A 225,387-nucleotide genomic window follows, 5' to 3' on the forward strand; every position below is an offset into this window, starting at 1 on the left:
AAGTGACTTGCCCAAGATCACACAGCTAAGAAATACCATAGGCAGGTTTCAAACTGAGACTCCTTGGGTCCAGAGTCTGTGTCGCACTGAAGTGAACAGCCAAGAAATGGATATTCTGTGGGCCTGTCCTGGCTAGTCACTGTGGGCTGCAGGGGTGTCTTAGACCACTGACTCTAGGCTGGGCTGTGTGGGGCAAAGTAGGTTCGCCTCACCTCACGTGCCCTAGAGGACAGAAGCTCCCTGGATTCCAGCCACTGCACGAGTCACTCTTCCCCTTCCAGCTTGGTTTTCCTCTTTGCTAAAGGCGGCCTCCGGCCCTGCCCAGCCTCCCAGGGTAGCGGTGAGGATAGAGTCGTCAAAGCTGCCATTGTCAAATGGATTTTTCCAGTAGAATCTCATTTTCAACCACAATCTTACCCAGAAGGCCGACATGTGGAACTGGTAAAAAGGATGTTTCATCCGCATAAATTTCTAAGCTCAGGGCCCTGACAGGTCCTTAGTCTAAAGTCACTCGAGGGGTGCCTTGGTGGCTCAGTCAGTTAAGTGTCCGACTTCAGCTTAGGTCATGATCTCGCCATTTGTGAGTTTGAGCCCCGCATAAGACTCTGTGCTGACCACTCGGAGCCCGGAGCCTGCTTTGGATTTTGTGTCTCCCTCTCTCTCTCTGCCCCTCCCCCACTTGTGCTCTGTCTCTCTCTCTCAAATAAATAAACATAAAAAAACACATTAAAGTCACTTGAGAGGGTAAATGTGTGACGGACACACATCCTGCTTGGGGTGTTGGTGAGTGCCATGGTGCCAGGAGCTACCCCAGCACTCAGTCTATTCCTGCAGCTTGTCTGAGCTACATGGCATCGTTTTTAAAAAACGATAGTTCCGAGCCACCAGCACAGAACCGGACGCGGAGCTCGAACCCGTGAACCGTGAGATCATGACCTGAGCCAAAGTCGGCCACTCAACTGACTGAGCCACCCGGGCACCCCTAAACAATGAATTTAAATCAAGCTCTGGTGGCAGCTGTATGATCCAGCCAGGGGTTCCAGGTGTCTACGGAGCCCATCTGATGACTCCCAGCTCCAGCCGTGGCACCCCGGGCAAGTCCCTTGCCCCCTTTGGGCTTCAGGAGGTGAAGGAGGCTGGGATCCACCTTCAGTGGCCCATCTGTTTACCTCAGCAGGTCTGAATTTGGCGATCAGAGACACTTGGCCGATGACCTGGCTCCCCACAGCCCCTCAGAAGCCCAGTGGGTGCAGAAACAGAGTGTGTGGAGAAACCCTTCAAGGAGTGGCCTGGGGGCTCAGCTGGGATATGGGAGACAGCTAGGTGGGGTGAGGCGGGGTGGGATGGGGAGGGGACAGGGAGCTGACCTTGCTGAGAGTTTAAAAATAAATCCTGAGTGCTGTTAGCTCCAGCCAGCCCAGGCTCCCAGGGCCTGGTGACATCACCAGGGCACAGGATGTCCTTGGCAGGGCCTGGGGTGGCAGAGAGGAGGGCAGAGGGGGTCCCAAATTGCCCTTCCTGCTCTTTGTGTTTGGGGAGAGCCAGCCTGGGTTGTCCCGGGCAAGAGGGGCTGCCAGGGGTCCCTCCTCGCCCAACATTTGGGAGCATTTCATTTTGCACCTAAGAAAACTGAGGCTCCAACTTTAAGAGATTTGGCAGCTCCAGAACTTGAGGCCAGCAGTGCTAGCTCTCAGGTAGTGGTTCTTGAAGTCTGGTGGGCAAGGGATGAGGGAGCATTCGGGGAGAAGTCTCACCTGGATGGAGGGCAGGCGGAGGCACCAAACGAGCAAATGCCTAGCATTGTGCTTGACACTGCTCAAAATAAACACCCTCTTCCTGACCATCCTTTGCCTCTGCATCTCACTCTGACCCTGAGGAGAGACTGGCAGGGATTCATGCTGGCCCCATTTTATAGATGAGGAAACTGAGATCCAGGGAGACAGAATCACCTCCTCTAGTCCTCGCAGCCAGCGTTATCATGCCCAGGTAGGATAGGGTCCAGTATCCCCTGGCAGTCCCCAGCTTGAGCTGCTGACAGAGAGCTAAGGTGAAGCCAGAGTGTGAGGGCTGGGGGACAGAAGGGCTGCCGCGAGGATACAGGGAGGGTCTGGAAAGGAGACCTCGCCACCTCTGTTCCCACCATTCGGTGGGCCTCCCTCCCATCCCTCCTCTATGGACTTCCTGGCCCCCTGCACTCAGGACAGTCAGGCCTCCTTGCCTGGTCAAGGCTTTTCCCGCACATCCAGCCTCATCAGCCTCGTACCTGATGTGCTCTAAGCCTCAGCCTCAAACCGCTCATAGATTCCTACAGCGATTGCTATTTCGGGCCTCTAGCCGTTGAACAAGCTGTTCTTGCTGCCTGGAATGCCCCCTCGTGTATCTTCCTGGGAAACTCCTATTCATCCTTCACAGTTCAGCTCTGAGCTGTCAGTGCTCATCAGACCACGACTGATCTTGATTGATTGCTGTGGTTGCTGCCCACCTCTCTTCTGGAGGGACAGCTCTTATAGGGCAGGGGCTGTATCGTATTCCCCTTTCTGTGCCAGTGCCTAGCTAGTGCTTGGATGAAGGAATTCAACTGGTCCTGACCCTGCTCATTTCTCGCCATGGACCTTGCCCAAGTCACATCCCCTCTCTGAGCCTTGTCAAGTGGGGACGAGGCCCACTTTGCAAGGTTGCTGGAGAATGGTGGAAACTACTGTACCCCTTAGTAGGCATTAAAGGGCTTTACCGGTGTGTGGGGGCCACAATTCAGACAGTATCTGGCCACAGACCCTAGTCTAACCTCCCCCCAGAGTAGGCTCCTCACTTGCTCTGCCCTATCTTTGCATCCTGCTCATCAAATCAAAGCAGGGCAGTCCCAACTTGCCACCCTCCTGCTGTTTGCTCGCTCCCTCCCCGAAAAGCAAGCCTTAAGAAGCCCAAGATTCTCCTAGCGAGCCCGTTTCAAATGCTGATTCCCAGGCCTGGTCACCAGAAGGCCCACTCAGAGGGGACTGGTGTGGAATCCCAGAAGCAGCATTGTTAAGCAGCCGCCCAGTGACCACGATCCTGTTTTAGGAGCCTCCTGGACGCAGCATGGAAGTCCGAGATGACGCCCTGACCTGGGGCAGGGAGGGACAGCCAGTGCCATCCTGGAGGGGCCGTAGCTGCCCACAGCCGCCCGCAGCCTTTCCTCCTTTTCCCAGGCGGAGGCGAGCAGGCTAGGCTAGGGGCTTTGGCAAGGGGCTCCCTCCGTCTGCTGGCCAAAGGCGGACCCCCGGCCCGCCGGCATTTGCTGCACACGGCAGGCGTGCGGGCCCCCAGGCCGGCCCCGCTGTCGCCTCCCGTCACAGCCGTCTGCTGGGGAGCCAGACGCGGATATAAATAACAGCGAGGCCAGGCCGGATGAAGTAAGTGCGAGCGGAGGGAGGCGGGAACCGCCGCCGGGGAGCGGGGGAGGCAGACGCGCTCGGCGGGGAAGGGGCGGCGCGGGCCCGGAGCTCCCGTGGGTCCCGGGTGACCTTGGAGGAGGAGGGCGGGGGCTCCGGGCCGCGAGGTGTGACGTCACCTGACCGGCGGGAGCGCAGAGGGGCTGCGGGAGCCGGGACCTGGGAAGGAGGCTCGGGGCGCCGAACGCCGGTCCCGGGGAGCCAGCGGGGGCCTCTGGGCTGGGAGGCTCGCCCGCCGGGGAGCAGCCTCGGCCCCTGCGCACGCGCCGCCGGCTCCCAGCCACGCTCTCCCCAGGTGTCCGCTCGTCCCCCGCCCCCACGCGCAGCACGCGCGGGCTGGACGGGCGCGGAGGGGGCTGTTCTGGTGACTGAGGACGGAACAGCCAGGCTATTCCTAGGAGGGGCCGCCCCCATTGGCTGCCCTTCCCCGCCCCGCCCCCCGCGCCGCCCGTTACGTAACCCTCTCCCCTCCCCCTCCCTCCTCCGCTGGGGTTGGGGGCCAAGAAACCAGAGGCCCCGGTCCCTCCCTGGGTGCGGTCCTGCGTGGCCCCGCAACCTTCCCTTCTGCTCAAGGTCCAAGGGTAAACTGAGGCCGCTGTCTGGCGGGGCCCAGCGGAGTGGGTGCCTGCGGGGATGGGGGTGACCGAGCTGGCTAGGATCCTTGGGCTTACGGGGGAGTCCAGACTGTGTGGGAGGCGGTGACCTCCTCCTCTGTAAGGTTCTCTCCCTGGCCAGGACTTCAGGGGCCCTGGAGGTGCCCTGCCCTTGGAGTCTTCCACAGCTGCTCCCCCCAACTCCACTGTGCCTGGGCCACAACGTATCTTGAATTCTAAAGTCAGGCAGTGGTACCTAATGGTGACTGGTTCCTCCCCCTACCCTCTGGGTGACCTTGGGTAGACTTCACATCTTAGAGCCTCAGTAATCCCACCTGTAAACTGGGGCTGCTCGTGGGCCCTCCTTCTAGTGTTGTAGGGGAGGATGGAGGCATGTCAGCACCTGCTGAGTACTTAGCAAGGTAACTGTAAACTGGCCCAGTCCTCCCCTAGTCCCCAAGACCTGGTTCAGTGCAGGACCTGAACCTAGCCTTGGGCTTCTAGGCAGTGCCCCACTGGGCCAGTCAGCTCCCTGTGGACCTTGGCATTTGTCCGGGGAACACATGGTCCGTGCCTGCCCTCTGGCCTGGCCCACAGCTGCAGGCAGGACTGGTCCTGGAGGGCGGTGCAGCTCGGGGGGCCTTTTCTGGTACCTTCTAAGGTCAGACTTTGGGACAAGAGAAGTATCTGCCCAGGCCTCCTGTGTGCTGCTCAGATTCAGTGGGAGCCTCAGTCCCTTCATCTGCAAAACGGAGATGATCACACTTCCCTCCTTCGCCTCCCGCCTGGACTGTGGGTCCACGTCATTATGCTCATTGTACCTTCCAGCAGGTGAGAATTGGTGTCCTTTTACAGTTGAGGAAACCAGGAGGTGGAGTAAACTCTTCCAGGTAGGGTGAGCCAACTGTCCTGGTTTGCCCTGAACGGAGGGGTTTCCTGGGACACAGCACTTTCACTGGGAAAACTGGGAGTCACCATACCTCTAGGACACGCACCTCACAGGTTCTGTTATCTGAGTCCAAAGTCTGGCAGTCGGTCCAGACTGTATTTCCCTCTATCAATATTTGCTAAATGAATGAATACATCCCTCCCCACAACTGTCCTTTGCTGGCCACCTTGGCTCATATATCTGGATGTAGTTTGGACTCTGCCAAAGTGAGCATGGTCTCTGGGTTCAGCTGCTGAGTTCCTAGGACCCCCTCAGGCCCTCCCTGCTTCAGCTTGGCCTGAGGGATTTCCCATGGGTTTACTCATTGGACTCTTACCCTTTTTCCCACAGGGGTGAGGAGCTACTTGCTCCTAATATCAGCTTGTGTTCCTTTGCTTCTTAAAGCTCAGTTTTCTCACATATAAAATGAGGGTGATAGGGCCGCCTGGGTGGCTCAGTCAGTTAAGCTCCCAACTTCAGCTTAGGTCATGATCTAGAAGTTCGTGAGTTCGAGCCCCGCGTTGGGCTCTGCGTTGACAGCTCAGAGCCTGGAGCCTGCTTCGGATTCTGTGTGTGTGTGTCTCTCTCTCTCCTCCTCCCGGGCTCGCGCTCTTTCTCTCTCAAAAATAGATAAGCATTAAAAAATAAAAAAATAAAATGAGGGTGATAAAACCTGCCTTCAGGGTTGCTGCAGGGTTCGGGGGAAATGTAGGTAAAGTTCCTGGCACACAGGAAGCCCTCAATACATAAAGGTTGTTATTGTAGCTTATTAATGTAATTATAGCCAACTATTCCATCAAGCGCTTCTCCGTGAGGCATGAGGGTCACCATCCTAAATGCTTTCCCTGCGTTCCAGCCCAAAGAAGTAAGTGCCATTTTTTCAGGTGAAAATCTGAGTCTCAGAGAGGTGGTAACTGCCTGAGGTCACGGCAGGAAGGGGCAGGGCCAGCATTCCGCAGGGTTCTGTACTTAGGTAGGACTTAGCTCAAGTGATGGCAGCTGGGAATGGTGTGGGGAAACTAAGGCACGCGGTGGGGAAGGATGGCTGAGGTCCTCAACAGGGCACTGGGCCCCCGTGTCTGTCTCACAGACAAGCTGGTCCTCTCCTTGCCCAAGGTGGCAGGTCAGGTTGTATGAAGAAGCCCTTTGCTCAGGCCAGGCTGTTCCCCACCCCCAGTCGGCCGGCTGCCCGTACCCTCTGCCAGCTACTGTTCCCTGTCGGCCAGCCAAGTTGTGGAGCAGTCCAGGACATTGTGTCCAGAGAGAGGGCCAAGCAGGCCCCCCTACCGGTGGCTGATGACCTCCCGCCCTGCCCCTCTGGGCCTCAGGCCAACCTGGCCTGTCCTCCGCCCTGGCAGAAGCAAGAGGCCAGAGCTGTCCTCCCAAAGGCCAGGACAGTACCTCACCTCCTCCCGCCACCCCGCGAGCCCTGCTTGAGAGGGGTGCCCCCTGTTGCGACCCACGCCCTCTCTCCAAAAAGCAACCCTAAATCCAGAGGGGTGGGCCCTCCAGGGTGTCTATCAGGAGAAGCCAGCTGGGCTCCTGAGAAACCTGTTTTCCTACCGTTGGCATTTCTGCTCTGCCTGTCTCCAAATCCGGCTGAGCCAACGCGAGAGGCCCCCTTGGGCAGGGCACTGACTGTGGGGGGGCTCAACCCTGTTTCCACACTTTATGGCTAAGAGAGCTGAGCTGCAGAGAGAGGCCTGGATTCTGGCAAAGCCGCACAACCCAGCTGAGGCTGCGCCATGCGGAGCAGGAAGGGGCTGGAGGGCAGCGACTGGGAGGGGCAGTCTCCGAGGGGCGGGGGCGCACAAGAGACAAGAGGGACCCCTCCAGTCTTAGTTTAACTGCCGTCTGCTCTCTTCTCTCACTTCCCCCCACCTAGTGTTCCTGCCTTGTCGCCCGTTCTGTTTCCCTGAGGATATTTCTCCACATGGCTTCTGTTTGTTTATCAGGTTTATTGTCGGTCTTGCCCACCAGAACGTGAGCCTTGGTGAGGGCAGGGACTGTGTTGTCCCTGCTGCATCTCCAGTGCCAAGAACACAGGGTTTTGCACACAGTAGGTCAATATATGTTTGTGGAACAAGCAATTGAATGTTGGCTGTGCCTTTTAGTCACCAGAAGCAAGATAATGAACATATCCATCACCCCCAAGAGTTTTCTTGTTGCCGTTTTTAATCCCTTTCTCCTGTCTCTTTCCCTCTTCCTCTCCTGTCTCAGGCAACCACTAATCTGCTTTCTGTCACTACATGATTAGGTTTGCATTTTGGAGAATTTTCTACAAATGGATTCAAACAATATGTGGGTTTCTTTTTTTGGATCTTTCACCCATTTTAATAGTTTGGGGTTCATTCATGTTGTTGCATGTGTCAGAAGTTCATTTCTTGGGGCGCCTGGACGGCTCAGTCGGTTGAGCGTCCGGCCCTTGGTTTTGGCTCAGGTCATGATCTCGTGGTTTTGTGAGTTCGAACCCCGCATTTGTCTCCGCTGGCGTGCAGAGGCTGCTTGGGATTCTCTCTACCTCTCTGCCTGCCCCTTCCCCACTCGTGCTATCTCTGTCTCTCTCAAAAATAACTGAAAACTTCACACCCAAAAAAGTTCGTTTCTTTTTATTGTTGTGGAGTATTACGTAGTGTGACGTACTGAAGTTTGTTCAACGTTTACCCCTTGAAGGACATCTGGGTCCTTCATTGACATTGACATTGACATCTTTTTGTCCAATCTGGGGCTAACACATCAAGCGGCTGTGAACATTTGTGTACAAGTCTTTGTCCTGACATTCATCCCCTTTTCTTATGGGTAAATACTTAGGAACGGGATGGCTGGATCCCATTGTAGGAGTGTGTTTAACTTCTAAAGAAGCTTCCAAATTATTCTTCAAAGGGGTTGTACCATTTGACATGCCCACCAGCAGTGTATGAAAGTTACTGATTCCTCCACATCTTCACTAACACTTGCTATCGTCTTTTAAGTGTTAGCCTCTTTAGCAGGTGTGTTTATTATGGCTGTAGTTTGCATTTTTGTAATGACCAATGATGCTGAACAGCTTTTCATGTGTTTATTCACCATTCGTGTATCTTCTTTGTAAAGTGCCTATTCAGATCTTTTGCCCAATTTTTACTAGGTTGTTTTTTTTTTAATTTTTAAATTAAAAAATTTTAATTTAATATAATTTTTTAAAAAGTAATCTCTACACTTGGGGTCCCTGGGTGGCTCAGTCTGTTAAGTGTCAGACTTTGGCTTAGGTCATGATCTCATGTTTTGTGGGTTCAAGCCCCACGTTGAGCTCTCTGCTGTCAGTAAGGAGCCTGCTTTGAAACTTTGGTCTCCCTTGCTCTCTGCCCCTCCCCAACTCTCTTTCTCTCTTAAAAATAAACATTTGAAAAAAAATAATAAAGTGATCTCTACACCGAACGTGGTCTCAAACTCATGACCCTGAGATCAAGAGTCACATGCTCTTCTGACTGAGCCAGCCAGGAACCCCTTGTTTGTTTTCTTATAATGGAGGGTTTTTTTTTTTCTTTTTTTTTGAGATATAATTGACTTATAACATTATATTAGTTTCAGGTGTATGACATTAGATATTGGTATATATTGCAAAATGATATAATTGAGTTTTGAAAGTTTTTTATGGATTCTGTATAAAACATTTTTGGCATATACATATAATTTGCAAATATTTTCTCCCAGTCTGAGGCTTGTCTTTTTATTCTCTTACTAGTGTCTATGGAAAGTGTTTTTTTGTTGTTTTTTTTTTAAATAAAGTCAATTTATCAGTTTTTTCTTTTATGGATCATTTTTTTTTGGAGTCCTATCTAAGAACTTTTGTCTAACTCGAGATCATGAAAATTTTCTGTTTTCTTTTAGAGGTCTTTAGTTTTAGTTTTATATTTCTGCCTTTGGGATATCTCTGTGGCCTTCTTTTTTGAGAGAGAGAGAGTGCGAGCAGGGGAGGGGCAGAGAGAGGGAAACACAGAATCCGAAGCAGGCTCCAGGCTCCGAGCTGTCAGCACAGAGCCCGACGCGGGACTTGAACCATCAAACCGAGAGATCGCGACCTGAGCTGAAGTCGGACGCTTAACCGATTGGGCCACCCAGGCACCCCTCTCTGTGGCTTCTTGAATGGGCCATCTTCATTTGCTGTGCCCGTGACTTCACCTATCACCCATCTACTCCTGAGACCTGTCCTCTCCTCGCCTTGCCACCGACTGCCTGGAGCCCCCCGGTACTTAGTCTGGGTGTCATCTTACCAGCCCCCGCTGGAGCACTTGGCCTGTGTTCTGTGCCCTAGCTCCTCACTCACTAGCTTCTGTCAACCCTCTGAAGAGCCTTCCTGGTCTGGGTGGTAGCCTTCTCTGGGCACTTGTGGCTCCCTGTGCTTCCTTCTGTCGTGGACCTGACCAAGGTGTTGAAGTCATAATGACCTGGGTCTGTCTTCCACCACCAGACTTATCCACACTTCCTCTAGGAGGCCCACATGCCAGGCCTTTGTGTCCAGGTCGGGGCCTGGCACAAGGGAGGGGCTGTGGGAAGGGTCATCCACTGTGTGAGAGAGCAGTGTCTTACTCTGTCTGTCGCTAGCTACAGATGGGGCAACCTGGGGGTGAGAGACTTCAATCTAACATTTAAGATAAAATCCCAATTCCTCCTCTGGGCCACAGGGCCCATGATGTGGCCCTGAGGACTTCTTTGGCCTGAGCATACCACGCTTGTTCCCACCTTGCCCTTGGAAGTGGTTGACCCCTCTGCTGCCCCCTCTGCTAATTCTCTCGTAGTTCAGATCGTAAGTTGAGAGTCCCGCTCCTTGGGAAAGCTCCTTCTTCCCCTGACCAAGCTAAAGGAGCCACTTGGTCACTAGCTACCATCACTGATTGCGATTGTCTTAACGGCTCATCCTCGATGTCTGACATTTTCTCATTTGTTTGTGGTTAATAGAACATCATCTTTATTTTTTTTTAATGTTTATTTATTTTTGAGAGAGAGAGAGAGAGACGGAACACACGTGGGGGAGGGGCAGACAGAGAGGGAGACACGGGATCCGAAACAGGGTCCGGGCTCCAAGCAGTCAGCACAGAGCCCGATGCTTCGCCCGAACTCACAGACTGCAAGATCGTGACCTGAGCCGAAGTCGGACACCTAACCAACTGAGCTACTCAGGTGCCCCTAGAACATCACCTTTGGAAGAGCAGGGATTTTTTTCTGCTGTTTGCCCTTATTTTCCTCATGCCTGGAACAGTGTCCAGGACTTACGGAGGCTCCATGGTGTACGGTGAATATTACATGTTGAGTAGAGCGAGTCAGGGTCGAGCTAGCCAGAGGACGCAGCTGTTTGGGTGCCTGGGCCAGGTCTCTGCTCCACAGCCCTTCTCTTTACTCAGCCCTGCCACCACCCAGCGGCGTTCTTATGTCCTTGTGCCTGCGAGCGGTGTGTGTCTCAGCCAGGAGCCATGCAGTCCTGCCCAGGACTCAGTCTATTCGTCTTCCCTCCCTCCCTGGGAAACGTGCTATGGCATGGGGCCCTCCCTCGAGTCTTGGGAGCCACCGAGGCAGGAAGAAGAGGTGTTGACCCAGGGACCAGCCTGAGTGGCCTAAGTGGCCAGGGGCCTCGCTTTGCTATCCTCTGTTGTTGCTGTGGTTTTAATTTTTTTTTTGCATTTATTTTTGAGAGAGAGAGAGACAGAGACAGAGCACAAGTGGGGGAGGGGCAGAGAGAGAGGGAGACACAGAATCCAAAGCAGGCTCCAGGCTCCGAGCTGTCGGCACAGAGCCCGACGCGGGGCTGGAACCCACAAACCGTGAGATCATGACCTGAGCCGAGGTCAGTTGCTTAACTGACTGAACCACCCAGGCGCCCCTTGCTATCCTTTGTGGTACAAGTGGGACAGCCATCAAGAGGGCAGAGAGGTGTTCAAGGTTAAGAGGAAAGTGAGCAGCTGTGAGGTCTGAGAGCCCACTTCTCTTGCTGGCAGTGAAATTCCCCAAATTAAAAACCAGTGGATCAGTAGGTTGCTGTTGCCCAGAGGCTTGGAGACTTCCTGGCTGGTCCCAGCCTGTCTTAGGCCCTGCCCAGGCAGGACTTGGCCAAACTGGCCAGGCCCGGGGGGGGGGGGGGGGGGGGGGGCGGAGCAGGGGGTGGAGTGTGCCCCTCTGCCCCTGACTCACTCGGGGAGGTGGCAGTCGCGAGGACCAGACAGTGGCATCCCCTTGGCCTATGGGCGGGCACTGACTCAGGCAGGCAGTGACCAACAGAGCAGAGTTCTCCTGCCGCCATGACTCACACCCACCCGCCCATCTGTTCTCCAGAGAGAAACTCCCAGGAGGTTTCGGGACGCAGGTCAAAGGCCCGTCGCAGCCCAAGGCAGAAGGCTGGGTCCCCGGAGAGGATGAGGGGCAGTCAGCATACTTTGTAGTATGGGGGAGAGGGACATCGCCAGGAGACAAGCAGCTTCCCACCTTGGCAGAGGGCAGAGCAGGGGCCGGCCTAGCCTCTGCTCCAAGGATGGAGTTTCCTTTTGTGCCCGAGCTGCCGGGTCCTGCTGCTGGCGGGGTTGGGTTTTGGCCTGTTTGCTGATGCAAGGAAGCCTCCGGGACTGGGCTGGCTGGCGGTGTTCGAGGATGGACAGTAATGGCCCCGATGGAGAAAGTGACACTTGCCATTTAGTCTGGGCCAGCCCCTGTGCTTAGCATTTTCCATTCATTATTTCATTTAATTTTCATGGTAGTACGATTATTCTCCCCATTTTAGAAGTGAGGGAACTGAGGAGCCAGAGGAGGTGAAATGGTTTGGCTGGAGGTTCACGGGCGAGCGAGCAGCGCGGGCGGGAGTAGAACTTGCGTCTTCTAAAAGGGAGTAGGGGTGACTCTGCCCAGATGGCTCCCTGGGGAGGGGCCTGGCCTTGCTTTTCTCCTTCCTGGCTAACTTGTGCTTTTTTCGCCTCCTGATCCCTCAGCTCTCACCCATCCTGGGCTCACCTGTCCTGTAACTGTCTCACCTGTGCTCCCGGGGTGGACATTGGGTGTTCACGGAAGGTTTGTCACGTGAAGAAATGTGCCTTCTTTCCGAGGAGCTGAGTGTACCAGAATGAATGCTTTTTCTTTCTCTGTGGTAGGGCAGGGACCCCAGGCAGCCCTTTCCCCCCACTCCACCCCTCAAGAGCCAGTGAGCATTTAGTGAATAAATGAAGGCATGGATGTATGAAGAAATCCTTTCTTTGCCCGTGCCGTGGAGAATTTGGGGGGCTGTATGAATCTGGAATTACCATTCTCTCGGCCGGAAGGGTGACCCGGAAGGCGGTCTCGGCACTGAGCCGGGGCTCCCTCAGGCAGGTCAGCTCTGGCACATGCGCAGGGAATGGGAATGGGGACCACGGGTACCTGCTATGGCAAGACCTGTGCTAGATGCTTTATGTCAGCATAAATAAAAATGAGTGTGCGAGGGGCCCCGGGGCCCCCAGGTAGATGGGTAGCCTGTACACGGGGTCAGAGGGAGAGGCTGGGCTCCTCCCAGCAGGAAAGTAGGACCCCTGGGAGTGGACTTCCGGCTGGCACAGGCCTGGGCATCCTGAGCAGGGGCCTCCCTCTGCCTGACAGGCTCCGTGGCAAAGTGGCCCGTGGAGGGGCCAGACAGCAAGAGCTCCTGGGACCCCGTGTAGAGATTCGGGGTCTGGCCCGAGAGCTTCTAGGCCTCGTTCACACGCTCAGGGAGGGATCAGTGCTGGCCAGTTTGGGAAGCAGGGCACCGGAGGAGACCCCCATCCCACTGATGCCCCAGAACTGCCTGCCCCCCGTCCCAGCCTTGAAGTGGCAAGGTCCGCCCTCCTGTCCCCTCTACCAGTGCTACACTTCTAGAGCAGTTCTCACGACTCTACGTGAAAATGTCACACACTATTCCAGTTTCCCATTGTACTAGTCTCGTGAATTGAGCAGGTAATCCACCTCGGAGCCCTGTTTTCAGTTGTGCTGTGGAGGTAACACCTCTATCCCCAGGTTGCTACGAGGGTCAAAGATTCATTGAATACCTGGATGCCCTCTTCCACTTGGGGGCCACGGCCAGGGAGGTACCCAAAGGAAGTGGTTTCCCCGGTGATGCGCGGCATTATACAGGCCAGCCCTACGGGAGGGAGGTGGCGGAGTTCTTCCCCAGCCCCAGGCTCTGGAACTGCCCAGCCAAGAGAAGGGCCAGAATCCAAGAACCAGGTTTTTGGACAGAACCAGACTTAGGTGGCTCTTCTCATCCTCACCCACCTCTAAGGGTCTAGCGGACTGAGGTCGGCAAATACTGGATCTAGAGCAGGCTGGAGGCCGATCCCTCCTTCGGCCTCCGAGGAATAGGCCATTCCTAAAAAAGCCACGAAGTTATCCTGTTCTCAGGGCTCTGTTGCCAGTACTGGCTCCGCGGCCTATCAGCAGAGGGAGCCTGGGCAGTTCCCAACCTCGGGGAGCCTACTTCCAGTGGAAAAGAACCCTTGGAAGCGGGGACTCCACATCCTGGGTTGATGGGACAGGTGGTCAAAAGGGGCGTGTGGCACGTGGGCCCTCCTAAGGGGTCAGGTCAGGAGGACCAACGGTCTCTTGAAGCCAACAGGGGCTGGGTTGCTCCCACGTTCTCCATCCTAAGAGGGGCCCCCAAATAAAACAAGCCAGGAGGAAGCAGAAGGCTATTATATATCATGCTTTTAATACAAACTTAAAAAAATCTGGAACAATATAAACTGTACAGATTTGATCAATCTTTTTGTTTTGTTTTTAAACTAAATCTCTAAACACACCAATGTCCCATTCCAAAATATTGCACAACATTCTGAATACAAAACGCTTGATTGTATTCCTCCTTCACTAAAGAAAACAAGTTCATTACCCTGCTCCCCCAAGCTCCTCTCCACGTTGCCTCAATGCCCTCCTTCCCATCCCTAGGGGTCAAACTAGAGAATCTATAGCTCACTGCATCGAGAAAAATACATCATTCTGGACTAAGAGTTTACATTCTTTACAAGACGATCCACCTTTTGATTTATTCCTGGGAAAGAGGGACAGAGAGAGGATGGGGAAAGGGGAGAAATAGGTTTAATTCTCCTCTTTTTTTATTTTAAAGTTTGTTTTTCCTGAAAAAATATCGTTTCTCTCCTCTTAAGAAAAAATCTTGAAAAGAAAAAAATTACGTTTTTTACGTTAGAAATATACATATATTATATATACCTCTTACATTTTACAAATGTAGCAAATTATTCAATACAAACGGACACCAAAAATGTAAAAAATAAAAAAAAAAGTTTTCCTACGAAACCAGGTAAATTAGTGCAGAGTTTTGTTTTTGTTTCCTTAAAAAAAATAAAATTGAAGCAAAAATGCCTAGATCTGAGACGAGACAGACTGAACCGGGCCCAAGAGTCCAGCACTGGAGCCATGCTCCTGAACAAACATTTTTCTTCGTATTTCAAAAGACACTAAGGGGTCGGTCTCCCCCTCTCCCTAGATGTGGTGAGAAACAAGCTGACTGGGGGGTGGTAGGTACCTGTGCACGTGAGTGAGGGAAAGGGGGGCTGGAAGAGGGCATAAATAAGGCAGCATCCAACCTTTCCCAGAGAGCAGCGATCTGCCTGGGCCTGTCACTTGCGCGGGAGCTGAGGGCTAGGGAGAGGGTGGCCCGGAGGGGGCTGGCCCCTGAGAAGCATAGGGGACAGAGGATACCGGGCCGAGGAGCCAGGGCATTGCCCCGCTGGGGGAGGTAGAGCTGGTGCCCACTGCAGGGAGGGGAGGCTGGCAGTGTCTGTCTGGGCCGGACCCACTGCCACGGCGGTTGCCCACTTGGGGGGGGGGGTCACTGAGGAGGTGGGGGTGGGGTGGGGTGCCAAGGGCTTTGGTACTTTTTGGTGACGGGGGCCCTGCCGCCACGTGGCCCACCAGCCAAAGCATCACCTCGTGAAAGCTGGTTCACTAGGGTGGGGTGGGAGAAACATCTCCTCTTCTGGCGGAGGCAGGAGCTGGCGCTCTCTTATAATCCACACACACCGCCTGCCGTACTCAAATGCCTGTCCACCCTGGCCTGCCCGGGAAACCACTCCTCACGGCATCAAGGCCAAGCGGGACCGGGTCAGCCAGCAAGAGGGGATGCCAAGAGGTACCAAGAAGTTCTCATGCAGGCAGGGGCAGAAACGTACTAAAATAACATCTACAACCAAAAGACGAATTAGTCTCAATTGAAGGCTCAGGACTGCCCACCGTAGGCACTGACCCAAACTCCCACCCCCCTCCCGGGGGCTCAGGTGAGCGGCTCCCACCCTGGGTGAAGGTCACCAAATAGGAGGATCTGAGTCCAGGGACTTCTCTTAGGCATCAGGGGCTGGTATTCCCTCAGCCCCTCACAGCTAACCCTTTTTTTTCCTCTCTCTTTTTTTTTTTTTTTTTTGGTCAAAAACAAAAGTGCAGATCCCTCCGCAGTCTGGAAACCAGTTCCTTCTGCAGTATTTTCCCCTGGGAGTGTCTTAGGCTCAGCCGCAGTCTCACCCCACCACATGACCCACCCTACAAAAGAACTGACCACCCGCCCGGCCCATTCCCCAACCTCCTACATAAATAAGCACTTGCTGCAACCTGGAATCACGTCGGGGGGATTCACATGGCTTGGAATCCTTTAAAACAGGACAGCAAACCACGCACACGCACGCGTGCGCACACACACCCGCCCCCGCCCCCCCTCGTTACCCACAACCTCAGGCCCCGGGAACAAGGGGCTGCATGAAGAGCCACGTGTGTCAACGGATGGGTCTCCAGGGCCACGATGATAGTCCAAGCCAGGTGGGGATGGCGGCGTGGGAACACAGGACAGAGATGAAAGCAGTTCCACCAGACAGAGTGCTACCTGGAGTCACAGACATCAGCTCTAGTGGGAGGGTGTCAAGTCGCCAGTCAGCAGCTCCCCGTGTCTCAGGCCTGAGAGGCGGGGGGGGGGGGGGGGGGGGGGGTGCCGGGGTCAGACCTATTTGGGTGGCAGGGCCCAAGAAGGCCCTCTGAGGTTGGATGGCTTTGAGTAAAAGGATAGCTGGCTGATAGAGGCAGTGACACAAGGCAGCCTCTCCCTGCTCTGGGCAGGGTCAGGCCCCAGCTGCGCCTCTTCCGGCTCTTCCTTCCCTGTGAGAGAGGACCCGAGATCCTCAACAGTGTGAGGGAGGGAGGGAGGGAGGGAGGGAGCAGGGAGCAGCAATTCACATCTGGACCATTCTTAGCACAGGAAGCCACTAATTGAAGATGTTATATAGAAAACTACATGTAAAAAAAAAAAAAAAAAAAAAAGAAAGAAAAAAGAAAAAAAAAGAAAAAATATAAAACCCAAACCAATCAAATAAATCAGAGGCAGGCAGGAAAGCAGCAGGGGGTTGAGTTAAACAGATTCGGTGCTTCAGGAGCCCCCTCCCACTCCGTGCCTGGACCGGATCTTTTTTCTAGAAGCCAGAGTGCGAAGACTGGAAATCTTTTTGTGTATTTTTCTTTTCCTCTTTTTTTGGCCTTTCTTTTCCTTTCTGTTTTCTGTGGTCTTGGGCGCTCCTGGCCCCGTGGCGGGTGGGCGGTCAGTTGGCCAGCACGACCGGCTGGAAGGGCTGGCTGGGGTACTGCATGGTGCTCAGGTTGTAGCTGAGGCCTTCCACGAAGGGGGTCTTCTCCAGGAAGAGGCTGTTGGCGCCGCCTCCGAATACCTGGGCCACGTCGAAGCCGCTGCTGTTGCACGTGCCGGCCCCACTGCCCCCGCCATCGGCCCCGTCAAAGAAGAGGCTGGGAGAGCCCCCGTTGTACACGAACTCCTTGGCATTGGGGGAGAGCTGGGACTGAGGGGCCGGGTTGGCCGCAATGAAGTTCAGCGAGTGCAGAGACAGAGAGAGGCTCTTGTGCTTCAGCAGGTTGTTGGTGGGAGAGCGGGCCATGCGGGGCTGCTGCTGGGGAGGCTGCTGGCCACTTGCCCCGCCGCCAGCCATGCCCCCGCCATTTGCCGCCGCACCCCCCTTCTTCATCTTGGTGGAGCCAAACTTGGTGGCGGCGAAGGAGGCAGTGGTGAAGGTGATGGGCTGGGCGGAGCGGGGGATGAAAGTGGGGCTGGGTGACTGGCCGAAGGATGGCGATGGGGAGTTGGAAAGGGAGCTGTCCTGGCTGCCGATGGGCACGAAGACCTGGGCATCGGGGTTGAAACTGCTCTTGAACTCCTTGTCCAGCTCTGGTGCGACACAGCCCTCGCTGTCATCCAGGTACAGCACTTTCACTGCCCCCTTCTCCCCGATCTGGTAGGACACCTCAAAAGGGTCGATCCAGACGCTCAGCTCTTCAGGCACATTGGCCCGCACATCCTCCACTGCCAGGCCGCTCCGCTTGGCGGCCAGCTCCACCACAGGGTCCACGATCTCCCCGATGTGAACACAGCGGAAGCCCGAGCCCTTCAGTGGCTTGTCAGGGTACCAGTGGCCTTCATATTTCTTTTTCAAGAGCCGCTCAAGCTCCTCCCCAAACAGGTCTGCTCGGCGCCGGGGCAGCTTATTATACAAGTAGGAGATGATAAAGTTCAGGGCCACTTTGATCTCCAGCTGCATGGTCCTTGCTTTCCTAGGTGGCGAGTCAGCTCACGGCAAGAGTGCAAACCAAGGGCAGTGGCAGGTGACGTAAGATAGGCAGCCTTGGGCTCCAGAGAGCTCTGAGAAATGAGAACAAAGGGCATCATGAGTAGATTATGCAGAAAGCCCAGAGGGTAGGGGGTTCAATGGCAAAAGGCATAAAAGCACCAGCTTCGGGCCACATATACTCGGGGTCCCATTTTCTGCTCCACCAGTGACCAGCTTAATTGTGTGACTGAGAGCGAGCCACTTTTTTTCTCAGCCTTAGTTTCATCAGTAACATAAGGTCATCGTGGAGGTGAAGTTAGCTCAAAGATGTCAACTGTCTTATGCCGAACCTGATAACTAGTAAAGACTTGATAAAACGAGCTACTGTTTTGCAAGTAATTCTAAAGAAATTCTAAAGGAATTCAAGTAATTTTAAAGGAGGGCTGTGGCTTCCACTATTTTGAGAAGCCAGGTACACTATACAACTGCTATTAAAAAAAAAAAAAGGAGCCCCTAATTCAGCTGGAGAAGAGAAGGCTCTTGCTAATGTATCTCTGTAACATCTTGGTGAAGTCGTGCTCCCAAACTGTCACAGGCCAAGATATAAGTGTAAAATCCTTAGTTTTTCTCCTTAAATGGAAAGGGATACAGATCACTGAACAGGAAGCAGCACTGCCAACTTTTCAGTGGGGGCTTGGACTCCAGTCACATCCAATTTGTCATCCTGGGCTCCCTGAGTATGTATGCTCTCTGGCTCACTCTGGGTTTGCAGAACTGATGTAAGAACGCCACAGCGTAACCAAAGGGTGCATTTCCGTGTAGGCCGTCTCCAAGAATGGAGACGAGAACATGATCCCTAGGAAGAAGTCAAGACCTGCATTAACCGGAGGTGTGGACCAACAAGGGAACGCTGACCAGGGGGCTGTCCCAGGGAAGCTGAGGAAATGAGAGGGAAGCAAAGCCCTGCGGACCAAAAAATCCTTAAGAACAGCACTGGTGTGGCCTGAGGGAATCTCTACACTTCTGGCTGGAGTGCAGGTGATGAGGGCAGCAAAGAGAAGAAATTTTCCATCACCCTGCAGTCTCCAGCTGGGGACCCATCATCACTCAGTCTCCTGAGGACTGTCTGACCACCTGTCCTTGGCATCGGATTGGATTTATCAAGTGTTTGGAGATCCCCGGAGAGGAGACAGCCCAAGATAAACACTCAGATTGTTATTTTGGGATTCTCTCACAGCCAGCTCCCACAGAGGTCAAAAAGGTTTATTTCTGAGGTCTGGGCCAGCCTCGTGTCTCAGGAAGATGATCTGTAAAGTCCCGAGAGCCAGTGATCCCAGTCCCACTTTCTCCACAAGGGCAGCTCCAGGGTCATGCCATGAGAAAACTGAAAAGGACCACCTTCGAGGTTCAGCAGGGCCAGAACATGTTTCTAGCCAAGCCTCTGGGTGAGAATGTGCTGCTGAGCTCAGCACAGAGACAAGACTAATCCATGATCCATCAAGGGCATCTCTGCCCTGTGATAGATGTGGGGCTAGATTTTGATTAAAATCCCTTCTGGTGGTGACTGGTGGCTCAGCTGATTAAGTGTCTCACTCTTGATCTCAGCTCAGGTCTTGATATCAGGGTCATGAGTTTGAGCCCCACTTCGGGCTCCATGTGCAGCTTGGAGCCTACTTAAAATAGTAAGTAAATAGGGGCGCCTGCATGGCTCAGTAGAGTGTCCAACTTCGGCTCAGTTCATGATCTCACGGTTCGTGAGTTTGACCCCCGCGTCAGGCTCACTGCTGTCAGTGCGAGCCTGCTTCGGATCCTCTGTCCCCTTCTCTCTCTGGCCCTCCCCCACTCATGCTCTCTCTCAATAATAAACATTTAAAAAAATTAAGAAAGTCTCTCTTAAAAATTTTTTTTAAGTAAATAAATAAATATAAATCCCTTCTGGGTCCAGCATAGAATAATCAGTTGCTAATTCTTCATTTGAGGATCTTAAGTTTTCCGAACACCTGCCCCGACTTACTTCCTTGTAATTCTCAGGACTGGGGCCATGGCTCCTAGGGGTATTGTTAGGACTGGATCCTCAGGCAAAAGCTCTCTGGGGTGAGTATCAGAGAAGCAGCACTGGATCAATCTGGAGCATCACAGAACACTGGCTACGAGTCTATCCCACCCTCATTTCATGTCTGAGCAGAGGGTCACATGCCAAGTCAACAGAGTCCTTCTAGGTTAAAAGAGGAAAAAAAAATGGTAACGGTAGAGGGTTTTCTGTTGATAAGGATTGGGTTCATCACCAGATGCAAGGCTAGCCTCCAGGAATGGAAGTCTATAAGGGCCATAGCAGCCACCAGGGGTGTCCTGCATGGAGGAGATTACAAAGGTGTGAAGAAAGTTGGCACTGGTTCCCAAGAATAGGCCTGGAGTTAAAGACAATGTTTTCAAAGTGTTTTTAAAAGTAAAACAGACTTCAATATGACGTGACTCTTCTCCCAAAGCACCACATGGCCTCTTGGTATACCAGACCAAGGGGCCTCCTACACCTCTCTAGGCCTCCTCAAACTTTACTGCACATGTAACTTCCAAGTTAACTTCCTCTTAAAAGCTCATCTTCACAATGAGACCATTTTGTTTTACTTTTAAAAATATTTTTATTTATGTATTAAGTTTATTTATTTATTTATTTTGAGAGAGAAAGAGAGAGAGAGAGAGAGAGAGAGAGAGCACGAGCAGGGGAGGGGCAGAAAGAGGGGACAGAGAGAGAATCCCTTTGCTGATAGTGCAGAGCCTGACGTGGGGCTTCAACTCATGAACCATGAGATCATGACCTAAGCCAAAATCAAGAGTCGACACAACTGACTGAGCCACCCAGGCGCCCCAAATGGGAGCATGAAAAAAAATTTTTGGGGGGTGCTTGGGTGGCTCAGTCAGTTAACTGTCCAACTTCGGCTCAGGTCATGATCTCACCACTTGTGGGTTCAAGCCCCATGTCGGACTCTGTGCTGACAGCTCGGAGCCTGGAGCCTGCTTCAGATTGTGTGTCTCTCTCTCCTTCTTTCTCTCTGCCCCTCCCCTCCTAGTGGTCTCTCTCTCTCTCTCTCTCTCTCTCAAAAATAAACTAAAAAAAAAAAAAAAAGTGGGGGGGGTGCCTGGGTGGCTCAGTCAGTTAAGCATCCAACTTTAGCTCAGGTCATGATCTCACAGCCTGTGAGTTCGAGCCCCGCGTTGGGCTCTGTGCTGACAGCTCAGAGCCTGGAGCCTGTTTTGGATTCTGTGACTCCTTCTAGCTCTGCCCCTCCGCCTCTCACGCTCTGTCTCTCTCTCAAAAATAAGTAAACATTAAGAAAACCAATTTTATTGTTTATTTATCTTGGGGGGAGAGAGAGACAGCATGAGCATGTGCTGACAGCTCCTGACGTGGGGCTCAAACTCAGGAACCGTGAAATCATGACCTGAGCCGAAGTCAGACGCTTAACCAACTGAGCCACCCAGGTGCCCCAAAATGGGAGCATTTTAAATGCAGGCCAAAGTCATTGGGAAATAAGCCTCCCACCCCAAAATACAATAGAACCACTGTCATCAGCCCTGCCTAGCTAACCATTTTCTGCAGCATAAGCAACTAAAGCTGCACACCAATTTATACCTCCGTGATGCTGCTACACAAATAAGGAAGTACATAATGCCGTCTTTGCCTCTTTAATTGGAGAACAGGCCAGGCCAGATGGCTGTGGGGTGGAACCTTTCAAAAATGCTGGACAACCAGAATGAGATTTTCTGCTCTATCAGCTCAGGCTCTAATTTTGACTTCAAGAAGCTTATGGAACAGAGGATTAAAGCACTGATGCTGTCTTGTCTTTAACTAAAGATAAGAATGACCAATCAGATGAGTTTGTTCATTTTTTTTTTTAAGGCTGTGGGCAAATTCTAGAGCTTATATATAAAATATTCATAAAAATGTGGTAAGATTAGAAAGCTTGGCAATAACTACTCTTCGACACAAGGAACAAGTAGATTTACGAGGCAAGGTAGGACTCGAAGATCTCCTCCAACCCTCACTCATGTGCAAAAGGCCAGAAAGGTGGCAAAAAGTAAAAGTAAAAACAAACCCAAGCAAACACCCCCCCCAATCCAATGCTAAGTATTTAACAATAGCAAAATCTATCTTTTGTTAATATATTAGAAAGTTGAAAACGTGAGAGTAAATTCTGTCCAAATTCAGTTAGAATCTTATTCTCCTTCACTTTTTATTTCCAACAGCAAAATTAATCTCTGGTTCAGATCCCTTGTGCTGACTTGTGTCTTAAAGAGTGCTTAAGGACAAAAATGAGGTAAGAAAGGCGGCTGCTGCAGTCAGTGATGTGGTAATGGTGATTCCAGAAAGAACTTACGACAAATATGCTATGGAGGATTTTTATGAATGAAAGCAGCTACGTTTTAAAGAGGAAAAGGAGGGATAATGGTGACGGAAATCCTCAGGTCCCTAAACCACGAGAACCTATAAAAATATCCAGGCACCTTGGGCACCTGGGTGGCTCAGTCTGTTAAGTGTCCAACTTGGGCTTAGGTCATGATCTCAGGGTTCTTGGGTTAGAGTCTCGAGTTGGGCTCTGCTCTGACAGCTCAGAGCCCGGAGCCTGCTTCAGATTCTGTGTCTCCCTCTCTCTCTCTCTCTCTCTCTCTGCCCCTCCCCGGCTTGCACTCTGTCTCTCAAAAATCAATAAACATTAAAAAAAAAAAAAAAAAAAAAAAAAATCCAGGCACCTCAAGCCCTAACATTGGAATAGTCCTACAACTGAAGCGCTATCAGATTCAAAAGAGTCTGAAAAGAGTCTGGAGAGAGAAGTCAGGGAGGAGGGGCCCTCAGTTTTGACAAGGCCAGCAGGTGCCACAAACCGGATGCCCAGGAGAGCCGGCTCAGTGGGACCGCCCGGCCCCACCCCGCAATGACAGGACCGGCGGGTATGGTTGAAGGGCTTCCAGGACTTGGGCTGACTGACCGCAACACCCCAGCCAGCCCCTCAAACATGGACTGTGCAAGCCCAACTCTTCAGACTAAGAAGGCCCTTTCTGGGGCACTCCATTACTCCGAAGCCAGGAAGATTTCACTGTAACTCCAACGTAGGCCGGCAGAGAAGGCGCGCTCTGTACTCTGGGAATTGTAGTCCTCAGAAACCTCATACTCACGTTGGAGCAAGTGACCTACTTTCTGTGTACACTACACTTCCCTGCGTGCTTTGCGAAGGTTCGGCCAGCTAATCACGCATGCCCGGTAAGGGGAGCTGGCCGAGGTCCCGAGAACCGAGGAAAAGTTTCCGATGCACATGCGCGCTGTGGCGGACGCCCCCCCCCACCCCGCCCACCGCCTAATACATTTTATATAAATTCTACCCATAAGGCCTACTCCTCGTATTGTACCACCCCACTGTATTCGCGTCTTGGCCTCAAGGCTGAATTCTCCCCACCCCTTCCTCTTTTTCTTCACTGCCTCTCATGACTGTTGAATTAAAGATATCCTAGTGAGTTTTTTTCTGGGTGAAGGCGGTGGGTGGGACAGATAAAGGTCACCCCTCCCATCCCCCCTCCCCCCGCCCCCCTCCCCCGCCCCCCGGCGCCTCACCCAACACTGCCACTTAATCTGTATTCCTTGGGCTGGGTGGTCTCCTTCTGGAGTTGCTGTAGGGACAGTGAATTCAAAAAGAAAAAAGAAAAAAAAAGCCTTTTCACTTAATGCCCAGCGGGCTCAGCTCCAGGACCCCCAGAGCCAGGGGAGGCAGGAACTAAACCCAGTTCTCCCGTCCTCTCAGCCAAAGAAATTCCCAGTTAAGCTGCGGGGAGGAGCCGGGCCGACAATCAAAAGGCCCCAAGCCAGCAGGGCCCAAGCCTCACCCCTCTTTTAATCCAACTCAGAGTAACTAGACCCAGCTAGGGAAATGGGAAAAGGTTCCTGGGCAGGAAAGGAAAAACCGTACATCTGACACTTGAACAACATATTCTAATACTTGAAATTGTTTGTGAGTCCCCTCCCATTGCAAGGCCTGCTCTATGACCAGACTTACCAGATCCTCGGCAAAGCTCCCCAACAGTGTTAAACCTCCCTAATCCTCCCTCCCACACAAGCTTCTTTCTCCCACTGCTTAAGAGGGGGATGGGGCAGGCGCCCAAGAAAGCAATAGGAGTGCTTTTCTGCTGGAAAATCAAAGATGAGGGACTCACTCCCAGGGTCGGGTGGACAGGAAGGAGAAAAAGAAAGGTTAAGATACTGAGCAGGCACCCAAGAACCCCTTCGCTGGTCCAACCTGAAGCCTACTTTGTAGGGTTCTAGTTCTTCTGCGGGGTGGGAAAAGCCCTGCCAGCTGCCCCTCCTCCCCCCCCCACCTCTCTGTTCAAGGGCACAGTCCAGCCTCTGGACACGAGGGGAAGGAGCTTAAAAGTAGGGCTCTTCCTCCCAGGTACCTCACCAGGATCAATCAGAATCCACTCACTTGGTATTGCTGTAAAGGTACTTACCCCCTCCCTGCACAGTTTTCCCTTAAAACACTAAAGAGGATAAAGAGCTCAGGCCAAAATGGTGAATTCTGGTTCAGCGGCCAGGAGACAGTCACCGCTGACCGGTCCAAAAGGGGATGTCCACCTTCCACCTCTCGGCTCCACAGGCCCAGAAATAAACCCTATTAATTATGACCACCCCCTTCCCCACACACGGGACAAGAAGCAGAAAAACAAGGCCTGGGTCCCCTTCTTTCCTGATTCATTTAATGGTGGCGGAAGTTATGTTTGGGGGGGGGGAGATCAAGGAAAAATCTACCGCGTCTCTACGATATGAAGAACTGAGGGAGGCGGAGAGGGGAGGAAATGCACCCCACCCAGGAGGGGGCCACACTCCGAACCTAGAGAAGAGAGGAGCACCGGGCGAAACGGGGGAGGGGAGGGTTATATAGGGGAGGTGGAAGGAGAAAGGAAAATGTTGGCCAGTCGTCAGGGTGGGGGCGCGACAGCAACGTGCAGCGTCCAGCAAAGCGAAGAGCGGAGTGGGACCGAGGTGAAGGAAGGCGTCTCGAGGTTCCCCCGCCCGCACGCCCCCCACGCACTCACTCGGGTCTCCGCGGCGGCGGGGCGGTTCAGGGTGGCTTCTCCCTTCCAGGGCAGTCCGGGGCGCGGTACGGTGGTCGTTCTTTCTTCCTTCCCGGGCACCGCCGGGCCGGAGGCTGATGGGTCTTTTTCTTCGTTGAAGGTTGGGAGCAAGTAAGGGAGTTTGGGGCTATGATTCTCAATAATAATTCTTTCAGCTTTTTGGAGGTCAGGCTCGGCCAAGGGGGGACGGAAGGCGGGCGGGCCGGCCGGCGGCGACGGCGCGGGGATGTCGGACCGAAGGGCGGCTCGTGTCGCAGGGCGGAGGACGGTCCGGGCTCTGGCCAGCGGGCGGTCCTGCCCTTCTGGCCCCGCGTCGCCCGAGCCACTCGCTTCTCTCCGGCAACGACCCGCACCTTCCCGCGCCCCGGCCCGAAGTGAGCAAAGTCAATGAAAAGTTTCACCCTTAGCAACCCTGCGCATGGATCCGGCTTCCCCACCCCTGCGTGATGCGTCCCTCCGCCCTGCAGGGGCGGGGCCGGGCGCCGAGCCGGGACTACTTCTCAGCACGCCGGGAGGCCTAACCCCTCACGCAGCGCGGCCCGAAGCCCCGTGTGCCACCCGGGGGTGCTCCGCGACCCCCTTTCGCTCGCCGTCCCGTGGCTGGCCTCTTCTCACTCAGATCCCAGCCCAGACGCCAGCAAAGCTGCCTTTGGCAGGCCTGTAACGCTTCCGCTTCCCCTCCCCATCACAGCGCCGTGCCACAGTTATTTTCTTCATGCCCCAGATCACTTTGAAAGTGTGCTTATTGGGTACAGTGTTTCTCCCCAGGTAGACAGCGAGCTCCGGGAGGGCAGGGGCCTGAACTGGAACCAAGTTGTTCACTTCAGACGTGTTGGATGAATGGATGTCGCGGGGAGGGGTAACTCTCTCCCCCCAACTTCCGTGGCTTGGGCCCTACACCTGCCCAGGCGCTGACGGTCGCCCGACCCGTTACTCCAGGGCACCTTGGCTTGTCCCTCCGGGTCTGGGCGTCTAACCGTCCGACCACCCCCCACGGCTCTCGCACCGTCCCAGTTACTGTCCTTTGACCGGACGGCGCGAGCTTTGGAAACGTTTCGCTCCTACATTCGGGCTGGCTCGAGTCTTCCCAGCGCCTCGGGCCTCGTCGGGGGATGCTAATGTCGAAGGGAGGGCGAAGGGGAAACCGGGGCCAAGGCACACTGAGCAGGAGGCAGGGGAGGCGAGGGAGCCTAGCGCCACGTTAACCTTCCACTTGCCGCCTCTGGCCCCCAATTACCTCGCGACCGGAGAAGGCCAACACCGGCCCCGCGCAGGCGCGCGAGCACGTCCCCGGCCCGCCCCGGGCGGGGCTCGGCCCTTGTGGGTATCCTCCCGTTTGCTTTCTCCCGGCCGGTGACCCTTGTACGGCGCACTAGAGAGCCACATTTCTTCTATTAAGAGCTCCCGCCGGCAGGGCTTGGAGCCTGCCCATGTTAGGGGCGCCGGGGTCCCCAACTCGACGGTCCCTTAGGCTGCAAGACCTAGCTGGGCTTCCTGGCCCTGGATGGGGTGCGCCAGGCCCGCGCGCTCGGGCCCCCGCACTCGGCTACTTTGTGACTGCGGGGCGTGGAGTTGGGGGTAGGGAGGCTGTGCCCAGGTGAGGTCACAGGCGGGCTGGACTGCCAGGTGGCGAGATCCGGGGCCTCTGGAAGCTTGCGCGTTGTCGTCTCCCCAATCGCCCATTCCCCAATTTTCTCCCCTCCCCCCAACCTTTATTCTCATTCGAGACGGTTCCAGCCCAACGGCAGTCACCGAACCCACGTGGGGTGGCGGAATCCAAGTTTCCAGCTACGAACAGTTTGCATTTGTTTGTTCCTTGATCACTTTTTTTTGGCAAGGGCAGAGACCAAGGCGGCGTGGGGGGTTAAAATCGCTTTCCTTGACTGCAGCAGGAAAACGCCGGACTGGAGGGCAAACTCCAAGGGGACAGGGAGGCGGGAGGGAGCCTGAGCCCCAAATCGCCCCTCCCCCCCGTCCCCCCCCCCCCCCCAGCGCTTCAGCCCCTGGGGCACCTCCAGGGACTACTTGCCTCGTGCGTCAGCGAGTGGCAGAGCGTCACATATACGGCCCCCCTCCGTTTTGCCCTACTCCACTCCTCCCCTTTTTCCTCCCTCTCCACCTCCCTCCCTCCCCATCTCTTCCCACTCCTCCCTCGCTCTCCCCTAGCGTGTTCCACGCGAGCAGAGAGACCCGCCGGACCCACAGGGTTCCAGAGCATTGAAGAGCTAAAAATATAACGGGTGTGTTAGCAACAGCCTTCCGATTGGTCGGGGAGCAGGGAGAGGCGGTATCTGATTGGGTTTCCTTTCCAACAGCTAGGATTAAGAATGCGGGCCAAGAACCGAGGCGCTCGACCCAAGGGGACAGTGTGCGTTTGCGCGGTGAGGCATTGCAAAGGATGCTGGTATTTGAAGTTATTCATTAGAGGCAACCTTGGAAATAGGTGGGTTTGAATCCCAGTTCTGTCTGTCCAGCAACCATGTTAAACTTGATTTAATGGCAGCAAGTCTCTTTACATCATCAAACCTGCTTGTTCTTAAAATGGGGATCGTGTGGAGATTAAATATGATACAGTGTATAAAGCTTGGCTCAAATAGTTGGTATACTTAATTTAGAGGTAACTGTTCAGGGGGGACCTAGGTGGCTCAGTGAGTTAAGCCTCTGACTTTGGCTCAGGTCATGATCTCACATTTGTGAGTTGGAGCCCTGCGTTGGTCTCTGTGCTGACAGTTCAGAGCCTGCAGCCTGCTTCGGATTCTGTGTCTCCTTCTCTTTCTGTCCCTCTCCTGCTCACGCTCTGTGTGTGTGTGTCTCTCTCTCTCAAAAATAAATAAACATTAAAGGTAACTGTTCAGGCCAAATTGCATCCTACATATCCTGTTCACAGTTAGATGTGCATTCCCCAACAAGAAACCCTACTATACAGAATGAAGAGAAAAAAAGGTTAGGGTGAGCTGAAATGAACTGTCCTAGGGAATCTCAGAAAGGAGAGATAGAGTCCATATTAGCAGATTAAAGGTAGACGTCTCCTAACATTTAAGTGCAGGCTGAGGAAGGGCACAGTGAATCCCTGGACAGAAGGCGTTACGTTTCTGCGTGTTCCAGCTTTTATTCTAATCTCCCCTGCAGTGCTGGAAACACACCAGGCCTGAGCAATTTAACTGAACAAAACTGAGAAATCCAGCCTCCTTGGCAATTGAGAGCCCTGGGTAAAAAGGGTTGGCATATAAATAGGAAGAAATAAAATAGAGGAGCAAAAGGTAATCACCATTCTTTACTGCTGATGGCTCCATTTGTCGTGTGAGTTGGAGGAGAGAAGGACTTTTTTCTCTCCTCAACGTGTGATTTCATCTTGCCAGGGCTTAATTGTGAGCTTAATTCCTACTCAAGCATTCCACAGTCCCCTCCCATTTTGAATAATCATACGTTGCAAGGTACACACCATGGTTTCAAAATGGTGAGCTTCAGAAGCAACCCCCCTGTCTGAGAGTAAGCAAGTTATACCAGATGTTTTGTTGCCTTGGCAAGTCAGGCTGGTTAATAATTAACCCCAATTAACTCTCAGGGGTGAGTCACTCTCTCGTACACACATGCTAGGGTGAGAAATTTTGTAGTTACTTTTATGTTACCTAAGAAAATATTTCCTCAATTTGATTTTTCAGATCCACTGCTCCAGCTGGGCAGGAACAAAGACAACCACAACAAAACTGACTTTGGAGAAGTGATTGGATGCAGGACAAAATGATTTGCTATTTATTCACCACCAATACGTGAGTGAACAAACCCGGCCTTTGCTAAGACACTAAAAATTCAGAGTTCAAAGAAAGTAACATTTTAGTCTTGGTGGTAACAGGCCACTCCGGATGGAGTTGATGAGCAACCAAATAGCTGGGAAAAGATGGGAATTGGAATCCTTTTCTTAAGGCAAGAAAATTTCTATCAAGGCAAATAATCTTTCACCTTTATACCTAGCTTCAAACTACAACTAAAAACCTGCAGGTCAGAATAGAGTGACACAGTTTTTCTGAAATGTAGACAGTTCAGTTTGATTCCCTGGAAACTTTTTCTTTTTTATTTCCAGTATAGTTAACATACTGAAGTTAATCTTCTTAATTTAGAAGCTGCTAATTGGCAGGCCAAGGTCCACATCTGGTGGATATATTGTCTTGGTGTATACTGACACATTAAAATTTTTAAAATGAGTTGACATTTAACGGGCGCCTGGGTGGCTCAGTCAGTTAAGGGTCTAACTTCAGCTCAGGTCATGATCTCCAGGTTCGTAGGTACACAGCCTGGATCCTGTTTCAGATTCTGTGTCTCCCTCCCTCTCTGCCCCTCCCCCGTTTGCTCTGTCTTTCCCTCTTTCTCTCTCTCAAAAATAAACATTAAAAAAATTATAAAATGAGTTGACATTTAAAAATTGGGAGATGGCACAAAGATTTTTTAATTTGCCATTTGTCCTAAATTCAAAGGATCTGGGCATTCCAGGTGGAAATTGTCCAGAGTTGAATAGCAGCTATCTCCTTTAGACGCGTCCTGTGTTCTCTGGTCTCCCCCCAGATTCCCCACACTGAGGCCAAGGGTCATAAATCATTTATCACCCTGTTTGGGCTATTCTTCTCACACCCCTCTTTTTTCAATCAATTATATTGCTTACTCAGACTCTTGAATTTGTGACCCATTTTTCAGTTCAATGTAATAAATAATTGAGTGATTGCCCTGCAGTGGAGGGAGAGGCAAAAGGAGTTCAAGGATTTTACCTAGTTCATTGTTGTGAACTTCTGGATTGCGATTCACGATCCATTAGTACGGTCATACAATCACTTGGTTTAGTGGGTTTCAGGCAGAAGTTTTAGAATAGAATAAAATGAAAATATTGGAGCGTGTTTACACAGTAAACGCTTCATGAAACTTTTCTATGTATATAGTAGGCATGAATAGTCCAAGTGGGAGAGATTGTTGTGGGGTATGGTGTATCTAGAAGCATTCATGAGATGCCAGGAGCTTAGAAGGAAGAGGTACCCAGTTGGATGGCTAATGTGAACGTGGAAAGGTATTTTGAAGAAAGGAAATACAGAGTCAAGAAGACAGGATATGTGCAAGGAATGTTCCTTTAACTGCCTGATGAAGCGCACAGAGAGAAGCAAATAGAGGAAAATCTTGGGGGTAGGGAAGAGGGAACCATTTTGAGGCCCTTCCGTGTCAAGACTTAAATGTTTATCGGTGAAAAAGTAGGATCCCACTGTAAAAGACTTACCATTCATATAAAGACTTCCTGGGGGCGCCTGGGTGGCGCAGTCGGTTAAGCGTCCGACTTCAGCCAGGTCACGATCTCGCGGTCCGTGAGTTCGAGCCCCGCGTCAGGCTCTGGCCTGATGGCTCGGAGCCTGGAGCCTGTTTCCGATTCTGTGTCTCCCTCTCTCTCTGCCCCTCCCCTGTTCATGCTCTGTCTCTCTCTGTCCCAAAAATAAATAAAAAACGTTGAAAAAAAAAAAAAATTTAAAAAAAAAAAAAAAAAAAAAGACTTCCTGGTAAGGGTAAGGAACTTACAAGGTCAAATTTCATCCTTACAACCTGAAGAGGTAGGCATTATTGTCCTTATTTAACAGATAAGAAAAAAGAAGCAAATAGGGGCACCTGGGTGGCTCAGTCGGTTGGGCGGCCGACTTCGGCTCAGGTCATGATCTCGCTGTCCATGAGTTCGAGCCCCGCCTCGGGCTCTGTGCTGACGGTGCAGAGCCTGGAGCCTGCTTCGGATTCTGTGTCTCCCTCTCTCTCTGACCCTCCCCCGTTCATGCTCTGTCTCTCTCTGTCTCAAAAATAAATAAACGTTAAAAAAAAATTTTAAAAAGAAAAAAGAAGCAAATAGAGGTTAAATGACTCACCAGAAGTCAAGAGCAGAGCACAATTCAAATACAGGTCTAATTATAAAGCCCACCTATTTCTAATTACACTTTTTTTTTTTTTAAGTAAGAGCACATGTAATAAGTGCAATGTTTAAAGGTGATTAAATTACCATGTGTGTACAGTGTACTTGAGAAACTGGAAGACACCCATCCTTTCTAGAGCCTGGAATGAATATCAAATACTGAATAGATAATAGTAATGCTCATAAATCCAGGAAAGGGCACCACTTTCTCAGGCTGACCATGATGAGTTCTATTATTTCAACCAGAACTATGTAGGCAATGCTTATTTATTGATCTATTTTTTAGTTAGTACTTATTTAACGATGGAGAGAAACACTTAATTTTTAAGACCATTTTGATTCTTTGTGGACATACACAGTTGGCTGAGATCATTTTCTAGTTCTCGCCACAGAACTCTATGTTGTTAGAGGTTAAAATTCAGTTTGTAAGTGATGCTTTCCCAACAGAGAATTTGGTGCTAGCTATTATCCTAATTTTTAAAACTGAAAAGGATTTAGGGGCGCCTCGGTGGTTCAGTCGGTTAAGCGTCTGATAACTTGATTTCAGCTCAGGTCATGATTTTGCAGTTCATAGGATTGAGCCCTGCATGGGGCTCCATGCTGACAGCACGGAGCCTGTTTGGGATTCTCTGTCTCTGACTGTCTCTTTTGCAAAATAAATAAATAAACTAAAAACTTTTTTTAATTGAAAAGGACTTAATTAAGTCCAAAATAGACAGTAATTTAAGGATTCCAGCTCCAGGGCCATTTACTTTATCTCTGGTGTTCTTAACTCATTAATTGTATTGTTCTCTTGGCCTCTGAGAGGAAACAGACCAAGCATGGGATTATGGAACTAGGTGACAGAGGAACAGAGTTCAGCAGAATTCACTGGGCTAAGGTTGAACTTGCTCCATTCAGCAGTGGAGCATGGAGGGGGTATGCCCTTGAAATCCTTTGGGTGTTAATTGTAAACTTGCTTGCCATACCTCTCAGAGGCACACTTGCTGAGGCTGAAGGAGCACAGTTCAAGTGGTGTTTTACTCAAATTAAGTAGCTTTTGATACATTTGTAGATGCAAGATGTTACGTGGACCAGAGTGGTTAATAAGCAAGTTTAAAAGGTTGGTTTGTTTTTATCCAAAATATTTTTTTTTTAATATTTTTATTTATTTTTGAAGGAGAGAGAGACCGAGCGTGAGCAGGGGAGGAGCAGAGAGAGAGGGAGACACAGAATCTGAAGCAGGCTCCAGGCTCTGAGCCATCAGCCCAGAGCCGGACGCGGGGCTCGAACTTACGAACTGGGAGATCGTGACCTGAGCTGAAGTCGGACGCTTAGCTGACTGAGCCACCCAGGCGCCCCTATCCAAAATATTTTTAACTTCTATTACACATTAAAACTAAAGTGACTATAGAATCAATACACATTCTAATCTGAAAATGATCTAGTCTCTACAATGTTGACACACCGTAATCCCCCCCAATTATGCTTCAGAACTGCTCAGAGAGCTCCCCAAACACACTGCCCATTCAGATCGTTTCGCCAATACAGATGTACATATCCACGGACCCCACCCCCTTTGTCTGTTAAGTTCCAACATATCCTTCAAAGCCCAGTTTATCATCTGGTTTAACTTTGATTATTCATTTAATACTGAGTACCTGCTACCTGCTGAGCCAGACAGACTTGGTTACTGCCATCAGGGAACCAGCCTAAAGGAGGACTGTCAATAATTACTAGACACTGTAATCATAATGATAGGGTGCTATGTGGGCATATTAACAAGAGGAACGGATTTAGATTGGGGGTCGGGAGGCATCTTTTGAGGAAATATTATCTAAGGTCTGAAGGATGTGTAACAGCTGAGCAAAAGGGGGACTGAGCATTAGGAAGCTTAATAGGTAAAAAGCAGAGGCAGGAAGGAAACCAGCAGAGGAACTGAAAGGAGGCCCAGGGGCTGGAGTGTGAACAGAGTGGCAGGAGATGGGGAAACCCTTCAAGATTATTACCCCTGAGGTGCCCCCAACCTAGGCCAAGGACCCTTCCTTTGTGCACCCTCTCTGGGTTATTCTAAACTGTTTCTGGCAGCTTCCTTTATTAAATTCTCTGAAGGTAGAGATTATATTTTAATTCAATTTTTGACCCTTGATAGATCACAATTAATCAAGAGTTTTGTTGATCTAAATCAAAGCTCTGACAAGTAGTCAGGAGACTATCATATCTTTCCTTGTCTTTGCCACTAAATTTCAGTCTAACTTTGGGCGAAGCCCCTGCATTCCTAAGGACTCAAAACCAGTTTCAAATCCATGGTGTCAGGGGTGCCTGGGTGGCTCAGTTGGTTAAGCATCTGACTTTGGTTCAGGTCGTTACCTCATGGCTAGTGAGTTTGAGGCCCGTGTTGGGCTCTGTACTGACAGCTGAGCCTGGAGCCTGCTTCAGATTGTCTATTTCCCCTCTTTCTCCGCCCCACCCCTGCTCACGTTCTCTCTCAGAAGCGAAGAAAACATTAAAAATTCAAATCCATGGCATCAAAGACCACTTGACTGGAAGTCTCAAATTATGATTGTGCCTTCATTTTTCTTTTAAAGGTTTTGAGTGAGTGTGAGGAGAGGGGAGAGGCAGGGGCAGAGGATTGGAAGTAGGCTCTGTGCTGACAGCAGAGAGCCAGACACAGGGCTTGAACTCACAAACCATGAAATCAAGATGAGAGCTGAAGTCAAATGCTTAACTGACTGAGCCATCCAGGTGCCCCAGTGATTGCGCCTCTTTAGGATAACCTGCTGATCACCTCTAGCAGGCAGAAACACCTCTAGTCATGTTAGGGTGAAGAATGCATCTGAATTTCCCCTTATTCTGTTTATTTACTTAAAAAAAAAAAAGGAAACATATCCTTGATGTGAGTATATGTGCACTTTATGAAATAAATCAACCCTGTTCAGTTCTCTGAACTTACCAACTTGAACACATTTTGTTGGAAGCCATTTCTTCAGTTCAAGTTAAACAGGAAGAAAAATAAGTTTCTAGAAACAACTTTGATTTGCCTATAATGAAAGGAGTCAATGGTTTAGAATCCCTTCTGGTAGTAATAAGAGAACAAGGTGCTTGACGAATCCCCATGCATCTACCCTGAACTACAAATTCCTAGGTGACTAAAATAAATTCCTAGAGTCAAATTGGGACTGTGACTGAATACCAGAAAAGAAACACCTGTTTTATTAATACAACAGCAACAGAAAGGGTTTCCAAGTTCTTAGAAGAATAACATGAACAGGCACCACCTGCTAAGCGTTACAAGATTAAATGCCCACACGGATTGTGGTGAGAGCTCATCAACGGCAGCTGCCATCAGAGCTGCTGCCCAGAACAGGCTCCTCACTGCGCTAGCTTCGTGGGCAATTCCTCAAACAAAAGACTGAAATGATGCGATTCCTGTTTCAGAAGCTCTTGGTGTAGAGACAAGACATCAATTTGGAAACCAGAGGCTTGTTTCTCGAGTTCAAGAAAAATCACGGACCAATCTATCAATTTTTCTCTGCTATCGTCTGCCAGAGTGTTCTGTGAAGATTTCTTTCCCATTCCCACCACGTGTCTGGGTAAGAGGAGAGGTGCAGAGGTGCCAGTGTACTAACAGGCACTCGGGTGGTGCTCTGTGCTCCGCTCACTCTCTGCTGGTGGTAGTAGGTGTCTTTTCTGGCAGCTGCGGCAGCTTGGTGGGAGGAAAAGGCCACCCACCGATCACCTCTTCTTGAAGCCGTATTTTTTGCGTTCATAGAAGAGATCTGTCTTAGAGCTCCCCAAATTGACAATCTTTGGGCAGCCATCTCTCTGGAAAACAGAATAGAGAAGTTGTTAAAAGTCTTTGAGTCTGAACTGAACCTTTTTGATCAATAGGTTTAGCCATTTACCTTACCTGTTCAGTTATCCTATTCAATCTATCATCAAGAATTTATTAAGCATCTAGAATGTGCCCACGGCCTGTCCACTCTCTACTTAGGGTGGCCTGCACTTACAATATTGGACTCTCAGGGAGCGTGGAGCCTGCTTTGGATTCTGTATCTCCCTCTCTCAAAAATAAACATTAAAAAAAAGAATGTTGGATTCTCAGCCCACTTCTGTTGCTAATCTGATACAGCTGAGGTAGAATTTAACTCTTAAGATATCCAAAGGGTTTTCTTCAAGTGAGAAGACACAGTATTAATCATCTACAGATCGAGCTCTCTAGCTCTCCTCCCCTAGCTCAAGAAAGGGAAGAATACCACCAAGGAAAAAAAAAAACCTGAAGGCTTTAGGAAATAGTACTTTACATGTTAAATACAGTAGGAGAAAACTGGGCTTGATGTGTCCTTATGAATTCACTGAATTTGACACATGGTCTTGGGGGAAGAGTGTTCCTGTGCTAGAGATGGCTGTTGAAGGTCTATAATCTGATTTGTAATGACATGTTCCCCTGGCCATTTTGTGAGCTTGAGTGGTTTCAGTGAAGCCTCCGGGAAGCTGTGTTCTGCAGAAATGAGGACTCCATCAGTTGATCTGGGATGATGGGTAAGAAAACTGGGGGAGGCGTTATTAGAGAAAACCTTCACAGGTCTGATTTTATTAAACACCTACATTAAAGGAGGTTGCTCCCTGTGACGATGGGCTTTAGAATGAATGAATTAATCAAGCCCTTAGACATCTCATTTCTAATTTAGTTGATTTCTCTTTTGGGGGATCGATATAATATTGTACAAAAACCTCTAGGGGCGCCTGGGTAGCTCAGTTAAAGCATCTGACTCTTGATCTCAGCTCAGGTTATGATCTTGTGGTTCATGGGGCTGAGCTCTGCACTGGGTTCCATGCTGATGGCTAAGAGCCTGCTTGGGATTCTCTTTTTGCCCCTCCGTCCTCTCAAAATAAACAAACACTAAAAAAAAACAACAACAACTCTAAACATGCAAAGGCAACACTAACATCTGATTACTTTCTAAAAACCACGTAGCATATATTACCCTTAAGAACTACCATCTGGGGGTGCCTGGGTGGCTCAGTCGGTTAAGCCTCTGACTTCGGCTCAGGTCGAAGTTTCCCTCTCTCTCTGCCCCTTCCCTGCTCATGCTGTCTCTCAAAATAAACATTAAAAAAAATTAAACAAAAAAATTAAACAACAACAAAACTATCATCTGAGTAGCTTGTGTGCTGAGGGAGCCTGGGAGGGGGCTCGGCCCCACCAACAGTTCCCTAGGTGAACTCAAGCTATGTAATCCGTATTCAAAGTCCTGGTACAAATGAAGGAACAGCTGCCCCTCATGGCTGAAGGTCTGGTATTACATAGGACAGTGCTCTAAGCTATCTTTAGAGATGCTATGACGACAGCCTGGTTAGGCTTACTGTGCCTAAATGATTTGCAGGACTGTGGGCAAGTCACTTCTCTTTGGAGTTGTATTCCCCAACTGTAAAATAAGTGGGCCAGAGCAGGTCAATGTTTACAAACTACAGACAGCCCCAGAGAATCCTGAGAGGTGATCTAAGAATCCATCCTCCAAACTGGGTAGCTCCATTCTCACTCGTAGTTTAGGTCAAGATAGTAGGCTCTGGAGCCAGGCCACCTGAGTTTTGGTAAGTTACTAAGTATATAATCAGCCCTTGATAAATCCCAAGAAACTGCCAAAAACAACTATCAACAATTTCTCTATGGTTCAACCTAACACACACACACACACACTCTCTCTCTCTCTCTCTCTCTTTAGGCTTCTGTGTAGGATACTTAAAAAGATTTTTTTTTTATTTTTAAGTAATCTTTATATCCAATGTGGGGCTCAAACTTACAACCCTGCTATCAAGAGTTGTATGCTCTACCGACTGAGCCAGCTAGGCACCCCTGTGTAAAATACTTTTAGAAGATAGGACTCTATGTATTAAAAAACAGTTGGAGGGGCGCATGGGTGGCTCAGTTGGTTGAGCGTCCCACTTCAGCTCAGGTCATAATCTTAGGATATGTAGGTTCGAGCCCCGCATCGGGCTCTGTGCTGACAGTGCCGAGCCTGCTTAGGATTCTCTCTCTCTTCCTCACTCTCTGCCCCTCCCTTGCTCACGCTGTCTCTCTCTCTCTCAAAACAAAACCTTAAAAAAAAATTTAATAATAATAAAAGTTGGAAAACCAATGTACTAGATTAAGAGATCTTTGATTTTTATGGACTTCTCTTCACAGACCCACAGGTTTCCTGTTTTGATGCCTAAGCACTCCTGCCTTTTATTTTCTATACATCTCCCAAGGGTCTAAATGTTGTGCGAGATGAGGATGTGCTCTCTGTAACTGGCTGGCTTTTGCTGAGTATGCTGTGAATGAACAGCATGAAGAGGAAGATGGAAGGACTGGTAAGAAACCTTAGAGGTTGAAACAGTATTTGTTTTGTGTATGTGTGTGTGTGTGTATAAAATATTTATTTTTGGAAGAGCGCAAGCAGGGGAGGAGCAGAGAGAGGGGGACAGAGGATCTGAAGTGGGCTCTGCGCTGACAGGCTGACAGTAGCAGGCTTGATGTGGGGCTTGAACTCACGAACTGTGAGATCATGACCTGAGCCAAAGTTGGATGCTTACCTGACTGAGCCACCCAGGTGCTCCTACAAGTATTTGTGAGCTGAGCTAGAAGGTATTTTTTTTTTTTATTTTTTAATTTATTTTATTTTTTTAATTTTTTTTTTTAACGTTTATTTATTTTTGAGACAGAGAGAGACAGAGCATGAACGGGGGAGGGTCAGAGAGAGGGAGACACAGAATCTGAAACAGGCTCCAGGCTCTGAGCTGTCAGCACAGAGCCCGACGCGGGGCTGGAACTCACGGACCGCGAGATCATGACCTGAGCCGAAGTCGGCCGCTTAACCCTGAGCCACCCAGGCTCCCCACTAGAAGGTATTTTAAAAATACCTGCAAAAGTCTGCCAGTAGCTCTTTTAGCAACCGCATGTCTAAATACTAAAAATTTCATCCTTTTTCAGCCCTTCCAGAGGATTGGCAGATTTCCCCATTCCTAGCATAGGGAACTTTTAATTTTAGGCAGCTGTAGCTTGAATTGTAAATACGTCTTATGGCCATTTAATTTCTAAAATTTCATTAAAAATCTTGGGGCGCCTGGGTGGCTCAGTCGGTTGGGCGTCCGACTTCAGCTCCGGTCATAATCTCACCGTCCGTGAGTTCAGGCCCCGTGTCAGGCTCTGTGCTGACAATTTAGAGCCTGGAGCCTTCTTTAGATTCTGGGTCTCCCTCTCTCTCTCTATGCCCCTCCCCTGCTCATACTCTGTCTCAAAAATAAATTAAAAAAACAAAAACAAAAAAAACAAACATAAAAAAATAAAAACTTAATGGGGCGAGGGTCAAAGAGGGAGAGAGAGAGAATCCCAAGCAGGCTCCATGCTCAGCACAGACCCCAGGATCATGACCTGAACTGAAATCAAGAGCTGGATGCTCAACCAAGCCACCCAAGTGCCCCATTTTTAGATTTTATTTTTAAGTAATCTCTACACCCAATGTGGGGCTCATACTTACAACCCTAAGATCAAGAGTCGCATGCTCTATTGACTGAGCCAGACAGGTGCCTGTTTGTTTTTTTGTTTTTAAGTAAGCTCTACTGCCCAACGTGGAGCTCAAACTCAGGACTCCAAGATTAAAAGTCTGCATGCTTTACCAACTGAGCTGGCCAGGCACCCCAAATGCTGTTCACTCTTTTGACACCTGTTTAGTCAATACCATGTAAAAAGCAGACTGTACATTGGTTTGGGACCTTAACGACAGCGTCATGTTTTTCTTCGGAAAGACCTTCAATCTCTCAATAAATGTATCCATGAGGTAATAAGGATTATTACTTCCTTTTTGGATGATTCCACAAAGTCACCCACATTTGTAGCAAAGACTTGAATATGGGCTTTCTGTCTCTTAGTGTGGTGTTTTCACTACTAGGGTTTCCCAGAGGCAAAAAACCCAAAACTTTCCCATGTTTAAGAAGTTGTAAGGAAGTAAATTTATGAATTAACTTTGAAAAATATCAAGTATTTTTAATCAGTCTAACAGGCTCTGCTGTTCAGTAAGCGGAGCAGAGAATAGTAGAAATAGTGAGAGGGAGAGGGATCCTTAACCACACTGAGAAGAGTAATACAGTGAGGTGGTTTGAGTGAACGCTCTGAGTTTGACTATCCATTCTCAAAGGGGATGAAAGCATCTTCGATATTTACCAGAGTTTGTGATTTAAAGTTCATCCTCAGCCAACAAAATCTTACTTCTCTTCTTAGGAAAAAAATTATAATTTGAATTTTAACTTTTCTCTTTAGGGGAGCAATAGTGAAACAAAAAACATGAGAAACATGGAGTCAGATAACCTGGGTTCTAGTCCTACATCTGCCATTGATTAGCCATGTGACCTTGGGCCAAGTTGCTTAACATCTGGAAGCCTTACTTTTTCTTGTTTTTATCACGAAGAACTTTTGGAAAAGAATGTTTAGCATAGTGTGGGGCACACAGGAGGGGCTCTACAAATGTTACCAGCTATTCTTATCTTCTGGTTGGGAAAGCTGAAGAAAATGGTTAAGCAAAAGGAGCAAAGAAATCGAGGGTTAAGCAGAGATCAGATCAGCATGATGCCGTATTATAAGAAGCTACAAATTAGTCCTCTGGCAGCAGTACCCACAGATATTCTCCTTAACTCCTGCCTATTCTTGGAGCTGAAAAACTAAGTGAGAAGAACCTGTCTAGTTTACTGGTCTAATTCCCTTATAAATTATGAAAACAGCAGGAAGAGGAGTACAATAACTGGGGTTGCTTTGGTTACAGAAGGATTTCTGCATAGGAAAAAGTCTTAGGCACTTATCTACACAATGATCTGAAAGGCTGAGAGGCTGGATCATGTCACTGGACTGCTTTGTGTTCCTAGGAAACTACTGCCGAGTATATGTAAGCTAGGCGCTATCTCAAGCATCCTCAGAACATTCCTGTACAGTATGAAGTAGGCGAAGTGATGTCTACAATAATCCTCAGGAACAGAATGAAGCATGAAGATCCAAAGGTATCGATCAGTTAACATACCACATGCAGATAAGTCAGACAGTAATTAACATTTATTAAGCACTCTGGTTACAAGCTTATTTCAGACAAGAACTCTAGCTACAACAATGCAAAAGTTCAGGAAAATGTTGTCCTTAAGGACTCTGTAGCTAGTTTAAGAGCTGTTCATAGGGGCGCCTGGGTGGCTCAGTCGGTTGGGCGGCTGACTTTGGCTCAGGTTATGATCTCGTGGTCCGTGAGTTCAAGCCCCGCGTTGGGCTCTGTGCTGACAGCTCAGAGCCTGGAGCCTGTTTCGGATTCTGTGTCTCCCTCTCTCTGACCCTCCCCCGTTCATGCTCTGTCTCTCTCTGTTTCAAAAATAAATAAACGTTAAAAAAAAAAAAAAAAAAAAAAAAAAAAAAGAGTTGTTCATACTCTCTCTTCACTGCTGTTGCCTTTCCATGGTTTTACTGTTTATAAATTACAAATAATTACCAAACACCTACTATATACAGACACGGAGCACTCCTATGAATGACTTACAGGGGAAGCACCAAAAACATGGACGATGCTTATAATATATATCAAGCACTGTACCAATAACTCAGGTAAAAGACAGATAAATAGGTCCTTTCTTTAAAGCAGTGCGACTTAGCTGGTGCATCAGATCGATAAGGATATGCTTTGAGAGTCAAAGGTAAATGCAAATCAGTTTAGGACAGGACACCAACTGAAATTATATTTTTGGTATTTTATCTATGACCTTTCTCATCTCCCTAAAAAATCAGAAGACATAATGATATAAGGAACAGTCTTATCTGGCCAGGTATGTTCCACTTCCTGGGAGTAGACAGGATCCAAATATGTAGACTGCCGGGGAGGCTGGATGTTTCTACTCAAAACAGGCACATCCTACCAGAAGGACTTACAAAAGGACAACAAGGTATAATGGGGACATCACTGGGTTTAGTCAGATAGGCTGTGTTTGTCACTTATTGTCTGAGTTAGAGACTGTAAAATGGGGATAATAACAATCCCTATTTAACAAAGTTGTTGTGAAGAATAAAGAATGACAGGGGCGCTTGGGTGGCTCTATCAGTTAAGTGTTCGACTTTCGATTTCAGCTCAGGTCATGATCTCATGGTCTTGAGATGGAGCTCTGTTTGGCTCTGAGCTAGGTGTGAAGCCTGCTTAAGATTTTCTCTCCCTCCCTCTGCCCCTCCCCTGCTGTGTCTCTCTCTCAAAAAAAAAAAAAAAAATGAATGACATCTATAACTCCCTATTCTTTGCACGTGTGAACATTAAGAATCATGTTACCTTTTGCTTTACCCTAAGTTAGGTATCCAGGTACCTTCTATTAGCTTAATGGTACTATTATCACACTTTTTTACTGTGCCGTAAAAAGAAGAAAACAAGCTGATGCACAGTCCCCCAGCCCCCTAAGAAGCCTTCTGCCTCCAACCTAAACAAAAAGAGTAAAACTTGCCTTTAGTATAGATCTCCAAGCCCTCTATCCTAGCATTTGGCTAAAGAAATTGAATGTCCACTGCCACCACACAATGTCAAGGGGCAAACATGTCACAAGACTGAATGACAATTCTGTAATATCAAACCAAAGGCATTCTTTAGCCAGTTAAAGTGGAAATCAACACGAGTTGTCCCAAATTCAACTGTCACCACATCCACTCTAACAATTTTTAATGACAGTAAAGAGAATTACTGAGTATATTACACACTATGTACTGTGCCAGGACTCACAAAGCGCAGGATGTTGTTTCTGAATAAGAATAATCAGAGAGAGACATCAAAGGAATAGAGGGCTCTCCAAATTGCTGACGTTGACAAAGACTTGCTTCTTTTGCATTTTAGCCCTTGATGCAAAATAACTGCCTTTTATTGGACTACACCTAGCTCAGCTCCCAGAACTTAATGAAATTATAACCTACGTGACCAGCTCAACATAGTAATCTCAACAGACCACAGGTGTTTGCCATCGTTGTCAAAGAGTTACTGAAGAAAAGCAGCAAAGATCAGATGGAAATGTTGGTATACACTCACATCCTTCTCTTGGATGGTGCACTCCTTACAGTAATAGGCATCAGAAACTCCAGGGCCTCCACAGATCACACAGCGCCCTTGGTAAGAGCCATAATTACACTCATCACATATGCGCACCAGAGTGCAGGGACGCACGTAGGAGTCACAGATCACACACTTGCCATCACCTGTGAGAAGAGAGAATGGAATTATGCTCACTTTCAAGTACCTCCTCAGGTCTACTGCCCTCCTCCTGCTGTCGGGATATACACTAGTGTCCACCTGAGGGTGACTTTAGGACCCTCTATTTTGGCCAACTCACAACTCAGTGTCCACCTCAATCCCCTCAACACAGAAATTCACCAACCAGTATATAAGGAACTTAGAACATCACTTCGTAGACGACAAGTCTATATGACTCCTGGTAAAGAACCATGTGTGTGTGGGGACGGGGTCTGGCGATCTCCTGTGCAAAGTCAAAGATTTTTCTCAAGACCTAACCCTGTTTAAAACGCGCGAATTAGGGGCGCCTGGGTGGCTCAGTCGGTTAGGCTCCGACTTCAACTCAGGTCACGATCTCGCGGTCTGTGAGTTCGAGCCCCGCGTCGGGCTCTGGGCTGACTGCTCAGAGCCTGGAGCCTGCTTCCGATTCCGTGTCTCCCTCTCTCTCTGCCCCTCCCCCATTCATGCTCTGTCTCGCTCTGTCTCAAAAATGAATAAACGTTAAAAAAAAAAAATTAAAAAAAACCGCGCGAATTAGAGTGGTGAGGTGGAGCGGGCCTTCGGTTGCAGCCTAGCTTTCACTGTTCACATTCTTCCAGGCACATCTACTCAAAGCCCTCTTTGCGGCACTGCTGGAAATGCCCACTGGCTGGCTCTACGCAAACTGTGAGGGGGGAGGAGTGGGGTGTTCGGGAGGGCGTGTTCCACTCACATTTCTCACACAGTCTTCCGATAGCTGCAAAGGCAAAGACGGCACAATTAGAATTGGCTTGGACGAAGAGGGGAAACACATCTTCGAGCAAGGGCTGCAGTGAGTCCCGAGGGATCTTAACCATCTTACTCTCATAAGCTTCCATCCGAAGCAAACCCACACCCTCCTGAGGCCGCTCCCAGGACCTAGGCAATCTGAGTTTCTCCTGACCTCACCTCGGCCGTCCGCCTCTGGCTCCCAGCACGCGCGCGCCCGCCCTCGTTTGAAGAGGCGGCAAATCGGCGCGCTCTCACGCTACCGACCGGGAGGCGGGAAACGTGGCGCCTCCGAGGCAAAACCCTAAGGATGAGATGGGAACCTCCGACCCCCGGGCTCTTAATACTATCCCCACCCAGACACCCGGGGGCCAGAAGCCGCCTCACCAACACCAGCCTGCTTGCGGCAAAAGATCAAATCCGGATGATGCTTGGCCATAACTCCGACACCAGCCGGCCACCGGAAGTTTAAGGAACTTCCGTCCGCCCTTTAACCTCCATTTTCCAGCCTCCCGGTTGCTGTGATTGGTCCTCCAGGCTTCACCAAGTTCCGCTCGCTCTCGCGCGATCAAAACCCTTCGGTTAAACAGGAGTCTCCGTCGTAGTTGGCGAGCCAGGTCCTGGCAGGGACGTAAAAGTGTTTTGAAAAAAAAAATGCCTTTCCCAGATATGGATGGAAGAGACAAGTGAAGTTTGTCCTTCCATAATACATCTTTGTGGCCAGTATTTACCGCCGCCAGTGTTTTTCTGCAGCTGTTTTCCTTTCAGGCCTTCGTCTCTGACGGGAGCTCCGCCCACTGCGCTCCCCGGGCTCTGGCACCTCCACAGAGGCCCCACCTTCACTGTTGCGAGTTTCTCTTCAAGCCACGCCCCTTCCCGAAAGCTTTAAATACGCAGTATTGTACGCCATTTTCCTGCGACCTGATCTTTGTCAGTGCACAAAATGGCGCCTTACAGTCTACTAGTGACCCGGCTGCAGGTGAGCCAACTCAGGGACCTCTGGGTTCACGAGGGCGGGGTACCTCCTACTGTGCCTGCGGCTGTGGGCGAGGCAAGGCGAGGCGGGCCCGACCTCCCGCCGACTTTTCCTGCACCTGTCCCGGCCGCGGGCCCAGCGCCGGTGCCCGCTCCTCCCGCGCCCGAGGTCAAGGCGTCCCCGGCTCAGCTCTCCCAGCCCTGGGAAGCGCCCGGTGGGAAGCGTAGGTCGCAGAAACGGCGGCCAGGTGAAGAGTGGAGGCACCCCTTTGTGAGGACTTCACTCCCCTCTCGTAGGGTTTCTTTCCGTTCCTCAAGGTGAGGACAAGGTGACTGGGGGGCGCGGTCGTTGTTGAGTCCACTAGGCCCGGTGTCTGAAAGGCCTCACTTCTCATCTTCCGGCAGCAGAGACTTGTTACACGGCTGCATCTACGATTGTCCGGCCTGGAATCTGGAGAAGAGATTAGTATTCTGTTCGTTTTAAGAGTGTCTTGCGGAACATATAGCCGAGAAGCCGAGGGGACTTTCCGGGCCCAGACTTAGTAAATAGTAATAACAAGAGACTTTCCTCTTTGCAAGATTGCCAAGACTGTTTTCATTCCTCATATTATTTGATTCGTATAATCATCTGGTGAGATGATGCTTCTCATTCGATACGTGGCGAAACTGCTAGAAAGTAGGTGAAAGTTTCTGCTCTTTTGAGTGTCACCGAAGTGTTGTGGCCTGAGCATCTGCCCAACTTACCCTTTGGTTCTTGTTCTTGTCAGCCTGCCTTCACAGAACTTCTCTGGGCCAGAGTATGATCCTTCAGCTAATACTTGTATTTGTGAGAGTACCTGTATAGAGTATTTTGAGCTCACAGTTAGTTGCTTCTCAATTACAAGGTGGGAGGATAAAGAGACTCAACGGTTGACCTTGACTCTCCTGTTATGAACCATCTAGAAAGTTGACTGTGATGCCAGATTTTTTTTTCCCCTTGTAACTTGACAGCACCAGGAAGGAGTTATATGCAAGGTTTCAATATCAAGCATGTGTTTTGTTAATAAAAATCAAACAATAAAGTAGACATTCTCTGACAACCTTTACATTTTAACTTTGTGAATCTACTTTGAATCAAGTGGCACAACTTTGATGATAAAATTAAAGAAGTTATGTGCTGTACTCTCTCGGGAAGCGTTGTGTTATTAGGGTTGTTATTGTTTTTTTTTAAGTCACGTTGCTGAAATTTAGACCATATGGTTTAAAATGAAATCATCATTTAAATACTTCTGACCTCTCAATTCTGGGCAAGGACAAGGGGTTTGCTCTAATTGTTTTTTTTTCAGATTTTTTGATTCCCGAGGTTAACGTTATAGAAATACAGGTGGTTGTTTTTTCCTGATCCTGCTCTCATAATGTAATGATGTCAGGCAATATTATTTGATCGTTAAATCATTACGGATTTAGTGGTCTTGGAAGAGAGGATCAATATCATGGGATTTCTGAACTGAAAAAAGATCTTGGAAAGCATGAGTGTTAGGCTGGTATAGAAGGAGATCTGGGCCATAGTTCATATTCTGTCCTAACCCTGTGACCTTGAGCAAATTACTTCTGAATTCTGGTTTTCTCATCTGTCAGTTTGGGATGATCTTCATTGACAAATGTTTATTGAATACTTGGTAATAGGCTTCCATTCAGATTGTTATGAAATAAGAACATGTGATATTTTTGTTTATGATCATCATATAGTTCTACTTCCTCTTTTACAGATGGATAATCCAAGACCTTGAGAGCCTAGGTAACTTACAGTAGCAGAGTGAGGATTAAAATCCAGGTGTCCTTGTTTGTTCATTCACCTAAAATGAGTGAACGACATTATATACCGCACTGCCTCTCAATAGCCAGGCTGTCTTTTATTTATTTATTTATTTATTTATTTATTTATTTATATTTAAAAACAATTTTTTTTAACGTTTATTTTTGAGACAGAGAGAGACAGAGCATGAACGGGGGAGGGTCAGAGAGAGGGAGACACAGAATCTAAAACAGGCTCCAGGCTCTGAGCTGTCAGCACAGAGCCCGACGTGGGGCTCGAACTCATGGACCGCGAGATCATGACCTGAGCCAAAGTCAGACGCTTAACCAACTGAGCCACCCAGGCGCCCCCAGGCTGTTTTAAGTAATGGCTAGTTAACACTGTCCTCTGAGAGCCTTGTAAATTTGCCTCTTTTATGTTTAGCTACATTTGAGAGGTGATGGTACTACCTTAGTTGTTGTGTCTGCAGGACCCTGTCCATGCATTCAATTTATTCCTACCTCATTCACTGCATATTTATTGATACCTACTACTTGCTTTGGATACAATGATAGGCGAAGCAGACAGTTCCCCTTTTCATGGAACTTCTGTATTCTAATGTATTTTACTGCAGATGGCCTTGGAGGTCTTTCTCAGCCAAAATATTTTTCTTCTGTCCTTGTCTGGACCAAAGGTGAAAATAAATAATAGAATAATGGCATTTACTACCACTACTAAGAGTAGATAACGTTTACCCTACTGTGTGCCAGTAATCTCACATGATCCTGTGAGATAAGACAGACTTGTTGAAACAGGACTAGAGAAGAAACACAGTATAATGGTTAAGAACATAGTTTCTGGCCTCACACTATCTGGTCTCGAATGCTGACTCTAATGCTTTGGGCAGGTTACTTCACTTTGTGTGCGTGTTTCCTCACCTGTAAGATACGAATAATGATAGTACATCTGGCTTGTCTAGTTATCATACCATAGTTGCAAAGTATTTAGACCCTTGCCTATATCTAGTCAGTGCTGTGTAATTAATTATTAAGTAAGATGAAATAAACTTGCTTTATCACCAGTCCACAGCAGGTGTGATTTGAATTTGTACCTTTCTGATTCCCGAGCTGAAGTCATAGCACCTGCACTATACTGCTTCCCTTTGACATCAAGACTCAGCTTGTCAACCAGGGTAACGTTAATGCTTCGTAACCCGAGAACAGATCTCCTTAAGTTGAGAGTGGTCTACTATTTAACAGTGCCTGCCACCAGGTAGTAGGGTTAGAAGCAGTGAGGAAAACAGAGGTGAAGATTTTGAAAAAGCCACATTAACTCTCTGGTGTTTATTTTTTATTCTTGTGCCCATGACTATGGATGGTAAATAAAAGAGGTTGGCCACTTGCAAATACATTTTCTAGGTCTTTGGTTTTGCCTTGAGGTACTAGGGTGCTGAGTTCTCATCATGTGACCTTGAGGAAGTCCTATAACCTCTCACATGTAAATCTGAGATGACAGTTAACTATAGAAGAGTTTGCCATATTTAGCAGAAGTTAAGTTCTCGATAAAGTGCTGTGTTAAGAAAAAAAAACCTTGGGGATTATGAAACAGGTCATTCTAAGTTATATGTCACTGTAGTATCGTCTTGGGTGTCCTGTCCTGTAGTCACCTGTTGATTTGAGTTGAGTAAATGGATGAATGATTGAATGGATGAGTAAACAAATTTCCAATCTCCAGTTTGGGCAGAAGGAATAGAGCAATCATCTTGCGAACTGGGAAGGCACACTGGACTTTTGAGCCAGCTGTGTCCAAAATGTTTATTGAACGTATGCCTAGACACTGGGAGTGTAATAGTGAACAAGAAGAGTGGAGCTTATATTGTACTTTTGGGGAGACAGAAAAAAAACAAGTAGACAAATAAAAAAATGTAGCTACTAAGTGCTCCCAGGAAGGCAAGTAGGATTGTGTGGTAGAGAGGGTAGGGGTGGGGATGTGACACGGCTTTAACTGGGGTAGTTGGGGAAGGCCCTCAGAAGAGGTGATATTTGAGCCAATACTTAGATGATAAGAAGGCAGCCCTTCAGTATTTTGGGAGGAGAGATTTCAAGTCTGAGCAGCATGTGCAAAGCACCTGATGTATATATGAACTTGGTGTGTTGATAAGAAATAAGGCGAGTGTTGGGGTCCCTTGCTGGCCTGTTGGTGGAGGGTGTGACTTTTGATCTCGGGCTTGTGGGCTTGAGCCTCACGTTGGGTGTAGAGATTACTTAAAAATAAAATCTTTTTTTTTTTTTTAATGTTTGTTTACTTTTGAGAGAGAGAGAGAGAGAGAGTGAGCGAGAAAGAGAGAGAGAGTGCATGTGCGTGGGGGAGGGGTGGAGAGAGAGAGAGACACAGAATCCGAAGCAGGCTCCAGGCTCTGAGCTGTCAGCATAGAACCCGATGTGGGGCTCAAACTCGCATATGGTGAGATCATGACCTGAGCTGAAGTCGGACGTTTAACTGACTGAGCCACCCATGCACCCCTAAAAATCTTAAAGAAAAAATAAGGCCAGTGTGGCTGAGGTGTTGAGAGGAGAGGAAGGTCATGTAGGCTTTGGTTTTACTCCTAAGTGGAATGAAAATCCGCTGGAAGGTTTTGTTCCCCCACGCTCCCCACCCCACACACACAAAGGTTTGAAGCCAGGGAGCGACAGGATCTGATTTATGGTTGAAGAAAGTCATTTGGATTGTTGAATGGGTGGTGGACCACAGAGGGACAAAGAGGAGGCAGGGAGACCAGTGCAGGCTGTTGGAATCATCCAGGGAGTGGTGATGGTGTCTGGGACTAGGGTTCTGGTAGTGGAGATATTTTGGAGGCAGATGGATTGGATGTAGCATGTGAGGGATAGGAATAATTAAGGATGACTCCTAGGTTTGTGGTCTAAGCACTTGAGGGTAGTTGAATTTGTTGGTCACGTGTTTGCATAGTCCTTGTAACATGGCTAAAGCTTGTTTACAAATTTTCGACCTTCCATCAGCTCTCAACAGTACCTGAATTTCACAGGTGAGGAAGCTGGATGGGGTCAAGTGTCTTGTCCAGGGTCCCTCACTTGAGTATGAGCGTCATTTCTGAAGTGAGCCCTGTTCTATTTCTGGCCTTTTTCTGGTGCCTCGTGTCTCCCGGAGGGCTATCTGGTTCATACTTCCAAGTGAGTGTTGATGCTTGAACCGCCTCTTTGTTGGCTCTAGCTTTCTTTGACTTGTTTTTCCCTGCACCTGTTTAGAAAGGTAGTGGTAGGCTTTGGGCCTTTGCGTATGAAAGGGGAGGGACCACATGGAGGCTACTGGCACTTTTTAAAAAGCCTTGCAAGGAATATCAGGAACCTGAGAGAGACTTCCTCTGTGACAGACTTATCTATCCTTATCTATCATATCTTCAGGCAGGGTTTCAGCCCTCTGTGGCCCTCAGGTTACACATCTGCAAAATGGGGCTATTGGGACCCCTGGATGGCTGAGTTAGTTAAGCGTCCAACTTTGGCTCAAGTCGTTATCTCATGGTTCGTGAGTTCGATCCCTACATCGTGCTCAGGCTTGCTACTGTCAGCGTAGAGCCCACCGCAGATCCTCTGTCCCCCTCTCTTTCTGCCCCTCCCCTGCTCACACTCTCTCTCAAAAATAAATAAACATTAAAAAAATGGGACTCTTAATAGCTACCCTCCCATTAAGAAGGGTCCAGAAGGCCAACTCTGATACACTGTAAAAATTTGTGAATAGTTTCTGTTGTCGTGGTAGGAATAGGCCCTTAATTTTTTTTTTTTTTTTAACTTGTCTTTATTTTTTAAGGAACAGGCCCTTTCTAACATTGAGGATAGGGGCAGAATTTTTCCTCATGTTATTTCTGAATGAACCTGTAGACTCTGTTCTTTATTTTGGGGGCCCTAAAAAGCATGGATAATGGTTTTCTTGGGTTCATTCTGCAAAATTTGGGTCAAAAGAAAGGACACCAATTTTGGAGCCTGGTCTAGAATTCCACCTTTGCTGTGAGACCATGGACAAGAAAATTAACATACTAGAGCCTCAGTTTCCTCATCTGTAAAATGGGCATAGTACCTTCTGCCTCTCAGGATAATTGTGAATATTAAGTAGGACTGTGTGTATGTTTACTTATTTTTTTGAGTTTACATCCAAATTAGCTAGCATGTAGTGCAGCAATGATTTCAGGAGTAGATTCCTTAATGCCCCTTACACATTTAGTCCATCCCCCTCCCACACCCTCTGTTCTCCATATTTATGAGTCTCTTATGCTTTGTCCTCCTCCCTGTTTTTGTATTATTTTTGTTTCCCTTCCCTTATGTTCATCTGTTTCGTCTCTTAAAGTCCTCATATGAGTGAAGTCATATATTTGTCTTTCTCTCACTAATTTCACTTAGCATAATACCCTCCAGTTCCATCCATGTAGTTGCAAATGGCAAGATTTCATTCTTTTTGATTGCCGAGTGATACTCCATCGTGTGTGTGTGTGTGTGTGTGTGTGTGTACACACACACACATATATACCATATCATCTTTTTTTTTTTAAATGTTCATTTTTTTTTAATTTTTTTTAACGTTTTTTAAATTTATTTTTGAGACAGAGAGGGACAGAACATGAACGGGGGAGGGTGAGAGAGGGAGACACAGAATCTGAAACAGGCCTCAGGCTCCGAGTGGTCAGCACAGAGCCCGACGTGGGGCTCGAACTCACGGACCGCGAGATCACGACCTGAGCTGAAGTCGGATGCTTAACCGACTGAGCCACCCAGGCGCCCCTTAAATGTTTATTTTTGAGAGACAGAGAAGGAGCGGGCCAGTGTCAGAAGGAGACGCAGAATCTGAAGCAGGCTTCAGGCTCCAAGCCGTCAGGTCAGAGCCTGATGTGGGGCTCGAACTGATGAACTAAGAGATCATGACCTGAGCCAAAGTCGGGTGCTTAACCAACTGATCCACTCAGGTGCCCCAAAATTAATTAATTAATTTGTTTTTGAGAGACAGAGACAGAGCTTGAGCCAGGGAGGTGCAGAGAGAGAGGGAGACATAAAATCGGAAACAGGCTCCAGGCTGTCAGCACAGAACCCGATGCGGGGCTCAAACTCACAAACCGTGCGATCATGACCTGAGCTGCAGTCGGATGCTTAACCAACTGAGCCACCCAGGCGCCCCTTACATCTTCTTTATCCATTCATCCATTGATGGACATTTGGGCTCTTTCCATACTCTGGCTATTGTTGATAGTGCTGCTATAAACATTGGGGTGTGTGTGTCCCTTCGAAATAGCACACCCGTATCCCTTGGATAAATACCTAGTAGTGCAATTGCTGGGTCGTAGGGTAGGTCTATTTTTAGATTTTTGAGGGACCTCCATACTGTTCTCCAGAGTGGCTGCACCAGCTTGCATTCCCACAAACAGTGCAAAAGAGATCCTCTTTCTCCGCATCCTCGCCAACATCTGTTGTTGCCCGAGTTGTGAATGTTAGCCATTCTGACAGGTGTGAGGTGGTATCTCATGGTGGTTTTGATTTGTATTTCCCTGATGATGAATGATGTGGAGCATACTTCATGTGCCGACTGGCCATCTGGATGTCTTCTTTGGAGAAGTGTCTATTCATGTCTTTTGCCCATTTCTTCACTGGATTATTTGTTTTCTGGGTGTTGAATTTGATAAGTTCTTTATAGATTTTGGATACTAACCCTTTATCTGACGTGTCATTTGCAAATCTTCTCCCATTCCGTCGGTTGCCTTTTAGTTTTGATGATTGTTTCCTTCGCTGTGCAGAAGCTTTTTATTTTGATGAGGTCCCAGTAGTTCATTTTTGCTTTTGTTTCCCTTGCCTCCAGAGACACGTTGAGTAAGAAGTTGCTGCCACCAAGACCAAAGAGGTTTTTGCCTGCCTTGTCCTCGAGGATTTTGATGGCTTCCTGTCTTACATTGAGGTCTTTCATCCATTTTGAGTTTGTTTTTGTGGATGGTGTAAGAAAGTGGTCCAGGTTCATTCTTCTGCATGTCGCTGTCCAGTTTTCCCAGCACCACTTGTTGAAGAGACTGTCTTTATTCCATTGGATGTTCTTTCCTGCTTTGTCAAAGATTAGCTGGCCATACGTTTATGGGTCCATTTCTGGGTTCTCCATTCTGTTCCATTGATCTGAGTGTCTTTTTGTGCCAGTGCCATACTGTCTTGATGATTGCAGCTTTGTAGTATAGCTTGAAGTCCGGGATTGTGATGCCTCCTGCTTTGGTTTTCTTTTTCAAGATTGCTTTGGCTATTCGGGGTCTTTTCTGGTTCCATACAAACTTTAGGATTATTTGTTCTAGCTCTGTGAAGAATACTGGTGTTATTTTGTTAGGGATTGCATTGAATATGTAGATTGCTTTGGGTAATATCGACATTTTAACAATATTTGTTCCTCCTATCCAGGAGCATGGAATCTTTTTCCGTTTTTTTGTGTCTTCTTCAATTTCTCTCATAAGCTTTCTATAGTTTTCAGTGTATAGATTTTCCACCTCTTTGGTTGGGTTTATTCCTAGGTATTTTATGGTTTTTTGGTACAGCTGTAAATGGGATCAATAGTAGGACTGTGTGTATAAAGTACCTAGTGCAGGGGGCGCCTGGGTGGCTCAGGTCATGATCTCACAGTTCATGGATTTGAGCCCTACATCGGGGTCGCTGCTGTCCGCACGGAGCCCATTTCTTATCTATGTCCCCCCTCTCTCTGCCCCTCCCCTGCTGGTTTGTCGTTTCTCTCAATAAATAAGTAAACTTGAAAAAAAAAAAAAAAAAGTAAATAGGGCAAATCTGGTGCCAGGTACGGATGCTTGGTGAAAGTTGGTCTCAGTCTCCAGCTCTTGAGATGGCTTATAGCCTCCATTGCCTTGGCATTTTTCCTGAGCTCTTACGTTTAAAAAAATACTGGCTGTAAGGAAACTGCTTGTTTCTCCCCTAATCTCCATGGAGTTCGGGTATGTAGTAGTTCCGGAAAACCTTTTGGTGCTTCTGTAAGAGTTGGGAGAAGAGGGGGCACCTGGGTGGCTCCGTCCGGTAAGCGTCCAACTTCGGCTCAGGTCATGATCTCATAGTTTGTGAGTTCGAGCCCTGCGTCGGGCTCTGTGCTGACAGCCTAGAGCCTGGAGCCTACTTCAGATTCTGTGTCTCTCCCTCTCTCTACGCCTCTCCTGCTCATACTCTGTGTCACTCTGTCTCTCAATAATAAATAAACGTTAAAAAAAAAATTAAAAAAGAGTTGGGAGAAGAGGCAGAAATGAATCTGTTGGCTTCCTGATTTTGTTCTCTAAATTGAAGGGCAACATTGGGAAAATGAGCTTTAGAATTGCACTTGTTGTATTTTTATCATCGAAGTCCAGGTCCTGGGGGAAGTTTGGCCTAGTGGGGAGTATTCCTGCTTCTGCCCTGCAGGGTCTGAGACAGCTTTGGGAGCTTCAGTTCTGGGGCCAGTTGTGCAAGGAACCAAAGAGGTCTCAGGAGCCCCCTTAACCCCTACACTTCAGTGCTGTGTAGTTGGGTTCCTTCACCTTCTGGACATTGGTGGTGGTGTTCTTTAAAAAAAAATTTTTTTTTAATGTTTATTTTTGAGAGAGAGATGCACAGAGTGAGCGGGGGGCGGGGGGAGGGGGGCAGAGAGAGAGGGAGGCACAGAATCCAAAGCATGCTCCAGGCTCTGCCTGAGCTGTCAGCACGGAGCTGGATGCAGGGCTTGAACCTACGAACTGCAAGATAATGACCTGAGCCGAAGATGGACACTCAACCGACTGAGCCACCAAGGCGCCCCCATGTTCTTACTGTTCACTGAGAGAGCTATAGAGCTGGTTTAAGACAAAGGCCCTGCCTGTGGACGAGCTTATATGCTGGTGAGGAAGAAGTCACTTAGCCTCAACACGCTGAAGCAAGGAGGGAAGGGGGGGTGTGGGCCATTGTGGAACTTGGGCGTCATGGGGGCGTGTTTAGTGTGCTCCACACTATCGCCGGTGTCACAGATCCCGGTCACTGAGCTAACTCTCATTTTACAACGACTGCCTCGTTTGCCTTCACAACACCCATAAGAAGCAGGTATCGTTAGCCTGTTTTCATGATGAAACTGAGAACCACAGAGGTTCAGTAGTTTGTCTGGCACGCAGCAGAGCCAGATTCTGAATGCACATTCGTTTGATTGCAGGACCCAGGGTTTTTACCACTCGACCAAACTTTGCCCAGAGCACTTCCCGGGGATAGGGAGTAGAAAGTAGATCTCTGTGGAGTAGGCTGGATATAGGGGACACAGTTCATTTGGGTCCCGCCCTATTTGGGGGCCTTCATTGCCTCCTGCCCCAAATACCAGCCAAACTTGAGAGGGAGAGGCTAGAGGTGAGAGTCCCACAGAGGCAGCTTTATTCCTTGACTGAGCTGTGGGTCGGCCTCACAGGCTGCCTATTGAGCTTGCAGAAGATGCCCTTCCTAAGTGTGTTAGTGCAGAGCTGTTGCCCCGGGGGCCAGAGTAGGGCTCAGGATTTGTATGCAGTTCACAATGTGCCTGGAGTCCCTGCCACTGACACCAGCAGCAAAGGACAAGTAAGCAGATGAGTGCAGCTATCAATTCCTTAAAGGAAAGTGTTGGAGCCCGTTTAGAGACTGTGATTTGGAGAGTCACAGCTCCCTGCCCCCTTCCCAAGCCTCTGAACGGGACTGCATCTCCTTTTGTGCCTGCCAGTTGCATAGCAACCAAGCTAGCTGATTGCCTCCTGGCGGGAGAAAACTGTTTAGCTCTGGATTCTTGGGAGAGGTGCCAGGCATCACCTCCCAGGGGTGGGAGAAATTTGTTAGAAGCAGCAGAGGTGTGGGAAGCTGCTGCTTCTTAGGAGGGTGCTGACTGACAGGCATTCCTGTGTAGCCCACTAGACAGAGCCTGCCTGAGGCTTCCCTGCCAGGAAGAGCTGGGCAGCTACAAGCTAACAGCTATGAGCCGGAAGGCTGCTGAGGGCCATGGTCAGAGGAACCAGGGGTCTTACTCTACCGAGACCTTGAAGTCCTCCTGGTGAGATGTGCTGCCGCACAAGGTAGTGTGTTTCCCTGCTGCTGGACAGGGCTTGCATAGGTTGGATAGGTCATGTTAGACATTCAAGGGCAGCATGAGTGGATAGATGAGAGCTTTTCAATCCCATTTCAGTTCTGCTATGTGCTGCCCTTGTGCTTGGGGCCTGCTCTCGGGCTCCTGGACTTCGTTTGCGAGCTAGGGACATGGTGGAAAACGGCACCCCATGGTGCTTTTTGTAATACACAGTGTGTTAGTAGCAGCATATCCTCCAAGGAGAACTGAGTAATAGCAACTTGCCTTTATTGAATGCCTGTCAGGAACCCAGCAACTGAGCTCTGTGCTTTTCATATATTTTTTCCTCAAAGAATGCGGTGTATTCGTAACTCTCCTCCCCATTCCAGTCCCCAAGGGCAAACACTGATAGGAATTTCGCGTTTATCATTCCAGACTTTTTTCTCTGCATTTGCAAAGCGGTACATTCTCTGTAATTGTCGCAAAATCCCACTCTTTTACCCCCATTTTACAGAACAGGAAACAGGCTCAAAGAGGTGAACAATCTTGTCCGAGGTCCCATAGCCAGGGGAGCTGCGATTCTAAGCCAGATCCATCCAGTTCCAGAGTGCATGCCCTTTTCTTTTACTTGGCATGGGTTGGAGTGTTTCCACAGGGGCACTCTGCAGGTCAGAATGGGGCTGGTGACTTCTTTGTCTCTCCCTGAAGCAGCTGCCTCAAGAGACCAGGCCTCCTCCAGGAGCCCAGCCTGTTTGCACAGCTCAGCCACTTCTCCTTGGCTTGCCCCACATTCTGGGGCTCACCAACCCGTGGTTCCCTGAGACAATGCTGGCATGTGCCATGCTTCACAGGATGGACAAAAGGTCAGACTGGCCCAACCAGGCTGGCCTCCTGTCCGAGAATGTCAGTCCTTTTGGTTTGGACTGTTTTCTGAATAGAAGTGGTTTTAAGGGAAGACTTCTGTCCTTTGGGAAGAGAGAGTAGCATGTCTGGCTTTGGCCAGATGGGAAAGCGAGAGTTCTGTGTGGGTGTGCGCATGACGTGCCACAAGGTGTGTCCCTTTTCCTCTGCTTGTCTCCACGAACGGGTGCTGCTGGCTCAGCACCTCTGCTAGAGGCACTCAAAACGTGAACTTGAAAGCACGATGAAGAGGCTTGTGTTCAAATTATGGCTCTGCCTTCGTCTCTTTCATGACCAAATATTTCTTGAACTCCTGTGTGTCAGACATTGTTCTAGGCTCTGAGTATACATGGCAACCTGACTAGACAACTTTTCCGTAACTCCGTGCACTTGCCTGCCCCTCCCTCTTTCCGCCATCTTTCCGTGCCACCATAATGGTGCGCATGAATGTCCTGGCAGATGCTCTCAAGAGCATTAACAATGCTGAAAAGAGGCAAACGCCAGGTTCTTGTTAGGCTATGCTCCAAAGTCGTCGCCCGATTTCTGACTGTGATGGTGAAGCATGGTTACATTGGCGAATTTGAAATCATCGATGATCACAGAGCTGGGAAAATTGTTGTGAACCTCACAGGCAGGTCAAACAAGTGTAGAGTGATCAGCCCCAGGTTTGATGTACAACTCAAAGATCTAGAAAAATGGCAGAATAATCTGCTCCCGTCCTGCCAGTTTGGTTTCATTGTACTGACAACCTCAGCTGACATCATGGACCATGAAAGCAAGACGAAAACACACAGGAGGGAAAATCCTGGGATTCTTTTTCCAGGGGTGTAATACAGTCATACAAATAAAATGCCTCACTGACTAGACAAGTTTTCTGCCTGCAGGGAGCTTACATTTTAGTGGAGTTTCTTTTTCATTTGTCGGAGTCTCCATTTTCTCATCTGTACAAGGGACAACCTGACTTGTCACAATCCCATTTGGCACAATTGTTGGGAAGGTGACATAAGATAGCCTTTGTGACCTTGCCTGGCACAGTTTTTTTCATTTCATTTCTTGCCAGGCTCCCCAGTGGGGTCTGCTGTGGGTATGTTTCCCCTTCAGAATTTGTTCTGGGGGCGCCTGGGTGGCTCAGTCGGTTAAGCGTCCGACTTCGGCTCAGGTCATGATCTCATTGCTCGTGAGTTGAAGCCCCACATCAGGCTCTGTGTTGACAGCTCAGAACCTGGAACCTGCTTCAGATTCCAGACTTCAGATTCAGTCTCTATCTCTCTGCCCCTCCCCTGCTCGTGCGCTCGCTCTCTCTCCCTCAAATATAAAATAAAACATCCAAAAAAAAAAAAAAAGAATTCTGTGTCAGTAGAGGTAAGATCAGCAGAGGCTCCCTTACTCCCTTGGAGCCCAAGAGATTTGCATCCCATCCAGTAAGGGAGGGGGCACTGCCAAGACCCAAGGAGCCAGACTCCACCGAAGGCACTCCGTCCGGTTCAGCAGTTGGGACTAAGAGCCCCCATCGAGGGCTGAGCGCAGCGGGCTGTTGGGCCAGAACAGAGGTTGAGACACCTTCTGTAGCACAGCGAGAAGAGCATGGGCTCTGTAGCTTCCCAGCCATGTGACCTTGGGCAGGCCACTTCTGTCTCTGGGCCTCTGGGCCTTCGGGGCAGTTAGAGAGGCTGAACTTTGTACAGCAAGGTTTAGCAGAGTAGCTGGAATGGAGCAGAGTGACAGCTAACAGCTATTTAATACTCCAGAACAGTTCTGTGGGCATCTGGCTACTATGGGAGACTTCCACCCCACTGTAAAATTAGGGAGTTGTTTGACAGCAGAGGAAATGCGGTGTGGATTCCTACAGCGTTGAAGACACGACTAGGGTTTTCAAAGATTGGAAAGGCTGAGGTGTGGAAGAGTGACCAGGCTCATTTGAGCTGGTTCCAAAGGGCAGGGCTAGGAAGTGAGGCCTGCTGAGTGTCAGACACTGGACCGGGTACTTTCCCACAGGTGCTCTCCTTAATCCTCACTGCGGCCTGGGAAGGTTATCCCCACTTAGAGATGGGATGTGTAGATGCTAAATACAGCCACACGAGGTTACGTAGCTTGTTGGGGGTGGAGTCGGGATTTGAGCCCAGGTCTCCAGTGCTGGAATCTGTGTTCTGATGTGATGCAGGCATGTTTCAGGTCAGTATAAGAAGCATTTGTTGTGGGGGGCGCCTGGGTGGCTCAGACGGTTTAAGCATCCAGCTCTTGATTTCGGCTCAGGTCATGATCTCCCGGTTTCGTGGGTATGAGCCCCACGTTAGCCTCTGTGCTGACAGTGCAGAGCCTGCTTGGGATATTCTGTCTGTCTGTCTGTCTGTCTCTCTCTCCCTCCCTCCCTCCCTCCCTCCCTCCCTCCCTCCCTCCCTCCCTCCTCCTCCTCCCTCCTCCTGCCTCCCCTCCCCATGCTCTCTGTCTCTCTCAAAATAAGTAAATTTTTAAAAAAATATTTAAAAAAAAAAAAGGCGTTTGTTGTGGTTGGGAAGTATTAGAAGTATCCAGTAGTGGAATAGGCTTTCTGGAAGAAAATGAGCTGCTTGGCCCCATCCTATTGAATTAGTGGCCTGGGGAGGTTGCTGAAGAGATGTTTCTGCTCAGTCCTGCTCTAGGCTCCTTTGTTCCAGAGGAAGCAGAGGTGAGTAAGGGCTTAGTGAAAGTATCTCTTCTAGATAAGGGCTTGGTGTTTACCCATGAGAATTTCACAAGGCCTGGGACTTGGGTTCCAGGTGTGGGAAACAATTTTTCTATTTCTTGGTTGTTGTGATATTTGAGTTGGGTGGCCTTATGGGTGATCTCGGGAATGTCTGTGGGTCCTAGGGCCAGGTTGAACTGAGCATTGAGTATGTTTTACTTTTGGGCTTAGGAAATAAAAGCAAAATTCTAGTAGGTTATTATGTTTTTTTTTAATAAATTTTTTTAGTGTTTATTTTTGAGCGAGCGAGAGACAGAGTGGGAGCAGGGGAGGGACAGAGAGAGAGGGAGACACAGAATCCGAAGCCAGGCTCCAGGCTCTGAGCTGTCAGCACAGAGCCCGATGCGGGCTCGAACTCCCAAGCCATGGGATCATGACCTGAGCTGAAGTCAGATGCTTAACTGATTGAGCTGCCCAGGTGCCCCTATTATGTTTTTTTTATATGCCATAAACCATAATCGTTCTTCAAATAATACTGATCCAGACTACTTTTTCCCCAACCTCAGTAGTCAGCAAGTTGCAGTACTTGCTAATATCTGCTTTTAAGGTGAAGTTAATTTCTTAACTTTTTTTCTTGTTTATGGAGGTAATTACTCATTTTAGGAAAGTTGGAAAATACAGAGGTATGAAGAATATCAGGGGTGCCTGGGTGGCTCAGTTGGTTGAGCATACAACTTTTGATTTCGGCCTAGGTCATGATCCTGTGGGATTGAACCCTGTGGTGGGCTCTGTGCTGAGTGTGGAGCCTGCTTGTGATTGTCTCCCTCCCTCCCTCCCTCTGTCTCTGTCTCTCTCTCTCAAAATAAACATTTTTTTTTTTTTAATTTTAAAAATGGTCTTTGTATAGAAACCTCAGCCATGATACCTGTTTGGTGTGGGTATAATGGGTGCTATGGTGCCAGTGACTTGGGGGGTGGTGGTTAGATTTGGCATGGAGCAGGTGTTTGCTGCCTCTCTCAGACTCACTGAGTATTAAATACCACTGAGTACCTGGTGTCAGACCAGGGAGTCTGGTGGGAGGAGTGGTGGTAGGTATCCCTGGGTGGGCTTCAGGGAGTCTAAAATCATGTATTAGGTTTTTTCTAAATTTTCTCCATGAAGTATGTCCTGCTCTTTGAACTGGCTGGAAAAACCCTGGTAAATGCTATTTGAAAAACAAAAACCAAAAACCAAAATCTGCTTGTAGCATTTTACCTAAGAGTTGGCATTTGGGGGGAGCCCATCCATGTCCTCCCCAACCTCACATAATGCTGCACCTGTTACCCCCTTTTTCCACACAAGGAAATTGGGCTCAAAGGTGAAGCCTGTCTGAGGTCACGCAGCCAGTAAATGGTAGAGCTGGGCTTTGGAGCTAGATCTAGGTTTTCCATTGTGTGGCGTTGCCTCTTGTAAACCAAAGGTTGCGATTCAAATTTTAGCATAGGGAACCTCACCCAGCCTGACCTTCCACCATTTCCTGCTTTGTCTTTTGCATCTTACCGTTTGGAGTACTTAGTAGCTTTTACACACTTCACTTGAGATTCCATGTCTTTTCCATACTGTCTGTCCTCTGAATGCCTTGCAAAGTCTTCTTTATCCTCCTCAGCCCCACTCAGTGAAACTTTGCCTGGCATCCCAGAGTTAATTGCTCCCTCTGCAGCACTCCTGCCTCTGGTTTGTGCTTCCTTGTTAGCATAGATGACAGTTGGTTGCATTTATGTGCTGGACTTGGTCAGACTAATATATATTAGCTTAGGGACTGTCTTACTCTTCTTGGTGTCTGTGTCCTGTTGCTTGGCACAGCATAAGTGCTCAAGTGTTAAAATGCATCCAGATCTCAAAAAAAAGGAAAACAAAAAACGCATACGGACTTCTTTCCTGAATAGTCTTCACAGCAGCTCGTTTAGAGGCCTCCCATCTAGTGTTCCAGGGGGATCACAAGGTGTTGTAGCAAGACTCAGATGAGCTGTGGTTCAAGGTTGCTAGGGTGCTTTTCTCCTACCCCTACAAGTTCCCTCATGATTCCGGATTCCCTTTTACCTCTTCCCCTTATTTTATGCCATTTCCGCTGCACTTTGCTCCGGCCAAGCTGTCTTTCTCTGTCTTTCAGTTACAGGTGTTTTCCCGCCGTGGGGCCTTTGCACATGCTGTTCTGGGCCTGCGAGTTTGCTAGGACTCCCTCTCCTAAACCCCATTTGATTTGCCTGGCGAACTCCTGTAATGTTTCATTTCTCAGATTAAAATATCACTTTCTTGGGAGAAGCCATTCTCTCAGTCTAGCTTAGGTTCTCCACCTTTCTACTGTTTCAGCTGATTAATTTCATAGCACCTCTCTGACATAGCTGCTTATATTGTCCCTTGAGTGATTACTTGGTATCTGTCTTCTCCACCAAACTGTAAACTCAACATGGGCAGGGACTATGCCAATCATTAATTCAGACAGCACTGCACAAGTTCTGGGGCTTGATAAATATTTGTTTCATGAAGCAGTAACACCTTCGTTTAAATTAGGGAAGTAGTATGGTGGAAAAAGCTTGACTTGAGGCTTAAGTGGCTTGAGTTCTCCTAACTGCTGTTGACTAGGCATGTGTGACCTTGGGCTTTCATTTCTTCATCTGCCAAATGAAGAAAAAATACTTGGTGATCTGGGCTCACCTGGGGTTCATCTGATAATCTGTGATTCTAGATGAACTGTTTAATTAGCCGAGTTCGGGAGGGGGGGAGGGGGGCTTGGATAAGAATCCAGCTGCCTACTTGACATCTCCACCCAAGTGTCCTCACCCTCAAGCCTGCTCTCCCTGTCGCCTTCCCTGTTCAGTGCACAGCAGTGCCATTCTTTAAGTGGCTCGGGCCCAGAACCTCAGTGATATTCTTGACTCTTCTCTCACACTCCTTGGCCGGTTTGTCGGCATATCTTATTGTTACTACCTACAGAATATATCCAGACTCCAACCCCTTCTCACTGCCTCTGCCACTCTTACTCTGGTCCAAATCACCATCATCTTTTTTTTTTCATTATTTTTTTTTAGTGTTTATTTTGAGAGAGAGCGAGACGGAGTGCGCGCATGCTTAACGTGGGGCTCAAACTCCCAACCCTGAGATCAAGAGTCACATGCTCTACCAACTGAGCCAGCCAGGCGCCCCAGAGTTCTTTTCAAGGGATATTCCATTGTATGTGTGCATCACAGTTTCTTTATCTGTTCATCCATTGGTGGACACTTGGGTTCCTTCTGTATTTTGGCTGTTGTGAACAATGCTGTTCTCAGTATAGGTGTACAAATACCTCTCCTTGCTGTTCTTTGAACACAACAGTTGCCACCTCACTTTAGAGGATCCTTAGATTTTCTGTCTGGAATGCTCTTTCAGTCTGTAGGTTGGCTTGTACCTTTTGTCAGGTCATTGTTCACTGTCATTTTCTCAATGGAAGCCTTTCTCAGCTATCCTATAAAAAATTTTTTTTTAATGTTTATTATTTTTGAGAGAGGGAGGGCTGGGTAGGGGCCGTGAGAGGGAGACAGGGGATCCAAAGCTGGCTCTGTGCTGGAAGCAGAGAGCCTGATGCAGGGCTTGAACCCACAAACCGTGAGATCATGACCTGAGCCGAAGTCCAGAGTCCGGTGCTTAACCGATTGAGTCATCCAGGCACCCACCAACTATCCTATTTTATTTATTTATTTATTAAAAAAAATTTTTTTTTAATGTTTGCTTTTGAGAGAGAGAGGAGAGGTGAGAGAGAAAGAGAGAAGGAGACAAAGAATTTGAAGCAGGCTCCAGGCTCTGAGCTGTTAACACAGAGCCCGATGTGGGGCCCAAACTCACGGACTGCGAGATCATGACCTGAGTCGAAGTTGGATGCTCAACTGACTGAGCCACCCAGGCGCCCCCCAACTATCCTATTTTAAACTGCACCTTCCCCCCGCCACCTTGGCTCTTTTCTCCTTGCTCCTGCTTCATTATCTTTCATGATACTTATCAACGTCTGATTGAGGTTTTACTTTTTTTTTTTTTTCCCTCTTTCTCTCACTCTGTCTTCCTCTAAGTCCCAAGAGGATCATTTTGTTCATTGCTGTATCCCAATGCCTAGAGTAGTGCCTGGCACCCAGAGTCATTCAGTAACTACTTGACGGATAGACAGATGCATGAATAGATGAATAAGGTTTGGTGGTAGGAGGGAGCGAGGACAGAGAGAATGGCAGTGAAGACCGATATTTTTCCCCGGTCAGCAGTGCTCATCACTTCTCAAATTTGGCTGCTACTGAGATTCTAAGGGTAAAATTAAAATCCCAGCTATTTCTTCTTTGTATCTTCTTTAGTGACTGTACCTGCCCCTCATTGACAATTGTGTTCTGGAAAAGTTGTATGCTAGCACCAGAATGTGCACACAGAATTGAGGGGATCAACATGGGGTGGCAGGTGTTGAATTTCTCCAAGTAAGGATACTGAAACAACACCTCCGTTGTTTGCATGCCACACAAATCATTGTCCCCTGTCAGCTTCCTTCCTCCTTCCTGCCTGCCTGCCTGCCTTCCTTCATCAGCGTCATTTCTTAAAAAGAAAGGGCCTTTTTAACACTAATGTTAAGTATAGGAAGGCATGGTTCAGAACAGAAGATGTGTTTTAAATTTAATAAATTTGGGGGGTGCCTGGGTGGCTCAGTCAGCTAAGTGTCTGACTTTGGCTCAGGTCATGATCTCATGGCTTGTGAGTTCGAGCCCTGCATCGGGCTCTCTGCTGTCAGTGCAGAGTCTGCTTTGGTTCCTGTCTCCCTCTCTCTGCCCCTCCCCAGCTCATGCTTTCTGTCTCAGAAATAAATAAAAACATCAAAAAAATTAGTAGATTTGACTTAAAAAAAAAACCAACTTGCTTTGTTGTCTTCATTTTTCCCATTTTCCTGGAGGATAGCTGTGTGGAGAGAGGCACCAAGTGGTCAGGCTGAGGTTTGGGTGCCTCTGGCACCTCAGACTGAATGCTGCAGAGAGCCTGATAATGCTCTGCAAAGGCCTAGGGCAATTGTGAGCAATTCCTTCCTTACGGCTGTTTGGCTCTGACATTTGTAACTCATTTTTTAAAATTGGAAGTTCTCTATGGCACAAAAACAGACACTCAGATCAGTGGAACAGAATGGAGAACCCAGAAATGGACCCACAAACATATGGCCAGCTAATCTTTGACAAAGCAGGAAAGAACATCCAATGGAATGAAGACAGTCTCTTCAGCAAGTGGTGCTGGGAAAACTGGACAGCGACATGCAGAAGAATGAACCTGGACCAGTTTCTTAACACCATACACAAAAGTAAACTCAAAATGGATGAAAGACCTCAATGTAAGACAGGAAGCCATCAAAATCCTCGAGGAAAAAGCAGGCAAAAACCTCTTTCATCTTGCCCGCAGCAACTTCTTACTCAACATGTCTCCGGAGGCAAGGGAAACAAAAGCAAAAATGAACTACTGGGACCTCATCAAAATAAAAAGCTTCTGCACAGCGAAGGAAACAATCATCAAAACTAAAAGGCAACCGACGGAATGGGAGAAGATTTGCAAATGACACGTCAGATAAAGGGTTAGTATCCAAAATCTATAAAGAACTTATCAAATTCAACACCCAGAAAACAAATAATCCAGTGAAGAAATGGGCAAAAGACATGAATAGACACTTCTCCAAAGTAGACATCCAGATGGCCAGCCGGCACATGAAAGTATGCTCCACATCACTCATCATCAGGGAAATACAAATCAAAACCACCATGAGATACCACCTCACACCTGTCAGAATGGCTAACATTCACAACTCGGACAACAACAGATGTTGGCGAGGATGCGGAGAAAGAGGATCTCTTTTGCACTGTTTGTGGGAATGCAAGCTGGTGCAGCCACTCTGGAAAACAGTATGGAGGCTCCTCAAAAATCTAAAAATAGACCTACCCTACGACCCAGCAATTGCACTACTAGGTATTTATCCAAGGGATACAGGTGTGCTGTTTTGAAGGGACACATGCACCCCAATGTTTATAGTAGCACTATCAACAATTGCCAGAGTATGGAAAGAGCCCAAATGTCCATCGATGGATGAATGGATAAAGAAGATGTGGTATGTGTATATATATATATATATATATATATATATATATATATATATATATATACACACACACAATGGAGTATTACTCAGCAATCAAAAAGAATGCAGTCTTGCCATTTGCAACTACGTGGATGGAACTAGAGCGTATTGTGCTAAGTGAAATTAGAGAAAGACAAGTATCATATGACTTCACTCATGAGGACTTCAAGACACAGAACTGATGAACAGGAGGGAAGGGTAACAAAAATAATACAAAAACAGGGAGGGGGACAAAACATAAGAGACTCTTAAATATGGAGAACAAACAGAGGGTTACTAGAGGGGTTGTGGGAGGGGGGATGGGCTAAATGGGTCAGGGGCATTAAGGAATCTACTGAAATCGTTGCACTATATGCTAACTAATTTGGATGTGAATTCAGAAAATAAAATTAAAAAAGAAATTGGAAGTTCTCTAAGGTATTGTCTAAATTGCCTATTCTGACATGTTACCCAATCATGAAATTAATGGGGTGCAACTTGCCTTAGAGAAAAGACAATCTAGGGCCATCTGGGTGGCTCAGTTGGTTAAGCGTCTGACTCTTGGTTTTGGCTCAGGTCACAATCTCATGGTTCTGTGAGTTCTGGCCCCACATTGGGCTCTTCACTAACGGTGCAGAGCCTGCTTGGGTTTCTCGCTCTCTCTCTCTCTCAAAATAAGTACATAAACTTAAGAGAAAAAAAAAAGACCATCTAGTGTGCTAAAGGAAAAAAAGCCAGATACAAAGAGTTGCCTATTGGATGATTATATGAACTATCTAGAATAGACAAATCTATAGAAATAGCATATTAGTGGTTGCCAGAGCCTGGGGCAAGACGAGTAAAGGGAATAAGGAGCAACTGCTGAGTGGGTGTGGGGTTTGCTTTGGGGTGATGAGAAAGTTTCGGACCAGAGAGTGCTGGTCCGAATTGGCTGTGCCAATTCACATGTGCTGAATTGGCCACTTTAATAGGGTGGAAAATTTTATGTGTATTTTACCACAGTATAAATAATAGTAGAATAAAAAGCATTAGGGGCACCTGGCTGAGTTAGTAGACCATGTGACTCTTGATCACAGGTCGTGAGTTTGAGCCCCACATTGGGCGTGGAGTCTACTTAAATTAAAAAAAATATACATATGCGTGTATCGCACGTGGCAAGTATTGCTTAGTGAAACTTTGTTTTAGTTACACCACCCTGGCAGTATCTGTGGGCTGGATCACAACATAAAATGTATTGTGCGGGTGTGTGTTCTCAAAATGTGAAAGGCCCCTCTCTAAGGCTCCTTTTAGCTCAGAACATCCTATGGCCAATATTTGGAAGTTGCTGAGACTGTCCTGAGAGGGCTATACAAGGATATGATGGACTTTGAATAACTTCCTCCTTCCATGGTGGCTCTCCACAAATGCCATGTGATTTTGAGTGAGCCATTCTCTCTGGCTTTTACATTTGTAGCCAGTTGTTTTGTTTTGTTTTTTGTTTAAAAATTTTTTTTTAACATTTATTTATTTTTGAGACAGAGAGAGAGCATGAACAGGGGAGGGTCAGAGAAAGAGGGAGACACAGAATCTGAAACAGGCTCCAGGCTCTGAGCTGTCAGCACAGAGCCCGACGCGGGGCTCGAACCCACGGACCACGAGATCATGACCTGAGCCAGAGTTGGACGCTTAACCGACTGAGCCACCCAGGCGCCCCTGTTTTTTGTTTTTTAACTTGAACTTAAACATGATCTTGGAGAAGGTCTTGGCCTCCTTTTCTCTTGACCATTCCTATATCCATGCTTTAGCTGCACCTTGGACCTAATGTCTACAATAGCAACTTTAGTACACTTTTTGTTTTCGTGTCTGTCTTATCCCTCCAGATTGTGATCCTGACTGTAGGGACAGCATGGTGGTGGGCTAGAGTTTAGCTAAGCTTTCATCAGGTGCGTTGTGGCAAATGGGACACAGATGTGCAGGCATCATGACCCCCCCCCCCCCTCCGTTGTTTGTTAAATGAAGTAGTCTAGACAGGGATTATTCTATTTTCTGAGTATTTTAAAATAGGAAGAGTAAGCAGTTTGGCCAGTCAGGGGGCTAATAAGAAGCAGGTAGTGTTGTGAATCTAGTGCGCCCTCTGTGGCATCACACTGGGGTGCATTTTACGTGTGCATATATGCATAGCACTGTGTCCTCGCCTGTGTGTAAACGAAGGCAAAGGCCATGGCTAATTCAGAAAAGCCTAAGCTCAGGGAGTTTTCTTCCCTGGTGCAGATAAATCTGTTCTGACATTGCTACATTTTCCTCCGGTCCTTTGGGGAATACACAAGTTTATCTGAGAGCCTGTTTGCTGGGGAGGAATATTTATAGACTCTCTGAGCTGGAAAGAACTGGAGGACATCTAGTCCAGTGGTTTCCAGACGTAGACGTATCAAGAGTGACCTGGCAGTCTTTACCGATGCTTAGGCTCCATTCCAGGTGGTTCTGGTTGAGAGGTCTGGGCGGTAGGGCCTAGAAGCTGAGTGTTTATGAAACCTCTCAGGTGGTTTTGATGCAGCTGGAATGATCCACTTCTCCCATGTCGTAGAAATGGGAAGGGGCGCCCAGAAAGGCTGGATTACTTTACTATAAGGGTACCTAGTGACTGAGCTGGGAGGCCAGATCTGTGGACTCCCATGCCCTAAATGTTCCCTCTTGTCACATGGGGGCTTTCACTGTTGAATCTGCGCATGGGGAAGTGGCCCATGGGGTACACATACCCTGGCTCTTTGGGTGTCTGAGTGTGCTGTCTTCACCAGAATGTTGGATTGCAAAATTGGCGTTCAAGGACAAAAATACAGTGACACTAGGGGACTCCAGCTCTCTCTACACCAGCTGAAAACAGCTTGCTGTCAACTCTTTTAGACCACACATCACCTTAATACAAATTAGGGGAATTATAGGAGAAAATGATTTTCCATCTTAACCCGTTTTCTTAAAGTTCATCTAATTTCTTTGAGAGAGAGTGGGCATCTGCCTGTCGTGGAGGGCCAGAGAGAGAGGAGAGAGAGGATCCTAAGCAGGCTCCGTGCTGACAGCGTGGAGCCCTACATGGGGGCTTGATCCCACGAACCTCGAGATTGTGACCTGAGCTGAACTCAAGAGTCAGATGCTTAACTGACAGAGCCACCCAGGCACCCCTTAACCCAAACATTTTCTGTGATGTTAGTGTATTTCCTTTTGGTCTGTGAACATTCGTTTTATAGCATTGTAGTCAGTGTGTATGTAACTTATAACCTGCTTTTTCACATATTATTATAGACAATTTCCTATTGTTATTTGGTGCTTAAAACCATCATTCCTACTGAGTGGAAATTATACATGTTAAGTTGCTTTCAGTTTTAGCAGCTATAAGTAGTAATGCACTGAACTATTTGATGCATATAGTATCATTTTCATATTTAGAATTCTTTCTCAAGGATAAAATTTCAGATATGGAATTGCTGGGTCAGAGGATATGGATGTTCCTGTGGGTTTCGTATTGACAAGCTGCTTTACCGAAAGATCAATTTCCTTTTACTCCACAGCAAGGAATCTGCAAGAATGTTTATCTTTGGTTTTGAGCATTTAATTTTTTTTTAACGTTTATTCTTTTTTTGAGAGACAGAGATAGAGCGCGAGTGGGGGAGGGCCAGAGAGAGAGGGAGACACAGAATCCAAAGCAGGCTCCAGGCTCTGAGATGTCAGCACAGAGCCTGATGCGGGGCTGGAACCCACCAACTACGAGGTCGTGACCTGAGCTGAAGTTGGACACTTAACTGACTGAGCCACCAGGCGCCCCCCCCGCCACCTTTTTTTTTAAGTAAGCCCTACCCCTAACCTGGGGCTCGAACTCATGACCCCATAATTAAGCATCACATGCTCCATTGACTGAGCCAGCCAGGCACTTCGACAAGAATTCTTCATAGGTGATGCTTTCCCATCAGGGGCATGAGTGCCAGGTAGTCTTGCTGTTGGTGATGCTAAGTTTGATCTGTGGCTTAAGATAATGGTGGTAACCAGGGGCGCCTGGGCGGCTCAGTTGATTAACCATCAAACCGCAGCTCAGGTCATGATCTCACGGTTTGTGAGTTCAAGCCCCGGGTTGGGCTCTGTGCTGACAGCTCAGAGCCTGGAGCCTGCTTCAGATTCTGTGTCTCCTTCTCTCTTTACCCCTCCACTGCTCACACTGTCTCTCTCACCAAAATAAATAAAAACATTAAAAAAAAAGAAAGAAAAAGATAATGGTGGTAACCAGGTCCCTCTAGTAGAAAGATGTATTTTTTTCCATTTTCCTTATTAATGATAAATTCCTGTAAATTAACTTGCTGAAAGGGAGAGTTTGCACCATTGGGGAGGAAAAACCAAACAAACCCAGAGCACTGTTGGTTGTCAAATTGCCAGTAAATGATTGTGCTCTACCACTCCACAGCCACCATGCTTTCTGCACATATCTTGTTCGTTCTTTTTTCCTGGTTACAAAAGGAACTCTTATATATCCTGTAACATTTAAAAGTTACAGAAATACTTGGCGTAGAAAGTAAACGTGTCCAAAATTCTAATCCCTAGAGATAACTGCTATGCACAGTTAATCCCTGTCATTTCATTTTTAAATATATTTATACATTTACATGTGTGAACTATTATTATATAGAAATAAGCTCATAATGCTATCTGACTACTTACTGTTTTCACTGAATGTGCCACGGAAGTTTTTCTCCTCCAGTAATGTTAGATCTACCCTCTTTTTTTTTTTTTTTAATTATGGTAAAATATATGTAACATGTTGACATTTTAACCATTTTTCAGTGTTCAATTCAGTGGCATTAATTGCATTAACAGTGTTGTGGGACCACCACCTCTTTCTAATTTTTTTTTAAGTTTTCATTTATTTAAGTAATCTCTACACCTACCATGGGGCTTGAATTCAAGCATCTGAGATCAAGAGTCAGATGTTCTTTCATCTAAGCCTGCCTTTTAAAAAATTTTTATATATTTTTTAATGTTTATTTTTGAGAGACAGAGCACAAGCATGGAAGGGGCAGAGAGAGGGAGACACAGAATCTGAAGCAGGCTCCAGGCTCTGAGCTGTCAGCACAGAGCCCAACACAGGGGCTCGAACCCACCAACCGTGAGATTATAACCTGAGCCAAAGTCAGATGCTGAACCCACTGAGCCACCCAGGCGCCCCTGAGCCAGTCTTGTTTTTTTTTTTTTTTAATGTTTATTTACTTTTTAAATGTTTATTTTAGAGACAGAGTGCAAGCGGGAAAGGGGCAGAGAGAGAAGGCAACACAGAATCCAAAGCAGACTCCAGACTCCAAGCTGTCAGCACAGAGCCCAACGCGGGGCTTGAACTCATGAACCGCGAGACCATGACCTGAGCCAAAGTCAGGTGTTCAACTAAGCCACCCAGGTGCCCCCTGAGCAGACCTTTTTAAACAGCTGTAAGATGGCATTCCTTGGTGGATGAGCCAGAATTTATTCAGTCACTGCCCTATTTTTTGGACAATAGGGTTGTTCTCTTAAAAACAGTGCTGCAGAGAACGTCCTTGCCTGTGTCAGTGCTTGTTTATGTGAACATTTTTGTGAGCCAGCTTCCTGGAAGCAGGAAAGCTGGTTAGAGTGTACAAACATTTTACATTTTAATAGGTATTGCCTAATTGTCTTTCAAAAATGTTGAACCTGTTTATACTGTAACCAAAAGCATCTGAGACTGGTAAATTATTGATTTGTTAACTGTTTGCTCTCACAAAGTTAACCCAACCTGCTCTTTATTTACCCCTCCTCAATACAGAAGGGCTAGTTGGTCAAGCAGAGGCAACATTCGTTGGTTTCATTGATAATTTATGTAGCACCTCCTATGTATCAGACCCTAGTGTTCAGGAATGGGGAATTTATTATGAATAGACACAATCCCTCCTTAGTGGAACTGCCAAACTAGTGGAGACAGATACCATTTCACAAATGAATGTCAAGAAGTAGTAAGTGGGCATAAATAATAGGCAGCTTTGGCTGGGCTGGGAGTTCAGGAAGAATTCCTTGTTTATTTGGAACTTTGAAGGATCAATGGGAGTGACCTAGACAAAGAGCAGATTGGGAATGAGGGTAGGCAGAGAACCTTCTGAGCAGAATAAACAGCATGTGCAAAGGCCCTGTGGCTGGTACGTTTAGAAGTTTTACTACCCAGCGAAGTTCAACATGTTTGGTACCTCTGAGGAAGGCAAATTTTGAATTATTGAGAGACCAAATAGATGATATCCCACTGCCAGGACCCCATAAGCAGGAAGGATTTCAGAGGGATGAAATGCTTTCCTAGATAAATTCTAACAAATTGCAAGTCCCCTGAAGGAGAGAAGGAAGAGCTGCACCTAAAGACATCAGCTTAGATTTTTAGAATAAGTTGGTCACAGTTTGAGGGCAAAAAACAAGGAGAAATTCTACCACCACTGGGATAAATCAGAAGAGGATCTGGAATGCTAAAGGCCCAGATGAGCTAAGTCTTCTGAAAAATGTTCATCAACGAAAAGAGTCTTTAAAGCTGTGTTTGTAGTAAGCAAGAGACCCGTTGCTTCTGCCAGTGTCCAAAGAAGGAACACAACGTGGCATCTAATCTCTTCTGTCTCCTCTACGAAGGAAAATAATACGTGAATCATGTATTATGTGATTACGTGCATTATGTGAACAGGCTCTGTGCCAAGAACTTGATGTAGATTATTTTATTTCATAATAACACTGTGAAGTTTTATTTTCTCTCTGGAGAAACTAAGGCTTGAGAAGGCTAAAGAACTTGTCCAGGGCCGTAGCTGCGTAGTGGTGGTGCAGGGTTGGGCAATCTGAGTACAGAACTTCAGTCCGAACAAACCATCACACCACGCCACCTTCAGTGAGAACGGGTGGGCTATGAGAGGCAAGAGAGTAGCAGAATCCAGGGGAACTGACCCCTCTCGAAAAGAGAGACCTCAAGTTGCGTCCCGGATTCGCTGCTTGCCACTTAGCAGTATGTGACTTCCCTGGTCTTTGGTTCCCACATCTGTGAGACCGGAATAACAATTACCTGGCACTGTTGTTACAGGAATTCAAAATTAGGCACAAAAAGTGCTTGGCACAGAGCAGGTGCTTAATAAGTAACAGCTGTTTTTGTTCTCATTGGAGGGGGGTGGTCACCCTTGGCCTAATCTTCATTTTACATATGAGATTTGGGGGTCTCATGAATGAGTTATACATGATGTCCTTGCCTTTGAAGTCAGCCTCTGGGATCAGCGTATTAAGGTGGCTGGGCTCTCCAGGGTTTACACGTGACATTTCATGCATGTCAGCCTCTCCCAGCCCTGCTGTGAAGCAGGGAGCAAGGCTGAGATTTCAGGTTCTATGTGAATACCTAAGGCCTGGAGGGATGAAGTGAATTGCGTAAGGTCTCACGGCGAATCGAGCATCTTTCACTTTTTGTTGGGATTAGCAGATAGATTGGTGAGAGCGAGTACTGATTTCTGCAGGGAATTCAACAGGTCAGCCAGGCTGTCTCTAACTACAGAACAAGCAAGGCCTTAGTGACAGTTCACCTACTTGGGTATTGGGGCACCTGACTGGCTCAGTTGGTGGACAGGTGACTTAATCTCCAGTCATGAGTTCAAGCCCCACATAGGGCGTGGCGTCTACTTAAAAAAACATATATATATAGTTGGGTGACTGTTGCAGTTGAGGAAGGACCTGCACCTCAGGAGTGTTGTTAAATAGACCACTGTTGGCCTGACCAAACATGTGTCCTGGGGAGCCTGGCCTGGAATGGGTCACACTGGTGTTGAGGCTTGGATGAGCAACCTAGGAATTGTGCTGTGTTTGTGGCTGACACAGTCTGGGAGGGCCAGCCTGTCAGGACACGGGGTGACTGACCAGGACTCCTGTAGACTGCAGGGGCTAGAGGCGGACAGAAACTGATGATGAAATGAAATCAGGATTGGGGTAGAGCTTTGCACAGAAAACCAAGTCTGTAGGGGCACCTGGGTGGCTCAGTTAAACATCTGATTTCGGCTGTCTGCTGTCAGCCCAGAGCCCACTTGGGATCCTCTGTCCCCTCTCTCTCTGCCCCTCCCTCACCTACACGCTCTCTCTCAAAAATAAATACACATGAAAAAGAAAAAACCAAGTCTACAAGCGCAGCTTGGCTGAAGAGCAGTCAATGAGGAAGACGGCTGTTGAGGTGTTAGGGTGTCTGGAAGCGATATGTGTGTCAGCAGTGAGGTGGGCTGTCCTGGGCTGATGACAGCCTTCAGCAAAGGAGGTGATGAGCCCTTTGCTCTCAGCACAGGATATGGTTGGGCTGTTGCAGAATTTGGAAACTTGCCATGGAAAGGATCAGTTGAAAAAAACTCTGGGCTGCCCTTGGCCAAGGTGAGATTTTAGAGAAGATGACAGGACATGGCCGACTTCAAGTAGGTGAGGGACCCCACCCCTGGAGACTGAGTCATTGATGCGGGAAGGGTTTAGGATTATGTATTTTTAACGGACTCAGGAGGTTCTGATGCATCTGAGGCCTGGGAGCTGTCCTGAGGAAGAGAGGTTGGGTCCCCAAGGGTGGACCCCAGCCGAAAAGCAGACTGTGCAGGGAGGCTGAGTGTGCAGGAGAATATTCTGAAATTATTCAGAAATGGGTTGGGTGGTTGTACAGGATGATGCACTGGTGTGGGGAGGTGTATGGGGGTGGTGCTCCGAACTTAAAAGCGTAAGAGTGCCTTTATAGAAAAAGGGTCTTGGAGCGCCTGAGTGGCTGTCGGTCGAGTGTCCGACTCTTGATTTCGGCGCAGGTCATGATCCCAGGGTCGTGGGATTGAGCCCTGCATTGGGCTGCGTGCTGAGCTTAAGATTCTCTCTCTCTTCTCCCTCTGCTTTTCTCCCCCACTTGTGCTTTCTCTCTCTCTTTCTAAAATAAAATAAATAATAAGGGGTGCCTTGGTGGCTCAGTTGGTTGAGCGTCCAACTCTTGGTTTTGGCTCTCAGGTCATGATTCAGGGTTGTGGGATCAAGCCCTGCATCAGGCTCTGTGCTGATCATGGAGCCTGCTTGAGATTCTCTCTCTCCCCCTCTGCCCCTTCCCTCCCCAATAAATTAAATTTAATTTAAAAAATAAATAATGAGAAAAGAAAAAATGGCACCTGTATGGCTCAGTCGGTTGAGCATCTGACTCTTGCTTTTGGCTCAGGTCATGATCTCACAGTTTGTGGGGTTGAGCAGCATGGAGCCAGCTTGGGATTCTGTCTCCTTCTCTCTCTGCCCCACTTTTTTCTCAAAATAATAAATAAACATTTCAAATAAATAAGTAAAAATCTTTAAAGCCGGGCAGCTTAACGAACATGTAAGTTGTTGGGGGCTTCCTAAAAATGTTTTCCCTTCTTATTAGTGTATAAACCTGAGCCATACCATGTAGCAACTTCATTTTACGTTAAAATTGAATAACATTAAAAACTCCACTCCTCACCACACTTCACGTGCTCCGCAGCCACATGGCTAGTGGCCAGCGTATTGGTCGTGTGGATCTAAAACATGTCTGTCGTGGCACGAAGTCCTGTTGGCCGGTGCTGGCTGTTGCGCACAGATGTTTGGAAAGCACAGCACTTCGTGATCAAGGATTGAGCACGCAATGATTTCATCTGTTATGAACAACAGAGTTTATCTGCATTTTGGAGGGAAGGCTTAGGGAGTTATATAACTTGCCTGGGGCCACGGCAGGTAAGTGGGTCAGTCAGACTGGATTCGAGTGCTACTTGCTATGCTGTGGCCTTGGTCGCTTCTTGCAAGCCTCAGTTTCCTCACTTGGAAAATGGACTAATCACAGGAGCCACTTCACTGGATGGCTGTGAGGCTGAAGTGATGTAACACACGCAAGGTGCCTGGCGTCACTGGGCGTCAATAAATGTTTTTCTCTTACCCATAAGTTGTATTCTGTATGAGAGCATACTATGTTGTCCTTTTTCCCCCCGGTCAGCATTTTTCTTAAACCTGTTTTTTATTTATTTTTATTTTTTAATTGTTTTATACTTTTGAGAGACTGAATGGGGGAGGGGAGAGGACAGAGGATCCAAAGTGGGCTCTGTGAGCCCAGTGTGGGGCTCGAACCCACAAACTGCGAGATGGTGACCTGAGCTGAAGTTGGATGCTCAACAGACTGAGCCATGCAGGCGCCCCAGGCGTCTTTTTCAGATATTGATGTACGTCCGTGGATTGCTTAAGTGTTCCCTTGCTATAGATTTAGGACTTTACCTTTTCTCTACACTGTGATTACAGCTAATTGTTTTGCCTACTGGGCCAGACGCTGGCTGTTGTTACATTTATTTTTTAATTTATTTTTTAAAGTTTATTTATTTTGAGAGAGAGTGTGTGCACACGCACAAGCAGGGGAGGGGCACAAAGGGAGAGATGGAATCCCAAGCAGACTATGCTGACCATGCAGAGCCTGACTTGGGGCTCAGTCGCGCAAACCGTGGGATCATGACCTGAGCCAAAATCAAGAGTTAGACTCTTAACCGACTGAGCCATGCAGGCGCCCATCTTATTACATTTGTTTTTATTTCTAGGGAAACTTAAGCTTAGGATAGTTAGTTTACAAAAAGAAAGATCTGTATACGGACATTGGAAAGACGTCTAAGGTGTATTGGTAAATAGGAAAAGCAAGTTGCAGAGCACCTTGTATGGTTTCTCTTGCGAGGGGTAATAGAAACTGTGCCAAGTACTTTATGTAACCTCTCCTAATCCCCACAATAGCTCTGTGAGGAAGCAAGTGCTTAGGGTAGATTGACCGAGGTGACTCGATAGTAAGTGGCCACCTGACTGAGGCTCTGGTTTCCCCATCCTCCCGCCTTGCACTGGGGCCCCTGCTGTCATAGCTGTGGTCAGAGCTGTGGCCGCGGTATGCCATTCATCCCAGGCCCTGGCTGTTGAAAGTCCTTTGATGTGTCATTGGTTACCGCGTGGGGCAGATAGTGAGGATCCCCTGCTGGAGGGCAAGGGTGGGCAGGTGGGTGGTGGTTGGGGTGCTGTTGGCTGTCACTAATGAGTGGCTTGAGCTGTGCCCTTGTACTGGTTCAGGTGCCGGGGTTGGTAGAGTTTGGATTTCAAGATTTTGGTGACACAAAGAAAGGGGGCCTCGGGTAGTGGCTTGAGCTTTGCCTTGGTATGATCCTCTGCTGTAGACAGGGAGCATCACCTGGAAAGGAAGCAGCCATTCCTTTCCCTGTGTCATTTTTTTGGGTTCCTTTATTCTCCTCTGATCACAGTGTACCCTGTGAAGGTTGTCACAGTTTAAAATTAACAGACCCCAGCATAACAGTCATTTATCTTGTTCCTGCAGAACAGATTGCCCCTACGCTTAAAGGCTTAGAACAACAATAAACATTCTCTCTCACAATTTCTGTGGACCAGGAATTTGGGAGTGGCTTGTCAGGGTGGTTCTAGCTTGGGGTCACTCAAGAAATTGCAATCCAGACTTTGGTCAGGGCTGCAGTTACCTGAAGGCAAGGCCTTGGGCTACAGCACTCTCGTGGGAGATGGTGTTGGTTATTGGCAAGAGGCCTCAAATCCTCTCTAAGTGGACCTCTCCCAGCACTGTTTCAGTGTCTTAACGACACGGTAACTGTCTTTTCCTAAAGCAACCAGAGAGAGGGCTAGGCAGAAGCTGTCCTTTTGTGACCGGTCTTGGAGGCCACATAGCCTCACTTATGCCCCATTCTGGCCATTAGAAGGAAGTCAGTCCTCTGCACATTCAAGGGGACCACCTTTTGAAGGGATAAGGAAACATCCGAAGCTCATGCACGGGTTTTCCTCATTTTTCCATCCATTCGATAATTACTCATTGAATCTCTCTTATGTGTCAAGTAGTCCAGACACAGAAATAAATAAGACAAATAAGGCTTGACCCCAACCCTCAAGGAACGTATTGTTCAGGTAGAGTAATAGCTATGATTTGGACAGTGCTTTACAGCCTCGTTAGGACTTTCACATACATTCATATCTAACCATCCCGGTAGTCCTGTGTGATCACCGTGGCCAGTTACAGCCCCAGTGCCCGTCTCCTCTGGGGCTCAGATGATGGGGGATTTCCTTAAGTTGATAGAACTTGACTTTGATCCCAGCAATTCTGACTGCAAATCCCTTGCACTCTCTCCTGCCACGGGCTGTGTTCCCGTGGCTGCTGTATCATCCTCTGTCTCAGAGGAGGACATGGAGGCCACAGTCACTGGTGAGCTCTTGATACTTCCTTGCTCTCTTCACCACACTGAGCTGTCCTCTGGGGCGGGCCACCCTAAATACTCCATTGACAGTTGCTCTTGTCTTTCTTCTTGCAGAAAGCCCTGGGTGTGCGGCAGTACCATGTGGCCTCAGTCTTGTGCCAACGGGCCAAGGTGGCCATGAGCCACTTTGAGCCCAATGAGTACATCCGCTATGACCTGCTAGAGAAGAACATTAACATTGTTCGCAAAAGGTAAGGCTGCGGGGGGTGGGATGGGGGAGCTGTAGAGACCGCCACAGGGCTGTTTCTGCTTCTTGCCCCTTTCAGGCAGCACAGGAGGTGCTTGGCAATGGAAGGTCGGTGATGGTGGTAGGATCAAGGCCTTTAGGGTACGAAGTTCCCTGCTGGGGAAAGGCATTGCAGATTGGTGGTGGGCCTTGGCCTTCTCTGCCAAGAAGAGATCTCTTACCAGAAGCCTGGTGATTTGGGCCACAGGGAAGGTCTCGGACACTCTGTGGTATTGTGGCCTGAACCTCCCAGCCACCTTTTCCAAGATGGACTGCTGACCCTGAGCTGGCCCTCTGGAATCCACCAGGCCCAGAGGCTGGATAAATATCTGTATTTCCTCTTCAGTGTGTAGTCCTAGAGGAGAGCTCAGGCTTGAGACCCAGAAGAAAGCTCAGGGGGGAGGGTCTTGAGCATATCTTTTTTTCTGGCCTCTCTTTCCTTGTTTGGTAAAATGGCAGCCATTTTCGCACTGCTGTCCTGTGTGCCGGGTCCTGGGCCAGATGCTGGTGCTGGAAGGATGATGCCACGAGAGGATGGGGGAGTGGGGCTGGTAGTACACAGCAACCAGCACTGCCCCTGGAGCTTGAACAACAGTAGATGGGGCTGGGTGCTCGCCCACCTGGTGACCGTGACCCTGGGAGTAAGAGAGAACAGATATGAATATACCCGTTTATAGCCGAGGAACAGGCTCAGGTGGAGAAGCAGCTTGCCCAAGGTCACACAGTGAGTCTCCCTGCCCTCAGCCCATGCTCTAACTGTACTCCCACGCTCCCTCTCTCTGCTGCCACTTTGCTTCCTCTTTACTGGTATCCTCACTTTGGTTTTAAGGGTAGGGACTGTCGTAGTCTTTATCTCCAGCAGCCTCCCGCACGGCATCACCTAATTATAGTAAGAACTGATTAATGGTCATCAAGGATGACTATAATGATAGTGGCTGCCTGAGTGTGCAGTTTGTTCTAGGCACTTCACATACGTTTCTTTTCTTCTCAACAACCCCTACAGGTTGTTATTATATCCATCTCCCCATTTTGCAGATAAGGAAATCGAGTGTCAGGGAAATACCTGGTCTGAGGTCATACATCTATTGAGTGGTTGCACCTAAACTCAAGCCAGGTCTGTGTGGCTCTGTTGCCTCCCAGTGTTTGTTCTAGCATTCTTGTGGGTTTTGTCTAGGCTGCGCATTAGAATCATCTTGGAAGCTTTTATTTATTTATTTTTTAAAGATTTTATTTTATTTTATTTTATTATTTTTTTTAATGTTTATTTATTTTTGAGACAGAGAGAGACAGAGCATGAACGGGGGAGGGGCAGAGAGAGAGGGAGACACAGAATCGGAAGCAGGCTCCAGGCTCTGAGCCATCAGCCCAGAGCCCGACGCGGGGCTCGAACTCACGGACCGCGAGATCGTGACCTGAGCTGAAGTCGGACGCTCAACCGACTGAGCCACCCAGGCGCCCCGCCAAAGATTTTATTTTTAAGTAACCTCTACACCAAACGTGGGGCTTGAGCCCACAGTCCCGAGATCAAGAGTCACGCTCCACCGACTGAGCCAGCCGGGCTCCCCGCTTCGGAAGCTTTTAAAACTACCAACACCTGGGCCCTGATTCCCGTTCCGATGGTGTGGGTCCTGTTCCTCAAAATGTGGTCTGTGAGTCAGCAGCATCAGCATCACCTGGGAGCTTATTAGAAATGAGGCTATTCAAAACAGAGATCAGTGGATGAAAATGTAAGAATGTTTTAGAAGGCCAGGGGACTTGGTGCGCCTGGGTGGCTCAGTCGGTTAAGCTTCCAACTTCAGATCAGGTCATGATCTTGGGGTTCGTGAGTTCGAGTCCCACATCAGGCTCTGTGCTGACAGCTTGGAGCCTAGAGCCCGCTTCGGATTCTGTGTCTGTCCGTCTGTCTCTGTCTCTCTCTCTCTCTCTCTCTATGTCTCAAAAATAAGTAAACATATAAAAAAAAATTTAGAAGGCCGGGGGCTTGCAGAGGAACTCTTTCTCCACCCTCCACCCTGTGTTCGTGACAGAAGGAGCTCAATTCTGTTCTCGAGAAACTAGGTCTTTGTCATCCAGTATGGCAGAGGGACAGATGGACGTAGAGGACCCACTTTGCCATCCTCAGTTAATCCTTAAGGAAATGTGGTGTGGAACATGTCCTTAGGTTTTTGTCGCTGTCAGGCTTTTTTGTACAACTTTGGGCATTTGCTGTCAAGGTCTTTGGTTTTAAAGCCCATGTGCTATTTTTCATCTCCCCTGGGGCCCAGAAAGAGGGGCTGTGCTCTGCGCAGCGAGTCACTGCCCGTACGCCAGCCTCGGAGACGCTGCCACAAAACGGGGCAGGCTGTACCTCAGGCCAGTGCTATTTTTATTCAAGGTTCTCATGACAGCAGAACCGTAGAGGTTTTCAGAATTGCCGCTTGCTCTGTCGTTGCCCGCAGAGCCAGCCCCTTAGGGAGCTCTTGCTCTTGAGGGTTAGATACGTGGGGGGCTAGAATCCAGGCCCTCGGAAGGAAGTTGCTCTGCTTTCCCAGCAGAGTCCTAGTGGCAGTAATGATAGAACTCGAACGCTTCTTGTAGGCTGGGCCCTGTTCTGAGTTTCCGGGCGTTAGTTACAGAGGGACGGTATAGGGCAATGTAAGGAGTGTGGACGCGGCGCCTGGCTGGCTCAGTCAGTGGAGCGAGTGACCCTTGAACCTGAGGTTGTGAGTTCAAGCCCCATGTTGGGTGTGAGATTAGGTTAAAAAAAAATCTATGTAAATAAAGAGCACAGACGTCAGAGCCACACGGCTTGGCTCCTCGCGGTCTGGCTCTGCCGCTCGCCAGCACGCGACCCGAGGCAGGTTGCTTCACCTCGCTGGGCTTCGGTGCCCTCGTCCGTGTTACGAGGCTGCGACGTGTTGCATCCCTTGAAGTGCTTAGAGCCGAGCTGAGGGAAGAGGAAGTCCTGTGAGAAAATGAGTCTGTGGTGACAGAAAGCAGGTCACTGGCTGCTTGGGAGACGTGTTCATTATCTTGACTGTGGTGACAGTTTCACAGGCGTGTCAAGACTTACCAAATTGTGTCCTTTAAATGTGCGCGGCTTATGACAGGCCGGTTACGCCTCAGTGAGGCTGTTTAAAAACAAGCGCCGAATGAGCGCTGTTACCTCGGTCCAGGCCGGGCCCTGGACTTCGGAGGTGGGGTGGCGAGCCCTTTGAGAAGAGCGGTGGCTTTTCTGGTTACACAGTGGGTTTAGTACCCGGGTCAGGACTAAACCCAGGGCCTCCGACTCCTTAGTCTGATACTTCTTTTCTTTCCTGGCTCGTGGCGTGTGAGTGGAACTGCACCCCTTCCCTGAAAGGGAACGCTAACCGCCTTCCCTGGAGGCCTCTGGTCTGGGAGGCAGAGTGTGAGGTCCAGCCAGGGCAGCTGTGGCGGGCAGAGGGGAGGCTGCCCTGCGGCACGGGGCAGCCAGGTTGTGTGGGTGCCGGCAGGGAGCCTCAGGGTGGGCGGTTGGGGGCTGACCTGCACCCAGCTCAGTCGGCCTGGGGGGAGGCTGGTGAGGAGGAGGCCGCCTGAGGCCTGGCAGGGGCCGCCCGGGAGCCAGGGTCGGACTGCCGCTTTGGCCCCAACGGGGAAGCGAGGGGTGGGACCTCCAGGGAGAGGGGCTCTAGGAAGGGGGTCTAGTGAGGGGCTGGGGACAGCGACTGGGTGTGCGTTGTTGAGAGCTGATAGCCGTGCTGGGTGAACGGGGTGAGAGCAGGGGGGGCTAATGGGAAGGGCTTCAGCCCAGCGGTGTAAACAGCAGGGGGTTGTGGGTTGTGTGGGATGCTGGTGGGATCCTCTGTGTCTTAGTGGGGCTGAGAGCACAGGAGAAGTGGCCGGGGACAGAGAGAATTAGAGGCTCGCAAGCAAGACCCTGACTGAGCTGGAGCGATCACCGCCACTCTGCCGAGCCTCCCTTCCCTCTTGCCCGTCTTATCAGATGACACGGATACAATGAGGAGTGAATAGTGAGACACACGTGTAATAGGGGTTCATCAGATAATAGTGATCAATATGCCGGAAGAGCAGATATCCTCTGTGAAAAAGCAACCTGCCCACCTCTCATGATGCTGTCAGTCACTTACTCAAGTAATTTTGGAGCACCCAGTGAGTGCTGCGTGTCAGAGGGACTGATTCGTGCCCACCCCTCACGGTTGCCACGGCTGTGGGCAGGCAGGGCATTGTGCAGCCGGCACCCCTCCCTCTCCCCGCAGATTGGACCGGCCTCTGACCCTCTCGGAGAAGATTGTATATGGACACCTGGATGACCCAGCCAAGCAGGAGATCGAGCGGGGCAAGACGTACCTGCGGCTGCGGCCCGACCGTGTGGCCATGCAGGACGCCACGGCCCAGATGGCCATGTTGCAGTTCATCAGCAGCGGGCTGCCCAAGGTGGCTGTGCCGTCCACCATCCACTGCGACCACCTGATTGAGGCCCAGCTCGGGGGTGAGAAAGACCTGCGTCGGGCCAAGGTGAGCTGAAGGTGGCATCGGGGGACGGTGGGTGTGACATGGGACGAGTGGCAAAGCCCTTGAGCTAAGGCATCGCTTTGCAATTCTAACAGGTTCTTTGGTTCAGTCTTTTTTAAAACATCTTTGCTCTTTACTAACTCTGAAGATACCGTTTGCTTATTGTGAAGATGTTAGAGAATGCCTAAAAACAAACAAAACCCAATCATCCTTAATCTTACCACGTTGTTCTTGTGTGGTCACTGTTCTGTCGCATCAGAAACAGCAGGTTATGACACAGATCGCCGGTCGCTCTGCAGAGGGTAGTTTGCTCCTTCCTCTCCGCCGGCGTCACACGTGCGCTCACCCAGGCGCTCGGCCGAGCCCCGAGGACCCCGCCAGGGAGGCGGGCAGGCGGTGCTGCTCGTTGTCCATCCGAGGCGGCCAGGGCCCTGTGCGGTGAGGTACCTCGGCTGCGTGGGCACGTGGTTAGGACCAGTGCCGTGTCCCGAGCGCCCTCTTACTGACTGGCCTCCTTTGGGGGCTTTCTTCTGGGAGTTTGCTTAAGGACATAGCAGGGGCCGTGTGCCACAATGAGCAGTTTTTTCCTTGAATTCCTCGCACCCTTCCTCATGAAATCCCGTTCCTGCTCCTCCCCCCAGGCTCTGCTTGTGGCCCCTCTGCGTGTGCCTCTGCCAGCTCTGGCCCTCCACCCTTTCCACACCCTCCCCCAGCCCCCCACAGTGGAAGCGGCGCCCTCCTGGGGGGCCTCTGGCAGGAGCTGAATGCTGGCAGGGCTGCCATTGAAAGTGCTCCAGCTTCAGGGTCAGCGGAGCTTCGAGCGCCTCTCAGGCCCATGGGAAGCACTCAGCTTTCCCACTGGAGCCCTTTCTTCCCACCCTGCCCTGCCAGTTTTTGTCCTGGTTGCCGGTGGTTGTTTTTCTTCTGGGCTGAAAGCCCAGCCTGCTGGCCAGAGGTTTCCATGTTAGCAGCAGTGGGGGTGGCAGCGGTACAGGGGCTCCTGCGGTGCCAGGAGCTGGGCTTGACCGGGAACCGCCCCGGGATGACTGCCCACAGCAGGGCCACCACCGCCTTCGGGGTCTGGCCCTCGCTTTGCTTTATGGATTCAGAATCTGCCTTCTGGAGATGAGATTCACAGAATCAAGGACTTCAGGGCTCACTCATTTATTTGACCAGTGTTTATTGAACACTAATCGTATGCCAGGCACTGTGCTAGATGCTGAGGTTTCTGTGTGAACAAGACAGGAGCCCTGCCTTCATGAACAAGGAGGGAGACCCACGTTAAACCATCACACAAATAGGTAATTGCCAGTTTGTATATATGTTATGAAGGGAAGACATAGGACTGTGAGAGTGTAAGAAAGCCATTCAGTTTAGACTCTGGGGGAAAGGGACAGCCTCTTGACGTGATACGTAAGCTGAAACCTGTGCAGATAAGCTGATACTGACTTGAGGAAGAACTTTGTAGACAGAACAGTGTATAAAGACCCCAAGGCAGGAAGCAACTGGATGCATTTGTGGAGTTGAAAGAGGGCCATGGGGCTGGAGCTGTGTGTGGAAGAGAGGGTGGTATGAGTGGGTGGGGGCAGGCTCAGAAAGGGCCTTGAGGGCCATGGGCACCATCCTAGGGGGTCCCTGAAGGGCTTAAGCAAGGAGGGGTGTGACCAGATTGACGTATATTTGTAAATAAAGAGTCCCTCTGGCCCGGCACCGGAGAGGCTGAGTGACCTATCCAGGGTCGCATAGCCAGAGAAGACTCTCAGCTGAGTTCAGGCTGAGACTCTGCTGCCCAGCTCTGTCCCCTGCCACCCCTGTCCTTTTACCACCACTTACACAGACACGAGGACACGTACCCGGAACACAGCCACTGCCTCCTGCCCTTGGTACCCTTGTTGTAAGTGACGGATTTGAAGGAAAAAGCTGGCATATTTGTTTCATTATTAACCAGAGAGAGACGGCTCTGGGGGCCCAAGTTTTTTGTGTGCTGTTCTTTTGCCTGGGGGTACGGAATGGGCCTCAGAAGAGTGTGTGTGGTTGGTCTGGAGTTTAGGTGAAGGAGGTTGCATGGGCTTGAGGGTGTTTTATTGAGGGTCCAGGGAGCTGACAGTGAGTCCCTCTGCCTTGGGGCATGAGTCTCCTGTGCCGAGGCCAGCAGATCTCACTGCCTCGTTCCTTCTCGCAGGGGGGAGTCTTTGCGGTCCGCCTGGTCCCATCCCATCCATCACCGAGTCTCCCCTGCCCAGGAGCGTGCCATGTCTTCCTGATAAACCCTGGCCTCACATTAGCTGTCCTGGGAAGCCTTCCATGCCCGCTGAGGAGGTCACCTTCAAATTCTAGGCAGAGTGGGCCTGGCCCAGCCTTGTTTTGTTGAAATCTGCATTTCGGAACGTGGTCCATTTGACAGTCTTCCATTTGGGGCCCATCAAACTACCAAGTATGGAACGCCTACAGCATGCCGGACGCTGGTGTTCTGAGATGCCCTCTTTGCTATAAGGGGAGGTAGCTTTATTTTATATTAGAATGTCGCTCTCAGGCTATGTGGTTGCACAGGCCTGGTTTCAAACCCTGGGATTTACTTTAGGGATCTCCAGCAAGTTATTCACCTTTGAGCCTCGGTTTTTGCACCTGTAAAATGGCCTTGGTGACAGTGCCTTCCCTGTTTCTCGGGATGGATTGTGAGGGTGTTCAGTGCAGTGGGCATTCAGTAAATGTCAGCTAGGATTCTGACGTTGCCTCAAATGAGGCCTCTGAGGTTAACAACACCTTGCCTGAGCTACATTGGAACTGGAATGTCCACTCGATGCCACTGTTTCCCTTTGACGGCTCCGTTCCCCCAACACCATATCCCAGTTAGATGGTCCTGTTGGATGTGCCCCCGACTGCTGGCCTTGACTGAAGACCTGAGTGCCAGAGGGACCCTTGGAGATGATGTAATTGAGTTCCTTCTGCAAATAAGGAAACTGAGAACAGGGTAGGGAAGGGACTTGCTCCAGAACCGCTCCCTGGCCAGGTGTCACGGAACTGAGGCTCCATCCCTGCTTCCTTGCTTTTCTCCCCAGACTGGCCAGCTGACACCCGGCCAACATCCAAGCCCTTTTGCAATTATTTGTAGAAGACCTCCAGGAGAGGGCCTGACTTCACAGTGCCAGCATTTCAGAGTCGTGGGGGGGTGGGGGGGAGGTGAACAGGAGTCGTCCCAGACACAAACCGTGTTACTCATGCTCTGGTTATTGATTTGTCTCAATAGGACATAAACCAGGAAGTGTATAATTTCCTGGCAACTGCAGGTGCCAAGTATGGCGTGGGCTTCTGGAGGCCTGGCTCTGGAATCATTCACCAGGTAAAGCAGGGCTTGGCCTGCCTTTCTGGGGGAGGGGACCTTAGGGAACCAGAGAGCATCTCCTGGCCTGCGGGACAGAAGGCCAGAGGCTCGGGAGGGCAGAGGGGTGTTGTATTATTTTTTTCTCTTGCTTTTTTCCACAAACGTTATTCCTTTTTGTGTGGATACCTAACATTTGATGGGCACAATCTGTGTGCCAGGCACTAGACTTCGCACTCGACAGATACTAACTTACTCTTTGTTCACCGCAACTCTGTGAGGTAGGTGGTTTCATGATCTACGCTGTGTAGGTGAAGTAACTGAGGCGCAGAGGAGTTAATCCACTTGCCCAGGGACAGCTGGCTGATCCAAGAGTCTGGCCCCACAGCCAGTGCTCCGCCCCGCGTGCTGCTGGTGTGCCTCCTGTCACACCAAGGCTTCTCCCCTCCTCGGCGCACATAGCGCTCCTTGGGGTCTTCTTGGCCCCTTCGTGGTATTGTGTGGGATGGAGGTACCATAGGTCACGTGGCGGTGTCAGCCAGTTCTTCTGGGGTCTCCCGAAGGATGGATTTTCTTTTGATGGGCGATTTTGTGTGCACGCGTGTTTCTGGGAGATAGGTGCTCAGCTTTCATCCAGGGTGACTGGTTTGTGGGGAGCGCTAGTTTGTACTGGCTATTTGCCATCCATCCTGTATGTGCCTCTTCGCACCTTCCCAAGGTGACCCTTCTCCCCATCTCCATCCCAGCCCTCCTTCAGGGTGAGCTGAGTCAGGCTGTAATCCGACCCTGCGTTGGGCTCCCGGCACTGCCCCACTCTGAAACCAGAACCCATGGGTCACTGCTCTGCCCTTTAAAAATATTGCCCTTGCCAAGAAGGGACTGCCTGCAAATGGCAGGTCACGTCAGTCTGCAGGGGCTAGGAAGCTTCTCCCCACAGCAGGGCTAGGGAGTCAGGTGGATCCAGCTTTGGACTTTCGTCAAGAACGGCTCCCCAGTCCCAAGTGTCTCCTTTTCCACCTGATTCCAACCCCCCGGGCGTTTTTGGTGGCTCATGGCCAAAGTTCAGGGCTATGAGTGATGGCAGCTCACACCTGCCTCTGGCCACCAGCTAAGCGTATAGCCTGGTAGATTTGTTCCTTTAAAAAGAAAATTCCCAGGAAGCATGTGATCTCTGTACAGCTTTGCTTTTCTCTCCCCCTTGATGTCAGGCCATCGGCAGCTTTAGTCTACCAAACCAAACCTAACCCCTTTCCCTCCGCCCTGAACGTCCTGTGCCCAGGCCCGGCACATCCTTCCTCCTCCACATCTCTGCCTTTTGGTCACCTCTGTGAAGCCCCCGCCCCCAGTCCTCCCTGGTGCTGGGCATTGGAGCCCCCTTGTGTGATCCTCTGTGGGACCCTTCACGTAATGACCCCAGGATGTGCCAGGTGCTTCCCCCACCGTACCACACGCCCTGGGGACAGAGACTGTGGCTTCTTTATTCCTCTCTGGCGCTGGGCCTGGGGCCAGGTAGGTGCAGAATGAGGCCTCGGTGTACATGTGTTGTGCAGATAGAGGCTGAATTTGTTTTTTTCTGTAAGATTTTATTCTTTTAAGTAGTCTCTGCACCCAACATGGGGCTCAAACTTAACAACCCTGAGATCGAGAGTCGCATGCTGTACCGACTGAGCCAGCAAGGAGCACCCTGGGGGTGGCTGAATTTCCAGATTTATGTTCTAGGTGTTAGTCCAGACTAAAGTACACTGATGCCCCACCCTCACCCCCATCCACACAGCCATATCCAGCTGACTGCGGAGGTCCCTGTACAGCCAGCTTCACTGTGACTCTTTCCTTAGTTCAGACCCAAGGTCCCTCTCCCTTTTGAACATGGGCCATATTCGTGGTCTATACTGTGTAGACCATACTGAATTCTGTGTCTGGTCTTCATGGATCAAACTTTTAGAACCTTGAAGAGCCTTAGAGATTAACTAGTTTTATTTTATTTTATTTTGTTATTTTTAAACGTTTATTTTTTTGAGAAGAGAGAGACAGAGACAGAGTGTGAGCGGGGGGGGGGGGGGGGGGCAGATAGGGAGACACAGAATCCGAAGCAGGCTGCAGGCTCTGAGCTGTTAGCACAGAGCCCCATGTGGGGCTCAAACCCACAAACCATGAGGTCATGACCTGAGCCAAAGTCGGATGCCCAACCGACTGAGACACCCAGGCGCCTCGAGATTAACTAGTTTTAAATCTTTGTGGCTGGGGCAAGGAGGCCAGAAAAATTAAACAGTTGAGCAGCGAGTGTCCGGTCCAACAGTTGTTTGTTGAGGATTTCCTCTGTGTTGGCCTTTTCTCCCAGCCAGCTGCCACCCTCCTGGGAAGAGACCAGGTCTTCTAACTGCATTCCGACAGGCAAGATCACTCACACCTTGCTGAGTGTGCTGGGAGTGTGCCCTGTCCCAGGGCAGGGGCCATGGGGTTTCCATAATAGTGCACGGAGCCTGCTCACCATTTAGTCAGGCCTGACCGTTCATGGAGCCTTTCTTGTCTCTGACCTCCTTTGCCCTTCCTAACATCCCAGTGTGTGCTACAGAATAAGTAAAAAGAAGGCCTCTCCCAGGTACTCTTATAGCTTAATATACATGTTCTCATGGCGTTATCACTGTGATTCGATGAGATGAGCAGAACTGGCTACTTTTACCCACGAGGAAACAGGCCTGGGAGGTGAAGCAACTTGCCCGACGTCCCACAACTACTTGTAGGCAGTGGGGCCGGAGCTCAGACCGGGGCCCCTTGGCCAGGGCTTTCCCGTGGGGTGCTGCAGCCTCAGGTGCCTGGATAGGGTCCGCGCTACGATAGCCATGCCTCTGCAATCAAATGTTTTGGAGAAATGCTCATGGTCGGTGCCTTCCCGGCTAGGAGTCCCTCGATGAAGGAGCCACAGTAAAACAGGAAAGGTGAGGAGGCAGGGTGCCCTCTTCACTGCAAGTCACTTCAGTTCTCTAAGCCCCTCCAGGCCTCTGGGTTGGGGAGGCATCGTCTGTACTTCCTTTCAGGTCAGCAGCAGAAGAGCTCGTGGCCTGTGCTCCTGCTGGCTTCCCAGTGCTTCCTTGCGGAGACTGGAGCCGGGTCCTGAAGGAATTGTCCACCCTATGAAGCCCAGTAGGCAGTCACACTTGTCCCAGGACACGTTCCCGTATCCCAGTTCGTCTGCTTCCCACCACGGTTCTCGGCTCAGTGTGGTGCACGTGTTCTTGTTACCGTGCCGCAAACACGGACGCTGAGGTGCAAGAAGGCACTCGCGAGCCCAAGTCAGTCCAGGACTGTCGGAGCTGTTCAGGAGACCAAGCCACCTGTCTCCCGAGCCTCTGGCAACTTCCAGCCACACCTGAGAGGCCCTCTCCTGGAGGGGTGCCTAGAAATGGCCCAGGGGGCCAGTTTTGCAGACCCCTCTTGGTCCCCACCTCCATTCTCTGATGAGGGCTGGTAAGCTGAAGATCTTGGGTTCTTTTTCAGATCATTCTGGAAAACTACGCATATCCTGGGGTTCTCCTGATTGGCACTGATTCCCACACCCCCAATGGCGGTGGCCTGGGGGGCATCTGCATCGGAGTCGGGGGTGCTGATGCAGTGGATGTCATGGCTGGGATCCCCTGGGAGCTGAAGTGCCCCAAGGTGAGGAGTGGGGAAATGCTCTTTCAGGGGTGTTTTTGTTGGGGACGAATGGGAGCCTGTGAAACCCAAAAGGGATGAGGGTATAGTTCAGACTCCAGTCTCTTTGGGGGAGAGCCAGGGGTAAATAAGCAGAAATGGGAATCCCAGCAGGCAGATGCTTTGGCTTCCTGGTTGGAGCATGGTACACGGCGCCTGTAATTGCTGTCTCGCCCCTCCTGTTCAGGTGATTGGTGTGAAGCTGACGGGCTCCCTCTCTGGCTGGACCTCCCCCAAAGACGTGATCCTAAAGGTGGCGGGTATCCTCACAGTGAAAGGTGGCACGGGCGCCATCGTGGAGTACCACGGGCCCGGCGTGGACTCCATCTCCTGCACCGGTGAGGAGGGCGGCCATGTGACGCGCCCCGCGGCCTGTGTTGGGCCTGATGGGGCCAGTAGTTGATCTGTGGAAGCAGTGAATGGCCTTCCCCTGAGTATCCATCCAGTTTGGGGACGTGACGGACACCTAGAGGTCGGGGGGGGGATTAGCCTAGGTTCCTCTAGTCTAAGAGATGGTGGCCTCTTCCGGGGGGGTGGGCGGGTACCTCCCTGTGGCCACGCAGAGTTAGGGACCAAGCCAACCCCGCCTGCCCTGGCACTGCGCTGCCTTGGGTGATCCAGAAAGGGAATCCCAGAGAGAATGGAGGTGGTGGTGGAATGGGGAGCCAGAGCCAGGGCTTCATTCACAGAGCAGCCCCGTCCCCACATCTTCCTTGGAGCCTCACTCACTTTACTTGGATTAGATTTATCACCTACGAGGCTCTAAGACCAAGTAGGAGCGGGCCCCTTCTACTCATCACTCCGGGTGACCTGGCCTCAATGCCTGGGCCCTCAGGAACGCAGGGAGACTTGGAACAAGCCTTATGGGTGGTCCAGCCCAGACTTCCCCTGGTGCCTGCCTCAGCTCCACAGCAGCCCCACGGGGCTCCTGTTCAGCTGCCCTTGCACCCCTCCAGAGACCAGGGCTCACTCTTACAGGTAGTGCTTATTACCATTGGACAGCTCAGTTCCGAAGTTGATAACAGGCCTGGTCCCATGTCCCAGCAACCCCATGAAACAGGATATCTGTAAGTCTGACCCGTTCTGCGTGAGGCTCTGTGGTCGGGACAGTGCACTTCATTCCAGTCTTATTGCTGGAAAACCTGAGACCCAGAAACACTTCCACACAGCACCGTGGTGTGACTGAAAGAGAGCAGGTCCGGGCGCTAGGCAGGTGGGCTTAGACCTGAATGCCAGCACCTGCATTTGCTTTATGGCATGACTTTGGATCTTTGAGCCAGTTCCCTCACCTGCAAGATGGGCACAGTAATGGCGAGGCAGTCTGGCCAGGATAGCCAGGCCCAGAACTAGAACTCAGCTGGCAGGGGCTGAATTTTGTGTTTTCTTTGGCCCTGGTTTTAACTGTGGGTCATGGGGAACGAGTCTGCCTGCTGCCACTAGATGGCTGCGTGAGCGAGGGAAGAAGTGACCCCAGCTCCCTGGCGTGAAGATGTGTGTGCACACCCGATAGGTGTATGGGGCCCGTGTCCAGCTGCTCGGCCAGCTTCACCAGCTCTGTTTCTCTTCAGGCATGGCGACAATCTGCAACATGGGCGCAGAGATCGGGGCCACCACGTCAGTGTTCCCTTACAACCACAGGATGAAGAAGTACCTGAGCAAGACAGGCCGGGAGGGTGAGCTGGCAGGGGCAGGGCGGTCTGCAGAGCAGTCATATTGCATGGAGACCCTTGAGCTACACCTTTCCCTTTAGGGCAGGGGTCTTTAATCTCATGTTTCTAGATTGGCTTTAGAGGCCCTGAGAAGCCCCCAGAGGGGTATGAAGTTATATGTGTTATTGTTTCTGAGTAGCGTGTCTGCAACTCCAACAGCTTGTCAAAGGGCCTGGCATCTAAGTTTGAGATCCCCCTGCCTTGAGATTGGAGTTTAGTTTCACCTGAAAGGAGGGCCAGGTCTGGGGTCTTTTGGTCTGGTCCCTGGTGCCCCCTACAGGAAGCTCCAGAAATGACAGGGATCTGTTCATGATTCCTTTCTGGGAGAAGGAAAAAAACATCTGGAACCAGAACCATTCCCAGCCTCCCCCCCCCGCCCCCCATTTGCCTGAGGTTCTAGCTTGACTTCTTTGAAGCTCAGAGGAAGAAATAGAGCCTGTGGGAGGGATTGTTGGAGCCTCTGAAGGGAGATGAGCAAGGGTGATTGGTGGAAGCAGAGGCCAGGCAGGGGTCATGGGGAGAGCTTGTCCAATTGTGTCCAAGTGCTGAGCACATGAAGTCCTACCTGGAAGTCCTGTCCCTCTCTTTCATTATCAAGTAACTTCTTCAAAACTCAACACTTCTCATCTCTAGGAAGCCTTCCTTGACTTTGAACCTTGGTTGGTGCTTCTGTGTCCCTATGTGTCTCTGTTGTATCATATCATACCAGTTCATTGATAGCTCCTTCATTAGATTGCATGCTCCTTGAGAGCAGGGACTGTGTGTCCTGTGCTGTTTTCATTGTTCCTTTGTTTGCTTAGTCCGTGTCCAGGGCCCAGTTTAACAGGTGCCAAGTAACTGGCTTGGATGGATGGATGGGTGGGTGGGTGGGTAGTCAGTCAGTTGGTCTGTCTCATGACCATTTCCTGTTCCACATGGTTTAATCTTCTTCCCTTATTGATTTCAGACATTGCCAAACTAGCTGATGAATATAAGGATCACTTGGTACCCGACCCTGGCTGCCATTATGACCAGCTAATTGAAATTAACCTCAATGAGGTGAGGAAGGGAGGGGAGACCAAGGAATTTCTGAGGCTGGGGTGTTCAAGCCTCATCTGGGACCCCTAGTGGGCCCTGTCTGCACACCCAGGAGGGTGTGGGGGCCTTTGGTTCCCCAGTGCCCCTGCACACTGCTGCCCAAATCAGGCTGTGGTTGGCAGGAGATGTGGCTGTGGCTGGTGATTCAGAAACTGGCTCAGTTTGCCTCCACCTCACCATTAGCTGAAGCCATGATTTTGCCCTGGAGTTTTGTCAGAGTGCTAGAGGTCAAGGCCCGAGATTCCCAGGCCTGTGCAGGGTTTGGCACCCTGAGACCTGCAGGCCAGAGTGAGCATCTGGAAGGCCAGGGGAAAGGCAGACTGGAGGAACGGAAGCAGCCAAGTAGAGTGGTTGAGGGTTTAGCCCTGAAGCCCGTCTCCATGAATTTAAGTCCTAATTCCTGACTCTGCCACCTAATCCTGTGACCCTGAACAAGTTACTCAACCTCTGTGGGCCCTACTTTTATCATGTGTAAAATCTCAGGTGGCCATGGAATTGAATGCGCCAATTCACATAGTCCTAATTGGGAACGTTTATTGAGAGCTGTGTGTGCCAGGCACTTTGCTAAACGTTTGCATTTTTTGGTAAGTATTATCACAAAGCACCTGGCTTGAAGTCTATTTTTGTCATAAGGTTACACAAGCATCACACTGTAGGGGATAATGGACTTACGAAGTTGACCTCCTTGATTTATTCCATGCCTTTGCCATCTCCTAGCTCTGTGACCTTGAGCAAGGCATGCCATCGCCTTCATTGGCAGAATGGAGATAATACCAGCTTCACGGGGTTGGAGGGATCCTGGAGCTGGTGCATGTATAGAGCCCGCTGCTCGGGTGTTTCCTGGGTTGAGTTTTTGAGCTGTAAGTCGGCCTTCCGGGTCCTCGCCTTGGTTGAGTGGGAGTCAGGCAGCCTCTGAAGAACAGAGGCTGCCCACACTGCAAGATTTGTTCTCTCCCCTTTCTCTGTTTCTTCAGCTGAAGCCGCATATCAATGGGCCCTTCACCCCCGACCTGGCTCACCCTGTGGCAGAGGTCGGCACTGTGGCAGAGAAGGAAGGATGGCCTCTGGACATCCGAGTGGGTGAGTCCCTTCCATCCTGTGGGTTTAACAGGCCTCTGGGCCGGTGGGTCACCATTGTGCTTATTACCACAGAGCGCTTCCTAAAGGTACCAGGCACTTTTTGAAATAGTTGGTTTCTTCTTTATGGGTTTTTAAAAAAATTACCTTTTCTTGGTATAAAAGAAACACATGCTCATTGTAGAGCATATTGACAGACAAAACGAATTTTAAAGACTCCTAGTCTTAACCCCCAACCAGAAACCAGCTCAGAAGCTCCTTGAGGTATACCGTTTCCATGTGTGTGTACATACTGACGTGTGTCTGTTTTTGCTTTGCAAACATTTCATCATCCCAACCTTGTTGCCTGATTTCACTTTACGTGCTTTACATGGAAGATACACTAGCATGTTGGGATGACGGGCACCTGCTCTTGTCACAGTACAGTGTGACCGGAGCATGGACCCCGAAGCCAGGTGGCCTTGCTTTGAATGAGCTTCCGGTGCTACATCGTTGGGTGACTCTGAGCAAGTTTCTTGACCTACCTGTGCCTTGGTCCCTTGTCTGGAAAATGAGGGTGATACCGTATTTCCCCGTTAATGTTGTTGAGAGAGGTGAGGAGTTAATGTGTGCAAAGAACTTTCTTCGGTGTCTGGCACAGAACAAGTGCCGTGTAATTTGTTCGCCCTTAGCAGATTAAGTACATTTTTTAAAACTTTGGTGATTTAATTGGAAATAAATTGCTGAACTGGTAAGAGAGATTGTTTTGATATCTGTAAACAATATGTGATGTCATCTAGTCTTTACTGACTTTTTGAATAACCATCATAGACTTTTAAAAAATAATTCTTTTTCTTCCTGATTATAAAGCATTTAAAAAACAGAGAATACTTGAAAGTAGAAGAAAATTAGCATCTCTTGTAAGCCCTCATCCAGCCGTGGTCACTGTTAATATTCTGGAGTGAGCCCTCTGACTCAGTGTTCATGTCACTTCACTGGCACCTCATCTTCCCTTGAGTGGCTGGGCCACAGCGCAGCCTGTCCTTTATATTAGACAGTTGGATTGCTTCCAGGTTGTCTCCGTTTAGGATAGCCCCAGCCCAGCACAGTTGGTGAACTCTTGACCAAGTCTGGATACTTGAGGTCAGGTGGAGACCTCTGATCTTGACCCCTGGCCTCACTATCCACAATGCACCAGGTCTGATCGGCAGCTGCACCAACTCCAGCTATGAGGACATGGGGCGCTCGGCAGCCGTGGCCAAGCAGGCACTGGCCCATGGACTTAAGTGCAAGTCCCAATTCACCATCACACCGGGCTCTGAGCAGATCCGTGCCACCATTGAGCGGGATGGCTATGTGAGTGCCCATACCCCCTGCCCCTGGGTCCCCCTCCCCACTGCTGAGCAGCGTGGCTTCGGGCAGGACAGGCCACAGCCCTGTTAGCCTGGGCGGGTACAGGTGCCCCGCAGCTGCCCCGGGGTTCGGATACAGCTCTTCAGCACTCAGGCTGCCCAGCCAGCCTTTCCCGTCAGCCGTTAGCCTGCCCCTGACAGTTCCCTGTCCTGCTCTCTCCTCTGCAGGCACAAATCCTAAGGGAAGTAGGCGGCATCGTCCTGGCCAATGCTTGTGGCCCCTGCATTGGCCAGTGGGACAGGTGAGAGGCGCACCTTTGTTAAGACAACCCCTTGTGTCCTGGGGTCCGAGTCCCAGATGCTGAAGGGAAACATTACCGGGTGGAGAAAAGAGACTCAGGCCTCTAGCTTCAGGGGCTATTGCACACTAGGAGACTTTTCTAGGCAGGACTAGAAGGCTGGTCTGGAAGCAAGAGGAAGAGCCCTGCCACGAGACTGACTGGCCACCTGGCTGAAGCCAGATGCAGCCAGGAGCCCGGATGGAAGCATTTGAAAGGCAATGGCCCCAGGTCAGGAAACTCAGGCCTTGGTCTGGGCTCTCCCTGTCTTAGGTGTGGTCTCAGGCAAACCGCCACGATCTCCCAGGTTCCCTCCTGCTCTGTATGCATGAGTCCCAGGGAGAAGGTGACTATTCCAGGGTCTTTTCATTTCCCCTCCTGTGTCATAAGGCAGGCAGACACGCTTAATCCTGTCTCTTCTGACCTGGCAGAAAGGACATCAAGAAGGGGGAGAAGAACACAATCGTCACCTCCTACAACAGGAACTTCACAGGCCGCAATGATGCAAACCCTGAGACCCATGCCTTCGTCACGTCCCCAGAGGTGAGACTGTGCAGCCCAGCCATAGCCTGGGACTGCCTCTGGGGACCTACCCCTGGCTGGTCAGTGGGGAAAATGGAGCCTGCAACAAGGCGTCTGACCCTGTGGGGCTGCTGAGGGAGGGTTGGTATCACAGAGCAAGAGGTTGTCTGGGCGCAAACCAAGAGCCACAGGCCGCAAGCATCCTGCTCCCTCAGTGCTCCCTGCCTGGCCCCCTCAGGTCTCAGAAGCCCCAAGTGCTTGCTTGGCCCAGTTATGGTCATAAGCAGGAGCCTGGAATGACTGCCCAGGACCAACGCCTGCCCTGCCTCTTCCTGGCCAAATGGGTTTGTCCGAATCACTTTCCTTCTCTGTGCCCCGGGGTCCTGTCACCATTCCATGAGCAAGTCTAGAAAGCACTTGCCCTGTCTTCAAGCTGGGAAGGTGGCCTCTTGTTATGACGAACATCAACTGAGCCGAGTGCTCCCGGCCTCAGCCATTGTCTGAGCACAGCCAGTGAGTGTTCCAGAAATACTTTTGCTTGCTAAAAATGAGTGCAAAGGTGGTGCCTTCCGTTGTTTCAGCTTCCCCCCCCCCCTTTTTTAATGTTAAATTATTTTTGAGAAAAAGAGACCGAGTGTAAGAGGGGGAAAGGCAGAGAGAGAGGGAGACACAGAATCCGAAGCAGGCTCCAGGCTCTGAGCTGTCAGCACAGAACCTGACGTGGGGCTCGAACTCACAAACCGTGAGATCATGACCGGAGCTGAAACCGGCCACTTAACTGAGCCACCCAGGTGCCCCTTCAGCTGCCCATTTAGGAACATTTTTGTCACAGCATCGTTTCTGTGCCAGGGCTCATGCCCCTGAGGGGAGAGACTATCCCTGAGGAGGGTGCTGAGGTCCAGGCCCAGTAGCCCACATTCTCAGAGATGATGTTGCAGTTTTGGCCTCTGTCGGGGGGACTTGACTGTGGAGATCTTAGATATACATGGGCTCCATTCTCAGTTTATGTCTGGGCTCCCGCTAGGGTGGGGGATGGGAGTGGTGTTTGCTACTAAGCAGCAGTGGGCCACCTCTATTACAGATTGTCACAGCCCTGGCCATTGCGGGCACCCTCAAGTTCAACCCAGAGACCGACTTCCTGACAGGCAAGGATGGCAAGAAATTCAAGCTGGAGGCCCCAGATGCAGACGAGCTTCCCCAAGCGGTGAGCAGGCACTGCCACCTGGTGCTGTTAGCCGCCGTAGGCCTGCCTCGGGCCCCTGCCGGTTGCTCTGTGGCCAAGACACTCCTTCCCAGCATGCCAGCATCCTGGGCAGGCAGGATGGCACAGTTAGCAAGAATGAGGCAGCTCTGTGCACTGGAGGGGAAGGTGTGGGGCCTACAAGAGCCTGTCTGCTTGAGGACGGAGAATTAGGCACCCAGCACGTCCCTGCCTCCTCCTGCAGGAGTTTGACCCTGGGCAGGACACCTACCAGCACCCTCCCAAGGACAGCAGCGGGCAGCGAGTGGACGTGAGCCCCACCAGCCAGCGCCTGCAGCTCCTGGAGCCTTTTGACAAGTGGGATGGCAAAGACCTGGAGGACCTGCAAATCCTCATCAAGGTCAGCGACATGGGGCAGGGATCGGGGGAGAACAGCCCCAGCCTGGCAGGGGCCCTCCCCTTGGCAGCAGGCAGGGCTGTGAAATCACGTGTTCTCCCTGGGCCCCAGGGAGGAAGGTCAGGACTAGGGTGGGGGCAGGGAGAGAGAGAGGTGTGGCTGCGGAGAGAGGAGCCGGGGCATCCACAGTTCCGTGTCTCCTTCTCCACTGCCCCGTGCCAGGCCGAGCCGGATCTGGCCAGCTGTGTCCAGGGCTCGCAGCCATCGGCTGCAGCTGGTGAGGGCCACCTCTGGCAGCCACGGGCAGTGGATGCAGCAAGAAGGGCACATGTGACCTTGCACAGCAGGTCTCCACACCTCTAGCTTGACCTGGTAGGCTCCAAAAGCCATCGACTCCTCAGTTCCCACACTTGGGCATCAGTTGGTATGGCCTGTGTTTGGGAGCTGGGCAGACACAAGGCTTCATGGTGTGGCTAGAGGCCTTAGGCCCGTGTCAGACATGAATTCGTCCTGTTTACTAAGAGTCTCCAGGCAGTGACACAGCCAGTATTAAGCCCACATGATAGATAAAACTGGTCACCAGCCAGGAGCAGGACACATCCTCGGGCTCCTGTGTGTCCAGCATGAGGTCAGTAGTTTTTTCCAGCCTGGGCATCTGAAGGGTGAGTAAGCAGACATTCCTGTCCTGCCTGTCCAGCTTCTGTCCCTGTGAGTGCCCTATCCTGGACAAGCCCCTGAGCAGCACAGGGCCTTCGAGGGGTGGGTGACAGTCTTGCCCTGAGCCCCATGGACAAAGTGTGGCAGCACCAGGGCTGCAGACCCGCTGTTCTTGTCCCCCTTCCCGGGTCCAGCCGCCGGCCTCTAGGAGGGCTTCTCCCTTCATCCACCTCTCACGCATGCACCATGCCCTGACCTTAGTCCTCTCTTGTCCCCCACCCAAGGTCAAAGGGAAGTGTACCACTGACCACATCTCCGCTGCCGGCCCCTGGCTCAAGTTCCGTGGGCACCTGGACAACATCTCCAATAATCTGCTCATTGGTGCCATCAACGTTGAAAATGGCAAGGCCAACTCCGTGCGCAATGCTGTCACCCAGGAGTTTGGCCCTGTCCCTGACACTGCCCGCTACTACAAGGTGGGTCCCAGTCCGTAGGGGCAGGGGTGGGGGTGCAGGGAAGGGGGGTGCTCTCCAGGACTCCACACCAATAGCTCTGCAGTTGAAGGACGCCCTGGTGCCATGGGGCGGTCCTGTGTCATTCTCACCATATACGCCTGCTCTGGGCTCCAATTCCATACCGTGGCCTTCCCCCAAAAGCCCGCCTCTATGCTGGGCACTGATGGGTAGGTCGCGCCACCTCCCCAGGCCCCTTGCAGATAGCCAGGGCCTGTGTCTGGTCACCTCTGTCCCCTCAGGGCCTGGTCTGGGCCTAATTCACCTCTGATTTCACCAGCCCTTCCTTGGGGAACAGGTAAGGAGGGGCCTCTCTAGCCTCTTGGCCTCTGAGCTTCAGGAAGCCCAGGGGCAGCAGCAAGGGACCACTGTCTTCCTCTCCCTCATACCCTCCTCACTGACAGAAACATGGTATCCGGTGGGTAGTGATCGGAGACGAGAACTACGGGGAGGGCTCGAGCCGAGAGCACGCAGCACTGGAGCCTCGCCACCTTGGGGGCCGGGCCATCATCACCAAGAGCTTTGCCAGGATCCATGGTAAGCTGGAGCCTGGGGTCTAGCCACGCCTGCTTCCCCTACTGGCAGCCCAAGGTCACCCAACCTGCTGGTGGCTGAGTTGGGCCTGGAGCCACATGCCAGGTTACCCAGCCGTGTCCCCGGCTCCCGTTTTCCACCATAGTCTCTCCCCCTTCTGAGTTGTGTTGAGAGTGATGCCCACAGCTTCCCGTCACGGGAAGCCCCAGTCTTGCTTCCAAACTTGCAGACCTAAGCACTTGAAATCCAGGGCACACGGTCAGAGGATTTTTCTGATTGTGAATGTCAGGAAGGCCAAGACACAAACCAGCACACCCGCAGAAGGTTCTCGAAGGACCCCAGATGGCAAGACTAGGGGCCCCTCCCAGAGCTGTCACTGGGCTTAGAAAAGGAAGCTCTCTTGGCTGGTGAGGTTCCCTGTGCAGAGGAACGGAGACTGGCTCTGCCATCTGTGGATTGAGTGTGCCCTCTGCCTTCTAGAAACCAACCTGAAGAAGCAGGGCCTGCTGCCCCTCACCTTTGCTGACCCAGCCGACTACAATAAGATTCACCCTGTGGACAAGCTGACCATCCAGGGCCTGAAAGACTTCGCTCCTGGCAAGGTCAGGGAGCCAGGGAAGGAGGGTGGGCCGGGGACAGCCACTTTGCTTTCCCTCCTTCTATGCCCACTTCTGACCCCCCTTTTTCCTCCCATGAGCCTTTGTTCCAGCTGGTAGGGCCCTTAAATTCTCCAAGCACCCCCTCCCCCCCCCCCCCCCCCCCAAAGGAAGTGCCTCCTCAGAGACGAGGGTGGAACCAGCTCAGGCCTCACTCATTAGCTCAGGCTTGGCAGTCAGAGGCCAACAGCCTGTGCTTGGCGGGGCTCGCTAGGCCCCGCGAGTTCTACCATCGGGTCTGACCACGGCCACCCCAGCTCAGACCTGGCCTAGACCTCGGTTTGCCTGCCGGTCCACTCTGGGGGCACCCTACCTTTCTGACCCTCCGGCAGAATCGAGGGTCATGTTCCTAAGAGCCACTCCCCCTCCTCTTACAGCCCCTGAAATGCATCATCAAGCATCCCAACGGGACTCAGGAGGCCATCCTCCTGAACCACACCTTCAACGAGACCCAGATCGAGTGGTTCCGCGCGGGCAGCGCCCTGAACAGGATGAAGGAGCTGCAGCAGCAGTAAGGTCCAGCCACGCCACCTGTCTGCCTCCTCTCGGACCCCGCTCCGGGGTCCCCGGTGCAGTCGGTGCGTCATCACAACTGGATCTGCCCCCAGCCGGCCTTGGCTTCCTGCTCCAAGATGGCGTGGTCAGGCCTCCCGCCGTCCCTTCCCTCAGCCGGCCGAGGGACACACGGGTGGGTGGGTGAGCGGGGGAGGGCTCTTAAAAGAACGTTCCAGCCCCCTGCCTTCCCGTTTTTAGTCTGATTCAGATCTTGAACAACTCCATGCAACTGTATTTATTTTTGAAGACAAGACTCCCATCTAAAGTTATTTCTCCCGCCTCCTCATTTCACTGGTGGCTGAAAGATTTTAAAGAAACTTTCGCTCTCGTGAGGAAAAGAATACAGACTCGGTGACTGTTCCGGTGTGAGAGTGGTGGTGTCCGGATCGTCCCCACCTCCAGGGCTCGGGCCGGGTCTTCGTGGCCAGTCGGCAGAGGCTCCCGCTAGCCACGCCATGGCACACCTGCCACTGCGGTGGAGGACACACGGGGCGGGAACTCGCGCTGCTTCTCAGCCCCGCCTCCCTGCCCTGATCCACTTCCGCCCACAGCACGGCCTCCCCCGCCTCCCCGTGTGCCAGGAGCCTCCGCTTCCCCTGGGCGTAGAGTCAGCCCTGCAGACACGCCGAGGCGGGGCACAGCCCCCCTTCTTAGAGGCCACACAGCTGGTCCACTACGTGCTCTGTCCCCTCCCTGCCCCTCAGCCCCAGGTGGCGGCGGGCACCGTTCCGCGGCTGCTGCTGTCCCCGGGGTGACGTCCACCAGCAGTACCTCCGCCTCCACGCTCGGTGCCTGTGTGAGCTGAAAGACCAGAGCAGGAGGCAGGCCCCGCGGAGGTCCCTTCCTCAGCACGAGACTTGCCCGACAGAAACACGGCACCCGCTGGGTGCCGTCAAACAAGCGTGCGGTTTGTGTACGAGGGAGTGACGGGGCAGGGGGGACCTGCCAAAGCCATTTGGCTGAGTAAATGGTATGGTGTCCGCCCTCGTCCAGGATCTGGCATCACCAGCTGACCCACAGGGTGTTCCTGGCGCGGCCAGGGTCTGGAAGTGACAGCTGTACCTCTGGTGGGAGGGACGACATGGCTGGTCGCCAGCCCTGACCTTGGGCCAGCTAAGCCCAGGCCCCCACCTTCCAAATGCTGGTGGGAAAGAAGATGGTCGTCCCTGAAAGGTCGAGACTCCGACCAACAGCTGGCAGCTGCCCCAGGCCAGCCTCTCTTGGTGACCTTAGGAGCCAAGGGGCTAGGCCGGCCCAGAGCCCATGAGGCCAATGATCTCTCACCACCACGTCCTGCCATCAGGGGGAGTTCTTCTCCAGCAGCCATCCGGGGAGAGGAAGGACATGCTGTCCCAGCTGTGGCAACGCGGTGACCTTAGATCACGGAGACAAGGGCGGCTCCTCCCTGACTGATGCTGCCCTTATTTATTAAATGTCTTTGCTGTCACCAAGAGGCAGAAGTCCACAGGAACAGTGACTTCAGGGTAGCTCCAGGAACAGGGCCAGGATGGCGAGGGAGGGGACAGTCCGGTGGGGCACACACTCTGCTCCTCGGCACCTGCAGAAGCTGCTGTTTCCATGGCCAGTGGCACCTCCTTCTCCGGACTGCGGGGTGGGGGTGGGGGTCTGTCGTCCAGCCCCAGGGCTAGCTGCTGGTCCACCAGGAGAGGAGGCCCAGGCCTGGCTCGCTAATGGATCCCTGCCAGGGGTAGACAGAGAACAGGCACATGTCCACCTCAAGGGCTTGAACCAACACGGGAGGCAAAGGGGCCCTTCCTTCCGGGCGCCTGGCACCGGCAGAGGGAACGGTGGTGACACAGGCGCACACTGGCCGGGGGATGGGGAAACCCAGGAGCCACACCAGCGCCCCCAGCTGCCGTACAGGAACACAGCCCATGTGCGCCCTTCCTGCCCCAGGGCCTCGGCTCAGTCAGGTACCCTTCCTTGCGCCAGGCCTGCCCAAACACGGGCACCGGCAGGCCAGTCCCGGACACGCGCTGAGTCCTGCCAGAAGGTCCCAGCCTCCAAATACACGCAGAGGGGATGGCCTTGACAGAGAACGGCTACCCCCGAGCGAACAACCTGCAGCATACGTTGGACCAGAAAAGCCCCCTAGCAGGCCCCCGAAACGTGTCCCGCTTTGTCCTGCATCACAGTCTCACCCCATGAGGGAAGACGACAACCCAAATCAGATCTGGCTGGTCGCAGCTCCCCTGCCACCTCACGTCCGTACAGGGTCTGGTACAGGCACAGCCCTGACTGAGGGTCACCCGTCCCTGACGCCCCACCTTTGGTTCGCTCCCAAACCCCTTCCCTGGTGTCTCTTTCCCTTGGCCTCGTCTTGCTGGGCAGCCTTGTCACCCAACTTGGGCCCTGTCCCTCCTGCGGTCAGGAGCCTGACCCCCTCCCCGACAGCCGCGGCGGCTTCGCCACCTCATGAGTGTTCTGCCCTGGCCTGTGACCTGCGAAACAGGCTCCCCGGGGAGAAGCGACCGCCTAAGAACCAAACAGGGACCCGCACCCTGATCTGCGGGGAGAGGGGTTCGAGGCGGTGAACCCGGGGCGAACGCCCTCAGAAGCGGCTCCCCCGCCACCCCACCGCCTGGGTTGTCCCCACACCATCCCCGCCGTTCTGGCAGCGGCGTCAGGACAGCTCACCACAAGCGTGTACGGAGCCTCCTTCTTTGGCGGCTCCTCACTGGAAGAGGTGGCCTCTGCCGAGCCGGGCCCCGTGGGGGACGTGTCCACAAAGCTCTCGTCCACCACCCGGAAGCGGATCTCCTCGCCGGTGTCCATGTACAAGTCGTGCGCTCCTTCCTCCGTCTCGTACTCCCACACCCACACCTGCTCTGCCTCGTCGCTGGGCGGGGTGCAGGGTCAAGGCAACAACCAGGCATGGGGGAGCCTGAGGGTGGGGGTGGGGGTTCCTCCCACAATACCCGCCCCCAGGAAGATCCAATCCCAGAAGGAGATCACCGTGGCTGGGAAGTCCAGGAAAAGCAAGCCCACACCACGTGCAGAAGGCAAGGTTGGGCCCGCCCCGGGCCCCACAGTGAGGAGCAGGCACGCTGGGGTACCAGGGCCCTGGCTGGGAACATACATCCTCAGGGCAGGAAGGAGGCTCAAGGGCAGAGCGGGTCCCCCGTCTCTTGAGGCAGGAAGGACGAGGGCCTCTCGCTGCCTGGGGTCCTCTCCCTGCCTGGGTGTCCTCTCGGTCCAACTGCCAAGTTCAGACCTCGGCTCCGCCAGCTGTGACCGGGGCCAGGCCCAAGCTCTGTGCCTCAGGTCCCCATCTGTAAAACAGGAATTGAGCAAGGCCTGCCCTCACAGGGCTGTGGTGGAGGTAATAAAGTGCTTTCCCCAGGACCTGCACACTTGGTCCTGGAGTGCTGGCTGGAGCTGTCCTATGCCCTCTGCGCAGTGCGACTCCACACCCCTTCCCAACCATGCCCCGCGACCATGACCAACACACAGCACAAGGACTTTCCCGGTTTTCGGGAGGACAGACGTGGCAGATGGAAGGTCGCGTGCCTGAGGGCCCGTGGCCGGCAAGGGGCCCAGCCGGGCAGGGCCAGGTTTTCCGACAAGCTCTGGAGTCACACACGGACCTTGCCCCTGGCCCGCAGAGGCCCAGGCAGAGCGGATCTGATGAACCATCCGGTGAGGGCAGCACCCCCGAACTCCCTACAAAGCCCAACCCCTCCCTCAGTGCACACCGAGGGGCCACAGCGCCCTCTAGTGGCGATGCTGCAAAGGGTCCTGCCTTAACCCCTCTGTGTCAGGTCCCCCCGCTAGGCACTGTGGACAGAGTCCCGACAAGACGGGGTCCCTTCCGGTGAGCAGTCTCGACGAGGACCCGCAGAAACACCACCTCAGCGCAGCAGGGGAAGGGCTGGGGCAGGGCACTGGGGGAACCCAGCAGAGGCAAACAACCCGTCGCAGGCCCAGGCAGCCGAGCCCTCAAATGTCAGCCAGTGGTATTGTCTGCATACCAGGGGAGGTGAGCCAAGCAGGGCAGACCTTTCCAGGGAGGGAAGCTTTGACATGATCCCGGAGACGACACCCGAAGCAAAGTGAACCGGAAGTGAATAGCATGCCACCTACAGAGCACAACCTACCCAACCAGGCCCAACGGCCCAGACGGAAGCACAGGCGTGTGGACACCATGACCACGGGAAGCACAGGCAGGCCAGCGCTTCCAGAGCACATGTGCAGGCTGGGGGGGGGGGGGGGGGCAGGGAGGTCAGCAGTATCAGATCACAGGAGCCAGGGCCACCCCAAGGAGCGGGACTGTCCTCTGGAAACACCTGAGCCCCCTGTGACCCGCTTTAACCTTGGGAGGATACAACTTGGCTGGCTGCTGCAGCGACTCTGGGGGGATGAGAATGTCATCGAAGAACCCTAGAGAGACTGGAAGAAACGAAGAAAGTGACAGCATGGGACAGAGGCAGTTGTTGGCATGGAAATCTGAGTGCCTCCCCCACCCCAAAGCCCCACACCTCTGCTGATGCCACTTACACGGCCTGAGCGGCCACCAAAACCCATGGTGGACACCACACACAACGGGGACCAGGAGGCGCCTGGGACCCCAAGTCCCCTCTGCCAGCTCCAGTGCCCAGCCCGAGGTGCTGAGTTAGGGCCTCACAGGGAAGGCCCACAGCTGGCCAAGGTCTTCATGGTTACATGAGCACGATGGGGCTGTGTGTTCCCCTCACCCATGAGCTTTCCTGACCCCTCCCCTGACTGTGTGGCCCAGACAGAAGCTGAAGGGAGGCCTGCTGGCCTGGCCACTTGCCCCAATGCGCTCCCAGGCCTCGGGTGACGAGTCAGGGCCACCATTACCATGAACTCCCTCCGGGCTGCAGCCTTTGATCTTGCCGATCAGAATCTCATCCAGGAATGGATGGAACACCACATAGCGAAAATGGACTGGAAATGAAAAAAGGATAAGGATGTCGGTGACGAGCAAGCATGTGAGGGACGGCCGCTCTGGGGCGGCCCAGGCTTTCCAGTGTTGACCCCATTGGCCAGCCTGCTGACCTGGAGGCCCTCTGGCCACCCAGGAGTCTGCTGGGCAGTCCACACCCAGTGCCCCTGGACCCAGCCCCCTGCAAGGCCACAGTGTGGCCCCCATAACAGGCCTACCGCGGCGGCCCTGGAAGTGAGGGCTGGCCCCCAAACCCATTAGACAAGCCCGGATTCTGGGCTACGGGTAACTCCAGAATCAATCCCACCCTTCCTCTAGACTCTCTCCCTTAAATTCTAAAAAGGGCGGAAGTAATTGGCAAAGGAAGCCAGGTTTGGAAACAAGTTCCCCATCTCCCTCTGATTGGAAAGTTTGCCCCAGGCATAGCTCTGACCTGGAACATGATGTTAAAAATGCCCTGAAACTGAGGGGGAGTGGGGGGAGGCAGAGGCAATGACCCAACAGAAATGCCCTCTGTGGGTTCTCAGGCCCTGCCCTAGTGCTCCCCACTCACCAGACCCCCCAGGAAAACATCAGGTAGGGTCTGTGCCCACTATTACCTCATCACTCCTGCCCCTCAAAGCCCCAAAGGGGGGTGACCACCACTGGCCTAAACACACCGCCAGAGCTAGAGAATAACCATGAGGCTACTTCCTGCTGGTCACGCCCAGCACGACGCATCCATATCAGCGTCATGCTTCCCCACTGTCAGAATGGAGAAGCAGCTCAGAGGGGCTGGGTAACCTACTCATAGCCACACAGCCGTTCTGCCCTGTTGTGCCACAGAAGACTCCAAGTCCTCCTGGACCACCAGACAGGGCCACAGGGTGGAATCTGCCTTCCTCGGACAGATTTCATCCCCAGACACACGCTTCTGCCACTAGCACCCTCAGCTGCCCGGTCTCCCAACACCGCACTGAGGACAGCAGGGCCTACTGGGCCCCCAGCTCGCTGCCAGGCTGCTTCTCCGTGGCCCCACCAGGCAGGAAGCATGGGAAAAGAAGAGGGGGCAGCCGGTATCCCCTCCCCTCCTTGTGATGAGAGCCTCCTGCTGACCTTGCGGAGAGCAGCTGAGGGCAGCCAAGGGTCACCTAGCCACAGGATGGAAAAACCCTGTCCCCCATCTGACCCAACATTCAGTTCAGTTTAACAAATCCCCACAGAGCCTCTACCAAGTCTGTGCCAGGGCCCGTTTGGGCACTGGGCTTATGGGGGCAGAACTGCATGTGGTCTTGTGCCCAGGGCGCTCCAGTCTGGAACAACTACACCGAAAAGCATATGGTGGCCAACCCAAGTGTCCATCAGCAGATGAATGGATACACAAAATGTAGCCTATCCATATAATGGAATACTTCTCAGTATTAAAAAGCAATGGAGTATTGACACCTGCCATAACATGGACGAACCCTGAGGACATTACGCTACGTGAAATGCGCCAGTCACAAAAGACCACATACTGTGTGATTCCATTTATGTGAAATGTCCAGAATAGGCAAATCCAGAGACAGTACATCAGCGGCTGCCAGGGGCTGGGGGAAGGGGGAGAATGAGGAGTGACTGCTGATGGGTATGGGTTTCTTTTTGAGGGGATGAAAATGTTCTGGAATTGTATAGTGGTGATGGTTGCACCATTCACAGGTGTGTGAATATCCTAAGCTTTCAAAGGGTGAATTTTATGATATGTGAATTAGATCTCAATTAAAAAGGAGGCCACAGACCAGCCGGAGGGACGGTGCTCTTTCGAGCCGCCTCCCAAGAGCCCCACCTGAAGTTCCAGGGGTGTTCAGTGGGCAGGTGGGAGGCCTAGAAAGTCAGAAAGAGTGGGTCTGCGGGATCATTGAGAGGAAGACCTGTTGTCAGGTGCAGATTTGGGCTTCTCTCTGTCCCGGGAGAAGCGGGGCTCCCTTGGGGTGCACGTGAGTTTCTGCAAAGGGCAGACACTGTGTGACTCCACTTATACGGGTACCTGGAATACTCAAATTCATAGAGACAAAGTACAGCGGTGGTTTCCGGGGCCTGGAGGAGTGGGGAATGGGGAGTGAATCCTTAATGGGGACAGAGTTTCAGTCTGGGAAGATGAAGAAGTTTGGTGATGGTCGCACGACAACGTGAATGTATTCAGTGCCACTGAACCATGCACTAAAAATAGTTCAAATGGTCAATTTTATGTTATATGTATTTTATCACGACTTTAAAAAAAAGGAAAAGAAAAGAAAACAGAACAAAGCAAATGGTGGCATGAAGTCAGGCTGCTCTGGAGCTCCCAGCGGGGCAGGGTGGCGGGGCAGGTCGAGAGAGGCTTCCCCAGGGAGGCCGGGTCCAGTCGGCTTGTGGGACATAGAGAACATGGGACTGGGGCCAGGTAAACGTGCCCTAAGTGACAAGAGATGAGGCTAGACAACTGGGGCCAGTGTCACAAATCCCAAAGGCTGACATCTTGTACACACTTACTGTCGAGAGGGAAAGCAATCTGGCCTGGGGGGAGGAGGAGGAGGGAGAGGAGGAGGGGGGGGAGGAGGAGGGGGAGGAGGAGGAGGAGGAGGGGGAGGGGGAGGAGGAGGGGGAGGAGGAGGGGGAGGAGGAGGGGGAGGAGGAGGGGGGAGGAGGAGGGGGAGGAGGAGGGGGAAGAGGAGGGGGGAGGAAGAAGCAGAAGGCAGTGAGCAAAAGAAGAGTCCTCCAGAGGCTCCAGGGTGGCTCAGCCGGTTATGCGTCCAACTCTTGATTTCAGCTCAGGTCATGATCTCATGGTCTGTGGGTTCGATCCCTGAGTCCGGCTCTGCACGGACAGCGAGGAGCCCGCCTGGGATCCTCTCCCTCTTTCTCTCTCAGGATTAATAAAAAAAAAAAAAAAAAAAAAAGAGTCCTCAAAGCAAAGGCTGAGGCCTCCTTCGGCACACCTGGCCACAGCCCAGGGGGAGGTAGTGGCGGGGGGGGGGGGGGGGGGGGAGCAGCAGAAATGGGGCAAGTCGAGAACCAGCCTTAAAGCGTGGCAACCAATCCCCACCATAAAATGCCACCCTGCACGATGCCTGGCGGACCACAAGAAGCTTTATAGCTGTGAGTGTTAATCCATTTACATATGAGGAAGCCCAAGCCAAGAGAGGTGGAGAGATGCGTGCCCCAGGAATGCAGGGGAGAGAGGGGTCAGAGGCAGAATTCAAATCCAGGTCCCTGTGACATGCCTAGCCCAGTGCCCTAATCCTCACACCTCATTCCCAAAGAACCAGGGGGTCCAGGGTGAACTGGGGGTGGGGGATGATGAAAACCCAAAGTGGAAATCTTACACTAAGTGGCAGGAACAACAAAATGAAAGAACAGAATTTCCTCAATTTTAACTTTTTTCCTCCCAGTTTTCCTTCAAGTTCTGGCGGCTCTTACCACCTGGACCACCAGCTAAAGGCAGAAACTGGGCTCAGCTTAAGGGCATCCTTCTTTTTAAACAGAGGCCCCTGGTTTTGTTTTATATCACCGTCTTATTTTTCTGCTAAATGCTTCTAGTCGGTAAAAACGCAGCCCGTTTCTTAGGGCTGCCCACAGAGCAGTTAACATCTCCGTGAACTAATGAAGTCTCTGGATCCCAGACAGCATCAGGCAGCCTCATGGCACCTTCTAGAATGCTCGACACCTCTGTGCCCAGAGGCTGACCAGGATGGGCTAGGGCAGGGCTCCTCACACAGGGCCTGGTGGGAGAATCGCCTGGCTACTTGCTAAAACAGCCTGCAGGCTCTCCCCCAGAGACTGTGATTCAGCAGGTCTGAGCCGCACGCAGACACTGAGTAGCCCCGAACCACCTCAGCGGCCCCCTTGCCCTCTGCTTCTGATTTGGTGGGGTCCAGGGAGGAGAGTGAAGAATGCCCCACTCCCTCTCTGAGAGCTGTAGCCAAGGTGACCCTCCCTGTACACCTCCAGGTCTGGTAACCAACCCTCCCTTCCTAGGGTGCGTGCCCCTTTGCCATGTGACTCTGGCTCCTCCCAGCAAGAGGTGGCGGCTATTTTTCCATCCCCTGACGCCAGCCTCGGCCATGTGACCTGCTCTGGCCAATGGGATAGAAGCAGACACTGAAAAGTGGCTGGTGCATGGGGGCTCCAGCTGCCCTATGGTGCCCAGTGTCCCCTGAGCAAAAATGAGACCACAGGCAGCAGAGATGAGCCATCCCTCCCCACCAACTAGCCTGCCAGCCGCCAGTCACATGAGGCCGCCCTACACCCTACTGGCCAAGCCAGTCCAGAAGAACCAAGGTCCTGTCCTACGATCTTTGCACATATTAAGTCAGTAGAATCATCACATCAGTACTGTAATATAAAATCTACTGTTAACTGCATTCTATTGGCAAGGAAGCAGAGGCACAGAAGTTATATATTCTGCACAGGATACATAGCAAATAAGTGGCAGAGACGGAATTCAAATGCAGAGGCCATGCTTAACCATTATGTCCATAGTGCCCGTCAAAAGTCCCCCACCCTCAACCAGCCTCCTCCCCAGGAAACAGATGCACTCCCCTCTGCTCGCCACACCTTTTTTTTTTAATTTTTTTTTAATGTTTTTATTTATTTTTGAGACAGACAGAGCATGAGCAGGGGAGGGGCAGAGAGAGAGGGAGACACAGAATCTGAAGCAGGCTCCAGGCTCTGAGCTGTCAGCACAGAGCCCGATGCGGGGCTCGAACTCAGACTGCGAGATCATGACCTGAGCTGAAGTCGGATGCTTAACTGACTGAGCCACCCAGGCATCCCTCCACACTTTTTTTTTTAAAAAAACTCTTAAAATTTTATTTATTTTTGCTTTTTTTTTTTTTAATGTTTATTTTTGAAAGACTGAGCAGGAGTGGGGGAGGGGCCCAGAGAGAGGGAGACACAGAATCCGAAGCAGGCTCCAGGCTCCGAGCTGTCAGCACAGAGCCCGATGAGGGGCTCAAACTCACAAACTCTGAGACCATGACCTCAACCAAAGTCAGACGCTTCACCAACTGAGCCACACAGGCGGCCCTATTTATTTACTTTTGAGAGACAGAGAGCGAGAGTGAGCAAGGGGCAGGGAGAGAGGGAAAGGGAGGGAATCCCACAAAGTGCAGAGAGAGAGGGAGAGAGAGGGAGAGAGAGGGAGAGAGAGGGAGAGAGAGGGGGAGAGAGGGGGAGAGAGGGGGAGAGAGGGGGAGAGAGGGGAGAGAGAGGGGGAGAGAGGGGGAGAGAGGGGGAGAGAGGGGGGAGAGAGGGGGAGAGAGGGGGAGAGAGGGGGAGAGAGGGGGAGAGAGGGGGAGAGAGGGGGAGAGAGGGGGAGAGAGGGGGAGAGAGGGAGAGAGAGGGAGAGAGAGGGAGAGAGAGGGAGAGAGAGGGAGAGAGAGGGAGAGAGAGGGAGAGAGAGGGAGAGAGAGGGAGAGAGAGAGGGAGAGAGAGGGAGAGAGAGGGAGAGAGAGGGAGAGAGAGAGAGAGAGAAGGAGAGAGAGTGTGGAGCCCTGAGCGGGGCTCTAGCTCACCCGATGTGGGGCTTGAACTCACAGACTGTGAGATCATGACCTGAGTCGAGGCCGGATGTTTAACTGATTAAGCCACCCAGGTGCCTCTGAAGAGTTTATTTTTAAGTCATCTTTAAGCCCAACATGGGTCTCGAACTCACAACACCGAGATCAAGAGCTGCACAGTCTACTGACCGAGCCAGCCAGGCACCTCTGCTCTCCACACTTTTAACCCAGCGATGACTACTCCAAGTGTCCTCATCTCTGTCTGGCCACCCTCCACCAGACTGAGCAGCTAGAGGGCCAGGCAGAGCAGAGCTCAGTAATAAACAAGACCACAGGGGGCACAGACACACAGCCACAATCTCAGAGCCAGAGAGGCCTCAAGAATCGCCTGTGCTCCGTTTCTTATAGGTGAGGAAACCAAGGCCCAGACAGGGGAGGATTCTGCCCACTGTCACCTAGTCAATTCCTGGCAGAGTCAGGACTAGGCCTCAGGTCTCCCAATCCCTAGACCAGGACTCCCACAGCCAAACCCCAAACCCCAAGAAACCCAACACCGAGGAGGAAAGGGCACCCACCTTTGGTGTGTGACGCGCCGTCTCCTGGGAACACGTAGGCGTCCTCCAGCTTAGTGATGTCAAACAGGCAGATGCAGAGCCCCACGTTGTACACGACCTGTGTGCATCCACACACACACACACACACACACAGTGACCCAGAGGCCCAGCTCCCCACCCAGGGCAGGTAGGATTATCCCCATTTTATAGCCAGCAAGGAGTCGAGGCACGGTGTGAGGTAACCATGGGTAAGGAGCCTCAGAAGAATGTGGAGCTCTGGAAAGAGCAGGGCCTTTGGTGGCAAGGCAGATCAAGGTCACAGTGACAGTTCCACCACCCACTGTGTGACCTCCAAGGTCACTTCTCCGAGCCTCAGTTTCCCCCATCTGCAAAAATGAACCTACCAGGCTGCAGGCTCGTTAAATAAGGAGACATATGGATGTGAAGCCCCTATGCCAGTGCCTGGCTCACATGCTGGAAATAATAACAGTCAACCCACAGATCACTATTATTGCCAGTGAGGAACACTGGGAGGGGACCCTGGTCAAACCTACACTTCCCAAAGTCTCCAGGTCTATACTAGAGCTCAGAGTGAGTGTCAGAGTCCTGGTTAATGCCCATTCTGCTCACAAAGTATCAGACATACACCAGTGGCCACAGGGACTGAGGCACGGCCAAGGCCCTGAGACTGGGCAGAGAGCATCCCATGCCCCTATCCCCACCCCATGGTGCTTCAAACCACTGAACCCCTTTGGTGTCAGCTTATCTGCCACCAGCGTCATCACCTCCCAGTTAGAGACCCTGAAGGACTGTTCAAGGATTACCAAGAAGCTCAGAGAGCTCAGAGTCCTGGCCAGACCTCACCACAATGAGGCATACAGTCTGGCCGGCTTTGGCAGCACAAGATCTGTGCCCTTGGCTGGACCGTGGACCTCTTTGTGCAGCCTCCGCTCAAATGACTCAAATACAGCGGCGCCTGGGTGGCTCAGTCGGTTAAGCGGCCGACTTCGGCTCAGGTCATGATCTCGCGGTCCGTGAGTTCGAGCCCCGCGTCGGGCTCTGTGCTGACGGCTCAGAGCCTGGAGCCTGTTTCAGATTCTGTGTCTCCCTCTCTCTGACCCTCCCCCGTTCATGCTCTGTCTCTTCCTGTCTCAAAAATAAATAAAACGTTTAAAAAAAAAAATTAACAAATGACTCAAATACAGAAGACTTGTCTCAACAGGTCACTGAAGGACTTGTATCCCAAAGGGACTACATTCCCTTCTTGGGCTTTTCGCCCCTCTTCTCTCCATGATGCTCACACTTGGTCCCTCCACAGACCCCCTTGCCTTCTACCTCGCAAAGTAACCACAAGCCATCCACTAAGAACATCATGAGTTCTCTCCACCAACAGCTCCCCAGATCTGTCCACCTCCCTTCTACGACCTCGGCCTCTATCGAAGGGACTGGCCTCCTGTCTAAAGCCAGCCAACCTTCCTCTTGCTGACTCCTCAGCCTATCACCTCCTGCTGCTCTAGGGATGAAGACCAGTACCACCATGATGTCGCTCAGGCTCCGTGTGCCTTGGCTCCTGCCACCTTCCCAGTCTGCCCTCTCCTCTCTCTCCCCCTCTGCCTAGGCCACACCAGGCTCCTCCATGTCATCATGGGTGAAATAGTCCCTCCTGCCACAGGGTCTTTGCACATACCGTTTCCTTTGCCTGCCCAGCTCTTCTCTCTGCCCAGCCCTCTCCCACCCTCAAAAATAAATCCCCTAGTTAGTTCCTCTTCTCAGCATCAGATCTCAGCTCAAACTCAAGTACCACGTCCCTAACAAAGCCTCTTTTGTCCCTCATCGTAGGCAGAGTTCTCCTTCATTCCACAGGCTCGCGAGTGCCTGTCCTTCACAGCGTCTACCGCAACTTGTCATCACATACTCAACTGTGGGACCCTCTCATTCATATCTGCTTTTCCCACCACACGACACAGCAGAACCTTGTCCGCTTCATTCATACAATCAACAGACAAATACAGAACATCTACTGTGTGCCAGGCTCCGGCAAAATATGTGGGACGCTGAGGAAAAAGGCAAAAGTCCCTGCCCTCATGCGGAGGGAAAGAAAAACGGTAACCAAGTAAACAAATAAGAAAATAGTGCTGATAAGTGCTAAGAAGGAAAGAGTGACAATGACACAGAGTAACTGAGGGAGGGTTACTACAGAGAAGGCAGTGGGAAGGCCCCGCACTCGGTACTCGCTAGCACTAAGGCATGCAAGCCTGGCACATAAAAGGTGCACAAATACTTTTTCCAAGAAATGAAGGGATAAACCTCCTGACAGTGAACTCTAAACCACTGGCCATCTTCACAAAACAACGCATGGTTACGCAGCCACTATGATTTCCATTTTACAAACGGAAACTGAGGCCCGGAGCAGGTAAGTGACCTGCCCAAGACTGCAAAGTAATTTGGCAGTGTAGAGTCCAGCACCTCCCAGTTACAATGACCCTTTTCGATCCCAGTTCCCTTTTTGATCCCCTCTAACATCCCATGTGCAGGTGGATTACCCCCCATCCCAGGTACAGGTGTAGAAACCGAGTTCCGACACGTTAAGCTACCTGCCCAAGGCCAAGGTTTGTCAGGACCAAGTCGAGGCCTGCAGCGGGCAGGTGGGCAGTGCTGGGCCCTCCCGTGCCAAGGCCCGTCCACGGCCCCGTCGGTCCAGTACCTTGTTGGCCAACTTTTTGTTCAGCTCTTCGGCAATGGAGTCGTTGAGCTTCCTCTCAAACTGCCACGGGGGGATCCGCACGGTGTCCACCATCTCCACCAGGACGAACATCCCGGCCCGCGCGGGGGTCCTGGGAATGGGAGCGTCGGTCAAGCACCGGGTGTGGGGCGGTGGGCACTCCCGAACCCCCTCGGCCCCGTCCCAGTTGCTGAGACTCCCCGCTCCCGTCAACCCAGGCCAGCAGTGGGGCGGCGCGGCAGGGCCCCAAGTAACCGGTGTGGGGCGCGCTCAGCCTCTGCAAAGAGAGGAAACTGAGGCTCAGCGGGAGGGACCCTCGCTCCAGTGGGAGGGGTACGAGCGCCCGCCACACGACCCTACCAAACCGCGCCCCTCCCCCCCCGCCCGAGCCACGCGCCAACGCCACGCACCGCGCTTCCACGCGCTGCCGACTTTGGGCGAGATTCCGAATCCCGTCGCTTCCGGAGAACAGACCAATAAGAAGCTTTCGCCCGCCCCCCGACGTGACGCGAGGTGGGGCGGGGCCTCCCCTTCAGCCAGGGAGGAGCAGTCAAAGCTCCGACCGCGTTTGCTGGTTGCTAGGCAACCTCGCTGCGCTTCAGCCTTCTCTCACCTGGCCTGTGTAGTACTCTCTCCTTGCTGGTCTCAGGCCTAGCTCTGAGCCGCCGCTGCAGCCAGAGGGGTCCTCTCAAGAGGCAGCACGATATGCTTAGGCCCTTCAGTACCCTGGAGGCAGGAGAATTAACTGGAAAGGGGCAGGCAGGACCTTTCTGGGGTGATAGAAATGTTCCGTATCTTCTAAGGGGTGGGTTACACAGGTGTATACAATTGTCAAAACTCATTGAACTCAACAGTTAAGATCTTTGCTTGTAACTGTAGGCAGATTACATCTCAACTGAAAAGTGATAATAGATTGGGGCCAAAAAACAACCTCAGTAGCTTCCCACTGAACTAATTAATAAAGTCCAAAACCTTGAGGCGTCTGGCTGGCTCAGTGGGTGGAGCATTGGGCTCTTGAACTCTAGATCGTGAGTTCAAGCCCCACCTTGGGTATAGAGATTACTTAAAAAAAAAAAAAAAAAAAAAGTCCAAAAGCTTTATAGTACCTCACAAGACTCTGCAGAATCTTAACCACCACCCACACCTCCAGCCCCCTTTTGTTTTCTTGGCTGCCAAGGGTGCTATCCTCCCTCACCTTCATGTGATAGGTAACTTGGGGTGAGACAGTTCAGTAGCTTGGCCAAGATCATGGGCTGTTAAGTGGTTGAAGAGGGCCCATCTAAACCTCCACACTGCCTCTCAAAGTTGGTGGACTGTGGAAATGTACTGTAGTGTGTTTAAACCAAATAAAAATTTGAGAACTTAAAAAAAGCCTTGGGGTAGATGACAGGCACTCAGAAATGTATGGTGCTTCAATTTGCTGATTTTACACGTGTAGAGATATGAGGCTGTGATACTTAATTTGGCCTTCTCTGCATCCATATTTTTATTTTTAGGTCTGTCTGCCTCTCCTAAGATTTGAGCTACTTGAAGACAGCGGGGAAATGCTACTTCAGCTCTTTATTCCCACAATCCCCTAATATCATTTCTAAGAGGCATTCAGGAAAAGCATTCAGGAGATGATATTAAGTCTTTTTCTCAATCTCTCAAACCTCCCTCTTCATTCCATTCCCACTGCTACTGCTCTGGTTCAGGCCCTTCCTTTACTCCCCTGGAGCTTAGCCACATACCCCAGTTCCCGGCCTCAGTCTTTCCTGCAAGTGACCTCCACACTGTCACGAAAGCCTTCCCTTCTCTACCCACGCAGAAAGGTCTGGACTGAACCCAGCCTTTCTTTCCAGTCTCACCTCCCTTCTGTTCCCCAAGCACTGGGATGGAGCAAGTTCTTTTACAGTCCTGCTTCAAACCCTTCTTTACCTGGAAAACTCCTACTCATCCATCAGAACCCAAATGCAATGCCTATTTCATTCATTCATTCACTTAACATACGGTGTGCCCAGCTTTGGAGATCCAGTGGGGAAGAACGGGGCCCCAAGTCCAGCTTCAGCTCAGAGGGATTGCAGGGAAGAGAGAGAGAGAATTTGATGCTCTCTGGGAATCAAAAGTATTTTAGCTGGTTTATAGGGAGATAAGAACCAGTGAGATTGGAGAGCTCAGCAGGGTCCAGATCACAAGTGCCTTATCATTATAATATTCATTAACTTTTAATCCTTACAACAGCTATATAAAGTAGGGGTTATTATTATCTGATTTATCTCATTATCATTTATCATTCTCATTTATCGTATTATTTTGCCTCCTCTAAGGCAGAGAGAGGTTAAGTAGGTCGTTCAAGGTCACACAGGTATTAAGTGGCAGAGCTGGGATTCAGGCTCCAGAGCCCATGATCCTAACTACCGGCCTGTGCCACCAGGACATTATTAGCCCAAGGACAGCAAAGGGAAGACTTAGATGGTTAGAACAGGGAAATGACACAGTGATACACTGGCTGGATGGACAGTGGATGGGAAGGGGCTGCGGTGGAAACAAGACCGGGGAGGAAGTTACTGGGTAGCTCCTCTAAGAGAAGAACCGAGTAAGGCTGGTAGCCATGGAGAGAACAGTTGGGCAGAGTCCAGATGCCTTCAGGCGGTGGTCGCGGCGGCGATAGAGTGGGTGACCTAGGGACGGAAGTGGGAAGAGCCAAAGCAGGAGGGTTTTCGCACTAGCTGGGTGGTGGGCCTTTCACTGAGATGGGAAACTGGAGGAGAGCCAGGCTGAGGGGATGGGGCCAGCATGGCAGAGTTCAGCGTTTTGGGTTCCCAGGCTGTTACGGTATTCAGCTCACAGGACTGCAACAGTGATTTGTTGGCACGTTTGGTTTCCTCATTAGGAAAAACAGGGACCAGGCTCCTTTATTAATTCTCTGCGTCGTTCCGTGGAAGATTTGAGGTGGCTTACAAAAGCGCACAAAGACTTAGCCCGTAAGCTCCTTGCTGGCAGAGGACTTCTCTGTCATGTCCCTCCACATCCTCTGGGCCCAGCCCTGTGTCTGGCACGTGGTCAGGGCTTGTAAGTATGTGTTATTTGGATGAACAGAAGGATAGCGACATAATTGCTAAAGGTGTCGGAGTGAGGGAGAAATAGGGTTGGAAGCTAATCCAGGAGGCGGAGGAGAGTCTAGTGAGTGGTTAAGGGCATGGAGTTCTCACGCCACAGCACGCTAGCTGAGCACCCACGGTGGGGCCCATGGACCTCTCAGGGCTCAGCTGCCTCTCTGGAAAGTGGAAATAATAATAGACCCGATCTCAGGTGGTTGTCTGTCAGTGGAGGACTGGATAAAAAATATATACGGTGTATCATAGAATGGAAGAATATGAAGCCATTAAAAGAAGGATGAGGGTAGCTCCTGGCTGGCTCAGTCGGTAGAGCGTGGGACTCTTAGTCTCAGGGTTGTAAGTTTGAGCCCCACGCTGGGTATAGGGATTACTTAAAATCTCACAGGGGCGCCTGGGTGGCTCAGTCGGTTAAGCGTCCAACTTCAGCTCGGGTCATGATCTCACAGTTCGTGAGTTTGAGTCCTGCATCAGGCTCTGTGCTGACAGCTCAGACCCTGGGGCCTGCTTCGGGTTCTGTGTGTGTGTCTCTCTCTGCCCCTTCCCTGCTCACACTCTGTCTCTCTCTCTCTCTCAAAAAAATTAACATTAAAGAAAAAATTTTTAATGTTTATTTATTATTTTGAGAGAGAGAGAGAGAGAGAGAGAGAGAGAGAGAACGTGAGTGGGGGAAGGGCAGAGAGAGAGGGAGACACAGAATCCAAAGCAGGCTCCAGGCTCTGAGCTGTCAGCACAGAGCCCGACGCAGGGCTCGAACTCATGAACTGCGAAGTCGTGACCTGAACGGAAGTCAGATGCTTAGCTCAGGTACCCTAAGGTCTTTTATGTCTTAAAAAAAAACCCCTCTCTTGGCCCTCCAGCTAGTGCCCTATTTTCTGCTCCTTTTACTGGCAAAACTGCTCAAAGGGGCCATGGTCTCCAAATCCCCTCTTCTTGTCCTCCCCTCAACCTGTTCCAGTCAGGTTTTGGGCCCCACCACACAGCTCATACTGTGTTCTCGGGGTCACCAATGGCCTCCACGGCAGCGGTGATTGTCAGTCCTCAGAGACGGCGTTTGTCCCGAGCTGACCCCGCTTTGATCTTTGCACATGCCTTCCACGTGGCTTCTAGGGGCCCACACTCACCCGGACCTCCCCCACCTCTACATGTTGGTGGCCCCTGGGCTCACTTTTACCATCTAGAGCGCCAGGGGATCTCGTGGCCTCAGGGCTGTGACCAGCACCTCCCCACTGAGGCTTCCTCGTGGCCCTGTCCCCAAGCATCCCCCCCGCCCGCTCCACATCTCTGTTCAGCAACTCAAGCTTGGTGTGGGCCAGAGTAGAACTCCTGGTCGTGCCTCTGCGGCCAACCTGCTCCCGCCACTGTCTTCCCATCTCGGAAAATGACTTCTCCATTCTTCAGTTGCTCAGGCCAAAGCCCAGGAACTGCCTCTTCGTGGTCTCTCACGCCCTCCCCTCCACGTCTTTGAACAAATCCTGTTGTTTCTACCTCCAGTGTATCCAGAACCCTGCCCTCCCCTTCACCTCTCCTGCGACTCTTGGGTCCCAGCCACCCTCACTCCTCACCCCTTACCCGGGCCTTTGCTGCAGCCTCCATTCTGGTTGCCACATCCTGGCCTCATCCCCCACAGTCCCTGCTCAACACAGAAGCCAGGGAGACGCTGGGAAAATGCCTGTCAGAAATCCCAATCCTCCCCTCCAGACCCTGCAGTGCTCGCTCTCATCCAGCAGAAAAGCCAGGCCTCAGGACGTCCTTCACAGCCCTTAGGGTCCTCTGCCCCTCACCCCTGTGACCGCCTGCCCCACTGCTGTGCCCTGTGGCTGTTTCTGAAACCCCAGGCACACTCCCCACTCAGGGCCCCTGCTGGTGCCCTTCTGTCTCCCCAGAACATTCTCCCCTCCCGCCCTCCTGCTCCTGTCTTCATTCCTCATCTCCTCCAGACCCTCGCTTTAATGACACCCTTGTTTTAAAGCCTCGGCGAGGCTTTTCCTGACTTCCCCTCCCCCAACCAAGCCCCTCATTTTAAATTGCAAACCACCCAACCCCCGCCCCACATTCCCACTTACTAGTTTTCCCCAGCACAGGACCCGGTTTGTTAGGTTGTTTGATGACCCCTCTCCCTCTTCTTGACTGTAAAGCCCACGAAAGCAGGCATTTTGTCTGTTTTGTTCACTGTTGACTCCCCACTACCTAGAAAGGCACACAAGAAGTTCAGGACAAATATTTGTCAGGTAATTGAATGAGAGAAGGAAGGAAAGAAAAGATCAGCCCTGGGACCACTGTGGTCTGGAAGGTTGCTGATGGTAGAGGGATTTGACTCCAAGCTTTCTAGCAGCCACAGCCAAGAGAAAAACATTTTCAATTACAATGTGGAAACTGACCAGGTGCCAACGAGGCCCAGATTGTCTTGATTCTGAGCCCCACAGGGCTCTCTCCAGGTTCTTAGGAATGTAAGCTCTGAGGAACAGGACAAGGCCTGTGACAGTCTGTCTGAACAGGCCCAGGAACAATTCTCATTTGGGAACTTTTTTTTTTTTAAGTTTTTTTTTTTTTTTTTTTTTTTTTTTTTTTTTAATGTAAACTCTACACCCAATGTGGGGCTTAAACTCATGACCCAGAGATCAAGAATCAGATGCTCGGGAAGCCTGGGTGGCTCAGTCAGTTAAGTGACTGGCTTGCGCTCAGGTCATGATCTCACAGTTTGTGTTCTAGCCCCGCGTCGGGTTCTATGCAGACAGCTCAGAGCCTGGAGCTGCTTTGGATTCTGTGTCTCCCTATCTCACTGCCCCTCCCCCACTCACACTCTGTCTCTCTCTCTCTCAAAAATAAATATTTCAAAAAAAAAAAAGTAGAAAAAAAAAAGAATCAGATGCTTTACCAACTAAGCCAGCCGGGCACCCCATCATTTGTGCACTTTTTTTTAAAATTTAATGTTTATTTATTTTTGAGAGACAGAGAGAGACAGAGAATGAGCAGGGAAGGGGCAGAGAGGGAAGGAGAGACAGAATCCCGAGCAGGCTCCAGGCTCCGACCTGTCAGCACAGAGTCCGGCATGGGGCTCGAACTCACAGGCTGAGATCGTGACCTGAGCCAAAGTCAGACGCCCAACCAACTGAGCCACCCAGGCACCCCTGTTTGTTTGTTTTTTTAATAGTTATTTATTTTTGAGAGAGAGAGAGCACACACACAGGGGAGGGGCAGAGACAGAGGGAGAGAATCCTAAGCAGAGTCAACACAGAGCCCAAGGACGTGGAGCTCAATCCCATGAAGTGAACCATGAGATCATGACCTGAGCCAAAACCAACAGTCAGACGCTTAACCAACCACACAGGCGGCCCCCATTGGGCGCTTCTAAAATGTCCTTCCGTGGAGGCCAAAAGCACAACCGAAGCACCAGTGGGAACAGAACAAAGCCTCCCTGAATATTGCTCTCTGTTCTGGCTTGAGCCAAAAGCAAAGTGCAGAAAGTCAGTTGGTATTTGTTGGGGCCACTGTCCATGAGGCCCTGGAGCTTGTGCTCCAGAGAGGGGCCCCAGTGGGAAACAGGAAACAGACGTGGAGATCATTCCAGGCATTGCTATGGAGAAAGGTGTCACATGAATAATGTGACAGCCAGTGACTTGCATGCTGGTCTCCCAGGGCAGTCAGGGCCTGCTTCACTCAGAAGGTGTGGATGGAGGTAAGCCTAAAGGTTAAGAAGGCTGGAGGCCCGTGGCTCAGGGTGTTCAAGGGTGTGTGTGTGTGTGTGTGTGTGTGTGTGTGTGTGTGTGTACAGATGGGCAAAGGAGGCCTGGCTCACAGCTCATCTCAGCCCTGGGTTAGCTGGGGGTCAGCCTGGCTGCTCCAACCCCAGGGCCTCAGAGCAAGGTGCAGAGGAGGCCGGCTCTTGGCAGGGACCCCTGCTCCCCATCACAGACAGCTCTTCCCAATGACTTGAGGGGATCTAAGCAGCTACATCACAAGGAGACCCTCACCCGCAGCCCAGAGGGTAATCTCCAGCCCTGGAGCCCAGGGCCGGATGACCCCTCCATTTTCCTCAGTCTCTTGCCTGCATCGATCATTCCAGACCCTGGAAGAGGCTATGAGGCTGCCAGGGACACTGTTTGGAGGCAGGAGCATGTCGTGGCTTCCCATCTCATTTCAGATGAGGAGCAAGCCTCTTGCCAGGCCCCCCAAACCCTATGCAATGTGGCCCCTGCCCTCCTCTGACTTCCTGATCCAGCCACATCAGTGACCTTAAGGTCCTTGAACATGTAGAGTTCTTCCCTGCCTCTGGGAGTTCACCTATGCTCTTCCCTCATTAGGAAACACTCTTCCCCCGTGTTTTACAAGGCTGACTCCTTCACACCCTTTGGGATCAGCTAACAAGGGCCCCTTCTCAAAGTGGCCTTTCTCAGTCTCTATCTCAGCAGGTGGACTCAGTCCTGCCAGTCTCCTTCTCCCCACCCTGCTCGTTTGTTGTCTTTATAATCTGTGACTATACATTTATTTGTTTGCATACCCAGTACTATGTCTCTTCCTAGATAAGACATGGGACTTACAAACTCAAGGTGTATCTGTTTCATTCACTGCTGTATTCCAGCCTAGACCATCTGGCACAGAGTAAGTAGTCCATAAATATTCGTCAAATGTTTGAATTAATGAAACATGACGTGGCCGGAGCTGCAGAGAAAGGTCTCTGGCAAAAGAGCAATAGTCAGATTGGAGAAGACGGCTGGGGGACAGGAGGAGAGGACGGAGAACCACTCTGAACCCCAGGGCAAAATCGCTAGAACAGACTGGAGAGGAGTCCCATGGCCGAGGAGATGGGCATCTAGGGAACTGAGAAGATATTTCAAAGGCAGTGTGGTGTCGCAGAAAGAATGAGAGTGCGATGCGGTGCCTGAGTGGCTCAGTGGGCTGAGCATCCAACTCTTGATTTCGGCTCGGGTCATGTTCTCATGGTTTCGTGGGTTCGAGCCCCACGTCGGACACTGCACCGACAGTGTGGAGCCTGCATGGGATTCTCTCTCTTCCATTCTTTCTGTCCCTACCTCTCTCTCAAAATAAATAAATATACTTAAAAAAAAAAAAAGTAGAATGAAGCCAGAACTCCTGAGTTTTTTTTTTTTACGTTTATTTATTTTTGAGAGAGACAGAGACAGAATGCGAGTGGGTTGGGACAGAGAGAGAGGGAGACACAGAATCTGAAACAGGCTCCAGGCTCTGAGCTGTCAGCACAGAGCCCGACGCGGGGCTCGAACTCACAGGATCACGACCTGAGCTGAAGTTGGACGCTCAACCGACTGAGCCACCCAGGCGCCCCGAGAACTCCTGAGTTTTAATCCCAGCCCCATTACCAGCTGTGTGATGCTAGGCAAGTTCCTTAACCTCTCTGTGCCTGAGTTTCCACATCCATCTGGTGGCACCAACATCTTAGTGTATCTTAAAGCAGTATGTGGATTCAAGGCCAGGCAGGCCCAGGACTGGCCCCCGTTGGTGGGCTGATTGCAGGTAACAGGGTGGGAATTATGAGTTGGATGGAGTCAGTAGGACTCGGGGCTACTCTGCTCCTACCCGCTTGTTTCAGCCTCTCTGAGGTGAGGAAGGCTTTCGAGGAGATGAGCTTTTGAATTCTCAGCTTTTCACAAAAATAGCCTCCCCGGCAGAGCCCCTGGTTTCCAGCAGACAATCTCTTTGTTGCTCAGCTGCTGGTGGGTGGGTGGGTGGTGCCACGGGCTGCTCATTTCCTGAATGAACAGCTGTGCCCTCTCCTCGTTGTCGAGAATAATCATAACACTACTTCAAGCCTCGGCCCAGCCTCCTTCATTCACGGCTGCCTGGCAGCCAGCCCTGCACGTGTTCGTCAGCCGGCAGGGAGGGGCCTCCGGGAAAGGCTAGATAAGAAGTGAGGGTCAGGCTCAGGCCCGTGGCCCTGGCCTTGGCCTTGTCCACAATGACCAGGCCTCGGCCTCTCACGAGTGGCCTTCCGGGCCCCGCCTCCCGGCCTCCAGCGTCAGCCCGTACCTCCTGCTTCCCTCACCCCCTCTGGCCGCACCAGCCTCCTTCCTGTTCCCCGGGCGCACCAACGCTCACACCCACCTGGGCACCTTCTGACCAACCACTCCCTCTTCCCACAGTGTCTTCTCTCTAGATTCGGGCGAGCCTGGCTCCTACTTGTCCCTTGGAGCTCCGCTCGACATATCATTGCCTCAGAGAAGTCCTCCCTGGCCACTCCCCTCCGTTGGCCCACTGCCTTGTAATCCATAGGCCACCAACAGCCCAAGGCCAAAGCTCTGCCAACCCAGGAGTCATGGGGAGAAGAGCCGACCTTGTCCTTGAATTTCCAGCTCAAGTCCTGACTCTGGTTCGGATGGGCCGGCCAGGGCCAGGGGTCCTGTGGCTTAGGAGAGCAGAGAGGGGATTCTCCACTGGAAAGCAGGGAGGCTGTTCCTTCCAGAAGGGACGGTGGGTGGTGGGCAGGGGAGATCGCAGGCATCCACCCTGGCCCCAGCCCTTCTCTTGGGGCATGAGAACCATGGGCCCAGAGCCTGGGGCTCAGGCCCCTGTTCTGTCACTCTGCTGCTTCTCAGCCGGTGACTCAGTGAAGTCCCCAACTCTCCCGGCCCGCTTCCTCATCCGAGTAAACCTCAGAGCTGCTGTGAGCAGCAGGTGAGCTGATGCCCGTGCGTGTACTTTGGAAACTATTATGGTCTTTGGAAGGGAGAAAACCAAGGAAAGCAGAGAAAGGTTTAAGCGGGGTGAGGGTCCCCAGCCTAGTGGTGGAATAGAAACAGAACCCCAGGCCTCAGGTAACGATGCACAAATCACCGTCTCTCAGGTGAATCAGAAACCTAGACTGTCTGAGCCTGATTCTGGAAGGGTGGGGATGTGTGGTGGCCTTGGACAGCGCTGGATTCAAATATCCTTCTCACCAGGTAATGAACACAGTCCATTCCCTCCTGTCTGAGCCTCACGTCCTCGCCAGCAAGACAGGGATGATGATAATAAATGGCTGGCTTTTTGTGAGCCTTAAATGGTAGCAAAGCATGTTGCCTGGCACACGGCCCTCAGTGGGTCTTACAAGCTGTTGTTATTATTTGTATTTTTATGGATTGTTTTCTTTTAACACCCTCCTCTTTTTAATTTTAATAAGACTTCTTTTGAAAAAAAAATTTTTAACGTTTATTTACTTTTTAGAGAGAGACAGACAGAGACAGAAAGAGAGACAGAGACAGAGCGTGAGCAGGGGAGGGGCAGAGGGAGAAGGAGACAGAATCCCAAGCAGGCTCCAGGTTCTGAGCTGTCAGCACAGAGCCTGACGCGGGGCTCCAACTCACGGACCATGAGATCATGACCTGAGCCGAAGTTGGACGCCCAGGCGCTCCAATAAGACTTCTTTTGAAAGTGCCAGCCTGCCTCGGGAGGACTAAGGATATATACAGGAAAGTCTTCCTTCCTTCTAAGCCAAGGCTGAGGAAAGAGGATGGGAAGGAAGAGAAACCCCTTTGTGGAAGCCTCTTCAGTGGGGCCTGGGGCTTATCTAAGTACTGCACTGGCACCACCACCCTCTCAGAAAGGGCCTCTCTTCTCTACTTTACGGAAAGGCTGCAGAGGATCAGAATCAGTAAGTTTTTCCTAAGCGCACATAGCCTGAGGTGCTGGAGTGGAGATTCACACCCAGGGCCTCTCTGAAGTTAAAACTTGGGCCCTGGGAAGGGAGGGGGAGCCATACAGCCTGGAGTGCGGGCGTGTGTGTATATGTGCCTGTAACAAGCTTACTCTTCCCTTAGGGTCTTCTTCAATTCAATTCAATTCAATTCAATTCAATTCAATTCAATTGAAATGTCTTCTACTGGGGGCCAGAGAAACAGATGAGTTCTGTGACTTGCCAGTGTTCATGTACCTTGTTCACAAAGATTTCGGCCAAGTGAAGGACAGATCTGAGCACAGTGTCAGTGTTAATGGAGGACAGGGGACACTGTGAGGAACCAGAGGGTAGAGGAAGGTCTGAGAGACCCTGGAAACCCGGCTTATCCCACTCTTGTCTGGAGCATCCTCAGAGAGAGCTCCTCTCTGCTGCGACCTCAGTTCTCCCAGCCTCACCCCCCACGCCACAGCCCCCAGCCCCCCACAGCCCCCAGCCCCCGGCGTGTGCACACACACACACACACACACACACACAAGCACTCCCACCCACTAGCTCTCTAATTGCCAGGAATGCAGGCTGCCCCAGCTACTCTCCCCCCCCCCCCCCCCCCGCATTCCTCAGCAGCTACTCCCACCTGGCAGGGCAAATTATACCCTGGCCTGGCAATAAAAGCCACTTTCCAAAAAAAGAAGCTTTAGGGCCCTGAGAGACGCAGCTAACTCTCTCGCCCAGCCTGTGCCTGACTCAGGAGGCGGTGTCTGGCCCAGAGGCAACAGGGCCCCATGTCCCTTTAAGCAGGGAGTACAAACTCCCAACCCAGTCCCTCCCTCTCGCTCTTCCTGACGTCAGGAGGAGGGCGTGTGTGAGTGAGTGAGTGAGGGGCTTGAGGTGCTGCATTCTCTCTCTCTCTCTCTCTCTCTCTCTCTCTCTCACACACACACACACACACACACACACACACACACACACACAGGCGTGCACACAACACATCTTTCAGACCCTCCCCTGCTGGCCAGCTCCAAGCGCCCCGAGAGAGGCAGAGTGCTGAAGGCGGCGGCAGGAGGCAGTGCCTGGACCTCATCTGCCAGGGAGAGGTAAGGGGCCGGTTGGGGGAGGTGGGCACACCAGCTCCAGAAACTGGCTTTGGCAGGGGCGAAGCAGGGAGGCGCGAGGTGGCGGGCCGCGGAAGGTGGCTACCTCCCCTGAGACTGGCCCAGCCCAGTCCGGTTTACTCCGGGGACGTAGAAGGATGTGTAGATGAGCCCACCCTGTCCTCCCTCCTCCCCTGCCTCCCTCCCTCCTCTTGGCCCCCAAGGGAAGCTGAGGCTGTGTGGTTCCCTGTGAGAGAGTGTGTGTCTGTATGTGTGTGTCTGGGACTTGTGTCTGGCTCAAGAGGCAGAGAAACAGCAGACACCTGCCAAGCCGCAGCCTCCTGTCTGAGAACCAGGGGAAGAGCCCTGACCGGGGAAATAATCGCGCTCCTGCCAAAATGAGAATGCAGCAGGCAGCAGATGGGTCTTTCTCCCTGGAATTTGGGGCTGGGGCTTGGGAGGGACCATCTAGGGCAGGCAGACAGTTGGACCTGGAGCAGCTGTCTTGTCCTGACTCTATTTCTTCCCAGACGCGATGGGGAGAATTGTGTTAATTGGCTTGGAGAGGTGGCTCCATGTAATTATTTTCACCTCAGAGCCACCCCCACCCAGAGCTCTCCTGTCCTCTCCTGAGGCCACTCCTCTCCCCTGCTTGCAGGTCTGGCTTTGACCTCCACTCTTGCCAGGGTGCAGTCCCTGGAGAGCTAGGATGATAAGCCAGGGGCTGCCCCCCCCCCCCCGTGGGACGCCCCGTCCCTGAGTGCCCCCTGCCCCGGCACAAGGAGTCCAGGCAGAGATAAGGGGTGATGCTCGCACCCGCAAGGGAGACAGCAGGTTCCTGCCAAGCTGCCAGCCTGCAGGCTCTTCCCAGGGAGAGGGGAGGGGGACGCTGAGCGAGAGAACAATAATAAATACAGCGTGAACTGCTGCAGCGGCTGGGGCTGGGGGAGGGGAGGAGGAAAGCGTGCCCGGGTGGGGGGTGAGGGGTGGGCAACCTCTCTGAGAGCCTGGCACCGTGCCCACCTGGATGTGCTCCAGCAGAGGCCTCTCGATGGGATGGGGCGGTCTCCAGCCCCCCGGAGGATGGGGAGCCGGCTCCCCCAAACAGACTCCATCCTAGAGGCCTCTGGGCCCTCCAAATTCTGGATGTTTCCTTCACCCAGACTCCCTCCGCCTACCCCCACCATTTCCTTGAAGTCCTTTCTAACATCTGTTTCCTGTATCTGCCCCCACCCCTCTGGATGTGTCTGCCCCCTACTCCAAAAAAAGAGGTCTAAGCAGGAACTGTTTGCACGAGGGCCTGGGAAAGGCCGAAGGACAGTTTGGGCCACAGAGTCCCCTCCCAGGCCTGGCTATGTTCACGGATGCCCACTGGCCGTGGAGGGGCTCAGGGGGGAGGAACAGGGGGGTCTTATACAGCCAGCCCGTGGAAAGGGGACACCCACAGGCTGGTCTAGAGGCAGGTCCCCTAGATTGGCACCAGCAGAGGGCGCTCAGGACTTGGCTGAGCTGGTCCCGTCTACGGGTCACCACCAGCACAGCCAAGTCCCAGAGCCTGGTGGGAAGGGGGCTTGGGGCAGTTCAGACCTTCGTCCGTGTGGTGCAGCAGGGCAGGGAGCAGCAAGTAGCAGGGGCGCTTTTCCCCTGCTCCAAAGCCGGTGGAATCGTGGTCACGGGGGTGGGGGCACGGCACGTTGGAAAGCTCTGGGCTTTGGGGTCACACTGATTTGAATTCAGCTACCAGTGTGACTTTGACCAACCCCTTCCTCTGTCTAGGGGGGTTCAGAGTGGGGAAGTGACTCGCTCAGGGTCACACAGCCCGGCAGAGCTGGGATGTGAGCACGGCTCTTGCGCCGTCCATCTTGGCATCCTCACCCCCACCGATGCCAAGGAAGCCCAAAGGCCTTCGTCAGAACAGCCCCCCAGGGACGTAGGGGCACGTGACAAGGAGAGTTCAAAAGGCCTCGATGAAGCTCGAGTATTGGCTGGGGCAGCCCCTCACCCCCTTACACACACACTGTAGGAGGGGAAAGAATGAGGTTTAATTAGGTCACCTCCAGCTGCTGGAGCAGCTTTGGCACTGATGTATTTTAAGGAATGTCTGGTGGCTGGGGGGAGGGGGTGGCCGGGGAAGTGCTGGCTTCTGGCTCTTGGTCCTGAAGCCGTTTCCTCACCCTCCTGGGCCCACCATGGACAAGACCCCAACGTTCAGAAAGCCTTCCCATCGCCGTCCTGTGTTCTCTGTCCTTCCCCTTTTTAGCCACTGTACCCTTTCCTCCCCCTGGCTGCTCCTCCATACCAGGGACTTGGGGCTGGGACACTTCTGTTGGGGGAGTTGTTTTTAAGCTTGCCAGAGTTGGCAAGTGATTCACCCAAGGTCATGGTCTGAGTCAGCACAAAGCCAGAAATAGAACCCCAAGCCCTGTCTCCCCGATTCTTCCGCACCCCTGCTTTTCCTTCTCCAGGGGAGGGCAGGAAATGTCAGGGAGCTCCCCCCCCCACCTCCCAGAGGTCTTTCTATAACCCGCCCCCCAACCTCTCCAGGTGCAGAAGCACAGCTCCTGACCTGCCGTGTGACCCCGCACTTCCCCTCTCTGGGCCTGTTTACTCTTCTAAAGAATGGGGATAATGTAATTATGTGGGAGGGGGTCGTGGGGTCTACCTGAGGGAATGGGGCCAAGGACTTGGCACACCACTGGCACGCGGCTAACAATCAGTACATGGTGGCCACGCCTCTTGTCATGTTAGGACTTCCCACGCTGTGTTCTGGTCAATCTGTTCCTCCCACTGGACTGGGGGCCCTCGAAGGGTGGGCCTGTCTCCTCTCGTGTCTGTTGTTCCGATGCCTGGCATTCGGTTTCCTTTCGGTTATACGTGGGTTTTTGACAATCTCAGAGGACAGCTGGACTGACCTTCAATAGTCATCTGGACCAGTGATGATTCGAGAAGCTGAAGGGAAAAACGAGGCCCAGAGAGGGTTAAGTGCTTGCTCCAGATCACATAGCACTGGGTGGTTGAGCTAGTTTGCTTTTCCTAATCTGCCCGGAACAAGAGGGATTCTCATGGTCAAGAGAGGACTCTGGTAGCCATTTCCTGCCCCACTCTTTTTGGGGTACCTGAGACTTGGAGGAGCCCCAGCACCAGGACGGCAGTCACCTGCTGACAGGGCTGAGTCACTGCCCACAGCCCCACGGCCCCATGACACCGTATCAGGGCCTCACCTCAGGTTACCTCTGAACAGCCCTGATGTTTGGCTTTTACCTCCCCTGGTCCTTCTGTCTGCAGAATTGCTGGGGTTTGGCCTTCATGCAGGGAAATGAAGACAAGCTTGGCCGGGAGGATCAGAGAGGGAGATGCCCTCTCACAGGTGGACCGTTGATACAGCAGCTCCTCAGCTCCTCCCACCAGCAAGACAGGTGCTGCTATTAGCCCCATCTGGCAGAGGAGGAAACTGAGGCTCGGAGAGAGAGAGGGTCACTGCAGACCCAGGGTTCCAACCCAGGCCGTCCGGGGCCCGACCTGCCCTCTGAATGTCCATTGGCTCATCGTGAAGGGCATTGTTTCTGTAAGAGATGCTCCCAGACATACCGAGTCCCTTGGGGGCTGGGCTCTAACTCTGTCTGAACCGAAACGAATGTTCTACAAACACATCTGTTTCTTTGCTTTTGGAGGAGTTTATCTTCCCCTTTAGTTTCTCAGGGAAAGTTCTTCTGGTAAAACTCCAGCCGCGTTTTGGCTGAACCAGGAACAGAATTTAACCTCACAGGAAGAGCACTGTTCGCCTTCAGACAAACCTGGGCTCTGTCACTTCCCTGCTGTGTGACCTTGGGCAAGTCACTTAGAGCCTCTCTAAGCCTCAGTTTCCTCATCTGTAAAATAGAAACAATTGTAATTCCAACCTTTCAGGGCAACTGGGAGATTTTGAAATGGAAAGCAGCCTCCTCAAAGACTTTTGCACGGTGTGCAGCACTCAGACGATAAAAGGTGGGCCTTTGCCTGCCCCTTTCTGCCTCCTTTCTTCTGGAGGCACTGCACTGGAGGGTCTGCACTGGAGGCATCCCCTTCTTTCCTTCTCCCTGGTCTGGCCCAGAGAGGGGAAGGCTGTCCAAGGTCGCAGAGCCCCTCAGTAGCAATGCAGGGCCTGAACCCAGGATTCCTGACTTCCCACTGCAGGGCTCCAGAGCCAGACTACCTTGGTTCAAGTCCTGGCTCAGACATTAATTGCTGTGTGGCCTTGAGTGGGTGACTTAGTCTCTCTGAGCCTCAGTTTCTTCATCTGCAAAACATAGTAGTGATCGCAGCCGCCTTAACGGGCAGCTGCAGGAATTTAAGAAAAAGGAGAAGCAAGGCAGGGACCTGGTGGGTTGGCAATTCTCTGGGGAAGCGGGGAAGAGGAGAGTGAGGGTGGGCTTGGCTCAGCTCAGCTGGGTCTCTCCTTCTACCCACTCCTCCTTCGTCCTAAGCCCAATTGAGCACCCCTGTCCGGGAGGAGCAAGCTCTTACCCGGCACCTACCCAGTTCTTCCCGCATCCCATCACATCTCAGCCTCACGGTGTCCTCTGGAGGAGGCCTTCTTGTACTCCCCGTTTTCCAGAAGAGGAAGGAGGTGAGGGGAGACCGCAGAGCAGTGCTCTCTGCACTGTGGAGGCTGCCCGGTCACCACCCCCCAGCCCTAACTCCTGCTCTAAGGCCAACTGTGGGCTTCTTCTAGAGAGCTGCTGGGCTGGGATGGGGTTCAAGGGTCAGGGAGCAGTCCCTGCCAGGCCTACAGGGCTGGAGGGCAGGAGCACCTGTCATTGCTCTTATTCCAACCACTTCTCTCCCGCTGCCTGGTCCATTATGGGGAACCCATTCTGGGGAGGGCCAGGAAGGGGGGCTGCTGTCAACCCTAACCCTGGGTAATCAATGCATCTTGCCCCCTTCCCTGAAAGAGGCTTTGGGTTAGGAGGCCTGGCTGGCTGGCGGGAGCAGGGCCCAGCTCAGCTGTGTCTCCCTGGAAACCACTGTGGGTTGCCTGTGCCCCTCCCCCCCAAGACCTCCCAGCACCGGCTGTCACCGCCAAGCACAATACCAGCCCTGGGAAAACTGTGCAGTGGGCAGGCCCGCCCTGCGTCCTGGAGAGAAGGAAGCAGAACCTCTGTCCACCTGCCCTCCATGCCCACATCGCGGGGGAGGGAGGCACCCCGGAGTGAGCTGTAGGGCCCGATGCCTCCTGCTTTCCCGGTGGTGGCATCTTGGGTAGATTTGCCGCCTGCTTTCCTTTTTGATAACAGCTTAATTGCAATATAATTCACATACCATATAATTCAACTGTTTAAGGTAGACAAGTCAGTGGTTTTTAGTATATTCAGAGTTGTGCAACAATGCCACAGTGGGTTTGAGGACATTTTCATCACCCTAGAAAGAAACTTGGCACCCATTAAAATTTACTCCCCCTTGGGGCACCGGGGTGACTCAGTCGGTTAAGTGTCTGACTCTGGATTTTAGCTCAGGTCATGATCCCATGGGTTTATGAGATCAAGCCCCGAGTCAGGCTCCAGGCTCACAGGATGAAACCTGCTTAGGATTCTCTCTCTCTCTCTCTCTCTCTCTCTCTCTCTCTCTGTGCCCCTCCCTCGCTCACACACACACACACACACACACACACACACACACACGCATGTGCTCTCTCTCGAAATAGATAAACATGAAAAAAAAAAAGAATTTACTCCCCTTTATCCCTTCCCCCCCAGGCCTGGCAACCACTAATGTGCTCTCTGTCTCTGTGGATCTGTCAGTTCTGGACATTTCACGTGGATGGAATCACGCAATGTGGCCTTTTGTGACTGGCTTCTTCCACGTAGCGTAATGGTTTCCAGTCTCGTCCGTATTGGAGCGGGTATTGGCATTTCATTCCTTTTCATGGCTGAGTAATATTCCAATCTATGGCTATACTACATCGTGTTTCTCCATACATCTGTTGATGGACTTTTGGGTTGTTTCCACTTTGGGCCTATTATAAAAAATGCTGCTGTGAACGTTCCTGTATAAGTTTCTGCGTGATTGCTTTTCTTCTAAAAATGGAATAAGGGGCAACTGGGTGGTGCAGTCAGTTGGGCGTCTGACTTCGGCTCAGGTTGTGATCTCTTGCAGTTCGTGGGTTTGAGCCCTGCGACAGGCTCTGTGCTGACAGCTGGGAGCCTGGAGCCTGCTTCAGAGTCTGTGTCTCCCTCTCTCTCCCTGCTCCTCTCCCGCTCATGCTCTCTCTCTCAAAAACGAATACATTAAAAAAAAAAATTAAAATGGGAATAAAAATGCCACACCTGGCCCTGCCTCCTGGAGCAGGCTCAGGAAGAAAAAGCCCACCTCAGTTTGAGCAGTCATGAGGAGGTATGAGGGGCCTGAGAGGCGGTGGCCGCTCCCCTGCAGCTCTCCTGGCCGGAGGGGGATGGGGGCTGCTGGGCAGGAGGAGCATCTCCACCCCTAGGGACAGCAGAGACAGCTCATCATCCTGACCCAGAAAAATCCCGCTTGCTGTGTGACCTTGAACGGCGGCCAGGAGACCTGCCCTGCTGTTGGGTGATGTGAGTCCTCAGTCCTCCCAGAGCCCTGCCATGCCGTGTTTTGGGGCTCCTTGGACTCTGGACTCCTAAGGAGCCTTAAACTCTTCCCTGGAAATTCTAGGCTGGGGTGGGGGCGCAAGATGGAGGCCAGAAATAGGCTTGAGGCTCAGGGATTTACCTCTGGCACCAGGGCCTTTGGGTGAGGGGGTGAGGTAGTGAAGAACAGGGGTGAGGAAGTAGAGAACCTCGCCATCCTCCCTCCTACATGACTGTGGATTATGAGCGCTTCTTTATATCCCCAGGCTTAGCCACGCCTGGCCATAGCCTGTGAGGGAGTGTGGTGGTGTTTATCAGATCCATTATACAGATGAGTTAACTGAGGCCAGTGGAAGTGCTACCCGAGGTCAGCAGCTAGTACACAGCGGGGCTGGGGTGCTCGTGCTCTCCTGGTCTGGGTGTCCTGCCTGGCCCCAGGCCGCCTGCCGCAGGCTCGGCCAACAGCCTGGTTCAGTCTACTGAGCTATCCTCCCCAGGGTTCCACAGCAGTGTCTCCTGGGGCCTAAGACTTCCCAACCCCTGAGGAGAGGGAATGTGTTCTCTTCCCCAATAGAGGAAAATAGAGGACGCATTCTTTCAAGGTCATCCAGGCACTGAGCAGGTGATGAGGGAATTTCTACTGATCAGCACTGATGACAGCAATTTATCGGGCATCTCTGAGATGCCAGACGCTGTCACACACACTCAATCGTGGACTTCGCAGCAACCTTGCATGGTGAGTATCTTCAACATCATTTTGGAGCAGAGGAACGTGGGGCTAAGGAAAAATCACCAGCATTCTCAAGAGCTTACCACGCGCTCATGGTGTTTGAAGCAGGTGGAGAGTCATGAAATCCACACGGCAACCTTCTCCATGAAGTAAGAACCAGCACTATCCCCATTTTACAGAGCAGGAAACTGAGCCAAAGGTTAAGAGTGTTGACAAAGGCTGCACAGCCAGTTAGGTATAGGAGGAGGGATTCAAGCCCATCTGGGTCAGAGCCTGCGTTCCCACCCACCATGATGGAACTGTTGGAGTCACGAAGTTACGGCGACAAAGCTGAGGTTCAAACCCAGGTCTGTGGATTTGAAGCTGCTGACGCTTGTGCGAAACTATGTTCCAGACCATCACTGGTCACCTTACCCATCCCACCTCCCGGATCCCTAGAGTGAGAGAATTAAGCTTCAAGCTGGAAGGACTTTGAGGTTAGTCTTAGCTTGCACCATCCGTCGTGACCAAATACCACAGCCTGGGGGCTTAAACAGCAGACATTTACTCCTCACAGTTCTGGAGCTGGAAGCCCAGGATCAGGGCACAGCACGGTCTCCTTCTGGTGCGAGCCATTTTCCTGTTTTGTAGACCTCCCCCTTCCGGCAGTGTTCGTCACCTGGCAAAGAGGAAGCAAGCTTTCTGAGTCTCTTCTTCCAAGGGCATTAATCCCATCACGGGGCCCCACCCTTGTGACCTCACCGATACCTCATTACCTCCCAAAGGCCCCATCTCCAAATACCATCACATTGGGGGTTAGGACTTCAGCATATGAATTTTAGGGGAAACAATTCAGCTCATAGCAAGGTTAGATGACTGTTTTGTCTTCCTGGTGAGGACCCTAAGTCAGGGTCCTGAAGTCACTGTGTGAGGATTCACAAGCAGGCCCAGAGCTCCAGACTTGTGCCCGGTGTCTAGAATCTGCTCATCCTGGACCACACTCACCTGTACCTCTCTCTCCCCATTCCAGACGGAGCCTGTGGCTGGTGCGGCTGCCGAGCAGGGCCAGGCCGGGCCCTGCCCGCAAGGACGCCCGAGTTCTTCACCGGCCCCTGAGCCCGGGAGCCCACCAGGCTCTCTTGCTGGATCCACCATGACTTCAGAGCCCACGTCACCCCCAGTAGTGCCCCCACTCCACTCTCCCAAGTCTCCTGTCTGGCCCACCTTCCCTTTCCACCGGGAGGGCAGCAGGGTCTGGGAGCGGGGAGGTGTCTCATCTCGGGACCTGCCCAGTCCTCTGCCCACCAAACGGACCAGGACATACTCAGCGTGAGTACCTGCCCCCCGCCCAGGCTCCAGTGATCTTTCCCCAGGACGAGTCCCCAGCCCCATCCTTTTCCGACCCCTGTTGTCCTCACTCAAGTCCAGGGGAGCTGTGTATGAACCTTCCAGTAACTACTGTGTTCATTCATTCATTCATTCACTCCACTAAGATTTATTGAGCACCTGACCAGGGGATCCAGTGGTGATTAAGACAGTCTTTGCCCATTAACTGCCTATAATCCAGAAGTAATTTATCTACCATTCACCTCCACCCTGCAGGGTAGGGGGAGAGGACCCAGCTTCAGGCATCGGGGAAGGTGAGGTCCTAGTGGGTTTGGAAGATGTATTAGGTGAAGGAAGTTGGGTGTTCCGCATACGTGCATCAACCTGGACAGAAATGGAAGCATGCGATTGACCTTTGGTGAGGGGTGGGCAGTCTAGACAGAGACCAGCCTTGAGCCTCTAGGATAGATCACTGGATGGGATCACAGGGGGGGAGGGGGTTTGTGGAAATTGCAAAGGAAACTGACTTGCCTTGGCCAAAGAAGAGAGTATTTTATATTTCATTTCATTTCATTTTTGAGAGAGTGAGTGAGCAGGGAAGGGGCAGAGAGGGAGAATCCCAAGCAGGCTCTGCACCATCAGCACAGAGCCAGACACAGGGCTCAAACCCACAAACCATGAGATCACGACCTGAGCCGAAATCAAGAGTCAGACGCCCAAGCAACTGAGCCACCCAGCCGCCTGTTTGTTTGTTTGTTTTGTTTTTTCTAATAAGCTCCGTGCCCAACGTGGGGCTTGAACTCATGATCCCAAGATCAAGAGTAGCATGCTTCACTGATTGAGCCAGCCAGGCGTCCGTAAAGGAGAGGTTTTTGATGGCAGGCACTGATTGTCCCCTATGTCCAACCCAAGGCCAGGCACAGAGCAGATGCTTAATAAATGATGAATGAATGGATGAGTGACAAGTACGTGAATAGGATACAGCTGCCTCAAAAAGTAGTGAGCTCCCCGTTTCAGGAGGCACTCAAGTTTAGGCTAGATATTCTTCACTCAGAAGTCTTATGACAGGGGGTGCCTGGGTGGCTCAATCGGTTAAGCGTCCAACTCTTGACTCTGGCTCAGCTCATGATCTCATGGTTTGTGAGTTTGAGCCCTGCACTGGGCTCTGAGCTGATAACTTGGAGACTGCTTGGGATTCTCCTCTCTCTCTGCTTCTCCCCTGCTTATGGTGCGTGTGCATGCAAGTGCTCTCTCTCTCTCAAAATAAATAAACTTAAAAAAAAATAAAAAGAAATCTTACAACAGGAGCCTATGTAAGCCCAATCTCAGGAGGCGAGGGTGCTGTGTAGAGAGTTGGGGGGGTGTGGGGGGGCACTCCCTGGGAGTCAGGAGACCCTCTTGCTGTGCACCCTGGGAAAGCCAGTTCCCCTCTCTGGGCCTCAGTCTCCTTACTGTCCAATGGGACCACGAGAGGGCTGGGCTAACATAACTGCGCAGTTTCTGACCTGGGGAGGCTTTTCCACAGCCCTGAGACGGGCTCTGCAGGCAGGGCCTGGGAGGGCTGTGGGCATCCGGGGGTGGGGGTGGAGTCCCCAGACCGTAGCTCTAATCCCCCTGCTCTATCCTCAGGACAGCCCGTGCCTCGGCTGGCCCAGTGTTCAAGGGTGTCTGTAAGCAGTTCTCACGCTCACAGGGCCATGGCTTCATCACACCTGAGAATGGATCTGAGGACATCTTTGTGCACGTATCTGAGTGAGTCCCTTCGGTGTCCCTATTCTTGGCTGGGTCCCTGCTGCAGGTTCCTGGCAGTGCCTCAAGAAATGCCTCCCCAGGCTTCTCCCCTGGCTGGCTGAAATCTGGGTTCCTGGCATCTTTCTCCTGCTGCAGGGGCTGCGGGTGCATGGGAGGAGGAGGAGGAGGAGGAGGAGGAGGAGGAGGAGGAGGAGGGCGGCTAGGCTGGAGCAAGGACCCCCCCCCCCCTCCCCCCCCAGCCAACCACTGGCTGAGCCCTGGGATCCTGTTTCAGCATCTTGAAAACTGAGAGGGCTGGGCTGGCCCCTGAGTTTTTCAGCCTGAAGGGCAGACATAGGAGAGGCGGTCTAGGCCCGGCCCCCGGCCCTGATGCCCGGCAGAACCTGGAGAGGACACTGAGCTTCTCCAGGCCTCCGGACCTCCTGTGCCTTTCACATCTCAATCCTCAAACAGCAGGGGAGGGACTGCTTAGGGTTCCCACTATATGGATTCGGATTCGAGAGCTCCAACTCTGGGAAGGGAAGGGAGGCTGCCCCCAGCCCGTCTGGGAAGGGGACCCACTGCTGAGCTGACGCTCCTCTCCTGCCCACCAGCATCGAGGGAGAATACGTGCCAGTGGAAGGCGACGAAGTGACCTACAAGATGTGCCCCATCCCGCCCAAGAATCAGAAGTTCCAGGCTGTGGAGGTGGTGCTCACACAATTGGCCCCACACACTCCCCACGAGACGTGGTCCGGCCAGGTCGTGGGCTCCTAGGCTGGGGGGCTCACGGGTCAGCTGCTGGGCGGGTGGGGAGCCACACTGGGTAGATGGGCAGCCTCAGGCTCCGGGCCCCGCTGCGCCGGCTGACCCAGTTCCCTGGGCGGCCTCAGTGTACACGTCAGTCTGTCTGTGCTTGTGGCCGTGAGCGTGTGCCTCCATCCACCCCCGTGACCAGTGACTGTTGTGTGAGCTGGACCGAAGGGGAGGCCACCAGACCTGCCTTCTGTTTGTCCGCTCTCTCCTCCCCCTCCCTGCCACATCCGCACAGGACGCCCTCGCCCTTCTGTCCACTGAGCCTTTGAAGGCCTGCGTCAGGCCTGGGAGGCGGGGGCACCAGTGGGCCCACCGTGCCAGCTTGTTCCCCTTGCCTCTGCCCCAGGCCTGGCCCCGGGACCAGACTCTGCTTGTACTTAAACCGCCCACCCTGGGCTGGGGTCTCCCACTGTGGCCTGTACCCCTTCTCTCAGAAACCAGGCCAGCGAGAGCTCTGGGGGAGCCTCCCAGCCTCTGGCAGGGCAAGAGGGCAAACGTTGGAGGCAGACAGAGCCCTCCTCACTGCCACGGCCCAGCCTTCCTTCCACCTGCTCTCTCCTCTTGGCATACTGGAGAAGTAGGCAAGAAGGAGCTGAGCGTGGAATGTAGTTTTTGGGGTCCTGGTTTTGCCGGCCACTGTCCCTCCTCCCCAGCCTGATAACAGCTCTATGAACTCGGGTAAGGCCATGTCCCCTCCCCGGGACTGCGCTGAGCCATGCTGCCTCCGCCCTCCAAGACGCAGATCTGGGGAGGGGTGGGGGCGCATCGCCCCCAGTTTGGATGGAGCCATCCCCTTTGCCCTGACCCACAGGCTCTGCTGATACTCCGCCCATGCTCAGATCCACTGGCTGCTGAGGACCCAGTGATGCAGACGCATGTCCCCTCAGGCAGGGCCAGGCATGGGCACCTACAGGATGGCCCTCAGCCTGTGACACCACCAGCCCTGCAACCCCTTGCTGGCCTCTTCCTGCAGCTATAGTAGGTGGCTACTGTGCCCCAACAGGCCAGTGGCTGAGGTGTGATCCCGATCTCTCGAGTCCCTTAAGGGGTGTGTGTGTGTGTGTGTGTGTGTGTGTGTGTGTGTGTGTTCACTCTTGGGTGGGGGGCTGGTCTGGCCTGGGAGGCCAGGACGGAGCAGCTTTGCCTCCATCCTACCACCACCCCCACCCCGACCCTCCTTTCCATAAAACACATCATTTGATGGGAAAAGAAATGGGGGTCAAGGAAGTCTTGCCAGGGACAGTGACCCTTAGGAGACTGGGTCTGTGAATAAAATGGGCTCAAATGCCCAGAATGAGGGGGTATCTGTTTAGAAGGATCCCCAGCCCTGTGGGAGCCCTGAGGCCCCAAGGTAGAGAGATCAGCTGGGGTAGACTCCCCCTCCCCTGTTCTCAGTCCCTGCAAGGCTAGGGGGCCAGAACTGCTGAGATATGCTGGATGGCCCCTGCAAACTGAGAATGGCCCAGCCTGACACCCCACTCTGAGCTGCAGCTACTCCAGCAAGGCCTAGGGCTTGCCCTGGAGGAACAAGGACTTCCTGGCTTCCTTGGTGGAAGGTTTATTGGTGCCCTCCCCACCCCTCCCTTAAGGCACTTGCTGGGAGACAGGATGTGGTGACATCAGCCCAGGGCTGCCTGGCGGGGAGGGAGGGGCAGAGGGGCAGGAGGGCTCCTCCAGACCCACAGCCCTGCATCATCAAGTCAGAGATCCCCCTGAGACCCACAGCCTCCCGGACTCCCCCTCCCCCACCTCCTAACACTGGCAATAAACCCTCAACTGTGACTCAGCCTGGCCCAGAGCTGCCTGTCTGTCTGGGTCCCCGGGGAGGAGCCTGGGGAGGGTACCCCAAACCAACCCTTGTTCAGGGCTTCAATGGCCTGTTCCCCTCAAGTGGATCAAAGACTTCCTGTGTGACCCCATGGGGAGTGGAGGGAGTCCCTGCCATCTTGCTTCTCTTTTCTCATCTGCAAAGGGTGGCTGTAACGTCATCTGTGACTGGGACCAATCATCCATTCAGATGGAATTTACACCATACCTTGTTCCAGGAACTTTAATATTTGTGAGAAAGTTCTGGCAAATACGCACCTTCCCTAGCGCTCTGTACCCCTCCGGCACAGGCGAGCAGGGCTGGCTCTCTCGTCTGACACTAGCACGTGCCTACTCCCAGCGCAGGCAGATCTGTTCTGTTCACAAGGACGGGCAGCAGCTGTAGCCAGGGCTGTCAGGGTGAAGGACGGAGCTGGTCCCACCAGGAGCTGACCGGATGGGGACGGTGGTCCTCGTGGACCCTGGCCCCATTAAGGTGGGCCTTGCAGCAGGGTATAGGAGGCAGGCATCCTGAGCCCAGAGGAGGAGGGGCCCTGGCTCCCCACTTCCTCAACACCAGGGCCAGGGGCCCTCTTTAGGCCCAGGTAGAACTCTCTGGAAGTCCCTAAGAGCGGGTGTGGGTCCTGGTCAGGCCTCATGGGCGGTCTCTGGGAAAAAGATCTCTCGGCATCGCTGTACTGTATCCTGCGGAGAGACCACGCTGTGGCCGACGGTCCGGGGGTCAGCGTAGATCTCAAAGTCATTCCCACCCTGCACACAAGAAAGGGCAGGGAAGACACAAACATGTAACGCCTGAAGGAGCTTCCCAGGGCTATGGCCCAGCATGCGCCCTGGCGAGGAGTCCCCCTCCCCACACTGGCTCCTGGAGCTGCCTCTTCTGCCCTCTCAGAACCACCAGGAAGCCCACCTTCCGGGCCTTCACCAGATCTGCCCTGACTCACTGTGTGACATGGGACAAGTGTCCAGCCAGCTCTGGCCCCAGCCTTCCAATCTGGGTAATGGGGCTGGTGAACACTAGCTGGTCTCCGGTAGTCTCCCAGGGGCCTGTTCTGTTGCCCTGTGTCCTGGCCTTGACCTGGGGGTGATTTGGGCCAGAAACCACCTGGGCTGAGCCATACTCACGGGACTGGTCTCGTTCCCAAAGAAGTGAATGGTGTCAAAGCTGTCTTGGTCCAGACTGTCCAGGCAGTAGCGCTTGTCCCAGCCCTCAGGGAAGACGTCAAAGCTGATCATGCCTCCTGTGGGGGATGGCGGACACGGCTAACAAAGTGGTGGCCCACTGGGTGAACTTGGGCAAGATCCCTCATTCATTCACTCGACAACCCTTGAGTGCCGGCTTAGAGCCTGGCAGAGGGCACGGAAGACTCAGGGACCTCACGAGAGTTGCGATCCAGGGAGAAGAACAGGCAGTAAACCAACCAGACCACCTCGGAGCATGTAAGTCAGTGGAGTCGGGGGAGAGAAGCTCCCCAGCCAGCACGGTTGGGGAGACCTCTCCGGGAGGGAACACTAAGGCCTAAACCAGAGTGGCAACTGCAGGGGAGCAGGCAGAGTCCCCAAGAAGGGCATGGAGTGTGCCAGCACCAGAGAAGGCTGGGACAGGGCAGGGGTGAGGCCATACAGGCCCTGGGGTCCAGTGAGGGCTCTGAGCAAGGGTACAGCATGGTCTGCTCTTCTGTGAGTGTCCCTCCGGACACTGGGCAGTGGGAGGACAGCTGTGCTGGAGTTAGCCAGAGCCTGAGAAGAGGCTGCAGGAGATGATGTGAGCTGTGGTCAGATTCCAGAACCATTCTGGATACAGGGCCTTGGGATTTGCTAGTAGACTGCAGGTGGGAAGGGGTGAGGGAGAAAATTGAGGGAGATGCTTTGGTTTTTGACCTGAGCACCTGGGTGGGTGGCAGGACGTGGGCTGGGTTTTGGTGGGGAAGACTGGGGGCAAGAAAGCTTTCTAGAGGTGCTGGGGAGCGAGACGCTGGGCTGGCTTCTGTGTCAGGCTCTAAGACCCTCCACAGGACTAACAGATGGACATACCTCGGGAGAACCTCAGCCCTTTTCCGGCAAACTCTGTTTTCAGGGCTTCCACAAACTTCTCCCGGATCTTTTCCTTCTGCAAGAGGGGAGGGAGGAGACTCAGGGGGCTGCTGTGAGCCAGGCCCCGTGTGAGCTCAGGTAGACACCGTGACCCCCCCCCCCCCCCACTTTACAGATGAGGAAACAGAGGCTCAGAGAGGGGGCTGTGCCTTGTTCAAGGTCATACAGCCTCAGTGGCAGAGCCAGGGCCTGAGTCAGAAAGTCTATGACTGAACTTAGGGCCGGATCCTGCCAGTGGGGATGTGGGCAGGGTATCTGGAGGAAGCCTCGGAGTGGAGGCACGAGGAGGAATTTGAGGGGACGGGGCAGTCTGAGTCCCAGGTCATAAGGTCCACTTCAGGGCAGGGCTCAGTCCTGTTGGCTCTGCCCAGCTCAACAAAACAAACCAGACACCAGAGATGGGCATGAGATGCCCATGAGGATGGGGAGCCCTGTTACTAAGTGGTTGTGTGTACTCAGAGGTCAGCAGGATGCCAGGTGGCCATGAGAGCCTGGCCAGTCAGCTCACAGGTGACCTGGAAGGGAGTTTGGACACATCCTGGGGAACCAAGAGTCACTGGGGACTCTTGGGAACAGAGTCCCCAGGACTATTTTAGTCAGTCCACATTGTGTAGGAGTGGAGTGGAGAGAGGCAGGCAGTGGCCAATGGTTTGGGGCCTGCAGTAGGCCAGGAAGGGTGAGCTATAAGGCCAGATATGACCCAACCTGAGAGATAAGGGCAGACCCTCTGGGTTCCAGGCCTGGCCGTGTGACTATGGACAAGTTGCCTGACTTCTCTGAGCTTATTTCCTGGACTAAAAGATGGAGGTAATAAATGAACCCTACCTAACCTGCGTCTCCTAGAAAAGCAGACAGGAGGCATGTGAGCCCCCTGCCTGCCTTGGTTTTGCCTTCTTAGCAGGCAGGCGGGCCCCCAGGGAGCCCAGAGTCCCCACCAGGGGCCACTTTGTGGGCCCAGGGTTAGAGTTAAAGGTGTCCCAGGCTCAGAATAAACGTTCCCACATCGCCTAGGATGCTGTATCTCCTGGTCTACAGAACCAAGCTGATCACTGGACAGCCTGTGTCAAGTCCAGCGTCAGCAAGGACGAGCACTGTGACTTGAGCTGGTCACTTAACCTCTGGCCTCAGAGTCCTCATCTGAGGAAGGGGACTACCTGCCCTTGGGATCTCAAGGACCAGAGAATAAAATATTTATATGGGATCCTGGCTGGTGTAGGGCATACAGATCAGGAAGTTCATGCCCCCCACCTCCAATATCAGAAGGGGGCAAACAGGAGCCAGAAAGACGAGAGAAGACCCTGGGAGCTTTGGGAAGGGTCAGTGTCTTAGACTTCCATCTTGTCTAGTCATTATAGCCCACGAGATGGTAACTATGCTTACCCCCACTCTACAGACATGAAAACAGAGGCACACAGTAGTAAAGCCACTTTTCCAGGCTGCTCAGCAAGCAGGAGGTGGAGCTAGGATTGGAAACTGGGTGGCCTGAGTAGAGGCCACCTCTCAGTATGTGCATGGGAGAGGCTCTCTGCCAATGGTCAGTGTTAACCACCCCAAAAAGAAAAAGTCTTCATGCCTGTGGGCATTGCCTATTCTAAACCTTGGGACCCAGAGTGGGAATGGGGGGTCGGTGAGCTGGAAGGCATCCCTGTGAGTCCCACCCACCCTCAGGGAAACACCAGAGGGGAACAGGTAGAGTCCCAAGGTCCCAGGTTCAAATCTTTGCTCTGTAACCAATTCCCTAAGTGACCTTGGCAAGGCATTTCCCCTCTCTGAGCCTCAGTTTCCTCTTTCATAAAATGGGGCTAACACCACCTATTTCATTCATTCAGCAAGTATTTCTCTCGAGCACTTGCTACGTGCTGGGCACGTGCTGGGCACAGGGGATCCAGCGGTGAACAGCCACAGAAATCCTGGCCCTTAAGCAGCTTATAGCTTCAGCAGGGGAAACAGATAATAACCAAGATTTGAAAAGTAGGTGATAGGGGCGCCTGGGTGGCTCAATTGGTTAAGCATCTGACTTCGGCTTGGGTCATGATCTCGCAGTCTGTGAGTTCGAGCCCCGCATCAGGTTCTGTGCTGACAGCTCAGAGCCTGGAGCCTGCTTCAGAGCCTGTGTCTCCCTCTCTCTACCTGCCCCTTCCCCACTCACACTCTGTCTCTCTCTGTCTCAAAAACAAATAAACATTAAAAAAAAGAAAAGAAAAAGAAAAGTAGGTGATAGAGTGTATTAGAGGGTAGCGATGGCTGCTTGGGGAGGAACAAGAGAGGAGTAGGAGGTGCAGGGGGACGCACTGTTGAATGGAATGAGAAAGTGACACGTGAGCAAATGTGAAGAGGAAAGGACCAGCTGAGCCTGAGGAAAGTGTGTTCCAGGCAGAAGGCACAGCCCTGAAGTGGGAACCTGTCTGCTATCTCTAGAATCAGCAAGGAGAACATGGTTGAAGCAGAGACAGCAAAGGGGAGAGAAGGCCACAGACGGGCCAGCGGGAAAAGGCTTTGGATGGGTGGACTCACTCCATCCCTGAAAGGGCAGGGTAGGCGGCAGGCTTGATAAGCAAAACCCAAGTCAAGGTTTAGCAGGGGCAGCACATGCAAAGGCGAGAGAAATACTGGTATGTGCCAAGAACAGATGCAGAGAGAAGGCTGAAGGGGTGGGCCTGACCTGGGCAGACCCCTCAGGGCTCAGGGCGGCACAGGAGGGGCTGAGACACTGCTCAGTTGGCGAGAGGAGCAACGGAAGTTCTGTAAGCAGGGAGTGCATGGGGGCAGAGGTGCTTCAAAAAGGTTCCCAGTGGCACCGTTAGAGAACAGACTGGCAGGAGCTTATTGGGGAGGGGGTGGGGAGAGACACATAAGTGAACAGATTTGAGACAACTCCGGAGGCTGAATCAAGAGGAGTTACTGCTGGGGCGCCTGGGTGGCTCAGTCGATTAAGTGTACGACTTCAGCTCAGGTCATGATCTCACAGTCCGTGAGTTCGAGCCCCAAGTCAGGCTCTGTGCCGACAGCTCAGAGCCTGGAGCCTGCTTCGGATTCTGTGTCTCCCTCTCTCTCCCCCTCCCCTGCTTGCACTCTCTCTCTCAAAAATAAAATAAAAACATTAAAAAAAAAAAAAGAGGAGTTACTGCTGTACCCTACAAGGGTGGGAAGGTGGAAATGATACCCTAGGCTGTTGGCTTAGATAAGTGGTGGCTAGTGGTGGAGGGAAACCAGCCATGCTGGAAAGACGCAGAAGTGCCTAGACCATGGCACAGGGTGGGTGTCCAAAAGGGGACTGGTTGAATCAGACCACCACTGCTAATCCGTTTCACTGATGGGAAAACAAAGGTCCACAGAGGTCGAGTAACTGAGGCCCTACAGCCCAAGGTCACACGGTTGGTGGCACCTTGTCTAGTTCGGAGAACTCGATTCGCTCCTCCAGGGTACAGCTCCGGCCGATGGGTGAGATGTTCAGCATGCCATTCCGGAACTCGATGAAGGTTCCACTGACGGTAACGGGGGTAGGAAGGGGGGCAGGGAGCCAGAGAGAAGGAGAATGGCCCTGAATTCAAATCCAGCCCCATTCGGGACCACGGCCTCCTTGGACCTCCCAGGAGACAAGAATTCACGCACCAGTAAGTTGGGGCCCTGGAGCGTGCAGGTCCCATCTGAGAGACCCACCCCTGTCCTCCCTCAGGCCTGGGACGGAGGGGGAAGGCCGGATGCAAGGCTGGGAGGGGTCTCACCGCTTCTTGGGCAGCCTGAGCAGGGCCATGTAGCGGAGGCAGAAGTTGATCAAGTCTTGCAGCAGCTCCTCCCCCAGGTGGCTCTGGATGGTCTGGGCAAGGAACAGGGGGCTCTGGGTTTGGCGGGCACAGTGCCCTCCCCCAGCCCAGGACAGAGGCACCACAGGCTATGTCACTATGGAAAAGTGTCCCGGGCTGAGGCTCTGGGGGCCACTGACCTGCTTGGAGAGCAGTCGTCCGTGCTTATACTGCACTGTCCCATTCTCGGCAAACACATAATCAAACTTCTCGATGACTTCAGGGACATGTAGAGGCCAGGGGGAAAGAAAGAGTGTGAGACCAGGTACCCAGAGCCAAGTAGAGGGATAAAGCCCACACTCCTTGGTTTGGCATTCAAAGCCCATTTATTCCACCCCAAACCTGCTTTTCTAGGCTCTTCACTTTCAGCTTTTTCCCCACACAAGCCAGTCACACCTCTGGGCCTTTGCTCACACAGGTCCTTCTGCCTGGACCACCTTCTCCCACTCCATGATCTGGCTCCCTCCTCCAGAAGCCTTCCAGGACTCCTCAACAGAGGGAGTCATTTCTGCTCTGTGATCTCACAGCGCCACCATCCAGGCACCATCCAGGGGCTTCTGTCACTGGTTGCATGGGGGGATTTTCAGCTCTGGCTGCCACGTAAGTGGCTGGAGGGTGTGGGAGGAGGAGGTGCGGGGGGCACAGCCAGGAGGCTGGTGCAGGGTCTAGGTGGAGGCGATCACCTGGACAATGGAGGGGCAGTGGAGACGCAGACATGGACACACAGGGAGCTATTTCTAGACTTCCTGGAGAATGCACGAGGGGGTACGGGAAAGGGAAAAGTCAAGTAAGTTTCTGGTTTGAGAACTGGTGGGATCTGCCCTAACTGAGCTGAGACCAGGAACTCAGCTGAGAACAGATGCTCTGGGTCTAAAACAACTTCTGAGTGACTTCAGATCCTTCTCTGTTAAATGGGATAACCAAGCCCTTCCTAAAGTTGGTGGTGAGAGTAAATGAAAAGAAGTTAACATATGGCCATTTTCAGCAATGGTAGCCATTACTAACTACTATGCATTTCAGGGGCCAGGCAGGGGCCACCGACTGGGCCAGCCAGGCATAACTATGTGCATTTTAAAGACAAGGAAATCATCCTAGACTCAGCAAAGAGAGCAGAGAATGTGAGCTACTCATGGGCAATATTCTGTCTGCTTTGTTCCCTGTTTCTCCAAAGCCTGGCACAGTGCCAGGCACATGGTAGGTGCTCACTGTGAATCAGTGAGGGGAGTATTTCGCTGTTTCCCCCTACTTCCTCTGCAGCACAGAATCGGGGCAGGGTCTTTGAAGGCACATGGGTCCAGGAGCCTCCCGAACTCCCCACTCCCTGCACCCCCCATCCTAACCGTGGGTGGCTCTGGGCGCGGCTCTGGGCGCTGCTCGTACCTTCATCCCCCTCTCCCAGCTGCTCAGCAATCTTAGAGTAGTCCGAGCCGCCCACGACACCGATCTGCACCCTAGTTCGCAGCTTCTGCAGGAAGGCAGCCACCTCAGGGTCAATTTTCTGCAGGGACAGGTTGGGGAAAGCACAAGATTTGTGGCTGTCAGCATGTCTGGGACCCCCACTCAATCCTCACTCGGAGCTCAGAATCCAGGGAGCCCATGGTTCCATTGGCATCTGAGGTTCAAGGTTTAGAACCCAGACCACAAAACTAGATGTAATGGGTTCAAAAAGTCTCTCAGCTGCAGGATGATCTTGAGCAATGGGCTTTGTTTTCTTTGCCTTACTTGTCCCATCTATACAATGGGGGAAACAGAGTAGCAACCAGATGGAGGCAGTCACTGCTAAGATTAAATGAGATGTGGATCCAGAGTGCTTGGAAATAAACAAGCAATTAACTGGTGACTAATCACATGAGGATTCCCCACCAAGGAAATGCAAACTAATGAGTTACACTCTGTTTTCAAACTTTCAGCTCTTTAAAGCTGACAATATGTGTAGTAAATGATGATGTCAGATGTTGCCTATGAGAGTGTGAACTGGTGTAGCCATTTTGGAGGGTAATTTGGCAATATCTATGAAAACTCAAAATGCGTGTGCCCCGTTACCCAGAACTTCCGCTTCTCTTGCCTGGATGTATATGGAGGTCTCCTGGGGTATGGTTTATAATAGTGAAAACCTGCAAACAACTCATAGGCTCATCAATCAGAGAATGGTAAATACCTGCTCTGAAATACTACACTGTGGTTACACAGAATAAGGCAGGCCTGTGCTTCCAATATGGGAGAGTCCTGAGACATGCTGTTAACTGTTAAAAGTAAGTTCCAGGAAGGCACACACAGTATGATATCACCCATTAAATTAGGAAAAAATAAAAAAGGGGGGGGGGGGGCGCCTGCGTGGCTCAGTTGGTTAAGTGTCCAACTTTGGCTCAGGTCATGATCTCGCGGTCTGTGGGTTCAAGCCCTGAGTCAGGCTCTGTGCTGACAGCTCAGAGCCTGGAGGCTGCTTCGGATTCTGTGTCTCCTCTCTCTCTGCACCTCCCCTGCTCGCGGTCTGCCTCTCCCTCAAAAATAAATGAATATTAAAAAAATAAATAAATAAAAGAAGCCTCACAAAACAATGCTTAATATTTGTTCTGAGCAAACAGATCTAGATGAAGGTCTGGAGGGAAGCCACAGGAGAGGCAACCACCTTTCTTTCGGGAGGGGGTGGGCCAGGGATCCTGACATAGTCAGAGGGAACTTTAGCCTTCTCTGTTGTTTTCATTCTTTACAAAAGAAAGTGTTTATGAATACGTGTACAATTAAAAATTAACTTTTATTGGGGCGCCTGGGTGGCTCAGTAGGTTAAGTGTCGGACTTCAGTTCAGGTCATCATCTCACGGTTTGAGTTCGAGCCCCGCGTCGGGCTCAGTGCTGTCAGTGCACAGCCTGCTTAGGGTCCTCTGTCTCCCTCTCTCTCTCGGTCCCTTCCTCTCTCGCTCTCTGTCTCTCAAAAATAAATAATAAACATTACGGGTACCTGCATGGTTCAGATGGTTGAGCGACCGATTTCAGCGCAGGTCATGATCTCACAGTTCGTGGGTTCAAGCCCTGCATCAGGCTCTGTGCTAACAGCTCAGAACCTGGAGCATGCTTCAGATGGTCTCCCTCTCTCTCTGCCCCTCCTCTGCTCACACTGTGTGTGTGTCTCTCTCAAAAATAAATAAACATTTAAAACAAATTTTTTAAATAAACATTAAAAAATTAACTTTTAGGGGCGCCTGGGTGGCTCAGTCGGTTAAGCGGCCAACTTTGGCTCAGGTCACGATCTCGCGGTCTGTGAGTTCGAGCCCCGCGTTGGGCTCTGTGTTGACAGCTCAGAGCCTGGAGCCTGTTTCAGATTCTGCGTCTCCCTCTCGCTGACCCTCCCCTGTTCATGCTGTCTCTCGCTGTCTCAAAAATAAAATAAAAACGTTAAAAAAAAAAAAATAAAAAATAAATTAACTTTTAGTTTTTAGCTTATATATTTATTTTTTTAGGAATCTCTACACTATGTGGGGCTAGAACTTACGACCCCCAGATCAAGAGGTGCATGCTCTTCTGAGCCAGCCAGGTAGCCCAAAAATTAACTTTTAAAAAGCACTAAGGATAGGGCTTGGCATGAACATTGAAGGACAATAATAACACACTGTTCTTATACAGGCTGATGGGTCAGTGGAGCAAAGGGTCAGAGGGAGGGGCTGGGGCTGTGTCTTCGACCCTGCCACCCTCCCTCCACTGACCTCTTTCTGCCATCCTTGAGGAGGACCCTGAGAGCTGCTGGAGGCAGGGCAGCCAAATACCTCCTTGTGCCCCCAGAACCCAATCCAGGGCCGTCCAATAGGGAAGGGGGAATCATTCAGGACCTAAAAGGGGAGGCTAAGGCCTGGGTTTCCATCAGTCTCTGCCCTGCAACCCAGCCCTACTGGCTCCCTGCTCTAGGGGTCTTAGCTGTTCCTTATGCCCAGGGACTGGAGGGCAGAATACCCTTAGGGCCAACAAGAAAGAGTCCTGCTTATTTATGTACCCAGCTGGAGAGGATCAGATTGGGGGCTCATCTAGGGTGAGATCCAAAGCTAGAAAAACTGAGCGTGGAGCAGAGTTTGGCGACAAGCCTTTAAACAAGCAGTACTCCCACCCTCCTTGTGCCACAGCATGTTCAGTGACCAGACCAGGCCTGGGGACTCTCATCTCCATCCAGGTGGTCAGAGCCCAAAACTAATCCGAAAAGTTACAGAAGCCTTACCTCCTTCCATAACTGGGGATGGGAGGTAAAGTGGGTGAGGAGCTTGAGAAAACAGACCTCCACCCAGGCCTGTAAAGGCCTGGTGGGCTGGCTCCGAGACCCCCGAATCCCACTAGGTGGCGACTCTGATGCTTGGGTGCGCGCAGAGGGCTCTGGGCTAGGGCTCTAGAGCCCCGGGCTCAGTCGCCAGCTTCGGGCTACAGGTGCATCCTAGGGGCGGGTGCCCGGGCTGGCGAGGCGGGGGCGCCCGGGGACCAGGCCTCAGCGAGAGGAGGCCTGAGCGGGGGCAGCGAAGCTAGGTCCCCGCTCGCAGCCTCCTCCCTCCAGAATCCCACCCGCCCCGACGCTCCCGGGCAGAAGGTGAGCGCAGACGCTCGGGGGATGGGACATGGAGGACCGAGTCCCCATCACTCCCAGTAGGCGGCCCTGGGGCATTAGGGGCTGTATACCGCTGCATCCTACACTCGGTCCTGGGGTGTCCAGGGTCACGTCGCTGCAGCCCTCTCTGTCCACGTGACACTCCCGACGGGAGCTGCTGAACGTCAGGGCCTTACCTGGCGAGCCGGCGTGAGGGTCCCGTCCACGTCAAACAGGCAGAGGACGCGCTCCTTCCTGCGGGCGCCCTCAGTGGCGACCGCCATGGCTGCAGCTCGGCGCGCGCGGCAGAGCGCAGCGATGCCGCCTCCAGAGCCGAGTAGGAAAGAGGCTAGACTAGGCGGGGCGCGGGAGGGGCGGGGCCAGGGCGTGATCTCGGCGGGAGAAGGACTGCCCTGACGGGGCGGGGGCGGGGCCTGAGCTGACTCCGGAAGGCTGATTCTGATTGCACCAGGTGGGGAGGGGGCGTGGCATAGGGAGGAGCAGAGAGCAGCAGGCTGGTCTGATTGTTCCAAACCAGACGTAGGCGGGGCCTGAGCCTGGGCGCGACGGGAAGTGAGGCAGAGAACCCGGAAGAGAGGAGCGGGGCCAGAGGTGGTGCTCGGCGGGAATATTCTGATTGCATCTGATCTTGGGTGGCTGGACGGGGGCGGAGCCTCAAACCCTGCAGTGCAGTGAGAGGGCGGGACTCCAAGAAGCTGAGCTGTCCCCGAGTCTCCCCGCCCGCCGTCAGTCGCTCCGTGACTCACCCGTTCCTTGCTAATGCCTTTGCCCTACAAATCTTAAGCGTTAATCTGATGGCCTTTGCTCAGGCTCTGGACTTTACCAGATGGCCTTGGCGGACTAATAATCCTTCCACTGTCATTCTGTCCACCCCGTGAGGCCTAGCTCATGGATCACCTCCTTCAAGAAACCTTTCTGGATCCCTCTATTCATAATTATTTAACCATCACGTTGACTTTATAATCAGTCCTAGGTTGCCTTCCCTCCCAGCTCCACCACTATGTGACTGAACAAGTCACTTCACCTCTCTGAGGCTTTGTGTCTCCATCTGTGAAATGGGAAGAATATCACCTACTCTGTAGGGTTGTTGTGCATATGCAAAGAAAAAATGTAAAAGAGCACACATAGGACCTGGCACACAGCAGGCCTATTCCAAAGGAGAATTTGTATAGATGTGTTTGATACCGTTACTGATTAAACAGGTATTGCACGTCAAAAGTCTTAAAAATGGGCAGACCTCTGAGCCAGCAATTTAACTTTTAGAAAATAAGGGAAAAAATGGGGATTGGTTAAATTATGATCTATTTATGAGATGAAGTGCCGCGAAGCCATAAAAATCTGTGTTATAGAATATTTAGCGTGGAAAAAGCATGGTAATGAAAAGCAGCAGGCTGTCTCTGGGTGCTGGTATTATGGTGAATTTCAAAGTTCCCTTTGAAATGCATGGACTACAGCTTCCTCTTCTCCAGGATTCTGTTTTGGCTTCCTTCCATACTGCTAGAGCCAAGCCCCCCCCCCCCCCCCCCCCCCCCCCCCCCCCCCCCCCCCCCCCCCCCCCCCCCCCCCCCCCCCGTGCTCCCAGGGAGTGCCATTCAGTTTGGGAGTATGCCTGGGTGGGCATTTTTGCTGCATCCACTATTCTTGCCAATGCCTGTGATGAAGTTTGGGGGTGATGGTTTGTGGGGTCCAGAGCCGATGGCCAAGAAAGAATTCTTGAAGGCGTCTTTGGTGCAAAAAGGTAATTTTATTAAAGCATAGGGACAGGACCCATGGGCAGGTAAGAGCTGTACAGTGAGTGTGGGGAGTGACCCTTTTATGGAGTCGGGGAGATGAAGTAAGGAGGAAGTTTCTAAAGACTTTCACATGCTAAAGACATACTGGAGGCCTAGCTATTGTTGAATTAAGGTGGTTTTTCCCTCTAGCAAAGCATTAATATTGACAACAGGGAGTTCCTGGACTTTAGGCCATTGATGGGATTGCCTTTTTCTGGTAAACTGGTGGAGTCTCTTATCTGTTTAACCATTTGTTTTTTTGTCCTTTCCTGTTTTTGGGTAGCTGGGAGTGTCCAAGGAATAAATACACGTCCCACCTGGGAAGGGGGTGTGTGCCAGCTTTACTTTGCCCTCAGCTTACCTCACGCTCCCTCATCACCTGTGATCAGCTCTGGCAGTTTAGGCCATGCAAAGACACACATCCACACACCTATGAGTGGCACTTCAGTGCACAATGCTTTTGATAGTTTTTTGTTTTGTTTTTTTGTCTTGGTAGCTGCAGTGCCCTAGGAAGATCTGATATGGTTTGAAATGTTGGGGTTTGGAGCTGAAGTCCAAGAAAGAATTCTGGAGATGTCTTCGGTGTAAACATGTGTTTTTATTATAGCACAGGGATAGGACCCATGGGCAGAAAGAGCTGGAGTGGGTTGTGAGGAGTAACTGATTATACACTTTGGGATTTGGGGAAGGTAAAGACAAAGAGAAGTTTCCAAAAGGACTTTCATATGCTAAAGAAGATTCTCAGGATCTAAGAGGCCTTGCTATTGTCAAACTATGATCTTTTTTTTTTTTTTTTTTTTTTTTTTTTACTGTAGCAGAACATTAACGTTGAGACAGTTGGGACTTCCAGGAGGAATATTAAACTCTGCCTGTCTCAAGGATTTGTCAATGGGCTGCAGGTTATAAGGAAATTTAATTTTGTCTACATTTCCTTTTGCCTTTGTTCTCATCAGATCGCTCGAGGCAGAATCTGGAAAACCGCAGTTTGGTCCCTGCTAACTATAAGGACTTGGACAAGTCACATTTCCCGAACTGTTTCTTCATCTACATAATGGGGACGTAATCCCCACCTGATAGGACTTGAACAGTGAGCTAGGAATAACCATTATTTATTGACCCCCTTACTATGTGCTAGCCATCACACTGGACAGTTGACTGCATATCTTCATGCATTCTCACAGAAGCTCTAGAAGGTATTGTCTCCACTTGGTGAGGAAAAACAAAAGGGATGTACCCAAGGCTATATAAAGAACCTGGCAGGCCTGCCGGGCTGAGACCAGAGTGAACAGGTAAGGTGATTACCTGCACAGGCAAAAAACTTAGGAGGACACCAAAATAAACATCAAAATAAGTGGCGTTTTAATTTTTTTCTTTCTAATTTAATATTTTTAAAAAATAAAAATTAATGCCAAAAAAATCCGTGATGAGCAAAATATAGAAAAAAATGTAAAAGACAGGATCAATAATTGTGTCCTGCTGAGGAGCCATATTCAACCCGGGCCATAGGAAAACACCTGTTTGTTTGTTTGTTTGTTTGTTTCCAGGCCCTATGCCAGAGTTTGGTTCATTCATTAAACAAATGTGTTGGGGTACACACTGTTCTGGATTCTGGGAATACTGTAGAGAACAAAACAAGGGCCTTGCCCTCAAGAAGCGTTTGTTTTCTGTTGAATACTGACAGCAAGCAGAACCATCTCCGCGGGAAGGAAAACCCAACTCGATCTGCTCTTCCTGCTCCATCCAGATCTGGTCCTTGGGTCTCTGGGCACTGGTGATGAGGGAGCATAAGGCAAGCTGAGGGCAAAGCGCAAACTAGCAAACACGCCCCTCCCCCCAGGTGGGATACTTGTGACATTCCTCAGGCACTCCAGGCTGCCCTAAAGCTGAGAGAAGGAAAAAAGAAATAGTTAACTGATAGAAATCACAGTCGTGCAGGACAGGAGTCACCAATAGTTTGCAAATGCAAATGTTTTAGTAAATTACAAGAAAAAGGCAATCTTATCAATAGCCTGATCTCCAGAAACCTATAGACTCAGTTTCCTGGAGCCCCAACATCACCCTCCCTTCCGTAGTGATCTGGGAAACAAAGGCAAGAAGGAAATGGTAAATAAAATTAAATTTCTTTATAACCTGCAGCCCATTGGTAAATACTTGAGGCAAATACAGAGCATAGCATTTCTCTAGGAACTCTCTACGGTCTTCATGTTAATGCCCTACTAGAGGGAAAACAACCTTAGCTTGACTATTGCAAGGCCTCCTATCTTCTGAGTCCTCTTTAGCATATGAAAGTCTTTTTGGAGACCTCCCTTTTGCCTTTACCTCCCCTAACTCATGGTATATAACCAGTCACTATTCACAACCCCAGTGCAGTTCTTTCTGCCCATGGGTCCTGTCCCTGTGCTTTAATAAAATCACCTTTTTTGCACCAAAGACGTCTTCCAGAATTCTTTCTTGGCCATCGGCTCTGGACCCCCACGACTCCAAAACCCCACCACTGGCAGGGCCTGAGACCCCTCCCAGGGCCCAGTTAGCTAGTATAGAGCTGGTGGGTGGGGCTGGAATTGCCTAAATTAGTCTCTCATATCTCACAGCCAATACCTACCTGCTCCATTGCCCAAGAGTTCCTAGGAACTGGTTAAATGCAGATACCCAGGCCCCACCCTGCTGCTGGGCTCCAGAAGCTGTAGGATGGGGCGCACAAGGCAGGACAGGTTTTTGTCTCCTATGGATTGGGTCCACTCTTACAAATACAAACAAAGCTAAGCTCCCAACAATAGCACATCTGTAGTGAACTAGTTTCCTTACAAATACCTTTCACAGTCTCTTCCAGAATTCTCACCTCAACCTTTTTTACTGAAGCCCAGGGAGGGGGAGTGAGTGCTCTGAGGCACAAATCCGGGAGTACCAGACGGAGTAGCTCTGTGGCTACCAGTGTGTCCCTTTAAGAGGGAGGCTCATCCCTGGCAACTGGTGTCCAGATGGGGCCTTGGAGAGGCCCTAGGGAGAGGCAGAAGTAGGACTGGGGGAACTGGGACTGCAGAGACTGGTTGTCAGAGGGCATTCTGAGAGCACCAAAGGAAGCCAGGTCTGAAGACAGGGGGCCTGAGACCCTAGCCTGGAAGGATCCTGCTCAAAAACGAAGGCTCTGGCTCTTTGGGGCCAGACCTTTGACTGAGATTTGGAGGTTAGTGGCTTCCATATTTGGTTTGGACAGTGTAGCTCCTACCCTGGGTACTTCACTTGCTTTTGCCAAGAACCCTTTGAGGTGAGTACGCTTATATCAATTTCTAGATGTAGGTACTGACACCCTCTGGGGTGACCTTGGCTTCCCAAGATCACAGCAAGGTCAGAATTCACATTAAGTTCTGTTCCTCTAAAGCCCATGCTTTTCCCTGCCCTCTTGGTGGAAGGCCAACTGTCAACATGTGCTGAGTGAATATGGGAGGTGTTGACCCTCTTTTTCCCTATCTGGGGTATGACTTTTTTTTTTTTTTTTTTTTTTTTTTTTTTTTTTTTTTTTGAGAGAGAGCATGAACGCATGAGCAGGGGAAGGGGAGAACCTTAAAGCAGGGTCCACGGGCGCAGGGCTTGAACTGTGAGATCATGACCTGAGCCCAAATCAAGAGTCGGACACTTAACCTACTGAGTCACCCATGCGACCCTGGAGTGTGACTTTTTCAGGGGTGCAGTCCCGGCCTGAGGAGCAGCCTTGATGCAGTGTATATACAGGCAGACTGACGGTTCCTCGGCTGTCCCTCCTGGGGCTGTCCCTCCGCAGCTAGGTGAACTTGGGCAGGTCCCTCCCACTCTCTGAGCCTGTTTCTCATCTATAAATGGGGCCACCACTGCCAGCCTCTCCCAGGCTGTCAGGAAGATGAGGGGGCGCAGGAAAGGAGCTGTGCTAAAAGGGGCTTTGCAAAGAACAGTCAGGGCTGGTTGTTGGTTCTAATTCCCTCTTAGTTTATGGGCAGCAGGAGGTTGGGAGATTGTGGATGTTGACTTTTTTCCTCCATATTTCAAAACACCTGCAGGATTTATATTGTTTTCACAATAAACAAGTCCCGTTGAATTTAAATAAGCAGAAGGGCACATGCTCAGAGGTGGTGTTTGTGGAGGGGGTGGAGGCTGTTGTTGGGTTGGCACAGGCTCCCTTGGGGCCAAAGCCAGTGGGGCCAGGGATGGCACTGCCCCACCTGGAGATGGGGGGCAGGGGCGGCAACTCTCCCTCCCCCTCTACACCTGGGGTTAGTGATCTCTGTGGATCAGAGCTCAGCCCCAGGACTGAGAACTAGTCTCTGGAGTCATGGGGAGGGAGAGGAGTTTTGCTCCCCAGGAGGGGTGGTAGAGACTGTCTGATCTATAGTCTTTATTCTACAGATTCAGAGAGGCCCATAGAGAGGGAGGCCTTGATCAGGGTCATTTGAGTCAGAGGGCCAATCCAGGCAGGTATGTATCCAAATCCAGGGTTAAATTTTTATGGCCGACCCTCCCCTTCGATGTCCGCCCCGCAAGAAGATGCTGGCTCTGTGCCAGGTCCTGTGCTGGGCTCAGGCACTCAGGTGATCACAGCTAGACCCTACCCCTGGAGGGTGCCCCAGCTAGTGGGAGCCTGCCAGGAAGCACCCACAAGAGGAGGGGTCTGCTCTGGGGTAGGGAGAAGTCAGGAAGGCTTTGTAGAGGAAATGCTGTAGCTGGGCCTTTAGCTCTGAGAAAGGGGTTGCTCTGAGGATAGTTGGGGAGAGATGATCCAGGTCCAGCAAACAGTAAATTGAAGGTGGAGGTGGATACTGTTTGCAGTGACAGTGGCCTACACTTAACAGCAGGGGATGGGGGTTGGAGAGGTCCAGGGACAAACTTAGGAAGGGCCTTGATAAATGTGAGAACAATTGGACTGTTGTACTGTGGGCTTCTGGGGGGGGGGGGGTGCGGCACAGTGGTTGAGGTGTGTAGGGGGCAGGGCTTGCTTCTGTGACCTGGGGTAGGTGAGACTAGCCCCTTGGGGGTGGGCTGGGCCCCGAGTACATCCACAGCGCCGCCTGGTGTCCACCTCTCTCACTGCAGCGTGACCTTGTGGGGCTTTCTCCAGGGGGGCCAAACCTTTGAGCAGAGATCTCTGCAGGGGACTCTGGGCTCCCAGGCCACCCTTCAGACAAGGGTCAGTCCCCCAAGCCCTACCCCCTTCAAAGCAGCCAGGCTCCGTGGTCAAGGGGTCACATTCAGTGATGTGCCAGACCCCTCCTGGTTCTTTGCTGCCCTCTCAGGCCAGAGCCCCTGAGTGTGAGGAGACATGGGTCTCATGGTCCAACCCACCCGCCCAGGCAGGCGTCCTCTTACACCATGATCCCATTCCAGAGCAGGTCCGGCCTCCACGCACACAGCTGTGACGAGCAGCCTACTCTTACCTAATGGTTCCCTCAAGCTTTAGGGAACTTTGCCGGAATGTCCTCTCCTTAGAGCTTCCTCTATCCAGTACCACCAGGCACCATCACTCCCTCCTCTATGGTTTTCTTTCAACCTTGCTGGGGCCGTACAGATCTTCACTACATGCTGAGAACAAAGGCAGGTACCACACAGCATGTTCAGCATGTGTGTCTTCAAATCCACAGAAACCTCTGCAAAGATGTTCACAAAATCCAACACCTCTTAGGATGATGGGATTGCAGACGACTTTTCCTCTCATCTTTGTACTTTCATTGGTTGCTTACATTTTCTAGATATGTAATATGATCAAAACAAATACTTTTTGGAAAGAACAAATGAAGAAATCTAAGCACACCCCAAACTAAAGCTGGAGGAGCTCCGCTGAAGCTCATGGATGCAGGACAAGGGGCTGTGGCAGTGGCTGCGCCACCCTGCAGCTCTGGCCTTTCCTGTTTCACAGGAGCTGTCCATTCCTCCCCGCACTCTGAACACCAGGGGAGCAGGGAGCTTCTTCGCAGCTCCCCAGTCACTTAGCAGATGCACAACACACCTCACCTCTTACCTGACAACTGCAAGCCCCCCCCCCCACCTCGTTTTCTGCTCCTCTTGCACCATCCCATCTCTCGACATAGCAAATCGACTGTGTCACTCTTTGACCTACAAAGCCTCGCGCCGTCTGGCCCACTGGCCTCTCCAGCCTCCACACCTTCCACCACCTCCTTGGCTCTCGTGCTCCGGTCATTCTGGCCTCCGTTCAGTCCTTCCAACATTCTTTTCACTTGCTGCTCCCTGTGCCCGGAGTGTTCTTCTCTCTGATCTATACTTTGTCAGTGAGGCCTCAGATTAAACATCACCTTGTCACACAACTTCCCCAACCTCCTGACACGTATTCCTTCACACCTGGGGAATTCACACCTGCTGCCACCTGGTTGTATCTCCTCCCTAGCACTAGGCCACCTGAGATCACCAAACTTCTCTACCCTTTTGTCTCCCAGCGTCCTCAGAATAGAATCCCTGCCGGGCAGGAGCCTTGTTGGTCCTGCTCACCCCTGTACCCTCAGCACAGAGCCCAGGGCTGCTTTACATACAATAGGCTCCCAGGAAGACGTTTGTGGGGATGAATGAATTTACCCCAGACTGACTTGCCGTGAGTCACAAAGTCTAAGGGTAAAACCATGTGTCGTTTCCCACAGAAGCAAGCAGTACACATCAGCGGCATCTTGTCTTGGAAACTGTCCTCAGCAGAGAGGATTGGCAGGGGCCTCTGCCCAGAGCTGGCTCACAGGAGCCCCCAGTCAGTGGCTGTTGAATGCATTCTGCTCTCAGCCTGACATTCACTGAGCGTTTGATCTGTGCCAGGCACCGAGCATAGCACTTTACATTTACTCTCTTGAAAACCACCTTGTGAGGTAGGTACCATTTCCTCCATTTTACAGAAAAGGAGACAAACAGACTGGCCCACAAGTGGCAACGTTAGGACTTAAGCACAGGCTGTGTGATCTCAGAGCAGGCACTCTTAGAGATTCCTGCCTCGGAACATGTCAGCTTTGGGGGCAGGGGGAGATGTCAGCCAAAGCCACCTACCCTCTGTGTCCTCTGGAGAGACAGAGCCTTATTCTTCAGCTAGCATGCTGGAAGACACAGTGCCTCAATAATAAGGTCTCACAGGTGTGGTGGTGAGAACATGGCCTGGATTCAAGGGCCCGGCCGTTTGCCACCTGGATAACTTAGTTTCTCTGTACCTGTTTCCCCATCTGTAACACGAGACCAGTACCTACACCTCAAGTCCGTTGTGTGTGAAAGTACCTAGCCTCGCCTCAGCCTGTGGCACGTGCTCACTCAAAGCCAACTGAACCAACAGACACCTGCGGCCACACTAGTGTCTGTAGTGCCAGGGGACGCTCGGAGAGCCATCCACCCACCTCCACACTTGTTCAGTGAGGTCATCGTAATAAGGTGGGCAGAGATCCTTGGCGCCACAGACCCAGCCTATAGCCAAACTGAAACCATAAGTATACGCTTCTTGGTGGGGTGAGATGCTCTCTGATGGCCAAGGTCCTCTAGAGGAAGATCTCAGAAGCTGGGGCCAGCAGACGAGGCTTTGAGTCTTTCTCTACCACCAGCTGCAAGGTGACATTGGGCAAGTAGTATTCTCTCGGGGCCTTTTCTCCATTTTTGTAAACCAATGGTGAAAGTCAAATATTCTTCCCTGTTATCGTCACTTCTCATCCACAAGGCTAACAAACAAGCAAAGGCAGCATATCCAGACTCAGCAGAGTTAAGCTCAGAGGGAGACAGACTGAGAAGAAGCCTGGCTATGTTGGACGCATACCCAAACCTTAAGCACGACGCAAATGCAGCAGGCAGAAATGAGTTTATTGCATTAGAAAAAACATCAAAGAAAACCAGCAAACACCTCCGTACTAGACACAGTCATTAGTTTGACTTCAAGGGCAAAAAGGAATCTCAAAGGTACAAGCTTTATTTTGGGGAAGGGGTGAGGTCCATCCCTCCTCCTTCCCTGTCCCTTTAAACCAATGGACCTTGATGGAGGTGTCTACTGTATGATACACACATGGCTCATTTCTCACTCTGCTTGCCTCGCACACTTGTGTGGAGCTAGCTGGTCATAATGAGCACGCTCCTGAGGTTCTGGGATTGACAGAGAAATGTGAGGATTGGGTTGGCGGTCGTAGCCTGAGCCCAGGCTTCCAAAATGAGTGATAGTGGGACTTGGGTGGGGGGAGAGAGCTTGCCTTCCTGGAGAGCTCAGAGAAGGCTGCTTGCTGGCTGATCCCTCCATCTTTCCCCACAAGCCTAGAGCCCAGGCATTGGCACAAACGGCTGCTGGGCATCAAGGGGGACTTTCAGTGAACCAAGTGACAGTCTCTCAGGGTAGCTACTTTGGCTAACTTCTCCTGGGTCTGGAGTGACTGCTATTAGGAGTGAAGCCAGCTGAGCCTGTATATGGGGGAGAAGAGAGAAGGAGACTGTGATGCCACACCTTCTGGCTAGAGCTGAGAGCCCTGGGAGGGAAAGTATGGAACAGGAGCCTGGAAGAGACAGAGGGCTGGGCAAGGCAACCTGGAAAAGGAGAGAAACCTGGGTGGGAAGCGAAGGACTCCACTAGTAAGCTGCCTTCCCGGGAGGTACCCAGCCCGAAACCTATTCTCCATGAGCCCAATTCTGCCAGTAGGTCAACATTAAATAAGAGTCCTTGCTAGTTTTCTGCTCTACAAAATGTCACTTGACATCACAGCTGGTCACCATGGAGGTGCCTCTGGGCAGGTCATAGGCAAACACAAAGGCAGAAAATCACCTTTTCCTCTAGCCAAGCCCCTGATGACGCCAACTGCTATGGCTAATGGTAGAGACAGGGGGAGATGAGCAGCAGCTTTTTGAAGAGCAAAGGCACCTGCTGCAGGCCGGACCCCAGGAAAGAGAACATAATTCAAGTCTGAGAAGTGGCAGGAGCTGTGGCGGGAGGGACCCACAGATGCCAGGGCTGGGACTCAGGGACCTGACAGCTCTGAGACCCTTCTCCACACCCCCCCAAAAACTAATTTAAGGGAGGCATGTGTAGAAAAGGAATCTGAAAGCCTCTCCAGGTAAGAAACGTCCAGATTGGTCCTCCCTATAAGCTCCTAGCAGCAGCTCATTAGGAAAATGCCCAGTCAGGCTCTCAACAATGCATCCTTAAAGTCAGAATGACAACAGAAATAACATGTGCCTTCAAAACACACTGAGGATAATGTACAAAATCTCGATCAGAAACAACTCAAAATTTGCTTGCCACCTTGATTCTGCATTATTATTCTATCTTTCTACATGAGGGATATTTTCCTAGAACAGGGAATCATTTCCCCTTGGTCCCTAGCTGAATATTGCATCTGGTTTGGGGATGAAGGGGGGTGGTACAGGGACTACAAACAATCTACATTATTACTTGTAGACAATAGGCCTGGGTCTCTGCCGCTCCAGCCCAAACCTTCACAAACTACGAGGTCAGCCATGCTGAGGAAGAGCAGCCTGTAGCCAGCAAGGCAGGTTCTCCAAAATTGATGTCAGAAGATTGGCAATCAGTAGGTGGAAGGAAGAATGGCTTTATCCTGTTTTCTCTGGCCTGACACTTGCTGTCACTCTCCCCTGATCCTGAGGCTTTTGGTTGCTCCAGCCCTGGCCCCGTGGCCTTGCTTGGGGTAGGGAGAGGAGGTGAGAGAGGCTGTGGCTACAGAGTTCACTTAGGTTGGGTCAGTCATCCTGAAACTGGTCTCACGTGCACCAAATCCTTTGGTTCATTTAACGCTAGAGAGGAACTGCTTCCGGGATGTTGCAATGGCTGCTTCATGGATGTTGTAAAACTCACCTGGGTCCCACAGGTGGTGGCAACCTGGGTACAGCGTAGGCGTTCTCTGGAAAGAGGTTCTGGGTTGGGGCTCCCCCAAACCGTGCCTCTTGCCTTCTGCTTAAACAAACCCTCTCCCTTTCTCCAGTGTGGAGGACGCCTAGGAAGCAGCGTCAAGAGTGAACTCACAGACAAGACAGCCTTAATAAATTAGTATAATACTATTAGAAGGGATGGCATTTTGTTCTGTTTCTTAGCAGCATTGTCCTACATGCAGCCTGGTGATCTCCTTCCCTGGGAAATTTAAAAAGCCTTCCCCTGGTTGTTAGCTCTGATGTAAAATTATAAAATAGAAATCTGGTAGGGTTTGTTTCGTTTAAAAAGGAAAAGCCCTGGTGAGGCAGGGCGGTCCCATGCAGTCCTGTTAGCTCTGGCCGTTGGGTCGGCCCACGGGGCTCCCTCCAGGAGGCTGGATCTGAATGGAGTCCAGGAGGGGCCGCAGGGCCTGTCCGAAGGGCCTGTGGAGAAAAGAGACCCAGGGGCCGGGGTGGGCTGGGTGCAGACAGTCACAACCGCGCCCATGGGTACAGTGACGCCACCACACAGGGAAGAAGGACACCCATAACCTCACTTGCTTTCTCACCTACCTCGCACATCACGTTCATGGAGGAGCCCTCAAAAGGGCCTGCTCTGTGTTTTTATTCCTGGGGTCCCCCTCACCCCGCGGAGATGCTACCGTCTTACTACTTCACCTGTAGACCCTGGTTAGCTCTGGCTTGAACAGGCTAGCTGCATACAGGGAACTAGAGCTTTCTGACCTTTCTGCACTTGAATCTTTAATTCTCATGGTATACATGGATAAAGTGTAAGTGAGGAAACTGAGGCAGAAGAAAAAGGATAAGAAAAAGGTATTTTCTAGGGAATACTCAGGAAAAATGACAAACGCAGGTTGCCAGGAGGTGTTAAGGCCACTTTCTAAAGGGCTCCCAGTTTGCTCTCGGAGTAACTTGGCTGGAAAAAAACACTGCAGATACTGGAACCTTAGAGACTTTTCAAAATTCCTAGAACCTTAAATCAGGGTGCCCACAACACATCTCAGTTACTGGCTTTCTTTTTCTTTGGTGGATATTGCTATTTTTGAAAATCATGTCCAGGTTCAAAGGGAGCATTCTCAAGCGTAAACAGATGACACCAAGATGTATTAACCTTAATTCAGACAAGTCCTGGAGCTTCACCCACCAAATAATAACAGCAAGAACATTCCAGCTACTTATACTTGCTTAGGGCCTCATAACCTAGATCCTTTAGTAAGGCTGTGAGGCTTAACACACCCACCAAGGAACGGGAAGGCAGAGGCAGGGCTGGGAGATGGGGCTTTCCTCACTAGATTCACACCGCAGCCTTGTTTCCCTTGCAAGTTTTTCCTAAGAGGTTTCTACCCAGGTGTGAAAAACAGCTCACCTTGCTGAGCCTGCTAAACCTGCCAGGATCTCTGTTGGACAGGGCCCCAGTTCAGGAGAAACTGAGTCAGGGTTCGCAAACAGACATGGTCCTGGAGTGGTTAGAGGCTTGCCTGAACACAGCAGCAAAGGAAGGGAAGGGTGTGATGGCTTTGGGTGTGTGTGTGTGTGTTGTGTGTGTCCTTTCAGGGGACACTGCTTAGATGATGGCCCACAAAGCTCGGACCACATCAGGGTGGGAGGGGCTACAGTGCGTTCTTGAAGAAAACATCTACTGAGGTATGAGGGCAAGTAGGAGGTTGTCTCTGAGGGCATCAAAGAGCTCATGGTGCAGGGGAAGAAAGACTAACAAATGACATTCGCAAAATAAGCCACCCTACTAATCCTCTGATCTGTTCTCTGCCTGTCTATCTAAAAGTACACTTTATGCGAGGACTTCTGGGGAGTGGCACGCTTCATGAGATGCCAGGGCTCTGTACAAATGCTGGAGCCGGCGTCAAGTGGATTTCTAAGTTCTGTGGTTGCACTCAGGCCAGGATAGAGTTGGTTCAACTCCAAGGAGGGTGAAGTATTACAGGCACGCATCAGTGAGTGGAGAGAATGGTGGCTTTACCTGGTAGCAGCTGCCATCACGACAGGGCCCACCTAGCTCGGGAGGATTCTGCTGAGATCAGGGACCAGACGAGCAGCACGGACTGTGAATGGGGATTTCAGGGGCTGGGGCAGAGACTGAAGGCCACTTACGTGGATAGAATTTCAGAGGGAAGGTCAGTGATGTAGGAAGGGATCTTCCGCCCGGTCAGGAACTGTGCCACTTCGTTGGTGAAGGTGTTACAGTTGTGTTCAAAGAGGTTGTAGGCCTCACTTCTGTACATTGTGAGAAAGGTTGGAAGAACAGATCTGAGAGAGTCAGCAAGCACATATGTGAAATAACTCAAACCAGGAAATGGCATGGAGAGCATAGCTGAGTTAAGAGGACTGTGATTTTCCTTTTCTCATACACTCCAAAAGGACTGCTTGATTTGCCACTCTGGACCATAAAAAACAGATTTTTAAGGGAAAGATGAAATAAAAATATATGGCTCCTCTACAGTTTCAGTAGAATCTTCACAGTCACAAAAGCAGAGCTCTAGTGTTAAACACTTACTACAATGACAATTGACTAAAGCTTAAGAGAAAACCTGCTCAAGTTGGCATTTCATCCAAATCCCTCCACAAACCCTGGTTTTGATTTTTCAGGATGACATACTGGCCCAGGATGGGTTGAGAACAGCAAGTGCTGAGACAGCAGCAGCTGATTTTAATCAGAAGGAATAAATAGCCCTTCCTGTCCTCAGGGTTTCAGCAGAAGGTATGCTGGGATGGGATATCTGCCTGGGAGCAAAGCTGAGCTCTTTTTGTGGCATGATAACTGCTTTCTCTTCCTATTTATTCAGCAAATACTGGGCCAGACCTTGTGCTGAGTGCTCTGGGGGATGTGACCTTGTGGCTGCCCTCTGGGGCTGATCGTCTAGTGGGGGGACAGACACAACTAACCACCACCCCTGTCTCCACTCACCGGAACAGAGACTCCCCCAGGGAGGACAGGTATTCCAGAAAGAGTTCTTCTGTGACTTCTGTGCTCCCCACATCAACCACAGAGTCTGGGGGCCCAAGCAATGTCCCTCCCTAAAAGAGCCAACCCAAAGAAAGTCATTAAGTCACCATCTCCACTGAATTTTTTAATGTGGCTTCCCTTGGGAGACCACAGATGCTCTGTTCCAACGTTTACCTTTCAGAGCATCCAGGGCAGATGAAGAGTGTCATTTCCTATCTGTATCAAGGCTGCAATGGCTTAGAGCTTCCTGTTAACTCTCCATTGCCAAATGATGGCAACGTGGCTAAGAAGCTGGGCTGCTTTCTTCTGGTGGGGCCCTGGGAAATTGAGTCTCTGGCCAGTCTCAGGCCAGACCCCTGATGCTGTCACCTCATCCAGTTGATAAAAAAATAGAAACCCAGAATCTGAAGTCTCCCTTTGTTCCCAACAGGCCTGATCCCAAGGGCACAAAAGGAGAACCAGAAATGGCTAGCACTTGACAGGCCATCTTTCCATGCCTATATTTAAGTGTATGCAGCCAGTTTTTTCTTGTGACACACTTGCTATCCCTTAGAACACTGGGGAAATGCGAAGACTGTGAGAAGTCTGGCAGGCTGGCAAACACTTCCACAATTTAGTTCTATTTTATCTGGGAGGCTAATCTAACAATGTCGATAGGGTTCCCCAGGCAAGGGAGTTAATGGCCCATGAAAGGCCTACAGGAAACCCTCCACCATGGGTTAATAGACTGCTATAGCAGACTAAAGGAGAGCCTGAGGCCAAGGGGAAAGCAGCCATGGGTGTGTAACAGATCACTGGGGAGGACAGAGCTGGGAATGGCTAGGGGGTAAGGGAGAGCACTCCTGAGCAGAGCTCCCTGGAAAGATCATTAATTCACCCAATAGCTCTTGGGCACCTACTGTGTGGCTGACATTGTTCTAGGCACTGGGGAAAGCCTGGTGAGCAGGATCATTACAATCGTCTAACAATAATGGTCTCAAAATTGTAAGAGACTGAAAATCACTATTCGACCCCCTGTTATTCATTCATATAACAAATATGTATTGAGAACTTACTATGTGCCAGGCCTATGCTAGGCACTGGGGGTACGATGTGGACAAAACAGACGAGATTCTTGCCCTCATGGAGCTTATAGTCTAGCAGGGAAGGCAGACAAAAAGAAATCCCATAAACCAATATATAATTTTGAGCTGCAATAAGGTTATTGCTGGAAAAGTCCAGCATGCCATCAGTACATATAACAGGGGACCTTTCCAGTCTGAGGAATCTGGGAAGGCTTGCCTGAGAAAGTGACATTGAGCTCAAATCCGAAGGGTGGAGAGGCAGAACCAGGTGAAGGATCAGGGAGGTGGATGAAGTGAGAGAGTAGGTTTAAATGTCAAGGTATGTTCAAGGAATGAGAAGAAGGTGGGGGGGGGGGGGGTGGCGGGAAGGCACAACCTGAAAAGAGGTCATTCAGAGAGGGAGACAGTGACCAGATCAGATAGGGCCTTGGAGGCCATGCTGAGCTTTCTGGGTTTTATCCCAAGAGCAGTGGGCAGAGTTCTGACTTCAGCAGGGGAATGCCATGATCAGATTTTCATCTTGAAAAGATCACTTTGCCTCCTGTGTGGAGACCTGACTGAGGAGGAGCAGAGGTACTGCTGTGGTCCAGGCTGGACGTGAGCGTGGCATGGATGAAGGTGAAAGCTCTGGAAATATGGGAAGAGATGAACAGAGACTGACTTAAGATATATTTACAAGGTAGAATTGACTGGGCTTAACGAAGGATTTGTTACAGGAGGTAAAGGACCAGCGAGAGGAAGAAATCAAGAATGACTTTCCATTTATGAATAGCAAAATGAATGGTTGGTTGGTCTTTGCTTGAGCACCTTCTACGAAAACCCTTAGATTGCTCGGAGAGAAAGTTTGTGGCAAGGTACATGGGCTTTAGAGACAGAGTCCTGAGTTTTAGTACTGGTGCCACTTACTGGCCATGTAAGTTTCGGCAACTCACTTTACCCCTCAGAGCCCTCATCCTTCAGCTCAACATTGACTGAGTTCATACTATGAGCTCGGCACTGAGCTGGTGACAGGGACAGAGAGTGAGACACGGTCTCAGCTCACAAGGAGCTTATACACAGCTCCCTGCAGAGACTCAGGAACAGCTCATCCATCATACCATGCTCGGTGTGACCCAGAGGGACCCACATATGTCGAGGGGGCACAAAGGAGGCCTGGGAAGGGTGTTTTTGAGCTGAGCCTTAAGGTAGTTATGAGGAACTAAGCCACAGGCTGACATCCACTGGGCTAGAAGCCAGACATACAGAGTAGTAGTAAAGTTCCTGGTCTATGGGAACCCTGGGAACGTGAGACTTCAGGGCAGGGTGTGGGGGAAGCCACTCACTGGGGGACAGCTGGAGATACCGCCACTGCCGAAGAAGAACTCATCCTTGTGCACAACTATGGAGGTATGCCTGCAATGCAGAGAAGAGACAGGATAAGCCAGAAAACTTCAAACTGGTCTGAGAAAAAGCAAACACCACACTTCAAGGAGAATAATTTCTGCCCAAGGATAGGACTTACACGGTCAGCAGCCTTATAAAACTAACCAAAGGCATAAATACCATAGATCAGAGTTTCTCAACTTTGGCACTACTAACATTTGGGGCTGGAAAATTCTTTGCTGGGGGGCTGTCCTGTGCATTCTAGAAGCTTAACAGCATCCTGGCCTCCACCCACTAGTTGCCAGTGGCACCCCCCAATCAGTTGTGACAACCAGACAGGTCTCCAGACACTGCTCAATGTCTCCTGGGGCAGAATAGAACACAGCAGAAGAGGAGTCCCTAGATTCACCCTGATACTGACACACCTTTACTGAAATAAAGCTCTGCAGACTAAGGGGTGTTCCTAGGCAGTTAACAGGAGAGGTTAACCTGGACCACGCTGAGGCAAGACCTGTTTCGGGTGGAAGTGCGCATATTACTCGGTTTGAGTCAAACGAAGTAAAAAGACATTCTGGTCATCCCAAATGTCAGCAGGCTCCAGGAGTCCAGATGGAATACTGACCTATGGTCTCCTCTCATTAACGGAACTGACAGCTCAGCTACCATCTTGTCTGAAAGGGGTGGGTCCAGTGCTGACAGACCACGGCAGATGTGTTTTAAGACAGCCATGTGGAGCCCTTGAGACTTCTGTAGTTAGAAGGCTTGGTCAGGCGTGGGCATGACATCATTCTACCTTTCTTTATGCGAGGGTTTCTCAACCTCAGCACCACTGCCATTTTTTGCTTGGATAATTCTTTGTTGTGAAGGGCTGCCCTGTGCATTGTAGGGTGTTTATAGCAGCATCCTTGGCTTCCGTCCACCCATCAAAACTGTCTCTAGACACTGCCAAATTCCCTGGGGCTGGGGATCGGGGCACAAAATTACCCCTGGTTGAGAACCACTGCTTTAGAACTTGGAAGTTTCATGATACAGAGAGTTAGGTTTCAAGCTGGAAACATAGACTGGAACCTGAAGTGCACAGGTACTGCTTTGTTTCATAAACCAGTCAGTCATTGTAAGGAGTCCCACCCAACTTACCAGATGCCTTCCAGTTGTTTCCCTGTAGAGAAAAGAAGAGATTTAGCTACTCAGGACCAGAATAAATGGACTCCCAGCCTGAGCAAATTCACAACATCACTCAAACCCACTATAAACCCATTCAAACCCAATTTAACCCACTATAAACCCACTCAAACCCACTATAAACCTCTGGGGGGATTTTCCAGGAATCCAATTTTCCTCCAATAAGGTCCTTAGGTCATGATATAGGTATGTCATGTGAAGTAAGTTGAACGGTTATCAGAATCCTTCATCAGAATGCAAGATAAAAACACTGGCATAGATGTACCCCAATTTTATGTTTGCTTTTCTTTCCCTGTCAGGGTCAATTCAACTTTGCCTTTAATTTGTCTCACATATAGTGACAACAGTAAAACAATGGTATAAAAAAGCTATTATCCACTTCTTCATTGAGCATATGGGAGGTGAAACCCTTCAGAAAATGGCAGAGCGAAACTTTACAAATGCTGTCCATTTGGAATAGTCAATGCAAATGTATTCTGTACCTCTATATGGCAGAAATGATGTTAGATATGGAAATGAAAGTACGAACAGACCACTGTCCTGCCTTTAAGGAGCCCAAAGTCAAATGGAAAGAGAGACACACATAACTAAGTAAAACACAATGTTGATAGGTTCTAATTATCCAGTGGTAAAAATAAGATGCTATATATGATAAAGATAAGGAACTACCTTCATAAACTGTAATTCAACCCAGGAAAAGTAGGGGCAGGGATGGACGTTTCTGCCAGAGGGAATAGTATGTGCAAACCCACGGTTGTGATAAAGATCAAGGTCCTGCAGGTTAGAACAAAGACTGTAGTGATGGTGACAGGAGGAAAAGTGGTCAGCAAGGATGCCAGGAAAGTAGGGTAAGCCCAGACAGAAGGCTGTCCTACACCGTGGGGGCATTCATGGTTGTTAGGCAGCCAGCAGAGTGCCTTAACCAGATCTATGCTTTTGTTTTTATGTTTAGTTTTGAGAGGGAGAGAGAGACAGAGAGAGAGACAGAGAGAGAGAGAAACATGTGAGCAGGGTAGAGGCAGAGAGAGGAGACACAGAATCTGAAGCAGGCTCCAGGCTCTGAGCTGTCAGCACAGAGCCCAACTCAGGCCTCGAACTCATGAACAGTGAGATCACGACCTGAGCCGAAGTCAGATGCTTAACCGACTAAGCCGCCCAGGAGCCCCCAGCTCCATGTTTTTAAAAGACAACTATATCTTTTATTTATTTTTTTAATGATTTTTTTAAGTTTATTTATTTTGAGAGAGAGGGAGAGAGAGATAGAACACAAGCAGGGGAGGGGCAGAGAGAGAGGAAGGGAGAGAGAATCCCGAGCTAAGAGCGTGGAGCCTGATTCAGGGCTTGAACTCACAAACTGTGAGATCATGACCTGGGCCGAAACCTGGAGTGGAACACTTAACTGACTGAGCCTCCCAGGCGGCCCAAGACAATTATATCTTTTAATTATTATTTTTTTTTACGTTTATTTATTTTTGAGACAGAGAGAGACAGAGCATGAACAGGGGAGGGGCAGAGAGAGAGGGACACAGAATCGGAAGCAGGCTCCAGGCTCCGAGCCATCAGCCCAGAGCCCGACGCGGGGCTTGAACTCACGGACCGCAAGATCGTGACCTGAGCTGAAGTCGGACACTCAACCGACTGAGCCACCCAGGCGCCCCGACAATTATATCTTTTAAAAGAGAACTCCTGACGTAGAAGATGAACAGGAGGGCAGGTCATAGAGAGAGCCGACTGGAGTGAGGTCTTTGCAATAGTCCATGGGAGACACTACATGACAGTGCTAAGGATGACGAGACCCGATGTGAGGCTCAAACTCATGAACTGTGAGATCATGACTTGAGCCGAAACCAAGAGCCAATCACTTAACCAACGAAACCACCCAGGTGCCCCAATGCTGTGTCTATTTTACATATAAACATTTCATTCTCTGTTAGTGTTATGAGGCTAAGTGAAGTAACAAGGAAAATCAAATGTAGCAGAGTTCTGTCCGTCCTCCAGTTGGAGACAAGTCTGCTTTTCACTAAGAGACCGGCTGCTCTGGCCCACGAGGTCACAAATGGGGTTTCTGGGGTAGCCCCCTAAAGGCTGTGGAGCAGGCTCTGCCCTTACTCAAACAGCTCAAATTCCACAGAGGTGGATGTGAAACAGACTGGATGCTGAAGGGGAGTGGTAACCCATTTACGACAAGCATCTTCAAATGGACTGATTAGACGTACATCCTTTCTGAATCTGAACTGCTCCCAAGTTATCCTTATTCTCACATCATCCTTATGTGGTACAGTAGGGCAAATATTTATTAACATCATTTTACAAACAGGTAAATAAAGATGCATGGTTTGTCCAGCATAAAAGCAAGAAGAAAAAAAACACGATATGACAATGTACTTGTGGGAGCAGCTGAGGTAGAAACCCAAGGGCAGCTGTTCAGTAGTCTGTTCTCAGGAGAAAGAAAACAAGGGCCACAGTCTCCTCCCCCCAGGGTGACGGGCATTGGAAAGTAGAACTTAACTGATTTAAAATAAATTTTTTTTTCCCTTCCTCACTGGGGTGGGAGGAGGTGAGTAGGAGGTGGTGATTTGAATTAGGTCACAAGGCCATTTTGGAACATGAATTAGGCTCAGTGGATATTAACACACTACAGAAGCAGATTATTTTCCCACTAGGATGTCCTCAGCAGGCCAGAGAGTGGGTGGGTCAGATGCCTGCATGTCTCCAAGCCTGCCAGCACAGCCAAAGCACTGAATTCAAGGCCTATGAAGGACGCAAGTGAAAACAAATGGAAGACATGGAGAACAGCCTCGTTTCCATCATGAATAACAAAGAATGTAGAGTGAGGTCTCCATTAGTCAGCATTCCACTGATTGTAAGAGTTAAGTTAGTATATAAAAGCCAAGGAGAAAATACTCCACCCACCTCATCAATTAACATGGATGGAGCACGTAGACCTACATGCTGGTTGTAGGACACGCTCAAGATCAGCACTTGGAATACTGCTGATGTTTAACCAATGTCTATTAATAAGCATAAGTGATGATGGCGATGGGGCAGCAGGGGCCTCTGTGCAGGTAGCATTAGCTCACTGGTATAAGTCAAATGCAGTGCCAGCTCACTTCCCAAATTTCTCCTTTCATGATAGTATTTTTATTTATTTTATTTTAATTCCAGTATGGTTAACATACAGTGTTATTAATAGTTGCGTGTGTGTGTGTATGTATGTGTGTGTGTGTGTATATATATATATATATATATATACACACACACACAATTGGTTAACATACAGTGTTATTAATTTTGTGTGTGTGTGTATACATATATATTTGTGGGTTTTTTTAAGATTTTATTTTTAAGTAATCTCTATACCCAACCTGGAGCTTGAATTCACAACCCTGAGATCAAGAGTCACATGCTCCACTGACTTAGCCAGCGAGGAGACGCTTGATAGTGTTTTTAATTGACAATGTTCTAGTGTGCTGGGTGACTCAGCATTGGCCAGATTACCATCAATGTGAAGGGGTTAATGTTAATTTAAGAAGTCAGCTTGCCCTTCTTTGGGCCACTGGATAAATATTGAATCTAGGTTGGAAAAAGGTAAAAGGAAACATTTGTATAACATAACTGGGCCTCTGCCAATATACATATATTTTTAAGTTTATTTATTTTGAGAGAGAGAGAGAAAGAGAGAGAGCATGGGAGGGGCAGAGATAGGCAGAGAGACAGAATCCCAAGCAGGCTCTGCACCATGCGTGGGCTTGAACTCATGCGGGGCTTGAACTCATGAACCGCGAGATCACGACCTGAGTTGAAGTTGGACGCTTAACCGACCGAGCCACCCAGGTGCCAGAGAGGGTTCCCTTTTAATCACTGCTTGTTTTTATTAGTCAGGCCTTGTAGCAATGTTTTGAGGAGCAACATTCCACCCAGGCTGTATTTACTGAACACCAAGTACTGTGGATATCTAGAGTTCTTGCCCCCAGTGGAGCTTCCAGTTCAGTTGGGGGGGTGGGGTGTGTGTGGATATTGATGAGAAAATGAACAATTATAAAATAGAATGATGAATGCCACTAAAGGAGAGTACACTGTGTTATTAGCACATACTAGGGACACACAACCAAGATTTGGAGGGGTGGTGGTCAGGGAAGGTTTCCTGGGGGAAGTGACACTTTAGTTGAGATCTCAAGGATAAGCAGAAGTTAGCCAGGCCAAATGAAAGTATTCCTGGCAGAGGGCACAGCCTTTGAAAAGCTAAGAGGTAAAAAAGAGCTGAACAGTTTCAGTCCTGTTAGGGTGTACAGCAGCCCTTTTCCACTGGGATTCCGAAAGAGAATAAGCCCTCATGCCCCAGGGTATCTATTGGCAGAATTGAGAAAATAGTCTATCAGATCATTTCCCTCAGAGCTTCATTCTCATGTGTAATCCAGTTGAGAAAGGCTCCTATTGACTGTGTTCAGTATGTGGAGACAGGTGAGGGTGGAGAAAAAAGCCGGAGAAAGATCACGAAGGGCCTTGTAAGCTGCATTAGTTTTCATTTTGCCATAATGAAATCACATGATTACTAAATTAATTCCTTAGATGGATATAGAACAGTTCGTACAATGGACAATAAAAATCTAAAACAAAGCACAATAGATGGCATTAAAACATTAAAAACCCCTTCAGATTCAAATAAATTCTATGTAATCTTCAAGCTTGAGTTCAAGTCCCAATTGTTCCTATAATCAATATTTATTGCGGGGCGCCTAGCTGGCTCAGTCGGGGGAGCATACGACTCAATCTTGGGGTCATGAGTTCAAGCCCCACAGTGGGTGCTGCGTTTACTTTAAAAAACAAAAATTCTTTGAGCATCAGCTCTGACTGGCTACCTGGGATGTACTGAGAAATGAGACAGAGTCTCTGCCCTCCAGCAGCTCAAGGTTCTTGATGAAGTCTTTCTGACACATTCAGCCCACCAAGGCCTCTCCCTTCTTTCAAGACCTAAAATGATCGCTTCACCACTCGCTCATTTTGGTATCTAGTCATAATTTCTTTTATGCTGTTCTCTAATGTTGTATGTGTATGCATGTTATTTTTTGTGAAATAAACCCCTGGAGGACAGAGTTCATGTTTTTTTACTTCATTACTATTTTGTATTACAGAATTAAGCAAGGACCTGAGTCCAGAGTAAAATTTCAAACATTCATTAGATTGCATTCTGCCAAGAAATAAAGGTCTGTATTCTATATCTTTACGTCTTTAAACCTGGGAACAATTTTGAGATAGGCTTGTAAAAAAAAAGTAATAAATAAATGTAATCCCAGGACACGTGCATATACACAAAACTTTGGATCAGAAAACAATCAACAAATATCAAGTGCCTCTTACTGTAACTAAAAAAAAACCCAAACATCTCTGCATTTATGCCTATGTACTTTAGCACAAAAAAAGGTCATGAGATTTAGAGAACAGCCTCAATTATTAAGAGGACAAATTTAAAGGACAATTATAATAGCTAATTACTGTAGGCAAATGGTACACTATGAAAAAGAGATGCAATCAGCTGTCTATTAGAATGCTAAAGATACATTTGGGGCCATTTTCATGGTGATTGAAGGACAATGGTACAGAAGTACGTTCATGGAAGCAATTCTAGGACACTGAAAACTGGACAGCATAGAACTGTGTAGTCTGCATGGTTTGCGGGGGAGCAGGGAATTATGTTGGACTTTATCTAGTCCAATCATGACGGTAACAGAGCTAGATGGGGTCTTATCATGAGGCTCTGTCATAACAAGAAAAGAAGGTATTACTGATGAGGTCACACTAACTTAGTTTGAGGAATGATCATATATCTGTGATTATGAATGGCACATACACATTGAACCCAGATATTTTTCTCATCCAAATTTGAAACACGTGACCAAAGATGCCTTTACAAACTTCAAAAATTATAAAGGGATGCATTACACAGTAGAAGGGGTACAGCAACATGATTGACAACATGAGCTCTGAAAGTCAGACTGCCTGCGTTTATAACCCAGCCCTGCCACTTACCAGCTGTGGGAGCTGGGGGCAAATTTAATGCCTCAGGTTCCTCAAACGAAAAGCAGAAGTAATAACAGGACCTACTTCACAAAAGTGTGGTGAGGGTTATGACACACACAAAGTACTCAGAAAAAAAGAGTCTGGCACATGGTAAGCTCTCAATAAATGCTAGCTATTAATATGCTTCTGGAAGTCATAGCAAAAATCAGGAAACAAATTGACTTTTGAAAGGTTCAAATATATTTAGGAATGGGAAATCAATATATGGTTACTCACAAAACTGGGACATACCCAACCTTAAGGTTGGTGATGTCTGGACAGGATGAACCAGTACAGCAATGCCCATTTTCCATAAGTTTTCAACTCTAGAAGGTAATGACCATTAGCTTTGATAACACTTTCATTACTTTTGCAAAAGGCGTAAGAGCAATATGGGAAAAAGGGGATAGGGAAGAGAGAATTAGATTGGCAGGTAAGGTGATGTTCTTAGAAATACCATTGTGGTCAGGTGTGCAAAGTTGGTTAAGTTACCATTGTTGGCTAGGATTTCAAATCTATGTAAAAAAAAAAAAAAAAAGGTGAAGGGGATAGGTCTAGCACTCCACCTTCAGTTATGGCACTTTTCCCTTTACCCATGACACTCCAAAAAGGCATTCTTTCAGTTCCAGGACAAGGCCAAGCTCTTTCCTGCCTCAGGGCCTTGGCAGATTGATCCCCCTTAAGCTTAGAACACTGTAACTCCCTCACCACTTTCCTTGTGGCTACTTCTTCATCCTGAAATTCCCAACTTAAAAGTCACTACCCTTGCCACCGTTATTTAGAGTAAGTTTCTCTTGGGGTGCCTGGGTGGCTCAGTTGGTTAAGCGTCTGACTTGGGCTCATGATCTCACAGTTCACGAGTTTGAGCCCTGCATTGGGCACTCTGCAGGGAACCCGCTTCAGATCTTCTGTCCCCCTCTAACTCTACCCCTCCACCAGTTGTACTCTCTCTCAAAAATAAAAAAAATAAAAAAAATAAAGAAAAAGGAACATCTGGTTGGCTTGGTCGGTTGGGTGTCTGATTTCAGCTCAGGTCATGATCTCGTAGCTCGGGAGTTCAAGCCCTGCATCAGGTGGTCCTGACAGCTTGGAGCCTGGAGCCTGGTTTGGATTCTGTGTCTCCCTCTCTCTCTGCCCACCCCAGCTCATGCTCTGTCTCTCTCTCTCCTTCAAAAATAAATAAGCATTAAAAAAATTTTTTTTGAAGTAAATTTCCCTTGTTACTTTCTACCTTAGCATCCTGTTTGCTTCTTGCACTGCCCAGCATTTACCACAATTATTATTTTAAATAATTTAATTATTATTATTTTTTGCTTATTTTTTATGTTTTCTTCACTAAATAGTTCCAGGATGGTAGTGAACATCTTTGCTCAACATATTATCCTCAGTTAAGCTTACCATTCAGACTAGCACATAGTAGGCACTCAAAAAAAAAAATCTGCTGAATCAATCATGAAGCAGTGATTCCTAAGAGCACTTACAGCTATGATTACAGTAATCAAATGGCTCCACTGCAAGTTTAGTTGGAACTTGACTGATGTAATCTGTTAGTGATTAGCACCTTCCCCAATGACTTTGTAAGTTTTGCTTTCAGTTTTGCCTTACACATTTTAACAACTGGTGATCTAGGCCCAGACTTCTACCCTACAATGGATTGGCTACATAACAATTATCTGAGGAGCTTATTAAAAATACAGATTTTTAGATCAAAACTCCAGAAGATTCTTAGTACTTGTGTAATGAGGCTCTAGAATCCATATATTTAAAACTTTATTTTGAATAATGTTATGTGTGTAGTACACAATTCAAAAGGTACAACAAAAGTTTATAGTGAAGTCTCCCTTCTATTCCTGTGGCATCAAGTTTCCCTTGCCACAAGTTACCACTGTTTCAGTTTCTTATGTATTCTTCCAGATAATTATTTGCCTACATGAGCATGTATAAATCCTTTGCTTTCAAAACATCTGAATATTTAAAGAATTGTTCCAACTTTGCTTTTTCTACTCGTACTCAACAAAACGTTGAAAGTGAAGTTCCCTGTCTGTTGAACAAGCGTCCTAGGTGATTCTGATGTGAAGCCAAATAAGAGTAACCATTCAGTGGCCTAGGGTTAAGAGATTGAGTTCAACTCACTAAGATACATTAGAAACTCAAGGACATTGAAAAGAGGCCCTCAAAAGTAGCCTTGCTTACTTGACCTCTGCCCTCTTGCCTTAACCATGAGGCAGAGAGAAGGAGACACAGAATCCGAAGCAGATTCCAGGATCTGAGCCGTCAGCACAGAGCCTGACGCGGGGCTTGAGCCCACAAGTGGTGAGATCATGACCTGAGCTGAAGTCAGCCGCCTAACCGACTGAGCCACCCAGGCGCTCCAAGGACACATTTTCTAATGCGTCCATAAAAGCCAGGAAAAACTAGCCATTTCAGTGAATGCTGCCAAAGTTGTTCAATTTTTCAATTCCTAAAATCCTTTCCTGCCCAATATCACCTGAAATCACAAACTCGACCATTTCTATGTTAGATGAGACATTTTTGGTATTTGGCTTATAATGAGGTTTGATGTGCAGTGAACTAGGGCTGATTTTCTCTCCTGGCAGTTAAGTAGTTTAATGGAGCACAACCGAAATACTTCCAGTCCTCCGCGAGAACTGCTTTCTAACCATCTGGGCAAAAGCAATTAACTTAGAATCGTCAGGGCAGAACTTGGTGAATTCTCGAGTCCGGACTCCAGTAGACCTGACTTCACCTCTACCTGGGGGCGATGGCTGGGCCCCTGTGCAGCTCTAGCTTCCTATTCCCATCTACCCCAGAGACTGCGGTTTCCTTTTGGCACGGAGGGAAGGCTCTCTAAGGGCCACCCCGGAATCTCCTCCGCAGTGTCCCTTTCATCACGAGGGGCACCGCGCGGCAGGCACCCTCACCTCCCTTACACTGCGCCGAGGAAGGAGCGTAAAGGGTTCCCCAAGTGAGGCAGGGAAGACGCCGGGATGCAGCGCCAGCTTAGCTTGCGGCTCTGAGGGGCAGCGGGAGGGCGTGACTCCTCCGTCCCTTCCTCCTGGACTCAAACGTCAAGACAGAAAAAGTGGGGTTCAAGGCGCCCCAACCTCAGACCTCTCCCTTCTCCACTCGGGCTTTTCTCCATCCTCTGGGCCCCGCGTCTCCCCCTGAGCCGTGGTCCAGGCCTCCCTACCTCGGCCGGCCGTCCCGGCACCCTCTCGCCCGCCCCCAGCCCCCTCACCCAGCATGATGGGGCTGAGCCGCCGGGCCAGGCCCTTGGACAGGTCGTACACGTAGAGCTTCACCGGATAGAGATTCGGCGGCTCCATCGGGACCCGTGGCGGCGGTGGCCACGAAGTCCCTCAGGCACCCGGTAGCAGCTTGGACCTTCCCGTACCCGACGGGGGTGGGGAGCGTAGGGAGCGGGGGACCGAGCCCAGGCCCGGCCTGAGGGGCGGGGGAAAGGCGGCCCTGCGCTGCACGCGCCCCGACACCCGCCACGGGCAACGACTACTGTGAGGTGACAGAGCCGGGACGGGCAGGGACCGCGCTGAAGAGGAGGCGGGGGCGAGGACGCACTCTTGCGCATGTGCCTACCGTCCCGACGGGCGGCGAGGGGCGGGGTTTCTCAGGAAGGGGCGGGGCTTTCGCAGATTGGCTAGGTTAGTTAGGGACGATTGTGGAAAGCGCAAGGTGGAGGTGGGCGTGTCAATTTGACGGGAAATGCGCGCACTGTGCGTGATGACGTAGGGGACGTTGATTGGGAGCGAGAACTAGAGCCCGTGCGTGCGCGGTACCTCGCCTTCTGTCCAAATTGATCTGTTCCTTGCACCTAAGGTAGGCGGTTTGGGAGTGTTGTCTGCGTGCATTGCCTTCCGGCCAGGGCTGCCCTCGGCCTGCTTCGCTTTCTGAGTCTTGCGCGTCCTTCTAGCCTTACCGCGGAGCAGGGCCAGCACAAAGCGTGCGGACCTGCGTGGTAGAGACAGTTTTGGTCCCAGTTCCGTCTTCCGTAGGGGGCGGCACCTGGCCTTTGAGGCCCACCTACGTTTGAGACTCCGCTGGGCGTGGCTGGAGGAGGCGTTGGGGGAGATTTTTGGGCGTGATGTAGAGTAGTGGGTTCGCTGGAGGACGGAGTATTCTGGAGCAGGAATATCGTATGTCCAGCTGGTGCCGGACGCCAGACGGGACCTCCAGGTTGGGCTGCCCCAGCACACCAATCAGAGGACCACCCGGGCCACCACCAGCCCAAAAAAGGCCCTAAGGGATAGCTGCAGTGAAGCTGCTGCTGGAATGATGCCCATGACTAATGGATTTCAATCACTGAGAGATCTGGAGGCAGCAGGATCCGCTTCCACATTCCTCACGAATAATCTCGAGACTTTAGGAGCCTAGGATTCGATATTTTTTAGGTTTAAATTTGCTTGTTACTGATCATAACTTTCTTTCACCGGGTGAGCAGTAAACGCTATGTCAGGTTGGGAGTCTTATTACAAAAACGAAGGCGATGAAGAAGAAGAAGAGGAAGAGGGCCTTGAAGCAGGTGGTAAGTGGTTTTAACCTTTGCTGTTCTGTGTAAGAAAGCCTTTCCCTGTCTGTTTCTGCTGTTTCATGGCTCACCCTTCTCTCCCCAATGTCCAGTGCTTTCTCCCTTTGAACTTTGCAGAACTACCCTAGACTCTTTTATTCAGATTCTGCTCTAGTCTATGGGACATTCTTAGCCTTGAACTTTTTACTGGGTACTGGTAGCTTGACATCTATTAGCTCCAATAACTGACCCCGAACATTGGTATCCTTTGAGTCGCTTTAGGTGGCCCAGGTAAGACCCTTCCTCACCCAGGAAAGTTATTTTACTCATTGTAGGACCTCAGTAGTAATACAGTAGTACTGTAGTACTACAGTAACTGCAGCAACCAAAGAGAAAACATTAGCAACACAGTTATAAGAGTCATTCCCTCGCCATAGCCTCCAGGTTTGGGAGTATATGTTCAGACAAGACAGTAAGACAAAGGATAAACAAAGAGAAATAAGGGGTACATGTAATCTACATACTGGTTGATTTAAGTCCTGGGTAAGAACATTTTAAAGTGTTTTTACTAAAATTGAGAAACAGGGGCACCTGGGTGGCTCAGTTGGTTAAGTGTCTGACTTTGGCTCAGGTCATGATCTCACCCTTGGTGAATTTGAGCCCCACATCTGTCTCACTGCTGTCAGTTTGGAGCCTGGAGCCTGCTTTGGATCCCTTGTCCCCCTCTGTCTCTCTGCCCCTCCCCCTGCTCACATTCTCTCTCTCAAAAATGAATAAACATTTAAAAAGTAAATAAAGGGGCACCTGGGTGGCTCGGTTGGGCGACTGGCTTCGGCTCGGGTCATGATCTCACAGTTTGTGAGTTCGAGCCCCGTGTCGGGCTCTGTGCTGACAGCTCAGAATCTGGAGCCTGCTTCGGATTCTGTGTCTCCCCCTCTCTCTGCCCCTTCCCTGCTCATGCTCTGTGTCTGTCTCTCAATAATAAATAAATGTTTAAAAAAAAAAAAGTTGCATTCTCTACTGACCGAGCCAGCCAGGCACCCTATTTTTTTTTAAACATATATACACAGAGAATCTTTTTTTTTTTTTTAAATATGGATGTTTCTAGAAAGTACAGTGCTATGTGAAATAAGTCAGATAAAGACAAATACTATATGATTTCACTCTTAGATAGAATTTAAGAAAGAAAACAAATGAATAAAGAAAAAAGAGACAAATAAGAAAACAAACTCTTAAGTATAAAGAAGCAACTGATGGTTATCAAAGGGGAAGTATGTGGGGGCATGGTGAAATAGGTGAAATAGGTGATGGGGATTAAAGACTACACTTATCATGATGAGCACTGAGTAATGTATAGAATTGTTGAATCACTATATTGTATACTTGAACCTAAAGTAACACGGTATGTTAGCCATACTGGAATTAAATAAAAAGTAAAAATCACACCAGTAGAATGTAAACATGAAATTCACGTAACTATTTGCTTTTGAAACTATTAGTACGCAGCAATCAACTAACTGGTCAAGCATGAGCTCTTTGTGGGGCCTGACACTGCTCTTGGCAATGGGGTAAACAAAGTCCTTTTGAGGATCTTGCCAGGCCAAGGAATAGATAAGTTAATGCCAAGTATTGATAAGGGCAGTGACAAAGATAAAATTAGCATTTCGTAATAGAGAATGAATGGTACTGATTTAGCTAGGGTGGTCAGGGAAGGCTTCTTTGAAGAAAGTGGTGTCTAAGTTAAAACCTGAATAAACGTTCTTGTTGAAAAAAGTATATTTGAAGTTATAGCACCTTCTATAACTATAGAAGACTATAAGTCTTCTAAGGTAGACCAGATAGTATAAAAAATCAGCTCCGATAATTCAAAAAATCTGTGAAAATTCAGCTAAACATCACTAGTAATATTATTTATTGTATAAATAGCGAGGAGTCTCTGCTTTTTTTTTAATTTTTAATTTTAATTTTATTCTTTTTAAAATTTACATCCAAATTAGTTGGCATATAGTGCAACAATGATTTCGGGAGTAGATTCCTTAGTGCCCCTTCCCCATTTAGCCCATCCCCCCTCCCACACCTCCTCCTGTAACCCTCTGTTTGTTCTCCATATTTATGAGTCTCTTATGTTTTGTCCCCGTCCCTGTTTTTATGTTATTTTTGTTTCCCTTATGTTCCCTTATGTTCATCTGTTTTGTCTCTTAAAGTCTTCATATGAGTAAAGTCATATGATATTTGTCTTTCTCTGACTAATTTCACCCAGCATAATACCCTCCAGTTCCATCCACATAGTTGCAAATGGCAAGATTTCATTCTTTTTGATTGGAGTAATACTCCATTGTATATATACACCACATTTTCTTTATCCATTCATCCATCAATGGACATTTGGGCTCTTTCCATCCTTTGCCTATTGTCGATAGTGCTGCTATAGACATGGGGGTGCATGTGTCCCTTCGAAACAGCACACCGGTATCCCTTGGATAAATGCCTAGTCGTGCAATTGCTGGGTTGTAGAGTAGGTCTATTTTTGTTTTTTTGCAGAACCTCCATACTGTTTTCCAGAGTGGCTGCACCAGCTTGCATTCCCGTATACACAGAGAATCTTAAGCTTATATACACAATTTTGAGTTCTGCCTTTTTTCCTTAATGAATTACAGATATATTTTTCCATGTAATTATGTATATGTTGTCTTTATAAGTCATTTTAAACGTACTATAATTTATTCAGTCTGCCTCCTGTTAAACATTTTAGTTTTTTGTTTTTTTTTTTTTAGTTTGTTTATTTTGAGAGAGTGAGAGAGAGATCAGGGGAAGGTCAGAGAGAGAGGGAGAGAGAGAAGACTCCAGACAGGCTCTGCTCTGTCAGCGTGGAGCCAGATGCAGGGCTTGAACCCACAGACTGTGAGATCATGTCCTGAACTTAAACCAAGAACTGGATGCTCAACCATTGAGCCTCCCAGGTGCCCCCATTTTAGTTATTTTCAATTTTTTAAAAAATTTTTAAAGTTTATTTTTGTGAGAGAGAGAGAGAGAGTATGAGTGGGGAGAGGGGCAGAAGGAGATAGGGAGACACAGAATCTGCAGCAGGCTCCAGGCTCAGAGCTGTCAGCTCAGAGCGCCGGATACGGAGCTCGAACCCACGAACTGTGAGATGGTGATCTGAGCCAAAGTCGGATACTCACCCGACTGAGCCACCCTGGTGACCCAATTTCTTTTTTTCTCCCCAATACTTCTATTTTTATTTTAAAACTTTTCTTTTCTTCTTCTTTTTTTTTAATGTTTATTTATTTTTGAGAGGAAAGAGAGCACAAGTTGGGGAGGGGCAGAGAGAAGGAGACCCAGAATCTGCAGCAGGCTCCAGGCTCAGAGCTGTCAGTGCAGAGCCCAATGCAGGGCTCAAATCCATGAACTGTGAGATCATGACCTGAGCCGAAGTCAGACGCTTAACTGCCTGAGCCACCCAGGCGCCCCAGTTATTTTCAATTTCTTACTTTAATAAGCAACACTGTGGACAATTCTGCATAAGGGATTTTTCATATCTTACGTTCTTTAGATTGCTAAGAGGTAGAATTCACTGGGTCAAGGTAGAATTTTTGTTTAGTGGTCTTGACCCATAATCATGTTGTTTTACAGATGGGCAATTACATTTATTGTATTAGAAAGCAGCAGTGTCAAAAAGGGAGACAACCAGATATTTTATGTGTTTGTTTTTTTTTTTTTAAAAAACTAAACATCGCCTATGATGCCAAAAAAGGGATTAGGAAACTTGAATCTGACGAAGCCTCTCTAGGTCCTCAGTAGAAAAGACAGAGGACTGTGTCTGTCTACACCAAAAGAATGCAGTCAGCAAAATCCATAATGTGGAAAACTGTACATAACACAACATTCTGGTTCTTCAACAAATAAGTTATAAGACACAAAAGATGGAAGGGGTATCTATAGATTAAGAGGCTTCAAAAACATTCTTTTTTTTTTCAAGTCAAAACTAGTGTTTAGGAATGTTCACTTGGGGGTGCCTGGGTGGCTTAGTAGGCTTAGTGTCCGCCTTGGGCTCAGCTCATGATCTCATGGTTCATGGGTTCGAGCCCCCCATTGGGCTCTGTGCTGACAGCTTGGACGGAGCCTGGAGCCTGTTAAAAACTCTCTATTTCCTTCTCTCTCTCTGCCCCTCCCCTCCTCAAAAATAAATCAACACTAACAAAAAAATTTAGACAGGAATGTTCACTTGGACGATAAAACTATAAAGAAAGTAAGGAAATGATTATTAAAAATCAGGATAGTGGTTACTCTTGGGAGGAGAGTGGGCATTGTAATGGGATTTTTTCTATTTTATATGAATAATAATAAACATCATAAATATGAGCACAAGAGCAAACATTTTCTCCTGTTTTTTCCCCCATAGGAGAATATACATATTCAGGAAGAGATAGTTTGATTTTTTTGGTTGATGGTTCTAAGGCCATGTTTGAATCTCAGAGTGAAGTTGAACTGACTCCTTTTGACATGAGCATCCAGGTAAGACTACCTTTTATATAATTTAAAAAAAGAAATGAAAGAAAAAATTATTAACACCACTTTAAAAATTATGCACTCTGAAAATTTGTTGGTGAATGATAATTAGTGGTTAGCTTCCCAGGAATGCTACCTATACTCTGAGATAAAAAAGGGTAGCAGTGCTGGAGAACAGGCCTGTTTTATTTTGTGTTTGAACTTCAGACCCTAGTAATACGTTGCTCCCACCTTCTGTGTTAGCTCTGGTAGCACAGGAAGGCTCCTCCTGTAGAGGTGTGAGTGTGAACGAAGAAAGAAAGTTCCAGCAGATACGGTGTCAATGTGAGTCCTCTTGTAATTGGTATTTGGAAGTTGAGTATTACCTGTGGTTGAAAAATACTACAACAAAAAGACAATCTAATTTAACAATGGACATAGACTTGGGGCACCTGGGTGGCTCAGTTGGTTAAGCGTCCTACTTCAGGATGCTCAGGTCATGATTTCGCGGTTCGTGGGTTCGGGCCCCACATCAGGCTCTGCTGACAGCTCAGAGCCGGGAGCCTGCTTCAGATTCTGTGTCCCCTTTCTCTCTGCCCCTCCCGCATGCGTGCTCTGTGTGTGTCTCTCTCTCCCTCTCTCTCAAAAATGAACATTAAAACATTTTTTAAGAAATGGGCATAGGACTTGAAAATACATTTCTCTAAAGATACACAGATGGCCAAGGAGCCCACAAAAAGACCCACAACATTTGTAGTTCTTAGAGAAAAGCAAATCGACACCACAGTGAGGTATCACAAGTCACTAGCATGGCTATAATATAGAGGGGAAAAAAAGGATACTAAGAAGTGTTGGCGGGGCGCCTGGGTGGCTCAGTCAGTTAAGCATCCAACTTTTGCTCAGGTCATGATCTCGCGGTTCGTGAGCTCGAGCCCCGTGTTGGGCTCTGTAATAACAGTTCAGAGCCTGGAGTCTGCTTTGGATTCTGTGTCTCCCCCTGTCTCTGCCCCTCCCCCGTTCATACTCTGTCTCTCTCTCTCTCTCTCTCAAAGATAAATCATAAAACATTAATAAAATAAAATAAAATAAAATAGGTTAATTTGGGGATGCCTGGCTGGCTTATTCATTAAAGCATGAGACTCTTGATCTTGGAGTTGTAAGTTCAAATCCCATGTTGGGCATGGAGTCTGCTTTCAAATACAATGGTTAATTTTGTTATGTGAATTTTACCTCAAAAAAAATTACCATTTCGTGGGGCGCTTGAGTGGCTCATTCGGTTAAGTGTCTGACTCTTAATTTCTGCTCAGGTCATGATCTCCTGGTTCATGAATTCGAGCCCTGCATCAAGCTCCACAGTGATAGGGCAGAGCCTGCTTGGGATTTTCTCTCTGTCTGTCTCTCTTTGTCTCTGTCTCTCTCTCTGCCCCTCCCCTGCTCATGCGCCTGCCCTCTCTTTCTCTCTCTGTCTCCTTCTCTCTCTCTTTCTTTCTGTCAAAATAAACTTAAAAAAAAAAAAGAATAAAACAAAAGATTACCATTTCTTTATACAGAAGAATTACAGAGACTTATTGTATATCTTATATTTTTAGAGTTTGGAACCAAACAGAAGCTTCTCATTTTCTAATTTGTATACAAGCAGTTCTTGTTTTGGGCAAATCAGAATATCTTGCATCTAGAAAAAAATGAGAACAGTCCTTAACTTTAACTTTAAAGCAGCGTTTTTCAGAATCACGCACAGGGCTTGTTAGCTAGCACAGATTGCAGGGACTTACCCCACAATCAGAATTTCTGATTCTGTAAAAGTCTAGTGCTGGGACCAAGAATTTGCCTTTCCAGCAAGTTCCCAGGTGATGCTGCTGTTACTAGCTTGGAGATTACTCTTTGAGGAGCACTGCTTTAACCTTTTTTGGACTCATGGACCTCTCTGAGGATATGATGACAGCTGTGTACCCTCTCTTCAAAAAGATACAGTCATAGTTCTACATGTAATTTCAAAGGGTTTTTAGAAACCTTGATGCCTGAGTAACATGCCGCTGACTGTGCAGAGCCTGCTTGGGACTCTGTCTCTCTCTGCCCCTCCCCTGCTCTCTCTCTTAAAAATAAATAAATTCAAACTTAAAAAAATGTTTTAGAAACCTCAATGCCTAAAGAACCCTTTTTGTCTGCGCCCCCCTCAAAAATAAACATAAAAAAAGAACCCAGAATAAAATATAGAATCATATAGCAAATAATTGAGACATTCACGGATGAGTATAATGTATTTAATAAGCAATGAAAAAACATTTCCTCAAATTCTTTTTTTTTTTTTTCTTAATTCTTAGAACCTAAAAGAAGCCCTCACAGATTTTTGTAAACGTTTATAGGCTCCTCAAAGTAGATTAAAAGTCATTGGGGTGAGGGGCGCCTGGGTGGCTCAGTCAGTTAAGTGACTGATTCTTGATCTCAGCTCAGGTCTTGATCTCAGGGTCATGAGTTCAAGCCCTGTGTTGGGCTCTGTGCTGGGTGTGAAGCCTACTTAACAGAAAGAGTTATGGGGATGAAAAATACAGCATAGGGGGAATATAGTTATGGTATGGTAATAGCATTATATGGTGACAGATGGTAGCTACACTTGTGAGCAAAGCATAATGTGTAGACTTGTCACGTGACTGTGTCGTACACCTAGAACTGCTGTAACATGTCAAGTATACTTCAATAAAAAGATAATAGATTAAAATACAGGAATAACTCCTTGCGATGCAGATTGTTGTCAGTGAGTAGACACAGTTTAAGTTCTACGTTTGTTATTTATTTATTATTAATTTTTTTTTATGTTTTATTTTTTATATTTGAGAGAGAGACAGAGACAGCGAGTAGGGGAGGGGCAGAGAGACGGAGACAGAGAATCTGAAGCAGGCTCCAGGCTCCTTCGAGCTGTCAGCACGGAGCCCGACCCGGGGCTGGGACTCGCAAACCATGAGATCGTGACCTGAGTCCAAGTCAGACGCTTAAGTGACTGAGCCACCCCGGCGCCCCTTAAGTTCTGCGTTTCGGGAGAGAATTACTTTTGAGGAAGTCTGGGTAGAGTCTTCAGCCAGGCATGGGGGCAGGTTGGGGGGTGTCGCCGTGGTCTCTCTGTCAGCTCTGCATATTCAGAAACTTCATGTCAATGCCTCCCAGAATTAAGTAGGTCAAAGGACTGACCAGCTGTTATGAGACCCTGATTTACTCGATGCTGGCCTTAGTTTCTTTTCTCATTTATCTATTTATTTTAAAGATTTTAGTTTTAAGTAATCTCTGCACCCAACGTGGGGCTCGAACCTACAACCCTGAGGTCAAGAGTTGCGAGCTCTACCGACTGAGCCAGCCAGGTGCCCTGACGCTGACCTTAGTTTAAATGGGTAGATAGGACTTTCCTGGAATACTGGTGTATTTAATTGTGTAATGAAGCACATTTTATTACAGAAGATGCTGTTAGGAAAAAAAATGCTGTTAGTAGTTATGGACTTATTGTTGGGTCACATCTAATTATTGTTAGCCTAAATCTTTTATATACGTAATTATTTTATGTATGTAAATTCTGTTTCTTGGTATCAAGCTACTTGAGGGATGGGATCATCCCTTTACTAACTCAGTCAGTTAAGTAAATGGCATTAGTGGGACTCACATCCAGATTTTCTGATTCCAATACTGAGCTGTTTTTCCCCCTTATAGCAGAATTTCCTCCCTGAGTATATATGTTTTTAATTCTCTGATTTCTTATGGTAGGAACTGCTTATACTTCTGTTATCTACTTACCGCACTCTGCCTTCTGTTATAGTGTAATATATATGCCCATCCCTCTCACTGATTCATGACTTTCCTGAAGATACGGGTCATTCCTTAACCTAATGCCATGTATAAATTCACCTACGACGTGCAAGGCACTTATGGAGCTTAATTTTAGTGGTGAGTAGTTAAGTATTAATCGGATTTTATTTTGATTTTTATCAGTGTATCCAGAGTGTGTATACCAATAAGATCATAAGCAGTAATCAAGATCTCTTGGCGGTGGTGTTCTATGGTACTGAGAAAGATAAAAATTCAGTGAATTTCAAAAATATTTACGTCTTACAGGAGTTGGATAATCCAGGTCAGTAGTATTCTAAGATCAGCTTTTCCCTTACATTGGAAGGTCACTACCCTGAACAAAGAGGGGCGTGGAGAAGGAGGTAGATCCTGGGTTGAGGACTTTGTGGGTTAAACACCTCCGGGGTGAGAATAGGACCCTAGGCTCTTCTTTTAGCCTTACCAAAGCAGCACTGACACTATTCTGATTTTTCTGCCCGTTTGACTTCCTGTCTCTGATCAGGTGCTAAGCGAGTGCTTGAGCTTGACCAGTTTAAGGGGGAGCAGGGAAAAAAACATTTCCAAGATCTCATTGGCCATGGATCTGACTACTCACTAAGTGAAGTGCTGTGGGTCTGTGCCAACCTCTTTAGCGATGTCCAGGTCAAGATGAGCCATAAGAGGATCATGCTGTTCACCAATGAAGATGACCCCCATGGCAATGACAGTGCCAGAGCCAGCCGGGCCAGGACCAAAGCTGGGGATCTCCGTGACACAGGTTGGCATTTTCCCTGATCTTTTAAGTTGGCACTTAATCTTACTACTTCTCTATAGATGATGTCAAACATTTGCTTTTCACCATTCAGAGTGAAATAAAAGAATAAAATGAAGTTACACAGGTATAACATTCCTGCTAAAAATAACTAGGCCATTAACTTTCTTTTTTTCTTAAGTTTATTTATTTTGAGAGAGACAGAAACAGCTCAAGTGGAAGAGGGGCAGAGAGTGAGGGGGGGAGAGAGAGAGAGAGAGAGAGAGAGAGAGAGAGAGAGAGAGAGAGAATCCCAAGCAGGCTCTGCAATGCAGGGCTCGAACTCACGAAACTATGAGATGACGACCTGAAACCAGGTGCCCTTAGGCCATTGGCTTTCTGAAGGGCTCCACTAGAGTGAGCTTTTCTTGACTTTTCATGCTACCAGGCGTGGCAGTGGTTTGAAAAAGTTGTCATTATAGCAGCTGACTCCCTTACTGATTCTTTAAGTCCTGAAAACGTTAATAATCCCACTAGTTCTTTGCATATTTGAGCTCAACTGAAAAAAATTCTCACTTGATGAAAACTGTTTGTTTTCCCCTCACTTTTGGCTGTCCTTGCCCCAGGTATCTTCCTGGACTTGATGCACCTGAAGAAACGTGGGGGCTTTGACATATCCTTGTTCTACCGAGATATCATCAGCATAGCAGACGATGAGGACCTAGGGGTTCACTTTGAAGAGTCGAGCAAGCTGGAAGACCTGTTGAGGAAGGTTCGAGCCAAGGAGACCAAGAAGCGCATGCTCTCCAGGTATGCTCGAACCTGGGCTAGTTGCCCACAAGTCCCCTACTTAATCTTAAGCACCGCAGTGCCTTGACCTCCCTGAATACTTACCTCTGGGCTGTGCCTCACTGTCTTCCTCTAAAACACTTGCTTTACTTCGGGATGGACAAGCTGTTTGCTTCTTTTTCTCTGGAAAGAGCTGGTATGCTAGTTTTGCAAAATAACACAGCTCTCTGCTTGCTTGGGGTAAACAGTTGTGGCCTAACGCTGTCCTCAGTTGCATGCATTAGTATATCGTCTGCTTTCTTCTCCTCTGTAAATTGTGGATAACAGCAATACCTAGTATAGAGCAAAAACTCAGAAAGTGCTAGTTATTTTCTCTGTTGTTAAGTTATTCTGATTTCTTATAAACCTGAGACCAATAGGAACCAGATTGTTAGATTATCTTCTTTTTTTCTTTTCTTTATTTATTTACTTAGAGAGAGAGAGACAGAGCATTAACAGGGGAGGGGCGGAGAGAGAGGAGAGAGAGAATCCCAAGCAGGCTCCTCACTGTCAGTGCGGAGCCCGACATGGGGCCCAAACCCATGAACCGTGAGATCATGACCTGAGCTGAGATCCAGAGTTGGACAGTTAACCGACTGAGCCACCTAGGCACCCTAGGTTATCTTTAGAGAGTGTTGGCATTAGAATCCTAAGGGCTCCCCTATGTTGTTTTCTGAAGATTCACACCAGGCTTTCATTTTAGACTAGTTTCTACAACATACGAGAATATGACCATTGTAGTTTTTGAGCAGTTTTCAAGAGATTACTGACAATTCTACTAGAAAGCCCATGAGATTATTGTAGGAAAACCAGAAACCAGCTCATTGCCACAGCTGTAATATGGCAGTTGGCTCTCCTTTCCTCCTTAGGAATTTCTCCTTTTTTCAGACAAGCACCCTAGCATCTCTTCTCCCTTCCTGAAGTAGTGGAGTGTTGTTACTACAATTTGGAAATCTGGTACACATTTTGGTGGGGATGGCAGGGAGGGTAAAATAGTAATTAAACGTGTAAGTCCTTGGAGCGCCTGGGCGGGTCAGTTGGTTGGCGTCCGACTTCAGCTCAGGTCATGATCTCGTGGTCCGTGAGTTCAAGCCCCGCGTCGGGCTCTGTGCTGACAGCTCAGAGCCTGGAGCCTGCTTCAGATTCTGTGTCTCCCTCTCTCTCTGCCCCTTCCCCACTCATGCTCTGTCTCTCTCTGTCTCAGAAATAAATAAACATTAAAAAAATGAACATGAAAAGAAAAACAGAAGATAATCTAACAATCTGGTTATTAGTTGTCTGTCCTCGGGGAAGTTAGATAACCTCTCTCTGAGCCTCATTGTTTTCAACTGTAAAAAAGGACAGTAATAAGGTTTTTGGGTGATAAACAACAGAAACTGACTCTTGACTAATTTCAGATGTTATAAGCCTGAACAGGGTGATCAGTATAGGAACCAGGGTGGCACCAGGAATCCAGATAGCAAGAACTAATGACCGTGTCCTCAGGGTACCACTGTCATAAAGCATCCCCTACAACCTTGTCCTTCCTTGGTCACCGCTTATGACCTAGACTGTCAGGAGTATAGGTCTGACTGCTTAAGCCTAGGCCAGATATGCCCACCACTTGGCCAGAGGAGAGTATAGTACTTTGATTAACATTCCCCCAAAACTGCAGTGGGGGAAGGGTGGTTCCCAAAGAAAAATTGGGGTTTCATTGTTAAAAGGGGGAGGGGATACTAGACACAAGCAGAAACAATAGATCATATAATACAGGGTTATTATGATGATTGAATGAGAAAATAGCTATAAAGTGATGGTACAGTGCTGGGCTCAAAAATAACCCTTATTTTTATTACAGTGCATTCTTTATCATTATTTTAAGTAGTTAACAATACTGAAACTAATTTTTGTGGTGTAGACCCTGAGGTAATGTTATAACAAACTCCACTGTATTATTAAAATGTATTCTATTTATATTCCAAGAATTTGGATTATTGGAGAGAGTAGAATTTAGCTAGGAAAGCATAATCTCTCAGTCCCGTGTTTGTTTGTTTTTATACTTTTCTCTCCTCCAGCCTGAAACTTAAACTCAGCAAAGATATAGCGCTCACTGTCGGCATTTATAATCTGGTCCAGAAGGCTTACAGACCTCCTCCAGTGAGACTTTATCGGGAAACCAATGAACCAGTGAAAACCAAGACCCGGACATTTAATGTAAACACAGGCAGTTTGCTTCTGCCTAGTGATACGAAGAGGTCTCAGGTAGGCCTGCTTTCTTACTGAGTTTTGTCCCATTGAAGAGTCAATAGGGAGGGAGACATTGATCAGCCTAACTAGTTAAGTGTCTTTCATGTATGCATCTTTGTAGCTAAGCTGTTAAAGCACAAAGCCATTACTCTTTGGAACTATGGCATATAGATCATCTTTTTTTTTTTTTTTAATTTATTTTTTACATTTTATTTATCTTTGAGAGAGAGACAGAGCACAAGTGGGGGAGGGGCAGAGAAAGAGGGAGACACAGAATCCAAAGCAGGCTCCAGGCTCTGAGCTGTCAGCACAGAGCCCGATGCTGGGCTTGAACCCATGAACCGTGAGATTATGACCTGAGCCGAAGTCAGTTGCTTAACCAACTGAGCCACCCAGGTGCCCCTAGATCATCTTTTTTAAGAGACTTTATTTTTTTAATTATTTATCTTTTTTTAATAAATTTTCTTTAATGTTTATTTTTGAGAGAGACAGAACACGAGTGGGGGAGGGGCAGAGAGAGAGGGAGACACAGAATCCGAAGTAGGCTCCAGGCTCCGAGCTGTCAGCATAGAGCCCGATGCGGGGGTCAAACCTACAAACCACAAATCCTGACCTGAGCCAAAGTCAGACGCTTAACAAACTGAGCCACCCAGGCACCCCTAAAGATTTTATTTTTAAGTAATCTCTATACCCAATGTAGGGCTTGAATTTACAACCCCAGGATTAAGAGTCACATGCTTCATCGGCTGAGCCAGCCAGGCATCTAGATCATTAATACCTTGAGAGCTAGAAAGTTAGAGCCAGTGTTTGAAAGAGATGTCAGTGGAAACTTTAGCCCTGACCACTCTGCATTCTGTTCTAATAGTTAAATTCTTTGCGTGTGTATGGTAGCAGAAAATGCTTTAGAATCAACTAGGGAGATGAATGAAGGAAGTATGTTAGATGTAAACTGCACTTTTTTAGGGAGAGTTTTGGGTTTTTTTTCCCTTCCCCAAACGAAATTTTCTCCTATGCTTTGAAATGATACACGTATGCCTTTCGTAATCAGAAGGACAGACTGAGAACGCAGAACGTTGTCTTCCCTCATTCTCTCACCTTTGTGCAATCTGAGGAATGATTTGATATCTAAAATTAAAATCAAATGAGTCATCCTTTTTAATTATACAAAATGTGGGAGAGAATCTGAGATTTTTTTTGCATAAGGTAAGGACCAGCCAAGGATCAACTAAGTATCTCCACGTAGCCTCTTTATGTGGCCCTCGTGTTCCCCTTCCTTTAGATCTATGGGAATCGTCAGATTGTGCTAGAGAAAGAGGAAACAGAAGAGCTGAAACGGTTTGATGAACCAGGTTTGATTCTCATCGGTTTCAAGCCCTTGATAATGCTGAAGAAGCACCATTACCTGAGGCCCTCCCTATTTGTGTACCCCGAGGAGTCCCTGGTAAATGGTATGTGACTTCGATCAAGGGTAAATGAATGAGTAACAGAAGGTAGTTTACCGAGCGAGCTGCTTGCAAACTGGATAGGATGGCTTAAGGGGGTATTTTGAAAGTGTTTCTGGTCAGATAAGCTTTGGAAATTTGGGACTAAACAAAGTTAAAGAGATTACTTTAGGACCTATAATACACTCCGGAGGGTGGTGGGGGAGATATGGAATTAGTATTTTTAAAACTTACTTCCTACGGAATTCTTTCTTTGAGGCATCAGATACAGAGTTAACAAAGAAGAAAAACCAGTTTCTTCCTTCGTGTCAGCAATTAAAGATGATACGAATTAGGTCGTTGGGTTTGTGCTGTCCAGACCTCTATTCCTCTGTGCTGTAGCTAATGAACCCCCTGGATTTGACCTGATTGGCTTTCATTAGTAACTGGGGCTTACTTACATTGTCAGCCTAAATATGGTAAAAGTGAACTAATGTTAATAATTCACACCTCTAAATGGGGTATTCGAGGCATCTAATCCCTTTCTCTTCCCTTCTGTGCCTCTGCTGCTCGTCAGCTCTGGGCTTCTCACACCTTACTTGGTGAAGTATCACAAGCCCTTTTAAGAAAATGGGAGAGAAATTGTAGGCTTATAACATGAGCTACCAGGGAAAAAAGGAGACACTTTTGGGATGCAGATCCTTGGGCCGTTTGTTTTTTAGGGAGCTCAACTCTGTTCAGTGCTCTACTCACCAAGTGTCTGGAGAAGGAGGTCATGGCAGTGTGCAGATACACCCCCCGTCGGAACACCCCTCCTTATTTTGTGGTCTTGTTGCCACAGGAAGAGGAGCTGGATGACCAGAAAATTCAGGTGACTCCCCCAGGTATGTGGAAGAGATCCTTTCAGTGCTACTGAACTTTGCTCAGACTTTGGAATCACTCATAGGATTCCAACTCAGACCTGCTGAACCATAGTCTCCAGGAATGGGGCATTTGTGCATTTTCAGGGTTTCACAGATGACACAGATGCAGAGCCAGGTAAAGCTGCCAAATATGGTTGTGCAGTGCACAACATGTACAGCTGTACAAGGCAGCTCTACAGCCACAGTCGAGAATTGGCTGCATAGGGACTGTTGGCAGGTTAGTGACCAAGTTGATGGCTCACTGCTGATACTTTTCTTTACTAAAAGCAATTCTTTGGCACCCTTGAAATGTTCAAAAAAACATTTTTTTTTTTAACATTTATTTTTGAGACAGAGAGAGACAGAGCATGAACGGGGGAGGGGCAGAGAGAGAGGGAGACACAGAATCTGAAGCAGGCTCCAGGCTCTGAGCCATCAGCCCAGAGCCCGACGCGGGGCTCGAACTCACGGACCGCGAGATCGTGACCTGAGCTGAAGTCAGACGCTTAACCGACTGAGCCACCCAGGCGCCCCACCCTTGCAATGTTTAATGTTTGGTTTATTTTCTGCATACACCAAGGCAGTGATATGTAGTAGAAAGACCATGGGTTTTGATGTCATACTTGACCATATCTTACTCTTTAAAAAAATTTTTTTTTTTTAACGTTTTATTTATTTTTGAGACAGAGAGAGACAGAGCATGAACAGGGGAGGGTCAGCGAGAGGGAGACACAGAATCTGAAACAGGCTCCAGGCTCTGAGCTGTCAGCACAGAGCCCGACGTGGGGCTCGAACTCACGGACCGCGAGATCATGACCTGAGCCGAAGTCGGCCGCCCAACCGACTGAGCCACCCAGGCGCTCCGACCATATCTTACTCTTATGTGTGGAAAAGTTTACTTTCTTTTGTTTCAGGCCCGTCTCTGCCACACGCCACCTGGCTAACTTGGGCAAATAATTTTAACTTTTCTGTTTATATTCCTTGCTTGTAAAGATGAGAATTCTGGAACACCTTTCTCTTCAGGTTGTTTCACATTTGAAATAAGTTAATAAACGTACAAGGGCCTAGCCCAAAGTAGCCAAGAGAAGGTAGTCTTCTTTCTTTTTTAGCCACGTTAATAAAAATGAATTTTGTGGAGAGCCTAAGTCAATTAAGCGTCCGCCTCTTGATTTCAGCTCAAGTCATGATCTCACAGTAGTGAGACTGAGCCCCACGTCGGGCTGCGTGCTGATCGCTCAGATCCTGTTTGGGATTCTCTCTCCCTCTGTCTCCTCTCCCCTGCTTGTTCTCTCAAAAATAAATGGATGAACATTAAAAAAAAAAAAAAAAAAAGAAGAGATCCCAACTTTTTTTTTTTTAATGAACTTTATAAAGTAACTCTTTGAATATGTTATATCTCTAGCCCTGGTTGTCAAAATGCTGAGGAATGGCTTTGCATATCAGTTAGTAAGCTCTTGTCTGTCAGCCCCAAATTCCTCCTGTTACGCTCTGTGCTGCCAAGGCCGAGACTCTCCAACTCGGGTTCCTCCTTTGCCAGCTGGCTCGCAATGAGGCTCCGTCAATAGTGAGTGCTTAGAGCGAGACTGTAGGGCAGAGGAGAGCAGAGGGACTTGCTCCTTCCTCTTGCTCAGTGTCGTGGGCATTGCTAGCAAGAGCCCCTCACCTGGCGGCAGCAGTCGGTTCCAGTCTAGATTTTGCCGCCTTTTAGAACCTGACAGAAAACTGGAACAAGATCGGCCTGATAACCCTTCCTCTTTACTTTTTGTGTGTGGAGGCGGTGGGGGAACAGAGGGGAGAGGCTGAGGCTCAGAGGAGGGCCTGATGGAGCTGGGTCTCAGCCCTCCAGGGAGGGGGCACTGTCTAGCTGGCCCTGGGTGTGTCCAGAAAGCTGGAGACTGGATCCAGCTGCTGCTGGCCCATGAAGAGCCCTGGCCGGGCCACTGCCGGCAGGAACCGGCAGGTATGGGAGGCTCCCGCCTCCCTCTCTGTTCTGGAGGCTGCTAATGGGAATCAGCTGATAGAGGAGAAATAGGGCCGGCAGGGTTCCAGCCCCAGCATCACGGGACACAGAAGGGTGAGTGTGAAGTTGAGAGACAAATGACGACTCCACGACTGAAACCGTGTGTTGAGTCAGATCTTGGGAAACTAATGTCCTTTCTTCAGGCTTCCAGCTTGTCTTCTTACCCTATGCCGACGATAAACGGAAGGTGCCCTTTACTGAAAAAGTCATGGCAAATCCAGAGCAGATAGACAAGATGAAGGCCATTGTTCAGAAGCTCCGTTTCAATTACAGGTGAGTCGTGGGTTAGTGTCAGGCCTTGTTCTGGAACTGTCTCCTGGGGTGAGAGGATTATTTTACTCCCATGCTGCTGCTGAGCGTGGGAAGAAAAAGTATTCAGTTTCTTTCTCTCCATCTCCTACCACCTCTCCTTCGTCTTTTTTTTTTTTTTTTTTAACTTCCATGGCTCTGCCTTCTCCATTTCTCTCTCTGCCCACAGCTTCCAGTGACAGACAGATGGGCAGGGATTGTTAGCTTTTAAGTCAGCTTTTAGGGGCACCTGGGTGGCTCAGTCCGTTAAGCGTCTGTCTTCGGCTCAGGTCATGATCTCACGGTTCGTGGGTTCAAGCCCCGCGTCAGGCTCTGGGCTGACAGCTCAGAGCCCCGCGTCAGGCTCTGTGCTGACAGCTCACAGCTTCAGATTCTGTGTTTGCCTCTCTCTCTGCCCCTTCCCTGCTCGCGCTCTGTCTCTCTCTGCCTCTTAAAAATAAATAAAGTGTTAAAAAAAATTTTTTTAATATTATTATTTTTATTTGTGAGAGACAGAGAGAAACAGAGCACATGCAGGGGAGGGGCAGAGAGGGAGGGAGACACAGAATCCGAAGCAGGCTCTGGGCTCTGAGCTGCCAGCCCAGAGCCTTATGTGGGGCTCGAACTCACAAACTGTGAGATCATGACCTGAGCCGAAGTCAGACGCTTAACTGACTGAGCCACCCAGGCACAACCCACCGCCCCCCCCCCCCCCCAATTTTTTTTTGATCGGCTTTTGGATTCCCATAAATTGGAAATTGGAGAGAGAAAAGTTGATTCCAGAGACAAGACTCCCAGCTGTTTTATCTGGGCTCTTTTCCTCAGCTGACCCTGGGCCTGTGGTATCTCAGTCGGGTTTATTTAATTTTATTATTATTTTTTTTTAATGTTTAAATGCTTCAATTTATTTATGTTACTGTTTTACTAGAAGTGACGCCTTTGAGAACCCAGTGCTGCAGCAGCACTTCAGAAACCTGGAGGCCCTGGCTTTGGATTTGATGGAGCCTGAACAGGCAGTGGATTTGACATGTAAGAAGGCTGGGACTGAGCTCTTTCCATGGGAGGTTTTCGTAACGGTTTCACTCTGGACTGGAAATACGGATGCGTTTTCTAGTATCCTGCAAAGACTCAACCTCGTTTTTCCAGCCTTCTCTGAGAGATTTTCTAGACCAGCCTAGACTGTCTCAGAAGAGATTTGGCTCATTCTGCCGTAAGAGGAGGAGAGTGTGCCAGGCTTCTGCAACCTGCCTTTGAACCAGGCCCCCTCATGACTACATGTTGGTAACAGTAAAAAAAAAAAAAAAAATAACCTATAACATTTATTGAGCGCTTACTGTGTGCCAAGCACTCTTTGTCCTAGCTGTTGACTCATCCAATTCTGGTAACTGTGAGGTAGGCACCGTTGTCCTTATTTAATAGAGAAGGTAGTAATTCTCCAAGGCACTAAGTAGTGAGCGGTGGATCCAGGTTTAGAATCCAGTGCGTCTGGCCCAGAGCCCTCGCTCTGCACCACTGTGTTTCCTGTCTCTCCATCAGACTGTAGGCTCTGCCTCAGAAGATCCTTGTTACCCAGCATCGGGGAGATTTGCCTGGCCGCCTCGGTTGAGCTCTGAGCTCGCTGCCAGTCCCTTTCTTGATTGTGGTTCTCTTACGTATTTCATAAGAGGACACACACAGTTTAGTGATACAGGTAAATATCAGCTGGGCAACAGATGGGATTTAATGAAGGCTCTTAACAGAGGTTGAAAAGATCAGAACAATTAGTGTGGCCTGCTGAGCTTCCCAGTTATTATTATTATTATTTAAAAAAAATTTTTTTTAATGTTTATCTTTGAGAGAGACAGAGCGTGAGCGGGGGAGGGGCAGAGAGAGAGGGAGACACAGAATCCGAAACAGGCTCCGGGCTCTGAGCCGTCAGCCCAGAGCCCGACGCGGGGCTCGAACTCACGGACCGTGAGATCGTGACCTGAGCCGAAGTCGGACGCTTAACCGACCGAGCCACCCAGGCGCCCCGATACTGTTCTTATAAGCTATTGACACCGTCTCGGTCCTGACTGTCAGGAAGTGCTCAAAACACAGTTGTTCCCCTTTATTCCACAGCGTTCTCTCTCTTCCTCACCGGGGCCTTGGCCTCTTCCATTCTGGCTCCTGTCCTGTAATTGTACTGCAAGTTGTGTTTGCTCTTCCTGCCTCTATTTTCAAAACAGTTTTGGCTGCTCTGACGTTTCCTATAACTCCAGGGGCTCGGGTTTCTGTCCTCAGCCCCGCTGCTCTCCCTTTCCGTTGGTTATCTCGTCCGCTCCCCCGGCCTGCTGTATCCCTCATGTCTGTGACCCCCGAGCCTGTCTGCGGCCATACCCTTCGTCCCGGGCTCTGGCCGGAACTGCAGCTGCCTGGTGATGGCTGCTGCAGGCCCCAGGTGTCCCACCGCTCAGACACCCGCCCCCTTTGACGCTTGTTCTTTTCTGTTCTTCACTCGCTTCTAATCCGATGTGTAGCTGCTTCCCTCTGACACAGGATATGGTTTCCTTTGAATAAATAACTTCCTGAAGACTCAGAACTGTTTCTCACTTTCTCTGTTTGGCTTTGCGACACCAGGCTGTCTTGGTTTTTCTCCTGAGCTGACAGTGCCCTAAGACACCTTTGCTGGACCTGCTTCCCTTTTTTTCTCCTCTAAACATGGGAGCGAGTGCACTAGGTGATCCTGGGCCCTATCTTTCTCTGTCACTTCACTTCTCCCCAGGTGGCCTCCTCAGGCTCCACCAGTGGTTCCAAGTGTGCTTCCTGGAAAAGCAGCACTGGTGTCTCCTGGAAACTTGTCAGAAATGCCCATGTTGAGCCCTCTCCCAGGCTGACTGAATCTGAAACTCAAGTTGGGCCCCTGCAACCTGTGTCTTACAACAAGCCTTCCAGGTTATTCTGAGACCTGCTCTTAACCTCTAGCACACTGGTTCTCAACTTTGGCTGTACAACAGAATCATCCAGGAGACTTCAAAAAATCTGGCGATTTAGGCCTCACCCCCAGACCACTTAAATCAGAATCTCTGGGGGTGGGGTTTGGGCATCAGGATTTTTTAAAAGTCTCAGCTGGTTGCCGGGTTGAGAACCAAAGCTCTCGCAGAGACTCCTATAGTCTGGAACGTGGGGCTTCTGTCTCAGCAGGAGCCCAGGTTGGTTGTGACATTGTGCCTTCTTCTGGGCACACGAGGCGGCAGGATCTTCCCTTAATACTTTGGAAACGTGGCCACATGAGGAGATGATGAGATACTCGTCTCCTCATGCCTGTCCTTGATGTGACACAGCTCAGGTCTCAAGCTCAACAAACCGTATAATGGTTAGGTAACAAAGAAAATAAAAATACTGTCTTTCCCCCAAAGATACCTGTTTTCTGTTGTATCAGTCCTGGGGAATGCTCCTGCCATCCCAGGGGGTCGCCACCTCCCTCTGGCCACCCCTAACCTCACATTCTATCTGTACATCCATCAATTCTGCCACTTTATGGTCCCTTATCCCCTCCACCCTCACCCCAGGTTTGGCCTTCTGTCTCACCCACCTTCCATCCACACACAGCTCAGGATGATTTTTCTTTCTTTCTTTCTTTCTTTCTTTCTTTCTTTCTTTCTTTCTTTCTTTCTTTTTTTTTTTTTTAACTGTTTGTTTATTTTTGAGAGACAGAGAAAGATAGAGCATGAGCAGAGGAGGGACAGAGTGGGAGACACAGAATCCGAAGCAGGCTCCAGGCTCTGAGCTGTCAGCACAGAGCCCGACGCAGGGCTCGAACCCACAAGCTGTGAGATAGTGACCTGAGCTGAAGTCAGACACCCAACTGACTGAGCTACCTAGGCACCCCAGGATGATCTTTCTAAACTGGAAATGTAATTGGAATCATGTTGTTCCCTTGCTCATAGCCCTTCAGAGTTTCCCCACTGCTCTCAGGATAAAGTCTACGACCTGGGTGGGCATTCAAGGCTTCCATGACCTTGCCATGATCGCCTTTCCAGCCTCCTCACCGGTCCTACACTCCTGACATTCTACCTTCAAGCTGTATGTTATCTATTTCTTATCCTGTGCCTTCTCCTGCTTTGAATAGTCCCTGCCTGAGGAAGAACACTCAGCTTTGCAGACTTGGCTGCAGAAAATCTCTCCTGACCCCTCTGTGTTCCAGTGTGCCTTTGTTCGGTCCCTTCCATCATGGCATTGCCAGCCACTGTGTTTATGTTTTTACTGCCTCCTTACCCTGACTAGACTGTAATCCCACTGGGGGCACGGACTCTTGTTTGAAACTCCAGAATCTAACCCCATTCTCAACTCTATTACTCCCAGCCGTTTGACCTTGAGCAAGTCATTTAACCTCTCTGCTTTCCTCTATAAAATAAGGAAACAAATTTACCTACCCTGGAGGTTGTTAGAGGATTAAATAAAGTAAGTTTAAAGCAGTGAGAAGGGTGCCTGGCTGTAGTAAGTGCTCATTAAATTCAATTGTTAGAAGGTACTTGGTAAATATTAGGAAGACTTTGTTGAATGTGTTCTTGACCAGGTTAGTTGCCTCCTCCTGGACCCTTTCCTGACTTCCCTCAACCCCTGCAGTTAGGTGCTTTCTCCTCTGGTCCCTGTAGACTTGGAACTGGACAGGAAGCCAGGGCTTGTGACTCACCTGACTCATTCTTCTTGTGTTTTGATTTTCTAGTGCCTAAAACTAAAGCAATAGATAAGAGACTCGGCCCCCTGGTGGATGAGTTTAAGGAGCTTGTCTACCCACCTGATTATAATCCTGAAGAAAAAGTTTCCAAGAGGAAACAAGGTGAGGAACTGGGTTATTTATTTATTTTTCTAAGCTTATTTTTGAGAGCAAAAGGAGAGAGAGAGGGTGCAAGCAGGGGAGAGGCAGAGAGAGGGAGAATGAGGATCTGAAGTAGGTTCTGTGCTGATAGCAGAGAGCCCAACGCAGGGCTCGGACTCATGAACCGTGAGATCATGACTTGAGCTGAAGTCAGACACTTAGCTGACTGAGCCACCTAGGCGACCCAGGAACTGGTTTTTAATTTTTTTTTTAATTTAAAAATTTTTGGTGTTTATTTTTGGGAGAGGGAGAGCGAGGAAGTGCTAACAGGAGAGGGGCAGAGAGAGAAGGAGACAGAGAATACGTGTTATCAGCGCAAAGCCCGATGTGGGGCTCGAACTTGCAGCCTTACAAGGAAATGGAGCTGTGAGAGGCTAGGTTGGTGGCCATGGAGCCTTCTCTCTTCTCCATCAGAAGTGACTCCTCTAGGGGCACCCGGGTGGCTTGGTCAGTTAGGCATCTGACTCTTGGTTTTGGCTCCGGTCATGATCTCATAGTTGGTGAGTTAGAGCCCCACATCAAGCTCTGTGCTGAGACTGTGGAGCCTGCTTGGGATCATCTCTCTCTCTCTCTCTCTCTCTCTCTCTCTGTCTCTCTCTACCCCTCCCCTGTTCTCACAAACACGTGTGCATGCTTTCTCTCAAAAGAAACAAACATTTATAAAAAAAAGACAAACCAAAAAGTGACTCCTAGTGCCCTGTGTGAGCTATTACCATAGCTCTTCACACATGTGCACACTTTAGGGATTTACTTGTTTATCTCACTCAGTCTGCACTTGCTTATCGTCCAGCATGGCGCCTTAGTACTTGACACGGTGCTCTGTAAATGCTTTTTGAACGAAGGAAGGAATGACTTCCCCAGACTGAGCACCAATTTTGGGTAAACCGATGGCAACCGCACTACTTGGAACTTCCTTCTAGGTCTGATATGGTTTTGACTTTATGCTTAAATGAAGCTACCTTATCAAAACACGCTCCCATGGGCATCCCAGCTTACGGAAAATGGTTAACTGCAGCCCAGACCGTAGAAGGGCCACTCTTAGCATTTCCAGTCACTCCCTCCTGACCTTTTTCCCCAGATGATGAAGGTTCTGGAAGCAAAAGACCCAAAGTGGAGTTATCTGAAGAGGAGCTGAAGGCCCATGTCAGCAAGGGCACGCTGGGTAAGCTCACTGTGCCCATGCTGAAGGAAGCCTGCAGGGTGTATGGGCTGAAGGGCGGGTTGAAGAAGCAGGAGCTGATGAACATGCTCACTAAGCACTTCCAGAAGAACTGACCAGAGACTGAACAGCTAGCCACCCTTCTGTGCTATAGCCAGGCTGCCTGGGTTGTTCTCATCAAGTTAAAACCTGTTTCTTCTGGGCCAGGAAGAGTCTGTCTGATAGAAGCCAGGAACTTTACATTTATGAGACTTTCTGTTGCCATGGAGACAGCATAGCCCTCCCACTTTGCTGGGCTTTACTGTCTGAATAAAGAGCTCTAACTTTGTACTATATACTGTTATTTTTTATTTTTCCATATTTTTATTTATTTTTGAGAGAGTGTAAGCCGGGGGCGGGGGGGGGGGTGCGCAGAGAGAGGAGGGGACAGAGGATCTGAAGCGGGCGCTGTGCTGACAGCAGAGAGTCTGATGTGGGGCTCGAACTCATCGTGAGATACGATCTGAGCCGAAGTTAGATGCTTAGCCAACTGACTGAGCCACCCAGGTGCCCCTATACTGTTCTTTAGTATGAAAGAGAAAGATGTGTCTGTCTCACATCCAAAGATCACCTGCCATTGGCTACTGGCTTTATTTGCTCTCCCATTAGGAACACATCATCATCATGGATACACATCAAGTATCAGTGAAGGTAGGGGAGAATGTGACAATTAAGGACAGGTAGACATGCTTGAGGAATGACAAGCCCCAGCAATATTTTCATCCTCTGCCCCGCCCCCCCCCCCCCCCCCAACCTGTTTTCCCTTTCACTGTGTCAATATAGAGCTAAAGATTAGAGTTCAGAAGCACTAAGAATGGAACATTTCTAATTCTGGTACCATTTGCCTCATGAGTGACTAGCAGCCCCTTTCATGCTGCATTCCTCTTAATGTGGCATTCAGGTACGTGAAGATACATTTTCTGTTGCCCGAGAATCTGGATTCCAGCATACGTGAAAGGAGCTATTCCTCGTGTTTTTTCAGGGAAGCTGTGGTAGGGTGAGGAGAGGTCCTGGCATTAGGAAAAGGGGAAGAGGAGCAGGGTGACTTCTCTTTGTTGCTGCTATTGCTTTTGAAGAATTAGAGGGAAGTTAATCCTCAAAAGCATCTCTTCCCATCGGAGAGTTAACTTCCCTCTCCCCCACATAAGGAAAGAAAGCCAAACAAGAATATAATATCTGCTTTCCAAGTAAAAACAAAACACCTTAAACACTCAGAGAACAAAGAATCCAAAAGTGAAAATCTCTTACAAGAGTAACTTGACCCGTCATATATCTCATGAGATGCTCATTCTAGTCCTGGAAGACACACGGCCTACAGACCCTGAATCTCCAGCCATCCATGGAGGATGCAAATCCTTCCAGATGCTCTCCTTCCTTCTCTCAGGCTAATTCTTCAAAAGCAGTAGCAGCAGAAAGAGCAGAAAAGGGACAGAGAGCATAGAAAAGGGATGGTGGGTGGGGGTGGGGCAGAGATTTTTCAAAATGTAACTTAGCTGACATTGAGAGGGACTCGGGGATACCGTGCTGACAACAAGTTCCTCTTCCTCCCTCACCACCTTTAAGCCCTCATAGTTTGGGCTTAACGATAACGGAAATGCATTGTTTAGTACTTAACGTATTACAGATGACCTTTACCAAGGTCACTATTGTAAATATAAAAACACTCCTTAATCTTAGTCCACTCAGGAAACTTGCACTCTAGAACAGAAGTTCCTCACCACTGTGTGTTTGGGGTCAGAGGAACCTTTCAGACCTGATGACTGACCTGATTTTCTCTACAAAAATGTTTAAATGCAAAATTCTGCAACCAACTTCATAGGTGGCTGGCTGGAAACTACTAGATTTCCTTGCTTGTGTGTCTACCCTTTAGGAATTCTTCATTCTACACTTAAAAAAAATTTTTTTAATGTTGATTTATTTTTGAGAGAGGGAGAGACAGTATGAGGAGAGGGGCAGAGAGAGGGAGACACAGAATCCGAGGCAGTCTCCAGGTCTGAGCTGTCAGCACAGAGCCTGACACGGGCTGGAACTCACGAACTGTGAGATCATGAGCTGAGCTAAAGTCGGATTGGACGCTCAACAGACTGAGCCACCCAGGTGCCCCATCATTCTACACTTTTGAAGCATCTATGTTAGGGCACTGCTACAGGTGCTAGGGTATCACACAAGTTCCTGCTCGCCAATGAGGGTTAATGATCAGAAAACCACCTCAGATGTTAGTAAAGAAGCTAAAAATAGGATGTCACAGTGCTGGGGGAAAAGGAAAGAAATGAGGTAGTTTGTAAAGGTCCTACAGCAGTGATACTTGAATTAAGACTGGCATGAGAAGAAAGCCACCAGTGCAGTAAAGGAACATGAGATACAACCAACAAGAAGAAAGTACGTTTGGAATGTTCAATAAACCAAATGTGAAACACCGAGTGACGACAGAACATGGTGGAGATGCAGACACAGGACAGGCAGGGGGGCCCTTAGGAGCAGGGAGAAGAGCCAGTTTTTTCAAAGGATCATAAATGGGCACCCTGGCCTCTGAAGGCTTAAAATGTAGCTGTGGCCACTGAGCTAACACTCCAGAGTAAAGTGGGTACTAGGGCTGAAGATCCCAGGAGCCCCTGCCCCACCTCACTTCCTAAAGCTCTAGTGGATAAGGCTGAGTTCCCAACCAAGTGGAGGTTGAACTTGATCTTCCTCCACCCAAGTTATTTTGTTCTTTTAAAGTATGATTATAAATGTACATATAGGACAAAAGATAGTAAGCAACCTGAACCCCACCACCTACAAATATAAAGCTGCTTGGGTTGGCAGGGTCAGGGTGGGGAGATGGGGGTATCTGAACATTGGAGTCAGCTGGAGGCAATGCCTAGCCCAGTAGGCACACAACACTTTAGCAGGATAGGGTGGTTTCTGGATTTCCTACATATGCTTCTGACGGAAACGTGCACACTGGCCCAAGCTGGCCAAGACAACACTAAACATAACCTGCACTAATTTGACCATTATGGTATTATCTATACCCTGGAAGAAAACTTCTCTTGCTGAGATGCAAGGATCCCACAGTGCTTTCCCTCAGGTTAACAAGTAGAAGTGGCTTCGGTCATCACCTCCCCGCCACAACCCCCAACTCCCTAGCATGTGGCAAAGGCTACTAGGAGCCCTAATTCTGCAACAGTTCTCAGCTAGGGGTGACTTTGCCACCGGAACACCTGGCAGTGTCTTCGGGGAGGGAGACGATGGCTACTGACATCTAGTGGGTAAAGGCCAGAGATGCTGCTGAACATTCTACAGCATACAGGGCCCCCCTCTCCCATAAAGAATCATTCAGCCCACTCCTAGAATCATTACTACACTATATGTAACCTAACTTGGATTTAAATTTTAAAAAGTTAAAAAATAAAAAATCTTCCAGCCCAAAACATCCTTAGTGCTGAGGCGGGGAAACCCTTTGTAGAGGGAGAGCAACACCTCAATGATCATGTCAGTACAAGACACTTTGAGCTGCTAGAAAACCACCGGAGGTCATGGCTTTTTCACAGCCTCTTGGTGGAAAGTTTGAGAAGCTATCACTGTTCTAAGAATGCGAAACAGTTCTTCATTTCAGGTATTAGCTGGATACCTATCAAGAACCACACTTTCTTTAAACTGGAATACGAATATATCTCTTTATTAGAATGCTCACGAGAATGGCACACGAGCACTGTCCTTCTGATGTGATGAAGAATACACACACCTGCCCCACACTGTGGCAGGGAACAGGGGTCATGGCTTTCAGAGCTGGTACCAACTGTCCACTGAAGACCTTTGCATTCACCAGAGAGGATGTTTCCTGGACTCCAGCATCTCTGCTGTAGCTTCCAGTCAGGCCTCCGGGACTCACGAGACTTCTTCATTTCAGCATCAGTTGATTCTCTTTTCTCTTGCCACTCTGGACTCCTTCAAGACCTAGGTCAACTGCCCCATGTCTAACTTGCTCAGGCAGCTTCTGGAATTCTGCAGAACATCTTTGCTATGCTGCTGCCCTGCTGCCCTCAGGGGCATGGTTAGGAGTTGGGGGAGAGGGGGAACAATACCACATTACCGAAGCAAACGGCAGGGGCAGATTAGCACACGACACTTGGACATACACCTAATAACCTCACAGGATACATGCTTTCTCCCCAAATGCTACACAATCTCCATAGAGAGCAAACGCTTACGGAATGATTTTGTACACCAGGCACGAGGGATACAAAGTGAATGGTGTTTACACCCATCAGGTCCTGCACACAAGGGGAAGTCAGCGCCTGAAAGCTGGAACGAGATCTCTATCCTGGCTCTTCCCTGCCTTTGAATGGAATCACCACTCTGTCTCCGCCTGTTCTTCGCATTAGTTCAGTTTTCAAAAGGGAGGATAAGATGGCAGAGAATGGGAGACTGGGCTGGGTGGAGGATTAATATACGGATAACACCCCGTAAAACAAAAATAATACAAAAATGCAAAACCCGGATTTAGTACTGTGATATAACAAGAGAACGTGGCCGGAGGTACTACATGCTAACACAGACAACAGGATACACAACCCCAAGGGGAGGACTCAGTGAGGAGTGGGGCACAGGCCGCCGGTTTAGACTAAGAGCCTTTCAATGGACTGCTGAATGGACTGGATCTGCTGCTTCAGCTGTGAGCCTTCTTTGATGGTGACAGAACAGGCGATGACAGGCCTGGAGACCCCACAGGCCCGCCCCAGGGCCTGCTTAGAGCGCACAAACACGTAGGGCACGTTCTTATCCTCACATAGCAGCGGAAGGTGAAGGATGATCTCCAGCGGCTCAGCGTCTGCAGCCATCACGATGAACTCAGAGATGCCTCTGTTGAGGGTTTTGGTGGCTGAAGAGAGAAGGACACGAGGCCCAATAAGTGACTGGGATGGGGGTGGAGCTTGGGCATGGAAGCCACAAAAAAGCAATTTCCAAGGGAAAGAAACAAGTGCTTTCTGAGCAAAAATCCCCAGGCACAAGCAATCCTCTGTCTTACAGTGTGGCTTTGGTAAGTGATATGGGATTTAATCACCAATTAGCCACCCTCAATGCCTTTCTCAAACCCTCCATCAAACCCATCAGCTCTGTCACAACACATCCTGAAACAGACCACTTCTTTCTTCTTCTCTGCTACCATACTTGTCCAAGTCACTACCACCTCTTGCCTGGTTGACTGCAACAGCGTTCACACGGGCTTTGCAGTACAGCATTTCTCGAACTCTGTGATCAAGGATCAGGGTTTTACCATCCCAGTCTGTCACAAGCAGTATTTCTGGGAGGCTCACACCACATGCAACTTCGAAGAAAAATCAGCACCCCATATCACTGATATGTGATACACTGATGTGTGTTTAAACACTTACTCCTGATGGCTTATATCTCTGTGGCCCAGTGCTAGTCCCCAGACCACACTCTGTTAATGCTGGAGTATGAACAAGAGCACAGACTGTGGAGCCACACTGCCCAAGTTCAAATTCCGACTCTCATTCTCCTCACAAGATAGATGTGAATAACTGGGTCTAAAAGAATTCCTACACCGTTAACCTTTAGCAGCTACTGCCCAAATGCTGCTCTTAAGTCCTCCCACTGGTCCCAATCAAGTGTCCAGCCCTCTTTCCAAGTTGGACATCTAAACCAGAGCCAGTGCCTGATCACTCCACCTGAAGCACCCTCTGGCTGCCTTACCTTCATTAGCTCCTTTCCGAAGCTGCTTGTAGTTACATGACTGCTGAACAAGGTCCAGTAGTTTCTTGGTGAGGTGGGCGTCTGCGAGGGGGTAGGCCTTCGGATTTACATCAGCCTCAGTCTATGGGGTGGGAAGTGGGGGAAGTCATCAAACCATCAGTCAAACTGAACCAGAAGTTGTTCCGGACAAATCACAAAATACTTTATAATCAACAACCCAGAGAGATAGTGATCAGCTTCCCTGTTCCTCTGCCCTCAGAAAGACACTTAGTAACTGACACTGGCTGCCTATTCCCAACTCAGAAAAACTGAAATATATTAGAATAAAAGAATTTTAGCAATTACATAGTCCAATGATGTACACTAAAGCCGATATACTTTTATTTGCCTCTCTTGCTTGGTAATATTACAGCAAATGGATTTTTAATAGGTTCTCATGGCTCAGTATCCACTTGAGTCACATGGGGACAGTTTTTAAATTTGGGATTTCCACACTCCACCCCAAATTTACTGAAATAAAAATTAAGGCGTTTATAGAAATGTAGCACAGAGTTCTCTCTCCATTTCCCATCCAATACTCAAATCTTCCTCTGTCCTCGGTAGGAATCCATCAAAATATGTTCTCATTCATCTGACCCTACAATACATACAAAATGGTCGGTACCTCTACCAACAAGCTCACCAAGGTCAAAATTTCCTTTTGTTCTTACAATATATCCAACTAAGGCCACCCAGTCAGAGTACGATATTCAAGTTATTCAAATTAATATTTCCCTGTGGTTTATCAGTTTGATATACAATTAGGGTTCCTTTGTATTCAGCTTGTTAAAAAAAAATTAAGATTTTACTTTTCAAATATGTAACACATCTACATGGTTCCAAAGTCAAAGCTGTTAGTGAACTAAAACTGTTCTGAAAACTGGCAAACAGTAAAGCATTTATCCTGCCTTTCCCATACAGACTGTATCACTACTCCACCTACTAAAGGAATGAGTCAATCAAATCCCACCATCTTGCAACCCATATTCATCAATTAATCCAGACACAGATTAATGGATCCAGACATTAACAGCTACCAATATCATAAAAGATACCATGTGATCACTGCCCCTCCTGAAGAACAAAAACATCTATGACCAAGTATTCTTGGGGAAAAACAAAAGGAAAGGAGAAAAATCTGATCAAGCCTTTGATTCTGATATTAGATATTTGATACTAAGGAATTATTAAATTTTGGGGTATTATAATGGCACTGCAGTTGCTAAAAATCCTGATTTTACAGATACATACTTTATCACCTATGAATAAAATGTTACGTCACTGGCTTTGCTTCAAAATAAACCATTTAGGGAACGAATTGGGAGGGGCCTGCTTAAACCATTCCTTCTTCCTCATCCCTACCTCCCGAGTTCAAGCATTTTCATTAATTTCTCATTTGTTTTCCCTGTGATTCTTTTTACAAATATATGTATTTATATATAAAACTTGGACGCACCCCACGTTACCATCGCGAGCAACGCGTGGTTCGCCCGCTGCGGCCCGCTCTAACCCCGGTTTTGGAGGCTGGACCGCGGCACGCAGCGCGCGGCACCCCAGTCCTAAGTGGTGACCCGTGGGTGACGCCCCGGTGGGAGCACTCACCATCGCGTCTGCCTCGGTGGTCTCCTGCCCAGCACCGCAAGGACACAGAAATGACCCACCCGCAAGGAAGCAGGAAGTGACGCAGTGGTGACGTCAGCGGAAGTGACATCGAGCGTGAGATTGCACCAAACGCCTGGTCCCTGAAACTGCAGTGGTTCCAGGGTGATGTGGAATTAAGTGAGGGCTAGAGTTCCCAGAAGAAGTGGGAAAAAGGTCTCCCCATTATTGGTCTGCTCTTCTCCTTACATTCTAGAATCAGCTTTTCAAGGCCCACAAAAATGTGCTGGGATAATCTGATACGTAGATTTGATACAATCCCAATTTGGGTAAAGGACCTTTAGTATGCAGAATCTGTCAATTTAAACATATATGCTTAACTCGGTACTTCTCAGTAAGGCTTTACAATTTTTACAAAAGGCTTAATATCTTTTAGATTTACTCCTAGATATTTCAGGCTAAGAAAATTAACTGTTTCCTACTATATTAAGAATTTCTTGGGCTCCTGGGTGGCTCAGTCGGTTAGGCAGCCGACTCTAGCTCAGGTCATAATCTCATGGTTTGTAAATTCTTCCAGCCCCATGTCAGGCTCTATGATGACAGGGTGGAGCCTGCTTTGGATTCTGTGTGTGTGTGTCTCTCTCTCCGTCCCTCCCCCATGCGTGGTCTGTCTCAAAAATAAACAAACATTAAACAATTTTTTTCTTAAAATTTTTTTTTCTTTAATGCTTATTTTTTTGAGAGAGACAGTGAGAGCCAGGGAGGGGCAGAGAGAAAGAGAGAGGGAGACACAGAATGAGAAGCAGGCTCCAGGCTCTGAGCTGTGAGCACAGAGCCTGATGTGGGGCTCAAACTCACAAACCGTGAGATCATGACCTGAGCTGAAGTCGGACACTTAACCGACCGAGACACCCAAGCGCCCCAAAAAAGAATTTCTTCTTAAACAGATTGATGTTGAATTCGGTCAGATTTTGTGCTGACTCAGATGAAAAATGTTTTCCTTTAATTTTTTACGGTTCTTCTAACGTTAAAACGAAGTTTAGATTCCTGACATAAAACCAACTTAAATAGGTTTTTAATTTTATATCCATTAGCTAATGGACATAAGGTTTCTTGGGGGGAAGAGATGATAAAAATGTTCTAAAATTCTATAGCAATGGTTGCACAGCTCTGTAAATATATGAAATACCACTGAATTGTACACTTCACACAGGTGAACTTCTTATAGTACACAAATTATTGCAATAAAGCTATTTTAAAAACTAGGTATAGGGTTTTTAAAAAAAACAACTAGGTATAGGGTTTTTTTTCAGGTCAAAAAAAAATTTAATGTTTATTTATTTTGAGAGAGAGAGAAGAGAGTGAGAGAGAGCTCGCAGTGAATGGGAAGAGAATCCCAAGCAGGCTCCACACTGCCAGCTCAGGAGCTGTGGGGCTCAATCTCAGACCATGAGATCACGACTCCAGCCGAAATCAAGAGTTGCACACTTAACAGACTGAGCCATCCAGCCACCCCTCCTGTTAAAAAATTTTTAAAATTTCTTTATTCGTTTTAAATTCGTACTTAAATTGGTTTTGATACACTTTTTTTCAGGAATTTGTTCACTTCATCTCAGTTTCTGTATTTATAGCTATCAAACTGTTCAAATATCCTTTTTAATATCTGAAGATTATAAGTCCTTCATGTTTGTTACTCCTCACTTTCATCTCTTTTGCTTATTTTCCTGATTAATCTCGCTGGAGGGGACTTTTCAGAGAAAATCTTCTGATTCTGTCCATCCTATAAGTCAGATCTGTTTGCTATTTCAGTAATTTCTGCTTTTCTTGGGTGTTTTGTCTTTTCATTCTTTTCCCACCTTTTTATAGCTCCTTTCCCTCCAACATAAGCATTTTAAGATCCAGGTAATATTTTAGCTGTTGTGTGTGGTATTCTCACTATCGTTTAGTTCTGTTTTCAAATTTCCATAATTTTGTTCACTAGATTCACTATGACCAGCAGATCAAGTTTATTGATGGTGTTGTTCAAATCCTCTTTCCACACTGATGTTCTGGATTCACCAACTATCATTTATATACTTAAATGCTATATAATTGCATATTTGTCCATTTCTTCTTATAATTGTATCATTTTTATTTTATTCATACCTTATTTAAAAACTTTTTTTTAATCTTTATTTTTGAGAGAGCGAGCAAGCGAATGGGAGAGGGTTAGAGAGAGAAGGACACACAGACCCTGAAGCAGGCTCCAGGACTCTGAGCTGTCAGCACAGAGCCCCACATGGAGCTCGAACTTACAAACCGTGAGATCATGACCTGAGCTGAAGTCGGACAATTAACCAACTGAGCCACCCAGGCGCCCCTTAAAAAAATTTTTTTTTTAATGTTTATTTATTTTTTGATAGGGAGACACCGAATCTGAAGCACATACCTTTTTTTTAGCCACTATCTTCAGTTGCCTTTCACCTTAAAACTTACTTCTTTTTGATGTTTATATTTAGGCTACATCACACCTTTTGACTTGGTATACATTTACCATTCTTTCTACTTTAATCTGTTTTAACAGAAGCACTTAATCTCCTATATTTATTTAAGTAATAGTAACATTAAGTTCAAATCTTCCTTCTTTTGTGCCTTCTATTTGTCCTAACTGCTATGTTTCATTTTCTTTCTTTCCTTCCTCTGGGTTTATTATTTTTTCATTCTACTATTCCCTCTACTGGCTTGTAATTATGTTATCTTTATTCTTTTGGTGGCTACCTCAGAGACCACAACACATGTCCTTGACTTATCAAAATCTAATGCTCATCCACACTGGTGTCCTCCTCCTAAACATAAAAGGGCTCAACAACACTTTAATCCCAATCACTCCTCAAAAGTCTACTTTAAATTGCAGCTCCAACAACCCCTTTCTGGAACTTAGGATTCTCAATTCTCAACAAAACATTAAATGCACAAAAAGGGAAGACTTCAGGAGCCCAAACAACTCAAGAGGCCTCACCTTATTGTTTCAGTATCAGTCAACAATAAAAAGTTGGCTCAACTTTAAAACAAACTACCTAGCTCATAAATAGTAACTGAAATTTTGCTTTGTATTTATTCCTTTTAAGTTTTTCAAGGGTTATTTATATGAGTGAACGAATGAAATAATACTGCTAGCTAACTTTGATCCCTAGCTTGATCTATTTGGTCTCCCTGTACACCAGACAAACAAAACCCAGCAAGGTTTGGATTTAACAAGGCGTGCTCATTAACACGGTACCAAGTATTAGGATTAGGTGCTTAACATGCATTCTCATTTAAATCTTTCCAACACTCTCATTCATCTTTTATCCCCATTTTACAGTTGAGGAAAATTTCTCTTTTTTTAAAAATTTTAATGTTTATTTTTGAGCGACAGAGACAGAGTGCGAGCCGGGGAGGGGCAGACAGACTGAAGGAGACATAGAATCTGAAGCAGCTCCAGACTCTGAGCTGTCAGCACAGAGCCCAACCCAGAGATCGAACTCAGGAAACGTGAGATCATGACCTGAGCTGAAGTCGGGTGCCTACCCAACCGAGCCACTCATGGACCCCGAGGAAAATTTCTCTTAAGTTTAACTCGAGACCATCCTATTCCAAAACTTTCCGTAGAATTCCGTAAAATGAGCACTGGTTTAGAAGCTTCAAGTTCAAGGCTCAGCCACATACTAACTTCAAAATAGGGGGTAGGGGGAAAGAAAGGAGGACGCTGCCCAACGGGATCCACGCTCCGTTGGAAGGATTAAACCTCCCTATGTTAGTGGAAGTGCTTTGTAAACTCTTCTTTCCTTACCAAGTACCAAACAAAACTAGCTACCAAGCTACAGGAGTTGATTAAAGGTTGGAGATCACCAACAGCTTAGAGAAGCCGCACGTGGTGCTACCGAGACCTCTGATTTGAGACTGCCGCCTCGCAGCAACCATTCCTGAACCCAAGCCGGGGTTCGGAATCACTCCACATTTACCACAGCCGCCAAAGGCCCTCAAACGCCAAGTCCCCGGCACGTGTAACTCGGGGTTGGGCACTAAGGCTCACACCCATGGAGATCTAGATCTCCCTCTCCGGAACATCGACAAATGGGCAAGTGGGGTAGGGGAGGCTGATTTGAATTCAGGGTTCCCCACCATCCTCTAGCGATCCCCAACAAGAGAAATAAAAAAGACGGAGCCTGGTTTTCTCATCCAACTTTCTACTCTCTCCCACGTGGGTTGGTCTGTTTCCTCCCACGCTGGGCCGGGACTCCTTCACTCCCCGGAGGCTTCCAGCCACGCGCACGGAGTAGCTGCAAAGTACCCCCGACAGCCTGTTGGGACCCTGAGGCTTTCCGAGTTCTAACCTCGAGCGGAGCTGTTGGGGCCCCGCGGCGGTCCGAATTCTAACTCGGGGGGAGGAGCCTGGGACTCCGCGGCCGCTGGAGCTCTGACCCCGCGCCGGGCGATCGAGACAGCGTACGTTCTAAGCCCCGGCAGCCTAGTGAGTGAACCGGTCCCGGAGTCTCGCGCGTCCCATCGCTTCCACCACGCGCACGGACTCACCATAGCTGCGACTCCGCGGTCTCGCCACCCGTCTGGGAGCGCAGCTGACGTCAGGGCGGGAGCGCGCGCCTCGGCCGGAAAGTCGCGCTGGAGGAGTGGAAATGGCCGCGCGCGGCAGGAAACGGAAGTGACGCCATTGCAGGCGGACGGACCTCGTTTTTCAAGGGCGCCCGCAGGGGAACCAAGTCGTTTCTAGGCGAGGGACAGTAATTTGCTGTTTTTGTTATCGTCATACCACACATTTCTGGCAGGGAGAATAAATGAAACATTCATACATACACACACGGACAAACACCCAGAACGAAAGGTTTCAATGATGTCATCATTCCATTGCCTATTTATCTTTAAGCATATTCTTGAGCTTTCAAAATCATCTTTTTTTTTACACTGGTGAGGGAACAGTATGGAGGGAATGATGGGTAACCCTCAATGTTTTCCTCCATATTTAGATATCCTTGTGAAAATTTGGTGGGAAGTGTGGAGTCCACCAGAAATGGAATCCTTTGAGTAGGGAATTCAGGAAGAAGAACAGGTTTGGTGGTGAGGGTTGAGTTTCTGTCAGGTTGAGTTTGGAGATGTCGTAGGACAAGCAGTTTCTTTTGGCCAGCACACTGCTCTTTTCTCTAGGCTGCTCCAAATCTCCATTATTCAAAGCTAGACTCGTGCCTCACCACCTCCAAGAAGTCCTTCCTGATTGTTATGGCCCTCACTCTTTTCTCTCCAACATGATACCAGGCACATCTGGGGACCACTGGGATCAGCCCAAGCTAGACCATTATATGCTAGTTCCAGTAAACTATTTCGGAAACCTAGTAGAGACCTGGAAGGACCCTTAGGAATCATGCAGCAATCTCTTCATTTTACAGATACTAAGGCCCAGAGAAGGGAAGCTCCTTGCCCAAGGTCACAGAGTGAGGCAGTGGCTGAACCAGAACTGGACCTTGGGATTTTGGCTATTGGCCTGGGTTGCTTCCACTCCATCTGGTTGCTATGCTTGAAACCGGTTGTGGTATGGGGCAACGTGATGGGTTTGAACTGGCTCCAGGATGGAGTGGTTCAGTTAATAAAGTGTCCGACTCCTGATTTCATCTCAGGTCGTGATCTCAGGCTCTTGAGATCAAGCCCTGTATCAGCCTCCATGCTGCCTGATTTAAGATTCTCTCTCTCCCTCTCCCTCTGCCCCTTCCCCCACCCTCTAAAAAAAAAAAAAAAAAAGTAGAACCTGTGGTTTGGATACTGCTGTTCACCTCTCAGATCCTGTTTCACGTTTCCATATTAGTTAGATGTATCAGCCACCATTGTTGGGGAATTAAACCTTATTCAATTTACAGTCATAGACATGTCCTTATCATTTGCTTTTTTGATGTCCTTTTTACTTTTTTTATATATTTAAAAAATGTTTTTTAATGTTTATTTATTTTTGAGAGAGAGAGTGAGACAGAGCATGAGCAGGGGAGGGCCAGAAAGAGAGGGAGACACAGAATCTGAAGCAGGCTCCAGGCTCTGAGCTGTCAGCACAGAGCCCGATGTGGGGCTTGAACTCACGGACTGTGAGATCGTGACCCGAGCTGAAGTCGGACGCCCAACCGACTGAGCCACCCAGGTGCCCCTGATGTCCTTTTTAAAAAATGCTTTTTATTACTTATTTTTGAGAGAGAAAGTACTTATTTTGAGAGAGAGGGGTAGAGAGAGAAGGGGAGAGAGAGAATCCCAAGCAAGCTCCATACTGTTAGCACAGAGCCCGACGGGGCTCGATCCCATGAACTGTGAGATCATGACCTGAGCCAGAATCAAGAGTTGGACGCTCAACCAACTGAGCCACCCAGGCATCCCTAGCTTTTTTGATGTCCTTTATAACAATTTCCTGTTGTTATTTGGCCTACCTGGCATTTTGGACCATCATATCCCAGGTCTCTTCAGTGAAGACTGATGGGACTTGATGTTTTTATTTCCATGAGTAAGGAGACAGTACACTTCACCTAATTAATCTGCTTCCCAATTATATAACTCAATTTCCAAATTCTCTTAGAGCTAGCTCCCCCTTTTGTATTTTGTTGTTTCCCTTGCTAGTAAGTTAATATGTTGACATATGCTCAAGATCAATTTGTCTTAGAAATTTGTTTTTTATACACTTCTGTGCTTAAAACTCTAAATCCTTGCCATGGCTTACTAGGACCCACTCCACCAGTCCTCACCCCCCATCTCCATAATACAGCTCTACCCACTTTCTTTTTCTCCCCTGAGCACACCCCAATTTTTCCAACCCCGTCTATCACCCTTTGTTGTGTGCACTGTGCTCCACTGTTTTGCCTAGCTAGCTCCTGCTCATCACCTCTTCAGTGAAGCCTCCCTGATCATCCAGACCAGGTAACTGCCCCTGCTGGATAGACCCACAAACCCCCTGTATTTGCCCTTTATGGCACTTGTCAAACTTCCTTTTATTCAGTGTCCACCTTTGAACTACACTGAGAGCTCTATGAGAGCAGAGTTTGTAGATGCCTTGGGTACTTTGGATACCTATCTTCTAGCACTATGACTCGCCCAAAGGAGGTACCTGTTTCACTTACAGATTTTTGCTAGCAAGCAATCAAAATGGAGTTTAGGAAAAAACTCTGTCATGGAGCCCACAGATTCCAGGGAAGCTCGTTGTGAGAGCAGAACCAGTCCCAGAGTCTCACTCCACTGTTAGTGCCCTCCAGCCAAGGACTACTGGGAACACACCCAAAGTGTTAATTCTTACTGCATCAAGGGAGAGTGCACACCATGGGAAATGATAAGTCTTCTCAAAAAGAGGGTGTTTGAAAGGATTTACTGTAGGATTGGGGTTCTATTAGGTGATTTGGGGGAGGGTTCAAGGAACCGGGGTCTGCTCCGATTAGATGTCATCAGGAAATGTGAATAGTTCTATGATTGGGCATCTTAATGATCTTATCGACATGAAATCGTTTATGTTGAACAGGAGAATGCTGAGGCCCAGCTGTGAGTGTCAGGCCAGCTCCTAGCAACACCGAGTCTTAACTGATAGAACTGGGTCAGTTCCTAGCTGTCATGGGCTCCTTTTCTTTGTCTTTTTCTCACCAGCTTCCTATTCCCACCTTGAATCTCTGTTCTGCGGGAGAGTATCAGGTATAAGCTGGGGTGATTCAGTCAGGATACATCGTGTGGCATATTGGGTTCTTAATATAGAGAAGTACATCACAGCTGGTTGGTAAGTAGGTGATGCCCCTCTCCTGGGGTGCTCAGTAACACTTAAAATGCTGTGATTAAAGGGTCAAGGCCTGGCCCCTCTGATTGACTGATGTCCCTTCCTGCTCCATTATTTAAAATTTTGAGTATAACCTTCGGGTGAAAGACAATCTTCAGGGTGGCATTTATCCTCCTACCAACACAGATCCTGAGATGGCAAAAGTAATCCCCGACAGAAAACCAAAATACTGTGAGCAAAGAGGAAGGGATGCGTGGTGATCAAACAAGGATACACGTGTTCAATACAGTGTTCGTTAAGTATCTGGTGGTGGATAGACAAATGGACACATGGACGAAAGCACCGAATAGGAAGAAAGAAATCACACAGACCGTGGCTACGTCACCCCATCACACATGGGGGGAATATAATCTCTTCATTCCAGAAGACGGGATATTTAAAATGAATTCTTCTAAAAAAAAGAAATAAAAATAAATAAAATGAATTCTTCTACCTCTTCCTTCCTTTTGGGCAGTCCCCCAGTGCTGTCCTTGCCTGCACTGAGGACATGTTAGCCAGCTCCGGTGCCAGGTTCAGGAGCTGGAACTAGCTTAGCTGTGGCTCCTTTGTGAGGTAGCCTCAGTGACAGGGGCACTATGTGGCGGGGATTACCACACCCCAGACTGGCTGGGTCACCCATCGCAGTCCTGCCCTCCATCCCCCTGACACCACCTGCTCACTGAAGCTTTGTCATGTTGCTGCCACTGCTGGGCGCCTGTGCTGTGGTGGGACCATTCCAGGGCCCTGAGTGGGAGCCAGTGCGGGGCCTACTTTCTGAGGATCGCAGCTGCAGGGACCCTCGGTGCTGTGGCAACCTGCTCGTGCTCTGCCTCTTTCTGATCTGGCAGGTCCAGAGCTGTTGGCACCGGGTCACCAGGACCCACCCCAGCATGAGGAAGGTCACCAAGGTGAGGGCGCCCCCACATACCTCCTTCCCTCGGGCACCACGATTGGCTCATTCACTTGTTATGAGGACCCTGTTCTCTGCCCTGTGTGGGAACGGGGGGAGCTTAGATTGGTCAGGGGGAGCACCGCCAGGCCCCAAACCCAGCAGTCACTTTAGTCTCTCTCCCTCCCTCCCTCCCTCCCTCACTCTGCCTCTACAAGTCCTATGGGCTCTACTTGCTAGCCATACCTCAAATCTGATCACTTCTCGAAACCTCCCCACAGTCCCTTGGGCAAAGTCTCCCTCATGTCTCACCTACACTGTAGCACTGCCTTCTGCCTGGTTCCTGCAGTCTCTCTCAGCCAAGTACAATGTTCCATGCAGCCAACAAAATGATCTTCCTTCCTTCCTTTCTTTCTTTCTTTCTTTCTTTCTTTCTTTCTTTCTTTCTTTCTTTCTTTCTTTCTTTCTTTTCACAAACTGAATACATCCACGTGTGGCATCCAGATTAAGAATCAGACCACGATTGCAGCCCAGAAGTTCGCAGTCATAACTATGCTGATTCCTAATAACATAGACTAGTTTGGGCATGGTAGGTCTTCTTTTGCACCTGGCTTAGGCCTTCCATGATGCTTGTGAGCAAGAACCAATGTTTTTCTTATTATTATGAAATTTATTGTCAAACTGGTTTCCATACAACACCCAGTGCTCATCCCCAACAGGTGCCCCCCTAAATACCAATTTTTTAATTAAAATTTTTGTAATGTTTATTTGAAAGAGAGAGAGAGAGAGAGAGAGACAGAGAGAGAGAACGAGTGGGGGAGGGGCAGACAGAGAGGGAGACACAGAATGTCAGCACGGAGCCCGACACCGCTTGAACTCACGGACTATGAGATCATGACCTGAGCAGAAGTCGGACGCTTAACTGACTGAGCCACCCAGGTATCCCAATAACCAATTTTTAAAAAGGGATCATAGGGGCACCTGGGTGGCTCAGTTGGTCAGGCGACCGACTTTGGCTCAGGTCATGATCTCATGGTTTGTGAGTTCGAGCCCCACATCAGGCTCTGCGCTGACAGCTCGGAGCCTGGAGCCTGCTTCAGATTATGTGTCTCCCCGTCTCTCTGCCCCTCCCCTGCTCATACTCTCTGTCTCTCAATGATAAATAAATGTTAAAAAAAATTTAAAAAAAGAAAAAAAGGGATCATAGAATTTTGCCCCTCGAAGCCCTGAAACAGCTCTTACAGGTACACTCCCTGTCAAACTCAGAATAAAACACCAACTCCTAACCATAAGTCCAAGGCCCCGCGTGATTTGTCCTACATTCCTCTCTGACCTCACCTCCCACGGCTCTCTTCATCACTTGTTTCATTCTGGGCATAGGGACTCTTTGATGTTCTGATGCACGTGGCCTTGTTCTGACCTCAGGGCCTTTGCACTAATGTCTCCTCTGCCTTCAGTGCTCTTTCTTCAGATGTCACTTAGTTGCCCATTGTTTCACTCAGGTCTCCAGTCAAATGTCACCTCCTCTGAGAATGAGAGGCCTTCTGTGACCAGCCTTTCTAAAGAGATTAACCCCATCGCCATTCCACTTTTATTTCCACCCGAACACTTTTCATACCTAACATGTTGTATACTTGGTTATTATGTCTTCCATATCTGGAAGATAGCTCCCAAGAAGGACTTTGTCTTGTTCATGCTGGTAACCCCAGCATCTAGAATAGTGCCTGGCCTGGAGTAAACTCTTTTTTGGTCTTGAATGAATACCCTAAAAGAAATGATTCCCTCTTTTCTGAGCCCCAGAATCCCCATCTGGATAGTGGGGATTGTAATTCTAATCTGTGAGAATTAGATGAGACAGTGTGTGAGCAAGGATTTCGTTGCCCCATTCTCAACTACAGATGCCACCGCAGAAGTGGGCGGTGCCCTCCACGAGACATGACACTTGTTTGAGGCTGACCCCTGAATTCTCCTTCAGTCCTGGAGATTTCCGTGGCCTGGAGGCTCACGTCCAACAACGGGCACAAAAGAAGATGTCTGAACACCGGAGGAGCCTCCAGGAATCCTGGACCCGATACCTGGTCTCTTGGCAGCACCCGTGTCAGGACCCACCTTGGGATTTCCACACTCCTTCTGATCCCATCTTTCGCACCACCTCTTTTTCAAGCATCTGTATGCTCCCTCAGGACAGTGCTCGGGAAGCACGGCCGGTACCCTGGTGTCTCAGTGATGAGCAGTCTCACCTGATTTGCAGGCCACCATCCCCTTCCCTGGACATGTACCAAAGGATGGAGCAGCTGTTTGTCCACTCCCAGGAAGAACTGGTGCCACTGGAGCTTGTTGTTAGCATGAGGTCCCACCTCACACCCATGACGCTAGCCACCTCTCTCTCAAACCTCCTTTCGTCTCAGAGGGTGCATTTCTGCTCCGGAGAGTTCCTGCCGGGTCCTTCCAACCAAGTGGGAGTGTCCCCCTGGAAGTCCTGGGTCTGCCCACAAGAGGCCTGGGCACTAGGGACGGAAAACCAGGTGCTAGGCAGAGAGGACAGTAGAGAGACCCAGGCTGTAGGGTGGGGGAACGGGACAGAGAGCAGTAGGGAGGGTGCTCGGGAGATCCAGGCAACTGGAAGGCAGCTCCCAGTGAACTCTGAGATGCAGGATGATGCAGAGACCAAGGTCCTGGAGTGGAGAAGCCAGAGACTAGTAATAAGTAAGACTGATGGAGATATCCTGACACCAGGGCCAAAGAGCCAGGACCAGATGGGGATTGAGAATAGAGCTAAAATTCAGGAACTAGAGAATAGAAACAAGAGGGAGGCTGAGGGTGAGAATCCTCCTGAAACCCAAGCACATACGGCAGAGAACCAGGAACATTTAAGGTGTAAAGCTGATGCAGAGACTCAAACACCAAAGTGGGGGAACCAGGATAAGAGTAGAAATGAGGATGCTGTAGAGACCCAGGCATTTGAGAAGAACAAGAAAGAGGCCAGAGGAGAGGATGAAGGAGGGACCCACACTCAAGGATTGGGGAAGCAGGGCCGGACTAGAAGTGAGGATGGTAAGGAGGCCCAGGTGTCAGGGTGGGGAAAGCAAGACAAGATTAGAGATGATGCTGCTATAGAAATTCAGGCACAAGAGAGGAGAAACAAGGCCCAGATTGGAGGTGAGAATGCTCTGCGAACCCAGGGATCTGGGAGGGAGAACCTGGGAGAAGTAAAAAGAGAGGAGGGTGTGGACACCCAGGCCCTGGGGTGGAGAAAACAGGAATGCACTGGACGTGAGAATGTTACAGAGATCCAGACCCTAGGGCAGGAGAAGCAGGATCAAGGTGGAAGTGAGAAAGCTGGGAAGATCCAAGCATGTAGGGGAGAGATTTGGAAACAACTGAAACATGAACTTCTAGTGGGGTGGAGAAACCAAGGCCTGAGAAGGGGAAAGGATGCTGGGGAAACCCAGGTATCTAGAAGGAAGAACCTTAGGGAGATAAAAGTGGAGGATTGGGTCGTGATCCAGGCACCATGGTGGGGAGACCAGAGACCAGCAGTAAGTGAAATTGACAGAGAATGGGAGATACCATGTTGGGGGGATCAGGGCCAGAGTGGAAGCGAAATTGACAGAGAGTTGGCCACACCCTGTTGGGGGAATCAGGATCAGACTGGAGGTGAACACAGAGCAGAAACTCAGGCAACAGAGAAGAGAGAGCAGAAAAAAGATGGAGATGAGGACAGTATAAATACCCTGGCTCCTGAGGCAGAGAACCAGGGACAAGTAAGACATGAAACTCATGCAGATACCCATCCACCAGAGAGGAGGAACCAGGAGAAGTTTGGAGATGAGAATAATATAGGTGTTCATGCACTAGGGATGAGAAATCTGAGAGGGGTTAAAGACGAAGATAGCAAAGAGGCCCTGGAACTTGGGGAAGAAAACCAGGGTCAGTTAAGCGGTAAAATTAATGGCCAGATTCATACACCCAAGTGGAAGAATCGGGAATACATTAGAGGCAAGGATGGGGCCAACACAGAGGCATCTGAGGCTGACAACAGGGGAGAATTAACAAGCAAAATTAATGGAGAAACCCATTCAGTAGAATGGAAGAAAGAGGAGCAGGTTGGAGAGGAGGATGGTGCAGAGATTCAAGCTCCAGAGAAGACAAGTCAGACAGAAGCTGGAGGTGAGGATGATACGGAGACCTGGGAAGCTGGAGAAGAAAACCAGAGCCAGTTAAAAGGTGTTATTGATAGAGAGACCCATTTATCAGAGTGGAAGAACCAGCGGCAGACAGGAGGTGAGAATGGAACCAAACTTCAGGCTCCAGAGAAGAGAAACCAGAGAGAAGCTGAAAGTGAAGATGTTGTAGAGACCCAGAGGCCTGAGAGAGAGAACCAGGGACAGTTAGATAATGAAACTGGAGAGAGCCACTCTGCAGGGAGGAGCAATTGGGAGCAGACTAGAGGAAAGAAGGAGGAAACTCAGACATTGGGGAGGAGAAGCCAGAGACAGGCTGGAAGTGAGGATGGTGGGAAACCCCAGGGACTTAGGGGAGGGTCCCAGGGACTAATAAATAGCAAAGTTGATGAAAAGAGCTGTTCATCAGAGTGGGAGAACCAGGAGCAGAGGGGAGGTGAGCATGGTGCAGACACTCACACACAACAGAAGACAAACCTGAGAGGGACCGCAGGTGATGACGGTACAGACACCCAGGCTCCTGGGGGAGATGGCCAGGGACTGTTAAGAAGCGAAATTGATGGAGAGATCCAGATACAAGGGCAAAGGAACCAGAACAAGGCTGGAGATGAGGCTGCCGAAATCCAGGCTGTGGGGAGCCTGAGAAAGTGCAGAGCTGAGGAGGCCGGAGGTCCTCACGTTCCAAGAGGAGGAGGCAAGGAGCAGGTCAGAGGAAACGATGCTGCTGAAGGCAGTCTCCCAGCTGACTCTTCTGGGGGCGGGGGGCCCCCAGCCCTCACAGGCTGTGGATACAGGGCCATGGAACAGGAACAAGCAGTGGCCTCTGCCCCCTGTCAACACTTCCTGTTTACCAGTGGGGAGGGAGAGCATTTGGTCAGCCAGAGCACGGCCTCTGCCAAGAAACACAGAGAGGAGGTCAGTCTAGCCTCCCAGCAGCCCCCACCTGAAGCCCAGAGAAGCCAACAAAGGGATAAAAAGGTGGATCCAGGAAAGGCTCCTGGCCTGACTCGGCAGCTCCAGAATTTACAGTTTCTGGTTGCTTCCCTCAGCCTTCCCTCAGTCTGCCCCTCCACCTCACGTGGCCAAGCCCCCCAAGCTGCCACAGCTCTGGTGGGTGCTCCCATTGTCCTCACTGTCATGCCCAAGTGGCCAGTCCTCAAAAAGAGCCAAAGACTCCTCCTGGAGTCCCTCATGCGACGGAAGATTGCACACCTGAAATGGGGCCTCCCCCAGCGGATCCTGGAGTCCCATTTGCTCTTTAACTTGTTAGGACCTTGCCCACTGCCCCTTGCTGGGGTGAGACTCCCTGGATTATACACAGCCTGTGAGGTCCAACAACGGCAGGAAAGGCATTGTGAGGCCAAGGGCTTCAGGCCAGGCCTTAAGTCAACTGAGAGGTCCCAGAGGGTTCAGCCCCCAGAAAGACAAAGCTCAAAACTTCCTACACGGGCCAGAGCTCTGGAGAAATGTGGGCCACACCGGTGCAAGCCCATGGGCATTTCCATCCATTCCAAAAAGCCTGGGAGAGTCAGGCCGCCAGGAGGCGCCAGAGAACCACAGGCTGTCCAAGAAGAGGCTCCTCCTAGAGCCAAGCCCACTGCTCACAGGAACCCCAGGCCCGCAGCACAGTCTAGGAGCTGGTGTGGCCAAGAGCCTTCCAGAGAGGCTCACTGTCCCAGTGAGAACAACAGGGACAGGAAAACAGTCAGGCCAGGAGTCTCCCAGATGGCAGAGAGGGCTCCCTGCAGAATGAGGACCTCATACTTCAGGGCAGGCCACGACCACTGGAGAAAGGAGTGCACATCCCGGGAGGTTCCTAAGTCCCCCGGACTTAAATGTCAGCTGCCTCCACATGGGAGGAGAGGGAGGCTGGAGTCTGCAGAGAGAGGAGGGGCTGGGCAGCAGCCTTCCTCCTGTTCCACAAACACCTCCAGCTTCAAAGATAGTCTTCACTCTGCTGCATCAAGGTGGAGCATGATCCTTTTAAACAAGGTATCCTGGTCTCCACACCTGGCCAAGCCTCAGCACTCAGTCCCCAACCTGAGCCTGAGGGGTCCTGATCCTACCCTGCTTCCCAAAGTGGGTGACCGACATGTGAGAGAGCACAGCCGTGGAGTCCATACTTCTCTGGAGAGGGACCTTCAGCCACCAGGTCACTGCTATGCTGGGGCTGCTCTTCCCAAGGCAGAGCGCTTCCAGGGTCAAGGGGAACCTGAGAACCTAAATGGAGCCCCACATAATCCATCAGCCCCCCAAAAGTTAGGTTTTATGAAGCATTTGAGATGTTTTCTGCTCCAGCATGGCTTTAGAAAGTAGGCCGGAGGCCCAGAGTTCTCAGAACACAGAAGAGAAGGCATGAGGGTGGTCTGCTCACCCTCAAAGTCTCTAATAAAATTGGTTATTTGGGCCTGTGGGGTTCCGACATTTTTGGCATATGTTGTCTGAGTGTCCCCTTTTGGAGGTTGGGATACTTTGTGGGTGGGGTAGAAGCCACTCCTACTCTATGGTACTCAAGATTTGAGGACTGTGGGTCAACCCAATGTCATCTCCTAAACACATTCCTCTTCTCAGTTCCTCACAGTAGGGTTTACTGAGGTTTCTGTTGTGACTCTGTCCTGCCCTAGTCTAAGTTAATTCTGATCGAGGAAGGATGCTCAAACTGAGCCTCAACTGTTTGTGGGGTGGGGTGGTGCTCTGCACCGGATGTTGCATCCACATGACTCCTGAAACAGAATGCTACGGGCACCAGTGACAGTCACAACAAAGTTTATTGCAATGAGAGGCAAGGCAAACTGATCGGACAGACACTCGACCAGAGTGGGTCTCGAACAGCCAGGGTACAGAGTTTTTATAGCCTACCACATCGTCTTATTATCACCTGGGAACAGAACAAAGGAATAGTTCCCAGGTGGAAACAGCTCAAACAGGCCCTTGCCCCAATCCAATCAACCGCTAATCCATCCCTTGATTGATAGGATAAGGCTGTTATCTCTTAACCTATAGTGTTAAAACAAAGCTCTTATTTCTTAAGGCTACAGGTTAGCCCTACCCTTACACCGGACACTATTATTCAAGTCCTTTAGGTCACAAGGAAGGGAGCTGATCACTGGGCATCTGCCCCGCAGGGACTCTGCTGCCCATGAACACACTTCATGGAAAAAACATCCCCAGCTCTTCACTTCTCAAGCACTGCCAACCATAATTACCTGTTGCTTTGCCTGGCTTATGCATGGGACATCTTGGAGCCAAGGATTTGTTTAAATTTTACTTGAGAGAGAGAGAGAGAGAGAGAGAGAGAGAGAGAGAGAGAGAGAGAGAGAGAGAGAGAATTCCCAAGCAGTCTCCACACTCAGTGCAGAGCCCAACGTGGGCTCACTTAGTCTTTGAGGAGCTAAATCTTGCCACCAATCACGTGGGTGAGCGTGGATGCAGATCTTTCAGCCCTAGTGAGTCTTGAGAAAACCACAACCTCACGAGAGACTTTCAGCCAGGGTAACTTAGCTAAGCTGTGCCTGGATTCCTGATGCACAGAGACTATGAGATAACGTTTCTTTGGGGCATATTCGTTTTCTGTGGCTACCATAACAAATGACCACAAGCCTGATGGCTTAGAACAACTTCAGGAGACCTGAAGTCTGAAATCAAGATGCCAGAAGGCCCTCCGGCTCTAGAGGGCAATCAGTTCCTTGTTCTTTCCAGCCTCTGGTGGTTGCAGGTGTTCGTTGGCTTGTGGCACCGTCGGCACCGTCACTCCAATCGCTGCTTCTTCCTTTACTGTGTGTCAAGACTTTCTCAAGACAATTAATTATTGGGTTTAGGGCCCACTGTAAACTCCTGGATGATCTCCTCTCAAGATCCTTAACTTCATCACAACTGCGAAGATCCTTTTCTAAAAAATGTAACATTTACAAATTCTGGGGATTAGGATGTTTTATAAATCTGCTCTGGCTGCTATAACAAAATATTACAGACTGGAAGGCTTGAACAACAGAAATTTATTTTCTCACAGTTCTGGAGGCCAAAAGTCCAAGACCGAGGTTCTGGCTGATTTAGTTTCTGGTAAGAGTTTTCTTCCTGGCTTGTAGATAGTTGCCTTCTCACTATGGCTTTACATGGCCTCTCCTTGGTGCATGTATATAGAAAGAGAGGTGAGAGATCTTTCTCTCTCCCTCTTTCTTTTTTTTATTTGTAAGATTTTTTTATTTTTAAGTAATCTCTACACCCAGTGTGGGGCTTGAACTCACAACCCCGAGATCAAGAGGCTCATGCTCTACTGACTGAGCCAGCCAGACTCCCCTCTCCCTCTTCTTGTAAGGTCACCAATCCTATGGGATTAGAACCCTGCCCCCGCCCCCAACCCGTGACCTCTTTTAACCTTAATTACCTCTTAAAGGCCCTATCTCCAAATAGTCACATTAGGAGTTAGGGCTTCAACGTTTGAATTGGGGGGACACAATTCAGTCCATAGCAGACATGGAGATATATTTTTGAAGGTCACCGTTGCAAACCATCACACGGGGTAAGTTGTTATGCAGCAATAGATAATTGATACGTATATACTCTGTTGTAATAATTTGCTCATCCGTCTCCCTGACTGAACTTGAGGACAAGAAGGTCTTTGCTCACTTTTGAATCCTCTACCTTCTAGCATGGATTCTGGCTCAAAACTTTGCCAAAAACAATACATTATTTTGTCAACATTTAAAAAATATACAGGATTATATTTAATGACATGGATGATGAGTAACATTTTTCTCTGGGAGAAGCAGTTTACAACCTTTTGCATGTTACTGTTGTAAATATGTATAGACTAAAAGAAACTATAACAGGGGCGCCTGGGTGGCTCGGTCGGTTAAGCATCCGACTTTGGCTCGGGTCATGGTCTCACGGTCCGTGGGTTCGAGCCCCGCGTCGGGCTCTGTGCTGACAGCTCAGAGCCTGGAGCCTGTTTCAGATCCTGTGTCTCCCTCTCTCTGTGACCCTCCCCCATTCATGCTCTGTCTCTGTCTCAAAAATAAATAAATGTTAAAAAAAAATAAAAAAAAAGAAAATATACCAAAGTATTATCTTTCCTTTGTCTTCACTGAATATGTATTACTGTTATAATTTAAGATGTGTCGAATAAGTGTTTTTTGCTTATTTATTTTACCTACTCGTATATATAATTCTGCATCTTTTGTACACAGTATTTTAATGAGAACTTTTCCATGTTAACACATACTTTTCTCAAACATTACTTCACAATACTACATCGAATAATAAGCCACTATTTTCTAAACTATTTTGACATGGAAGTAATTTTTTGTACTCAGTCACACTGCTTCCGAATGTAGAGAACACCTCCTGAACTTACCTCCTTCACCATTAGCCAGTTGCTGGACACTCTGGTGCTAAATAAATCCTTGTAGATTGATAGATTATTATTGTTAGTAAATATAACGATAAACAATTTCTTCTGCAGTATTTTTTGCACGCTCACAAAGTCTCAAGCGCTGTGCAGATGTCTGTGGGAGGATATATTTTTTTAAATGTTTATTTATTTTTGAGAGAGAGAGAGAGAGACAGAGCACGAGCGGGGGAGGAGCAGAGAGAGAGAGAGAGGAAGACACAGAATCTGAAGCAGGCTCTAGGCTCCGAGCTGTCAGCACAGAGCCAGATGCGGGGCTGGAACCCACGAACCACGAGATCACGACCTGAGACCAAGTCAGATGCTTAACCGACTGAGCCACCCAGGCGCTCCTGTGAAAGGATAGCTTAGAGGAACCATCTTAGGCTCTTCGAGAGAAAAGGGTCACATCAACTTAAAATAATACTAACAGCTTTTAGACCCCTGAGATCATTTAATTTTTTAAAAAATAGATTTTATTGGGGCGCCTGGGTGGCTCGGTCGGTTAAGCGTCCGACTTCGGCTCAGGTCATGATCTCACGGTCCGTGGGTTCGAGCCCCGCGTCCGGCTCTGTGCTGACAGCTCAGAGCCTGGAGCCTGTTTCAGATTCTGTGT

At 49.8% G+C, this 225,387-nt stretch overlaps 10 protein-coding genes, 2 long non-coding RNA genes and 1 pseudogene across 22 annotated transcripts; 7 read left to right on the forward strand and 6 right to left on the reverse strand.

Annotated features, from left to right (window-relative positions):
* Nucleotides 1–14,094: 14,094 nt before the first annotated feature.
* Nucleotides 14,095–26,210, reverse strand: TOB2 (transducer of ERBB2, 2). 3 transcript variants are annotated; one of them, XM_042993380.1, is made up of 2 exons: nucleotides 25,890–26,210; nucleotides 14,095–17,625 (listed from the first exon to the last, which is right to left on the reverse strand). In XM_042993380.1, exon 2 carries the CDS (start codon nucleotides 17,522–17,524, stop codon nucleotides 16,517–16,519), a length of 1,008 nt encoding a protein of 335 aa, XP_042849314.1. In that variant the 5' UTR covers nucleotides 17,525–17,625; nucleotides 25,890–26,210; the 3' UTR covers nucleotides 14,095–16,516. The 3 variants fall into 3 exon arrangements, with proteins under 3 accessions (XP_042849314.1, XP_042849313.1, XP_042849315.1); XM_042993379.1 differs by lacking the exon at nucleotides 25,890–26,210 and adding an exon at nucleotides 24,614–25,869; XM_042993381.1 differs by lacking the exon at nucleotides 25,890–26,210 and adding an exon at nucleotides 19,548–19,974.
* A 460-nt stretch (nucleotides 26,211–26,670) lies between these two features.
* LOC122240478 lies at nucleotides 26,671–39,819 on the forward strand. Of its 3 annotated transcripts, none has more exons than XR_006220265.1 (5): nucleotides 26,671–26,892; nucleotides 26,968–27,095; nucleotides 28,315–28,422; nucleotides 36,748–36,914; nucleotides 39,459–39,819. It is a non-coding gene; the product is annotated as an uncharacterized LOC122240478 (long non-coding RNA). The 3 variants fall into 3 exon arrangements; XR_006220267.1 differs by having other exon boundaries at nucleotides 36,813–36,914; XR_006220266.1 differs by lacking the exon at nucleotides 39,459–39,819 and having other exon boundaries at nucleotides 36,748–37,002.
* PHF5A (PHD finger protein 5A) lies at nucleotides 33,751–43,395 on the reverse strand. The gene is made up of 5 exons (XM_042993383.1): nucleotides 43,306–43,395; nucleotides 42,962–43,194; nucleotides 42,540–42,563; nucleotides 41,627–41,793; nucleotides 33,751–34,385 (listed from the first exon to the last, which is right to left on the reverse strand). Exons 2-5 carry the CDS (start codon nucleotides 43,011–43,013, stop codon nucleotides 34,296–34,298), a joined length of 333 nt encoding a protein of 110 aa, XP_042849317.1. The 5' UTR covers nucleotides 43,014–43,194; nucleotides 43,306–43,395; the 3' UTR covers nucleotides 33,751–34,295.
* A 74-nt stretch (nucleotides 43,396–43,469) lies between these two features.
* On the forward strand, nucleotides 43,470–99,005 carry ACO2 (aconitase 2). The gene is made up of 18 exons (XM_007079447.3): nucleotides 43,470–43,553; nucleotides 76,405–76,541; nucleotides 80,815–81,073; nucleotides 84,318–84,410; nucleotides 87,885–88,043; nucleotides 88,267–88,417; nucleotides 89,648–89,752; nucleotides 90,735–90,826; nucleotides 91,840–91,945; nucleotides 93,120–93,277; nucleotides 93,502–93,575; nucleotides 94,043–94,154; nucleotides 95,215–95,337; nucleotides 95,579–95,734; nucleotides 96,673–96,864; nucleotides 97,305–97,437; nucleotides 97,915–98,036; nucleotides 98,468–99,005. The coding sequence occupies exons 1-18, from the start codon at nucleotides 43,518–43,520 to the stop codon at nucleotides 98,603–98,605; spliced, it is 2,346 nt and encodes a 781-aa protein (XP_007079509.1). The 5' UTR covers nucleotides 43,470–43,517; the 3' UTR covers nucleotides 98,606–99,005.
* On the forward strand, nucleotides 55,709–56,446 carry LOC107179381 (annotated as a pseudogene).
* A 1,046-nt stretch (nucleotides 99,006–100,051) lies between the features above and the next one.
* POLR3H (RNA polymerase III subunit H) lies at nucleotides 100,052–112,805 on the reverse strand. 2 transcript variants are annotated; one of them, XM_007079450.3, is made up of 7 exons: nucleotides 112,757–112,805; nucleotides 112,329–112,458; nucleotides 109,646–109,742; nucleotides 103,488–103,574; nucleotides 102,992–103,055; nucleotides 101,304–101,505; nucleotides 100,052–100,344 (listed from the first exon to the last, which is right to left on the reverse strand). In XM_007079450.3, the coding sequence occupies exons 2-7, from the start codon at nucleotides 112,437–112,439 to the stop codon at nucleotides 100,291–100,293; spliced, it is 615 nt and encodes a 204-aa protein (XP_007079512.1). In that variant the 5' UTR covers nucleotides 112,440–112,458; nucleotides 112,757–112,805; the 3' UTR covers nucleotides 100,052–100,290. The 2 variants fall into 2 exon arrangements, with proteins under 2 accessions (XP_007079512.1, XP_042849316.1); XM_042993382.1 differs by lacking the exon at nucleotides 112,757–112,805 and adding an exon at nucleotides 112,602–112,712.
* An 11,206-nt stretch (nucleotides 112,806–124,011) lies between these two features.
* CSDC2 (cold shock domain containing C2) lies at nucleotides 124,012–137,108 on the forward strand. The gene is made up of 4 exons (XM_007079453.3): nucleotides 124,012–124,165; nucleotides 132,480–132,778; nucleotides 134,405–134,527; nucleotides 135,121–137,108. Exons 2-4 carry the CDS (start codon nucleotides 132,603–132,605, stop codon nucleotides 135,281–135,283), a joined length of 462 nt encoding a protein of 153 aa, XP_007079515.1. The 5' UTR covers nucleotides 124,012–124,165; nucleotides 132,480–132,602; the 3' UTR covers nucleotides 135,284–137,108.
* Nucleotides 132,075–147,944, reverse strand: PMM1 (phosphomannomutase 1). Of its 2 annotated transcripts, XR_006220268.1 has the most exons (9): nucleotides 147,802–147,944; nucleotides 144,424–144,541; nucleotides 143,184–143,260; nucleotides 142,966–143,057; nucleotides 142,626–142,725; nucleotides 139,181–139,256; nucleotides 138,272–138,387; nucleotides 137,408–137,899; nucleotides 132,075–132,128 (listed from the first exon to the last, which is right to left on the reverse strand). XR_006220268.1 is itself a non-coding variant. In XM_007079511.2 (8 exons), exons 1-8 carry the CDS (start codon nucleotides 147,886–147,888, stop codon nucleotides 137,777–137,779), a joined length of 789 nt encoding a protein of 262 aa, XP_007079573.2. In that variant the 5' UTR covers nucleotides 147,889–147,944; the 3' UTR covers nucleotides 137,343–137,776. The 2 variants fall into 2 exon arrangements, 1 of the variants encoding a protein (XP_007079573.2); XM_007079511.2 differs by lacking the exon at nucleotides 132,075–132,128 and having other exon boundaries at nucleotides 137,343–137,899.
* Nucleotides 147,945–157,173: 9,229 nt separating this feature from the next.
* DESI1 (desumoylating isopeptidase 1) lies at nucleotides 157,174–175,488 on the reverse strand. 4 transcript variants are annotated; one of them, XM_042993384.1, is made up of 7 exons: nucleotides 175,124–175,488; nucleotides 165,784–165,805; nucleotides 164,607–164,676; nucleotides 162,182–162,291; nucleotides 161,368–161,490; nucleotides 159,185–159,323; nucleotides 157,174–157,779 (listed from the first exon to the last, which is right to left on the reverse strand). In XM_042993384.1, exons 1-7 carry the CDS (start codon nucleotides 175,209–175,211, stop codon nucleotides 157,636–157,638), a joined length of 696 nt encoding a protein of 231 aa, XP_042849318.1. In that variant the 5' UTR covers nucleotides 175,212–175,488; the 3' UTR covers nucleotides 157,174–157,635. The 4 variants fall into 4 exon arrangements, with proteins under 4 accessions (XP_042849318.1, XP_042849319.1, XP_042849320.1 ...); XM_042993386.1 differs by lacking the exon at nucleotides 159,185–159,323 and having other exon boundaries at nucleotides 157,670–157,779; XM_007079512.3 differs by lacking the exons at nucleotides 157,174–157,779; nucleotides 159,185–159,323 and adding an exon at nucleotides 159,366–159,681.
* Nucleotides 158,167–161,955, forward strand: LOC122240479. Its single transcript, XR_006220269.1, has 2 exons — nucleotides 158,167–158,426; nucleotides 161,863–161,955. It is a non-coding gene; the product is annotated as an uncharacterized LOC122240479 (long non-coding RNA).
* Nucleotides 175,489–175,605: 117 nt separating the features above from the next.
* On the forward strand, nucleotides 175,606–199,472 carry XRCC6 (X-ray repair cross complementing 6). The gene is made up of 13 exons (XM_007079457.3): nucleotides 175,606–175,719; nucleotides 176,342–176,425; nucleotides 180,810–180,922; nucleotides 184,868–185,006; nucleotides 185,226–185,480; nucleotides 186,080–186,263; nucleotides 188,336–188,522; nucleotides 189,787–189,955; nucleotides 190,651–190,812; nucleotides 192,994–193,123; nucleotides 194,067–194,167; nucleotides 197,826–197,939; nucleotides 199,057–199,472. The coding sequence occupies exons 2-13, from the start codon at nucleotides 176,350–176,352 to the stop codon at nucleotides 199,251–199,253; spliced, it is 1,827 nt and encodes a 608-aa protein (XP_007079519.1). The 5' UTR covers nucleotides 175,606–175,719; nucleotides 176,342–176,349; the 3' UTR covers nucleotides 199,254–199,472.
* Nucleotides 199,473–202,821: 3,349 nt separating this feature from the next.
* SNU13 (small nuclear ribonucleoprotein 13) lies at nucleotides 202,822–217,511 on the reverse strand. 2 transcript variants are annotated; one of them, XM_007079460.3, is made up of 4 exons: nucleotides 217,442–217,511; nucleotides 211,069–211,260; nucleotides 204,877–204,997; nucleotides 202,822–204,040 (listed from the first exon to the last, which is right to left on the reverse strand). In XM_007079460.3, the coding sequence occupies exons 2-4, from the start codon at nucleotides 211,069–211,071 to the stop codon at nucleotides 203,778–203,780; spliced, it is 387 nt and encodes a 128-aa protein (XP_007079522.1). In that variant the 5' UTR covers nucleotides 211,072–211,260; nucleotides 217,442–217,511; the 3' UTR covers nucleotides 202,822–203,777. The 2 variants fall into 2 exon arrangements, with proteins under 2 accessions (XP_007079522.1, XP_007079523.1); XM_007079461.3 differs by lacking the exons at nucleotides 211,069–211,260; nucleotides 217,442–217,511 and adding an exon at nucleotides 206,518–206,613.
* On the forward strand, nucleotides 214,743–221,792 carry CUNH22orf46 (chromosome unknown C22orf46 homolog). Its single transcript, XM_007079513.2, has 2 exons — nucleotides 214,743–215,220; nucleotides 217,100–221,792. The coding sequence occupies exons 1-2, from the start codon at nucleotides 215,005–215,007 to the stop codon at nucleotides 221,699–221,701; spliced, it is 4,818 nt and encodes a 1,605-aa protein (XP_007079575.2). The 5' UTR covers nucleotides 214,743–215,004; the 3' UTR covers nucleotides 221,702–221,792.
* Nucleotides 221,793–225,387: the final 3,595 nt, after the last annotated feature.

The sequence above is a fragment of the Panthera tigris genome, chromosome B4 (genome assembly GCF_018350195.1).
Source record: "Panthera tigris isolate Pti1 chromosome B4, P.tigris_Pti1_mat1.1, whole genome shotgun sequence".
Lineage (NCBI taxonomy): Eukaryota > Metazoa > Chordata > Mammalia > Carnivora > Felidae > Panthera > Panthera tigris.

Bases quoted from the DNA above. Each gene is read 5' to 3' on its own strand.
- DESI1 (XM_042993384.1), bottom strand. From the start codon at position 175,211: ATGGAGCCGCCGAATCTCTATCCGGTGAAGCTCTACGTGTACGACCTG. The intron at 162,292-164,606 runs GTGAGTGGCTTC...TGGCTCTTTTAG, and splicing joins GTATCTCCAGCTGTCCCCCA to GGAGGGACATTGCTTGGGCC. The intron at 161,491-162,181 runs GTGAGTGGAGAC...CACAATGTACAG, and splicing joins CTGGGGGAGTCTCTGTTCCG to AAGTGAGGCCTACAACCTCT.
- ACO2 (XM_007079447.3), top strand. From the start codon at position 43,518: ATGGCGCCTTACAGTCTACTAGTGACCCGGCTGCAG. The intron at 84,411-87,884 runs GTAAAGCAGGGC...GTTCTTTTTCAG, and splicing joins GCTCTGGAATCATTCACCAG to ATCATTCTGGAAAACTACGC. The intron at 96,865-97,304 runs GTGGGTCCCAGT...CCTCACTGACAG, and splicing joins ACACTGCCCGCTACTACAAG to AAACATGGTATCCGGTGGGT.
- CUNH22orf46 (XM_007079513.2), top strand. From the start codon at position 215,005: ATGTTGCTGCCACTGCTGGGCGCCTGTGCTGTGGTGGGACCATTCCAG. The intron at 215,221-217,099 runs GTGAGGGCGCCC...TCTCAACTACAG, and splicing joins GCATGAGGAAGGTCACCAAG to ATGCCACCGCAGAAGTGGGC.
- POLR3H (XM_007079450.3), bottom strand. From the start codon at position 112,439: ATGTTCGTCCTGGTGGAGATGGTGGACACCGTGCGGATCCCCCCGTGG. The intron at 103,056-103,487 runs GTAATGGTGGCC...CGTTTCTTCCAG, and splicing joins CAGCCCGGAGGGAGTTCATG to TCTCTCTAGGGTTCTTCGAT. The intron at 101,506-102,991 runs GTATCCTCCCAA...CACCCCGCCCAG, and splicing joins CTGCAGCAGCCAGCCAAGTT to CGACGAGGCAGAGCAGGTGT.
- CSDC2 (XM_007079453.3), top strand. From the start codon at position 132,603: ATGACTTCAGAGCCCACGTCACCCCCAGTAGTGCCCCCACTCCACTCT. The intron at 132,779-134,404 runs GTGAGTACCTGC...CTCTATCCTCAG, and splicing joins CGGACCAGGACATACTCAGC to GACAGCCCGTGCCTCGGCTG. The intron at 134,528-135,120 runs GTGAGTCCCTTC...CCTGCCCACCAG, and splicing joins ATCTTTGTGCACGTATCTGA to CATCGAGGGAGAATACGTGC.
- XRCC6 (XM_007079457.3), top strand. From the start codon at position 176,350: ATGTCAGGTTGGGAGTCTTATTACAAAAACGAAGGCGATGAAGAAGAA. The intron at 180,923-184,867 runs GTAAGACTACCT...GATTTTTATCAG, and splicing joins CTTTTGACATGAGCATCCAG to TGTATCCAGAGTGTGTATAC. The intron at 186,264-188,335 runs GTATGCTCGAAC...TCTCTCCTCCAG, and splicing joins AAGAAGCGCATGCTCTCCAG to CCTGAAACTTAAACTCAGCA.
- SNU13 (XM_007079460.3), bottom strand. The intron at 204,041-204,876 runs GTAAGGCAGCCA...TTCTCTCTTCAG, and splicing joins TCGGAAAGGAGCTAATGAAG to CCACCAAAACCCTCAACAGA.
- PMM1 (XM_007079511.2), bottom strand. From the start codon at position 147,888: ATGGCGGTCGCCACTGAGGGCGCCCGCAGGAAGGAGCGCGTCCTCTGC. The intron at 143,261-144,423 runs GTACGAGCAGCG...ATGTCCCTGAAG, and splicing joins GCTGGGAGAGGGGGATGAAG to TCATCGAGAAGTTTGATTAT. The intron at 139,257-142,625 runs GTGCCACCAACC...CCCCTCTTGCAG, and splicing joins AGTTCTCCGAACTAGACAAG to AAGGAAAAGATCCGGGAGAA.
- TOB2 (XM_042993380.1), bottom strand. From the start codon at position 17,524: ATGCAGCTGGAGATCAAAGTGGCCCTGAACTTTATCATCTCCTACTTG.
- PHF5A (XM_042993383.1), bottom strand. From the start codon at position 43,013: ATGGCCAAGCATCATCCGGATTTGATCTTTTGCCGCAAGCAGGCTGGT. The intron at 41,794-42,539 runs GTGAGTGGAACA...CTCTTCTCACAG, and splicing joins CGGAAGACTGTGTGAGAAAT to GTGATGGCAAGTGTGTGATC. The intron at 34,386-41,626 runs GTGAGTGTATAC...TCTGTTTTCCAG, and splicing joins GCACCATCCAAGAGAAGGAT to AGAGATGGCTGCCCAAAGAT.